This window comes from Diaporthe citri, assembly GCF_014595645.1.
Source record: "Diaporthe citri strain NFHF-8-4 chromosome Unknown scaffold_2, whole genome shotgun sequence".
NCBI classification, from domain to species: Eukaryota; Fungi; Ascomycota; class Sordariomycetes; order Diaporthales; family Diaporthaceae; genus Diaporthe; species Diaporthe citri.
In genome coordinates, this window is record NW_025064847.1 from 3370320 (window position 1) to 3647973 (window position 277654).

General features: G+C 46.9%; 63 protein-coding genes and 1 non-coding gene across 64 annotated transcripts; 33 read left to right on the forward strand and 31 right to left on the reverse strand.

Annotated features, from left to right (window-relative positions):
* Positions 1-3659: 3659 nt before the first annotated feature.
* Positions 3660-5738, forward strand: INS49_006523 (uncharacterized protein; the record flags this gene model as incomplete). The annotated part of the gene is made up of 2 exons (XM_043167295.1): positions 3660-3708; positions 4039-5738. The coding sequence occupies 2 exons, from the start codon at positions 3660-3662 to the stop codon at positions 5736-5738; spliced, it is 1749 nt and encodes a 582-aa protein (XP_043028439.1).
* A 138-nt stretch (positions 5739-5876) lies between these two features.
* INS49_006524 (uncharacterized protein) lies at positions 5877-7334 on the reverse strand (the record flags this gene model as incomplete). Its single annotated transcript, XM_043167296.1, has 3 exons — positions 5877-6449; positions 6506-6731; positions 6820-7334. The coding sequence occupies 3 exons, from the start codon at positions 7332-7334 to the stop codon at positions 5877-5879; spliced, it is 1314 nt and encodes a 437-aa protein (XP_043028440.1).
* A 2181-nt stretch (positions 7335-9515) lies between these two features.
* On the reverse strand, positions 9516-10028 carry INS49_006525 (uncharacterized protein; the record flags this gene model as incomplete). Its single annotated transcript, XM_043167297.1, has 1 exon — positions 9516-10028. The coding sequence occupies one exon, from the start codon at positions 10026-10028 to the stop codon at positions 9516-9518; it is 513 nt and encodes a 170-aa protein (XP_043028441.1).
* Positions 10029-11253: 1225 nt separating this feature from the next.
* Positions 11254-12155, forward strand: INS49_006526 (uncharacterized protein; the record flags this gene model as incomplete). The annotated part of the gene is made up of 2 exons (XM_043167298.1): positions 11254-11882; positions 11999-12155. The coding sequence occupies 2 exons, from the start codon at positions 11254-11256 to the stop codon at positions 12153-12155; spliced, it is 786 nt and encodes a 261-aa protein (XP_043028442.1).
* A 405-nt stretch (positions 12156-12560) lies between these two features.
* On the reverse strand, positions 12561-14050 carry INS49_006527 (uncharacterized protein; the record flags this gene model as incomplete). Its single annotated transcript, XM_043167299.1, has 3 exons — positions 12561-12981; positions 13138-13607; positions 13811-14050. The coding sequence occupies 3 exons, from the start codon at positions 14048-14050 to the stop codon at positions 12561-12563; spliced, it is 1131 nt and encodes a 376-aa protein (XP_043028443.1).
* A 1282-nt stretch (positions 14051-15332) lies between these two features.
* On the forward strand, positions 15333-16711 carry INS49_006528 (uncharacterized protein; the record flags this gene model as incomplete). The annotated part of the gene is made up of 2 exons (XM_043167300.1): positions 15333-15619; positions 15718-16711. The coding sequence occupies 2 exons, from the start codon at positions 15333-15335 to the stop codon at positions 16709-16711; spliced, it is 1281 nt and encodes a 426-aa protein (XP_043028444.1).
* Positions 16712-18222: 1511 nt separating this feature from the next.
* Positions 18223-19787, forward strand: INS49_006529 (uncharacterized protein; the record flags this gene model as incomplete). The annotated part of the gene is made up of 2 exons (XM_043167301.1): positions 18223-18276; positions 18393-19787. The coding sequence occupies 2 exons, from the start codon at positions 18223-18225 to the stop codon at positions 19785-19787; spliced, it is 1449 nt and encodes a 482-aa protein (XP_043028445.1).
* A 2234-nt stretch (positions 19788-22021) lies between these two features.
* Positions 22022-24987, forward strand: INS49_006530 (uncharacterized protein; the record flags this gene model as incomplete). The annotated part of the gene is made up of 3 exons (XM_043167302.1): positions 22022-22483; positions 22647-22911; positions 23027-24987. The coding sequence occupies 3 exons, from the start codon at positions 22022-22024 to the stop codon at positions 24985-24987; spliced, it is 2688 nt and encodes an 895-aa protein (XP_043028446.1).
* Positions 24988-25373: 386 nt separating this feature from the next.
* INS49_006531 (uncharacterized protein) lies at positions 25374-27118 on the reverse strand (the record flags this gene model as incomplete). The annotated part of the gene is made up of 3 exons (XM_043167303.1): positions 25374-26047; positions 26118-26710; positions 26838-27118. 3 exons carry the CDS (start codon positions 27116-27118, stop codon positions 25374-25376), a joined length of 1548 nt encoding a protein of 515 aa, XP_043028447.1.
* Positions 27119-39643: 12525 nt separating this feature from the next.
* On the forward strand, positions 39644-40219 carry INS49_006532 (uncharacterized protein; the record flags this gene model as incomplete). Its single annotated transcript, XM_043167304.1, has 1 exon — positions 39644-40219. The coding sequence occupies one exon, from the start codon at positions 39644-39646 to the stop codon at positions 40217-40219; it is 576 nt and encodes a 191-aa protein (XP_043028448.1).
* Positions 40220-41746: 1527 nt separating this feature from the next.
* Positions 41747-42400, forward strand: INS49_006533 (uncharacterized protein; the record flags this gene model as incomplete). The annotated part of the gene is made up of 2 exons (XM_043167305.1): positions 41747-42075; positions 42133-42400. The coding sequence occupies 2 exons, from the start codon at positions 41747-41749 to the stop codon at positions 42398-42400; spliced, it is 597 nt and encodes a 198-aa protein (XP_043028449.1).
* A 1544-nt stretch (positions 42401-43944) lies between these two features.
* On the reverse strand, positions 43945-45330 carry INS49_006534 (uncharacterized protein; the record flags this gene model as incomplete). Its single annotated transcript, XM_043167306.1, has 1 exon — positions 43945-45330. One exon carries the CDS (start codon positions 45328-45330, stop codon positions 43945-43947), a length of 1386 nt encoding a protein of 461 aa, XP_043028450.1.
* A 4707-nt stretch (positions 45331-50037) lies between these two features.
* On the reverse strand, positions 50038-51059 carry INS49_006535 (uncharacterized protein; the record flags this gene model as incomplete). Its single annotated transcript, XM_043167307.1, has 3 exons — positions 50038-50189; positions 50245-50541; positions 50603-51059. The coding sequence occupies 3 exons, from the start codon at positions 51057-51059 to the stop codon at positions 50038-50040; spliced, it is 906 nt and encodes a 301-aa protein (XP_043028451.1).
* Positions 51060-52570: 1511 nt separating this feature from the next.
* On the reverse strand, positions 52571-54071 carry INS49_006536 (uncharacterized protein; the record flags this gene model as incomplete). The annotated part of the gene is made up of 5 exons (XM_043167308.1): positions 52571-53158; positions 53211-53554; positions 53603-53721; positions 53856-53876; positions 54010-54071. 5 exons carry the CDS (start codon positions 54069-54071, stop codon positions 52571-52573), a joined length of 1134 nt encoding a protein of 377 aa, XP_043028452.1.
* A 1335-nt stretch (positions 54072-55406) lies between these two features.
* INS49_006537 (uncharacterized protein) lies at positions 55407-58001 on the reverse strand (the record flags this gene model as incomplete). The annotated part of the gene is made up of 3 exons (XM_043167309.1): positions 55407-55546; positions 55629-56085; positions 57966-58001. The coding sequence occupies 3 exons, from the start codon at positions 57999-58001 to the stop codon at positions 55407-55409; spliced, it is 633 nt and encodes a 210-aa protein (XP_043028453.1).
* Positions 58002-59373: 1372 nt separating this feature from the next.
* On the forward strand, positions 59374-59663 carry INS49_006538 (uncharacterized protein; the record flags this gene model as incomplete). Its single annotated transcript, XM_043167310.1, has 2 exons — positions 59374-59412; positions 59484-59663. The coding sequence occupies 2 exons, from the start codon at positions 59374-59376 to the stop codon at positions 59661-59663; spliced, it is 219 nt and encodes a 72-aa protein (XP_043028454.1).
* Positions 59664-60290: 627 nt separating this feature from the next.
* Positions 60291-61474, forward strand: INS49_006539 (uncharacterized protein; the record flags this gene model as incomplete). The annotated part of the gene is made up of 2 exons (XM_043167311.1): positions 60291-60927; positions 60987-61474. 2 exons carry the CDS (start codon positions 60291-60293, stop codon positions 61472-61474), a joined length of 1125 nt encoding a protein of 374 aa, XP_043028455.1.
* A 72-nt stretch (positions 61475-61546) lies between these two features.
* INS49_006540 (uncharacterized protein) lies at positions 61547-62176 on the reverse strand (the record flags this gene model as incomplete). Its single annotated transcript, XM_043167312.1, has 2 exons — positions 61547-61998; positions 62065-62176. 2 exons carry the CDS (start codon positions 62174-62176, stop codon positions 61547-61549), a joined length of 564 nt encoding a protein of 187 aa, XP_043028456.1.
* A 768-nt stretch (positions 62177-62944) lies between these two features.
* On the forward strand, positions 62945-63880 carry INS49_006541 (uncharacterized protein; the record flags this gene model as incomplete). The annotated part of the gene is made up of 1 exon (XM_043167313.1): positions 62945-63880. One exon carries the CDS (start codon positions 62945-62947, stop codon positions 63878-63880), a length of 936 nt encoding a protein of 311 aa, XP_043028457.1.
* Positions 63881-64565: 685 nt separating this feature from the next.
* Positions 64566-66227, forward strand: INS49_006542 (uncharacterized protein; the record flags this gene model as incomplete). The annotated part of the gene is made up of 1 exon (XM_043167314.1): positions 64566-66227. The coding sequence occupies one exon, from the start codon at positions 64566-64568 to the stop codon at positions 66225-66227; it is 1662 nt and encodes a 553-aa protein (XP_043028458.1).
* A 31631-nt stretch (positions 66228-97858) lies between these two features.
* Positions 97859-99016, forward strand: INS49_006543 (uncharacterized protein; the record flags this gene model as incomplete). The annotated part of the gene is made up of 2 exons (XM_043167315.1): positions 97859-98031; positions 98110-99016. 2 exons carry the CDS (start codon positions 97859-97861, stop codon positions 99014-99016), a joined length of 1080 nt encoding a protein of 359 aa, XP_043028459.1.
* Positions 99017-100320: 1304 nt separating this feature from the next.
* Positions 100321-101512, reverse strand: INS49_006544 (uncharacterized protein; the record flags this gene model as incomplete). The annotated part of the gene is made up of 4 exons (XM_043167316.1): positions 100321-100644; positions 100771-100949; positions 101008-101165; positions 101220-101512. The coding sequence occupies 4 exons, from the start codon at positions 101510-101512 to the stop codon at positions 100321-100323; spliced, it is 954 nt and encodes a 317-aa protein (XP_043028460.1).
* A 1377-nt stretch (positions 101513-102889) lies between these two features.
* Positions 102890-103877, forward strand: INS49_006545 (uncharacterized protein; the record flags this gene model as incomplete). Its single annotated transcript, XM_043167317.1, has 2 exons — positions 102890-103290; positions 103370-103877. 2 exons carry the CDS (start codon positions 102890-102892, stop codon positions 103875-103877), a joined length of 909 nt encoding a protein of 302 aa, XP_043028461.1.
* Positions 103878-107394: 3517 nt separating this feature from the next.
* INS49_006546 (uncharacterized protein) lies at positions 107395-107889 on the forward strand (the record flags this gene model as incomplete). Its single annotated transcript, XM_043167318.1, has 1 exon — positions 107395-107889. One exon carries the CDS (start codon positions 107395-107397, stop codon positions 107887-107889), a length of 495 nt encoding a protein of 164 aa, XP_043028462.1.
* A 1382-nt stretch (positions 107890-109271) lies between these two features.
* On the forward strand, positions 109272-110205 carry INS49_006547 (uncharacterized protein; the record flags this gene model as incomplete). The annotated part of the gene is made up of 2 exons (XM_043167319.1): positions 109272-109683; positions 110066-110205. 2 exons carry the CDS (start codon positions 109272-109274, stop codon positions 110203-110205), a joined length of 552 nt encoding a protein of 183 aa, XP_043028463.1.
* A 171-nt stretch (positions 110206-110376) lies between these two features.
* INS49_006548 lies at positions 110377-110483 on the forward strand. The gene has a single exon. It is a non-coding gene; the product is annotated as a tRNA-Val (tRNA).
* Positions 110484-122759: 12276 nt separating this feature from the next.
* Positions 122760-123780, forward strand: INS49_006549 (uncharacterized protein; the record flags this gene model as incomplete). The annotated part of the gene is made up of 2 exons (XM_043167320.1): positions 122760-123191; positions 123253-123780. 2 exons carry the CDS (start codon positions 122760-122762, stop codon positions 123778-123780), a joined length of 960 nt encoding a protein of 319 aa, XP_043028464.1.
* Positions 123781-125623: 1843 nt separating this feature from the next.
* On the forward strand, positions 125624-126250 carry INS49_006550 (uncharacterized protein; the record flags this gene model as incomplete). The annotated part of the gene is made up of 1 exon (XM_043167321.1): positions 125624-126250. One exon carries the CDS (start codon positions 125624-125626, stop codon positions 126248-126250), a length of 627 nt encoding a protein of 208 aa, XP_043028465.1.
* A 2036-nt stretch (positions 126251-128286) lies between these two features.
* INS49_006551 (uncharacterized protein) lies at positions 128287-129321 on the forward strand (the record flags this gene model as incomplete). Its single annotated transcript, XM_043167322.1, has 1 exon — positions 128287-129321. The coding sequence occupies one exon, from the start codon at positions 128287-128289 to the stop codon at positions 129319-129321; it is 1035 nt and encodes a 344-aa protein (XP_043028466.1).
* A 624-nt stretch (positions 129322-129945) lies between these two features.
* INS49_006552 (uncharacterized protein) lies at positions 129946-130707 on the reverse strand (the record flags this gene model as incomplete). Its single annotated transcript, XM_043167323.1, has 1 exon — positions 129946-130707. The coding sequence occupies one exon, from the start codon at positions 130705-130707 to the stop codon at positions 129946-129948; it is 762 nt and encodes a 253-aa protein (XP_043028467.1).
* A 2997-nt stretch (positions 130708-133704) lies between these two features.
* Positions 133705-135547, reverse strand: INS49_006553 (uncharacterized protein; the record flags this gene model as incomplete). Its single annotated transcript, XM_043167324.1, has 2 exons — positions 133705-134406; positions 134468-135547. The coding sequence occupies 2 exons, from the start codon at positions 135545-135547 to the stop codon at positions 133705-133707; spliced, it is 1782 nt and encodes a 593-aa protein (XP_043028468.1).
* Positions 135548-138000: 2453 nt separating this feature from the next.
* On the forward strand, positions 138001-138492 carry INS49_006554 (uncharacterized protein; the record flags this gene model as incomplete). Its single annotated transcript, XM_043167325.1, has 2 exons — positions 138001-138161; positions 138252-138492. 2 exons carry the CDS (start codon positions 138001-138003, stop codon positions 138490-138492), a joined length of 402 nt encoding a protein of 133 aa, XP_043028469.1.
* A 539-nt stretch (positions 138493-139031) lies between these two features.
* On the reverse strand, positions 139032-140801 carry INS49_006555 (uncharacterized protein; the record flags this gene model as incomplete). Its single annotated transcript, XM_043167326.1, has 1 exon — positions 139032-140801. The coding sequence occupies one exon, from the start codon at positions 140799-140801 to the stop codon at positions 139032-139034; it is 1770 nt and encodes a 589-aa protein (XP_043028470.1).
* Positions 140802-142018: 1217 nt separating this feature from the next.
* Positions 142019-145257, reverse strand: INS49_006556 (uncharacterized protein; the record flags this gene model as incomplete). The annotated part of the gene is made up of 3 exons (XM_043167327.1): positions 142019-142768; positions 142863-143253; positions 144437-145257. The coding sequence occupies 3 exons, from the start codon at positions 145255-145257 to the stop codon at positions 142019-142021; spliced, it is 1962 nt and encodes a 653-aa protein (XP_043028471.1).
* A 3493-nt stretch (positions 145258-148750) lies between these two features.
* INS49_006557 (uncharacterized protein) lies at positions 148751-150450 on the reverse strand (the record flags this gene model as incomplete). Its single annotated transcript, XM_043167328.1, has 4 exons — positions 148751-148834; positions 148897-149385; positions 149522-150070; positions 150145-150450. 4 exons carry the CDS (start codon positions 150448-150450, stop codon positions 148751-148753), a joined length of 1428 nt encoding a protein of 475 aa, XP_043028472.1.
* A 676-nt stretch (positions 150451-151126) lies between these two features.
* INS49_006558 (uncharacterized protein) lies at positions 151127-154541 on the forward strand (the record flags this gene model as incomplete). Its single annotated transcript, XM_043167329.1, has 3 exons — positions 151127-151189; positions 151308-154086; positions 154159-154541. The coding sequence occupies 3 exons, from the start codon at positions 151127-151129 to the stop codon at positions 154539-154541; spliced, it is 3225 nt and encodes a 1074-aa protein (XP_043028473.1).
* Positions 154542-155310: 769 nt separating this feature from the next.
* On the reverse strand, positions 155311-157521 carry INS49_006559 (uncharacterized protein; the record flags this gene model as incomplete). The annotated part of the gene is made up of 5 exons (XM_043167330.1): positions 155311-156620; positions 156683-156967; positions 157032-157124; positions 157269-157319; positions 157401-157521. 5 exons carry the CDS (start codon positions 157519-157521, stop codon positions 155311-155313), a joined length of 1860 nt encoding a protein of 619 aa, XP_043028474.1.
* Positions 157522-167237: 9716 nt separating this feature from the next.
* On the forward strand, positions 167238-168039 carry INS49_006560 (uncharacterized protein; the record flags this gene model as incomplete). The annotated part of the gene is made up of 3 exons (XM_043167331.1): positions 167238-167361; positions 167425-167541; positions 167621-168039. 3 exons carry the CDS (start codon positions 167238-167240, stop codon positions 168037-168039), a joined length of 660 nt encoding a protein of 219 aa, XP_043028475.1.
* Positions 168040-168624: 585 nt separating this feature from the next.
* Positions 168625-169038, reverse strand: INS49_006561 (uncharacterized protein; the record flags this gene model as incomplete). The annotated part of the gene is made up of 2 exons (XM_043167332.1): positions 168625-168742; positions 168800-169038. 2 exons carry the CDS (start codon positions 169036-169038, stop codon positions 168625-168627), a joined length of 357 nt encoding a protein of 118 aa, XP_043028476.1.
* Positions 169039-171566: 2528 nt separating this feature from the next.
* On the forward strand, positions 171567-180826 carry INS49_006562 (uncharacterized protein; the record flags this gene model as incomplete). Its single annotated transcript, XM_043167333.1, has 2 exons — positions 171567-180698; positions 180764-180826. 2 exons carry the CDS (start codon positions 171567-171569, stop codon positions 180824-180826), a joined length of 9195 nt encoding a protein of 3064 aa, XP_043028477.1.
* Positions 180827-184079: 3253 nt separating this feature from the next.
* Positions 184080-185489, reverse strand: INS49_006563 (uncharacterized protein; the record flags this gene model as incomplete). The annotated part of the gene is made up of 1 exon (XM_043167334.1): positions 184080-185489. One exon carries the CDS (start codon positions 185487-185489, stop codon positions 184080-184082), a length of 1410 nt encoding a protein of 469 aa, XP_043028478.1.
* A 5895-nt stretch (positions 185490-191384) lies between these two features.
* On the reverse strand, positions 191385-196894 carry INS49_006564 (uncharacterized protein; the record flags this gene model as incomplete). The annotated part of the gene is made up of 4 exons (XM_043167335.1): positions 191385-191945; positions 192000-194413; positions 194500-196408; positions 196463-196894. The coding sequence occupies 4 exons, from the start codon at positions 196892-196894 to the stop codon at positions 191385-191387; spliced, it is 5316 nt and encodes a 1771-aa protein (XP_043028479.1).
* A 740-nt stretch (positions 196895-197634) lies between these two features.
* Positions 197635-198999, forward strand: INS49_006565 (uncharacterized protein; the record flags this gene model as incomplete). The annotated part of the gene is made up of 3 exons (XM_043167336.1): positions 197635-197892; positions 197959-197978; positions 198045-198999. 3 exons carry the CDS (start codon positions 197635-197637, stop codon positions 198997-198999), a joined length of 1233 nt encoding a protein of 410 aa, XP_043028480.1.
* A 151-nt stretch (positions 199000-199150) lies between these two features.
* INS49_006566 (uncharacterized protein) lies at positions 199151-200406 on the forward strand (the record flags this gene model as incomplete). The annotated part of the gene is made up of 2 exons (XM_043167337.1): positions 199151-200055; positions 200148-200406. 2 exons carry the CDS (start codon positions 199151-199153, stop codon positions 200404-200406), a joined length of 1164 nt encoding a protein of 387 aa, XP_043028481.1.
* Positions 200407-201613: 1207 nt separating this feature from the next.
* On the reverse strand, positions 201614-203441 carry INS49_006567 (uncharacterized protein; the record flags this gene model as incomplete). Its single annotated transcript, XM_043167338.1, has 4 exons — positions 201614-202147; positions 202222-202321; positions 202401-202543; positions 202659-203441. The coding sequence occupies 4 exons, from the start codon at positions 203439-203441 to the stop codon at positions 201614-201616; spliced, it is 1560 nt and encodes a 519-aa protein (XP_043028482.1).
* A 5726-nt stretch (positions 203442-209167) lies between these two features.
* Positions 209168-210969, forward strand: INS49_006568 (uncharacterized protein; the record flags this gene model as incomplete). Its single annotated transcript, XM_043167339.1, has 2 exons — positions 209168-209248; positions 209350-210969. 2 exons carry the CDS (start codon positions 209168-209170, stop codon positions 210967-210969), a joined length of 1701 nt encoding a protein of 566 aa, XP_043028483.1.
* A 426-nt stretch (positions 210970-211395) lies between these two features.
* INS49_006569 (uncharacterized protein) lies at positions 211396-211675 on the reverse strand (the record flags this gene model as incomplete). Its single annotated transcript, XM_043167340.1, has 2 exons — positions 211396-211404; positions 211508-211675. The coding sequence occupies 2 exons, from the start codon at positions 211673-211675 to the stop codon at positions 211396-211398; spliced, it is 177 nt and encodes a 58-aa protein (XP_043028484.1).
* A 360-nt stretch (positions 211676-212035) lies between these two features.
* INS49_006570 (uncharacterized protein) lies at positions 212036-214744 on the reverse strand (the record flags this gene model as incomplete). Its single annotated transcript, XM_043167341.1, has 4 exons — positions 212036-212043; positions 212112-212301; positions 212358-214447; positions 214600-214744. The coding sequence occupies 4 exons, from the start codon at positions 214742-214744 to the stop codon at positions 212036-212038; spliced, it is 2433 nt and encodes an 810-aa protein (XP_043028485.1).
* Positions 214745-215366: 622 nt separating this feature from the next.
* Positions 215367-216085, forward strand: INS49_006571 (uncharacterized protein; the record flags this gene model as incomplete). The annotated part of the gene is made up of 2 exons (XM_043167342.1): positions 215367-215451; positions 215556-216085. The coding sequence occupies 2 exons, from the start codon at positions 215367-215369 to the stop codon at positions 216083-216085; spliced, it is 615 nt and encodes a 204-aa protein (XP_043028486.1).
* Positions 216086-216524: 439 nt separating this feature from the next.
* INS49_006572 (uncharacterized protein) lies at positions 216525-222152 on the reverse strand (the record flags this gene model as incomplete). Its single annotated transcript, XM_043167343.1, has 7 exons — positions 216525-217440; positions 217518-218132; positions 219043-220090; positions 220220-220635; positions 220740-221319; positions 221377-221693; positions 221764-222152. The coding sequence occupies 7 exons, from the start codon at positions 222150-222152 to the stop codon at positions 216525-216527; spliced, it is 4281 nt and encodes a 1426-aa protein (XP_043028487.1).
* A 1225-nt stretch (positions 222153-223377) lies between these two features.
* On the reverse strand, positions 223378-224954 carry INS49_006573 (uncharacterized protein; the record flags this gene model as incomplete). Its single annotated transcript, XM_043167344.1, has 4 exons — positions 223378-223852; positions 224426-224544; positions 224621-224685; positions 224753-224954. The coding sequence occupies 4 exons, from the start codon at positions 224952-224954 to the stop codon at positions 223378-223380; spliced, it is 861 nt and encodes a 286-aa protein (XP_043028488.1).
* A 1705-nt stretch (positions 224955-226659) lies between these two features.
* INS49_006574 (uncharacterized protein) lies at positions 226660-226947 on the reverse strand (the record flags this gene model as incomplete). The annotated part of the gene is made up of 1 exon (XM_043167345.1): positions 226660-226947. One exon carries the CDS (start codon positions 226945-226947, stop codon positions 226660-226662), a length of 288 nt encoding a protein of 95 aa, XP_043028489.1.
* Positions 226948-227947: 1000 nt separating this feature from the next.
* On the forward strand, positions 227948-229282 carry INS49_006575 (uncharacterized protein; the record flags this gene model as incomplete). Its single annotated transcript, XM_043167346.1, has 4 exons — positions 227948-228234; positions 228306-228734; positions 228806-228870; positions 229173-229282. 4 exons carry the CDS (start codon positions 227948-227950, stop codon positions 229280-229282), a joined length of 891 nt encoding a protein of 296 aa, XP_043028490.1.
* A 242-nt stretch (positions 229283-229524) lies between these two features.
* On the reverse strand, positions 229525-233864 carry INS49_006576 (uncharacterized protein; the record flags this gene model as incomplete). Its single annotated transcript, XM_043167347.1, has 9 exons — positions 229525-229880; positions 229906-230145; positions 230213-230766; positions 230834-231044; positions 231097-231117; positions 231175-231445; positions 231499-232393; positions 232550-233501; positions 233828-233864. The coding sequence occupies 9 exons, from the start codon at positions 233862-233864 to the stop codon at positions 229525-229527; spliced, it is 3537 nt and encodes a 1178-aa protein (XP_043028491.1).
* Positions 233865-234248: 384 nt separating this feature from the next.
* On the reverse strand, positions 234249-237691 carry INS49_006577 (uncharacterized protein; the record flags this gene model as incomplete). The annotated part of the gene is made up of 4 exons (XM_043167348.1): positions 234249-234285; positions 234354-236268; positions 236315-237268; positions 237337-237691. The coding sequence occupies 4 exons, from the start codon at positions 237689-237691 to the stop codon at positions 234249-234251; spliced, it is 3261 nt and encodes a 1086-aa protein (XP_043028492.1).
* Positions 237692-243823: 6132 nt separating this feature from the next.
* Positions 243824-244906, reverse strand: INS49_006578 (uncharacterized protein; the record flags this gene model as incomplete). Its single annotated transcript, XM_043167349.1, has 1 exon — positions 243824-244906. The coding sequence occupies one exon, from the start codon at positions 244904-244906 to the stop codon at positions 243824-243826; it is 1083 nt and encodes a 360-aa protein (XP_043028493.1).
* Positions 244907-252065: 7159 nt separating this feature from the next.
* On the reverse strand, positions 252066-252930 carry INS49_006579 (uncharacterized protein; the record flags this gene model as incomplete). Its single annotated transcript, XM_043167350.1, has 3 exons — positions 252066-252206; positions 252323-252558; positions 252630-252930. The coding sequence occupies 3 exons, from the start codon at positions 252928-252930 to the stop codon at positions 252066-252068; spliced, it is 678 nt and encodes a 225-aa protein (XP_043028494.1).
* Positions 252931-254943: 2013 nt separating this feature from the next.
* Positions 254944-255710, forward strand: INS49_006580 (uncharacterized protein; the record flags this gene model as incomplete). Its single annotated transcript, XM_043167351.1, has 3 exons — positions 254944-255064; positions 255143-255365; positions 255473-255710. The coding sequence occupies 3 exons, from the start codon at positions 254944-254946 to the stop codon at positions 255708-255710; spliced, it is 582 nt and encodes a 193-aa protein (XP_043028495.1).
* A 2724-nt stretch (positions 255711-258434) lies between these two features.
* On the forward strand, positions 258435-259138 carry INS49_006581 (uncharacterized protein; the record flags this gene model as incomplete). The annotated part of the gene is made up of 4 exons (XM_043167352.1): positions 258435-258446; positions 258657-258776; positions 258833-258869; positions 259119-259138. 4 exons carry the CDS (start codon positions 258435-258437, stop codon positions 259136-259138), a joined length of 189 nt encoding a protein of 62 aa, XP_043028496.1.
* Positions 259139-262618: 3480 nt separating this feature from the next.
* On the forward strand, positions 262619-262957 carry INS49_006582 (uncharacterized protein; the record flags this gene model as incomplete). The annotated part of the gene is made up of 1 exon (XM_043167353.1): positions 262619-262957. The coding sequence occupies one exon, from the start codon at positions 262619-262621 to the stop codon at positions 262955-262957; it is 339 nt and encodes a 112-aa protein (XP_043028497.1).
* A 72-nt stretch (positions 262958-263029) lies between these two features.
* On the forward strand, positions 263030-263704 carry INS49_006583 (uncharacterized protein; the record flags this gene model as incomplete). Its single annotated transcript, XM_043167354.1, has 2 exons — positions 263030-263450; positions 263514-263704. The coding sequence occupies 2 exons, from the start codon at positions 263030-263032 to the stop codon at positions 263702-263704; spliced, it is 612 nt and encodes a 203-aa protein (XP_043028498.1).
* Positions 263705-267434: 3730 nt separating this feature from the next.
* Positions 267435-268080, reverse strand: INS49_006584 (uncharacterized protein; the record flags this gene model as incomplete). The annotated part of the gene is made up of 2 exons (XM_043167355.1): positions 267435-267439; positions 267531-268080. The coding sequence occupies 2 exons, from the start codon at positions 268078-268080 to the stop codon at positions 267435-267437; spliced, it is 555 nt and encodes a 184-aa protein (XP_043028499.1).
* A 2287-nt stretch (positions 268081-270367) lies between these two features.
* INS49_006585 (uncharacterized protein) lies at positions 270368-271129 on the forward strand (the record flags this gene model as incomplete). The annotated part of the gene is made up of 2 exons (XM_043167356.1): positions 270368-270612; positions 270682-271129. 2 exons carry the CDS (start codon positions 270368-270370, stop codon positions 271127-271129), a joined length of 693 nt encoding a protein of 230 aa, XP_043028500.1.
* A 5060-nt stretch (positions 271130-276189) lies between these two features.
* Positions 276190-276417, reverse strand: INS49_006586 (uncharacterized protein; the record flags this gene model as incomplete). The annotated part of the gene is made up of 2 exons (XM_043167357.1): positions 276190-276338; positions 276396-276417. The coding sequence occupies 2 exons, from the start codon at positions 276415-276417 to the stop codon at positions 276190-276192; spliced, it is 171 nt and encodes a 56-aa protein (XP_043028501.1).
* Positions 276418-277654: the final 1237 nt, after the last annotated feature.

The following is a 277654-nucleotide window of genomic DNA, read 5'->3' on the forward strand; positions in this document are numbered from 1 at the left end:
TTGGAATGCGCGGCAAAATTTAATATCAGGCATGGGGATTTTGAATCAGGCTCATCGAACGAGGTTGGGCTGACTTCTCACGTTGTCAGGAGATGTGTGCATTGTCCATGTGCTTGGAGACAATGCTCTAGAGAGGCGCCATACAGACAAAAATAAAAGAGACGGAATGGACCTAAAGCCGAAGATTGGACTACATTCGGTCCTTCCAGGGAGAAAAATTAAATGGACACCTCCGCGAAATAGTGCAGAAAGTGAAGACTACTGTGTCCGTTTATCACTTGGAGCGAGACGTTACAATATCACGAGGTCAGATAACTCTTCGGCGGCATATCGTCGTTCTACAAATATGCCATGATTAGAAAGAGTTTGGATTGTGCGCAATTGATATGCTGGAAATGCGTGGGCTGTAAAGATGATAGATAAGAAACCACACTGTGGGCATTGGAGGACCATATTCTAACACCATTTTATTCGCAGTTTGAGACGAGATAGTAGGTATAAATACACCCAATTTTGGGCTATTCACAAATCTGTCTATGTATTTATGCTATCGGTCTATATAATTTGAACATCTCTGCAGATCCTCATTTTGAATATACACTACACATCAGAAGCCTGCTGCAGGGAGTTTTAGCTGATACTCGATTGAAGGTGTGCACTCGCACGGTTTGATCCTTAGTCATTTCAGGGCAAAGTTCAGTCCCTCGCAGATTTGCGCCAAGATGGCTGCGAACTCCTCGAAAAAAGTTAAACTTTCTTGCACATCGAGTTCGTCCACACAGCCGCGAGTTTATCATCTCGCTTGGACCAGTGCTCAACGGTGCCGTGCTGGGCACTGCCTCACATCGGCCGAGATGATGAGGCCCTCCTGGACGAGTCACACACGGCCCTCTACCTCAGCTGGGACGGAGCAACTGTGAAACTGCAAAGCTCTTGTCTCGTTACGAAGGCATCCACACTTATTAGCTAAATTACCCTGCCTCCGACTTGGCGCTCGGTGTGTAGATATTCTCGGGGACTGATTCAGCAACGCCCTGCGAGGTAGCACCGGGCCACTGGCAGGGCGGGACAGCTCCAAGCCTTGCGCGAGGGGCGTTGCGCCGATTGAGTTGTATTCGCGCATCAGCGATCATCAAAATTCCCAGGTGTGGGTTCAATGCTGCATGACGTGTGCTGAGTCCCCGATTGTGACGTTGGAGGCTGGGCAATCGCGCATGATCTGTGCCTGTTTGATGATAGGGCCGAACGTGGTGAAACAAGTCGCGTGATTGGTCTCTTGCATGTGAAGGAGAAATGTTGAGACTAGTAGTCGTGACATTTCTATGAGTAATCTTTTCCGAGAATTCCCCGCCACGAAAGTGGCTCAGATATTGTTTGTTTTCCGCGGATACCGCTCCGGGATCATTCCTGGGAAATCACGACAGGAGGCGAATGGAGAAAACTATTGCAACGCAAGAAACATTGTTGCGTCAGAGGGTATGTTTGGCGGCCCAGATTTAGGTGATCCACCATTTGAGTACCAATAGTGCTAGGGCATGCAAGCAAAGGCTAGAAGAAGGATTATGGGGACTCGAGCTTTCTCACCCGGCGCCGGTCAGAGAAGTTATGGCTAGATCGTACCAAGATGTGAGCTCGGCTACTAAAGGATGTTGAAGGACGTTGAAGGACAGGGCAAATCAATTAAATGAACAACTTTGTGAACTTGAATGTTTCCAGGATTAGATCCAATCCAGAGATGGCTGACAGACTTTGTAAACAGACCAAATGGTTCAACAAGGCTAGCAATGATAATTAGACATGAGTTGAATGCGAAACTTGAGACGTTCTTACAAAACAATGAACAATTCAGATTTCAAGGTAGAAATCAAGCTTGCCAGTATTCAACGGCGTGAGCAAAAGCTGTATCTCGGTCCTGTACCGTGTATCCGACAGCGACTCTTTCCTAGGGTAGTTTATTTTGCATCTCAGTGATGGAAAATATGAAAAATGAAGGTGTCTTAAAGTAAGGCAACTGTGTACGTGATTACCAATTACAATATAGTGGTCAGCCTTCATAGTCGCCACTACTCAGTGCGATCACTTATAGATCTGGACCCATGGAAGTGAATGGCATTGCTCGGAGGGATCTCTATCAACATCGAACTGAATGGAACCGCATGTGAGCTCAATCCTCCCAGGACAACAATCTTTTCGCACGTTACGTGATGATCATGGAATGAGTTCGCCAATGAACTGTCAGACCAAGCGAAACGGTATGGCAATTGCTTGAGTAGACTCGACGACGCACTCGGCTCGCTGACAGTGATTGATTATCACATCCTCACGAAGTCCTGAATGTGACTGAGGAAGCGGAATTGTCTCATTCCCTGGGGAGTTTCTTGCATGAAACGTTGTGCCACTCATCAAATCCAAGTTAAGTGCGCAGAGAGGGTCACTACGGACCATAAAGTCACATCTACAGCTCCTTGGAGCGCTACGCCAGGTGACGAGGTTATGAGTCTCCCCCCCCCCCCACCTCTCTCTCTCTCTAATCGAGTATTGGTACTACAAAAGAGAATCGAGTACACGGGCCCGAGTCAATTGATGTCGCGACCACCTCTCGAGACTTTATCACCGTCTGAGGGCAAAATGAGAGAATATAAAGCGGCAATCGTACAGCAGATCAAGCTAATGTAGAAGTTTACGCGTAACCTGACGAAATCAAGGCATTCTGCTATGAAGCACTTTTGGTGAGATGCCTCACGACCGCCCGCATAGGATCGCTTGCTTGCAGGGCCTATCCGGTATTCGATTAAGGCAGAGAGAACTGATCGAAGTCTATCACATCACAACTGGCTGCAAGGAAGTTGAAATGCCCGGGTCCTCCTGACTAGGAGATCACCTTGCGTTCTTGGACTTGCACAATTGCTGAACCGAGATGATGACCGCCAACAAAATCAATCGCCCAGGTTACTCTTCCAAATAAATTGCATTGAAGTTTTACAACACATTATGTTTGCATCACGTTATGCTATCACCAAAAGTTCACGGACTGTCACAGTATCACTTTGGACCAGTTTCAGCATCACGGCCAGGTTCATGCTGACACATGGGTCACATACCAGTCACATCAGCAAAGACAGGCATCTAGATATATTGTGTATGGATCTGTGAATTCCGATGTGACAGACCCGTAGCTTACATGTCAATTCCAGGAGCCCAAATGAAATGCGCAGGATAGCTTGCTTGGTGTCACTACCTTGACCACTAATTCACCGCGGTCTCAAACCTCATGTGGCACTTGAGTTCGAATGCCGGCACTTTGACATAGCTTGTTTTCTGTGTGGAAGCGGAGGGAAAATTCGGGAGCGGTACTCATTGTAGGATCGGGCCGTAATCAATACAAATAGGCATGCACGCATCACGGGCTTCGGTGATAGAATGGATCGTTCGCGTCCATGTCGGAAACTCCGGTGGGTTGGGTGCCGCGAGACCCACTTTGTGCCGAGGCACCGGGCTTGGCCGAGGCATTTCCGTCTGCAGCGCCGGCGGACAGCCCCGGTTTTTGCCGTAAGGTTAGGGAGCTTTTCAGAGTGCCAATCCCGGCCCTTCGCTCCCGACGAACGTTGCGAGATGCTACCGCCGCAGCTTCAGTGGCCCAAGCTGCCTGGCGAGCCCAGATGTCGTCATGTATCTCGCATGTCGATGTCGACCGCCAGGCGCCAACATGTAATCGCGAGAACGCGGCTGCTCACCTTATGCTGCAAGGCCGTTTGGAAATAAAAGAGACACTCGGTGCCTTCTGCCAGCACTATAGAACCACAATCTTGTGAAGTGATCATCAACAGCATTCTCACTGCCCCAGCCTTAGACATTGAATCATCTACAATCACGAGCTCCTCCTGGAAAGTCCCCGAAGACTATCACAGTCGACCGGTCGCCATCTTGGGTGGAGGCGTCCTAGGACGACGCATAGGTGGGACAATAATTACACCCACCTCCTCAGTGCCATCACAAGCACAAAGCTAACATCCCTCCTAGCGACATGTTGGGTAGCAGCAGGCTACGACGTCTGCGTCAGGGACCCCGATGCCTCGCAGCGGAAAGCCTGCGAGGAGTACGTGAGAGCAAACGCCCGTGACTTCCCAGCAGCCAAGGCCAACCTCAACGGTTATGGGGAGATATCCACGCAGGCCGAGCTTTCCGACGCAGTACGGGGAGCATGGCTCGTGATCGAGGCCGTCCCGGAGAAGCTGCAGATCAAGATCGACACCTTCGCGGACCTCGAGGCCCATGCGCCCGAGGACGCGATCCTCGCGAGCAACTCGAGCTCTTACAAGAGCTCTGAGATGCTCGAAAAGGTCAGGGACGAGGCTACGAAGGCGCGCATGCTGAATACGCACTATTATGTGCCGCCCGGCAACAACGTCGTGGAGTTGATGACGTGCGGGTTCACAGACCCCGTCGTGATCGAGTTCCTCCTCGAGAGGCAGAAGGAGGCGGGGACGACGCCCTACGTCGCCCGGAAGGAGTCGACGGGTTTCATCTTCAACCGGCTCTGGGCGGCGGTGAAGCGCGAGGTCCTTGAGATATTGGCCGATGAGGTATCGACGCCCCAGGAGATTGACGGAATGTTCAAAACCATGTTCGAGAACTCAAGGGGGCCGTGCAAGATGATGGACGACGTCGGTCTCGACACTGTTGCTTTTATCGAGTCGCATTACGTCGCTGAGAGGGGCCTGCCCTCGGACAAGACTGTCGATTTCGTGCAGAGGAATTACATCGACGAGGGGAAGCTGGGCGCGAAGTGTCAGAAAGGAGGCTTATATCCTCGCGTTCCCCGTCTTTTGGTTCTCGACCTTGGACTGGCGGCCACCAAGGTCTCCCCGGCGCCGGGCTTCGTGCTGGAGATGTCAGGCGACGGTAAGAACCAAAAGGTCCTCGCCAAGAGCCAGGCATTGCCAGACGGCATCGACGTGGACAAGTCCTCGGGGCGCATGTTCTGGACGTGCATGGGCTTGCCAGGCCACCCCAATGGCGAAGTATTCTCCGCGAACCTCGAGGATGGCTCGGACGCCAGGTGCATCGTGCCCAAGGGCGTGGCCAACACCCCCAAGCAGCTCGTCGTCGAGCCGGTGTCCAAGAAGCTGTACTTCTGCGGCCGCGAGGGGATGCGGGTGTTCCGCTGCAACTACGACGGCGGCGAGCTCGAGACCATCATCAAGACTGGCGACTGGGAGGCAGAGGGCTTCGAAGACCAGACAAAGTGGTGTGTGGGGATCACCGTCTCGCCCAAGCACGGCAAGTTTTACTGGACGCAGAAGGCGGCCTCGAAATCCGGCAAGGGTCGTATTTTCTGCGCAAGCATCGACATGCCCGCTGGACAGACGGCTGAGAGCCGGACAGACGTCCAGCTCCTCCTGGATAACCTCCCAGAGCCGATTGACCTCGAGATTGACGAAAGCAACGACTTGCTATATTGGACTGATCGTGGCGAGCTGCCACTAGGCAACTCCGTGAACCGAGCAACCTTGGATCCTGCGTCTGGCTTGGTGGCTAAGAGCGGCAGTGGGAAGCCGTACGAGGTGCTCGTGAGACACTTGAATGAGGCAATCGGGCTGAAGCTTGATCTCGAAGCTGGTCACATGTACCTCACTGACCTCGGTGGGTCTTTGTACAGATGTAACCTGGATGGTTCGGAAAAGCAGAAGATCTATAGCTCTGATGAGCGGGCACTGGCGGGCATAACAATAGTATAGACGGACTTGCTTTTAGAGGGAGGTTGGCATTCAATTTCAGCGGACGGCGCCTAGATCTAGAGTAAGAGTTTCAATCGATAACGTGAGCAGTGTAGCACACCCTACGAGTGACTTCGGTGGCATTGCGCTCCGATCTATCTATCCCTCACCGCCCATCAACCTCCGGAGCATTAAGACTTCATGCTTGGTGACAAAAACATCCATCGCAGCCTGTCCGAGGGTCGTATCCGTGTCACTGCGCATGGTGCCGTCGAGCTGATCGATCAAGTCCCGAACCTTGGCACCCTCCCACTTGCCGTCGTTGGTCGTCCAAAACACTCGCTTTATTCCAACCGAGTGCATGTAGGCGACACAGCGGTAGCACGGACGTGATTCGGCGGGAGTAGGCGGACGCTTGACATCTTCCGAGATTGAGGGCAAGGGCTTTGACTTGGACGTTTTCATGATTAGCTCGTCATGCAAAGACCCTGTCTCAGCAGACACGGCGGAAGTCGTGGTGCAGGTATCCGGACTCGCTGTCTCAACAGTCTCATCGCTTGGCTGGTTATGCGCACGACGCTTCTTCATGGTTTCCGCGGATGGGCCGTCATTTGCGAGGCGCGCAACATAAACATCGGCACCGACTAGCTTGGGATGTTTCATCCGTTCCTTTACGCCTGGCGACGTTCCAACGGTACGGCCCTTGGGCACGAGAAGGTGCTGATTCCGTGCCTGTTGATAGTCAGCAAAAGTCGACACAAGGACTGAGGTCAGCTGTTGCAACTCACCTTGCGCAGACCAAATTTGCTCTTATTGCTCTCTGTGGCGTCCTGAGGAACGTCCTCTTCGCCGCTAACGGCTATATCACTGTCCGAGTCCTCGCTCTTCTGAGCCATAGATCCTGCTGCTGGAACATCCTTCGAACCCTTCGCCGGCTTATACTTGTACTTGTTGTACTTGTACTTGTACTTGTTCTTGTACCCCTTCTCTTTCTGATACTGATAGGAGTGATGACTGTAGTGATGATGATAGTGATAGCCATGTTTCTTGGTCGTCTGATAGGAGGTCGTTGCATCGATATGTGGAAGGTCTAACGCGCGACCCGTCTGCCTCAGCCGCGCCGGCACCTTGTTGAACCTCCTGCCCGAAGGTAGCGAGGCACACGGCCTGGGCGTAGGAGAGCACCGCGTTGCGCTGTAACTCTCGTTTCCGTTTGGAATCACCGAGTAATTTGAAGCTCGGTTTAACATGAGACACAGTATTGGCAGCCAGGGTACTGCGCGACGAGAGGGCCGAGTTGATGGCCATCATTTCGCTGTGCATGGTCAGATACGCGTTGGCGTGATGGCCACCTCCGCAGTTGCCGATGACGCTCTCGACCGCCTTGAAGTCGCTCTTGTGCTTTGGCGGATCCGGCTTGTCAGGCTGGACGTTGGCCGCAGCCTTTGGCAAGGCCCCGGTCTTCAGGACGCTGCCGCCGTCGTATCCTGGGCGACAATCGTTGAAGCCTTGGCCGATGACCTTGCCTCCCTTGACGACGACGCAGCCATGGCGGTAGTGAAGGGTGGACAGGGCAGCCTGGTCAAGACAAAGATTCAGATACTGATCGGTCTTCATTGTTGCGGTTTGCGATCTGCGGTTGCGATTACAAGGTTGGGAATCGACGGGGCTATTGTTTGCTTCCGCGATGGGGCGATGCTGAACGTTGAGTTTTGGGCTTTCGGTACCTGAATGGTGAATTTCCAATGTTGTTTGCGGTTGCTTGTGGGTGAGTTTGGTTGTGCTCGGGGAACCTTCGATGTTGGTTGTAGAAGGGAAGAAGAGGGAATGCCATCTGGAGCTACCCTTGTTGGTAGTGTGCCCCAAAACGGTCGCCTAAGCTTAGCTCGCCGGTGACTGCAGATGGCCAGTGCAGGGACCCACTTACGACACCACCCGGGATCGTGTAAGTGGCAGGGGTTTGGGGGGCAAGGTGTGAACTTCAATGACAGCAACTCGATGGCACCCTCCCATTTGACATGACTTCTGGTTCGAAGCCAATTACTATGGAGGTATAAAGATTTCCAGGCTTGTGTAGACATCCCTCGGGGATGAACGTTCACCTGAGCGCCCAGGTCCCAAGAGACCGTCATCACTCATTGTGACTCCTTAAAACTGCCAAAGTAGCCTCATTAGGTACATTGGACTTACTTGGAGGGGCACGGCGTGTGAAGTGCCCACGAGCCATAATGGATGGAATTATGTGTGCATACTCGCATCATCGCCCTGAGCAGATCAGATAGCACAGGAGGCAGCCCGTCATTATCTTAGACTGGCTGTGCGGCGATCTAGGAGACTTGAGTGCCTACCATAAATTTGGCTTGATGGCTGGTAGAGTTGTATGAGAATGGTCTGTATTCTCAATTAGAAAACATGCCGGTGTGCAGTTCAATGTTGTTTGTAGACTGTGAGCGTTTGAGAGGTTCTGCCATTGGACGTCACTTCTCCCATCCAGTAGAGTGACTTGCTGGCATCGATGAGACACCAGAAGACAATGGGCACATTCAAGTCTGACGAGAGTCTGTCACAGTACAAGAACAATGATTCAACATTATTTTTCACTTACTATATAATTTCCCGTACACCGTTTACGTTGATCTGAGAAGCCTCAGCCTCGGACTCGGACTCGGAGTTCATAACATTCGCTCACAACGACATCCAACGGAGAGGTAGACAAATAGAATTTGGAAACACACTCGAAATCATAAGAAAGATTCAGGAACGCACCATGTGTGAATACGTTCTTGAGAAATATGCATGCGGTGTAAGTATCTGCTGCAGCACCCCCCCCCCCCTTTGCCCCAAACGGTCAACGCCAACTGTCGCACTCAATCACCCATCTTGGAAGAGTAGGATTTTCGAGTTTATACCCAGAGAATACTGGAATATTTCCTTCATAACTACAACATGGTGTCCAAGAAGCCTCTCGCGGAGCTAATTCATAATGTTCAGTGCAGAGTAACCCCTGGGGTTGCGAACTTCGACCGATTTTCCTGCGAGCGTTTCCAACACACGGGGTACGCGTGCTGGATCCTACCACCAGGAAATCAGAACAATTTAAAGGAGAAGAAAGTGCATGGAAAGTGCGAAAAGTGCAAGAGAAAGAACACTGAGACTTAAATGTCTCCTTACCCACGGATTGTGAGGTGGTAACTCGGCCGGCCGAAGAGGGAGGGTAGCACGCCAGACTCTGCGGCAAGTGGACAAAAGTCCAACGCAAAGTGCAAAGTCATAATGGACATCACTGTGTTGGTTCACTGGCTTGGGTAGCCTTTTAGAGGCAGACGACAGCTGGCACTGAAGATAGCATATTCAGGCACTTCTAACCTGCGCTTCCACTGGGCCGGTCGAAAGGCTTGGGCCTGTACCGATTCCACCAAATTGAGTCATTATTCTTGCCGATGTTCTGTTTCACATGTATTATGAGTAGTGATTTGTCGTTGGAGCTATACCAAGCAATGGCTTTCGCTGAGTGCGGCCGCGCCGTTGATGATGGTGATGGGAAGAGGCCCAATGTCGCGGGCGTCCTTCCACATCTGCGTTCTCGAGTGGTTTGACAGGTAATTACAAGCGACCTCTTGGGTCGTCGCTCCACCCCCTGTATATACACAAGTGCTTAGTGACAGCAGTGCTGTCCATGCGTCGCGCAGAGCAGCCATGCTGCCTCCGGGTTGCTCCACGCATCCACGCACGCCGGACGGTCCGGTAATAGAGCCAGGACCGTGCAAGTCGTTTTCCTCCTCGGCCCCAAGCATTCTATCATGGGACCCTCGTCTTGAGTTGTACGCCATGCCATGTCTTCATCAAGTCACTAAGAACGGCGTTCACCATCCGCTGCTGCTTGAGCATATTTGTACCGCGAAACTTCTCCGAGCTTATCTCGATCCCGTACATGGATCCACAGCCTCCCGATATGTCCTGGACCACCAGCTGGACTGGGCTGAACTCTTTGGCGAGGCGGTCCCAGACCTCGGACTCGGCTTCGTTGAGGAAGTCGGGCTTCTCGAGGGTACTTGATGGGTTCGGCGCTTCGGCGGCGGTCGCACTTGTACCAGGCTGTGCTGAAGACGAGTATGGTCTAATCGTAGCGGCTGGCAGGGCTGTGGTGGGTTGTCTGGGGATGAATCGAGGAGCCCATGGAGCTGTTGACGTTGACGGATGACCGAGGCGTCGGGGCAGTGCGGAGCTCGATGAAGCTTGGCGGGTTGTGTGCTTAGGCAGTCCGGCTAGTCGGCTGCCTCGGAGCAAGGTGGCGCACCTCTGGCATAGCATACTCGTTGGATGTGTAAGTCTGGAGGGTTGGGATGCGGATGTCTGAGATTGCAAAGAGCTTGGTGGAGAATATTTGCAGATGGAGTGTTGTACGGATGCTGGAATGGAGAAGCGATCCCGGCATAGGTACCCTGGTCCCAAGCTCAAGCCTGCAGATTTTGACGTCATAACATTGACCAATCAACGCGCTGTATTATATCAGCAGGCATTGCAGAGGGTGGGGGTGAACCTAGTCTTGCTCTTTCGTTCAAGACATAGTTGCCACCAACATCACATTGCAAACGGCAATAACATTGTGTTGACGATGGACCAGTACTTCATCGAGCGAAGATATGCATGGTAATACAGAGAAGGTTTACTTAGTAGTGTTTCCTGCTCCTCCTACACTGTACCTAGGTAACATCAGAGTGTCATCTACCAAGGTGTATTGTATACAGATCATGCACAGGTTTATATCAAGAAGTCCCTACTTTAAAGAATCGATGTGGGTAGTTGGCTTCATATTAATTGCTACTTGCAATTTGTGAGCCTGTCTTGGACGTTGGTGAACCTTCAAATGATGGGCACCCTGCCTCACTCTGGCCACCAATGACCCACCATGACCTGATGTGCAGAGTGGGACCTATTCTTCAGAAAAACTCCTTCGTGAAATCTGACTATGGATACATATCAATCATATTTGTTCCATGCTTTCATTCTTAGGTGTGTCACCAAAAGTTGTTCATTGTGTTCCTCCTCATAGGTACAATCCTGGAAGGACTTAATTCACTTCAAAAGCACACAACGGCCTGTTCATATATATATAGCTCACCCATGACTCAGCCAACCATTCACTCATGTACTGAACATCAATCTTGTAGTTGTGAGTGAATGTGAAATGTGACTTGCTTTGTGGTGCCAAGTATGCTCACTTTGCTCACTTTAATCACCTTTGGCGAGGCCGTCTTCTATGATCCACGAAATACCAACTAACCTACCAACTAATTCCCCTTTCCTTATCTCCCTCTGTAAACGGCTCACACATCTCTTCACAACGATGAGTGCCAGCTTCGGAACCATGCTTGAGGCTCGCCCTACCAAAGACGGGATGGGCAAAGGTCTGTTTGCAACTGTCGACATATCAGTAGGAACTCGCATCCTCGTAGAGAGCCCTATCATACTTCTACCACCGTCACCAACGCCCTTTCGAGAGTTCTGTCAAGCTGCGCGTTCGATAGACCCCGATATGAACGGCCTCAGGGACCTTCATTGCAACGTTCGGCTCTTGAACGAAAATCTGCCCGGCAATATCTTGGCACAAATCCGCAGCGAAGATCCCCAGAATGCAATCGATGTCCGAAATGATTCTTTTATGAATCTGGTCAGGCTCTACGCAACTTACTACACCAACGCTATTGCAATCATCGAAGACGGCGAGGACACTGGCTCAGCCGTTTTCCGCACCTTCAGTTCTGTCAATCACTCCTGCAAGCCCAACGTCTTCAGCATATTCAGCGCCAAGACCAATCGACAGACTGTCTATGCCGGCTGGAATATCAAGGCAGGGCAGCAGATCCTCATCAGCTACTTCGGTGGCAATGAGGATTTCATGACCTGCGAGCAGCGACTGGAACAGACACGGAGGGACTGGGGCTTCACATGCGCTTGCGAAGCTTGTCTTGAATCAAGAATCACCGACCCTGAGCGCGAGAGAATGGGCCTGCTCAAGAAGAGGCTGGATCAGTCAATCAAGGATTGGCCTCCCGATGATCACAATGCCCGCCAAGCCCTGGCGTTGGAGGTGGTTCAAAAGGCCGAAGAGCTGCTACGATCGATGGAGGAGGCCGGTGTGGGATACTGGAAACTTCGCCAGATGTAAGTTGTATTTCTCTATGAAACCCTATGGTATTCATTACACTATCTCACCGCCCTCTATGGTCCACCAACACACGCAGATCATTCGGACGGTTCAGCTAACCTAACTGGATTAGCTACCAGGAGTGCTCGCGATTCAACATGCTTCTGGGAAATCAGGCAGAGGCGGTCAGATATGCTAAGGAGTACCGCGAGATTGAGGAGATCTACTACAGCGAGGATGGAATAGACCTGGCTTGGATGGATCAGATTGGACTGCGGTTCCCTGAGTGAAGGTCAAGAGATCCCCGGGCGCCATCAATCGAAAGCATATAACAGAATGTCTGGCGCAGAGGCTACTCAGGCACCGGGTTGATGACATATTGTCAAATGCTGTTCACAAAAGTTGAAGCGCCCGGTCTTGATGGTCGCCACTGGGGTCTTGCAATGATCTGGTCCAGGGGAAGAGCTGGAAATAGGACTCCCCTCTGACTCCAATACCTCAGTAAGCTCAACATTTTGCAAAACACCTCAATCTAGACTTCGTCCTTCGCTTCTTTTGTTCGCTTTGAATACAAGAAATGAACATGTAAGCAGCAATGTTGTTGGAATGGGTATAAATCTACTTATTTCTACTTGCTTTCGTATACTGTGATTCGATCCCTGCCTACCCCATCACGGGTCTCTCTTCCACTAGCCTTAGTTGAGGATGTGCTTGTCGTAGTCCCAGTGTGCGTCAAAGTCCTCATGAAGAAGCTTCTGTGTCCACTCATTTCCCTTCCTGGAAACCTCCTCAGGAGGGTACACGCTGGCGAGGTCGATGAGGAGCACCTTGCCATCTTCTATAAGATAGTTGTCTTTGTGATTCGCCCTGGGCTTTCGCTGCCAACCCGTCAACGTCTGGAAAGTGTGCAGGGCTGTGCGGCACAGCTCCTTCTCGTCGTCGGTTTTCGGCTTGTGTGCCTTTCCGTGGTATTTTGTCAACATTCCAATGACCCTCCCCTGCTCGCTGACATAGCCAACAAACTCCGGCGTAATGCCCGTGCCATCGCAAACTCCGTATACCATCATCTCGTTTTCCAGGCCAATTTGGCTACTCACAGGTGTTGGCCAGATTTTCCTATGTAAATTGCGGTTAGCAAAATCCCAGAATGGAGTGCGACTTACAAGCCAAAGCCCATGGTCTAGGTGAACAGCTGTTCCATGCCATGCCTGAGGCTTATCGCATGCCTAGACGAAAAAAGGGTGGCAGGCCGGGAGCGAAGAGGATACTCACATGACCATTTTCAAGTCGCTATCTCCAAATTGGTTGTGCGTGACAACGCGCAGCCTACCACGGTGAGGATTCGTGCCCACTCCGAATGTCTCTCTCAACTTCACGTCCCAGAATCTCAAGCCAACCCATTCGACACTCGGTTTCTCTGCCCAGATTGCTCTTTCGCTCAATTTTGGTAGTGTAATGTTCTCGTATTGAAACACGTTGTGCACGACCTCCCATTCATCATCATCATCCAACTGTTTGAAAAAAGAGATCGTCGCATGATTCCAGTCGCCACCCCTGAGCCAGAGAGGCTCGCAAGCGCAGTATCCGTCTGAGTTGAAGAAGTCGCCTGAAAGGCGGTGGATTCCGAGGTCTTCGCCTTTTGACTGGTCCCAGGTCAGGTATTTGACTTGGTTTTTACCGTCGGGACCTTCAACTGCACATCGAAGCATGGGCTTAAGATCCGGCCGCCAGGTCTTCGGTGCCTATACAAGAAACTGCTCATAAGGAAGTAAGCCACGTTAAATGTTCCAGAAAACAGTGTCGCAAGGGTCAGGACAAGACAGTGTGCATCGCTGTTTATGATCACCCAGCCATCCACGTTGCAATGGAGGCTGCTCTGGCAATGCATGAGACATTGGATAGAAATGCCGCAGGAGGTTTGATGTCAACGGCAGGTCTCACTTACACCCTCTGCTGAGCGCCCGGAAAGAACATTGCTGAGTACAGACAAGAGAGTTCCCGAGTTCACACCGTCAGGTAACTTTCGACGCCCATCACCACTGCTAGAAATTGCAGAAGAGGTCTTCGCAGCCGCGGATGTGGACGTGGTTGCGACGTGGTCATGGTCAGGAATCTCTCCATCAGACAGGGTAGAGTCCTTGGATGGAGGGGCAGACTTGTCGATATCCGAATTGACGTTTCCCATGGATGCAGCTAGCACGTGGACAAATTCAAGGTGAGATGACTCGAGGAACGAGTAAAAGTCTGGTGCCTGTGGTGTACCTTTACAAATGTGCCTAAAACAGGGACTTGGTGTTGATTGATTGTTTACAGTTCATAGTTGAAGAGTTGAAGGAGGGTCGCTCGTTGCGAGGGTAATGCGAATTGTGAACGCTGTCGCACGAACCTTCCTTCCCGACACAACAAAGGCAGATGAAGCGGAAGGAGACATGACAGTTCAAACAGGGCATTGGAGTAGCGGACTGCCTTCTCGGTCAGAGGGAGCCAGGTGTGATGCAAACTTGCAAACGACGGCATCGTTGTTGGCTATCTGCCCATGGCTGAGATGTTGGAAAGAGCAGCTGGCGCCTCGTTGCTGCCAGGTGAACGCACACAGTCTGATTGGTCCCAAGTGAGAACGCCAGTCGCATTAGGGAGTCGTTATTTCCGGAGCGGTTTGATATACGATGTGGATATGTGTACCATGATCAGTTGTCCTCTCCACCCCTGTGTGCACCGAAGACACCTGCCTGCAATTGAATGTCGTAAAAAAGGAGCTTGTCTCGGGATCTTGAATTATTCTCCGAGTGCAGGTCTCTTCGATCGCCACGTGCTTGCTTAGCCCGTGCCCATCGGATTGATGGCCTGATGGTTCTGTCCGTCGTATGCAATTGCCCTTTTCCATGCTACCTGACCCACCTGCCAAACTTTTATGGGAACCCTGCCCTGGCGAGCGCATGGCGTGCGACCCCTATTGACATGCAGTTGAGATTGCCGATGGAACCTCTGAGCTTGTTAGCGCAGGAACAAGGGGAGTCGATAATTCCCCAGAAATGATAAGCCTCGGGTTTAACAGAACCATGCCAAAATTCCAAGGATTCCCCCACCAAACGCGCAAACCTTGTTACCGGGACAAATGGGAAATCGGCGCAGATCTGGACGGAAACGCGAGGGTGGATTGAGGCGCGGGCCGTAGAAGCGCCGCTCGCCTGCGAAGTGATTTCCTGTTCAAGGCCAGGCCGAGGCTGCTATCCACTTCCCACGTGTTGTCTAAACGACCAGCTCCTCTCCGGAGATCATGGAACACCGCCAGGGGGCTGCAAATCCGGCTCTGGGTGGGGCCTTGGTTTGAAGCGCCGCGGATCCGCTTCTAGACCGTGTCGTAAAAAAAGCTTTAGATAAGTAAATGCCGGCACGATCTTCGGGATGCATTGCTCGTCGGCTCCGTGTCCCAACTTTTCCCTCATTCTGTACTATCCACAGACGAAATGGGCTTCAAAGTTATCATTGTTGGCGGTGGCCTGTCGGGCCTCGGCCTAGCCCACTGCCTGACCAAGGCGGGCATCGATTTCATCGTTCTGGAGCGGAGTGATCTGCTCGTTCCGAAAGGTGGAGCCTCAATGGCTCTTTGGCCAAACAACGTGAGGCTCCTGGACCAGCTCGGATTGTTGAAGGGAGCGGAGGAGATCGACTGCGGGATCAAGTACAAGCAAAACGTGCGAAAAGATGGGTCTGTACTTCAGAAGAGCAACATGATGGAGAGAGTCGGCGTCGCGTGAGTTGCCACAACCCTCAGATCAAAGCTTCTATGAACGGCCGGAACTGATGATAGAATATCCTTAGGCTTGGACACCCATGGATGTGCTTTCACAGGCCGAAACTGCACGAGTATCTCTACAACACCCTTCCGGAGCACGACTCTCGCATTCTGAGTAACGTTGAGGTGACTGGGATCGAGACCACGGCAGACGGCGTCAAGGTTAGCTGCAAGGACGGCACCGTCCATGAAGGCTCCATCGTGGTCGGCTCGGATGGCGTCAACAGCTCGGTCAGGAACCACATTGGGAAGGGAGACGACAAGCACGCAGAGCCATTTACGACGAGTTACAGAGCACTCTACGGCTGCTCAAGTTGGACAAAGGGCCTTGATTCTCAGACGTTGTACGAGATGCACGGAGACAAGACCTCGATCCAGGTCATCCCGGGGCCCGATATGGCCATGTTCGTCGTCTATGAGCGCCTGCCCACAACAACAAAAGGGAGTTTACGGTACACGGAGGACGAGAAGCTGCAGTTCGCGAAAGCGGTCGAGGACCTTAGTGTCTCGGAGGATGTCAAGTTCAAAGACATCTGGTCTGAGACAACGTGGTCTTATTTCTCCGGACTCGAGGAAGGCGTTGCGCCAAGCTGGTTCGGCGACCGCGCCGTGCTGATCGGAGACACGGTGCACAAGATGACACCCAACGTCGGTCTCGGGCTCAACAGCGGGTGGCAGTCGGCAGCAGTCCTGACAAACGGCCTGCACGAGCTGCTGTCGAAGAACGCCGAGCCGAGCACCGAGGCTCTCACCCAGGTGTTCAAGGACTACCAGGGAATAAGGAAGAAGAACGCCTCTGATATGAATGGGATGTCGGGGCTCTACACACGGGTAGTGGCATGGGACAACCCGTTGTGGAAGCTCGCGGACCAGTACATCACCCCCTACATTGGAGGTGATTGCGCATTACTCGACCTTCTGCTCGTTCCCCTGGTGGCTAAGCAGGGTAACACCCTTTCATTTGCAGACGAGAACAACTACAGAGTTGGGAAAACGCCGTGGAAGAACGGCCAGACGGTAGCTCTGAAAGATGTCAAGGTGGCAGCGTAGACGAGCTGCCGAAGATGAGCTTTGGCCAGCTGAGCATTCTGAGCCCGGCCCGTTCAAACATCAGAAGCATCTTCAAAGATTAGCGGATATTGTAATAAGGCGGTGGTCACTTTTGTTCGACGTACATAATTTTTCTGCATCATCTAGATACCTATACCCTCATGTCGTGATGTTCTATTCAGTCTCCATTTTCTGTTCGCAAGAGCGTACGTACCGGCCAGGTTAGTTAAGTTCTACCCGCATGATGTCCCCCACCGTTGGAAGCTCAGGTATGGCATTTGGGAGGTCATGTATTGCTCAAGTTGTGAGTATTTTCGGGACGATGTGATACATGAATATTGGACCTGATTTGTTTGTGCTCAAGGGACTCAGCTCCGGCCGCATACAACACCACTAGATGTTTTGCGCCTGGGAGGGGCCGGAGGTCAAGAGGTGATGCACAACCCCACCTCATTGCTTTGGCTCGTCTCTCAATGTCTCTGTTAACGACTGGCAGACAAGAGTCATTCCAGCCAGAGGGCTTGTGCATGAGCCGAGTGTACTTTGGAGCCGAGGAGTCGGCCTATGGTACCCGCCGTTCCGAGCATTTCGACGGTTGCCCGTTGTCAAGTTGGCATCCTGGCTCCGATCATTCTTTTATTCCACCATCGCTGGCTCCCGAAAGTCAAAAGTCTGGGTCGCCAACGACCGGTTTTCGGGAGAGAGGAAGAAGCTTCGACATGGGACGAACCGCTGGCCCGTGCGCCCCCGCAGATTGCTCCTTCAGGACCCAGAACCAGGACGGCGAACAGGGCCTGCATGTGACGACTCGTGGACTGACCGTCAGGGTATCATTCCAAGGTTCCCTTTCTCAATCCTCACTCAGCACGCCGCATGTCGCATGGCGTAAGTCCACATGCCGGCATCATCGTCAAGCAGCCAAGGCACCTACCTTATCAGAGGTTCACCACAGGTCCGTCATAGGCTTCATATGCGGGTCCCTTACATTAACTTGCCGCTGGCCGCGGTCGTCCTCCCCAATTCTCCTGGCATTTCTCCATCTCTGGTTCCACCTTGCCCTGTTTTGCTCTGCTTGCCCAGACTTTCGCTTCCACCAGGAACCACCATACCTCCTCGGTCGACCCCGCAGAATGGCCGACTGCTTCCTCAACTGGCCACTGTGCCCCTTGCCCGTCCCGTGCCCGTCTCCAATTCCTCACTAGGGCGAACACCCACGATGGCACCCGGCTGACAATTTCCCTCCAATAATGGCTGCAACAGGTGCCCGTCGCTGGTAGCTGCCCCAGTGACGTGGACGATGAGCCAGTATAAGATGGCAGGACGGCGCGTCTCGGCAGCTGTGGTTTGGATGGCTGGGCCCAGGGGGGAAAGCTTGAGCAGTTCTCTTTTCGGAAACAGACCGTCGCCGACCATGAGGCCCTTCTCGCTTGCTGTGGCGTCTTTGTTGCTCCAGTGCGGCAAAAGTGCAGCATCCAACGACAGCAGCACCGCACCTCTCGCCACCACCAAAAATGGGACCTACCAAGGGCGTTATCTGCCTGGCTACGACCAAGATCTCTTCCTTGGTATGCCCTATGCGCAGCCTCCCGTGGGAGACCTACGGTTTAGGTGGCCACGGAGTTTGAATGAAACCTTCGACGGGGTTCGAGATGCATCCCAGTATGGGTACAGCTGCATGCAGTACCGCTCGAGCTTCAACATTTCCGAGGACTGTCTCACCCTCAACGTCATCCGACCGGCCGGCGACCACACAAACCTACCGGTCTTGGTCTGGATCTATGGCGGTGGCCTCTATGCTGGCTCAACCGCAGACCCACAATATAATCTCAGCGGCATCGTCAAGGTCAGCCAGGACATGGGACAGCCCGTGATCGCCGTCGACATGAATTACCGCCTTGGAATGTGGGGCTTCCTGCAGACACCCGCACTGGTAGCTGAGGGTTCGAGTAATGCAGGCCTGATCGATCAGAGGCTGGCGCTGCAGTGGATCCAGGAGAATATCGCCGCCTTTGGTGGTGACCCAGAGCGTGTGGTCGTCTGGGGCGAGAGTGCTGGGGCCCAGAGCATTGCCTATCACTTGCTCAGCCATGACGGTCGTGATGATGGCTTATACCGCGGCGCGATTCTCGAAAGCGGCGGTCCAACTGGTTGTCAGGTACAGGACTTGGCTTACTACACTGTCCCTGTGGAAAACCTCACACGGACCGTGGGCTGCTACACCGCGAGTGACCAGCTCGCATGCCTGCGCGGACTTGATCAGGACAAGCTTTTTGCCGCCTCGCCATCACAAGTCTGGAACCCCTTGATCGAGGGGAACTTCCTCACGGGCTACCCAAGCACCCTCATCCGCGATGGGAAGTACAATGCCATTCCCCTCCTGACTGGCACAAATACCGACGAAGGCGCTTCATTTGGTCCGTCTGGGCCCAACACCGAGGCGGATCTCTTCAACGCGTTCCTGTGGTGGCGTAGTTATGCCCTATCTCCCCCAACGATCCGGAAGTTCCTGGAGCTATACCCAGACGACCCTTGCGTCCAGCCGCCCTTGTACATCAACAACTGCTCTGTCTTCCCCTCGAAAGGGCTAGCATGGCGCCGGGGCGCCGCCATTGGTGGTGATATGGTGATGCATTCTGGCAGGCGCAAGATGTGCGAGTTGTATGCCGGAACAGCGGGGCAGGACGTTTACTCGTACAGGTTCGACACGCGCCTGTGGAACAAGACGGAACTCGCCGGGATCCAGCATTTTGACAACGTTGCCTTCAGCTTCCAGAACATCACCGGGCTCCTGGGCCCAAGTCCGACGTATGACAATGACTTGAGGATTGCAAGGTCCGTCGCTGTGGCCTACATCAGCTTTGTACACAACCTCGACCCAAACCCGCCCAGTGCGTGGAACGTGCAGGACAACGTGGACTTGCTGGCCTTACCTACTTGGCCCAAGTACAGCATTGAGGAGCCGACAAACATGGTATTGAATGCTACGGCCGGCCCTTGGGTCGAGGCAGACACATGGAGGAAGGAAGGCATTGCCTTCATGAACACGTACGAGGTTGCAAGGGAGCTGCTGGCATAGCCACGAGGGTACCGGTGTCACCACGGAATAAAATCCCTGATTGCAAAACCCGCTTGATGATGGAATGCAGTGGCTGCAGGGACAAGTCATCGTCACCCAGTCATCCCGACAGCTGGGGAGGTGGCTTCTGCAGTGGTCCCACTGACTGCTGCAATGGCGAAGAAGCCCGGCAGCTCGCGCGGCTGGCGGTCCAATGGACAGCTTACACAGGCGAGATGCAGGAGCTTCCCAACTGTGATGGATGTCCTGGATGTCCTGAACCCAATCTGAAGGATTAATGGTAAAATTTCCATGCTAACTTTCTACAAAACTCAATTCAAAATAAACATCACTGTTGATCCCAGCTCTCCTTCCAGCTCAATGCCCCACCCCTTGGGCCCTTACACGACCTCACGCGTGCGAGCTTCTATGCATGGTCGTGCCACGTGGTTTGTCCCCTGATTGGACAACTGCATGTTTCGAAACACTGCTTCGCGTCCGGGTTAAAAAGGGACAGTTCTATGTCTCAGCCCAAAAAACCTGAGAACAGGGAGACGGGAGGGCGATGCTGCGTTTTGCACAAGTGTTCGACGCATGTTCAAGCAGGCAGCCGGAGTGATCCTCCTGCGGCACATTGGGTTCCGAATGCTTTTCTGGCGATCCACGGCACGCCTGCCTCCCTGTCGATCTTCCAATTTTCTCAGTCGCTGCCTCGGGCCAGATTCCAGTCCGAAAGCCTCGGCGAGCTTTGCCCTAATTTCCGGTCGTCGTTGCCACACCAGATAGGGGGCCAGCCAATATCAAGCAGCTTTTCTTCTTCTTTAGGCGTTAATCTCATTTCGCGTCCGCATTGGACCACCAACTCGGACCACAGAGCACTTCAGTTGAAGTCAATGACTCAACTGTGAGCCCGGTGCGCTTGACTGGAAGGGGGAGGTCGAAGTGGCGGCTGCGCCGTGTTAAGCGCCGTTCAATCTCGGCGGATTGCCCCTCTTCTCCAGGCGATCTTGAACGAAGCTAAATCTGGGTCTAATCCGACCACGCAAGTGCAAATGTTCAGCACCATCGCCCTGTCAGAGATCGGACGAAACGTTGACAGCGGCCTGCAGCTCAGTTGCACCCCGGTCCGTTGGAGCTCAAGCCGCTGCGGCACAGCTGCATCTGCCTCTGACACACAGACATCCACCAACAGTGCTTGCAGAGCACAGCACTTTCAATGGCGGTCGTCGTGGAGAAGCTGCTCTCTCGCGGCGGAGACGGCCAAGACGGGACCCTTGGTCAAGCATTCAGAAGTTGTCAGGCGGACAGGACCAGCAGCGACCTTCCTGATTGTCCGATTCTTTAAATTAGGCTCTCGTTTTTGAATCCTTGTCCCCACTTTCTCGAAAGCTTTCCGCAGCTCGGCCTGCCCGCCTAGGCAAAGACCGTGGGAAAGCCAAGCTTTGCCCAGCGCCGCCGTCGAAAAGTGCTCCAGAGGTGTCTGATATTGCAACTGACCCTGCACCTTGCATATCTTCCCCAGTCCCGTCCAATGGATCTTCATGCCCTTGATCAAGCCACGGTGATAAGGATGCCGGTTAAACTACACGCAATTCCACAAGGCGACTGGCCCACGCACCGTAGTCAGTCCCTTGGCCCTCGGGTGCGTCCCTGGCTGGCGTTGGGGGACCTCTGGCAGCTTGGTACCGGTCGAGGAGACTGAGTCGCCCCCCTGGGTGCTAATATCGCTGGTACCTGCGAGATGCAGAATGGATGATGCTATGGCCATGGCAGGAGCTGCCCATGCGGAACAAGCGCGAGAGCTACGCTGCCCACCCATGGCTTGTACCTGCAGGTGCAGCACGGCGCATGGTAACAACAAGCCTGCAGAGCAAGTGTACGGTTACTGCTACGGTGAATATGGCATTTCACTTGACCCTCCGGTCACAGACCACTCCGACAAGTACTTACAGCCTAGATTGCACGCCATTCGGTTTGTTCCTTTCCCTCTTTTCTTCTGTAGCCTCAATGCAGCGTTAGACCCCTGTTTGCCCAGCTCACCAAGAAGCACTCCCTTCATTCATATAAGTTCGCGCCCTAGCATGCCCTTCTCCTCCTCTTCGACGTTGTGCCCCAGCTCCTGCTTGTCATTCTTTCCCGCAGTTGCTGTCTGGCTCCCTGCAACTTCGTCGTTCTCTTTCTATCTACCCCTGGAATCTTCTCCTGGGTTTTTCTTCTCCAGGGCTCTTGGCCGAAGGTATTCTCTCCTAGGCACCATGGTTGGACTCCGAGTCATCAGCGGCCTCCTGGCTGCCATTGGCCTCGTACAGGCCAGCAACCTCGTCCCGGGCGCCTTCATCGTCGAGTATGAGGACGGGGTTGACATTGACGCGGAACTGTCGTCCGTCCAGGACGTGGCCTCGACCCGCATGAAGCTCGACTACAAGCTGTTCAAGGGGGCGTCCATCCGCTTCCACGACGCTGACACGGCCAACGACCAGGCCGATCTTCTGGGCACTCAACCTGCCGTCAAGAAGATGTGGCCGGTCAGGCTGTACAACGTGCCGAAGCACACGGTTCACTGGACGGCAGGTGAAGACGCTCACGAGGAGGGTGCGGCAGAAACGCGGCAGGCCCCTGCTGATACGTTCTCGCCTCACGTAATGACCCAAGTCAACCAGCTGAGGGATCAGGGCGTCGTGGGTGAGGGTATCAAAGTGGCAGTTGTCGACACTGGTGTAAGTTCATGAATTCCCCACACCTGCTCATGCCATACCTTGCCCAACCTGGGACGGCTTTATGACCCACAACATCAGCTTCTTCGTGATGGTACTGCAAGGATGGAAGACCAGAGTCCAAGAATATGGCCTTGGCCACTCCCAGCTAACACCGTCACTGTAGATTGACTACCGTCATCCATCTCTCGGAGGCTGCTTCGGTCCCGGGTGCTTGGTTTCTTTCGGCTACGATCTCGTTGGAGATGCATTCAACGGATCAAACACCCCCTTTCCGGACCCGGACCCTTTCGACTGTGGTGGTCACGGTACCCACGTTGCTGGTATCGTTGCCGCTCAGACGAACAACCCGTACGGCATCATTGGTGCCGCAACGGGAGTGACGCTGGGTGCTTACCGTGTGTTTGGTTGTGATGGGTCCTCCCCTGACGGTACGTTGCTTAGATTCCTTGTGCTTTCGAATCGAAGATGAACCTGCCCTGGCGACCTTGCGGATTTCTTCATCAGCTTTTCGTGGTCCATGGCTAACCCGATATCTGCGAATAGATGTTCTCATTGCAGCATTCAACATGGCGTACGAGGCAGGCGCTGATCTCATCACGGCGTCTATAGGGGGCGCGTCGGGATGGAGTGAGGAGCCATGGTCTGTCGCCGTGTCACGAATTGTTGAGAACGGCGTCCCGTGCACTATCTCTGCGGGGAACGATGGTGCCGAGGGTCTGTTCTACGCCAGCACCGCAGCAAACGGAAAAGGCGTCACCGCGATTGCGTCTGTTGATAACGCGGTGACCCCGGCCCTGCTCACCGTTGCCGGCTACACGGTTGAGAATGGCACAGAGGAGTCGTTCGGTTACACGCCCGGGCAGCCTTCGGCCTGGGCTGGTGTCACTTTGCCCCTTTGGTCTGTTAACTTCGACACCGCGGATCCCGCGAACGCTTGTACCGCTCTGCCGGCTGATTCCCCTGACCTATCTGAGTACATCGTTCTCGTGCGCAGAGGCTCCTGCACCTTCGTCCAGAAGCTACAGAACGTCGCTGCGAAGGGGGCACGCTATGTTATCGTCTACAACAATGTCCCTGCTGGCGCTACTGCCGTCAGCGGCACCACTGTTCCAGGACTCGAGGCTGTTGCTATGGTCACGGCGGATCAGGGAGCCAAGTGGATCGCTGCGCTCTCAGCCGGCCAGAACGTGACAGTCGCCATGACTGATCCAAACACCGCGGAAAAGTCCCTGACTCTGACACCCAACAACTTGACGGGAGGCTTCCTTAGCACGTACACCTCCTGGGGGCCGACGTGGGAGGTCGACTTCAAGCCTCAGCTTGCGTCCCCTGGTGGACTGATCCTGTCCACGTACCCTACGGCCTTGGGCTCGTACGCGGTGCTCTCAGGAACGTCTATGGCTTGCCCTCTCGTTGCCGGTATTTACGCTCTCTTGATGGAGGTCAGGGGGACCAAGGACCCCAAGACCCTTGAGAACGCTCTGTCCGCGACATCGAACCCCAACCTCTTCAACGATGGCTCGACGACGTACCCCGTTCTGGCACCAGCTGCGCAACAAGGCTCGGGTCTGGTCCAGGCTTACGATGCGGCATACTCAACATCTCTACTTAGCGTCAGCAGTCTTTCCTTCAACGATACAGACAACATACTTCCCGTACAGAACTTCACCGTTTCAAACACTGGCAAGACCTCCGTCATCTACACGCTGAGCCACGTCGGCGCGGCCACTGGCTACACTCTCCCAGGCAATGGCACCATCTTCCCTGCCCCGTTCCCCAACGAGCTCCTGGACGACTACGCGACCCTTGAATTCCTCAGCGGGACGTCGTTCACGTTGCCGGCTGGACAGCGCAAGATTGTGACCGTAAAGGCCACACCCCCCGCTGGTCTCGATGCGGAGAGACTGCCCGTGTACTCGGGCTACATTGCCATCAACGGTTCCGACTCGTCTAGCTTGTCACTCCCGTACTTGGGTGTTGCTGGGTCCCTGCACTCCGCCACGGTCTTGGACCCTGCTTTGACATACCTGAGCAGTTCGCTCAACTTCAACGATTTCCCTGTCTCAGAAAACCATACTTTCATGCTGCCCCCTCCCGGCCACGCCAACGACTCCCAGTACAACGTCAACAGCACAGACTACCCACGGCTGTTTATCAACTTGGCCCTCGGATCAGCAGTGATTCGCGTCGATGTTGTCCCGGCGTCCTCAGACGCCAACACCACCGAGTCGCTCGGTCTTGCCACCATCGGTGATGTATACATGACACCGCTGGAGTACCAGCCCCGTGGGCCGCAATCATCAACTTGGGACGGGCGACTCGCTACCGGAGAGTACGCTCCTGCGGGTGTCTACAAGTTGGTGGTTCGGGCGTTGAAGATCTTCGGCGACCGGAACAAGGCGGACGAGTATGAGCTGGTCGAGACGACTGAGTTCGGAATACAGTACATTGGCGCCTCCCCGTACAAGAGGGCGGACAGAGTGCGCAAGGAGTGGGCTGCCTAAATGCTGTCAAACCGCCTAGGTGCAGTGCAAGCACATAAATAGATGCTGAGATATACAAAGGCACTGGAAAGGCGATTAAGGGATGCACATCAGGTAGCTCATGTTTGGAGCCGTCAACAAGCTTCGGCAGTAATGAAGTCCATGGATGATGACATGTTCTCGCACACGAACAATAAGATTCTCATAATGTGAAGTAGCGACACAAGATCTAGTCCAATCCGTCCTACAGCATTGTGGCCCTTGCTAGTAGCAGCCCAGCCAGGTCTACCTGGCATGCTAGTTTAACAGAGCGAATATGCAGACGTGTATGACTGACTACCCGCGCAGTGGTCAAGCGTCGATCGCGAGTGTGTTTCGTTTCTTTTTCAGCTGGCCTGTTTTATGCTTTAAACATTGGTCTCCTTCTTCTCCGAATTCACCCTCTCAGCCTCGTGGACAGACGCGGCCTCGGCCTCTATGTCCTTGGCCTTGAGGTCGCTCTCCGTCTCGATGTTCATACCAGCCGGTCTGGCGGAGAATTCGCGTCCCCTCTTCTCCGGGCCAAACGCGGTGGTAACTGCGATCCCGACTGCGATGATAGCCGTCGCGATGCCCATGACGGGCCCGTAGGCCTCGACCAGCTCGCCCGCGTTGTTCCTGATGAAGTTGCTCTCGGCGAGCGCGTTCACGATCTGGGCCGAGGGGCTGCTGATCATGTTGCCCAGCTGGTAGGTGATGCCCGGGAAGCTGCTCCTGAAGGCCGGGGGCGACAGCTCGTTGAGGTGGATGGGGATCACGCCCCACGCGCCCTGCACGAAGAACTGCATGAAGAAGCCCGAGGCCGACAGCGAGCGCTCGGTCGTGGGCAGGATCCAGGCTGGGATCAGGGCGGCCGAGATGAGGGCCGCGCAGACGATGGTGCGGCGACGTCCGAACCACTGGCTGACGTAGCCCAGGATTGTGCCGCCGACACAGGCACCTGCCTTCATGAGGATGGAAGCTCGGCTGGCGCCGGAGTTGTCCAGGCCCTTCTCGGTGATCATGAAGGTAGTGTAGCTGTCCTGGGAGGTGTGGCTGTAATCTATCATCGAAGGTCAGCTCGCAAGTCCGTTACGAGTATTGTTCTGAGAAGGAGGGCTGTTAGAACTCACAGTTGAACCAAGTCATAAGGATAATGCAGTAGATGCACATCTTCCACTCCTGGCCCAGCATAACCTTGGTCTCCTTCCAGAAATGCGTAGCATGGCCACCGGTCTTGCCAGCCTTGCGCGCTTCAATGAACAGCTGCGATTCCGGGAAGCACATGCGGATCAGGCCGACTCCAATGGAAAGCCCAGCGGCGATCCAGAAGACGGTCTTCCATGTCTCCGTGCCGCCGCCCACTCCGAGGTTCGCGCAAGCCGCGCAGACATAGCCGAAAGAGTAGCCTTGTTGGAGGATACCAGACATGAGACCTCTGGCGTCCACGGGACTGTTCTCCAATGCCATAGCAATGGCATTACCATAGACGCCACCCATGAAAAGGCCGAACAACGACCGAACAGCAAGGAACTGCTGAAACGTCGAGCAGTAGATAGTGGCGACCTGTAACAACCCGAGGACAATCATATTGACCACCATGGGCCACTTTCTCCCCCATCTGTCTCCAGCCAGCCCGAACATGGCCGCGCCGACCGAGCGGAGCAGCAGAGTGAGGGTGATGGCCTCGGTGATGCTTGTCTTGGAGACATCAAAGTACTTGGCCCTGTAAAGCTTGGCGCATTAACAATTGTTACACGGCGTATACTCAGCTCCTATGGCTCCCCGGGAGTATTTCCCAAAACGGAGCTAGCTTGAAGCCACAATTTGAGCACGAGGGCTAGGTTACTCACAATTTGACAGTCTGGATAGACAGGGCGTGGAAATCGAAGGCATCAGCAGTCCAGGCTGAAAAGCCGACGATGAAAAACACCCAGTCCTTGGCAGAGAGCTGGGCCATCAGGCTGATGGGGTTCTTCAGCGGGATTGGCTTCGCCCACTCGCAGGAGGATTCGCCATCTGGGTTGGCCACGACAACGCGCTGCTTCCACGTGAAAAGGTCACGGATGGATTGGCTGGCCGTTGGGATTATCCCCTTGGCAACGGGGTCAGCCGGCTCGTGAGTCGTCTCCATGGCGGACGGGCGAGGGGTGGCTATTAGTGCTGGTGAACAAGGAGGCTTGGAAGAAAGCTTGACAAGTCTCTATACAGCTTGGCCTTGAGAGGAATGCTCCCGAACTGCACAATGGATCGAGGCTAAGGTCGATAGAAAGCTGGATTTCAGGAAAGGACAAGACACCTCAGTGGTCTAGGCACGGGAAGTAGCGCCTCTATATACATTCACTTCGGCGGGCACTGCTGGCCTCCTCCCTTTGCATTCCAGCTGACTAGTGCGACGCCATCTCGTTAAAGATTTGCGAAACTGGGGACAATCCGGGTGGACATGGAGGAATACGGAAGACTGCAAGTGGCCGCGTAGGCTGTCCGTGTGCGCGCGTGTGCTGATGGCTTTCGGCACATCGTGACACAGCCAGTATGCAGAAGAGACAACGGCTGACGAGGGTAGTACTTCGTCTATGGCTCTGCCAAGTGTCTTAGCTGTTTGCCAAGTGCTGGCCAAGATGAGGGGGCATTTCGTTGGTTCCTTTGCGGTCAGCAAGGGATGGATCTCGCGCGTGCTCTGATTGGGCCGCCGTCGCCGAGGCCTCGTCTGTGGCTGGACGAGTCTTCCCCATGGGGTCGGGGCTTTTATCTGGTTGCAGTCATGTCTAGGATCCACACGGGGCTGCTGGACCCAGCAGAACGGATCAATGTTAACGTTTCAATAGCATTTGGGCCCCACTCCGGGGTTCTTGACCAGGTTTAGTCACGCCATTGTTGGGCTCACGGAGTCAGTCGCCTCTACAAAAATTCACGACTCTATGATGAGTGCCAAGGGAGGATGCGAGACTTGGTTGACAGCGTACCAATGACCTCGAGCACTAGACAAAATCTCGGATGAACGCCAGTCTGCATGGGCCCGGAAGCATGTCGCCCAGGGAGATCTTCAAATCCTTCACAAGCCAGATCAAGGAAAGCGAGATGCGGCTTTTTTGACTCGAGATGCATCTGAGATACATCACAATCAGGAGAAGATGACACTGCCGTGCAGCACGACATCCAGCCCAGAGCCTCCTACTGGGAGGAGACAGTGCCAAAGAAGTGGCACCCCACGCAGGCGGTGTGCTTCCTCACTGTCAACCAAGACGGGTGGCTGATGCCCGAATGTCTTGGGCAACTCTTGTTGACGCCATTTCCTCTTGGAGGAAGCTTGTGTCGTGCTGGAACTTTGACCAACATCTTTGATGTATCACAGTTGCCCGCCCTGCTCGGGACATTTCCACCTTGGGGAGCTTGGCGGCCGTGGGGAGCTGCCAGCTGAGAAGGAGCCGGTTGGTTGACTCTGAACCTTTACGCGCCTGCTATCGGCTAAAGGAGCTGACTCCCGGCGCTGATGAGCCCTTTTTTCGGCATACTCAGATGGGCCAAATCTGTGGCAGCTTGGCTTGATATACTTCCCGCACTGCAAGGAGGGCCATTCGAAACACGATAACGACGTGTGGTCTGTGATTTCTTGTCCTGAGCGTCTATCGTACGATTAGACTGCAAACCCAAAATCCAAAGCAACCGACTCGGACTATCTCTCCGCCCCAGGCAAGTCGTGGTTCTTCACATGTCCCGACGGATGGCAAATGTCGCCTCCCCACACACATCAACACGAATGCTGGGCTGTATCCACATTCATTTGTCCCTTGTTTAGCGGGTCGGCGGGCGTGGGCGTCAAATCTTACCACGTGTGAGCCTGCGATACGATTGCTGTAGACAGTTCTCGAAATTTACGGAGCATGTCTGCTGAAGAAAACAATAGATTGCCGGAATTATGTCTTGAAATCTAAAATTGGTAATTGGTGTCAGACTCTGAGACCACATGACTTGGCGACTCCGGTCATGTTTCTTCTATCCACATCTTCCAAACAAGTTTTCCGCTGCGCTGGATTGGCACTGTTTCGATTTCCACAACGTTGAAACTGCCGCACCGTTACGGTAGCAACATACCAAGAGATACGGGCTGGCGGCTGTATTTCCCCAGAAGACGACGCACGAACTGTCGTTTCATGGCACGTGTCAAGCCAGCCACATCTTCTAGGACATTGAAGATCTTCTCCAGCCTGCATTCTGCTTGTATAGAGGAAGTATCCGCCGACTTCACCAGCGCCAAGTAGGTAGGTGACGGGTCATTATCGTGTTTGTGGCATCGGCTTCCTTCAGAGGTGTTATTCTTGGATGCGGAAGGCCTGCATATGCAGTTAGCCCTTGCGGATCTAGTACCCTGCAAATCGGAGGCGACGGGTCCTGAGGCTATTTGAACTCTAAGTTAAGCTTGCCTTCCTTTCTCGACGTGCCGGAGCGCTATCCCCACACGCTAGATTAATTTGAGAAAAGTCCAGCCAACGGTGCACGCCGCTCGAACCTTGAAGATGTCAGGCATGAAGTAGGGCAGTGTAAAGCTTAGGCACGGGTAAATCTGGGGCTTGTCATAAGACTTCGGAATACTCTTTCACTTCCACTGGCATCTTTATACTTCGGTGACAGGCGATGGACAGCTGCAGCGAGACAGGGTTGAGAGGACGGAGCGGCCTAATTATAATCGCCCAAAAGAGATTAGGCTTTGTGGACTTGTTGGCCTGGTCTGACGCGAAATAGTGCTTTTATTTCACTTACTGTCTGGGTAATTGCAGTACACACAAAACCTGTGTGATTGGGAAGTACACTGTGAGGAGTGGTTGTGACTATGCTGGGGATTGTGCGGCTTGATAGAACGTGAGTAACCTCAAGCAGATGTAATCTCTACCCATTGACTTTCCCTTGCTGTCACACTGATGATCTTGGCCGGTGTAAACTTCAGTGTACTGCTTCTCTTGGTGGTACGCTGGGAGGAGTTCCTGGTTTGTCATATTGGCTCTCCCCTGTTGCCTCCTCCACAAGCCATGCAATGCAATTGAGGACGTGGTGGGCAGGCTCAAAAACGTCTGACCCCAAACAAAGTTGTCCTTGTTTGAAATTTTCGGTTTATCTCGCTCAATGTGTCTAGCCACGATAATAGAGTAAGAGCAGTCGACTTGAAGCAGATCATCAAGTGTTGAAATGTTCGGCCTAATCCACAGCTGTGAGTGTATGTCCTTCGTTACAAGAATACTACGCCCTACTAGGACCCACACGGTTGACCATCTACATGAACACCACCCCACATCGCCCATAAGCTATTTAGTTTTTTTCGCATGAATACCAGAAAGTTCTCACGACGGCCGCATAATCTATCCCGTCAGCCTTATGACTAGCACAGAGTGCTGGTAACACGGGCTACTCTGTTTTGCCACGCCTCCGTTCTCGTTCGTCGTCCAATCGATCCAGGTTTTTAGAAATATCGTTATTCAGAATTTGCAACCCAGGTTCACATTCCATGGCATCGTTGATAAAAGAATCCACGATATATGACTGATAGCGCAGTGCAAGGAACTTGTAGGCGGCAAGACCAAGCGTCCCGTAGACGCCCACCCTTGCCGAATGCCAGACTAGCGACGAGAGGAAACGGCGCTGAGTAGCCTGTGGGTGCACTGCAGCAAAAGGGGTCAGCTACTGAAGAACTGAGAGAGAAAGACTCATTTGGATATAGGGAGGATTAGGCCACAGTATGGCCATTGCTTGTTTTAAAACCTGCAGCCTGACAATACCTTTGAGGTCCAGGCTACAGATATGGAGCTGCTTTTCTTAAGAGGGTTAAATTTGTATGTGGAAGCTGCTTACTGAACCTAGTGAACCTGGGCTGATAGAACCTACCAGGGGGGAGGGGGGTTTCTGACGGGGTCACGCACTGCACTTATGTTTTAATATTTAATCGAAATTTTATAATTCCAGCGAAATGCTAATAAAAGATTATTAAAATACTATTAAAAGCAAATTATATTAAGGCTTTAAATTATATTAATATCAACTTTATATTAACTAATATTATTATAATTTTATATTAAAAGCTTTAATTTAAACCTTATTAACTTTAAACTTAATTTTATTTTTAAATATTTCTGTAATTTTATAAATCCTTTTATAATAGATAATTAAGCTAGTAAAGAGTAAATAAGTAGTTAGGTTAGGGATAAGGGAAAAAAAGAGGTTTTTTTTTAGCCTTATATTATATATTAATATTATATTAATATTATATTAATATTATATTAATATTATATTAATATTATGTTAATATTAATACTATGTTAGGAATGAGTATATATTAGTAATGTGTAAATAATGCAAGGCATATAAAAAAACATATTGTTAAAACCTTAATAGCATGTCACTATTATGTTACTTTCCTATTGACTTGCTTGCAGCACCCAAACGAATACCCCCCCTCCCCCTGGTAGGAATGGCATCCGGAATGAGGACCAACCGCGATACAAGGCAAAAGCAGTTGCTCCTGCAGCGATCGGCCGGTCGTATGAGGCTGCAACAACTCCTCTTGCAGCGTGTGAGGTGAAGACTGACATTTCTTCGGGGTCAAGGCGACGTCCGGCAAACGATGATACATCCGCGAGCTCTAATGCAATCCACGCACAGTACCAGGAGTAGTCATACCCCCACAAGCACGAGAGCAGCGGGAGGTGATGTAGGCCACGAGAATCATACGACTTCAAATATCCCACATTGCGACTAAACCAGCTGTCATACTGCGCTTTGATCAGAGCAACTTGTTCTGGTGTGCGTTCTTGTGATCAGGCGGCGGGGGAGGATCACTTCTGTCCAGACCATCGAGTGGGCATGAGGCGCCGGTGCCATTTTGACCGCCTTCTTCGTCCCTACAGGGAGCCATGGTCCAAAAATGTATGCTTATTAAGTATGTGAACAGAACATCCGCTACCGGTCTTCCAAGAAGTTGCAGTGGAATCGATTTGTGTCGCCTTCGAGGACACATTGTTGCAGTCGCTGAAATTAGGAAGAAAATTTCGGGCCGCAGTTTTCTTATAATCACATTTAGTTACACCTATTTTGACAGCCCTTGATTGAGGGAAAATGACCTGGGGTTACACAACTGAATCCCGTCCTGTTGTTCTTCCTGCAGGGGTACAATGTGAAATTGTTCACCCCCAATGAAATTATAAATTCTTCGATGCTGATACTGACGGGCGCTGAGGCTCTGATGCCAAGTGTGTCTCCAGTCAAGGCATTGTATGCAATGTGCTGAGTTTAATTAAGAATACGGAGATTCGCAGAGCAACAAAGAGAGGGTATAGAGGTACAAAATCTGCTGACTAAGCAGGGTTACGTGACCTACTGCTAACGTTAATCCACCACCTCAGTATGTAGAGGATATCACACCCCTGCACCGGTTGTGGACACACCGGTGGACACACGCGTGGACAATTAAGAGCTAAATATATGCTTCGGCGTGCACCTTTAGCTACCCTAACCCTAAGAGCTATTAAGTTTAATTCTTAATTAAAGATTAAAACATTTTAAATCTTTTATTTTTTAAAAATAAATAAAAAAGGAAATAAAGAAATAAAGCCTTATAAAAAGCTTTTTTCTTATATTATATAAATAAATTCTTAAAAAAAGATATTTAATATTTTATTTTAAGCTAAATAAGTATTTAATTAAGAGCTAAATAGATATTTAAAAGTGTCCTTAAGAAGTATGTAATTGCTATTTATAATTGGAGTTAGTGGACTGTCTACCTATTTACAAGGGGTGTTATATGTCTTTATAGCTGCAATTACCAAGCGCCCTACATAGCCCCCATTATTACTAAACTTACCCTTAATTACTTTATATTAATGCTATATTATATTAATTAAATATTTTTTATAATTAAAATATAAATATTATTATAATTAATTATTATTAATTAACGCTTTTTAATTCTTTTTTTATTTTAAAATTCTTTTATAATAAATATAATATTTATAATAAGCTTAAAATTAATTTAAATAAAATAAAATAATTTATTAACTTTATTATTATTATTATTAAGGCATTAAAGAAAAATTATAAGCTTTTAATATATAATTAAAATATTATATACTTTTTAATAATAATAATAATAAATAACATTATAATAATTAAAATAAGTTATAAATAAAAAGTAATAACTTATATAATAAAAGAAATATTAAATAAATAAAAGCTTATAATATAAAATAATATATATATTTATTATAATCCTTAAAAAGTTTTAAAAGCTTAATATAATTAAGTAAAGTTAATTTAATAACATTATAATTTCCTTATTTATATTATATAAACCTTATTCTTTATAAAGCTTAAAAAACTTAAAATATTTTTTTATTAAAAATATTTAAAAATTTAATTAAAAAAGTATAATAAAAAATTAATTTATTGCTTATAAAAAAATAAGTAAAACATTTATATATTTACTTAAGCAACCTTAAAATACTTTAAAGAAAAAGCTATTAATATAAATAAGCTATTAATAATAAAAGTAATATTATAAATATCTTTTAATATTAAAAGTAATATAATTAACTTATTTAATAAGAATCTTATTCTTTTTAATAATATATTACTTTTTAAGGTAATTAAAGATTTTTACTTAATTTAAAAAATTAAAAAAAGCTATTTTAATATAAGAAATATTATTAAGAATTCTTAAAGGTGTTATATTAATATTTTTTATTAATATATTAAAGAAAGTATAGTTTTTATTGCTTTTTTTAAGATTTTTAGCTTTATTATTCTTTATAATATTTCTTATTACCTTTAATGTTATTAATATTATTATTATTAACTTTTTATATTTCTTTTTAATATTTAATATAATATTTATATATATATAAAAAATATATAATTAATAATATAATTATATTTTTTTTATATAATTTAAAGTATTTATTACATTAATATTATAATTAATAATAACGTAGTTTATTAGGAAGTGGTGGATATTAGGAAGTGGCGGATTTTTGCAACTTTAGCCAACTTTAGCCAGCCATAGCACCCACTTAATATAGACAATTTAATTAAATTTAGCACTAATTAATGCTAACTATTTTAATAACCTTATTTTTAATTAATTTAATTAATTTAGAGGAATTAATATAGTTGCATTTAAGTTTAAAATAATTAACTTTTAATAAAGAGGACTTATTTTAATATAAATCGCGTCTTAGTTTTTCGCGTTAATCTTGCTTTAATCCGCCTAATTAAATATTTAATATGTTAAAAATTAATAATTATTAATATATTTTTTATTTAAAGAAAACAAAATCCTTTTAGCTATATAAATAATTAAAAACTTAAAGAAAAATAATATAAAATCTATGCTTATAATTTAAGTTGCTAGCATTTTTAATATCCCTAAAACTATATTGCATTATAGGATAAACTAATAATGCTTATATAAAGAATTATGCGTTAATAAATATAAACTTAATTAAATTAAAAAGCAAATACTTATTTAATATATTATTAATTAAGATATTTAAGGATTTCCCTTATAACTTTCTAATATAAAGGATATAGCTAACCTTTTATTAGCATTATAAAATGCTAAACCTATTAATAAGCACTAAGCTTAACGCTTTATAAATTAATAACTTAGCCTTAAGATTAAGTTTAATTATCCCTATAATTATTAAAGAGCCCTTTATAAAGATTTAAAGATTATTAAGAATTAATTTAAATTACTCCATAATATAATAGCTAAGTATTAAATTATTAATAATAATCTTTATAACTTTAATAAAACTAGCTTTATAATAAATATAATTACTATATTAATGGTTATTATATGCATTAATAAATATAGAAAGGCTAAATTAATTTAGCTTAGTAATTAAAAATAAATAATTATTATTAAATACATTAATATAAGTAAGTTATAAATCCTATTATTTATAATTATTTAAGGTGCTTATTACCTTATTAGCTAGGCAATAAAGTTAAGTTTTTTAAATAATTAGGTTATTAAGCCTATTCTTAATAAATAAATAAATAATAAGATTAATTTAAAATGGATTTAATACTTTAATAAGCATATTAAATTAAAGAAAAATGTTAATTATTAAATGTTAATTATAAATGGTTATAAGAGCTATATATTAGCTAAGTTTAATTAATATTATAAGGATAATAAAATTATTATTATTAATATGCCGCTGCATTTATTTTACTTATTTTAGTTATTAAATATTGCATTATATTTACCTTTAAAGCATATATATAGTAATTAAATTAACCTTTTTATTTAAACTTTTATTAATTATATTATTAAGTTTAAGTTCTTTTTTATATTTAAGGCAGCCTATAATAAGACTTTTATGATAGAAAATATTAAGTTTGCATTTAAAAAAGCTAAAATTTCCCCTTAAAACCTTAATTTTATAATTTCTAAGCTTAATATTTATTTATAAACTTTTATATAGTTCCTTTTTATTTCTCTTTAAAAATAAGAGTTTTAAATATTATTAAATGCTTAATAAACTATTTAATAATTAAGTTTTATTAAGGGTAAGATCTTTATTTATTAAGAAAGCTCCCTTATATTAATTATAAATATTATTAATTAATTAGCAAAGGGTATATAAATAATAACGTATTTACTTATTATAATAAGCAAGTAAATCTATATACTTTAAAAGGCTAATATAGCACTTATAAAATATTAAAGGGCTAAAAGAACTTAAATGCAGCTTAAAAAAAGCACTTATTATTAAGGAATTTTATGCTTTTATTTAAGAAAAATAAAAGAGAAAGCGGCTAGCTAATAAAATTAATAATAGTGCTAAGGAGTTAATTTGCAGCGGATTAATTAAAAAATAATATGGTAATTATAATAAGACTAAATATAATATAAAAACTTATAAGAAAGATAAAGAAGAGTTTATTTAATTAAATTTTAATTATATTATAGTAAATTTAGCTTAGTTAGCATTAATTAATGCAAATATATAAGTATTAGTAATTCATAGCGGATTAACTTTTTAAGGGTATAGTTAGCATTAAATAGTGCTAAATGCATGTTTCTTATTAAAAGTTAATTAATTTAAATTAGTATTATAATTATATTAATGCTTTTAAATTAATAAAATTAATTAAAAATAAGGGTTTAATTGCAGTTAGCATTAATTAGTGCTAAATCTTATAAATCTTTTTGCATTAAGTGGGTGTTATGGCTGGCTAAAGTTAGCTAAAATTGCAAAAATCCGCTACTTCCTAATATCCGCCACTTCCTAATAAACTACGTTAAAGAAAGTAAAAGGCTTAATTTAATACTTATTAAAAAGCTTATAAGCTTATTTAAAAAGCTATTAAAAGCTAGCTTTTCTTTTTTTATTAATAATACTTTAAAATAATAATATAATCTTTTTATATAAGGAATTATTATGCTTTAAAAATAAGGTATTTTTTTAATTATTTATTAAATATATATAATTAAATAATAAATTATAAAAAACGCATTACTTTTAAATTTAAATAATTTATTACTTATAAAACCCTTAACTTTAACTTATATATAATCTTTTTTATAAAGTATATATATTAATAAATTAAGCTTTAATTAAATTATAATATAAGAAAAACATTTTATTTAATAAAAGCTTTTTATATAATGTTTTAAAAAATAGCTTATAAATCTTTTTTAAAAAAAATATATTAAAAAATAGCAGCTTTTAAGAAGTTTAATAATTAAAAATAGTTAAAAAAGCTTTTTTTAATAATTTTAAGGATTACTTTAAAGCTTTTTAAAATAATATATTAATAAGCAATTTAAATACTTTAAATATAAGTTTATTAAAAGCATTATATAACTTTAAATTATTATTACCTTATTTATATTTAATATAATATAATTTATATTAATTATATAATTAATAAAATAAAATTATTTTTAAAAAAAAGTAATATTTATAAAAATTATTATTTTAATTATAATTTCTTTCTTAAAATTCTTTCTTTTATTATACTTTTATTTAAAAAAGTTATTATTATAAAGAATAAACTTTATAATTTTTTATATTTAAGGGTAATAAGGATAATACTTTAAAGGCTTATAAAAAAGTTATAATAAATAAAAAAATAATATTAAATATTATAAGTTATTATAAATTAGCCTTATGCTTTTAAAGCTAAAAATACTTAAATAAAGTTAATATTTAAAATATAAAGAAAGAAGTTTACTTCTTATTTATACTTATATTAAAGCTTTTTTTATAAGATTAAAGCTTATTAATTAATTATAATAAGTAAAGCTTAAATTATAATATATCCTTCTTTTTTAAGATTTTATAATAAGCTTAAAAGAATAATTATTTAATAAAGAATAAAGAATATTATAATTTAATTATAAATTAAATATTATTCTTTATTTAGCTATTTAATTATACCTTAATACTTTTTAAATATATTAAGGCTTAGCTTATTTTTTTATAATTAATATACTTTCAACCCTTATAATTTAATATATTAAGTAATAAAAGTAATTATTTAAGTATAAATTAACTATTAAATTAATAATATTTTTATAATTATTTAATATAAATTATTTATATATACTTTTTTACTTAAAGCTTTAAAATTATAAAGTTATTATATACTTTATAATTAATTAATATTTAATATATTAATAATTTACTTTTTTAATTAAGTTTTTTTTAAGGCTAAATATACCTTATAATATTATATTAATTAATATATAATTAATATACTTTAAATTTAAGTTAATATTAAGCTAATTATATTTTAAGCCTTACTTTATAAGAAAATCTTTATATTTCTTTAAATAAATATTTCTTTTTTATTAATTTTAATTAATAAAAGCTATATCTTTATTTTCTTATAATAATTAAGAAAATTATATTTATAATAATTAAGCTAATTATATATAAAATACTTAACTTTATTTATTAAAATTATTATAATATTAATATTTATTACTTTATTATTTTAAAATTAAATATTATTTTCTTTTATTATAATATTAAAAATATTTTTATATTATTATAAGATAAAGTAAAAAGCTTTAAATATTTTTAATTACTTTTTATAATTAAGTTAAGCTTTTATTATAAAAATTAAAGTATTAATTATTAATAATATTTTATATTTATTTAATTAACTTTAAGCCTTTATTATATAAATTAATTAATTAAATTAAGTAAGAAATTTTATTATTTCTTTTTTATAATATTATTATAATATAATTAAGCTAAGCTTAATATATTTTTATTTAAAAGAGTTTTTAAGTATAAAATAAACCTTTTTTAAAAAGCTTTTTAATTAATCTTTAAATATCTTTATAAAATTAATATAAAATATAAATTAATTATAAAAAGTTCTTAATTAATTAAATATATAAAAGAATTTAGCCCTTTTAATATTAATTGCCTTTTTATTTATTATAAATTTAGCTTTTATTTTTATTAATTAAGTTATTAAGCATTTTTAAAATAAAAGTTTCTTAAAATAAGGAAAAACTTAGCAAGCTATTATTATTTTTTTTAAGTTTTATATAATTATATTATTAATTTATAATATAAAAGGACTTTAAATATATATTATAAGCTTACCTTATGCTTTTAAAGCTAAAGGTGCCTAAATGAGGTTTATATTTAAAGTGCAAAGGAAGAGGTTTGCTTCCCATTTATATTTGCGCCAAAATTTATTCTTATAAGGCCAAAGCCCGCTGATTAATTACAATGGGCAAAGCCCAAACCGTAACAATTAGCAGCAATATATACCTTTATACCCTCCCTTTTTTGCTCTGCAAATCTCCGTTTTCTTAATTAATAACACAGAAAATAAACAATTCTACAGATAAATCCAAGCCCAGAATGATATACACATAATTACATGCCTATTTAAATTGAGCGAGAAAGTGCCCAAATCCAGGTAAACCACAGTACTGTAACCACGATTGTGTTCGTCTGTCAATCGCCTCCTTCGAGAGAATAGAAAATCATCTCAACAACTTCTGCCCACGAAAGGGGGCAGGGCCCCGAAAAATTTGCCCTTGAAGGAATGGAATAGGTATTTATTGATTGCAATTTCTGAAAAAGCCCTAAAAATGCGTTCACGGGTATCTCACGGCCTGGCTGAGCTTGATGTCTCAATCATTAGCCTGCACCATCCGTCCTGCCCTTCCATAGTGATATCTGACAGCGAGACAAGATTACACAAGAACTTACAAATGAATTTTCGAAATTTGAGAGATATTGGACAGCTGACACTCAAAAGACAAAGCTCTACCGTGGCACCCAGCCGCGCGTGGAACGGACTAGCACAAGACTCAAAAGTGTTGACGTCATTATTTGTGTTCGCGCACAATGTGAGATATTCCATTTGTGTTGACTGAATGGTTCCGAGAGCATACGATCCGGTAATCACACAAGGCTAGTTGGAAACTGTGAAGACTTTGGACACAAAAATCAGACAACTTGCTTCTTTCATCGCTGAATATCGTTGCCAAACTGAGAATCGATCAGTCTTTGACAAGGCCCTATCAGCCCTTCCCCGGTGAAATAACATCACAACGGCGCGATACGACTCTGTGAAGCCAAACCTGTCGAAGGCAATCAAACGTGCCACAGGTTCTCTACCAATGGTCAAGATGCGGACAACAACTCCACCTGCCACAGTCATTCCATCTGGCTCTCTGAAGTCCCCCCCATCGTCGCCCCTTCCAACACCTGCACTGGACTCTTCTGCCTTGCGATACAGCTACGAAATCGGGCGAGGAGAAACTGGCGTTCTGTCTTTTGAGCCATACAAAGGCCACATATTACCTTACTGGGCGTTTCGCACGGTGCCCGTTGCCCGCAACTCGTCCGAGATCCTCTGGGCGATCTTTGAGTCCTATGTGGAAAGAAAGGACTTTGTCGGTGCAGACATGACCCGAAAGTTCATCCAGATGGGAATGACGAGAGCGCGAAGATATGCAAACCACAAGGGAGGGCGGAAATATGCCAAGGACACGGGTGATAAGCTCGAGAAATGGGCCGGCGGCAGTGAGGAAGACACTAGGAAGAGGAAGGAGAAGGAGGAGGCAAGTGAGATTTTCAAAGTGATGTGGAGGAGGTGCATTGAAGATGAACGTTTCAAGTCATTGAAGAAGGACTGGATTACGGAGAAGAAGGACTTTGAAAGGTCGAAGCTGATGGGCCGTAATGGTAACGCAAAGAGCTAGCACTAAGTCAAATGGCTCAACCACTTGGGCGTGACCAACAAGCAATCTTGAGCTCCCCATTGAAATGGTACGTGATCCAGACCCAGCAAACAGTTGGATGATAATTAGAGCCATAACACTGGTCTTATAAACAGCTCGGTCTATGCTTTCACTGAAAACTTTACTTGTCTGTGCTCGGCTCCAATACCGAGCAACCCAGGCTGGGTTGAACAATCCATAGTTCACCATGCGATTTTGTACACTGGTGGAATTAGTAAATTTGTAGCGAAAATGAGCTTAAGCAAGATACTGCCCTTCATTATGAACCATTACAGGGTTATTTGAGACATGCAGCTGAGGCGCACCCCTTCTCCTGTATGACCACTTAGCCCACCAATCACTGCCCATGGTACTGATCACAACACTATACTCTCCACACCACACCATATAGCCATGATGCTCACGGCGAGGGCTCAGAGTCAACACACCATCTTTGATAGGATACGAGTAGCTTCCGCACCCTTACACCACGCGCGCTACCGCGTGTCGTTCGCGGGCCACCGCGATTCGACCCGCCCCGAGACACCGTGACGTGTTAATAACGAAGTAACCATATCAAATGGCCGTGGCGCAGGTGCGTTAGCTCCAAGATAGGGCGAATTTGGTCTTGAGTGCCATCCACAAGAACATAGCCAGTTATCCGGATGCGGCCCATGATCCTTCGGCCTGAGTGTTTGTGGTGGTGGTGAGGATGGTGGTATTGCGCAGATCTCGCATATGCGCTGCGACCATGCGACACGCCTCCGACAGAGTGCCACTGCATGCGTTCTTCAGGCTGTCGGCATATTCGCGATTGGGCAGATGAGACGTTGGAGTAAGGAGGATTCAACCTTCGCAATTTCTGCCTAGTCGTGAGCCTTTGTGTGCATTCAATGCTGATTCGCAGATACCGCGTTTGAAGGTGTGCGAATCGCCGGCCCAGTGACTTCACCCTCACTCACGAACCATCTGATCAAGACGAGTCGCCAACCGTGGCGCTGAGTGAAGCCGATAGCTCGTCGGTGCGCGTGTCATCAAATGCAGTATGTGTGTGGTCATAAACATATACACCTTCTCGCAGGAAACACAGACATGTCCAAGCACGTGTTTAAATCCAATATTAATTTTTAAATTTCTCTACAATTAGCCACAAAAGCGTTTTCTGGCCTTCAATACAGCATTTCATGAGCTCATCTGTTGTTGTGCTGGGTGCGTGAGTTGGAGCCTTCCCAAAATTTGAGTCGAAGGACACCAACTACCGCCGTTCAAACACCAAAGATCACCATACATAGAAAAGTTCGTTCGTCTACTTCAATAGGTGATTCAATGGTAGCTGTGACTCGGATGTTGTGTGGTTGCAAGAGCAACCGCCAAGTCATCAAAGACTTTCTGTCATGAATATCATAACATATAAAAGTGGTTGACTTTAGAAGAGTATACTTCACTCCAAAATGGCGAGACATGTTTGTAATAGACGAAATGAACAAATCAAGACTACTAATCTCAGCGATGGTTCCCCGGGCCCTCGCCGATGTGGCTAATATCCAACCTAGGGGGTCTACTTGGACTAACGAAGGCAGTAACGACACATCCCAAGCACCGATATCAACCTGCGATACGGGAAGAATCAGTAACTGGACAGACGCAAGTGCAACGGGTGGGTACATGGATCAATGGTACTGCAACAGGATAGTAGACATAATCAATTCCGAGGTCTCCCCGGCCGGCTACTGGGCCGTCACCAACAACTATGGCGACCCCTTCGTAGAGCTGCTCTCCTCCCACGATAAGTGCTACTGCAGTGTCGCCAGGGTTGACGGTCTTAGTGGGCGATTCAAGTAAGTCCCTGGTAACAGTCTCCCAAAAAAAAATCAGATACTAACACTTGTTCTTAGGGTGGGAAATCAGGATTTGGTGAACTTCATCACCCAGGCTATCGACGAGGTCGGCAGGTCTGGGCAGATGCACGGCGAGCTGGGAACAACGACGTGCAGCAGCGCCGAAGGGGGAGACAAGGATAGTGCCTTGGTCGCTTTCAAAATCAGCCTGCATCCGCCAGGTTCTTCGTCGGCGTCCAGTCGGCACTTTGGCAGTGGCAGCGGTGGGCTGGCTCGGGTTGCACTTGGGCTCCTGGTTTGTGGCTTGGTCCTGCATATATCTTGATGCTGCGTGTAAGTATTCAGGGCTCGGTTGTGAGATGCATAGAATGAGGCGAGGTAGCAGTATGTCAGACAATAAATTTTGCATCTGGTTCGGCGCATGATGTCGGTTCCGATCCCACTTGCCCAGAATGATCTTCCACACCGTTTGCAAGAAATCAAGGCTCCGGTGCCAACCCAGTGGCGAATCCAAGACCCTGCCGCACAAGTGATTAACAGGCGGGCTTTATGAGGACACCAACACATAAAGAAATTGGGAAAAAAAAAAAACCAGACGGCGTGTAGAATAAAGTGACAACTCATCGTCGTGATTCAGTGGTCTGCGTAGCGACCCAATATTCGCTACGTCCAAGTACGAGAACAGGCACGGCCGCATGCGGGCCTAAAGATAGCTTCAATGCCCTGTGCTCCGCATCGCAACCGCGCCGACCCCGACCGACCGCTGCCAGCCCGAGCAAGTCCCACTGGGGACGGGCGGGCGCAGCAAAGCCAGCCCTGCTTGCGCTGCTTGCCAGTGCGGCCCGCAGTCTAGGTTGATGAAACCTGCCCCATCCGTGCGCCGGTGGGGGGGGGGGGGAGTTACCTGGGAACCCGCGCGGTGGAGGAGTCCACAAAAAGAAATGGATTGCCCGGTTCGGATGGGGAATTTCTGCATGGTGCTTGTTGTATTCCCAGCCCCGACAGCAAGACACGACTGACTCTGCTGCTGCTGCCCTGCTGCCCTGCTGCTGCAGTGCCATGCAATGCGGGTGCACACGCAGCAGATGGCGCGCCCCACCGCCTCGGGAAATGGAGGGTCCCCTGCCGCGATTATCCCAGCTGGCCAACGTCGCTCGCCTTGTGGCAGACCGGGGTTTGCCCGCCGCGCGCCACCCACATCGAGGTCGGATGACGGCAGTGAGGCGAGCACGCTCCAAGGTCGGTCCGCCGGCGACGGCAAGGGATGAAGCTGGGAAACTCCGAGCTCCCTGGGCAGGCCCATGAAGGCATCGTCTGTCCTAAGTCTCCGGTTGGTCGATCCCGTGTTGATCTCGGCGGGCGGCGACCCGTGGTTGGTCGCCTGCCCCGGATCTGAGGCTGGCGGCCTTGGGTGTATCGTCAGGCCGCATTCCCGGTCTAGGGCCCTACTTTGTGTCCGTGATGATCGGCATTCGCGTCATGGTTCAAAGTTTATTTTGCTTTTCGGGTAATCTGGGCTCTGATGTCGGGATGTTGGTAGTGGCACGTTTGGATGGCTTGGCTTGGATGCTTGGACTGGCAGGTCGAGTTCACCGTGCGTTGGATGTGTTGAAGATAGGCTTCAGTATTCATTTTGAACAAAAGAAAAGCTTGTATTGTCTATCATAAAGAATGTTGGACTGTTGGGTACAGCAACTGGTCACGTTGCCAGCTTGGTGCATCGCTCCCTCCCATCTTTGTTTTGTAGATATTCTGAAGCGAGTGAGAATAATTTTGCTCCTGACTCCAACCTGGCAATTTCAAACGCTGGTAGAACTGCATGCTGTAAATCCATAATGCAAGATGTCATGAGGTGTTCGTAGACTGAGATCAGTACCCTTGGGTGTACTTGTACCTGCCCTCGTCGGGGTAGAATACCTCGGCCCTCCTGCCTCCTCTTGATCCCTTCTCAACGGTAAAACGCCTGGGCGGCATATCAAATGATGATCGCCGGTCACGAGGGCTGAACCGATTCATAAGGCGATCGCGATAGTCTCTCTCATCGCGCTCTTCTTTCTCCCGCCTGGCCTGTCGCTGTGCCGCTGTCTCCCGCTCATCGACGCCAATGCCCCGGACAGACTTGTACAGGTCGTCGAGCTCCTCCCGTTGCAGGGGCTGGACAGCTGGAGGGGAACCAGAACCAGCCGCTGCGGTTGTGCCATAGGTGGTGGCGGAGTTGGTGTTCTTCAGGATCCCCTTCACCTCACCGTGGAGGTGCGAGCCAGTGCCGGCTCCAGTGATGGTCGCAGAACGGCTGAGCTTAGGCCGGCTGTTTATCTTGGCGTTCTGAGCGGCGCGTGGGTCATCATCCCAACGGACGCCCTTGACAGCCGGAGCGCGGCTGTCTGGTGGTGTCTGGGTGCCGTATGTGGCATGGCGAGTCCACGGGTCGTTGGACGGGTGTGAGCCATACGAGGAATCATATGACCCTCCGAAAGGGGAAGAACCATAGATGGCTTCGGCGGAGATGCCGGTAGTAGCAGGGCCATCGACGATAGTAGGCTTCGCACGTCTCAAGCGCCGGCGTTCACGGTCGTATTGATCTGGCTCTCCATAGACTTCCACGGGCGATTTTGAGTGGCGGCGATGCGAGCGTGATGGTTCCAGATACGAGTCCCGGGCGTGCCTCTCACGGTCCCGTCGGGAAGATCCAGCGCCATAGTTATATAGCACGTCGTAAGGGCCCAAGGGAACGGCAGATGACTCCCGCCGTTGTGCTGATGAAGAACGGCGGGAACGGTCGCCGTTCTCGACAATGATGGGCCGTGACCGGTGCTCACGCCTTGGCTCGCTATAATACCCATCGTCGACGGGCATGGTCGATGACCGACGCACCTTGGGGATGGGGATCGGCTCAGTCCGGCGGGAGCCGCTCCTGCGCACGCCATAGTCGGTTACGCGGTCTCCGTCGACGTAGAGCCGCTGCTGGCTGGCACGCTTCTCACGCCGTCGTTCCCTGTCACTCTCTCCATAAGACGGAGACGACCGATGATCAAAGTAGTAAGGCGTTGGCTGCCTGTCCTTTAGCGACGAAGAGGGAGAGTCCGTCCGCCCAGGGGTGACAGAAAGCTGTAGTCTGGTGCAGTTGATCTTGCGGTCGAACTCGCGCACGATGGGGTCGCTACATATGTGACCAGAACGGCATGCGTCAACCCGCTCAGTGACGTCCTTCTCACCGTCGACGTAGACGTTGTGGTAGATGTTCTTGATACACATGTTGGAGGTGGGTGCGTGGAACAGATGAGGCAGCTTGTCAAGACTCGAGTTTGGGAAAGCTAGCTTTGGTGTGGAAAGCCCGTTGAGATATCAGTCGACGGTGTCAGTCTCTCTAATGTGAGAGCGGCTGAAAGGCTTTCTTCGAAGTAGACAAAGACGACGACAGGGGAGTACCTGTGCCGCTTTGGGTGGTCTGGCGATGTTCGTTGGCGGGTCAGGGTTTAGCAACCACTTAGGTCCAGCCCAAGCCCGGTCCCAGGTGGTGTCAGTCGGCCGTGTCAGAGACGAAACGATCTTTTAAATATCGAGTTGACTGTAAAGACATGGGAACATGCAATCCGAGGCCGAAGCTGGTCGGGTGGGAGGCTCAAAAGAACAAGTCGAGAGAACAAGACGGTCGACGGTGGTGTGGTCGGGCCGGTCGAGACAGGTCGAGGTGAGGTTAGTTGGCTGTGTTGGATAGGGTTGGATAGATGAGAACAAATGGCGGCTCTGGTTTGGAAGACTCGAAACTGGTCTTTGGTAAGGGCCGAACTTTGGCGAGTATGATGTATGTAGGCCGGGCCAGATACAAAGGAGCAGAGCTATGATTCCCTTTAAATATAGGTTGGTGACTGACGAGGCCAAATGCAGGTCTATGGGTAGGACGAGACACCTCTTTAAGGGTGCACCATGGCCAGGAAATCGGTAGCCGGGGTGGTCAGGATCCCATGGCCACACCAGGGCTGCAGGGGTCCATGTACATGCACGCTCCTGGCCCCTGTCACTTCTGCTGCCCATCTTGCGACTGTGTGCCCCGGCCGTGTGCCTTTCTTCGAGGGACGGTTGAACCCCGGAAAGCCTCCTCTGCCAGTGGCTGTCAAGGGCCTGCCCTCGTCCATGCGGCAGCGGGTCTCAAGCTCTGGAGAGCTTTCCCTTGTCCTCAATATAAATCAAGCTATATCGAGGTACTGAAACGGTGCTGTGTAGGCAGGAAACTCAGCTGTGCAAGGGGAGCGAGTGTCGCAACTCCACCACGACCAGCAGCGGGTTGGGCACAGCATAGTCACAATGGAGCAGGAATACTCAGAAGCGGCACTGTGCAATGAGGGCAAGCAAGCAAGCAAGCAAGCAAGCCTGCCTTCTCTGGCTCGTCCGGTCACGGCTTCTGCTGCGGCCGAAGACTCATCAAGTGTGGGAGGGTCACCAGGCAAGCAGCTAGACAGGAGGGAAATATTCACCTGGGGAGGAAGCCGACTATTTGCACGGGCTACTTCACACAGCCTGAGGCTGAGCGCAACAAGGCCAGACGTTAGAGCGCCATCTTGACAGCTCGGTAAGCCGCTAGCTCCTGGGGTGCCTGTTGCGTGCTGGACGCAGACTGCCAAAATCGACTGGCGACGTCGAGGGATCGTGCGAATAGCGATATGATCACGAGAGACTGACAAGTAGAAAAACCGGAGACCTCGTAACGTCAGTGCCTGGTGACCTGCCTGTTCCGGTGTGCGAGGCTCTCGACGTCATGGGAAGCCTGTCCGTAAGCAGCAAACACTCGCTTGCGCATTTTGGCCAAGATTTGGAGTGCCGCACTGAAAGCAGCGACATGACATAAAAAGAGGGTGTGTGAGCTTGTGGACGATGGCGTCTTGGAGACGAGCGAGGGAAGAGGCAACCCGACTGGGCCGTGTGTGGCATTGGGGACGAAGGGCTGGCTGCGCACCCAACAGCGCGGAGCCGAAGACTCGACGGCGCGGCGGCGTCAAAAAATAGATCCTTGTACGTACCCGGCCCACCCCCTGGACTTTTGGAGACCCCTTAGCTGACCTCGCTACCCCCAGAAGCGCATAAACAACAGGCGTCGATTCTGCGGCCGTGAAACACAAAGAGGCCCAGGGTGTTGAGCAAAGTTATCGCGAACTCGTTTCGTGTGATGCTGCTCGCCAGTAGGAAACACGATCCCACGAGGGCCTGGCCTGGCGGCACTCGTTGCTGGGTACCTGTGCGGACGCCGGGCTAATGCACCGGGTAGCTGCGCGACAGACATGCAGCGCACGACAGGACCTGCAGGCACTGCCCAGTTGAGAATGGCTTTTCATCTGGTTCGACAATGGCTCGATGCCACTGTGGAGAATCCTACTTGTCGAGTCGCGGCGCGACCCAGTGTGTGATTAATTGTCGACATGGCTCAGCGGCAGAGTGGCCACCCCGTATGTACTGTACGAGTCGGCGAATCGAGTCACAAGGGAGAGGTCGCGCTCCTTGTGGAGCTGGAGCCCCTCCCCTCCACCACAGGAATAGCGGCATCGCGAGGCCGAAAACGGCAATTGAACAATTAATGCCACACAGAGTGGCACTGCGTCGCTTCGACAGGCATTGTGATGGGAATGCCCGAAGAGCCACGCATCGCTCGTCTGAATCAGGGATGTGCAGATGGCTGGGCGTAAGCTTGCTCAGTGAGGCGTAATGTGTACGACGGTACTTGGGCCTGGCAACGGCCAGCACCTGGTTCCAGGCCCGTCTCAAGCCTTCAGAGCCCAAAAATCCTTCACATTGCTACCAGGAAGCGGTGCCTCCGTCTTGCGCCGACGACTCAGCCCCCACACTCATTGACGTCCTGTTGTCCTCAAGGCCTTCACAAAGAGACGGCGTGGATTCCTGGCGCCTGTCTGCCTGTTGCCCGCCGTGGTGTTCCCTGCCCGGCGATCACGACAAGTGCGAGGGCGCTGGGCGGTAGGTGATGACGCTTCAGAATGACTTGAGCACACCCCGTCAGACCGTCCACAGCCACAGCCACGGCGCATGGGCGCATCCCACATGTCGTGAACCCCGGTTGAGCCCGGTAACACCATCCTGGACGCGGTCGCCGATCAGGGCCCAGTGACAGGTCGTAATGTTTGGTCGTCGTCGGTAGAGGGTGCCGCATTTCGAGTTTCGGCACCAAGGCATCAAGAGAGCCGCCAAAGTGCAGCTATCACCAGCTTCCGCACCTCCAAGGGCTCAGCTGGTGTCAGACTGCTGCGGCTGAAAGAGACTACAACGTGGCGACTGGGGCGACCCCGGCACGAGGCGTCAACCCTCGCCTCCATCAGAGCCCCACGGATTGTGCTGCAAAAGGACCACAGGATGAGTGTGCCTGGCCTGCCGAGCTGTTGATCAGACGTTGATTACCGATGACGGAGAAGTTTCTGGTCAGTAAGTGCCCAGCTGGTCACGGCTATCTCCCCAGTGCGTTAGGGAGTCTAATGCCAGGCAGCCGGATTCGCAGAGTTGCCACCGGGGTGCAAAGTCCTGCAAAAGTCCTGGGACAAGTCCTGCAACAGAAATCGTGCGAAAAAGTCCTCCAAGGATCCAAGCAAATGCCACTGTAGGCGGGGCGAGCTCTTGGGAGGACATGTGTCTGTGTTGCACCGCATTGCTGTTGCGTCATGATGGTTGTGGTTGTGCAACCGTCAGTACACACTGTCAGACCGATCCTGTGTACCGCGTGGTTTACCTGCACCCTCCCTTACACGCACACAAGGGGCCATGTGAGAGGTTGTCGAGAATACCTGGTGTGGGTGATTGCTGGTGAGCACGCCGGTTCAAGATGTGGGTGGAGAAGGAGAGATGCCAACACGAAGCAATGGAAGCAAGCTGGGCTCCCACCCCGCCCCCCCACTGCGGCTGATCAACGCACTCTATTGCAGACAGATGGGGCAACCGCGGGGGTGGCTCGTGCCCTGAAGCCTTACGCGACTTCCTCTTTTGGAACATTGACTCCTGATGCGTATCCACGGCCCGACTCCACGTTAAGGGCAGGGAAACGATTCGAATATTATGAGCACTGTCTGATGTACCTTGTAGAAATCAGACATTCACTGACTTATGTTGCCTGCAGTAGACATCCGATGTTTGAAGCATTCATATCTGTTCCCTTGCGTGTGTGTGTGTGTGGGGTTTGGGGCGAGGGTTTTGAGGGGGGGGGGGGCAGCAATTGTCTTGAACCATGTATTAACCTTTTCGATTTGCTTTATTTGACAACGAGCTTGGCTCTGCGGCACCCAGATATAGATATCGACTGTAGTGTCATCAAAATTTACTGCATCATGTAAAAATAGGCACAAATTTGGACTGTTTCTCAAATGCTCGTCGTCGAACTTCCACTCCAAGGATCACGCAATGGCCCATGAGTCGGTTCTATCACGAAGGATGCTTGTCTACAGCGAAGCCCATGTGATACAACTAGATAGATATAGCGATATTATTTTAAGAGCAAATTCAATAATTCTGAAACAAACATCGAAAGTCTATAAATATTGGCTAACCGAACCACTTAGGTGAGTTTATGGCTTTTGCGTGGTTGTCAATTTTACTCTTAGAACATGCGTGGCCTTGAGAATCAGGTGGTAGCTTCAACGTATGGCTTGAGCGTGAAGCTGGTTTTGAATTGACAAATTTTGGTATATGAAAGGCACAATAAGGCAGAACACATTCGCTTCTCGCTTCCAGGATTTGGTGCCACCTACGAAAGCTCGAAACTTAGATAAACCTCGATGTCTCGAATCCCGGCACTTCGAAGTTTTCATCACAATGTATCGTCCCGCATGATTTAGAAGCAGATCGTTTCATAGGGCAGGCCACAGTTCAGACTGATTCTTTTCTGGGCACCCCGTCCACGCAGAGGTCAGGCATATCAGCTGCCAGCTGTAAAAGGGGCCTGCCAGATAGGAATGCCAGTGCTTGCTTGTTCTAACGGCCAAAATCACTGAAGCCTCCCTGGCCTAGATATATGCCTGGAAGGATCCCGAAGATGGTGCCGAAAAAGTTGAGGATAGCGCCAGCGGCTGCTACCAGACCATCGATATTTCCAGGAATTCCTGTAAGGGGTAGACCACCGGAACCTGAAAGCTGTTAGTTTCTCTGCACCTGTCATGATACGAAACAGAGGCTACCTACCGAGGAGAGTTAAGATACGGGCGATGACAGGTGAGGTCTGAGTCTGGATCTGCTCGAGAATAGACAGAGCATCCTTCAGCTGGTCGGCGCTCACTCCAGTGGGCGGGTTGCTGAATATTGTCTGGAGTGATCCGAGCCCGGACTGGAGCAGTTGCAGCTGTGAGAGAAGGGCTTCGGGGGACGTGGGAACACCCGGAGTCGGGACCACCGGAAGCGGATTTGGGATGCCGGGGAGCGTGGGAAGAGGGGGCAGAGGTGGCAGAGGTGGAAGACCACCGCTGTCGGGAAGGGTACTCCCTGATGGGTCTTGTTAGTAGGTGTATTTAATGACTTGGAATTCAGGAGTACGGGAGCTTACTGATGGCGGTGAGGATGTTTATGATCTGCGTCAGAACAATTCTCAAGGAGGTAAGCAGATCAGCAGGGGTTGTAGGAATAGGAATAGGTGGCAGAGTCGGGAACCCAGGGACAGGTGAAAGTGTTGGTAGTGTTAGAGAGGGTAGAGTTGGAAGAGGTGGTAGAGTGGGAAGAGTTGGCAAAGTCGGAAGAGTCGGCAGAGTTGGCAGAGTCGGAAGAGTTGGAAGAGTTGGCAGAGTCGGGACAGGTGGTAGCGTCGGAAGCACAGGGATATATGGGAGTGACGGAGGTGTTGGAAGGAGAGGCGGAAGGATGCCTTGTCGATCGGCGTTGTCGACATCGGCGTCATCGACCTCGACGTCGCGCCGTTCAACAGCCTTGTCACCTAGGTTAACAGGTGTGGCCAGGGTAGTGCCAAGTATGGCTCCAATGGTAAAGATAGCTGTAAAGGCCTTCATCGTAACGGTTTCCCGGAACAGAGTGTTTTAAACTGGTGCGTTTGAGGCTTGGCTAGAATATGTCCCCAAGACCCTGAAGACGAGGGTTGAGTGTGGAGGATTGAACTATGGCGAGGGCGCGATGATGATGAGAGACGGATATCTCATGAGAGAATGTTCATGGCATCTTAATACTCGACTTGTTTATAAACTCCTGTCCAGCCTCCCTCTCATCGTCGTGCCATCTGACGTGCTCAAGCCAGGCCAGTTGCTCATCGTCGAGAGTAGCATTCCTCCCAACACTGACTCTGGGCTGGTGATACAATTGCTAATTTTCCCAGGTGTCTTCGAACATCCCTTCCAGAAAAGGATCGTCAAGCATCCCTGGAAGCCCCGGTTTCCTAAACGGACAGCAATGTCTCTGGTGAAAAACTGAAACATGTTCAAAATGAGCTCCCCTTCTCGGCCCCGGAATGCGCTCTGCGTGGGGTCCCTGTGGGAAGCATACTTCCCGCCTAGCCTCGCCCAATTATTTCGCGCGGTAAGACATGCTCAGGAATCGCAACCGACGTTCTCATGACGTCTCTTGCAAGGTATGCTGGAGTGTACCAAGGCATTTTGCGAGGCCGGGAACTACCGCATCGCACCGAACCGCAGACCGTTTTTAGCCCTCTCCTAGAAGACGATCATCGATGTACCAGAATACCAGCCATCGTGATGCATGAAAATTGTGACATTTAGAACCCCCGCCCCTTCTTGAAGCCCACCGCTAAGAACTCTATGCGTATTGACTGGCAAGAATCGTTTTGCCATCCTCACCGCGGAAGTCTGCTATCTATTGTAGCAACAAATCGCGAAAGAACACTAATATTTACGTAAGAAGCAGCGAACATCATATGTCCAGCTGCCTCAGCCACTTGCGCCCCTGAGCTTCCGCTCGTTCCCTTCCCGCTTTTTTTTAAGGGTGTTGTCTTGGATTTGTGAGAAACGTGACAACTAAATCCAGGGACCACACGTCTCACCAGGGACGGTCAAATTCTTCGATCATGCCCCTTTCATCAAATAGGTCTTGGGTCGAGTGGGAGATTTCCGAGCACTTGATATTAGGATATAAATGGGCGTGCAAGGCATGTCGACATTGTTAATTTCGTCACGCAGGTAAAGGAAATAAACGCGACAAGTCTTCTCGCGCTTGTTCGCAAAAGCTCGGAGTACTTCAGACTCTACATCCATCAGAAGCTTCTCTGAGAGGAATGAGGCTTTCCATTACTAGGGAGAACTTGCGATGCACGTACCAGGTTTGATCAAGGTCCGACGACAGATCAACGATCGCAAGTTCAGAATAAGAGACATGTTACTTGATCGTCGGCGGTTCAACCGCTTCATCTTGCCAAAGATGGCTCGCTTGGCCGAGACTCCGACGTCACCTCTCGCCTATCTGGGCATGTCGCATGCCACTTGAGCAAGATATTCATGGAGACACCCGTTGTTTGTTGACCACAATCCCGCCACACGTCCTCGTTCGGGTATCTCTAGTATCCCTTCGCCTGCTGAGCCGCCCAGTACGCGTCTATGATCTGTCTCTTCTTCTCACTCCTCACCGTGAGCGTGACGGGCAGGTCCACTCCTGGATTAGCCGGCATGAAGCCGCGGTAGTCACTCGGGTTCAGAGGCAGCTTCGCCCGAGGAGCACTCCCGACATCGAACGCCCACAGGACCCGCATGATAGCAACACCGAGCGACCTCTCTGCGACGTGCAAGCCAGGGCAAATCCTCCTTCCAGCCCCGAAGGAAAAGTGGTCGCGCTTGGTCGGGTCGGGTAGGTTGGCACTCTGCTGGCTGGTAAGGGCATCGCCCTCATACCGGTTCGGATCAAAGACGTCCGGGTCAGAGTGGCGACTTGGCGAGTGGTGGATTGCCCAGGCGTTGAGGTGAAGCCTCGAGCCCGCGGGTATTCGCATGCCCTTGTACACAAGCTCCCGGGTCGTCGTGTGGGGGTGCCCAAGGGCGACTGGAGGTCTCCAGCGCCACACTTCCTTCATCAGGCACCTGACATAAGGCATGGAGTCTAGGTCCTCCCACTCCGGGACTCTGTCGCCCACCGTCGCATCCATGACTTCCTGTCCACGCTTCAAGACCTCTGGGTAGATCATCATTGCCTCCAGAAAGGACCATGTAGACATACGACTGGTATATAATCAGCTGGAGACTGAGGAACGCGGCCTCTTCGTTGCTGTAGAAGCCCAGACGCTTCTCGTCCGCTAGAATTCGTTTAAGCATCGAAAAGTTATTGTGCGGGTTGTCCTCTTTTTGCACCTGGACCATGTGTTTCCTGCACCACTGGAGGTCCTCGAGGAAATGAGCTCGAGCGGTTCGTTCCCATGGCTTCAGCCATAGAGGCAGGCGATCAAGTATCGGAAGAATATCAACAATGTGTGATCCGGGGAGCGTGCCGAATATTTGGAGAGCACCCGACTCATGGATGTATTGGATCCTCTCGTCGGCAGCTGAGTCGACTAGGGTCTTCGTAGAAGTTTCATCGCGTCTTGAAAATCACAACGTACTACTGAAACCGAAGGCCTGCATGGCAAAGTTACTATACGTGTAACGCCCAACTTGTGTCCACAAATCTTGGTAGTTTGTGCCGGCATGAGGATCGTGAGCGACCTCATGCAAAAACTTTCTATTCATCTTGCCGCGTTAGCCATTGCTGCGTAAGAGGCCAGTTGCTTTCCAGTGTCTCCCTGCCCAAGCACTCCAAAAAATGTGAATTGGTGTGAAATAGGAGAAAACAGGACGGACGTGAGAGGACCTTACGCTGTCTCGAAATGGAGGAATCTGTGTCTCTCGTCAGCTTGCTCGTGCATTTATTCTGGGTGACAAGGGCGAGCACATACGGTACACCAGCTTCCGCTGAAGCTATTTTTCTCTTTAATGCCTGCCTGTGCTTGGCGTTTGTATCGCGACTTACCTTCCACCTGGCGTCACTGGCGGGAAGTAGTAGAACATTCCATTTATTGCAAAGCTGCTCATTGCTGACGATCCATCTTGGTCGTTCTGATGTCTGAGCAGAAGACTTGTCGAATAGTGCCTGGCGGTTGGAACAGGAATCAGTTGGCCGCTCTTCGAGTGAAACAACGACAATGTCGAGGAGCACTCACCTTCACAGCCTGATCAGAATTTAAATAATAACTCGTCATGGGGCCCACCTGCACTCGCATGATCTCTCCGTACTGCTCTGCCCATTTCTGGAGGAGTAGGTGTATCTCGTTCTTTTTTGCTGCTCGAACAAAATCGGTCGTGTTACCGAGCACGGGAAGACCACGCGGCTTTGGAGGGAGTGGGAGTTTTCTCCTATTTTGGATATGAGAGAACGCTGCATAGATGCAAAGACTGATGAGCAAGAGCGCCAGGGACACGACCGCAGTATTGCCGTGGAGCAATTTCAGAACCGCTGTCCATACGGCCATTTTGTCGTACTTTACAAAAGTTGTCTGTACTGCAATCTGGCTCTTTCTTCTGGCTCACCTTGCCTTGAGAGGAGGCGTTCCAAAGCGCATGAGGGGTTAGTTTTAAATATGAAGGCCTTCCTGTAACGAACAAGTACCGCTACCCTTGCGGTAAGTCATGTGGAATGTAGGGCGTCTGGGTAGTAGCTCACGGGTATTCCGGCCGAAACCATCCGCTCCTCGGCAGCGGTCTAGGTCGATGGCGCTTCGGACTCTCGGATGACCCCTTTCTCCTTTTTTGGTGTCAGTAGATTCATAGTTAAGCAATAGAAGATTGCAATGGCAACAGGTTGGTGTAAGGTAAGGTACACCCTGTTGTTTGACAGTGCAAGCTCCGTACTTTGCCGAACATCAGAGGAAGTATGTGTTCATGAATCTTCCTTCCTCATAAGAATTATCAATGACACACATTGGTCCAGATACTTATACAACACCATTATGGTCTGCCCGATACAGGTCATTGCTCAGTCTCCAAGTTGATAATTGAGTCTTTCCTGCTATCAGCCAAGTCATCGCCTTCACCTTTCTGAGACGAAATCTCTTCCATGCAATGCGCAAACTCCGCATCCGACAGACCTCGGTGGCCACCTCCTCGGCTCGTGCAGGATCTCGCATCCGATGTCGACCTCAGGCTCGGGAACTCGAGGCGCTTCTGGAAAACGACTGGTTCGCTGCTGAATCCCAGCTCGATGTCACGCCCACGCCTCCATGGCCGTGAGGCTCTGGACGACTGGAGGCCCCCTGCTATCGTGCTGCCAGGTCGGGTTGTCGTAGTTAATTTGGACCGAATCGACTCCCAGTAGGTTGATACCGTGCTGCCTGGTTTTCGATCGGTGCCGGCTGGTCTCTCTCTGCCAAATCAATTTTGATCAGGGTGATCGAGCGACGACGTGGCTCTGTCGAGCATGAATTTCGCCGACGGGAGACAGACACAGGCAAAACCGGTGGACAGTTCGAGGATTGTTGTAATTATTATCAAGGCGAAGTCGGCGGAGACATCTGGTGAGCAGGTCAGATCACATCCAGGAGGCGGCCGCAAATTCAGGGTCAGAGTCTGGGTGTTTTGACGCAATACACATACTTCTCGAATACATGAATCGGGTGTTCAGGTAGGCCCTGACGACTGTCGCCGCGGTCGCGGCACCACCAGCCCCTAGCAAGATGATCATTTTCACCTTTTGCCTTCGAGGTGCTCGCATCTCCCAGACCAGTGGGATTGGAAGAATAAGAATAATCAGATCGGTGACGATGGCAATCGAAATGTCGCACATGAAAAGCCGGAATTGGTCGAGGCAGTAAGGGTTCTCCCCAGTCTCGACATCCATATATGTTGGTTCCCAGAAAGCTTCGATAGGAGTGCAGATGAAGGTCTTGAGACCTTGGACGGGAAGGTAAGCCAAAGCCAGCGTGCAAATGAAAACCTTTACACCTCTGGAGATCATCGGCTTGACCGAGAAGACGCGAGCGATGAGCAGCAACAATGTGGCTTTAGTGCAAAACGCCGCTGGACTGTAGACGCAACTGCTGATATATAGCCACTGCGGAAACTGGTGTAAGTACATCGTTTCTCTTAGTGAAGGCTTTCTTGGTGAGTTGTACTTTCAGAAATTCGGTATATCTTTCGAGAGTAACATCCCATACATTCTGTCCCCCACCGTAAAGAGTCACTCCATCATGTTAGCACGTTGAATACCGTCCAGTACAGATTCGATTATGGGCTCACATGTTAACACGCAACCGCTCAAAGCATTGGTGAAAACCTGAAGAAGTTAGGGTCTGGTAGTAAGGCGATGTCTCCAGTGTTCGACGTACCCATGCTGCTAAACAAAACCCTGCTGAGTATTAGAATTCAAAGTCTCACTACTTGAGGTAGGCATTTAGGCTTACAATCTTCAGCAAGCAATTTCCCTTGTTTTAAGCGTAGCTTTACATCATACGTTCCCGCCATCAGAAGCGGACGAAGGATCCACGTATTCCAACTTCTCAACTGGAAGTTGTAGATACTTGATAAATCTTTCGAGCATCCCAAGAACTCTCCCTGGAGTTCACCAGCCACAGGCGATGTTTCGGGCCATTAGAAAGTACGGGTTGTCTCGTTCTGGGCCTGAATTATCGCTGTTTGTTCTTCGGAAACAAGGACTCAAGTATATCTATCCGTATTTAATGGTAAGGTTTGACTCGATAATGCCGGACGCCGCCAGTAATTTGAGGTGCCTTTGCATGTAATCATACCTAATTAGCATTCATACCCGCCCACAGAACAAATAGAATAGTGGGTCACGTATATCCAAAGAGTGGTCTCTAGCATATCCGAAGTGATATCTGTGGAGTCCTTCATAGGAACAATATATGTGCAATGTATAGCAGATGAAACTATAGTTCTGTTGATCTTGGTCAGTCAGATCGACGGCGCGCGTGTATTTGTGGATATCAAAGCTTTATTACTCTCTTCGACAAACTTACAAAGACGCGACTCCAAACACAAATCCTGATCCAAACCTCTATGACTCCAATACACGCATCCATTTAACACTAAACAAGGTGAGAATAAATACAAATGTGTGGGTAAAAACGTTCAAAAGGGCAGTGGTGACACGGGAGGAAGATTCATCAATACATCTCCCATGCGCAATCCTGATGTCGAATGCCCTGCGGGTCGGTTGGCAGGCAAATATGGAAGCGAAAATGTCAGCTGGAGTAAGTGCGACGATGAGCACAATTGTAACGACAACAAAAGCTCGACACCACCCGGACATCTTGGGATCGAATGGGAGATAGTAGACCAGGAGAGATGATTTGGTGAAACTTCCGCATGAGACGTATGTCCATGAAGACACCGATGCACTCTGATGAACAAAACATCCGTCAACTAACGCATTCAGCTTTCCCCGGAGCACAAGTGAAGCTGCTTGTGTGCTTAAACTTACGAGCAGGTAGGTATCGAACGTAGACACTGACATCTTTCTTGCCTGGGTCCTCCAGCTCCTGAATCTGAGAGACCTAAATACGCAACCTGGTTAGGTGATAGCTTATAATTCAACATGACCATCAACCTAGAGCCTTTGCTTCAATTTCTGAACTTACATAATACAAAATCTTGAGATACAAGTGACGGCACCTACCAATACCACTCTAGTCGAACATCCTGAGCAGTTCGGCTCTTAACGAAAGATACTCACGAATGGTGGTAATGTGCGACCTATGGATTCAATTAGTTAGACTTATCAAATTGAGAATAGGCTGAAGTAAGGCATGTAATTCTCAACGCTGAGCTGATTCATAACAGACTCAGGTACAGCTTCTGGTCTATAAGAGCCATAGTAACAAGTATCTCAACACCGGCCGGAATGTAGGGGGCCATCTGCCTATGCCGTCGTGGGTTCCCAAGATCGACAACATACCAAGGGGGTGGACGTACCATGACCTCGACACCGTCGACAACAAGAAAGCTCATGATGAACGACGGGCCGCAAGCAACATGCTGAGAGCGTGCGTGTCCTAAATGAAAAGTCGTATCAAAACGTAAAACACGGTGTCGCTTGTGGAGGAGCGGAAAACAAGGAGGAAGAGTAGATATCTACGCTTGCCTTGCTGCGACGTATTTAGCACGGTTTCTGGCCAACGCACTGCAACTGCGAGCACGAGAAATTTGCCATGCAAAGCTGTATGAGGCAATATCATCCGGGGTTACTGTGGGACACCATATCTAGGTTCTTCCATATCGCTTGGCAGGCACAACCACCGATATGGGCGATTGACTGAGTCGGAATTCAGTGCTTGACGTGACTCCTTGTACTTCTGAGTTGGCAGTCTCGACTCGGTAAAAAGGATAAACCTTGGCGGAAGGTTGAGGCCACTCAAGCCATGCCGCGACTTGAGCACGTGCATGTTCCGGTCTCAAATCATTTATGCTTTCGCAAGGTCCTTCTAGAACAGATTATTTGCAAGTCTATGCTAGGAACTGGCAGAGACGGGCCCCGGATTAGCATCTAGATACTGGGCCGCAGTCTTTAGTTTATGCTATGTCCTCCAGTCGCGGTGCTCTTCGGCTTAAGTTGTCTTGCACCAGAAATGGAGGCATCCAACGGTTCCTGTGTTTTGAAGAATCATGCGGCAGCCACTTGGATTCCTTCCAACGAGTCTATGAAGACGCTGCTCAAACAGCATGCCAGTCTGTGAAGACTGAGTGTGGATTGCTCGACAATGCAGACCATTGATTGGTACCCGAAGTTTTGCTTGGACATGTTTCATAGGGAAACGCTCACTGCTTTGAGGTCACAGAGTCAAGAAGGCTGGTCAGGTCCAAGTCAAGCCTTGTCACAACCGGCCCCCAACTGACACCTGCACGATCTATGGATAGGTCGTCACTTATCAAATGTGAAGGGGCAGTCTGTCGTGTTCGGGTGTGACGCTACGCATTTAGGAGTAGGCCAAACAGTGACCTTCCCTCAAGCCCAACTGAACCTACCTCCGGCTCCGGCTCGGCGCAGAATCAGGTGTTGCCGGTACACAAGGAGGAAACTTTTGCAGATATCTTCGGACCAGTCGCCTCGCCAGCATCTCCGAACAAGCTCACGAACGAGAAGCGTAAGGAGAGGCGCAAGGCCAAGAAATCCGGCGAAACGATCAGTCTTGACCAAGTCAGTCCCAGACTGGGCCTCCGGACGGCCTCGGTCGCCGTGAGGATGCAGAGAGCGCGGAGGAAAACAGAGGATCGCAGCCGCCCTCAAATAATACCCCCCACCCCCAAAAGCTGTCGAGCCTGTCGAGCCTCCCTAGGAAACCAGGTCTGACGACCACAGTCAAATTCATGTCCAGCAGCCGTCATGAAGTGTGGTGACAACGAGGAAGACCAGGGCGAGGGTGTAGGATCACAGCCGCCCTCAGATACCACCACCAGAGCCTGTTCGGCCAGTCGTCACTAATGTTGACGAAGTGGTTCAAGAAAAGGAGGATGGTAAAGGATCTCGGCCACGAGCATTATCCGAAGCTACACCACTCAAGCCTGAGTAGGAATCAAGACCTGACGAACCCCACAACATCGAGTAAGATGTCAACAACGGTCAACCGCTCTATACGGAAGATCGCCGACGAGCCGACGGGGAGGCTTGGCTAGCGGGACGTGCGACCGCTTGTGAGGAGAATGGGGGCATGATACCTCCTTCAGAGTATCCCCTGAAGTGGTCATGTAAAGACGACTGCATGTGTTTGTGGTGTGGTGGAGGGGACCAGGCTAGCCGCCCGGCCATTGACTTTGCGCAATCACTGCACGCTGCGGCTTATCAGCGACGGAGGAAAGGGGGGAGGGGGGCAATTTCTTCATTCATTTTCTTCGTTCCCAGCAGGATTACCAACAGCTTGGGACTAGCGTGAGTTGTGTTCTTTAATTAGTCAGTCGTAAAAAGACATCAGTCAAGTGTCAGCTAAGACGAACGAGGGCAGCTAAGCCCGTCCGTCCAAGCCTCACACTTGGTATTGCGTGATGTGGTGACTTACTCACGTAATCCCGCTATCTATCACACCTCAGCTTCAACTTCAATTGCCGCGAATATCGAAATATCTCCGCTCTCATTTTCCAAGTCGGCGATCGCTGCGTGCGCGCATTTCTTCTCCCAAAGTGCTGTCAACTTGTGGGCAGTGAGAGTCCTCTTTGTCGACGCCCCTCGCCATCCTCCTCTCAAAACCCCGGATTTAACCAATCTTTTCCATATACTCAAGTCCTTAAGCGCGCCAATTAATCAAAATGTTCAGACTATACGAGGTTGATCCCGATGCGGATACCCTTATCATAATCCCCACCCCGTCCAAGTCGTTCGCACCATGGGAAGAGGCGGCCCCTAATTCCGACGCATCGTCCGCCTACGCCGGGATCCTGCGCGGCACCTCGCGGCCGCCAAACACATACGCATCCATTGCCTCCGCGCCCGAGGTGCGCCTCAAGGTTTCGTCGCGGCATCTTAGTCTCGCATCCAAGCACTTTCGCAACAAGTTCCGGTATGACAATCCGATCGAGGCGGATGGAAGGGTGCACGTTACCCTGGGCGGGTATGACCCCAAGGCCGTGATTGTGGTCATGGACGCGGTGCACGGGCGCGGGCGCAAGGTGCCCAGGGCGGTCGACCTGGAGCTGCTGGCCAAGATCGCGGTGTTTGTGGATGCTTTCAAGTTCCATGAGGCTGTGCAGGTTTACGCCGAGCGGTGGTTTGAGGGGCTGGAGGGGGCGCTCCCAACCAAGTATGGGAGGGACCTGGTGCTGTGGATCTATGTGTCTTATGTCTTCCGCCAACAGGAGGTATTCAGGAGGGCGTCCAACGTGGCGATACTGCAGAGCAATGGTCCGATTCGGAGCCTGGGCTTGCAGCTCCGAGACGGCTTGATCAGTAAGGACTTTTTGCGCGTGCGAATGATTGTGTTGTTTGTTCGCTGATGAATATTGCAGGGGAAATCGACAGCCAGAGACAGCAGTTGGTGCGGCAGGCGCTGGACGTAATCTACGAGACGGTCGACGCCCTGCAGGAGGACGAGGCGCCATGTTCGCGCGGATGCGATACCTTCTTGCTAGGAGCGCTCGTCAAGTCCCTGCGCCGCCACAAGCTCATGTGGCCCAGACCCGTGAAGCCATTTATCGGGGTCAGCTTCGTCGGCATCTCGCAGTCTGTCGGGGAGGCAGGGTCCCAGCTGGCCCAGCTCGTGCCCGGCCTGTCGCTGAACGGCGCGGCAAACGTCAGGGAGATATCGAGGAAGCGGAAGACGCCGAACGCTGAGCCGAAGCAGACACTGACTCCCGACTCGTCGCCTGAGCTGCGGGCTACATTCGACGCTCACGATTGCGGCGTGAGGGGTGGCCTGGCAGAGAAGCTCGACGAGCTGGAGGCGGGTGTGACGGGGCTGGGTCTTGAGAGCAGACTTGGGTATTTGTTGTATTGATTAATTAGATAATAACCACCGGTCGTCTCCTTGTCGATAAAATTGACCATGACGTGAGTTTTGCCGTCCCACCTACTCAGACTTGGGCTCCTTCGCCTTCAGATCCCAGTTGTTCACGTGGCCGATGCCCGCGCACAGGTAGGTCGCGAAGCCCAACCATCCCAGATAAGGGATCTGGCAGTATGTTGAGACTTGGTCCACCGTGCTCCACAGGTAAGTCAGGTACGCATTGGTGCCGAGCAGGGCCAGGATGTCCACGGTTGCTGCGACAGGCTTCTTCAGGCCGAAGAACAGAGGGGTCCAGATGAGGTTGAGGGCAAGCTGGACCGAGTATACCGTGGCGGCGTGCCTCGTGGTGGCGATCACGTCAGGAGTGCTGAAAGGACTGGTGCCATTGGTGTATGCCCTATAAGAAGCGTAGCCCATGACACCGTAAAGGACGGTCCACACAGGACCAAAGACCCATGTTGGCGGCGACAGAGGTGGTTGGCGCAGGCGCATGTATGTGGTCTTGGTGTCTTTGTCTGGAGGACTGTCAGCGCACGCTTGAGACTGCCTTTGAGGAGCCCAGAATCAAGGTGTCAACCTACTGGAGACGCCAACGCCCACTGCACTGCCTAGGACGATGGGCGTGAGGATCGAGGCAGCCGGGCTGGCGAACAGCCGGTCGGGTAAAGTTAAGGCTGGTATGTGGGTCGTCATGATGAGAATCTGTGAGATGCGAGGTTTACCAGAAACCAGAAGCTAGAACAAGATGATGGGAAAAGGGGCGCTGGCCCGTCTTGCTTTATATATCAGTGGTATGATGTTGTCGTCGCCGAGGCTGTGGGCCGGGTTTGGTGGGGATGACGACACACTGCCGATGCGATCTCGTACTGAGACGCAGTTGCGGGACCTGCCGCCGCGTGCCCCCAATGTTGAGTGGAGCTCCAGGACGCTGCGTGAAATGACCTGCCAGCCTTCGGATTACCGAAACCTCCGATGTCCGTACCAGGCATTTCTGCAGGGGAAGGCCACTCAAGCGTGCCATCTCGAACAAGATATATTAACGTCTTCCATTCCGGCGTAGGGGCGATCCATGCCCTCGGAGGCATGATGTTTACTCCGACTGAAGCCCATTGATGCGCCCGAACGGGTCAAATACTATTGTTGTTATGTGCCGGTCCTTGTTGCGGCAGATACCGCCCCCTCTACCAAAGCTCCAGCATGCAAATAAAGAATGGCCGCTTGTCAGAATGCGCCCGAAACTTTTAGCTCTGTCGGGTCCAGCACGAGCCGGTTCGTCAGGGTCGGGATTGGACCCAGGGGTTTTCGATGGTAAGCTTGAGCCGGGGTGTTGTGTGAATTCCGTCATTCCGGTTATCGCCTGCGCCAGCGAAACTCCCCTCCTCGACTCTGTTATCGAGTGCAATTGTCGTCTAGCAAGAACCTACCAGATAATCAAATATTGCAGCCTGAAAGACCCTCAAGATGTGGCCATTTAGCAGCGGAGGCTTCACTGCCAAGAACATTCCCGACCTGACCGGCAAGGCCATCCTCGTCACCGGCGCCAACAGTGGTCTGGGTCTGCAGTCGGTGCTTGACCTCGCCCGCCACGGACCCAAGGAGATCTGGCTCACGTCCAGGACAACCGACAAGGCCGACCAGGCGATCAAAGAGATCAAGAAGGAGGTGCCCAATGCCAACCTCAAGTCGCTCAGCCTGGACCTGTCCTCGTTCGAGTCCATCAAGAGCGCAGCTCGCAGCTTCACGCAGGCGTCGCAGCGCATCGACATCCTGCTGCTCAACGCGGGCATCATGGCCTCGGACGCAGGCCTGACCAAGGACGGCTACGAGGTCCAGTTCGGCACCAACCACGTCGGCCACGCGCTGCTGACGAAGCTGCTGGCCCCGGTCCTTGACAAGACGGCGGCCGAGCCTGGGTCCGACGTCCGGGTGGTGGTTCTCACGTCGGCGGCCACGGCGATGGCCCCCAAGGACGGCATCGAGTTCGACACGCTCAAGACGCAGCAGGAGCCGATGGGGACGTGGACGCGCTACGGGCAGAGCAAGCTCGCCAACGCGCTCTTCGCGCGGCAGCTGGCCAAGCTGCACCCGACGTGGACGGTGTCGGCGATCCACCCGGGCGTCGTCACGACCAACCTGTCGCGGCACGTCCAGGACCGTTACTGGTGGGCCAAGGGGCTGATGCCCATCGCGAACCTCCTCCTGACTACCGTGCAGCAGGGCGCGCTGAACCAGCTGTGGGGGGCGACGGCTCCCAAGGGGGACATCAAGTCTGGCGAGATGTACTTCCCGGTCGCTGACCTGACGGGAGGGCGGCGTGGTCCGTTTGTCAAGGACGATGCGCTGGCGCAGAAGCTGTGGGACTGGACGGAGCAGGAGCTCAAGGGCCAGGAGCTTTGAGTTTCTCGGTTTCAGGCGAACGGGTGGGCAAGAGTGGTTGGCCAGTGCGCAGCGTGAGAGTTTTTATTACAATCGTTGCCTCCTGGGCTTGTCTCGTGTTCCACATGTGTAGTGATGGTGGTACATGCAGCTAGAGCAGTTGGTGTGTCTGTTGGCTGTTGGCTGTTGGTTGTCAAACGTTGGTTCCCGATTCTCCTTGCGCCTGTCGTGGGTGGGCTTGGCAGGTTGCAGCACTAGGTTGCATCTGTCAACATTCCATGTTGTCTTTAAAAACGAATTCCATAGAAATTAAAACAAGTAGCCCACAGCATGTTCCATCGCCGGCTGCCGGCTGCAAGGAGCCATCACCAGGTTCCGGTCTGACTTTGGTCGCAGACCCTCGCTCACTCACTGCATTCATCGAGGGTACAGCACGCAAGACAGCAGTTGAAGTAATAAGCCGGAGCATCTGGTCCGGGCCGATGACGGTTATCGCCTGCAGCGATTGGCGCCAGCACTACAGCGTCAGGCGAACTGCTTCAAGCCGCAGGACCCCACTGGGAGGCGAAACAGCTTGGCCGCAGCAGGTGGCTCAACTCACAGGGAGGCTCCAGGTGCTTTCTTACCAGCCCAGCTCTACATATCCTCATGCGTGACTGTTTAAGCAGCGTCGCTGGATATTTGTTTTCTCCCGCCTCCACCAACGATGGAGGATGTTGTTCGCACTCTACCCGAGGCGTCGGTACAGGAGACCAGCTTTGAGGATGACGCACTGACGGACAATGACGACGCTGCACGACGTCAACAACCCCCTCAACAAGAGACACAGGCAGAAGAGGCCGCTCCCAGCCCGGCTGCAAACAGCCCACGGCTACCGTACGGGTCTGTGTCGAGGCAGAATAGCCAGGAACCCAGCCACAATGGGTCCTCAAAGCTCACCACATCCTCCGGGTCCGCTGCTCGAGCCCTCGCGCCCGACCTCCTGCGGGGCCTGATGATGGTGCTCATGGCCCTGGATCACAACACCCTCGCCTTGAGCCCCTGGGAGCACGAGACCGCCATCAACGGTGAGGTTGACAGCGGGGAGCCGGTGCGCCGCTGGAACCGGCCAGTCGCCTACATCATCCGCTCGCTCACCCACCTCTGCGCATCAGGCTTCACCTTCCTGCTCGGCATGGGCGTCGTCTACTTTGGGAGGTCCCGTAGGGCCCTGGGCTGGTCCGCAGGCAGGATGGTCCAGCACTTCTTCGCCCGGGCCCTGGTGCTCACCTTCATTTGTGTCCCAATAGGGCTCGTGTTCACCCTGGGCAAGTTCTGGTTCATGAACGGCGTGCTGTTCGCCCTGGCGGTGGACTACCTCCTGGCCGGGCTGCTGTGGCTTCTCATCTCGAGGACCGAGGAGGCCTTAGCATTTGGCCTGCTGAAGGTCCTGCCGGATGCGAAGAAGGATGACGCCAGCGAGCCTTTGCTTGCCGACCGCAGGGGTGAGGAGGACATTGCCCCCGACAGGAAGATCATGCGTGCCTCCGATGTTTCGTGGCATTTCCACAATGCCATGCTGCTGGTCCTCGCGGTGGTCACGACCTGGTGGAATCTGTGGCTGTCTCCCACTGGGGCTCACTGCAAATCACCAGAGGGCACGCATGATCTCGCAGCTGCGATGAGCCCGCCGCAAAGCAACTGGTTCCGTGTATGGTTCCACCCTTTCATCGCAGGTGGTTTCGTCTCCGGCTATCCACCGCTGGCCTGGGTGTCCTTCGCAATCCTGGGCCTTCTCTACGGCCGCGTCGTCCTCGCTAGGCCATGGACCAAGACAGTCCTCACAGTCGGCAATATCATGGGGGCCTTGGCATTCTTGCTTGTCTTCACCCTGACACGCGTGCTGCAATTTGGTAACCTCTCCAAAGACTGCCTCCACATGCCAGAGCATGAGGCCAATCCAGACGCCAACCCTTACCTCGTCTCTTGGCAGTCATTCTTCTACCTCGTCAAGTACCCCCCTGACGTGGCATTCTGGTCGTACGGCATCGGCTTCAGCCTCTTGCTGCTTGCTTTCCTCGGGGCCCTCCCGGCAGTCGTGGCCTCGACGGTATTGAACCCCCTGCTTGTCTACGGGACCTCGGCTCTGTTCTTCTACATCACGCACCAGGTCCTGCTCCTCGCCACCGGGCTCATCTGGCTTCCCAGGTTCGGGCACGACAAGGGGTGGACCAATCCCCCGATCGGTGACAAGGTTGTGGGGATTGACAGCCTCTGGGTATACTGGCTTAACTGGGTGCTCGTACTCGCGGTGCTTTACCCCTTGTGTAGATTGTATGGGGCGTTCAAGAAGACAAAAGGGCCTGATTCACTCTGGAGGTTTTTCTAAGCTCTATCGGATAACTTATTGCGGTTAGGGCTCTCAATCTGAGGGTAGAAGACGTGCAAATACATTACATGTCTAGATCAGCTCATAGACGCCTTGAATCAACAACTCCATAGTCTCGTCTACAGGCATGTAACATAATGCCAAGACTCCACAAATAGAATGATTGAATCTCCCCGCCCCTGCCCTCCTTGCCCGGGAAATCTCCAGTATCTACATGAGTACATAATTGGCTCCGACCATTGTGGCAGATAGCTTGTGTAGATCTTTTTGTATGCGCCTTAGGATCCGAGAGGTGCTCTTGGATAACGAGGGAGCTGATTCACAGCAAGGAGGGAGTTATGCATCTGACCACAGGTGGGCAGTGAGGATGGCTTTGATATAAATCCATACTAGGCGACGGGGGAAGGCGTAGAAGAGGAGCTGCCCACTTGGCGCTGTCGTTGGCCCAACACTTTTTCGACCAACTCACTCCTTCGACAAGCTCGGATAGCTGGACAGGCGGGCAACATCCATCTTCTAAATCAGATCCGGCACGCCTAGGCTGCCAGGATTAGGAACTCGTGGTATATGAGAGAAGTGCGATTAAGGCGAAGGTGGTTATGGGCTATTTAAAGAGATAGGTAAATAAAACACCTATATGCAGGGTACGGCGCAAGGATATTATACGTTCCAAGACGGCAGCGGCGCCTGTCCAAGGCCTAGCAGCATGAGCCTGGAAGGGGGCTGGTTGGCGTTATATGTAAGCCGAAGAAATATTATTTAAGCAAGTTCAAGATAACATTAGCATATCATAAATATATATATTTATAACAATTAACTGGAATGGATGTTGGAATTAATTTAAGGAGGGAAATAAGTTTATTATATAAAATTGTAAAAGAATTAAAGAATATTAACAATAGCATTTTAAGAGATTTATAATATATACCAAATGTCAACCGCTCCTGGCGTCTGGGAAGATATCATGCGTGCGTAAGAGGGAATGAGAAACAGAGGTCAGAAGTGTCCGCATTGTGACCGATGGATCATTCCGATGTTTTATTCATATGTGCCAAGTGGTTTCGTTCTTAATCCGTGTACAGACAAAGCTGTATGTGGTCCCTTCATCATACAGTGCTAAACGCTTAAAGACCTAGCGTTAGATGAGAAAACAATGAAGGTCTGTGGTCTCTAATACTTTGTTTCTATTCCTTTCCTGCCCAATTTTCCTCCCAACTATCATAACATAACAAGACTTTTCCCCTATGATCTAAATGACTAGTAAATTACCATCTAGAAATGCCTTAGCCTAGCAAGCAACTTATGTACTTTCTCTTAAACTAAGGCTGATAAAGGTATACTTTAATAGATCGTGTAGCATCTGTTGTTTTATACTGCAAATATCCTGTTTCAAAGAGAAAAGCAGAAATATCTCGTCCATGTTTGTGTGGACCCACGATCTCGCCCAGACGGTCTCCGCCTTGATTATCCTGGCCGCGAAGGCCAAGATCGCCATCGTCTCCATCGTCCATCATCATCATCACTAGACGCATGAGCTCAAGAGTACCCAAGCCGAGGTGAGACTTCCTGAACCACAATATGAGGGAAGGCCATGCTTACTCATAGTCACCTCCTTTTTCTTCTTGCCCCCCCCCCCCGGCAGAACATTTGACGGCCTTAGCTGCCACAGATTCACTGCTAGTACTGCTGCGAATAAATCACGATCAAGGCTGCCACGACCTTAATCGCCCCCCACAAAACAGTCACCAACGCCCAGTACGCCACGATAACGACCACCGCGTACACCCAGTCACGTGAAGTAGATGGAAAGCCAATCTTGGCGGCCACAGCAGTGTTAGTAGCAATATCAATTGCATGCCTATAGCGATCTTTTAACTGGTCGGATGGAAGAGGGAGCTGGTAACGGGGGTCCTCCATTGCAAGAAGAGCAAATGCCTCAGCTGCAGTGACCGCAGCAACAACGGCAGTGTAGGAGTGCGTGGTGGAAACAGCAACAGCGATAGCTTGACCGGTGCGGGCGGCGACCAACCTAGGATCCCGCTCGTCAAATGCACGAGTTATCCCAGTAACAGTTGGACAAGCGGCAGCATCAGCAACTCCATTACGTGACGATCTATGTGGGGGAGGTGTCTGAGTCGCTGGGTTGTGGCCATGAAGATTCTCGAGGGTCACACTCTCGCAAATGAATATTCGACCATGATGAGTGGAACTATGAGAAAGGGCGCCACGAAGGCCCGAGGTAGCGTTGGGGGTCGGCGGAGTGTCCTCATGAGTATTAGGATCTGGCCGTGGATTTGGCCCTGTAAGAATACCTTATAAGTCTACTCCGCACCTTCCTGGCATTTTTAGATTCTTACAGGCCCTCCGGGTGTTGTTTCTTGAGAAAGGGCGCCTGTGACGTAAGGGGGTAGCGGATTTGTAACGAAATACACAAGGGCTTCTAGAACTAGATTAGGGAACCAAATGGGGTTGCTGACAGCCAATTTAATTAAAGTATCTTGCAAAGTATCTATGTATATTAAAAGAAGCTAATGCTAGGCAAGCTACGGAAGGTATAATGTATTAAATGAAAGGGGAGTGCTTAGTTATCCCCCAATATGCTCAACCTTTAAAAAATGCATATATCCTTATATGCTTTAATATTATTAAATAATCTTATAATTACTTTTTCTTTAAGAGTTCTTAGTCTTAATTAATTTATTATTCATTTTTATTATTCCATTTATTAAATTTACCGGCTTAGTTAATAAACTTATTAAGTTTAGTAGCTTAATTGCTGGCTTAATTAATAAACTTATTAAGTTTAGCAGTTTAATTAGTAAACTTATTAAGTTTGGCAGCCTATTTAATGAATTTATTAAGTTTAGCAACCTATTTAATAAACTTATTGGGTTTATTAGCTTATTTAAATTTAGCGGCCTAGCTAAATTTAGCGGCTTAGTTAAATTTATTAGCTTAGTTAATGGAAACTAAATTTAAATTTGCAATAAGTATATTTATAATAGCTATAATTAAAGCAAAAACGTTAATAATTGCAACTTAAGGGTTTTAATTAATAACTTTATTATTATTTATAATGTAAATATTAATTTATATACCCTTCTTTTTCTTTCTTAAGCCTTAATAAACCTTTTTAAGCTTAATAATCTTTTTATTTATTAAGAATTCTTTAAAATTATTTAAGTTTTTAGCTTAATCCTTATTTTTCTTTTTATTTTTATTATTAAATTGCTTAAATTTATTAAGCTTTATATCTTTTGCTAATATAGTAAAAAGCTATATATTAAGTATCTTTAAGGCGTTATCTTAAAGCAATTTATTTAATTAAGCCTTTAAGTTTAAGTAAAGTTTTTTTGCTAATTTCTTAACCTTATTATAATTAGCGTTATTATTATTATTTTGCTAATTTATTTAAAAATTCTTTTTAAGCTATATAGAAGGATTTATATTAAAGTTATATTTATTATTTTTTTATTAATTAATGGTTTCTTTATTACTATAATTTTGCTTAATATTTTGGTATAAATAATTAATAATATTAAGGTTTATAATTAAATTAAGCAAACCCTTTTCTTAATAATTATAGGCATAATAACCTTTAAATTTATAAAAAAAATAAGTAAGCTTATTATAATCCTTTTAAGTAACTTTCTTAATAATATAATAAGGAATATAGCATTAATAATAAACATTACCTTAATTATAAAGATCTTTGCAATATATATTATAAAGTATTTAAGTTGCTATATATTAAGCTATAATCTTTACATTTTATCTTTTAAGCTTAATAAAAAAGTTTTTATTTAAAATATTAATTAATAAGTACTTAAAGCGTATTTATATAATATTAATGCAATTAGCCTTAAAAAGGAATTTTATATTACTATCTTAAATAAAGCAAAAAATCACAACATTTTATTTACCGCTAGTTATAATTATTTAAGTATAAACTTTAATAAGGTTATAATAAACTTCTTTATTAAATAAGGCTTAAAGATAGGTTTTAATTTTATTAATTTAGGCATTATAAGGCATAATAATATAAATTTAAGGCCTTATTAATATATTAATATTTAAAATATAAGATTAGTAAATATAAGCTGCTATTTCTATTAATAGCTAAGCTTATATTATATTAATAAAGCTAATGCCTTTCTTAATTATTATAAATTAATATATTAAAGAAATATAATTATTAAAGAATAACTTAATTACCTTATTATTAATAAGATTAAAATTTATTTTAAAAATATATATATTATGAATAAGCTGTTAAATAAATATATATTAAGCGTAAATTAAGTTAAAAGGTATGCAAGAGTTAAAAATGGTTTATATGTTTTTATTATAAAAGATATTAAATGCAAAATCTTAAAGTTTCTTATGCTATTAATGGTTTTTTATAAAAAAGGCAATATAATTAGGTTTTATAATTATAACTTAATAAAAAAGGGGTATTAAGAGCTAATTAAAGTAAATATTCTTATATTTATTATTTTTATTATATTATTTATTAATAAATAGTTTATTTTAGCAATAATTATTAATAAGTATAAAAAGGTAATAGTTAAATATAGTTTGCATTTAATAAATATATAATTTAAATTCTTATAATGCTTTATTAATAAGGATAATTATAAGATTTATAAGTTTCTTATATATTAAGGATTAAGTAATAATAAATATATAAATAATAACCTTAGCTTTATTAAGGATTTCTTTTATAAACTTATTAATATTTTTATTTAAAATCTTTATTTTATTTAAGGTTAGGATATTAACTAAGTTATTAAGTTAATATAGCAAGTATATTAAGTTAAGCTTATATTTATTTTATAATTTTTAAAGTATAATATTTTTTAATTTTTAAATGCTACTATATTTATTATAAATAAATTCCCTAATATAATTTATAAAATTACACAGCTTTTTAAGCTATATACCTAAGCATAAAATATTAAAGATTTTTAAGGCTTAATATATACTCTTATTATGCTTAAGGCAAAAGCTTTTCTTTAATGCCTTGCTCTTTAATTATAAGTTAATAATGTAAATAATAAGTTTATTAAATTACAAATTAATATTAAGTATTTTATGCATTAAGATTGCAGCGTTATTACCATTTGCATTTTAATTAATAATAATTATAACTTAAGGATTGCAATTAAGGTTTTTAAGTTTAAATTATTTAGCTTATAAAGTTATTTTCTTATAAATATTATTTATAATAACTACCTTTTTTTTTAATCTTTATAATTAAGATTATATTATAAATAGTTTTATTCTTAAACCTTATTATTAATAATATTAATAAATATTATAAGTTTTAATGCTTTTTATAAATTAACTTAGCATAATTATTCATTATTAAAAAAGAATAGCTATAATTAAAGTTATAATAATAAGTATTTTAAATAATAATAAATAAAGACTTGCAATATATTTTTCATTTTATAATATTTACTTTAATAAATTAATAAATATATTATTATTAAGTAAAACTTAAGCTAAATGCAAAGTTAAGAATTTTATAATAATTTTAAATTTTCTAGCTGCATTTATTAATATTATTCTTATGTTACTTGCCTTTAATTAAATAAGCATTATTATTGTTATTTAAGGATGTTATAATAATTAGCTTAATATTATATTATATATTATCCTTATTAAATTAATGCTTATTATTTAAAAAGCCAAGATTTAAGTTATCCTTATTAAGAATTTTTACTGCCTTTAATTAATAAATTATATATAATGCATTTTAAATAAATAAGTATATATAAGCAAGAAGGTGTAATGGGCTTGGGCTATTGCCCAAGCTATAATGCATGCCCATGTTAGGCTTACACTATACTCAACCCTCTTATATAATAAAGCATATACTTAAAAAATAAATTTAAAGTTAAGCCCTTTTAAAACCTAACTTACTTCTTCAATATTATAATTTATAACTTTTTTTAAATACTTTTTAATAAATACTTAAGGCCAACCTATAATATTAAATTATAATCTTTAAATTATATTAAGGAGGATACTTATATTATAAAGGTAAATAACCTTATACTTAAGATATTAACCTTTTTATAAAATGCATAATTAAGAATTCCTTAACTTACTTTAATATTAAGTTATAAAAATGCTTAAAAAGCATTTTAACCCCCTTAGCTATTTATAATAATACTTATTAATATTAATAGTAATATTGCTATATCTTTCTTTATAATAATGCTTTACTAACTTATAAAGCTTAAAATATATGCAAACCCTTTTAACTTATCTTTAATTTAATATAAGCTGCTTTTAATTAAGCCTTTATTTAATAATATTTAAGATAACTTTTTAGCTTAAAAAATAATAATATAATATAAGCTATAAATTAATATAAACTTTATTAAAGGTTTTTAAAAATATTAAATCTTTTTATAAAATTAGCTATTTATTAAAGTATAATTATATATTATAATATTTTATAAATAAAGCAAGCCTTAAAATAGCTTTAATATAAATAAATTCTTTAAATACTTAAAATATTGCTATAAAAACCTATATTAATAAGTAATTACTTTAATTAAGCTTAAGATATTTTAAATATAAAATTATAATAACTTTGCTTAATTTTATATTTAATTTAAATAATTAATAATATAAGCTAAGAATCTTAAATAATTAAGTAAAATAAAGCTAAATTACTTTTATAATTAATTTTCTTTATAATTTTATAATAAAGCTATTAAAGCATTAATTTTATATATAAATTATAATAAGGTAATAAATATATATTATTAAATTACTTATAAGCTAAAGGCATGAAACCTTAAGCATTAATAATATATAAGCTTATCCTTATGCTTTTTAAAGCCCTTAGCCTAAAAGTAATAAGTAATAAATTAAGATATAGCAATAATAAATATAGTTATAATAAGTATAATAAGGAGTTAAAGCGCTAAAAATAAGGGGCTATAAGGGTAGCAAAGCGCTTCTTTTTCTTAGTTAATTAGCGGCTAAGCTAAAGTGCTTTAAATTTTTAAATTTAAGAAAAAGGCTTAACAAGGATATAAAATATATTTATATTATAGCTAATAAGAGTACTTTATAATAAATTATAAATTTCTTTTTATAGCTATATTAATTTAAGTTTAAGTTATAAAGCTAGCTATATCTTATAAAAAGAACCTTATTAATGTTAAGAAAAAAGATTAGCTTTTAAATAAAATCTTATTTAAAAATATAAGCCTTCTTTATAAGTTTAATTTATATAAAAATAATATTAATAAGTATAAAATAAATTAAATAAGCCTTTTTTTTTAATCCTTATTATTATAAATTATAAGCATATTATTATTACTTAAGTAAATAATAAGTATAGCTATTATATTATTATAAATAAGTAATAAGCATAAAAGGTAAAATTAAAGCTAATAGCTTTACTTATTTTAAGAAATTTAAAAATAATTATTAGCTTATTATAAAGTTAATATATTATATATATAATATGGCTTTCTTTAAATATTAATGCATAATAAGTTTTTATTTTAGCTTATATAATTTTAAATATAGCTTATTCCTTTTTGCTAAGCCTGCCTTAATTATATTATTATAACATTTTATTAAATTTAGCTTATAGCTATATAATAATTAATATAGCTTAAGGGATAATTATAAAGAAAGAGGGTTAATAAAATATAAGTAGTTTAGCTTAGTTAATTTTTAGGGTGGTTATAAAGGTATGAATAAATTGCTTATCTTATAATAAAATAGCAAATATTATCTTAGTAAAAATAAGCCTAAGTAAAATTATATAAATTCTTTAAACTATAGCTTTTTAAGAAAGAAATAATAATAATGTAAAGCAGCATAAAGTTAAGCCCTTATTAAAAGAAATATAAAACTTTATTAATCTTTTTAATAAAAATTAAGCTTTTGCCTTTTTATTATATTAAGATTAATTTAATTATTATATTCATTTATTATTAATAAAGAATAGGTTTATATTAGCATTATTATAAGGCTTATTATATAATATGCTTTAAAATTAGCTATTTAAGTTATGGAAATAAGTTATAAAACTTTATAATAAGGGCTAAATAAAGACTAGCTCCTTACTTATAATAACCTTAATTCTTTTAATATATAAGGTAAGTAAGGGGTAATAATTTTATATAAACTATCATACCTTAAATAAGATAACTTAATAAAATTATTACCCCCTCCCCCTTATTAAGAAAATATTATGCTTTTTTTTAATGCTTAATAATTTATAAAGCTAAATATTTATACAATCTTTTATTAAATATAAATAATAAAAAGGTAAGAGTATTTAATAGCATTTTAAACTTAATTTAGGTTATTTAAATAGCTAATTTATCCCTTTAATTTATTTAATGTACCTATTATATTTTAATAATATATTAATTTAATTTTAGCTAATATTTTAAAAAACTATATAATAATATACTTAAATAATATATTAATATTCTCCTTAAGCTTAAAAAGGAATTATATAAGGAAAATATAAGAGGTTTTATATTATTTATAAAATATTAAGCTAAACTTAAATTAAGATAAATATAAATTTATAATAAAAAAAATAAAGTATTTAAGCTTTATTATTATAGCTAAAGTAAATATTTAAATAAACTTAAAAAAGATTAAAGTAATTTAAAAATAAAAAGCATTATAAATAATTTATAATATTTAAAGCTTTATAAGGTTTATAAACTTTTATTATAACTTTATTAAGAACTTTTTTAAGATTATTAACCCCTTTCTTTATCTTATTATTAAAAAGACTTCTTTTTAATAAAAAAGCAAGAAAAACATAACTTTTCGCTATCTTAAGGTAATATTTATAAAAATATTAATTTTAATTAAATAAAATCTAAACTTAAGTATAATAATAAAGGCGGATTACTTAAAGATAGCTCTTAATATATATTTATTAATTTAAAAAAAGGGGGCCCTTTACTTAATTACCTATTATTTTATAAAGCTTTCTTTAATATAATAAAATTATATTATTTATAATAAAAAGCTATTAATAATAATTAAGGCCTTAAAAGCATAATTATTTATGCTTTAAAGTATATTTTATTTATTTATAATATTTATAAATTATAAGGGCCTTAAGTACTTTATTAACCCTTAATTTCTTTTAAAAAGATAAGCTTAATAAGTTAAAACTTTATCCCTTTTTTATTATAATCTTTAATACTACTTAAGAATGCAAGCATAGTATCTTAATGCATTATTATAATGAAAATAAAATAAGATAACCTTAAAAGAAAACTATATAATTAAAATACTTTAATTAATCTTAATAGCAAATTTTAATGCCTATGCTATTATACTTATAAGGCTATAATTATTTAATAAATTAATATTAATTATGCTTTAAAATAAGGAAGTTTAATAAAATTTATAATATAAAATTTATTATAAGGTAGTTATATTTAGCTAATAATAATTCCCTAAGAAAGTTAAAATAATAATTTAAATTATTAATTATACTTTTAATATATGCAATGCGCTTTAATTTTAAGGCTGGCTATAGCTTTTAAGCTAAGAACTGCTTACTATATTAATGCTATAATAGGCTTATAACTCTTTTATAACAAGGCATTTAAAATAAAAAGGAACCTTTTAAGTTCTTTTATGCAACTTTTATTAAAATAATATATTACAAGCTATTTAATGTTTTATTTAAAATTACAATATATATTATTAAATTTAGCTTAATTAATAGCTATAATAAGGCCTGCTTTACTTTATCCTTTCTCTAAACCGCTATTAATTTTAAATATTTATTAACTTTATAATAAACTTATTAATTTATAAGGGCAACCCATATTACTTAATAATTATTATAAACTACCTTTTAAAATAGGTTTTCTTAAAAGCAATGCATTTTATAATTATAAAGAACTATGCATAATGCTTTATTACTTTATAATAATGCCATTATAAGTTCCTTATATTTATTATTAGCAACTAAGGCTTTAATTAAATAAGGGCGTTTTAAACTTCTTTATATATTTAAATAAGCATAAAATACCTCCTATTTATAGCATATTATCTTAAAATAAATAGCAATATAAAGTAAATAAATTAAGAAGTATAAAAATACTTATGCAATATTATTACCTTCTTATAAAACAATTAAGCTAACCACCTTTTAATTTACTAAATAACGCTAAATAATAAAGATTTAATAATAACCAGCTAAAGCCTAAATTAATTAATAAATAAGTTTAATATATAGGCAATCCCAAGCTCTTTAAATATAATAACATTTATAGCTAATTTTAAGGGCTAAGTAGTTACATTCTTAAATTATTTCTAAATTAAAATAAATATTACCTAAGCTATTATTATTTTTATTTAGCAATAATAAGAGCGAATAGTTAATAAACACCGCTAAATAGCAAAAAGGTTTTGCATTAATAACTAAGTATAACTATTCCTAAAACACTTTTAAATTACCTAATTAATAAAAAAGCTTAATTAGCTATACTAAAAATATATTATAATAAATATCCTTATACCTTAAATAATTATTTTAAATATATTAAGCTAAGTTTATCTTATCTTTAATATTAACTAAATTAAGCATATTATAAAGAATTTATTACTTACTTAAATATTTATAAATACTTAACTAAGTATTATGCTAATTTTAAATAAAGTAAATAAGGGTTAAAATAAGGAGTATCTTATAAAGGAAATCTTAGTAATTAAGAATGCATTAAGGTACTTATAAAATAATTTCCCTAAAAGGCAAGTTTATATTAAATAAAAAAGTTAAAATATATTAATATAAAAACTTCTTAAAAACTTATAAGGATTAACAACCCTTAATTTATTTAAAGCATAATAAGAAAATGCTGCTACTTATAAGGAATTACTTATTTAAGGTAATTATAAAGCAAGCTTATATTAAGCTTAATAAGCTTATTTAAAGGTAAAATGCAAAGTAATAAGGATTATAAATAGGGATGAAATAAAAATAAGTAATTTATTTTCATTATGCTATTTAGCTAAAAAAGCAGCTTTATTTATATAGGCTTTAAATATATTAAGTAAAGCAAAATAATAATAAGATTTAAATTTATAATTTTACCTATAAATAAGCGCTTTTAATTAACTAAAACTTATTATATACCCATTTTAAATCTAGCTAGCTTTCTTCCTTAGCATAACTTAAACTATAATAATACATATCTTTATACATTAATAACCCATATAAAACTTAATGCAATACTTTAACTAAGTTATTTAAAAAGCAAGAAACTCATAATCCCCTTAAAATTCCTCTGCTTATTACTTTATCTAAGTAAATATAATATAAATTATTTTATTAAAACGCTCTTAAAATAACGCTAAGATAAAAGCAAGTTATATACATAATAATAAGAATTAAACCTATATTATTACCAATAAAACATAACGCTTCTTATTACTTAAATTTACTATATATATAACTAAGGCTTATTTAATAATAATAATAATAATAATGCTTATGCTTCTTAAAAAGAAATAGCTTGCGCTTATTTAAGTTAAAACTTAAAGTATAATTATAATAATAAAACCTGCTTAAACTTAGCTAAGCATTTTAATAAAAATACATAAAAAGATTAAGGCAGCTTAAGTTAAATATAAAGCATAAAGAATAAGAAATTAAATAAATAATAGCTTAAATAACTTTAAGCATTATAATAAACTTTTAATAATAATAATCCTTAAAATAATTAAGGCGCTCTTATTTTTATTATTAATATAGGCTAAACTTATATAAAGAACAAATCTTACTTTAAGATTTATTATAATATATTTAACCTCCTATATACTACTTTAAAGCATATTAAAAATATTAACTATGCCTTAAACAACTTACTAAAGCTAATTACCTATTATAAATATATTAAGATTATAATATATAATAGCATTATTATAAATAAAGGTTAAAAACTTTATTATATTAAGCATACCTTAAGAAATGCAAGGAGCTAAGGCAGCATAATTATTATTAATAAGGTTGATAATAAGGGCTAATTTATGCATATAGGTAGCTAAAGCAAAGATAAGTATAACTAACAAAGGCTTTTATTAAGCTAGGGCAAGTAAATAATTAAATGCATACATAGCAGCATTAAAAAGGGCTATAAATTTAATAACATTACTCTTAATTATATTAAGTTTATCTTTATACTAAAATATATATAAAATATGCTTATAATTAATATAATATATACTTAAAAAGGTATAAAAGGCATTATGCAGTATAGTTAATTTAATAAACTTCCGCTTATATTAATAACAAAAGTTATAATAGTAGTAATAATTAATATATAAATCTTTATAGGCGCTATAAATATATTTAAGAAGGATATTAATATTAGCTAAAATTTAATTGCAGCCCTTATATAAGAACTCCTTAATAATAAAAAGCTATTAATTATTATTATTACTATTATTTAAAATAAGGTAATTATTAATAATATAATAACTCTTTAAGCCTTAATTATTATTATTAAAAGAATAAGGCAAGTTTCCTTTAATATTAATAATAGCAATACCTTAGCCATTATAATTTTTATTAAATTTATTAATAAATATTATCTTATTAATATTAAGATTATAATAAGGTTAATACATTTATATTATAAGCATAAGTTAAGCATAAGCTAAGCGTAATAAGAATGTTATTAAATATAAGTTAAGTATATCATAAGGCAAGTAAGTTAGCATAATAAGAAATTATGCAAGTATTGCTATTAATAATATAAGGGGGGGGCGTTATTAATTAAAGAGTTAAGTTTATAGTATAGGCAGCAAGGGATTATAAGGATATTATTAATTAACGGGAATATTTTTATTAAAGTTATTAAGATTATATATTAAGTATAAGCTAAAAGAATAATAAGTTAATAATAAAAGCAACTTATTTAATTAATAATAATAATTAAAATAAGATAAAGTAATTAATAATATAATTATATAATAAAGTTATTAAGGAAAGGTTATAATGTTTTATAATTATAATATAAGAAAAACTTAGGCATAAAATAATTATATTATAGCGTAAACTAAGGTTAAAAAATTAATAGCCCATAATTATCATAATAAGCAAATAGCAATAAGCTAGGCATATAGCTAATATGCATTGCACTCAGCGTATATTACAGCATAATACTAACTTAATACATTATAATATCATAAGGTATATAAATATTAATAAAGCAAGGTAGGGATATATAACCCATACTTCCTTAATTAAGCATAAATAAGCCTTAATATAATTAATATATATAGCTTATGCATAACTATAATATATTAACTAAGGATTATATATATAGTAAATACGCAATTAATATAAGACTATAAGAGCTTTAAGTTTAATTCTTACTATGCATAATATAAGAGCAAAAAAAGAGCTATATAATGGGCTTAGGCTATTGCCTAAGCCATAATGCATGCCTATATTAAGCCTACATTATACCCAACTCTTTCACATAATAAGGCATATACTTAAAAGATAAATCTAAAGTTAAGCCCTTTTAAAGCCTAACTTACTTCTTAAATATTGCAATTTATAACTCCTTTTAAGTACCTTTCAATAAACGCTTAAGGCCAACCTATAACAAAAGGATAATATAAGCTAGCGTAGTTTTATTATTATTAAGAACGCCTTTAATAATTAAAGCTATAAAGAACGCCTTAATAAACATGGTTAAGGCATGCCTTTAATTCTTAGAAAATATATGCAATGCTTATAAAATGCGCTAAATAATAATAGCTTTATAATGCTAAAACTTTAATATAATAATGGCAATAATCTTATTATTTATATCTTAAAGCGTCTTTAAGTAAAAGAAATTTTTATATTTATTTTAAATATTATTTAATTTATAAAATAAAAGGGCTAAGTTATAGTAAAATTAATGCATTACTTAACTTAAGATAAAGAAAATTTGCATAATATTTATAATAATAAAATTGCCATTAAATATAGTAAACTATTAAATTAAGGGGGTATTTTAAAATTTCTTTATTTTAAAAAGGCCTTAAACTTTTAATTTAACTATAATATCATTATTAACTTTAATAAAATAAAAGTTAATTATAAACTTTTCTATCTTTTCTTTATTAAAATTAAAGATTTTTATAAATTTATTTAATTTATTATATTTAAGAAGTTAAGGTTGCTTAAAGTTAAGGAATAAAGCTAAAGCTATTGCTAGTTTCTTCTTAAGTTAACTTATTTATTTAAGTTAGTACGCTATAAATTAAAAGTTAAATAGCTTATTTAATAAATTATTATATAATATATAAATTAATATAAATTATAAAATGTTAGCTATTATATTCATTAATAATATAAGGTAGTTATAATACTTATTAACTTTCTTTATAGTTTTAATATAATACTTCTTTAAGGTTTTACCTTTAATATTATTCTCTTTATTTATATAATGCTTTTAAAGCCTTTATAAAAATATATAGGCAAAGCTATAAATAAGCTCTTTTTCATTATTAAACTTTTTTATTATTATAAATAACTTAATAATTATAATATATACGTTAACTTATCGCTGCTTAATATTTATCTTATCCTTGCTATAAGGAATATAATAAAATTAAAGCTAGTTATGTATTGCCTTTATAATTATATTAATAATTTCTTTCTTAAACTTATTGTTTATAAGGGCAAGGATCTTAATATATAAAACTTGCATTTAAATTTTACATAAGGCGTTTATAGGTAGCATTAATTATATAAATTGCTCTTTATTAAATATCTTAAGTATAAAGAAGTGGTAAAGGAAAGGAACTTTAACTTCCTTTCCATCTTACTTAATAATGCATATTTAATTACTAATTAGCATTATAAATGCCTTGCAATTAATCTTATTAAGCTTTAAGGCTGCTTATTTCTCATAGGCGTGTTTACGCGCCGCATCGTTTTCTAGGCTTATTAGCATCTTATCTACATCACAAAAGGATATGCAGGCTGGCAGCTTGCGAGCGTTAACCGGGAGAGCTGCGATTTCTGGCTGATAAACAAGGGGAGCCGTAGCAATGCTTACGATAAGGGGAGCGGATAGGCTAGCCGCCTATATTTTATTTATTTTTGCAGTTCTTTAGCTTAGGAAAGGCTTGCCAAGAATTAAGGATAAAACGGCTAATTAATATAATAAAGGCTTTTAAGAAGGAAGTGGCATTTATAAGTTTTATAAAGAAATAGCAAGCTATTGCTACTTAATTTTAATGTTTTACCTCATTAAAGTTCTTTATGGCACGTTAAACTTAAGCGGAGAGTTAATTTAATATAATAAGATAAAGTTTTAAATATATTCTTAAAGCCATGCTTTGCTTAATAGCATAAATAACGGCCGCGTTAAAAAGATAATTGCCTTAAGTATATAAGGATGTTTATATAAGAAAAGCTAAGGGCTAAATATATATAAAGCATTTAACGGGTTTAAGATAAAACTCCTTAAAGTAATTCTTAAGTTTTAATAAATAAGCATGATCTTAAGATAGTCTTGCTTTAATTATCTTACTAGCTTATTTTAATAAAAGGGTTTTATATTCTTTATTTTAACTAACTTTAATTAAAGGGAATAAGCTAATATTAAACTTATTTTAATTAAGAAACTAATTATAAGGAATGGTTAGCTTTTAAAACTAAGGAACCTTTAAGGAATTTTAAAATAAAGGATTAAAGGAAGGTTATTAAATTAAGTTAAGAGAGTTAATAAAGCTTAATAAGGCTTAATTAATACTTTATGCCTTTTTAAATTATATTTTATTAAAGAAGAAGTCGCGGTTTAATGCCTTAACTATTATAAGTTATACTTAAAGTTCCTTTTAAGCAAAAGCAAGGGTTAATATTAATTATATAGGAATGAGAAAAGCTTTTTAAGCTGATTTTAACGCGCTAATAAATTTAAGAGATTAGTTTAGTTTTAATTAAGGCAATTTAATAATAATAAAACATCCTTTTATATCTTAAGGAAGCTTATTTCTCGCCTTATTTATAGAGTTATTTATAAAGAAGTTTTAAATTAAAGTTAAAAGTTATTTAATTAAGAAGTTTTAATAGCTAAAAGTTTATTAAAGCTATTAAATTAGTAAATATTATAGCTTAATAAGTATAAGGCTTATTAATAATTATTTAAAGCATTATTAATAATATTTAAGGCTTTTAGCCAACTAAGCCAAGGTTAATAAGGTTATTAAATTAATTATATGCTAAGGAAATGCAATTATTTAAATGGTTATAAGCAATTAATATTAAACTAATAGTTAAATCTTAGCATAAAAGCAATGAAAAATTAAATTAAGTTATAGCTATTATATAACGAAATATATAAGGGCTTTTAAAACTAAATTAGGGAATTAAATGGGGTTGCTAATAGCTAATTTAATTAAAGTATTTTGCAAAGTGTTTATGTGTGTTAAGAGAAGCTAATGCTAGGCGGGCTACGGAAGGTATGGTGTATTAAAAGAGAGGGGAGTGCTTAGTCATCCCCCAACAGGATTGTCTTCCTGAGCATTGGGGTTTGGCCGTGGATTTGGCCCTCCAGGTGTTGTTTCTTGTTGTCGTGTCTCGTCAATCAAACGGGGAAGGTTGAGATCCGGCTGCACATTTCGCTCTCCAATTGTTGTTCCTCGAAGTGGTGCTTCGCCAACCAATGATGAAGGAGATGTGGTATTTGGCTGTGGGTTGAGCCCTCTCATCGTTGCTGCTCGAAGTGGTGCATCGCCAAACAACGGCGATATATACCCGGGAATTGACTGTGGGTTTGGACCTCTAGGTACTGTTTCCCAAGATTCAGTCTTGTCAATCGGCCCCGATTTGGGATCTGGCTGTGGCTTTGGCTTCCCACTTGTTGTTTCTCGAAGTGTTGTTTCGCTATGCAGTGGCGAAAGTGATCCGGGATCTAGCTGTGGGTTTTGGTCTCCAAAGGTTGTTCTCCGACGGCATAACTAGCCAATCGAACCCCATTTGGGGCACAGCCGAGGAAAGAGATTGGGTGACATTGTGTGGGTCTGGGACTCTGGATGTCTAGGATGAAGGCGGTCGGTGATGTAGAACGGTCACAGCTAATGCGAGTATCGGGATCGGAGAAGCCAAGTTGAGGTTTTGGTAATGGGAGTAACGGTGTGGTCTAGACGTGTGATTATGAGGAATATTATAGCTGGAGATGAGATGGCCAAGGCTGCTTTTTATTGGGAAGGCATTTAGGTGCCCGGTGACCACCGTCATCATTTACTGACATTAAACATCAAGTTTCTAGCCTTCTTTTCCACTATCTGGTACCAAGCCCGTGGTTTCTCGACGGCTCGTTCTCTAAAGAGTCCGCTGAGAAGTGAGAAGAGGGGATCTTCGGTATTAGGCGAAGTTATACGTCCAAGTTCATCTTTTCAAAAGTAGCAGCCACTCAACGCACAACACATTGTCCGCGCTAGCCCATCGTCTGCGCTGTGGCAAGCACAATCAACAAGCATCAAACTTAGAAGCACTTGAGTCAGTCCCAAACCTCAGTGCGGTCGGTGTGTGTATGTGTGTGTACAATATGGTCATGTTTGCGAGCTTTTATTTGATTCTTGCAATGCCTTTTCGTGCATGTGTCATGCTCGTGGCCTTTTGTCCTCGTGTCCAAAGCTGTTGGTGGCGAAAGAGTTCTATTCAGCTGTCACAACGTGGAGATACGTCCACCTTTCCAATCTCCCCAACCAGCCCTGCAACCAAGGTCAGCATAATCCAGGCGAAGATTATAGATATCAGGGCATAATACTTGTAATACCAGACGAGAAAGCGGTCCAGCCATTTTTAAGATCGGAGATATCGGTGTGGCCGTGTATTTTACAGTTTTAATTTAGGAGAAGCCGACCCATCCGCGTGTGCCACACTATGGTATGCCTTTTACCAGCATCGCGTTCGTTGTGAGAAGATGAGGAGCGCCTTTGGCTGCTCAGAGTATCGCCGTTATCAAATGCTTCGTTTCTCCCTTTGGGCGGCCGGGCGATTGATGGAGCGGGACGGGAGCTTCGCCGTGTACAGGGACACTCAGGAAAATAGAGATGGATCCCCCAGTCTGCCATTGAATGGGCTGCTTGATATGCAAGTGGAAATTAGAAAATCAGTGCTGCATGAGGCAGTCTCTAGAAACAAAGTCTACACTACCCAGCTGACTGTGTGTTCCTCTACCCAGCAGCGTCACGGTGGGATGGGTGTAGAGCAATCTGTTCAGCCGAAGGGTCACGTCCGGCCGGAACCGATGCGAACAGAGAAGGGCTCGAATTCACGCTGAGCGGAACATTGCGCGATCCAGCATTCCAATGAACAAGCTGTGTAAAAATGCTCCCTTGAGCTTTTGTGAGGTCTTGAAGCAGATTTTTGGGTATCTTTATTGATAGCATAACTTCATCCGGGAACAAACACGGAAGCTGCTCCTAGGCTCTAAACAGAAACATTGTTCAAGCGATGGACATTCATTTGGCGTACATTTTTTGCACGTTAACAGGCACGCGCTGTTGGCATACATATGTACGTGCCTAGTCCTGCCTTTTGGTCTTACCACCTTGAATGCCGTCGTTCGGACTTCCGTTGCCCTTTCATTGAGTAACAAAGACTTTCAAATAGCCTGCTGTGATGCGTGGAATTTGAAAATGGGTTCCAAGGACTAGGTCCATCTTCAACAGGCTCCGAGGGACGCGCGTATCGTTGCCTGGAATTTATGCATTTTGACGTCTCTTTCGCGTAACACACCACGAACTAAGTCCGAGAAAGTCTGAGAAAGTGCGAAAAGATAGGAACCCCCAACTGATTAGAGATGGAAAGAAGCGTATAAGCGTGTAGGTGTCAGGGTGGTCAGACTGTGCGACCAACCAGACTAACACGTGGCATTGGGTGCTGGGAAACTCTCTTCGGCGGTTTGAGACTGCGAAAGCCTTACACCAGGCTCGATTCTTCTCACACTTTTCATGAACTACAAGCCTGATAACAAGCTTCCAGTTGCCCTTTGTTAATGACTTCACAAGACCAGCGCCCCGCCTGGGCAAATTGCTCAAACGATATCGGTACTGAAACATTTTGGGAGAATTCCCTGGAACTAGAGTTGAGATTATATTTTTGCATTCTGTATTTAGAAAAATGAAATATAAATAATAATAATATTTTGTGTTTTATTTTTTATTTTATATTTTATATTTTATATTTTGTATTTTGTATTTTGTATTTTGTATTTTGTATTTTGTATTTTTTATTTTGTATTTTGTATTTTTTATTTTTTATTTTTTATTTTTTATTTTTTATTTTTTATTTTTTATTTTTTATTTTTTATTTTTTATTTTTTTTTTTTTTTTTATTTTTTATTTTTTATTTTTATTTTTTATTTTTTTTTTTTTTATTTTTTATTTTTTTTTTTTTTTTTTTTTTTTTATTTTTTTTTTTTTATTTTTTATTTTTTATTTTTTATTTTTTATTTTTTATTTTTTATTTTTTATTTTTTATTTTTTATTTTTTATTTTTTTTTTTTTTTTTTTTTTTTTTTTTTTTTTTTTTTTATTTTTTATATTTTTTTTTTTTTTTTATATTTTACATTTTTATAATTTTATAACTTTACTTAAAACTTAATTTTAAGTACTTTTATTTTTAATTTAAAATATATATGCTTTTTAAATATAATATATTTAATTTCTTTATATAATAATTAACGCTTAAATATTTAACGTTAAAAATATTATAATATTAATAATAATAAGTTTTAAATATAATTTTAATTTATAATTAAGAAAATAATAATATCCTTATAATAATTATATTAATATATATTTTATATAAGCTTTTAAGAAAACCTTTATTAAATTAATTTATTAAATATATTTATAATTAATATTTAACCTTTAAATTAACTTTAATAAAAATTAAAATAAAAAAGTTGTTTTTAAAATAATTTATTACGGTTTAGGCTTTGCCCATTGTAATTAGTCAGCGGGCTTTGGCCCTATAAGAATAGGCTTCGGCGCGGGTGCAGACGGGGAGCGAACCTCTTCCTCTGCACTTTGAATATAAACCTCATTCGGGCACCTTACGGCAGATAACCCAAGGCTAGCCCATAACATTATCCTCCTTCTCCGGGTCCCCTTGGTGGGCCCAGGAGGGCAGCTGTGTGATAAAAAATAATGGATATTATAGTTTAATCGTAAATTAAATATCGCCCTTTGCCCAGCCATTTAATTATACTTTAGCGCCTTTTAAATGCATTAAAGGCCTAGCTTATTTTTTATAATTAATATGCTTTTAACCTTTATAATTTAATATATTAATTAAAGTAAGTTAATAAGAAATAATTATTTAAGTATAAATTAATAATTAAATTAATAACATTTTTATAATCCTTTAATTTAAGCTTTTTATATAAACTTTTTTATTTAAAACTTTAAAATTGTGGGAATAATGGGTATTGTTTATATAGAGGACTGTTTAAGACTAGGCAGCTTTGGCCTATTAAAATGCCTAGCAGGCAGCAGCCTTAGCGCTGTATATAAAATAATTAGCATAGTTAAGCCTTTTGCCTTCTTTTCTTTTATAGTTAATAATAATTAATTATTATATTAATTAAACGTTATATTGCAATATATAACTCAGCTAATATTAATTAATAATTGCAAGGGTAATTATAAATTAATAAGGTTTAAAGAAATAACCTTTTAATTATGCTAATTAGCATTATTAACATTGCGAATTTATATAACGCAGTTTATAATAATAACAATACTTAATATATAAAGAAGTAATTATTATAATAAGAAATTATAGTAAATTCCCCTACCCTTAATATATATGCATTTATTACGTTTTAAATAACCTTAATAATAACTTTTAAATTTAATAGCTATAATTAAAAGAATTAAATTAATATTTATTTTTATTAATAATATATTTACTTATATTTTATTATATAAATAAATATAAAGAAAGGAATTAATTTACCTCTTAACGGCTAAGTTATAAAAATAACCCTTAACTTTTTTATTTTTCCCTTAACACTATTTATTTCCCCTTTTTACTATTTTTTTTAAATTAAATATATCGCTATTATTACTTTATTAAAATAATAAGAAATAATAATAATATAATAAATATAATAAGCAATATTATTAATTAAAATAATCCATTAATATTAATTATAATGAATTATATTTTTATACTTAAAAGCATTATTAAGATATTTAATTCTTTAATATAAATAAATCCCTTAAGATTTCTTAATAATAAATAATACTTAAATACTTATATTTAGGGCTGAATTTAAGCTATAGCATATATATTAAATAATAAAGTATATAAAGCGTTTATTAAGGACTTTTATAATTAAATTAAGTTAATATTTATATAGGTTAATAAAAACTTGCTATGCATTATTAAGAAAACCCTTTAAGTTAAGGGCATTTATATTTAAAAAGCAAATACTTTAAAAGGATTAATATATATCCTTAAAGCATTAAACTATTTTAAATAGCTAATAAATTAAAAGCAAAAATACTATATTATATTTAAAATTAATTAAATTTAAAGCTATAATTTAAATATTTATATTATCCTTAATTTTAATTATGCCTTAATAAAAACTAAGGAATTACTTAATAATAATGATTTTCTTAATTTTAAATTACTTAAATTGCTTAGCCTACTTAGCAATAGCGATGAAGGCAATAATGGCCCTTTAGGACCTTTTAATTTATTAAGAGGAAGCGGCAACTTTCCTTTAATTAATAACTTTTATATAGCATATAATTATTATATTCTTTTACCTTTAATAAAGATAAAAAACTTTCTACTTAATTTAAATATAGTAGCTAACTTAAATAAATATTATTATAAGAATAAAATATTTATTAAAAAACTATATAATATTTTTAATAATAAGATCTTCCTTTTTTATAAGGCTTGTAGCAATTTATAAATTTAATCTTAATAGTTTAAAATAGCTCTTTTATATATACTTAAGAAATTAATAAAAATATATTATATTTAAGTTATTAATTAAGAAGATTTATTTACTTAAGTATATAAGAAACTTAAGAATTAATTTAATATAAATAATAATTATTATAATTATTTTATAAATTAAAATACTTTAACTTTCTTTACTTTTTAATAAAAAAATTTAAATAAAAGTTATATAAATATTTTTTAAATACTTATTAATAAAATATAGCTTTGCTATAAAGTACTTAAGTAATGCAGTCGCGAAATCTTCCGCTGTGCTAAAAGGGAGAGGGACCCACTGGTTGCCCAGGGGGCTCTTTTGCAGGCTTATTAAGAGCTTAATAGAGGCCTACCACGCTAGGCTTCAGGGGGTACTGCATCATTAAGTATATTACTTATAAAGATAGCCCTTTATAAAATATAATTTTATAAGTAATATAAGGCATTTTTAAATTTTATTATATTATTTTAATAATATTAATAAATATTAAGCAATTTTATTTTATTTTATAATAATATATTAAGGCATTAAAGGCTTAAAATCTTATATTATAATATATAATTGCAAAAGATAATTAATAAGCTTATAAATAAGGCTATGCTAATAATTATAATAATTAAAATAATAATAATTTAGCTATTATAAATATTAAAAAGTAATATTATTTTAATAAGCAATATAGCAATAATAATTAATGCTTAAGGTATCTTTAACTTTCTTTTAAGAATAATAACTTTTAATTAAACTTTTATTTAAGCTAGCTTTATTAATTTAAAGGCAATAATTATAATAAAGAACTTTATAAAAGTGGTTATAATAATAAATATTAGCTTAATAAAGGTAATAATAGCAATATATAATATAAAAAAAAGAAGTATTTTATATATTATAAAGAAAGATATTAATTAATAAATTATTTACTTAAAGATTAATAATATGCTAAAGCTATATATATTTATATATATAAGGATATTAAATAATAAGTTAATAATAATAAATTTAATATATTTCTTATTGGCTTTAAAGGTCTTAATTTTAAAGCTATTAATATTATAATAACTTTAATTATTAATAATGGCAAGAAAGGGCATACTTATTATACCTTTTTAATAAATTAAGCCTTTCTTTATAATTTTTTTAATAGCATAAATAGCTTTAATATTTATATTAACTTTAAAAACTGCTTAATAATAAAGATATTTATTATTTAAGATTAATACTTTTATTAATAATATTAAGGTATTATGCTAAATATAAGTATATATTATGGGCTAGCCTTAGGTTGTTTGCCATAAGGTGTTTAAATAGGGTTTATATTTAAAGTGCAAAGGAAAAGGTTTACTCCTTATTTATATTCATGCCGAAGCCTATTTTTATAAAGCTAAAACCTATTAATTAATTATAATAAGCAAAGCTTAAACCATAATATATCCTCCTTTTCTAGGTTTTTATAGCAAGCTTTAAAGGGTAGCTATATAATAAAAAATAAAGGATATTATAATTTAATTATAAATTAAATATTACTCTTTATTTAGCTATTTAATTATATCTTAGTGCCTTTTAATTATATTAAAGGCCTAACTTATTATTTATAATTAACATACCTTAGCCCTTATAATTTAATATATTAATTAAAGCAAGCTAATAAAAAATAATTATTTAAGCATAAGTTAGCAGCTAAATTAATAGCATTCCTATAATCCTTTAATATAAGCCTTTTATATAAGCTTTCTTATTTAAAACCTTAAAATTATAAATTTATTATATAATTTATAATTAATTAATGCTTAATTATAAATAATTTGCTTTATTAATGGGAATTTCCTAAATTTTAAGTATTTCTATAAGGTTAAATTAATTAGCATATAGTTAATTTACTTTAAGTTTAAGTTAATGCTAAGCTAACATTACTTTTAAGCCTTATCTTATAAAAAAAATTTTACGCCCCCTTAAATAAACTCCTTTTCCTTACTAACCTTAATTAATAAAAGCTATATCCTTATTTTCTTGCAATAATTAAGGTAATTATGCTTATAATGGCTAAATTAGCTATATATAAAATATTTAACTTTATTTATTAAAACTATTATAATATTAATATTTATTGCTTTGTTATTTTAAAGTTAAGTATTATCCTTTTTTATTATAGCGTTAAAAATATCCTTATATTATCATAAAGTAAAGTAAAAGGCCTTAAATATATTTAGCTACTTTTTATAATTAAGCTAAGCTTTTATTATAAAGATTAAGCTATTAATTATTAATAATATTTTATACTTATTTAATTAACTTTAAGCCTTTATTATATAAGCTAATTAATTAAATTAAGTAAGAAATTTTGCTATTCTTTTCTTATAATGCTATTATAATATAATTAAGCTAAGCTTAATATATTTTTGCTTAAAAGGGTTTTTAAACATAAGGCAAATCTTTTTTAAGAAGCTTTTTAGCTGCTTTTTAAATATTTTTATAAAATTAATATAAGGCAAAAATTAATTGCAGAAAGTTTCTAGTTAATTAAATATATAAAAGAATTAAGCTTTTTTAATGCTAATTACTTCCTTATTTATTATAAACTTAACCCTTATCTTTATTAGCTAAGTTGCTAAGTATTCTTAAGATAAGAGTTCCTTTAAATAAGGAAGGGCTTAATGGGCTGTTATTATTCTTTTTAAGTTTTGCTATATTAGGTTTTATATAATTATATTATAAATTTATAATGCAAAAGGACTTTAAATATATATTATAGGCTAGCCTTAGGTTATTTGCTATAAGATATTTAAATAGGGTTTATATTTAAAGTATAAAGGAAAAGATTTACTTCTTATTTATATTTACGTTAAAGCCCATTAATTAATTACAATGGGCAAAGCTTAAACCATAATAATATAATAATATTTTTAATAATTAAATATAAGCAATTTTAAGCTTTATAATATTAAGTATTTTTTATATATTTAAATATTATATAAGTTAGCAAAGCATAAATATAATTTAGCTTAAGCTTACTTATTAAGTTATTTAATATAATATAAATTAATACTTTAGCAAAGCTATTAATATTTTATATTATAAATAAGCTTATTCCTTTCTTTTTTTATATTTAAGATATAAATAAAAACTTTTTCTTTCTTTAAAATATTATTAATAAGGTAATTTAATAAAAAGATAAATACTTAAAAAAGACTTTCTTAGTTATTTAAAAGTAAAAATACTTATAAATTTTCCTTAATATAAGAAGTTATAATATGCTAATAATATTTTTAATAAAAATAAAGCTTTAATAACTTTATTATAAGTTTAAATATCTTTTAATTAATTATTTTTTATGCCTCTTTATTAATATTAATTATAGTAATATTAATTCTTTTATTTTAAAAGTAATTTTTAAGTTTTATTATTATTATTAACTTTATTTTATAGCATTATAATATTTTAAGTTTAACCTTTAAAATAATATTAATTTTAATTATAAGATTATTATAAATATTATATATTTACTTAATTTACTTATTTTATAAATTATTAATTTAGCAATCTTTTTTTAAGTTAAGTAATTTTTTATTTTTCTTTTTATAAAGAATATATAAAAAGCTATTTAATAATATTAAATAAATACTTATTTAAAATCTTTTAATTATATTATTTATAATATTAAAATTAACTTTACCTTAATAAAATTTTAAAGTATTATATAAATTATAAGCATTATTTATAAGTAAGTATTAATAAAAGTATATTAAATTTATTAATAAGGTTAAAAGATATTATGCTTTACTTTAATAAGCTTTTAATATTTTTTATATTAAACTTTTAAAAATTTATATTAAGAAAGCTATCTTATAAATAATTATTAAGGCAATAAATAATATAATTAGCTTTAATAGCATTATTTTAATACTTTTTGTTTTTAGTATATATTTAAGACTTATAAAAGATTTTATATTAACTCTTTTAATTTTTAAAAAAGTAGCGGCTATTTAAAAAGTTATAAAAAAGCTATGCAAGGTTTATATTAAATAATAAGTTAATATAGTTTTAAATACTTATAATAGCTTAAATATTATAAAAATATTAAGTTTTTTATTATAAAGTAATATATAAATATAATAAGAAAAGTATAATTAATAAGGATTATATAAATTGCTTAGCATTAATAAATATAATTTTATATTATACCTTTTTAAATAACTTAATAATCTTTTAATTAATATTAATTTAGCTATATTATTAAAATAAGAATAATAAAAATAATATTTAGCTAGTTTTTAACTTAAATAATACTTTTAATAAGCTTATTTAATTTGAATTTAATTTAATTTTAGTAATATTAAAATCGCTATAACCTTAATAATATAAATAGCTTAAGAAATTAAAGAATAAATTAAAAAAGATATATCTTACTTAGTAAAAGGTTAAGAATTATAATCTCTTTTTAAAGCTTTAATATAATAATATAATTAATACTTTAAGTAATTTATTTAAGAAGTTTAATTATAAGAAAATTATAAAGTTAATTAGCAACGGCATCTTTTACTTTAAACACTTTAATCTTAAAATGCATAAAGATATTTAACTCTTTAAGTTATATATTATTTATAAAATTAAGGGTAAAATTAAAAAGCTATATAAGAAATTACAACTTATTATTATTAAATATAATAATAAGAATAAATATAATATTTTTATATAATTTTTAATTATTTAAAGAGCTAGCTAAAGGCTTTTAATTACTTTAACCCTATTTCTTTTAATATAAGGCTTTTAATTAAAGCTTTAAGATATTATTTAAGCATATTCTTAGTTAAAGTTTAAGCTTAAGTAATTTATTTTATATTACTTACCCTTTAAGATTTAAAATAAATACTTTTTTAAGATTATTATATAAATTATTAAATTATTATATAATATTGCTAAATTTAATATATATTAATAAGTAATTTATTATAAATTGTATTATAATAATTTAAGCATAGTTATCTTAATATATAACTTATGTTTTTTAATTATAAATTAAGAAAAGAATATATTTATTATTACTGCTATATAAATTAATAATATATTATCCCTTAATATTTTAATATTCTTAAAGCTAAAAAAGTAAAAAATTAATAAGGTAAATATTTAATATAAGCTAAAGAATATATTTATTATAAATAAATTACTTATTTTTAATAATATAATAATAAGTATTTTTAATAAAGGTATTTTATATCTTTATTAAAAGGGCTAAAATAAAAAGATTATGCTTATTAATAATAAGGCTAATAATTATACTTAATAATATATAAAATAATATATATAAAGAGCATATTTTGCTTTTATTTATTAACTTAAGGCAGTATTTAATTTATTAATAGTAGCTTAAGTTTAAAAGCTTTTCTATAAAGATTATAATAAGTTAAATTATTAGCTATAATAATAAGTTAATAACTTAAAGCATGAACTTTAATATATACCTTTAAATTTATCTTAAGTTAAATTAATAATCTTTATTAATAACTTATTTATTAATAATAAAAACTTTAGCTTATAAATTAGCTTTATTATTATATTTATAAATAAGATATAAACTTAATAAACTTTTAAATAAAATATTAAAAGCAATATTATTTATTAATTTTTAATAAAATATTAAAAAGTAACTTAAAGCATTTTAGCTTTAAAAATTTATAGCATAATTAATAGCTTTAATATAATTATAATGCTAGCAACTACTTTATATTAAGTTATTATATATTTAAATATTATAATAATTCCTTTTATAATATATATTAACTTATACTCTTTATATAAATACTTAATTAAGCTTAATATAATAAAAGAAAAGCGCTTTATAATTAATATTATAGCTTTTTAATAATTATATAAGAAGCATAAGATTTTTAAGATTTATTAAATTATTAAAAATTGCAACTTAATTAACGTCTTTATAAAAAATGCTTTTAATAATACTTTTTAATGCTTTATAAATATAAATAATATTATAATTAAGGTGCAAGGCTATATAAATTATAGCTAAAAAGATAAGGTAATTATTTAAATATAATAAAAAGTTAAGAAAATTATAATGCATTAAAGCTTAAACTTAAATTGCTAAAGCATAATTTAATAACTTATTAATAAATTGCGTTAATATAATCTTAAATATTATTATTATATTATATATTATAAAATTATTATATTAATATTAACGTAATTAACTTAAATATATATATTATATAATTATAAAAATAAAAGATTATTAAAGGCTTTTAATAAGAAATAATAAAATAACTTTTTTAATTAAAGGTAATGCATAGCAAAAATATAAAAGTTTAATTTATATTTATTAATTATTTATAAATTACCTTATAATGCAATATAATTAGCTAATTTTAAATTATATTCTTCTTAAGGGCAAACCTTATATTTAAGATTTTTATAATAATGCTTATGCATTAAGAATTTAAATAATAAGAGTTATTATTATTTCATAAGTATTTAAATTGCTAGCTTATATTTAATAAGCATCTTTAATTAAATTTTATAATTTAATATTTATATATTAAAATTAAAATTATTGCTATTTATTAATTTAATTAATAATCTTTATTTTATACTTTACTTTTCCTTTATTTAAATACCTTATTTATTAATTCTTATAATTTATTAACTTTATTTACTTAACCTTTATTTTAATAACTTATTCTTTAATTATACTCTTTAATTTCTTTATTTAATATGCAATATTAAGCATAGCAAAGCTAAGGCTAAGCTAAATTAAGAAATTTTAATTATTTAAAGATTAAATAATTATATTAATAGTTTAAGAGTTTAATTTAATTTTTATTTAACTTAAGCATTATAAGTAATAAAAGCATAAATTTATAAAATGCATTATAAATAAAATATTTATATAGTAATTGTAACCCTTTAAGCTTTTTAATTTTATATAATTAAAATATTTTAATATATATATATATTTAATTAACTTTTACTTATTAATTATATATTTTAATAAATTAATTAACCTTTAACCCTTTAATAATAACCTAAGCCTTTTTATATATTTACTTTTTATAATAATATAATATAATAAAATAATAACGTACTTATAATTTAACTTATATATGCAATTAATTAAATACCTCTTAACCTTAAGTTTAATTTAACTTAATACCTTTCTTTCTTTTATACTTTTTAAAAATAATATATATTTATAAAATAGAAATTACTAATATAGGAATAATAAATATTATTTATATAAAGGATTATTTAAAATTAAGCAGCTTTAGCTTGTTAAAATACCCAGCAGGTAGCAGCCTTAACGCTACATATAAAATAGCTAGCATAGTTAAGCTTTCTGCCTTCCTTCCTTCCATAATTAATAATAATTAACCACTATATCAACCAAACATTATATTGCAATATGTAACCTAGCTAATAAAAATTATAAATATATTATATGATTTATAATTAATTAATGCTTAATTATAAATAATTTACTTTATTAATAAGGAATTTTTAAATTTTAAGTATTTTATAACATTAAATTAATTAATATATAGCTAGCTTATTTTAAGCTTAAGCTAGCATTAAGTTAGCAATGCTTTAAGCCTTATTTTATAAAAAAATTTTATATCCCCTTAAATAAACTCTTCCTTTTTATTAATTTTAATTAATAAAAGTTATATTTTTATTTTCTTATAATAATTAAGGTAATTATGCTTATAATAATTAAGCTAGCTATATATAAAATACTTAACTTTTCTTATTAAAATTATTATAATATTAATATTTATTATTTTATTATTTTAAAGTTAAGTATTATCTTCCCTTATTATAATATTAAAAATATCCTTATATTATTATAAGGTAAAGTAAAAAGCTTTAAATATTTTTAATTATTTCTTATAATTAAGTTAAGTTTTTATTATAAAGATTAAATTATTAATTATTAATAATATTTTATATTTATTTAATTAATTTTAAGCCTTTATTATATAAGTTAATTAATTAAATTAAGTAAGAAACTTTATTATTTCCTTTTTATAATATTATTATAATATAATTAAGCTAAACTTAATATACTTTTACTTAAAAAAGTTTTTAATTATAAGGCAAACCTTTTTAAAAAGCTTTTTAATTATCTTTTAAATATTTTTATAAAATTAATATAAAGTAAAAATTACTTATAAAAAGATTTTAGCTAATTAAATATATAAAAAAATTAAGCCCCTTTAATGCTAATTATTTCTTTATTTATTATAAGCTTAACCCTTATTTTTATTAGCTAAATTATTAAATATTTTTAAAATAAAAGTTCTTTAAAATAAAAAAGGGCTTAATAAGCTATTATTATTCTTTTTAAGTTTTATTATATTAAATTATATATAATTATATTATAAATTTATAATATAAAAAGACTTTAAATATATATTATAAGCTAGCCTTGGGTTATTTATTATAGGGTGCTTAAATAAGGTTTATATTTAAAGTATAAAGAAAGAGGTTTGCTCTTTATTTATACTTATATTAAAGCTTATTCTTATAAGGTTAAAGCCCGTTAATTAATTATAATAAGCAAAGCTTAAATTATAATATAATTATTTATAATTATTTTGTAAGGTTATTATAAAATTCTTAAAGAAAAGTAAATAAAATATTTTATAATATTAAAAAGTAATTTAAAATAATAAGTAAAAAAAAGGGTTTTAAAATTTCTTTATTAATAAAATATAAATAAATATTTTAAGTTATATATAAATTTAATATATTAATTTAAAGCTAAGAAATAATTAAAAAGTTAAATAAATAATAAATAAATTAATAATTAAGTAATTTAAAAAAATAATATAATTAAATTTACTTAATTTTAACATTTTTAAATTTAGCGTAAGTTTTTAATTACCTTAAATGAATTAATTATAAAGTTATAATCTTAATACCTTAAATAAATTATTATTAACCACCTTAAAATAAAACAATTATTTAAAATTATAATTTATTATTAACATTTATTATTTTTAATTTAAATGTAAATTACACTTTAAAACGTTATATTTTTATTTAATTAAATTAGCACAAGGAAGGAGCTAGGTGGGCTAACCGTAAAAGCTAGGTAGGCTGACGTTGGCTAGAGCTCACCTACGAATAAAAGCCGCCATTTTTGTACTGTGTAACATCGGTGCAAGCCCCGCAAGCTCCGCCTTGATTTCCTCCAAGTGCAGATCCAGCAAAAGTCTGTTGGCTGAATGGCCTGGATTAGATTCCATATCAGACTTTTGATGAACCGGAATGCACAAACAAAGCAGACTGTTCGTCTGATCTCGTGGGGAGATACCAAGTATGACCAGCGGTTGAACCCTTTACAGTGTCCCGCCCATTCACATCTCAGTTGCTGCTAGGCATAAACAACTCTCCCAACCCCTCGCAATATTTGTGTCAAAGGTAGCGCGGCTTAGTTACAGCTTGACCGTGTTCGGAGAGTCGAACTGCTCTCTTTATGAGCACCAGCCCACGTGAACATCCGACTGCGAGGTCATCAATATGCACGCTTACATCGCAAGTCTCTATCGCTTCTTCTCAAATACCCTTTTCAGACAATTCCATAACATTTCCTCTCCACGTCTCGAACCTGACCCCAAGATGACATCCTACACTTGCACCGTGTCAGTGCAGGCCGGCGAAGCCCCCGAAGATGCCAAAGCACACCATGTCAAAGACAAGTCTGGACGCCTAGCCTCTTTCGAGAACCCAAATCCATCATATGGTATGTTCAGGGACCTATCATTGATCCAAGGGCTTTCCATGTTCCTCCGGTAAGTCTATACATTCCGGCATAGCCAGGCAAACCTCCACCTCAACCCGGAGCCCTAACCGCTAGCGACCGGCTCCAGCAATCGCATATCAGGCAAATTACCAGTGCCGGAAACGTCAAACGCCAAAATCCCAACCGTCAAGCCAACCTTTGCTACCTCCCGCGGCGGTGGCACCAACCTCCGCGCGACCTGGGTGGGCCATGCGTCCTACCTCGTCGAGTTTCCATCAGGCTTCCGTGCGCTCTTCGACCCGGTCTTCGAGGAGCGTTACGGTGCGTTGGCGCCCAAACGCTTCACGCCCGCCGCCTGCATGCCCGGCGATATTCCGGAGCTTGACGCCGTCTTCATCAGCCACAACCACCACGACCACCTCTCGGCCCCGAGCGTGAAGGAACTCGCCACCAGGTTTCCCGGCCTGCATTTCTTCGTCGGCCGTGGTTTGGCTAAGTGGTTCCGGGACAGCGGCATCACCGCGGTGACGGAGATGGACTGGTGGGAGGACGCCGAGGTGACGCTGCAGAAAATCCCAGGGTCAAAAGCAGGCCCCGGCAGCAATGGAGGTGCTGACGCACCGGAGGAAATTAGGGCAGCAGTGTCGTGCCTACCGTCCCAACATGGATCCCTGAGGTCCGGTTTCGACTACGGACAATCGCTCTGGGCGTCCTGGGCGGTCAAGTCAGGAGGCAAATCCATATGGTTCGCCGGTGACACAGGATACCGGTGTGTGCCTGAGGGCATGGAGGAGCTTGGTCCAGGCTTCGACAAGCTGCCCCGAAACCCTCAGTTCTCTCAGATCGGCGACCTGCGCGGACCGTTTGATACGAAGTGCAAGAGGGCCATGGCCATGCATTGGGGTGCCTTCGCCTTGACGAGCGAGCCTGTGGAAGAGCCGCCGGCGAAGCTTAAGCAGGCCTTGGAGATTAAGGGTCTGGCCCCGACAGGACTTTTTGATGTGTGTGCTGTGGGAGAGAGCCGGGAGTTTTGACGTGAGTCGTTCTCCCCCAAGACAATCTTGTACAAAATTTTGATGGATCTTATGTGTTTCCATCTCGTGCAAAACTTCTGTCCGCATCATGACTTCCTTCTCTCGTAACAGACATTAAATGCTCTCACAGGGCCCACTCATGCCGAGTCGCTTCATCGTGCCCATAGATGTCAGTAATATTGAATGATCCAGTACAGATGGCCGATCTGAGAATGGTAGCGGGGGAGGGTGACGCTCCGCTGTGATCGCTCGCTGCGCTTGCTCAGAGAATGGTGGTCGGTCAGGAAGAGAAACAACCTCGCCCGTAAGTTGAAGTCGCGGGTAAAATTACTACCCGGGTATCAAAACTCAATTTAATCTTCAATGATTGTCGTGGCCATATTCTTAAAATCGTAAGGTCGCCTCAAATACTAAAAAAGGCGCAGATATTGCTGACCTGGCCATCGCACCAGACTGGAAGGGGTCGGTTTTCTCATGATTGTGTCATGCATAGGGTTGAAAGATGCGCTTTCAGTCATGAGCAACAGGACCTGTAGACGACATTTATTGGTGGTCTTGAAGATCTATCGGTACCCAAGAGCACTTTCCATCTTGAAGTAGGAAGGCCCAGAGGTGGTAATTTTGAACCCTAAATGATTGCCAATCCGTAACACGTGGATACTAGATAGGTAACAGTAATACACATATTCCAACTTTCCGATACTCACATGCACCGAACCAGGCTGCGCCATGCCCTCAGCGCCACACAAACCAAATGGTGTGCGAGTCTACCGCGGGTCCTAGAATAAGTTGCGTATCTTGCATCCAACAAGAAAGGGGAGGGGGTGCGTGATTTAGATAGTCAGATGCAGAGGATGGTATCACAGAATCAGCTGTTTCCGTACAACCCTCAACGATCCCGCTAATTACATGTTTGGGCATCAGCACAGGCTGGGGGTGAGAAGCTGCGAGGTGTTAGATCGATCAGAGAACTGTCATGGGTTTCCGTGTGCTACGTCCGCGGGTGGCCATCCATCCACCAGAGGAGCTCTGCGAATCGCTGTCCCAAGATTGGCCGTCCTCACACATGGCTATTTGCTTTTCGATAAAGCACGCGTGGCTAGCTATCACCAGGACACAGCGACTCATGCCCGATTTAAGTTTCGTTCACTATCAATAGAAAGGACTGGGATCACAGATTTCGAGTCCGTCATCCGACGGTTCGGGTTTCTTGGCACACAGCTTATGCATGCTGTGAGCCGGCTTACGCGCCGCTGCTATCGCATGGAGACACATCAATGGGTGTATTACTAGTCAAGCCGTAACTATACCAAAAGTTTTGCAGCCGCTGTAGCAGTCGTCGCCGCTGACGTGCTCGCAGGCGCCGAGGTGGCTGCCGTCGCAGTCGTCGCGCTGGTCGTGCTCGCCGATCCCCCCGATGAGGTGGAGGTGGCTACTGTCGCCTGGACGACTTGCCCGAGTGCGTTGAAGATAATGTTGACCAGTGTACCCAGGGGATCGTACTTGTACGTCTTTTGTACCAGGCCACCTGATAAGGTCTTCGCCTCGCCCGTGAACGTCATATTTTGGTCGAAGTTGCCCACAATGGTGGATACAGTGTTGCCCACGTCGCCGACGACCTCTTGGACCTAGAATATTCGGTGTTAGCAATCAAATCACTCGAGACTTTAAAGTAAGGACGGCGCTGCGCAACGGTCTCTACCCATGGGCGTCTCATGGGCAACGACAATAGTCTTTCTGCGGGAGCAGCTTACAATGTTTCCGAGGTTGTCAATAATGAAGTTGATCTTGGAGTTGCCTTGAACAATGCTGCCCAGAAGACTGTCCACGGCGGCAACTACTTCAGTAACAACATCCGTGACCTCGTTCAGGAGGTTGATAAGCAGAGGATTCAAGTCCAGGGTCGCAAGCGTTCGGTTCACGATGGAAACCACTGCAATGGTACGAGTCAGCCGATATCCTCAGGATTATCCACGCGATGCAAGCCTTACAGTTGCCCAGCCGGATGATCAGCTCTAATTCGGCTTCAACATCCGCAATGGTGATGTTGACTTTCGACACGCTGACCTCGACACCCGCATTGATGGTCACGAGGGAAGCAATCTCTGCTTGGAGGTTGATCTCCGCTTGAAGGTTATCTACGATCAATCTAGGTTTGATCAGCACAGGTTGCAGCAAACATAAAACTCGAGGGATAGCCTACTCGATCTTCCCAACAGAGAGGTTGGGAACTTTCAGAAGCACATCTGGGGGCCCCTTTGTGCTGCTGCTACCAGCAGATGTAGTGGTGCCAGAGCCGCCACCGAGAGAAGTGGTGGCGTTCGACGAAGTGCCTCCGCCCGAACTGACTGTTGGCGTCGGGCTGGTCGTCACTCCGGTGGTCGCCTCTATTGTGCTTGTTTCTGCTGAGGATTCCGGTGTTGCGGAAGCTGTCTGCGCTGCCGACAGGGAAAAGACGGGGCACAGGGCGAACAACAGGAAAGTGTAGGACCGCATACTGCTGCTGTTGGTGTTGCTGTTGACAAAAAACACGCCAACGCTGCCAGATCTGCTCTGCCCGTGTAAGAATAAAAGAGTGGATTACGGTCAATGAGCTCGTTCCCGAGGCAAAAGAGTGAGCCTTGAGAGATGTGTTGGGTGGATCCTCTTGTGGGTGTGTAGTGCGAGTCTTGGACAGAAGGGGGCGGCGCGTGGGCGACAAAAGGAGGCGCGCAAAGGTGGTCACCTTTAGGAGTATAATTAAGCGCACGTCAGAAAAGAAAGCTAGTACGTGAGTGGACTAATGGCCCCACGAATTCATGCTAAACTTCTGCAGCTTGACCTGGCCTGGGATTCAAGAAAGCGGTAGGTAAATCAGGTTGGCAATCAACAGGGTATGCATAGTGGTGGCCTGTGATCCAGTTCTCTAAGCGACCTGGACCGGCCGGCGGCCGGGGAGAGAAACCGTGGGCATCTCGATCAGACATGGGGTTTTGATATTTTCCAAGGAAAAGTCAGGCGGAAGAAGATGGCCAAAATGCTCGACCCACTGCGGAACCTGTGGGCCATGCGAGCTCCGACGAGCCAGGGGGCGCGAATAAGCACTTGGCCATGACGACAAGTGATGGTATGTTTAGTGGGCCAGAAATCCAGTAGGGGAATATCGATATGTGTGCCATTATAGCAACGAATGTCCTACCCACTTGGGGCTTCTAGGACTGCTCCTGGCGATTTTACAGGCTCGAGGATAAATGAACCGAATGCAACAAGGCCAGCTCCGCCCGTCAGTTTGTCTTGGCTCTTGTTTAGTCTCCTGCATGTTGCAGCACTCCCACCCTACCCCTTTTCACTTCGTCTCATGCCGTCCTCTGCAGTAGCGTGGCACTAGCTGAGCCACAACCAGAGTCACAGATGGGCTGTGGTGGTAAGTATCCCTGATCCCGGTGAGAGCCTGGACACAGCTTCCCCAGCATCACGGTAAAGATGAATGGTAACTCCTCAAGGAAAAGTGGTCCGAGAATGGAGAATAGCCGGTTGTTTTTGGTCCCGAGTCCCTTCTCCATCATGCCTTTTCCTGGTCCTTAAGACCCATCAATCTGATATTACACCACACGCCAGGCTGCTCCAAGACAGGAGAGCCATCGGAACTTCCCCAGCGTGAAGACCACGCCTCTGACATCAGTGTCTTCCCTTTTACCGCACAGTGCACGCGTTTCGGTGGGTGGGTTCTTTTGACAGCCGGGTGCCCTTCCTCACGACTGCCCACATCGAGCTGCCATCTTCAAGTCAGACCACAACACTCTCTCGTTATCTGCGCCTTGCCTCACCATTCGCTTTGAATTTTTTTCCAACTACTGTGTCCCTCCTTTGAAAAACACTCTCAGCGCTCTTACAATGTTGGCTTCATCAAAGGGCTTGCTGGCGCTCGGTTTGCTTGTCTTCTCCGTCTCATGTGCGGAGCACGGCAGCAGGCAGGATGATGGATATATTGGCTACCGTCTCGACCAGCGAGGCAATCCTGAGTCGGCAATCTACGAGACAGCCAACACCAATACCGACGCAGACAGCATTCTACCAGAGGATCCCGATGTGTATCTGAATGCATCAGTTTCGGTCGGCGAGATCGACATCGAGGTCGACAATATAACGGCCAAGGTTAATCTACAGGCCGACGTCCTGAAGTTGCTTCACTTCAGCGCCGGCGTCGACGCATCCATCGATAGGGTGAAGCTCACAATCCAGAACATAAGCGCCAAGGTCGAGCTTGAGGCTCGGTTGGAGAATGTCGTTCAAATGTATGTCGCCCCTCTTTCTTCGATATCTTCCTGGCTCATTGCAACTCTTTGAGCGGCTGTTGACTCACATTACTTGAAGGGTTGGGGACGTGCTGGATTCTCTCGACTTGAACCCAATCATAGCGACTCTGGGAGACGACGTCGGAAAGATCGTCAACGGTACCATTGGCGACCTGACATCTGGAGACTACGGCGGCACCAAAACTAAGAGGAACTTCGCCCTTGACGAAGGAATACTGTACAGCATCAATGACTTTACAGGCAACACGCATACCAACCGCGTGCTGGCACAGAGTGGAGATCTGTACGACGTGAAGCTGGACAACGACGGCGATGAATCGAGCCGTACAAAGGTGGGCTTTTACGACCGGGACATGACTTTCACTGGGCACAACAAGACGATCAGTGTCGATGGGGAGGTCAAGGAGTTTGAGTTGCAGTATGAGTACACTCCCTTCCCTGGGATAGAGAGTGTCTGTTGGATCTACGTGAGCCCGACGGGCAAGGTGACGCGAACACAGGTCATCGCGGAGAGTTTTGGAGGTGGATCTAGCACTATTAGCGACGATGGTGTCGACGACCTATGAGATTAGACCGCAGGGGCCAAGACCTCAGGGTGAAATAACAGCAGTTTTTTTCAGAGCGAGCAGCAGCGAATAGTCATGCAAGCAAGCAAGGCCATGAAATTACATGTCTTTCCACGATCCAACCCAAACAGGTCACCATACCGAGTCTTCATTTAATTAGCAGCCATGCTTGTAACCGTGATTTCAAGATTTGATCAACAGCACGGTCAAGCCACACCATTCCATGTTCATGCGCCATGCGACCTGCCAAAGTAGCCCGCATCTGCCAGCCTATTCGTCATCGCACTCTAGAACAGTCACCAGCCCCTTGTGAGGGAATTAGAGGCGCCGAGCTTCCCACCCAATGGTGATTGAGAAGTCTGCTGAAACGCCTTGGGCTAAATGGGATCAAGATTCTTCCACGCTAGACTAGTCAACTCCTTAAATTTGGTCCCATTCAACGCTCGCAGCGGCTGACAGAGCTATCATCCCATCTGGCTGTTCTGCAGTAGTTGAAGAAATCCGAGAGAACAAAGCCATCTGTGGTCGTAGAGGGCAGACTTCGTGTCATTTGAGATATTTCATCCACCACTTGGCCTCCTTCTTCTGGAAGAGTTCCGCCTCCCGCCCAAAGGGCTACGGACCAAAATGTCCGATCAATACCAGGAAGAAGCCAGTCGCTTCCCGTTTTGTATGCTTGCCCATGTGCGAGGCATTGACTTGGGCTTCCATCCCAGACCAAAGATGACGTCTTGGTGGCTAGGTGTTAGCGGCCTAGAACACGGTCTATTGGTGGTCAAGGGTGTGAAATTGCAACGTCTAAATGCCTAGCGCTGCCTATCACAACGGGTTAGTGGCAGAGAATGCCATTCGACCCGATTTTTAGTGCAGGCAATTGAAAGATCTAGTTGAGTTGATAAACAGTGCGGTGCGCGACTGAATAGTTTTCAATCGAATCCCATCTTTTCGGTCCTCGAGCTCACCTAGTTCTGGTCGCTGCCCATACTTCCGATGACATGAGGTCAAATATACTTTCGGGAAGTGGATCTGGAGCTGGCTGACCACCCGCCGGTCGTAGCATCACGCCTCTTAGTCCGAACGCGGCTGCCGAAGTATAGGGCAGGGAGTCTCTCGTGGCAAAAGGGATGCCCAGCTGTTACTGGTAAGGCCTGCTGGCCAGACCCGTCAAGGGTCGACCTTGAGCACGGGTGCCAAGGTCACATCGCCACCCACGGTCTCACCATTAGTTGCCGTTTCGAATGTATAATGCCATGTGGCTATGATCAGAGGGCTTCCTCGCCGTTGTGACGCAATTGCAAACAATTGAAACATTTGCGGGAGGCCTTCCGCGAATGCACATTTCCACTCGCAGACGGGATGACCTCACAACAACTTCAGATCCTTTCATCAAGCCCCCTATTTTTCTCACTATAGCATTCATATGATTAAATTTGTAATTTCAACTGTAAGGAGAAAGCCGTCATCTCTGGGCGACACGTGTACTTATCGCAGCTCTTAATGGTACCCACCGTCAGAGCCACCCACTGTCGGAGCTGTTCGAAGCTCACCACAAGTGCAACGACAAATATGCAGCAGCTCATCAAAAACCCCATGTAATGTTTGTGTATCGGCAGTGAGACCGTCCTGTTATTTCAGGAATGGCGATTAAGACCGCATGACTGACTTTAATGCACACAACATATTTGATCCACAATGAACAGAAGGCTTGGAGTCTCGTGATATGAAGACCGGATGGGACTCTGAGGATTGAATACTATCCATGATCATCAAAATGAAGTACAGGCCCAGGATGAACTATCGCTATCGCTCATTGTGCCAGTGAATAGTGAGTACGCACCGATCACATGCGTACGTACATAAAAGAAGAAGAAGATGAAGAAAAGTCCCATGAGCTCTCTCTGCAGTCAGATTCTGGCTACCACGCCCACTTAGGACACAAAGATCGCCAGTTTTGCAGACCCTATTCGCTCTTCCACCTTAATGGCGCGAGCAGATGTGAGAACATGCTTAGATCCTATTCCCAGTAGTGTCTACCGCAAAAGGCCCACCAAGAGTGGTGATCAAGCTGATTCCTCAGCCTGAAGATGCGAGTCTGAGGTGTTATACATGAATGACCCCCAGTCCCATCTTGCGCACGATATGTAGTCAAGGTCACGCTCAGTAGATTTGCGACCCAATCGAGGTGTGAGACCATGGAGGCATTGGATGTTGATATAATACCTCTCGTTCAGGCATCAACTAATATCTGTCTACACGGATGACATGTGCTTCACACAGACATTGAAGTCACAGAGAACACAAGGACGGTTCTAACTGGTTGAGAGGCTTCATAATCTCAGCGGGTGCGAAGTGATAATTCGGAGCCTATCAGTCACCTTATACGTATCTATATCTCTACTAGTGTACTATTTGCCATGTGGCTGTTTGCTCTGGCCAGATTTACGGCCAGCCACTGCTTTCACTGCTTGGAAATGCGATGAAGCTCAAGCCGCAGCTTGAGGTACAGTCAGGGTGTATCGAACAGAGCTTCTCTGTTCCTATTGTGTCAAAGTAGGCTTTCCTAACAAAACACCATCCATATTGAAGTGAATCTAAGCAGCGACAGGCACGTGTCGGACGACGAGTGAGAGTTTGATCCGCCAAGCACTTTGTGTTCTTGGACCGGAGCGCATATCTCTAAAGGTATGAACCTTTGAAGAAGAAGCCTCGATAGGCTGAACCGCTACATTGATATGCAGGTAGATCCTGCTAATTTGATGAAGCATCCGTCTCCTCTTTGTTATGAGGATTATGCAATCTCCCAACTACGCTTCAGATTTGCCGTCAAGACACTGCTAATATCAAAGTAGAGCTGTGAGAGTGCCAAATTAGTTAGCCAACTATGTCGATACGTATTACGACTTTGTTAAAATGAGAGTGAGTAGAGATTTCTGAACCACATTCTAGGGACTGAGCTGTCTTCGCGGATGTCCAAGAAGGTAGGCATTTCCTCGAGACAAGCCGCTATTGATGTGCCGGCGGTATGATCCAAGCCAGTTCCCAGAGATCTCGAGTGTTTTCATAATTCCCTAGAACTCAACAGAGCCTCTGCGGCGGTGGATCGTACCAGTTTTAGCCAATTGTGCATGTGAAGATACAGGTCTATTGTCGCATGCGGACCCAATGCACAACAGTGACTTTGGTTGTGTCGCTCAAAGCAAAAACATGCGGGCATGGTCTGTCAACTATTTGACGCAATTCTCTGGCTCACCACAAATTGATGTCCACATGGCCAGACACGCTGATGAGTGTATCGTAGGAAAGCGGCGAGTCCTGCAGGTGCTGGAAGAAGATTGGTTGGGGATGTCCGGCTGGTCCGGGCATTGTAACGCGGGGAAATGTCCGCTTGAGCGACAACCGCGTGGACTGCCAATTTGTGCTTGACCTCAATTGTGGGACCTGATCAGATTCACGTCAAGTCATCTGTTGTTGTCAAAGACGATTGCACTGATTCTCACAATCATCACTCCGTCCGAACATGTCGCCTGCAAATTATGTTGCGTACACGGCTCCGATCAATCCTCCGTCGGCGGAGCCCAAGCTGTCTGAACCACAGATCTGGGCTCTCCTTCGCCGGAAAATCCGTCGGGCAGAGGACTTTGTTGGGGGTGCTATCTTAAATACGGAGGTCGTGTCGGAGTCGAAGGACACGCAGGGGCGCCCCGTGACGACACGCATGGTCACCTTCCGAGAGGGCAATAGGCGCGTGGAGGAAGTCGTCACAACCTTCTACCCAGTCAAGGTCGAATTCAGGCAGCCGAATGGGAGCCACATCGCAAACATTGTTAGTCGGGGACCTGATGACGAGCTTTACCTGACGTACACCTTTGAATGGATGCATCCGGATCTGGATGACGGAGCACTGGCGGAGAAAAGGATTGTTGAGGAGGGCATGGCCAAGCATTCTGTGGAGAGCACCATCACGGCGATGAGAGCTATGGTTTCTGATGGCAGATGGGAGGAGGCCATATAGATCTCGGATCTGTACATGTCATACGTCAAGACTGCATTCTCTGCACCGCAAAACCCAAATTGGAAGGGCGGTTTGTGCTTGTGGTGCTGGTATGTGAAGAAGATGATTGGAGCCAGCTGTTTGTGATCGCCGAAGAAGAAGTATACTTTGGGGCTGACGTGTGTTAGAAGGATAAGGGTTGTAGTCTTTTTATCAAGAATTATCTCTTGCTGATGATGTATGTAATGGAACCTGAAAGTCTCACGGAAGTTCTTTTCTGCTACTAGTTACTACTAGGGTAGCAGAAATAACGTTGGCCTGTGTAAGAGCTCCTTTCTGAGGACTATCTTGAACCAGGCGACTGATCTCTTTTCCATTGATATAGATCAGGTCAGGCTAGGCAGAAACTTGGTCAATGAGGTATGATAATTTTTCATACTTACCGTTTTTATATTGAATACGGAGATTGGCACCTGCAAAAACGAAGGGTACACTGGTACATCGCCACCTCTCAACCACGTAAGAGTTCACACACGCAACAACTACACGCAACACCCACACCCACACCCAATACCCCTACACCCATACGCCCGACTCACACGCCCAATTCAACTTAGGCGTGTAGGTGTTGGGTGTGGGTGGACGAATTAGGCCTGGTTGGTACGCTCTGATTAGCTACAGCTATGGCGGCAGTTGATATACCGGTGGACCCTCTGTTTTTGCAGGTACAAATCTCCGATTTGTTTGAATTTGCCATTCTCATGCTCCTTCTTAAAACAGCTCGACAGCCATGTCAACGATTGAATAGCTCGAGTTTCTCATCCTTCAGTGCTCGCGATTAAACTCGACAATTTCGTCAGAGAAATCATTTAAGAGTTGCATCACGGTTTCCCTGATTGATTCACCATCAATCGTCCGTTGAAAGGTTATGATATCAGTAGTGTCCAGGGCTACAGATTCAGCTTGCAACTTAATCCCACTATGATTATGGATTGTGAATTACTGAGCTACTTTCAAGTTTAGGTTAATTAAGTACCTGTGGGAGACAGCCATGGGTGAAACGAAGAAATCAAAGACAGGGGATTTTGGGGGTTGTTACATTCTGCTCTCTGGGTTGAAAATTGTGGGAGTGAGTTTAGGTGGCGCATGCAGCTCTCTCGCGCCAATACTTGGCGTCTTAACGTTGTGTCCCACCGAGTGACTCCGCCCGGCGAGCATGGACTAGATTAGTGTGACTTGACGCTACGCTTCATTGCTCGTAAAGCATATACATATAGACACACCATCACTTCTCCCACTCGACGAGGCGCAATCCAGGCTCCAGACATTTCAAGCCTGATCCACAAACCAACATCGATCTTCACGCGTCCCCTTCAGTCCTACTCACAGAATCTCTTGCCGCGATGTCTCAAGTCGACCCGGGCCGATCAGACATCGTCGCCTTTATGGAAAAGGCCTCCAAAGCCCTAGGCCGTGACCTTGCACCCCCCAAAGATGTCTTCGCATTCGGCGGTACCAACCCACGGGTGACGGACGAGCTTTTACAGCTGGCAGTCGAAGGCAAAAAGACAGCGACTACCTCGTGGCCTATCCCGCAGCCCCTGCACTGGGGCCCAGGGGACTTGTCTGTCATTCTCAACGGCAAGGGCGAGCCGGCGGCCGTAATGCGGACCTTGTCATTCGTTGAGTGCAAGTTTAGGGACGTGGCGGAAGACTTTGCGCTGGCGGAGGCGGAAGGTGACTATGATGACTATCGGGAGGGGCATATCGCATTCTACAGGAAGGAGGAGAACGGTCATGAGTTTGGTGACGATAGTATGGTTTTGTGTGAGCGATTTGAAGTGATATACTCGAATGTATAGGACTCAGCTTGCGAGGTCAGTCGTCTTCTTCAATTGCTGATGCATGCATGCAATTTACACGTGACGTTGAAAGAACGAACTCGGCCTTGGAGCTGTGATGGTCCTGTGGCCATGACATTCTGAATTTTGAGGAATTGACTACACTGATTCGATTTCGAATCGATTGTAAGATCGTCTCAAGGCAAGCTGACCAGACTGTTGGCTCTCTCCATGGCATTCAGGGCCATACGGAGTTGTGTGCAAGCGGCCCAATTTGGGTAATTTGCGGAGCACGGGAAAGGGATGTACAATGATTGGCTGGTGCTGACGGGGGTGCGGAAGCTGACCAATCAAAGCCGGCCACACGGCGGGGGCCGCATCCGAGCCCCGCTTTTCCCACCATGTGGCGGAGATAAGCCCGCAGAATTTGATCACCGTCCACAGCTTCACATCGGCGCAATCAACCGGGATCCTCACAGAACAGGTCCAGTGGTGAATCTGGTTAAACAAATCAGTCAAGAACAGTCACTGATAAGCACTGAAGAAAGGATTGGAGTGGGGCACAAACCCTGCTTGCCAAGGAGCGATGGCTGGTTCCCCACCCACCAAAAGGTTTTCCCACAGCCCTCCCACATATTCCATAGATTTTCTCGCTTGTCAGCAACATGGTCCGGTGGTGTAGTTGGTTCATCACATCAGTCTAACATTAAATAACTCCTCCAGAGCGATTAATGGGAGCACTGAAGGTCCCCGGTTCGAGCCCGGGCCAGATCATTTGTTTTTCTTTTTGCGGTTTTTTGCACTTTGATCATGATGGACTGGACAAGCAACGCCTTCTCGCCCTGCCCGTCGTTTGTCTCTCTGCATCCTGGAGAGCTCCCCAGTCCACCAGGCATGCAGGATTGGACGAGCAGCAAGAAACACACTCCACTGGAGACAGGTTTGGGAGAGGTGTCTCACACAACAGTTTGCTTTGTTTATCCTGAACAATTATTTTACTGATCTTCATTGTGCTGGAATGATGAGCTTACGTGTAGGCGTTTGAGACCCGCGAGCTGTGTCGGTCAACAGAGACGGTGCCTGAAGATCCAGACGGAGGCAATCTGCTTCGCTTACAACCATGAATCAAAAGGCTCCTTGCCGTGGATCAGAGCGGATCATGTATTTCTAGATCGGGCAGTGCACATGATATGCATTCGGTTTTTAGGCCGCGGTACACGAGGTGCTGAGTCGCGCAAGCCTGCGCGCCTGCCAGACGAGGAGCAGTGTTTTCCCGGAACCATTTTGAACGGAGTGGGTGGGGTCGAATAAAGTTTTGTTGGGCAGATCCGGGTAACACTGACGCGGCAGAGCAAGGATACATAACACAAGGTATTGTGTGATCGTCACGACGTCGATCGTCTGCTCTGGGAGTTTGAGGCTGAACCTTGCTGGATATCTGGGGAAGTGAAGCTTGGCTGACCTTCCTCAAGATCAAATGTCCTTCAGCCCTTCAGCACTTCAACACAGGCCTAGCAGTTCAATTGCAGTTCACAATCCCACATCCCGCGAAATGCAAATATACTGCCTTGCCTCGGATACTGGATGTGTCTTTGATCTGGAGATTGTTATCTTGAGGCACATCCCCACGGGCCAAGTACCTAAAGTGCTAACATCGCGGCCCCGACTTCCGTGGCTCGGTCAACCTCTGTCCCCCTTCTTAGCCTCCGAACACAGCTGTATCCGCTGTATCGCTGTATCTGTGTACCCGCTTGCTTCGTGAACTGCGGAACTGCCAAAAACACAAGCTTTGCCATCTTGGGAGCAATGGCCTCTCCTGACCTCGGGACACGATGGTTGGACCCCACGGACCCACAGTCGAAAGGAAATGACTTTGGATGTAAGGAGATCGACCTGAGGAGCTAAAGCCGAGCGTCGGAACACTTGCATCGAGCACCGGGATGATGAATTCCACCCTCCCCGATAAAGGAAATCTGCTAGTGTTTCCAAAGGCAGTTAGCGGGCCTACTTTAAAAATCAATATCTTTAAGCATTTATATTATGCCCTTTAAATTAAAATTACTTTCTTAAGTTAGTGTTATGGGCTAGCCTAGGGTTGTTTGTAAAAGGTGCCTAAATGAGGTTTATATTTAAGGTGCAAAGGAAGAGGTTTGCTCCCTATTTACACCCATGCCAAAGCTTATTCTTATAGGGTTAAAGCTTGCTAATTAATTATAATAAGTAAAGCTTAAATTATAATATATCTTTCTTCTTTAAGTTTTTATAATAAGCTTAAAAGGATAGCTATTTAATAAGAAATAAAAGAATATTATAATTTAATTATAAATTAAATATTATCCTTTACTTAATTATTTAATTATACTTTAATGCTTTTTAAATATATTAAAAGCTTAACTTATTTTATAATTAATATATTTTTAATCCTTATAATTTAATATATTAAGTAATAAAAATAATTATTTAAGTATAAGTTAATTATTAAGCTAATAATAATTTTATAATCCTTTAATATAAATTATTTATAAATACTTTTTTATTTAAAGCTTTAAAATTATAAAGTTATTATATGCCTTATAATTAATTAATATTTAATATATTAATAATTTATTCCCTTAATAAAAAATTATTTAAATTTTAAATATTTTATAAGGTTAAATTAATTAATATATAGCTAACTTGCTTTAAGCTTAAGTTAATATTAAGTTAATAATGCTTTAAGCCCTACCTTATAAGAAAATTTTTACGCCCCTTTAAATAAACTCTTCCTTTTTATTAACCTTAATTAATAAAAGTTATACCTTTATTTTTTTATAATAATTAAAGTAATTATGCTTATAATAATTAAATTAATTATATATAAAATACTTAACTTTATTTATTAAAATTATTATAATATTAATATTTATTACTTTATTATTTTAAAGTTAAGTATTATTTTTTTTTATTATAATATTAAAAATGCTTTTATATTATTATAAAGTAAAGTAAAAAGCTTTAAATTTTTTTAATTACTTTTTATAATTAAGCTAAGCTTTTATTATAAAGATTAAACTATTAATTATTAATAATATCTTATATTTATTTAATTAACTTTAAGCCTTTATTATATAAGTTAATTAATTAAATTAAATTAAAAATTTTATTATTTTTTCCTTATAACGTTATTATAATATAATTAAGTTAAGCTTAATATATTTTTATTTAAAAGAATTTTTAAATATAAAATAAACTGTTGGCTGGGTTAACGTACGTTGGTTAATAGCAGACTGGTTGTATTTAAATTGGCTATATAAAAGGAAGGAGGGTTGCGGCCGTAGGCTGCAGAACCTCCCTCTGGCTATAAACTATCTGGGGGTGGTCACGTGCTGCCGCACATGACCCTTGCCTGCCGGTGCTCTAGTGCCAATTGCCCATAGTGCCTATCGTGCCCAGTGCTGCTGTCCCCCTATGGCACGTCCATAACTACATAAACCTTTTTTAAAAAGCTTTTTAATTACCCCTTAAATATTTTTATAAAATTAATATAAGGTAAAAATTAATTATAAAAAGTTTTTAATTAATTAAATATATAAAAGAATTAAGCCCCTTTAATGTTAATTACTTTTTTATTATTTATAAATTTAACTTATTTTTATTATGGGTTGGCCTTGAGTGTTTGCTGGAAGGTACCTAAAAGGAGTTATGAATTGCAATATCTAAGAAGTAAATTAGGCCCTAAAAGGGCCCAACTCTGGATTTATCTTTTAAGTATATGCCTTGTTATATAAAAGGATTAAGTATAATATAAGCCCGGCATGGGCATGCATTATAGCTTAGGCAATAGCCTAAGCTCATTATATAGCCCCCTTTTCACTCTTATATTGCGCATGGCAAGGATTAAATCCAGGGCTTTTGCAGTTTTATGCTAATTATATATTTACCTTACTACATACTTATCTTAAGGCTATATTTATTTATCTTAAAAGTAATAATTATCCATTTTATTCCTGCATTAGCTATATTTATATGCTATGCTTAGTATAATGCAGTGCTATTATAATATAATAATATTGCTATTATATATATAGTTCTTTATTAATGCATTATAATTATGCATAAGCCATATATATTACCGGCCTTAAGCCATAGCATGCTTTTTATTAATATATTAGCATTGCTTATTGCAGCCATTGCCCCTGCATTATATTTATTATCATTACCTAAAACAACTTCCCTATAAGCACACTTCCCTTTGCAATTCCTTCTTCTTAATACCATATCACTACTATAACGTACCCATTGCGCATACCATTTTATTACCTTTGCGCAACCTTTTTATTACCCTTGTAATTATTTCTTTATTTATATTAATTACCCCCCCTTAGCTTTATCTTACCCCTAACTAAAAAGCCTTCCCTAACTTAATTAATATCCATATAATCCCTTAGCTTTCTTGCAATCCAATTCTTTAACCATTTATCCTTATGCTTATCATGCTTTCCCCATGGCTGCCCTTTTTCATTAAGAAGTTATTGCTTTAATGCATTAATACCCTCTTAATCCCTTAATAGTTCCTTAATATACCCTTCTTTATTTATATCCTATTTATTAAACGCCCTTCCTATAGCTTATTAATACCCTTTTAATCCCTTAATATCCTCCTTAATACCCGCTCCCCTTTTGCTATGCAAAGAAAAGAATAAGAAATGGCTTTTATTATAGGTTTTAATGATTAATATAATGGCTTTAATATGGCTGCTGCTAATAGTAATGGCGGCAAGCTGCCCTATTGCCCTGGCAATATAACCCTTAAGGTTGCCTTATTTCTCCCTTAATATAAGTTTATTATAATTATTAACTAGGTATAAAGACATTATATTATAAAATTATATTAAGTGCTTAGCAATTTTAATAATAAGGATTAGTAGCTTGCTAAGTAGCTATCCTTCCCTTATAAACCATATATTGCAACTTTTTATAAAACTAGTAAGCTGCCTATTTATATTCTTAGAGGTTATAATGCATTTTGCATTAGCTATTGCTATTATAAGCATAAATATATTTAGCATATATATATATTTACCGATTTACCGCTATTATAAAATGCATAATATTATTTAAAGAAAGCAATTGCTGCCAATAATAACCATATTTTTATCCCTAAGCAAGTTAAATTTATTACCCTTACTTATAGCAACGTGGCTATATTTACCCTAGCCTTTAACTATGCTATTATTAATTTCTGCAAGGCTATAAGCATTATACTAGCAAAGCCACTCCCTATTACCCCCGCTATTTACTTAAGTAGCTATACTTATTTTTATAATATAGCTTTAATTAATACCCTTATTAATTCTATTAAAAATATACTCTTAACCCCATTGCAGCTTGTTAATATATTTTCATTCCCTGTTAATGCTAATATAGTTATATATTATATTAATAGTATTAGCGCTAATAATTACTAGCTAACTTGCTTTGCTTAAGAAGTGGTAAATGCCTTTATAATCCTTAATAACAATTAAAAAGCTAAGGTTAATTATTGCGTTAATAATATGCACGCTCTTAATATAAATACCCCCCCCCCTATCCTTTTTCTATATTTATATTAACCCGGCTTTAAGCGCGCTTTAATATATTTAAGGATCGCTATTGCAAGAAGTTTAATGTAATAATTAATACCCTAAATGCCTTTATTAACTAGGTTTTTAGTGCTAAGCAATATAATTGCGATTTAAATCGCCGTTATACTTGCAATAAGTTTAAGGAAGAAAAGTGAAAAGATAAAGAAAAGAATTTTAAGGACTTGCCTTTTTTTAGCTACAATACTCCTTATTGCAAGCATTAACCAATTTAGCTTATTATTATAGCTATAATAAATTTAAGTAGTTAGGAGCTTTATCTTTAAATAAAAAGTTTATAAGTTTAACTCTTATTATTATTAAGTTATCATAACCTTATTGCTAACCCCTATAGTTTTAATTTTATAGTTAAATATTTCTAATATACCTGCTTAAATGGATAATAATAAAAGAATTTTAAAAGGGTAATATACTTAGTATAGTTTTATCTTACGGGAAATTAGCTATATAGCTTAGTTTTCTTTTAGCTTAATATGCCACTTAGTTTTTTATAAGAGGGGGATTTAATTTATTTATCAAGCAGGTATATAATAAGTCCTAGTTAATTAGGAGCGTTTATATGTAAACAAGGTTATAGATTTAAATCCCACTATTACCGCGCCCCGCCTAGGTATAATAAACACTTAGGGCTTACCTTGCAGCCTTATTTAAATAGCTTATAACAATATAATAGAATTCTACTTATTTTCATTTCATCCCTGCTTATAACCCTTATTACCTTGCACCATGCCTTTAAATAAGCTTATTAAGCTTAATGCAAGCTTGCCTTGCAACTACCTTAAATAAGCGGTTCCTTATAAGTAATAGTATCCCCTTATCATGCCTTAAATAAGTTAAGGGCTGTTAATCCTTATAAGTTCCTAAAGGGTTTTTATATTAATATATCTTAGCCTTTTTATTTAATATAAACTTACCTTTTAAGGAAACCGTTTTATAAATGCCTTAATGTATTCTTAATTATCAAAATTTCCTTTATAAGATACTCCTTATCTTAGCCTTTATTTACTTTATTTAAAATTAATATAATACCTAGCCGGATATTTATAAATATTTAAGTGAATAGTAAATCCTTTGCAATGCGCTTAACTTAATTAATATTAAAAGTAAAATAAACCTAGCCTAATATATTTAGGATAATTATTTAAAGCATAAGGATATTTATTATAATATGTTTTTAATATAGCTAGTTAAGCTTCTTTATTAATTAAATAGTTTAAAAGTACCTTAGGGATAGCTATACTTAATTACTAATGCAAAACCTTTTTATTATTTAGCAATATTTATTAGCTATCTGCTTTTATTATTGCTAGGTAAAAATAATAGCGACCTAAGTAATATTTATTTTAGTTTAAAGATGGTTTAGGAATATAGCTACTTAGCCCTTAGGATTAGCTATAAATGCCGTTATATTTAAGGGGCCCAAAACTATCCGCATATTAAACTTATTTACTAGCCAATTTAAGCTTTAGTTAATTATTATTAAATCCCTATTATTTAGCGTTATTTAGCAAGCTGAAAGGTAGTTAGCTTAGTTATTTTATAGAAAGGTAATAACATTATATAAGTACTTTTATACTTCTTAATTCATTTGCTTTATGCTATTATTTATTTTAAGGTAGTATGCTATAAATAAAAAGGCGTTTTATGCCTACCTAGGTATATAGAGAAGCCTAAAACGCCCCTGTTTAATTAAAGCCTTAATTGCTAATAATAAATATAGGGAACTCATGATAGCGCTATTATAAAGTAATAAAGCGTTATGCATAATCCTTTATAATTATAAAGTGCATTGCTTTTAAAAGAATTTATTTTAAAAGGCGGTTTATAATAACCATTAGGTAATGCAAGTTGCCCTTATAAACTAGCAAATTCATTATAAAGTTAATAAATATTTAAAACTAATAGCAATTTAAAGGAGGGATAAAGCAAAGCAAGCCTTATTATAGCCATTAACTAAGCTAGGTTTAGCGGTATATATTGCAATTCTAAATAAAACGCTAAACTACCTGTAATATATTATTTTAATAAAAGTTATGTAAAAGAACTTAAAAGGTCCCTTCCTATCTTAAATGCCTTATTATGGAAAAGTTATAAGCTTATTATAATATTAATATAGTAAGCAATTCTTAACTTAGGAGCTATAGCTAGCCTTAAAATTAAAACGCGCTATATATGCTAAGGGTATAATTAGCAATTTAAGCTGCTGTCTTAGCTTTTTTAAGGAATCGCTATTAGCTAAACGTAATTACCTTATAGCGAATTTTATATTATAAGTTTTATTAAACTCCCTTATCTTAAAGCATAGCTAATGCTAATTTATTAAATAGCTGCAGCCTTATAAGTATAATAGCATAAGCATTAAAAATTACTACTAAAATTAATTAAAGCATCTTAATTACACGATTTTCCTTTAAGGTTATTTCATTTTATTTTCATTATAATAATGCATTAAAACGCTATACTTGCATTCCTAAGCAATATTAAAGATTATAGCGAAAGAGGGATAAAGTTTTAGTTTATTAAGCCTATTTCTTTAAAAGGAGTTAAGGGCTAATAAAGTACTTAAGGCCCTTATAGTTTATAAGTATTATAAATAAGTAAAATATGCTTTAAAGTATAAATAATTATGCCTTTAAGGCCTTAATTACTGCTAATAGCTCCTTATTATAAATAATATAATTTTATTGCATTAAAAAGAGCTTTGTAAAGTAGTAGGCAATTAAGTAAAGGGCCCTTTCTTTTTAAACCAATAAGCATATATTAAAAGCTATTTTTAAGTAATTTACCTTTACCACTATGCTTAAATTTAAATCCCATTTAACTAGGATTAATGCCTTTATAAATGCTGCCTTAAGGTAGCAAAAGGCTATATCTTCCTTGCTTTCCTATTAAAAAGAAGTCCCCTTAATAATAAGATAAAGAAGGGAGTTAATAATCTTAGAAAAGTTCTTAATAAAGTTATGATAAAAGTTTGCAAACCCTATAAAGCTTTAAACGCCGCAAACCATTTATAGCGCCTCTTATTTTTAAATCGCCTTAACCTTTTTTAAGTTCGCTTAAATACCTACTTTAACCATAGCAATAAAGCTTAAATACTTTACCTTTTTTACTATAAACTTATACTTATTTTAATTTAAATTTAGCTTAGCATCTTATAAGTAATGCAAAACCTTTTATACCTTCCTTATATAATCCCTTCTTAAGCTTAAAGAAAATATTAATATATTATTTAAGTACGCTATTATATAGTTTTTTAAGATATTAACCAAGATTAAATTAATATACCGCTGAAATGTAATAAGTATATTAAATAAACTAAAGGGGCAAATTAGCTATTTAAATAACCTAAATTAAGTTTAAAATGCCATTAAATGCTCCTACCCCTTTGCTATTTATATTTAGTAAAAAGCTATATAAACATTTAGCTTTATAAACCATTAAGCATTAAAAAGGAAGCATAATATTTCCTTAATAAAAGGAAGGGGGTAATAATTTTGCTAAATTATCTTATTAAAGGTATGGTAATTTATATAAAACCGCTACCCTTTATTTACCTTGCATATTAAAAGGATTAAAATTGCCGCGGGCAAAAAGTTAACCTTTATCTAGCCCTTATTGTAAAATTCCGTAACTTATTTTCATAACTTAAGTAGCTAATCCCAGGGTATATTATATAATAAGCTCTATAGTAATGCTAGCGCGGACCTATTTTCTGCTAATAATAAATAAATATAGTAATTAAACTAACCTTAATGCAATAAAAGGGCGGAAGCTTATTCCTTATTAAAGAGGCTAATAAAGTTTTATACTTTCTTTAATAAGGGCTTAACTCTATATTATTTTACATTATTATTATTTCTTTTTTAAAGAGCTATAATTTAAAGAATTTATATAATCTTATTTAGGCTTATTCTTATTAAGGTAATATCCATTGTTTTATCGCGGGATAAGCGGTTTATTTATGCCTTTGTAATTACTTTGGAAATTAATTAAGCTAAACTACTTATATCTTGCTAACTTTCCTTCTTTATAACTATCCCTTAAGCTATATTAATTATTATGCAGTTATAAGCTAAGTTTAATAAGATATTATAATAATATAATTAAGGCAAGCTTAGCAAAAAATAATAAGCTATGCTTAAAACTATATAAGCTAAGATAGGGGCTTATTATGCATTAATATTTAAGGAAAGCTATATTATATATATAATATATTAACTTTGCAATAAGTTAATAATTATTTTTAAGTTTTTTAAGGTAAATAAAGCTATTAGCTTTAGTTTTACCTTTTATGCTTATTACTTATTTATAATAATATAGCAGCTATATCTATTATTTACTTAAGCAATAATAATATGCTTATAATTTATAATAATAAGGATTAAGAAAGAAAGCTTATTTAATTTATTTTATACTTATTAATATTATTTTTATATAAATTAAGCTTATAAAGGGGGTTTATGCTTTTAAGCAAAACTTTGCTTAGGAGCTAATCTTTTTCTTTAAAGCTAATAAGGTCCTCTTTATAAGGTATAGCTGGCTTTATAACTTAAATTTAGGTTAATATGGCTATAAAAAGGAGTTTATAGTTTACTATAAAGTATCCTTATTAGCTATAATATAGGCATATCTTGCACCCCCGCTAGGCCTCCTTTTCAAACCTAGAGATTTAGGGTACCCTAGCCTAGCTGCTAGCTAATTAGGAGGAAGAGGTGCTTTAATGCTCTTGCAGCTCCTTATTCCTAGCGCCCTAGCCCCTTATCATACCTGCCATAGCTATATTTATTATTATTATATCTTAATTCATTATTTATTGCCCTTAAGCTAAGGGCTTTAAAGAGTATAAGGTTAGGCCTATATATTATTAATGCTTAAGGTTTTATATTTTTAACTTATAAGCAATTTAGCAATATATATTTATTACTTTATTATAATTTATATATAAAATTAATGCTTTAATGGCCTTATTATAAAGCTATAAAAAGAGCTAATTATAAAAATAATTTAGCTTTACTTTACTTAATTACTTAAGGCCCTTAGCTTATATTATTAGTTATTTAAATTAAATATAAAACTAAGTAAAGCCATTGTGATCTTATATTTAAAATATCTTAAGCTTAGCTAAAGTAGCTACTTATTAATATAGGTTTTTATAGCAGCGCTTTAAGTATTTAAAGAACTTATTTATATTAAAGCTATTTTAAAGCCTACTTTGCTTATAAAATGCCGCAATATATAATTATATCTTAATAAATAGCTAATTTTATAAGAAAATTTAATATTCTTAAAAACCCTTAATAAAGTTTATATTAATTCGCAACTTATATTGCATTATAATCTTTTAAGCTAAAAAGCTATTTTAATTATTATTAAATAAGGGCCTAATTAAAAGCAGCTTGCATTAAATTAAGGGTAAGTTAAAAGGGTTTATATATGCTTTAAGCTTTGTAAGTTAATAAAGTATTGCCGTAAGGAGAGATATAATGGCATTATTATTAGCATTAATAAGCATTGCTATAAATAGCTAAAGGAGGTAAGGCGCTTCCTAAGCATTTTTATGGCTTAATATTAAAGTAAATTAGGGAATCCCTAGCTATGCATTTTATAAAAAGGTTAACATCTTAGGTATAAAGTTATTTACCTTTATAATATAAATATTTTCCTTAATATAATTTAGAAATTGCAATTTAATGTTATAGATTAGCCTTAAGCGTTTATTAAAAGATACTTAAAAGGAGTTATGAATTGCAATATCTAAGAAGTAAATTGGGCCCTGAAAGGGCCTAACTTTGGATCTATCTTTTAAGTGTGTGCTTCGTTATGTAAGAGGGTTGGGTGCAGTGTGGGCCCGGCATGGGCATGCATTACGGCTTGGGTAATAGCCCAAGCCCATTACAATTTTCATTAATTAAATTATTAAGCATTTTTAAAATAAAAGTTTCTTAAAATAAAAAAAAACTTAATAAACTATTATTATTTATTTTAAGTTTTATTATATTAAGTTTTATATAATTATATTATAAGTTTATAATATAAAAAGATTTTAAATATATATTATAAGTTAACTTAAAGTTATTTATAAAAAATGCTTAAATAAGGTTTATATTTAAGGTATAAAGGAAAAGGTTTGCTTTTTATTTATATTTATATTAAAGCTTATTTTTATAAGGCTAAAGCTTATTAATTAATTATAATAAGCAAAGCTTAAACTATAATAATTAGTAATTAAATTAAAAAAAGGTTAATTAAGATAAAAAGTTAAATATAATAAGTAGCTAATAAGCCTTATAAGCCCTTACTTAAGCATTACTTAAGGCCTAACTTAATACTCTTTACATTCCTTAAAATAAGTAAGATGTGGTTTTAAGAGTAACTTTGGGTGCCAAGGAGTGCCAAGATACAAAACTAAGCCCGCTAACCGCCTCTGTTAGCAGATTCTCTTTACCGGGGAGGGTGGAATTCATCATGCCGATTGAGCACCGGGGCCGACGCCCCTGGCCCCACAAATGGAAATAAGACGCTGGCTCGGAGTCGCCCGAGATCTGCCAACCTAGGGGGGCTGGTGGACCATTGCAGCCGTCTTGCCGCTTGAGGCTCTTCACAACCTCCCCTTTCCGCGTGCAACCTTCACAACTAGCTTACTGCACACCCGATGCTCGGTTCGCATGGTGGAAGCAGCCCAGGACTCGGCGTCTCTCCCCTTCATAAATCCTATGCCAGGACCGCCTGTCTCGGCAAGTTGCCCCCAGCACTCACCGACCACCTGGACCTCCGCCGAGTGCAGTTGTCGACGGATCAATTCTCTAGTCTTGGCGGTTTCAAATTATATTGTTTCCCTCCAGGCCCCCCTTGGAGCCGCCGTCGTTGTCATTGGCGCGTCAGGAGGATGCGGCTCAGGTACAGCTAATCGTCCCCTGTCTTATGCGGGTCGATGTTTGATGTTTCTCCGTTTGGACTTGCCAGATCCTTACAGATCCAGGCCCTCGGTTCGCGATGGCATCACGAGCCTATGAGAGGCCTTCCACCAAGCTCCTTTTGTGGAAGGCCGGCCATGTGAGGCCCTGGCATACCCACTTCAATAAACATGAGCGCCTATGATCCCGGAAGTCTTGCGACAGGACGCTGGGCAATTTCCCCCCCCCCCCCTTTCGTCCCCTTGCAGTGACGCGAAGATGGGTAGCACACATGGCAGAATATACTTATACCAGGCCGGCTGGACAGTCGATCTCTTCCATCTGGTGTTTTTGTTTCTCTAACCTCGTTCAATTCGGTCGTCTTCACACCGACAACATTCATTCATTTACGGGTTTGCCTGGGGCTGCCATTCATTTCAACACTAGCTGTTAACCATTGTCAATCGTTCATTCAAACCAAAAAAAAACCTCCTCGCCCCCTCGCTCACCAGTAGTGAATATCGCATCAAAACAAAATGGCTGCCAGAACGACCCTCGCTCTCATCGCCTCCGCGACCCTCGTTGCTGGACACGGCTACGTTACCAACGCTACCATCGGAGGATCGGATTACGAGTTTTATCAGCCATATCAGGATCCTTACCGGTCGCCTGCTCCTGACAGGGTCTCCCGCAAGATCACCGGCAACGGCCCGGTCGAGGATGTGACTTCGTCCGCCATCCAGTGCAACGCTGATACCGCCCCGGCTGCCCTCGTCGCCGAGGCCGCGGCTGGCTCCGATGTTGAGCTGTTCTGGACTCTGTGGCCCGAGTCCCACGTCGGCCCTACCATCACTTACATGGCCAAGTGTGACAACGACGACTGCACCACCTACGAGCCTGGTACCGACGCTGTTTGGTTCAAGATCCAGGAGAAGGGCCGTGAGGGTACCTCCGACACCTGGGGAGCTGTAAGTACCCTGACATAATTCTCCCGCTATAGAGCTTGCCTGGCTGATACATCCTCCTTAGACTGCTCTCATGACCGCTGGTGGCAGCGTCACCTACACCATCCCCGAGTGTATCGAGCCCGGCAGCTACCTCGTCCGCCACGAGATCATCGCCCTCCACTCGGCCTACAGCTACCCCGGCGCCCAGTTCTACCCCGGTTGCCACCAGATCAAGGTCACCGGCGGTGGCTCCACCGTCCCCTCGGACCTGGTCGCTTTCCCCGGCGCCTACAAGGGAGCCGACGCCGGCATCACATTCGACGCCTACAAGGCCGCCGAGTACACCATCCCTGGCCCGGCTCTGTTCAGCTGCTCTGGCTCCGGCTCCAGCGGCTCGTCCTCGGGGGTGGCTTCAACCAGCTCAGTCGCTGCAAACGTGGCCGCAGCGGCGACGTCTGACGCATCTGATGACGACGCTTGCGACGCTGAGGAGACGGTGACGGCAACGATTACGTCGTCAGCCCCTGTTGAGACCGGTTCGGCTGACGAGTGCCCCGCGGAGGAGGAAGAGCCCGCTGCCGATGAGGGCGACGATGAGTGTGACGCTTAAGCGATGCACACATGGTCTGCCGCGCATCCCACCTGCGTGATGAGACGTATCAACTCACTGCGGTGTGGGTGTTGACTGAGGCACGGTGGTCTGGATAAACGATCAAAGTGTTGGACACGTAGTGTCGAACGTGCTTATTTCATCATTGTAAATATTGGTGTCCTGGCTAGACTGGGCGAGAATATATATCTGCGGAACAACCTACCATACATGTGCTGTTGGTGATCTTCCCAAGTGTGCTAAACTGTTTCAACCATATGCTTTCACATTGAGGACAGGAAAAAAGATGACTCATCCTAATAGGTCATCAGGATTTAGAAGGCGATCTCGTGGATTTCTCATCTACCACCTCATGCAACAGCGTTGGAAAAGGTGTCGTAGGCTCCACGGGTCGGAACGTGCCACAGTGGTTTGAACATGCAAGGGCTCAAGAGCCAATGCAGTCCACAGGGGTCCCGATCATTTCGGGTGGGATTCGACCACTGCACACTGTACTGTAGGATGGTTCCTAAGGTAAGATTGTCTATGGGATAATGCCCTGTAGGATCATCTCCTGCGAGATAGTCTCCTGTGGGATAGTGGGATAATCTCTTGTGGGATAATCTCTTGTAGGGTAGTTTCTTGTGGGATAGTTTTATGTGGGGTGGTCTCCTGTAGGATAACATCTTGTGGGGTAGTCTCCTAGGTGGCAGCCTATGGTGGAATGAGTATCTATGAGGTAGTACTTTCCAACTTAAATTAAGCATGACTGGAAGAGAAATTGCCTGTGATGCTCATTTTTGCTGAAACCTATTTCACAGCCACCCAGGCACCTGACCACCTAACTCGAATGCAGAAGTTGCTCAGCAATCCACGATCCATAGTTGTAGCGGGATCAAGTTGAGAAGCAAGACACGTTACGAGCTGAACTCACAGCCTCAGACGCCACTGATACCATAGCCCTTCGGTGCTGACCACTTCGCCATTGCAGGTCTGTCATATTTTCCACGCTACCGGAATATACCGAGGCTTTATCATCACCTTCGTCCAGCTATCGTATCTTTTGTTCTGAAAAATTTGGTCACGCTCTCGCGGGCCAAAGTGTCCATAGAGTGTCAAGCGGAAAGGCACGCCACTGCGCAGGGGAAAGCTGTGTGGTCCCGCAGCTGCACCGTCATGCACCGTAAGCCACGGCCGTAAGCCGTGATCCCTCCGCCAGCGCTTGTTTCCCGCGGCCCACTTCGCTGCTGCACAAAGGGTCCCATAGACGCGCCTTCAGCCTCTGCAGGAAGACGAGGGATCGATCACTCCCCGTTACGACCCCGGCGATTCGGTACCACATCCCCACCTCCTGCGGATCGTGGCTGCTGGTAACCCCATCATCTGTCATGCCGTGTAAGTCAACGGGCAAAAGTCCCATGCCGGACTCGAGACCAGCTTGAATGAGGGCCGTCCTCGGAGTGGCGGCAGCGTAGTGAGCCGCGTGGGATCCACGGATGCAGCCGGGCAGCAGGATACACCCAAACAAGGACATGAACTGGCGCGCGAAGGATTCAGGAACCACAGACTAGTAGAGCCTAGCGCATTTTTTATCTTGAAATCTCGATACGTGGGCGAGGAATCGGCGATGCCACTCCTGCCGACGTCACACAGAAGAACCAGGGTTTGACAGGTCCAGATCTCCCTGTTGGTAGGGGTTGATGAGACTCTAAGAGAAAGCTTGTTTCCTCACCCTCCTCCTTCCGGGTGGGCCTCGAGACGCGCGGTGCTCTTTTTTAATGATTTTGTGTCCCGTGCTTCAGACCTGGGGTCTTCTTCCGTGGCAATTACGTGCCTTTTTTCATCTCGCCTCGTTCTTGCCACCATGTCGCCTCGACCAGCTGTCAAACTTGACACACCGGTAACCTACCGGCTCTACCTCAGCCACAGACTACCCCCGAGCAAGAAGGGCGGCTTCGTGGGCCCGATATGTGCCTGCCGAACAGCAAAGACGATCCAGGTCCCCAAGTCGCAGCAGCGGTTGGTCCTCCGACAGACCATAGCGAAGGCAGCAAGCCTGGAGGTCGCGAGACATCATGCTCTCCCGCTGGATAGCTTCACTGTGGCGATAGACCGTGCGATTATGCTGTTCCGGCGCGGATGTGCGGCGAAAGACCAAAATCTGCCAGGGGTAGATATACGGAGCGAGGACTCGTGGTCTGACGCGGAGGAGGCAATTCAGTTCTGGAGCCACCACGGCCTCGCCGTGCCCGTTTGGATCGAGTTCTACGTCAAATCACCGCCGGACCGCGGTCACTCGTTCGCCTTGCCCAGCAAGGCGGTCCCGCCGAGAGGGAACGAGATTGCTATCCACCAGGCTCTCGCCAACGAAGAAACCCAGATCCCCAGACTTCGCGACACTTCATCCACTGCTTCAAGTACGGTCATTGCAAGCGGCTCGACGACGTCTGAGAGCAGTCGCGGGTCGTCTGGGTCGGACGATGAGATGTGAAGTGCCGCGATTCCAATGTGGAATTTGAAGTTGAAGAGTCACGCTGAAGTAATTCAAAGAGGCATAAGTTACGCCAGCAAGAACACCAGGCCAGGTCTTCGAGCAGTCCAGGGAGGCAGGCCTGGTATTGTCAAAGCCAGATATCAGACTTGATGATGTGACGTCGGCGCGGTGAGGAAGAGAGAATGGGCGGTTAGCAGGTCCAGCATGACGGTGCTCGTGCGTATGGCCACCGAGTCGGGAGTGGCTCCCAGGGTATGTAACTGCATAGAGGGTGCGAAGCATCATGGCCGGAGTTCTCGGGGCGTATTCAGGGACAGCGTGTGCTTAGAGTTGTCACTTTCCTTTCACCCAGACAGATAATACCTTTGCTGCTCGACCTTGATCGCGACAGTGAGGGCCACATTCAAACAGCATGTCTCATCCAAGCAGCAATCATACGTGACCGGCCATCACGGCCCACTCACTAACTCACGCCCACAGGAGGCCAGCGAAACGGCCCCCAGTGCTCAGGGCACAGATCGATGGGCTTGTGCAACAAGGCTTCGGGCAATGAATGACCCACGCCAAGGATTCTCCTAATCATGCAGTAATCCTTCTGCGTATGTCAAAGAACGCCTAGACCTAGGTGTGAGAGGCTCTTATGAGGAGTTAGTTGGATGGGATAAATAAGAAGGACTGACAGAAGGGGCGGGAAGGCTGACTGCTCGAGTGCGTGTGGCTGACTGTCATCAACGCCACTGGGCTTTGGTGACTGCAGCTGGCTGACGGGTGCCTGACCTGGCATGTTTGTGGGGTCTTGGGAGTCATCATTGCGTATGGGCTGCCTCAGCTGGCAGATATCGGCGAGACCAGTGATGTTTGCTTCGTAAATGACATCGAAGACAGACCATGTCCTGAAGATGTTCGGTGGTCGAAGGTCTGGGCACCTGAGGTTGGAAGTGAGACCCTAACCCCTGCCCAACACATCTGGGTAGCTAGCTCCCTTACCTTTCCAACTTCCAAGGCTGCTTGGAAAGTGTACTGGGCTGGGAACGGATCTTGGCCGAGGCCAATGATCCTCAGACTCAAATTTATGGATTACTTGTTATCTGATCCAACAATGGACATGTATTGCTGCCGGAAAGTCCCACAGAGTCGCTGTCTAAGGAAATATGTGGGCTTGTCATACGCTCTTAGGAGCCCTGTCGCCTGCTGCCATCCCGCATTCACCGTATCCAACACCTGCTCGCCTCGGAACTGAGGTCATGTAGAATGATTTTGCAGTCAGAGGCAGGGCTTTACTTTTACCATGACTTACCCGCGCAGTATTCGACCTCGTAGTCTGTCAGTATAGAAGCGTGACTGCCTCTGCATTTTGGTTTACTTGTCTGATCTAGTGCTCTCGGACAAGACCCGTGTGCTGGTGACGAGGCCAGGACGGGAAAGACATGGAGTTGAGCGAGTTTCCATAATGTCTCTGTAGAGCTTCCTAATTAGGGAACTCGCAAAGCAGACTGAGCCATGATGTTTTCCACAATCCCTGATCAAAGCCGGGATTTCACAGGCAACGTCGCGTGGTTTTTTGTAATGGGCCGCGGAACTGCCCACATGAACGTGCCCCAGATTGCTCAGGGAAAAAAGCGGGCATGAGCATCTAATCTTATCTCATCTCCGAGGCTTCGGTTCGGCCTCGACGCCGCGCACACCAGCTCCTCGACTCCGCGATCGCGTATTCCTCGAACGTTGGCCTAGCCAGACTTTTCTTGGTCTCCATTCTGTACTTTTCTAGTCCGTCCTGTAGTTGAATGATTGATTCTCACATTCCGTCTGGTTTTCCACGGTAGACTTGTCCTCTCCGTGTCTTGGGCGCCCTTGCTTCTTTTTTTACCTCGGCACGCCGGCAATCCCACCCACATGCCGCACTCGCGTGTCTCTGTCCTAGCGTGACCTGTATCGAGACTTCGCCAGTCTTCCCTGCTTTTGGCAACCTGTTTGCGAACCTGTTTGCGAACCTCACTCCTACTCAGTAGGGAACCTCCGACACCACGGCGAAAATGACAGAGACAGCATCCGCCCCCGAGACGGGCGCAACCGCCATCGCCGACCTCCCCACGGGCGAGCCGATCCCCGCTTCCGCACCAGCAGACTCGAAGACATCCAGACCAGCACAGACAGCAGCATCCAGGAGGAGCCTCGCGGCGCTCCTCAAGACCCTCCCCTCCAACACAGACGCCTTCCTCGCCCACCTGCAGCGCTGCCTCGCCACGCCCTCGGGCGTCGACACCCTCCTCCTCTTCATCTGCTACACGTCGCGCCTCACCGGCGCCGCCCTCGCCAACATCTCGCAGTCCATCCTCCGCCGCTCCTCGCCCCGCGAGCTCATCGCGCTCGCCTTCACACTCCCCGACAAGACCGCCCTCGTCGTCGAGGCCGCCGGCGGGAGCCCAACCCCGAGCTCGGCCGTCGCGGCGCTCGTTGCACAGCTCGCCGGTGTGCTCGGCACAAGGCTCAAGAGCCTGGGCGGCCTCGCCTCGGAGGCGCGCACCATCGCCCGGCTGTGGAGCCTGGTGGGCATGTACTTCTGGGCCAAGCGGCTGGTCCTCAACCTCGTGGCGCGGAGCAGAAGCAGCAGCGACGGTTCAGAAAAGGCGGCGGCAACAACACAGGGCGGCGAGAGCAAGCTGGCCACCCTCGTCGCCTGGGCGCAGCTGCTCTCGTGCGGCGCCTTCCAGGTCCTCGAGAACGGCGCGTACCTGTCGGGCCGGGGCGTGCTGGGCTGGACGCCCGCGCAGCAGGGGCGGGCCTACGTCGTCGGCGCCCGCTTCCTCGGCTTCTACACCTCCCTCGAGCTGGGCCGCCTGCTCGCCGAGTTCGTCGCCAGGCGCGACCGGGACTACGGCGCGGCCAGCGCCGAGGAGCAGGCCGAGGTCGACGCCATGAGGCGGAGCCTCGCCATCAACATGGCCTGGGCGCCCCTCGCGGTGCACTGGAGCCGGGAGAAGGGCTACCTGACCGACCTGGTGGTCGGCGCCGGCGGGTGCATTCCCGGCGTGATACAGATGAGGAAACTGTGGAGGGAGACAGCATGAGCACAAGGATGAGCGAGCGTGGCTGGGAAACACAAGATGCTCAAGCTTTACTCGGGGAGAGTCAGCAGGAAGACTTCGAGTAAAACGTCTGGCCCGTAAGTCGTCATGGATATACAAATTAGGCGAGGCATTGGACTCGGCGGGATTGTTGTTGTACATATGCGACGCACACATAGAATTATCCATCACAAATAGAGCACTTTAGATCATCGTACATGGTGGTATTGTTTTCATCCACTGCTTTATGAGCCCAAAATTACCGCCACCAATTGCGGGTCCCTTTCAACGACCTGAACTAGAGCTCTCTGGCCCCCGGTCTCATATGACCCGTCTTCCCTATTTATCTAGTAATACATAGTTTGGATATCATGAGCTTTGCGTGCTCCCCAATCTTTGCCGCTGATGCAGGTCTTGACAGACCACCGTTCCAAAATGTCAATCAGCTCATGAGTGACGCTGATAAACAATCATAACCCTCCTAAATTCGTGATCGTCGTCGTATAAATCAGAGACTCCCATAACTCCCGGCGCTGATTTAAATACACAAGCCATGAGGGACTTGCTCATCCCCTCTCTAAAATATCATCGCTCGCTGCTGCGTTTTCCGAGACCAAGCCATGCCTTCTACCGGAACATGACGCCAAGAAGCATAGCACCGACGGTGAGGCAAAGCGGCCAGTTCGCACAGAGCCTCGGCGAGAGAGAAACCTGAGAATCGAAAGGGCTGCCACCGCCTCTACCACCATCATCCTGGGATGACGGTGTCGCAGAAGCAGTCGTGGCGCTCGTTGTGAGAGTGCTCAGCGACTGCGTCACTACTTGCGAACTCGTCTGGGCTTCACTCGTCGACGGCGTGAACAGCTGGGAAGACGCGGAACTGAGTGTCGGTAACGGCGGGATTATAGTGAAGCTGGAGGTAGCTGAAGCAGTTGATTGTATTGGTGGAATAGCCAGAGTGCTCGAGACCGGCGGGGGCTCGGGCGTGGGTATTATCGTGAAGGAGCCTATGCTCCTCGAAGTCGTACTCAGAGCAGGGGGCGTGAAAATTATGGGAATTGTTGGGACGATGGTCGGTGGCACGGCTATGCTGGTCGGCGGCACGGCTATGCTGGTTGGCGGAGGCTGTATGCTGGTTGTTGTCCTTGCAGTCGTGCTCGTCGTCTGCGCCAGCGTGATGTCGTCCCCGTCCCCGTCGCACGTATGCAACAGCAAGACTCCGCGTTGTGCAAAATCAAGCACTGAGTCTCTGGTTGAGGAAACACCGTCGCACACCATGTCCACCACCTGCTCAACCGTCTTGATGCCATCCCGGCACGTATCGGAGCAGCGCTGTCCTGATTCGAAGTCGGCTGTGGTACATCCCATGAACGGAGCATTGTATGCCATGTTGCACATTGTGGGTAAGACCCCGTTCGCAATCGGTTGGAGGTCATTCAGAGAGACTGCCGTCGCTGTTGACAGCATAGCTGCCAAGCCCCAGAGCTGTGAGGGCTGCCTCCGCCTCGCCCGGCCATGGGCTGCCATCCTGCCGGCTGCCTTCGTCTGTCCAGACTCCCTACTCAGTGTCTTGGGTAAGGAGGTCGTCATCGAGCCGAGTTGGATTCCATCCCACGAGAAAGGGCCCAGGGCCATGTGTTACAGAGACGAGAGCCGAAGGTGGGATTGAGTGCCGACAGCAGGGGCGAGAGGTCTTGTAGTCTTCGACTCAAGCAAGAATAAGATCTTTGTAAGTCCCAGGGCTGGGGTCGGTCCCTGCTCGTGACGAACCAGGTCAGTGCGGACTTGTGGCCGCCGGGTGGTTGGCCGAAACTCGATGTGTGTCAGGCAGTGGTAAAAGATGAGGTGATGTGTGCTAGCTTCCTGGTGATGGGCACTGCCCGAACACGGTTGAATAAGGCGGCAGAACGTGGGTGCCTTCCCGGTCAATGCGGCTGTTAAGCCAAGAATCCTTCAATTAAGATCTCAACTGTTCCAGTTGGCAGTTTTGATAGCTGTCGATCGTCACGAAGCCTTGCTAGTCGAAACACACACTTCGGTCCGCAGGCTGCAGAGAGATAAGGCTCAGCCGCACCCGGGACAGGCACAAGCACAAGCTTGCTAACCCAGCCTCCCGTCGTGACGGAGTGGCCTGCCTGGTCGTTTGAGCGTCCGTGTCTTCGTCTGGCCCTCGTGCGTAACAGAGATCAGGGCAGAGGGCTCCAAGCCTGTCAATATCGATTGCCGAACGTGAGCCGAAGAACTGGACCAGATGGAACGTGTGTGCGATTGTTGAATCTCAGACCACCAATCGCGACGTCGGTGCAGACTAGATGAAAAAGGTCGAGAAGACTGTGCCCGGCACAGAAGCCGAGGTGTGCGGGTGAAGAACCAAGCTCAATGTCGAAACGTGGTGGCTTTCATGAGAACTGGCAGAAGGCTAACCAAAGAAGAGGATACAAGTGTGTCCGATGATGAAGTGTGGTCTGCTGTGGTGGCATGCAAGGCACCGTCCAAGGATCCAAGGATGGTTATGACGGAGTGGCGAGTCACACTTGTTCCGAGCCCTGGTTTGAGGCCCCGAGGCGAACCACACGCCTAAGGAGGTGCAGGCTCGGCCTGACTGCGCGGGTGACGGAGAGGTGTGAAGGAGGTTCAAAACGCCAGGGGGTGATCGCTTCGACGGCCAAGGACGGTGTTTGAACAAAGTTGTAGATCGAGAGACCCCTGGAACGAGTCGTAGAGGACTGGACTGCGGAGTTGCCAAAAACCAGAAACTACCCAGGTAGAAACCAGAGACCAGAAGCCAGAAACACAGGAAACGGGAGGTGGAAGAGAGCCAGCGACGTCAAGCAGCCGTACCTTCCTTATTACCTTTTTCGCAAAGATCCGCCATCTTGACCCTCGTGCCCATCCGAGCCAGATTTTTTGCTGCCGCTGGCGCCGGTGGGCGTCGACAGCGACTGCCTCGGGACGCCTTGCCGACGCAACTGTGCAGCTTGGGCGCTCTTGCAGGCTGCAGGTGCGAACCCCCCGAGGACCCACGGCTGGGATTTGATTCGCTGCGAGGCAAATAGAGGCTTGCAGATTCTGTGAGCCTCCGTTGTTTCAATGGCCCGTTCTTGAGACCAGAAGCTGTGATCTGGGGGAGCTGTTGGCGTACCGCGCAGACAAGCCAATCCTGTCGAAACGCCAGCTGTCCGAGGCAGGTGAAACGCGGGACTGGGGGGGCAGAAGGGGGAGACAGGAAACGGCGTGCTCCCCCCTGCCGAGGCTGCCCGTTGGAAACGGCTGCTTGATTGGCTGGCAGGGGCCGATCTGGCGAGCTGTCCCACCCCCGGGAACCACTATTACACCGCCAGAAACAGGAACAGCGTGCCGGGAGTATCTGCTGCAGCGCCCATCTCGTGTCGCGAATCACGGTGACGATCCAGTTCGACACCGATCCTCGTTCCAATCAGGACCAAGTGACGGGCTGCTGACCTGCGGTTGGACTGGGCAGCCAGCCACTTGTCGATCTCACTGGCAAAACTCTCCGGGCGCAGCCAGCTCCCCCTCGTCTCTTACAGCACACATTGCGAGCTTCTAGGCCCGTCTTGGGATGGATGCACAGTCGCCTTCGTCCAGGCTGAGGATAGACCTGACGCCCAGAGCCTGTAGATATGTCCTCAAATGCAGAGGCAGAATCCAGAAGAGTGGCCGCGGACCCAGACATCGGGCGATGACGTACAATGCTATCGGTCTTGGATCATCAACAAGGGAGTGAGTAATAGCCAGTTCCTCGCGTCTTTGATCTGCAGACTAGCCGTTGCAGACTGTCAGGGGAGCAATGACGGTCCTATACGTCGCGAACTGTTTGTGCGTGGACGACAGTCAGTAAATTAGACACATGAGTCTTGGTACACATCACATTGTGGATAACATCGACAGCTCACTCTCTCCTAACTAGAGGTGAGCTTTGGACAACCGATTATTTACCATTTTGATGGAATTATCTCCGTCTAGACCAATGTAGAAGGAGTTGAACAAAATTCCACCGCAACTCAAGAAACTCGGGCTTGATATGACTTGTTATCGGGGCAGAGACTAACTTGACAACCGACAACGCTTCACTTCGGCACCACCAAATTCATGGCCCGGTCTTCCCATGCCCACATTGAAGTCGGAGCTAGTTCAATGAAGCTTTTATTGGTGACGACAGTCTTAGAGTAGCCCATGATCCCTCCAACACGGGCAGAAACCAAGTCAGAAACGCCGCATATATGTTACCGTACACATATACGTGTGTAAGCCACGGTAATGCTCTCAGCATTACCACGTCCCTCTTTTTTTTTTTTTTTTTTTGGGGGGGGGGGGGGGGGGGGTTTGGCGCAATAGTCTTTCTTGTGCCGTAACAATTTGCTTCCCCTAATTCTTCCCAAGAGCCCGAAGACGCACGTAGCAGTCCTTGGGCTTGTACGTGAGACCCTCCTTGGCCCCATACCCAGAAAGCTCCTCCGGGCAAGGGAGCAGCTCAAAGTTCCACACGATCAACGTTACCAAGATCCTCAGCTCGAGGTACGCCAGTTTCCGCCCAAAGCAGCCCCTTAAACCCAATCCGAAGGCGATAGAGGGCCCGGCCTGCTGGTCAAACTCACAAGGCGCCGCGCCTGAATCACCGACCAGCCATCTCTCCGGCTTGAACTGGCCAATGTCCTCGTCAACCCAGGACCGAGCCTTGGCTGCCTGACTGCTCTTGCTGCGTTTGGAGTCGTCAACTTCGAACGCGGGCTTGAGCATGCTAGGCCCACGAGTTAGGCACATCACGACGGTTCCCTTGGGGATGTGATGGCCCAGGAGCTCGGTGTCGCAGGTTGCTTGGCGGTCGACGAGAAGTGCGGCTCCGCCGCAACGGAGGACTTCCTCCATCGTGGCATCTAGGTAGTGAATCTTGGCGCTCGTGACCTCCTTGATAGTCGGGCTGCGGCCCTCGGCTGCGGCGTCGGCAAAGCCTGCTCGAAGGGCCTCCCGCAATTTGGTTTGGATCCGGGGGTTGTCTGCTAGGAGCTTGACGCCCCAGGACATGGTGGTACTCGTGGTATCGTGACCGGCAACAATAACGCCAAAGACCTGCGCCTTCGTTAGCACAGCTTTCAGGTTTCATTCCGAGACCTTTTATCTGCTTGCTTACCTCGTCGATCATCGTACGAGAAAAGTAGTCAGGGTGTCTGCCCTCGTTCTCTGCGAGCTTCTTTTCTCTAAGCACCATCAAGTCGACAGCTGACAGTACATTTTTCTCCTCGTGACCGTTCTCCTCCAGTCGTCGCAATGACTTGGAAATCTCCTCTTGAACATAGGCGTTCTTGATAGAAAAGGCTTTGCGAAAGTCAGGTCTCTTCTTGACTAACCACCACTTCAATTTTGGCATCGGCGATCCTTGAACATGTTCGATGGCGCCAGGCACGTCAAGGGTTGCCCTGATCTTTTCGTCACTCTTTCCTTCTGGGAAAACTATCGGGTCATCGACACCATTTCCACCCAGCTTCTTGATGTCCTCTGCCCCGAGGGCCTTGACGGCGTCAACCATCGGGCCGGTTGCGCTGCTGGGGAAGCTGCCGCCAAAGGTGAACGCCATCACAGCATCCAGGGCGGCATGGTAGATATCCGTCTCGGCAGAGAAAGGCCGGCCGTCAGCCAGCCGGGCCTTGTCGCTCCACAGGTCGATAAGCTTCAGCACGCCCTTGTACACCGTCGGTCCCGCGACCTCGTTCAGGAAAGCCGGAGACATGAGGTCCTGCACAAGCCTCCGGTGCCTCTTCCACTCCGCGTCTGTCTTCAGAACGATGTGATGGTCCGGTCCGATACCCCCAAGGGTATCGACAAGCAGGCTGGACCTATCAAAGTCCTTTCGGCGCATCAGGATGTCCTGAGACTCTCTGAAGTCACACATGACCAACATCGGCCTTCCTAGGGGGCGAATGAAGACCTGGAATAGTGGTGCGCGCAGCTTGGACTCCTGCTCAAGCAGCCACAGGTTGAATTCGCCGGTGCGTTGCGTCCCTTCTAATAGTGAAGGGATGTCTCCCAGAACATTCTTCCTGCCGCTCTCATTGTACGGAATGTCGGAAATCGGTTTGGGGAGTGCCCATCTGTAGAAAGCATAAAGAAGCAAGCCGACAATGGCAAATGCAAGAGTGTATGGTTGATTAGAAGAGTTGACATTGGTAACTCCTTGCTCGAGAGAGAGCGCGGGTAGAGGTGCACGAGACATCTTGTGGTGGATTAAAGTTGCGGCTGCCCTGGCACCAGTGGGACAATTGGCTCTCACTCAGCCGTTGTCGTCCGTGTCGCCGGCACTTCACTTATATACCATCGGCCAGCGGAGGTCTGATGTGGAGCATGAGTCCAACGGAGAACCCGGCTGGAATATCCATCCGTTTCTCTTCTCCTTTTCATCTTCCTTCCCCGCCCCTGGGCTACCCACTTCTTCCGGACGAGTCACGATCTACACAAATCTTCAACGTTTCATGGGGCAGGCGTGCAACTTTGTCGGCCACTCTCGACGGTTACCATCAATTCCGTGGAGCCTCGTATACAAAGTCATCGTCTTGGCTGCCAAAGATGCTTGGACGTACACAGCATACGTTTTAGGGCACCGAATTGAGCGGAAGGACAAGCTCGTTCTTCACGCCGGCACAGCAACGCGGCAGAGGGTGGGAGACTTTCTCCTGACCGATCAACAGAGTTCTTGTGATGAGCTGGACCAATCTCGACGGAGCTGATGACGACAGAGTAGTCATTTTCCTCTTTCAAGTATCAAGAGTGAGTGTTTTGGTCGGTTTTCCCCGGGCTCGGGCTTAGATTAGAATTCAGATGAGGGCCCATCGCGATGTCACTTGCTCCGCTTTCGATCAGTGTCGATGCTTTTCAGGCATTCTCCTGCGGAGCCCTGAGTGGGCCCGAAATCCTAAACCCGCTCCAGGGTGCTGGCTTCACCCAGCTAACAGTCGAATTGAAGGGACGGTACATATCAGTTGGAATAGAACCACATTCTTTACCCAGGGCCGAATCCTTCGTTGTCATAGCACACTGCATATCATTCTAGACTTTGCACATAATCATACTCAATCATCCAACCATGAGTCGCAACACCAGTCCTGCCCCTGATCATTCAAGACGATGGGCAGTCACCTAATTCGGTGCAACATCAGTTCTTGAGTGGCAGACCTGCAGCTCCGACCGTGAACTTGGCACAAATTATGCTCCCGTGAGGTTCATTGCTGCTACCATAGTGGGTTTTGGCCGACTAGGGACAGATGCTCGTCAGCTGCCAGCATGATTCTAGTTCAATTCTTTTTGGCAGGAGCTATTCAGATCTAACAAAGTGGCGGGCTCAACAGAGTATTGAGACGAAACCTTCTCCGTTAGCTTCCGCAGGAAGGCTGGCCGGCATAGATTCTTCTTACCTTTCTTTTCCAAGTATTCCTTCAGAAATTACTCCTTAGGTTCAGTTCAAGTTCAGATTCAAAGGTGCTAATTCTAAGCTCAAATCTCATATTTTTCGTCCGAGGAAGGTACAATGTCTCCTGATTTTAGCCATTCAATCTGTTATGGCCAAACACTGTGTCACAGCTTTGAAGACCTTTCAGCAGCTGTCATGAAAGAAATGTCAATAGAATCGTCTCGGAAGCTACTAGCTTGACTGGATATAGCCAGTCTGGTCACATGTAGTAATACTTGCAGACATCATGTTGGCTGACTCCCCTCACCTGCTATGGAATTGACCAAGCCCACCCCCTCCCCCCGGACGAAATTCTTCAACCTCATGTGGGACCACCGTATCAAGGAGCCAATTCATGGAAGATTCATGTCAATTTTGGGCAAGGTTCGAAATGAAGGGCTGAACCCTCGAATGTGTCGAGTTCTCTCGTTAAGAGATGCTGTTGAGTCTCACAAGTCGCTCGCTACTGGGAACAATATCAAAGGCAAGACAGTGTTTGCTGTGGACAAGTCGCTAGCCCGCTCAATGCTGTTTATAGAATAGCAGTGAAATTTTCTCTCCATTGGGGATAAGTTTCTATATTTGGTAAACACAGAGTGTTCACGAAATCAATTGCTGGTGGCTGGGACGAAGAATTGTGTACGTGCATCGGAATCAGTCGAGCAACGGCTGGGACACACACGTACAAGGTTATACATATCCTTGATATGGCCTATAATGTCAGCCGCTGCAAGGGTGATGAGCCGCAAGAGCTGGTTGGGTTGCGGAAGTGCTCGCAAACCTGCATTGCGTGGGCGAGCGGGCAACACACATTTGTACATACTGTACTAGGATGTGTTCGGCCGAGCCAGGCACTATCAACACCACCAGCCGAGTCGACCCGCCCTAGCTCGAGAGTCTCTACATCATAGACCCTGGAAGCGGTAACATACCCCTGGTGATGTAATCATCAGCTGGAATGCGACCTCCAGCGAGGCCAAGGCGCAATATGGCAGGCTTGCACGTGTGTGTCCCAGTCGTTGCTGGACTGTTGAATGTCCAAGAGCGTCACATGTGCTCTTCTCCGTCTACAATGTCTTTACCAACATGCTACACCCTATTCGCCAACTTTTCTATTACGCACACAAGACGTTGATGGTTGCCTCTGACATCTACACATTCAATTCCCTAATAAAATGTCTGCCACAAGACTCCTCTCAATTCGCCCCTTGGCCGGCGCTGCAATGAGGCCCGGGCGGCTGCCCATCCGACAAGCAGCACCGTCCATCACACCCCAGCGAGCCAATTACTCCCCAATACCGCCCCTAGACAAAAAGAACGACGACCTAGGAGGCCCATATGGACAGGAGCCCCCCAACACCGAGCACAGGCAGAAGCAGAACCGGTATGTGTCCCCAATCCGCCCTCACTTCCTCCCAGTCCAGAGGGGAGCGAAGCCGGACTCCAGCTGACGATCCGTCTCCCACGCAAGCAGGGGGTTCGCCTTCCGCGCGGCAGCAGCCATCGGCCTGGCCCTCGGCGTCGTCTCGCTCTTCTCCGTCTTCGCGACCCCGAGGCAGATCGCCCAGCACCAGATCGAGAACGACAAGGTCATCGGTGCGCCCACGTCCAACACGGGCAAGGCCCTCGCCGACCTCAAGCGCCGCGACGGCGTCAAGACCTCCCACCAGCTGCACCAGGAGCAGTCGGGCTCGAGCATCCTCGGGACCAAGTGAGTCGGGGATTCTGTGCGGTTCTGGCTGTGAGGACGACCTAGTCTAGTCATGGGCGGGCGTCGTGCGCAGGAGCTGGGCTAAGGGCCTGCAGCGGGCGATGTCAAATTGGGGATCTGGTGTTGTGGTGGCAGCAAAAGTTGTGTGGCCGTACAAGGCCCAGGTGTATTCCGCGCGAGCCGAAGATCAGTCGAAGCGATAAAAGGCGACGGTGCTTTCATCTTGCAGCCATATTCAGGGACGTGCCACGATAGACTGCATAGTTCATCGGGATATCTAGACCTCGCCATAGAGAAATGCGGCTGCGTGAATGCGGCTCGTCGCCGGCCTTCTCAGGAGCCTGCTCCAATTCAAAGTAATTATCGTGAAAGGCAGTGGGTATGAGCAATTGGGTACCTGACATAAGTGCGCCACCCTTACGCGCGAATCAAGATCAACGCCAAGCAATGTTCAGAACGAGGACGCCATGAACAAAATAAAGAGTAAATAATCTATAGTCTGATTGCAGGAACCTAGTATAACTGAGGCCCGAACCCGAGATATCAGGACCTCTTCTGCGCCATCTCCTCGCCCGCAAACTCGTCCCACTCATCCCACTCCCCGCCGATGCCACTGTGCCCGTGGAGCCTCCTGCCCACCCAGATCCCGATGGCGGTGGCCAGGCTCGAGAGCAGGAACCACGCCTCGAACCAGCGGTCGACGAACGTCGGCTCGAGGGCGCTCTCGAGCGCGTGGCCCACCGCGCTGCCCATGTCCTTGGGCAGGTTGCTCCGCAGCAGCAGGCCGGCGCTGATGACGTAGGTCGCGCTGGTCTGCCCGATCAGGAGCGCCAGGTTCGCCTGCGCCTGGTGGAGGAGCCCAGGAGCCCACTTGGCGAAGATGTGGAATGTCTGGACGACGGCGTTGGCGCTCGCGATCAGGATCACCCCGGACAGGAGGAACGAGATTTGCCGCGCCCAGGCCATCTGGTCCAGCTTCGGGTCCCAGTGCTTCGCGAGCAGGCCGAGGAAGCGGTTGATGGGGTCCGAGGAGCTGAAGCTCGCCGAGGCTGGGTAGTACAGCCGGCGGAATGAGGTGAGGGAGGTGGCGAGGATTCGGTAGACGCAGTATATGCTGAATATGTAGGCCGGGATGGTGAGTAACCGGCCCCAGGCGGTGCCCGCACGCGCTTGGGCGGCTTGCTTGCTGCGGAGGGCCGAAAGGGCGGAGGAGAGGTTCGATTCCATAGTCTCGAGGCCGGATATCTCCATCTGTAGGGCCTTGATCTCTGCTGCGTCGCCCCCGGTGCTGATGCCCTTCAGCGACCCAACAATCTTGCCCATGACGCCCGAAGAGCCCGCGTTGGCGTTGGACTCTGTCGTAGCGGCCTGCTTTCTCTGTAGCGACCGCAGCCGGTGTCGCTTGGTTACCAACAGCTCCCCCGTGGCCTCCAGCCCTGCCGTCTTCCTCGCGATGTCTGCATCAGTAATGGGCTTCTTCCTCCTTGACGTGCTATCCGCCAACATCGAGTACGGGCTAGACACACTCGCGAACCCCGAGAGCAGGGCCATGAGCGATATTCCAATAATACCGATGCGCTCCAGGCACGCCCTCGCTATAGTGTCCGGTGTCCAGGGTAACGTCACGCCGTCTTTCCACCTCAGCCCGAGGGACATGCCCGTGGCATCGAAGCCGTGCTTGCCCCTCGCGCTCCTCGAGTAGATGAAGCCCTCGTCGCTGGCGTTCCCCGCGGGGACGGCCTTCCCGATGCTCCAGAAGACAAACAGCCACAGCCCGAAGCCGAATGTCTGCAGTGTCCAGGCCCAGCGGGGGAACCGCCCCTTGGCCGTGCGCTGGAAGCTGCACAGGCCGGAGCCGGCCAGCACGCTCTGGATCTCGAGGAAGGGGATGACCCCGACGAGGAAGAGCAGCAGGGTGGGCACGACGAGCCTGAGGGCGGCGTCCCGCGCGCGCGCGCTCACGACGTCGGATATCTCGGCCAGGATCAGCTCGCCCAGCACGGTGGCCAGCCCGATGGTGGCGGCGACGGTGGCGGCCGCCAGCCGCCGGCGCAGCGACTTGGAGCCGTGCTCGGAGTGGACCTGCTGCAGGGACGGCGGCGCGCTGGCCGGGAGGAAGTGGTCCTCGCCGTCGCGGGCCACGGAGACCCGGGACAGCCGCGGCAGCAGCTTCTTGGAGACGGCGGCGGAGACGACGGCGAAGGTCAGGATGAAGGGCGTGAGAGAAAGTATCATGCCGAAGGTGGTGGTGCTCGAGGGCGGCGGGGTGGCGGAGCACGCGTCATCGTCACAGGAGTATTTGGGGAGCGGCATTTGCACTTGTGGCCGCTCTTATCGTCGCGCGGCGCGGTTGGGGTCGGCGGGGAGGTTGGTATCGGGTGAGGTTCGTCGTAGGATGTCTGTGCCAAAGGCGGTCGTCGAGTTAGACATCGGTTGCATTTCAGGACTCGAGGTCTTTGTCGGTCGATGGTCGACGGTTGCTGGTTTGGGTCACGGTTCGGAAGGTGGGCTCAGTGTTGAGACATGGCAGATCAGTCAGAGTAGCACCGTCCTGTTATTACAAAGTGTTAAGTTTCGCAACGGCCAAAACCAGGCTGGCAGATTGTGTTTTGTCTGAAAATTGAGCAGATGAAGATCTCCCGTCGAAGTGCCAATGGAACGGGATGCTGCCAGAGAGATCCATCCAACCCTCCCAACGTTACCGGATGCCGGCCCAAGGCAGGGTAAGGTACCTTAGCACTGCCTAGTACGTGGCTAGGTAATCTAGCAGGTCAGGTACCTTACGTATGCCTTGGTTACAATACCGCGCGGCCAAGAAACCCCTGAAACCCGCTGGCAGGATGGCGGGGGTCCCTGGAAACCGGGTACGAGGCAACTGCCACACTTCCCAGGTTATCAGTTCGTACCCCATATATATAGCTATATATATATACACATGCACGTTCACGGTCATCTTGACTTCCCACCTGGGTCTCTTTCTTTTCTCCCTTTGTTAGCAATCATAGTATTCATGGCTTGTGGATGACCAATTATTATCGAGTACCCTTATCCCAGCCACTCTGAACCATGCAGATCCGAGGCCTGTTGCCGAGGTCGGCTATCAATCAGCACACGAAGCTGTCTCAAAACGGAATCCCGCCACGCCTGTAACCGGCGATTGATTAATTGAGTGCCACGTGATTTATGGTTTTATTGTTTTATTGACTGATTGATTGGAGTTCCTCGGTAATAGCTAAAGAGCCTTCCGGAGAAAAAGAAATGCTACCAAAACCCAGTGGTGACTGTGAACACCTGACATGTGACGATTCGCGGAAGCAGTTATTCCATAAACTCCCCAAACTCTGCCGAGTGATATGACTTGCCCTTTTGAAGTGTCCGCTCTAGGTGCTTAGTGACCCTGCAACTCCTTGCTCATGAGGAATCAAACCAGAACTCCTCTCGCGGACGATGTAGCGTGAGAGGGACAAAAGGGAATGTAGAGAATGTTGCCCGTGGATCGAGCCCCACGAGGCACAACCCCATGATGATGCTCACTCCGGTGACGTTGCCCTGATGGCACCTCCGCCATCTTCATCGTCTTCATCGTCATCGTCGTCGTCATCTTCCTCCTCGCCGGGTTTGTGCTTCAGCAACGCTGCCGCCTCTCCAACCTCCATCTTGTGCAGGCGGTCCTTCTTCTCTTGTTCCTTCTGCTTCTCCTCGAGCTCTTTCCTCTGCGCCTTGAGCAGCTGTGCCCCACTGGTGACCTCAAACTCACCCTCTCCGTCCTCGTCCTCGTCTCCGCTGCCTTCGTCTTCGCTGTTCGCCGCGCTGACAGTCGGTGTCATTGTTGGAGTTGATATAAGCCGTCCGGGCTCCTCCGTACTGGTGACCTGGCTGATCTGGCTCAGGGAGCTGCGCTGCCGCTCCGCTTTCTTGAATGGCTTCAAGGTTGGATCAAACTTGGCTGGCAACCCCATCGCCCTCGCCACCTTTCCGGCCTCCTCGTCGGCAGTCAACTTGGACTCGATTCCCCAGTTACTGGCAGCATCGCTATCTGCCTCATGGATCCCATGATTCGACTGCAGCATCTGTCGGTAGCTCTGTTTCTCCGGGTCCGCATCACGCTTGCCCTTCTTTTTCTGTCTCTTTTCGTCGGGCCTGACAACCACGACCGGTACTGGGCAGTACTGCAGACAGTACTTTGAAAACGAGTTTCGCGTGGCCATGAGCCCCTGGAATCCCCCCAGGGTTCGTCCTCTTGTGCCGACAATCAACATGCTAGGCTGGTGTAGTTGTATCTGCTCGCCAGGGTCAGTCAAAGCGGGCACAAGGGTTAGGCAGACCATGCTGAATGACTAGAGAATGCGCTTGAGGAACGGGAGAGGAACGTACCAGGCGTTGAAACGTCGAGTGGAGCTTACCCACAGCGTACTCAAGGACGATACTAATGGCCTTGCCGTCGCCGCTCTTGGCCTTGATCCTTTCTACCTCAGCATTGGCCTCCTGTTGGAAGTCTTGTATTCTCCTGTCGGTCTCGAGCTGGCGGACGTCTTTCTCAACAACCCGCACACAGATGATCTCGTCGCCATCTTCAACAAACTTGTCAAACAGCCACTGCAGAGCCTCGTCGGAGTATTGATGGTCGTCGATACCGACCATGAAGGTCCGTGAGCGTCGCTTCGAATAGAAACCGAGGTGGCGCACGACCAGAGTATACGAGGGGAAATTGTTTTTCGTAGGTTCGCCGATCTGCACGTTGTTGAAAGTTACATGCTTTCGAAACCTGTGGGAGCCGTCTTCGGTCAGCGATGCCATGTTTGCGGCCTGGGTGTTGGCGAATGGTGCGCGCGTGACGCAAATTGCCCAATGAATGTGACTGCTTTTCGAGGAATGTGCAAGCGTCACGGTTCGCAAAGGCTTCAAGGGCTGCAATGTGGTTTGCCGCGCAAGCAGACAAGGCTTCTTCTGCAGCGCAGTGACTTGCGGAAAAGTGATGATGACGGGCGCTTGTGGTAGAGACAGTGACAGTGTCGGCAATGCTCAGCCCCCTGACGAGGCAGCCCGCGAAAGTATGGTAGCAGTACTGCCCGGCCAAGTACGAAGTGTGTGCATGTGCATGCTACAGGATTCCTCCCCACTTGTTATCGCCGGGCAGCGCTCCAGGCTTGCTCTTGGTAACTAACTCTGACGGTCTTGGGCAGCCTCGAGGGAAGCCACTTGACTGAAAAGGGGGGGCCCCGGACCCTCTTGGCGGGCTGGGAGAGTGGGAAAGAGAGGAGCAACTTTGCACGAAGCGGGGTGATGGGCATGGTGGGGTAGCCGCCGCGGCGTGCGAGAAAGTAGGTAGTAAATGACGAGAGGCTGGCTCCCTTGGCCTCGGCCTTGGGCACAATCGCAGCAGGACAGCCCGCACCCAGGACTCGAGTGGATGAGCATCCCGCGCCCACGGCTGGCAAAATTGGGCAGCACTCTGCGTCAAGATGGGGCGAGATGGTAGCGACGCCTGCCGGGCATGATTTCATAGCCTGGCAGCCTGGTGGGTTCTGCGGAGGAGGCACGCATTGAAGAAAGCTTCCCCGCCTGGAGAGCTTGGAAATAAGTGGTTGGGATCTCGACCGGCGGAAACCAGGAACAGCGATCCTCTGGTGCGCTGTGGAGCTCTCTGGTGCGGCAGATGGGCGTGTGTAACAGAGCAGCTCAAGTCTGGCCGGACCTGCAATCGCAAGCCCCTGTTCGACTCTTTCTCCATCTGCTGACTCCTGCGGCATTCTTCTCCCGTACACACAACGTGCAACATTGCTGTGCACCCGGGTAGCACTCGAGGCACAAGCACGCAGATGCACTGCGCCCACCCACATCTCCCCGGGACACACAAAACATGAGGGTCTCTTCAAAGTTCAAAGGGGAGTGGATGATATGTGTTTACGAAACAGGTTAAGTTGCCAAAGAAGCTGGACCTGACTCACCTTGATAGTGGCGGCGGAGAGTTCTTGTGCTGCCTCGTGCGACCCTGCGGCAGCGACATGTTGGGCAACTGAAACGCCACCGAGTTGATGCTCGACTGCCGTGATCCGTTCCCGCTGATTCCACTCAGCGTACTCGAGCGCCCGGCATCCTCGTCGTAGTCGTCTTGAGACTCTCTGGGGCTGACGGCGGTCGAGGGAGAAGCGCTCGAGGTAACGGTTTCGACTTCGTCGGATTGTCGGCCTGTGTCCTGGCCGCTCTCGTCTTCCTTTGGGCCCTTGGTCGGTATGGCGAACGTGATCTTGCTGGTTTGGGCGTCTTCTGCAGGGCTAGTATCCTCGTTATGCGTGTCCGGCGTCGCTACATTTGGGAAGTACTCGATTTCCGTGACGGAGTCAGTGACGCGCTCGCCAGAGTTCTTCAGCGGGTCTCCGCTGTGCTCCGTCTGCTTCGGTGACCGGGGCTGCGGTTGCGTGATGATGGTGGTCGGCGATATGCCCGAGCCTGGGCTTGGGATGGCCTCATCGGTTTGAAGTGGGCTCGAAGCAGTCTCCCTCTTGGGTTCGGCCGTCGTCACATCTACAGGATCAGACTCGGTTGGGGTAGTGGTGGTTGTGGTTGTGGTTGTGGTTGTGGTTGTGGCTGCTGGCGCAGGCGCCGGTGTGGGCGCGGTCGCCTTCCTCACAGGTGGATCACCAGCGCCAGAAGCAGGAGCAGGGGTGTCTCCGGCTGCCGACTTGGTGGCGCTCCATCTCCTGTCTCTCCATCGTGAACCTCGTCGCCGTAGACTGAGTCTCTGGGCCAGGGCTTTGGTGGCCTCCATCACAGGTTGGCAGACAAGTCCAGGAACGCGTATGCATCTGGTGTGAGACAGGGGTGCCGAATGGGCGTTGGAAGAGCTAGGCTCTAGCTTTGTAGTAGATGCTACCGAGGCTGATGTAGGGGTCGAGGTCACGGTCGAGGTCTGGGGCTGGGTGTTGGTTTTAGCGACCATGGGTCCTCTCGTTCTCCTGTCGGGCAGCGATGGGTTATTGGTAATTTGGCCCAGAGGGTCAGGCCGTGGTTGGTGATGACTCTCCCAAGCTCGTGTACCTGGCTGCTCAAGGAGAAAGGGCCCCAGTGGCGGAGGCTGAGCAGCTCCTATAAGGTTTGCAGGTTGGTGCCGTTGAAGCTTGGCTGGCGGGTTTATGCGTGATCTGATTGTGATGAGCGGGCGGGCAGGTGACGAGTCGAGTTGTTGTACCCAAGGTAGACCTCACCACTGAGGCTCTCGGGCTCCCAGGCTCTCAGACTCGCCAGAAGTGCACTCTATGTAGAGCTGCTGACGGAGCTGCCGCCGGCCTGAGCTGTGAAATAACAAATGCGACTCTGCTGCGAGTGTAAATTGGGTTTGCGCCAGGAAGGGAGCGGCGACAGGGACGAGGCTGGTTGGTGGTTGGTTGTGTTGTGGGAAGGGACTGCTCCTGCAAACAGTCTACTTCCCCCTGCAACACACAACAGTAACAGGAGAATTCTTGGCCTGCCAGGAGCCCAGACTCCGTAGCTGGCTGGGCGTGGAACGCAACGACGGGCGCTGCAGGAATGGGTGGTTGCTTGCTTTCTGTGTGCAAAGTCAACAGATGACGGTGCTGCGTTTGCGCGCCTGCCTGGGTGGGAAGGCGCACAAATTTGAAGTTGGGCGGGCAACTGGGCAGTGCTGCCTCGGTGTGCGGTGTTGGGCGTGTTGGCAGCAGCAGAAAACGGCAAGGCAAGACAGACAAGGCAAGACAAATCCACCTGCGCAGCACATGCAGAGCTGGCAGGGCGGAAAGAAGATGGGAAAGGGGGGCCAAGAAAACGAAGCACGAAGCTCTGACCACGCCCTGTGCATGGCCTGGGTAGGGTGGTTTTGCCTCCTATTGTCTGTTCTCCCGTCCGTTCGACTCCAGGACGGAGTGGAAAAAGAAACACTTGGCGGGGACCTGTCTCATTCTCCCAGAGCAGCGGTCGACTGCTCTATTCATACGAGTCTTGTGGCACATCTGCGCAGATCAGGTAAACATAACATGACATGACATCCCATGAGATGTATGGTAGTCCGGGCAGGTATAGGCAGAAGGCATAGGTATAGGTGGTCTGTCTAGGTAGTTGGTCTACTTGCTTGGCTGCGCGTGCACGCAGCCCAGCGACAGACCAAGCAGACCAGGACAAGAGAGACGTCTCGGCCGGGGTACGTACCGCACTGCCTCAGAAACATCGTCCATACCCGTCCTGCTCCTTCAGCTATAGTAGGCTTCCCCAGGAATCGGCCACCTCCAGACAGCGCCGTCGCACCCAGTGCAGGACTTGGCCTCTTGGCCCGTCCCAGGTTCTTGACTCTCTTTCGCTCTCGCAGCCCACCTTGGTGGCTGCTAAGCCTGTGGGAGAGCCCGGATGGTGTTGCATCTGGCCCAGCATGCCAGCACCGCACACGACAGCTCGGCTGCTCAAATCAATGCGCCAGTCCAACACGGCCGGTCCTGTGCCTCATCACCCCCCATCTTACGGTAACCCCTCGTGCCGCCCTCGTGCTGGCCCCCCAGGCTGATGCCAGCTGCCGGCGGAGGCCAAGGCGATCCGTTTCTCAGCCAAGAAGGGTAGCGCCCCAGGACGGAGATCCTGCCTCCCGTCCTCGGGGACCCAGGAGCCTCGACGTGTTTGGCAATGTTTGGTGACGCACGCAGCCAGAAGATCGTGCGCGCCCCGGTGTGCGTGTGGGGCCCTCTCGAGTCTCCATCTTCACCCGTCCGGCTGTTGTCTGGGCCCTCTGCGGCCCTCTGGGGCCGTCTCTGGACGTTCTGGAGAGGGCGGTATGCCGGCTGGACGGCATGTCACCCCTGGCATATGTGAGGAAGATCGCAAGCACGCCAAGTACATTATCCAGATATGGGGGGGAGGGGCGCAATTTGGGAATCTCTTCTGCGACTGGGACTTCGGCGATTGTGGTACGGGTAGAGACATGTGGCTCCTCAGGGTGGATCACATCTCGCGAGACTTTCTATATAATCCCCCGACCTATCCATTGGGCAGGCTCGACGTCGTGTCCGCTTGATAGCACCACAGCCCTCCCGAGCACCCGGTCAGGGCAGCCAGGGTCAAGACTTCGCCCGCGGGTGCTCCCTTTTCCTGGCATCTCGGCAAGCCGCTCGCCAGCAGGGACATGGGCCACCACCAGTTCCCGCCCTGGTTATTAGATAACACCACCGCGCGGCAACAATATTAATAATGATTGTGGTGGAAATGAGATGAGATAGCTCCTCCCTTTCCCACCATCACGGCCAATCCCGTGTCCGTAGTCACCTAGCTTTGGTCCTGCAGGATGACGGTGGTGGTGGTGGGCGGGCGTTGTAGCGTTGCCTCCCCCCACACGGCTCACCAACCGCTTGTACTTGAGTACACTCTACAATCTGCTCGGCCGAGCTGGAGCTTGCGTTGCTGTCTTCAGGACGTGATGTGCTTGCTGGTAACACAGGACCTGCCGTTTCTACGACAGTGCTTACCTGCCCCCGGCCGAACCTTGTTCTCGTAATTTCTATAAGTCCGACCGGAAGACGAGCCAGCTTCCTGGACGGCTGCAGATCTAAACAGAACGGAAATAAGTCCCAGCTACTTGAGGCTTGGCATATGCAGGCTGGGGACGGCAGTATCATTTATCACCGGTTGTGCTTGTGAGGACGACGTCGTTCGGCACGGCGTCATTGGTGGGCGGCCTCTCGATGTGTCTCTTCTGTGGCCTATTAGCGTGATTTTGGGACCCCGGCGGCACTCACATCTTGAAGGATGCTCGGTGCTTAATGTCGGGCGCTCAAGTAAGATCATACATTCGCAGTACAACGCTGAATCAGTTCCAACACACGACAGTTTGGACAGGCAGGCGGGTAGCACCTGTTCCCAACCTCACATGACTTTCGTTCGGTATTGCCAAGTCCTCTATCTTTCTAGCTCGTCATGGTCTCCGCGCCCGAGGCGGTCAAGGACTTGACACTCAGAAACGACGGCATCTGCCGGGGAGTGCATCATTACCAAATCAACGCACGCCGCCAAGATTTTGAGGAACCTCTCCCACATGGTGTGGCTGTCTGTGGGCTTCCAACTTCGTCCCACAGGACGTCAGCCTTTCGGCCCACCTCGATGGGCATCTTCATTCGTCAGGAGCATTTTGCTGCTTCCTGCGCCCTCCTTTGGGTCCCCCTATGTCCGGAACGCCTGTGCAATGCAGAGACCTGTCTCATCCGCGATTTCCAAATCACACAAACGGCCACTCTTCAAAATCCTAATCCTTAGGGTATCGACCACGCTCACGCGTAAGTGCGGGAAAGATTACGCAGGTACCAGTCCACAAGCTTGCGACCGACCTTGGCTTCCGACACGTGGATCAGGTCCTAGAGATTGTCATTAGCCATACTGGATCATCGCGGGGAATAAAATCGCGTATAATGCTTACACCTTGCATAGCGTAGTCCAAGTCGCTGACGTTGATCAACTCGCCGTCGAGGAGACCGCGCTCTGTCCACCTCAGCTGCTTGGTTCGCTGCTTCGTAACAAGAAGCCATGACCGAAGCTCCTCGGGCTGGACGTCGAGGAAGCCGGCCAGCTTCTTGAGATCCATGGTGGTGTAAAGACGCAGGTAGGACTTGACAGTGGGGCTCCACATGTTGGTCTTGACCTCATCCATGAAGATGGACAGGTGGTGCTCGATGGGGTCGATGTTGGACTCCGGGTTGTCGAAGTCTGGGGGAACAGGGGAGATGAACTTGGGGCAAGCGTTGCGGAAGAGCTCCTCGAAGATGGGCAGGGACTCAGGTCCACCGCGCTGCAGCTTAAGCAGCTGGTCACCGTACTTCTCGCGCAGCGCCGTGTGGATGGTGTCGTCCAGACGAGTAGGCTGGAAGGCGACGCAGATGGCGATCAGGGCGAGCATCTGGTCGTTTTTCTATTCGAATGCGTTAGAATTACACAGCCCCAAAAAGCCCAGAAAGACGATTACACCACGATTATTATCTGGGCATCCCGGCCACACTGGTGACCTCACCCGTACCTTCGAAAACAAGAGAAAGAATAGTGCTGACCTTGGTGATAGAATCGTACTGGGCACTCTTCTGGAATTGCTTGGTCCGCGAAACATAGACGAGGATGTGGCTGAACATGCGGATGGCGTCGGCGTAGCGGCGCATCATCATGTAGGAGAAACCAACATAGTAGTAGGTCGTGAAGTGGGCAGCCATGACACGGGCGAACATGGCCTTCTTGTTGAGCTCGATGTCGTCGAGAGTCTTGAGGGCGAGGCTGAAGTCGCCAAGAAGGCAGTGGACGCGCAGCAGGCCGATGATGGAGAAGTACCCTAGCATGCGGTAGAGGCTCTTGGTTCCGTACTCGCCGGCAACTGCCATGGGGTCCTCATTGCGACGTCCGGCAGCCAGCTGCTCCAGGATGTTGGACCGCTGGATCAGGGAGTAGAGCACGTTGAGGACGCTGTAGCAACCCCACGTGTTGGGGTTCTCGCGCAGGTTCTGGATCTCCTCCTCGTTGTTGGCCTGTCTTGCGATTCGCATACGGTAGGAGGAGAAGGAGTTGAACTGGTAGATGAACTCGTCGATGACATCCCAAGCCCAGTAATACTATGTCTGCAGGTCAGCCTCGCGGTCCTTGCCCGTGACCAGGTGGGCGGGTTGGTGTGGGGCAGGTTGCTCACAGATGGGGGCTCGAGGTCAACGGGGCCCTCAGAGTTGAGGATGAAGTGGAACAGACTGCAGTAGGAGTCGTAGCTCTGGAACTTGACCTCGAGGGGGGCGGCGAAGTCGAGGGGCTGGGCGGCGGCGGCAAGTCGTGACTGGATATCGTCGGTCTGCTGGGCCATGGTCAAGGAGTTGACCTGGGAGAGATCGGCCCCGTCCTCATACTGGACCTGCTCCTGGTAGTCGGCGACCAGGGCTTCCTCCTCCACATCGCTATCATCGAGAACTCGCGCAGGAGCTGCGCCATTCTGGAAGGTGGCCATCTTGGCGGATATCGTAGGCTGGTGTGGGGCAGAGAGATCGCGTCCGCGGCAGCTTGTTGCTGAGATTTCGCGCGGAGTTTGGTAAAAATCGGATCTTTGTGGGCTACCCGACCAAGACACGCCGCCGTAAACGCAAGTCCCCGGTAAGTGAATGCAACGCGGCAGTTGGGCTGCGACTTGGCTGAGTCTGCTGGGGTTAGAGGACCCAGATGGGCTTTCGAGAGGTGCGCAGTATGGGCGGGTCGGATCCGATGCTCCTCTTGAATGGACAATGTTTAGGGCAGAGATGGCAGACTCTTTTGTCGAAGGGATATCGAACGAGCCCTTTCCTCCTTTCACAGTCTCTGTGCAGGCCTCGAGTGCCCCGCCATTCATCCGCCACTCGTAACTGCCACTAGACGGTATAGGTGTTAGTAAACGTGCATGACTAGGCGGGAAGTTGCTAACAATTCAGCCCCACCATGACTTTTCACTGGCTCAGCACGAGGCAGGATGGCTCATTCTGAATAATATCTTGCACCTCAAAATGGCGACCAAGTTTTGACTAATTGCACCTACTTATTTACAGATGAACGCCTGATAATCTTAGAATCTTTGATCTTTGTCACAGTCTCTGCTCGGTCTCATTCCTTCATATCCCATACCGCTGTTGTTCTTTTCTTTTTAGGATACCAAAATGCCTGTCGTCAGCCCAGAGCAGCTGGCAAAACTCCAGCAGCAGCCAGATGATATTCGCAACGTAAGTGTGTCGACGCCCAAGTGAAGGAAGAGAGATGTCTCCCAGTCGATGTACCTGGGACCGAGATAGCCGGCCTCAAGAGGCAGATCGTGGTAGAGCGTTTCTGACCATGTCTTAGATATGTATACTCGCACACGTCGATCATGGCAAGACATCACTCACTGATGCCCTTCTCGCCACAAATGGTATCATCTCACCAAAGCTGGCCGGCAAGGTACGCTACCTGGACTCGAGGCCAGACGAGCAGGAGCGGGGGATTACCATGGAGTCTTCGGCAATATCGCTCTACTTCAGCATGCTGCGGAGATCAAGCCCTGACGCCACCCCGGAACCCAAAGAGTACCTCGTCAACCTGATCGACTCACCAGGCCATATTGACTTCAGCAGTGAGGTCTCCACTGCGTCTCGTTTGTGTGATGGAGCCGTCGTTCTGGTCGACGCCGTCGAGGGCGTGTGCAGCCAGACAGTAACGGTCCTGCGTCAGACATGGGAGGAAAAGCTGAAGCCGTTGTTGGTGATTAACAAAATGGATCGACTCATCACCGAGCTCAAAATGACACCGAACGAGGCTTATGTTCACCTGAGCAAACTCCTGGAGCAGGTCAACGCCGTGTTGGGAAGCTTCTTCCAAGGCGAGAGGATGGAGGAGGATCTCAACTGGCGGGAGAGGATTGACGAGAGAGTCCAGGCGGCTGTTGCCAAGGGTCCTCAGCTGTCAGACCAGCAGACTGAGTCCGGTGACCTTCAGTTCGAAGAAAGAGACGACGAGGAGCTCTACTTCGCCCCTGAAAAGAACAACGTCATCTTCGGCAGTGCTGTTGACGGCTGGGCCTTTACCGTCCGGCAATTTGCTGGACTTTACGAAAAGAAGCTGGGAATCAAACGCAGCGTGCTGGAGAAGGTCCTATGGGGAGACTTTTATCTGGACCCCAAAACCAAGAAGGTGTTGGGGCGTAAGCACCTGAAAGGACGGAACATGAAGCCTCTATTTGTTCAGCTTGTCCTGGAGCAGGTATGGGCCGTGTACGCCGCCACTACTGGCGGCGACAGTGGAAAGGGAGACCCAGCATTGCTCGAAAAGATCACCAAATCACTTAACATCACCATTCCTCGTCACGTTATTAACTCGAGAGACCCTCGAACCCTTCTTTCGGCCGTGGTCTCAGCGTGGCTTCCACTCTCAGTGGCGTTGCTCGTCTCGGTGATCGAGTCTTTGCCGTCACCTCGAAGCGCTCAAGCAGACAGGTTACCGGAACTACTTGATGATTCGCCTGGAGGAGACCACGTCGCGCCGGAAGTCCGCGACGCAATGGTCAACTTCAAGCACTCCAAGTCTGACCCGGTGGTCGCGTACGTGAGCAAGATGGTCTCAATACCCGAGAGTGAGCTTCCACACAACAAGCGGCGTGGGCAGCTCAGCCCCGAGGAAGCGAGAGAACTTGCGCGGAAGAAGCGGGCGGAGGCCGCTCGAGCTCAGGCTGCTGTTGAGAACCGCGGCCCCGTCGACGCGCTCGCTGTGGCGTTGGACAGTGCAACCCTGGAGGATGAACAAGAAACACAAGCTGAGGAAGAGACTGTCGACCCTGAACATCTTATCGGCTTCGCGCGGATATACTCTGGCACCCTGTCAGTTGGAGACGAAATCTATGTCATACCGCCGAAGTTCACACCGGCAAACCCGCAGCATCCACCTGTTCCGAAGAAGGTCACCGTGACCGCGCTGTACATGCTCATGGGACGAAACCTCGAAAGCCTCGACAGTGTTCCAGCTGGAGTCGTGTTCGGTATCGGCGGCCTCGACGGGTCGGGCATTCTGAAGTCAGGGACCTTGTGCTCTCAGCTCGACGGCGCTGTGAACCTGGCCGGTGTCGCGAACATGGCCGGCAAACCGATTGTCAGAGTCGCATTGGAGCCAGCAAATCCGTACGACCTCGACAAGATGATCGAGGGTCTGAGGCTTCTTGTTCAGGCTGACGCGTGCGCCGAGTACGAGCAATTTTCGAGCGGTGAGCACGTACTGGTCACAGCAGGCGAGTTGCATCTTGAGCGGTGCCTGAGGGATCTCCAGGAGCGTTTTGCTCGATGTGAGATACAGGCAGGCGAGCCGATCGTGCCATACAAGGAGACGATCGTGCGTGCCGAGGAAATGAGGCCCCCGGTCAACAAGGAGCTCGGCCGAGGCGCTGTGGTTGGGACCACAAGCTCCAAGCAGGTCACCCTTACGTTGAGAGTACGGCCCCTGCCATCCGAGGTCACAGACTTCCTCAACAAGAACGCCGGTGCCATCAAGAATCTCCATTCTAAGAAATGGGGGACCAATGGTTCCGAGGCAGCTGGGAACGAGACTCCAGATGAAATCGACAGCGACCAACAAAGCATCGATGACGATGCAGACATAATAGGAACGAAATTCCTCTCTCCAGAGGATCTCAAGAACCAGCTCAAGACCCTTCTAGAGTCGGGCAAGGGACGGGAGCCATTCAAGAATATTGTCGATTCCATAGCAGCATTTGGCCCACGGCGCACGGGTCCCAACTTGCTGATCGACGCAACGAAGGAGGGGTGCTTGCCCAAGGCTTTTGAAACTGACAAGAGCCATGAGGCCCGCCTAGAAGGCAACGAAGAGCTACGTGGCCACCATCTTACCGACAAGATCACGTATGGCTTCCAACTCGCCACTGCCCAGGGGCCCCTGTGCCGAGAACCAGTACAGGGCATCGCCGTGTTTATCGAAGACGTAGCTATCAACAGCGACGGCGACACCTCAGCCCGGGAGAATCTCGGCCGTCTGACCGGTGAGGTACTCAAGACGGTACAGCAGTCCATACACAAGGGCTTTTTGGACTGGTCGCCGCGGTTGATGCTGGCAATGTACTCGTGCGAGATCCAAGCAAGCAGTAAGTTGTACCCCTTCCCCCTCACCAGAATCACCTGAGCACAAGCTAACCAAGATCCCTCCCTCCCAACAGCCGAGGTCCTGGGCCGCGTCTACGACGTCCTGACCCGCCGCCGGGGCCGCGTCCTGTCCGAGGCCATGAACGAGGGCACGCCCTTCTTCACGATCCAGTCCCTGCTCCCCGTGGCCGAGTCCTTCGGCTTCGCGGACGACATGCGCAAGCGCACCTCGGGCGCCGCGCAGCCGCAGCTCATCTTCACCGGCTTCGAGGTCCTCGACGAGGACCCCTTCTGGGTGCCCTTCACGGAGGAGCAGATGGAGGACCTGGGCGAGTTTGGCGACAAGGAGAACGTCGCCAAGCGGTACATGGACAAGGTGAGGCGGAAGAAGGGTATGCTAGTCGAGGGGAGGACGGTGGCGCTCAGCGCGGAGAAGCAGAAGACCTTGAAGAGGTAGGCTGGCTGAGGAGCTGCCGGTGCATGTCAGGCCTTTGGACGCAAGTTGTCAACATATAATTCACAAGATAGAGTCATGGTGGGGATCATGCAGAGTCCCGAGGTCTAGATAGTTCACGCTGGGAGTGAGAGGCATAGCATCACGGGAGCAGAATTTGGTTTTTCTCAGAACTTAGTCTATGATGTTGTCGATGCGCAGGAGTAAGGTATCAAAAGTCGTCTCAGAATCTCCTTCCGTCCTCAAAGAGCAACTCAGCCACTTCTTTTCGCCTTCCCCCTCTTTCATCGCGCTGTCTTATCCGGAAAGCAGCATGATGGTATATTTGGTCATGTTTCCGCTTCATCCTCATCGTCACATCAACATCCGCCCGAGTATAAAAAGCATCTCTCCGTCTCCGTAGCTCGTCGTCACGTTATGTGCCTGAGGAAGATCTGATCCGACTTGAGCCTTTCCACAAGAGATGATGAGAGGTCGCCGTGTAAAGATAAATGCAGAGAAGAGACCATGGGGAGTGAGAGAAGCAGTGATTGAAATGCTTAAAGCCCCGCGACGCCAAGCCAAGCCCGCCCGTTCGACCTTTTCTTTTTGATTCGTGACCGAAACTGATCAGAAGCTTGAAATTCTTTTGTTTTCAAGCCACCTCTCCTGCTTTGCCTGAAGCAAAGATCAAGCGATGCGACAAGTCAGACCAGGAGACGAGAAGAGACAAGCCTGTCAGATCTCTTTTGCGTGTTCAAGCTCGAGCCGTAACGCCGGGTATTGTACAGATTCAAGAGGCAACAGGGCGGCCGCGACGGTTCTTCGCGGCGCCAGAGACGGTGGTCCAGCCGTCTTCGTCAACAGTAGGGGTGGTAGGGGTCGACGGTTCGCCACCGCGGCGGCTGGGCTGGCGTTCCTCAAGTCCACGGCCACCACCACGGCTGAATTGGCGCTCCTCATATCCACGGCTACCACGGCTGGGCTGACGCTCATCAAAGCCGCGCCCACCCCGAGGGCCACCGCCTCCACGGCGCTCTCCTCGGCCTGAATACCCTCCGCGGCTACCTCGCTCTCCTGTTGACTGTCTCCAGTTTCCGCTCTCGGTCGCTCGTGACGGGGCAGCCGCTGGCGCGCGCGGGGCGCCCTTCTCTGATGGATTTGCGGCATTATCGCCATTCTCAGTCTTCTCTGTCTCAGCAGCTGCGGCATCTTGTGTAGCATCCGTGCCCGGAGCATCTGACTTCTCCGCATCGCCATTGGTGTTGGTAGCCGGGGCAGCTTCCTTTTCGGCAGCTGCTTTCTCGGCGGCCTCCTTCTCGGCAACTTCCTTTTCGGCGGCCTCCTTCTCGGCAGCCTCCTTGGCCAGTCGGCGCTCTTCTTTCGCCTTCTCCTCGGCTTCCTTCTTCTCCTTGAGCGCCTGCTGGTGCTTCTCCTCGATCAGCCTCTCACGAGCGGCAGTATCAATAGGCCTGGCCGCACCAAAGGGACTAGCTTTGGAGTCGGATGTGAGAGAAGGTGACAGGACACCAGGGGCCTCAGAGACAGTACGCTTGGCCAGGTTAAGCTTGGGGCGGCCACCGGTGGCGGCGGGGGCAGCAGGTGCTAGTGCGGGTGAAGACGGCGCCTCACTGGCGGGACGAGACGGGACTGGTGACTGAGCAGCAGGAGGATCGGGTCGCATGGCAGAGCGCCACTGGTTGTTGGTTTCAGCAGCGGTAGGAGCCCTCTCCGGCCGCTCGACAAACTCGCGGCGAGGCGGTCGGGATCCGTCCTGGCGCCCTTCACCGGGGCCCCAAGGCGACGCTCTCCTGTCGCGGAATGAATCGCCCCGCTCACTGTCGGTAGTTCGGGATCGGCTTCCGCCGCCGCGGGAACCGCCACGCTCCATGGGAGGAGGAGAGAGTGGCATCAGAGGTCCCTTCCTCTCCCAGGATATGTCCTTCATTCTCGAGTCATCGCCTGGTCCGTCGCGAGGGGCACGAGGCTCGTTGAAATCGCGGGGACCACGTCGGTCGTTGCGAGGAGGCTCTGGGGCCAGGGGACCCTTTCGCGACCAGTCGGAGAAATCCCTGGTGCTCTCATTTCCGTGTCTGTCCTTGGCTGCAAAGCGGTTAGCATGCTCTGTATAGAAACAAGCTTGGGAGAGATAGTAGGCTACGTACGTGGATCGGCGATACGGATACGGATATTGCGGCCCTCGAAGCTTTGTCCCTCGAGCTCAAGCGCCTTCTTCAGGCCGTCGACGGTGGCAAACTCGGCGTACCCGAAGCCCTTGGGACGCATCTCAGCTCTGTCCTCGACTATGCGAACGCTGACGACTTCGCAGCCGGCGAAGAAGTCGGTCACAGATTCCTGGGTCGCATCGTAGGAGAGGTTGCCGAGGTGGGCAGTGTAGGGAGGCTTGGTAGGGAGTTCCTGTGGGAATTCGCGCTCCTGGCGAGCATAGCCTGTCCAGAGTGTCAGTTGGCGGGCGGAGGACAAGTCGCAAACGGATGAATGGGATGGACCTACCTGCGTATCTGTCGCTGGAACCACCAAAGCCTGAGCCATAGGTGCTGACTCCACCGGCGCCGCGGCGGTCGGAGGCGGGGAGGGGTTGAGTGCCTAGGACTCGGCGTTAGTAAGAATGCAGGGAGTAGGGAAAAGGACGGGACAGGCCACGCTTGACGAAGGTCGGGACCTTGTCTCATGGATGCGACAGATGGAAGGACAGGAAGCGGTATTTAACGGCAGCAGGATGGAACTCACCATAGGTCTCCTCAACTTCATCGGCCCAGTTGCTGCCTCCACCTCCGAATGCTGCCGAAGGTATCAGTCTTTGCTCCGAGAAGGGCGAAAAGAAGGGCGGTGTTCTGCCCGGAGGGGGCGGGGGGTACTCACAGTTGTCGTTCATGAACTCATTCAGAGAGAGCTTCTGGACCTCCTTCTTCTTTGGGAGCTGGACAGCCAAGACGTTAGCAAGGGTCAGGCCAGACCTGGGGAAAATGATGACCGTACCCATGATTGCGGTATTGGATCGCTGTTGGCTACGCGCGACGATGATCGAGGCACGTAGTCAGGGTGGGAGAAGCCGCGAGCAAAAAAGCTGCTGCTGCTGCTTGCTTGCTACTGCCGGAGCTGCTGGGGTTTGGTGTGGGTTTCGCCGGAGCGATCGTTTGTTTCGCTGTGCGCGGCTCTCCTCTGCAGGCAGCGTTTTCAAATGATGAGGCTGCAAAGGAAGGCCAGGAGCGAATGCCAGAGGGATGCTGGCAGTTCCTGGGCTGTACGGAGTGAGGAGGTGGTGACGGTGCCGGTGTTGTGGGTGGATGGGAAGGGGCTGTCGTGGTGGTCTTGTCTGGATTCTCTCTCGCTCGAGAGGTGAGATGGGGTATTCGTTCGTATTCTTCGGTGCGGGTTGGTGGATGTGCGCCTCTTGAAATTTTTGGCGCCTCTTGCTCTGGATTTGATTCGGCTACCCTCCACCAGTGTGGACTGTGGCCGCGCCAGCACCGTTCGGGCTTAGCGCAGGCGGTGTTATCTCAAAAGTTCAGGTGTCCTTTCACACGCGTGGCTAGGCCTGCGGCCTAGCCGTGATATGGAGGCGCAGCCTCCCTACCCATGCTGAGTAGGGAGGCTGCGTTGGAGAATTAATTATTACAGCATATAATGCCAAGCCAAGGATATGCATAGCTTAACGTAGACTCCCTACCCATTTTAGGTAGGGAGTTTGCGCCTTATGGTAAAATTATGGCTAATGTAATTATTAAGCTAAGTTTAAATGTATATAAAGGATATTTAAAATTAAAACGTAAAAAAAGTTAAACCTAAGTACTACTTTATATAAGAGCGCAAAGGATACTTTGAAAATACTTTGCAATATTATTATAATGCTCTTTATTTATACCCTTAAAAATTATTATTTAAGTTTCCGTTTTAAATAAAGATTTTATTAATATAGTTATTATTTTTTTTAAGGCAGAATTTATTAAGTTAAATATATTTAATTAAGAAATGGAATTAAGGAGCGCCTTATATATTATTAATTGCTTATATCTTAATTATTAATAATAATACTTAAAAGTATAAAAATTTAATAAAAGATGTAAAATTAAGCTATAAAACTTAAAAGATTGCTAACTTATTTCTATAAACCGTGGTTATTTATAAATATAAGCATTTATTTAGAGGTTAATTTATTAAATTATAAATAATTATTAATGGAAATCTTGCCTATTAATGCTATAAATGTAATTAAGAGTATAACTAAATACTTTCCAGCTTATAAAGGATAAATAAAAGCCGTTATAGCTTTATTTAAGGGCTAAAACGTTATGCTTATTGCAGTTATTAGGTATGGAAAGAGTGCTTTGCAATATGCATTTACTGCATTTTAAAAGAAAATTACCATTTGCTTTATACCTTTAATAAAGCTTAAGAAGGAGTAAATTAAAGATATTATGAATAATATATAGGATGTATATCTTATTTAGGTTGATGCTAATTTATATATATAGGTAAGTTTAGTAGCATAATGCCGGCTAAGGTAGCTTCCTTATTAAATTTAAGTAGGGAGTTTATTAAATAATGTAATATTAATATAATTGCAAAACCCTTAAATTTAGAAATAAATTAAAAAGGGCAATTTTATGTATATTATTATAAGTTTAAAGCAGGGATAAAATTATTACTTTAGGAAGCTTCTTTGCAACTTAGTATTTAATAGCTAAGTAGGCGTAATTATTATTAATAAAGCATATATAATTATTGCATGGGGGAAGAGCTTTTAAACTAACTTTTTTCTTATTTATTAAGTTAAAAAGTTAATGTCTTGCTAAATATTACTATTCGCTTATATAGCTACTCTTAATTATGTAAATTAAGATTACATTTTTAAGTATATAGGCCTAAATATTAATAATATAGAGATGATTTAAACATTAATTAATTATCCCAAGCTTTTAATAATTATTTAATCTTTTATTTATGAATATATAAAAGACTTTTAACATTTATACTTTTTATTAAATAGCGTGAATCCCCTTAACTTAGTTATTATTATAAAGAGTTTAATATATATTAATAATAAGAATAAACTATTGCAAGCTTGCAAGTTACTTATTAAATATTTCTGGGAATACCATGGCTTTAATACTTAATAAACATTAAACTTTTTAAAACGCTTTAATATAAATATTTATAAGCTAAATTAAGACCGTATATTTGCAAAGTTTAAAAAGCTAAACTTTAAATACTAAATAATGATTTTAACTATATCTTTTAGCATTAGCTTAAATATTAATAATATTATTATTATTATATAATTTAATTTATTATAGCAACTTAATATATTTAACTCTTGGCAGCATGATAAATATAAGATAAGAAAGCGATAATCTTAGGGATAGTTTATTATATTTACCCTTATTTATTAGTTTAACTACTTAGATATAAAGGAAAAGTAAATACGCTAAACTTAGCAAACTTAATTATTTAGCACTCTTTAGCATAAGCAAGTATATTAACTTACTTAACCTAGTTATCTTTATAAAGTAATGCTAGCAATAAATAGTATTATTAGCAAAGATAGTAATAAGAGTAATATATAAAGTATTATAAATATTAAATCTTAAGCAAGCTATGCTTTTAATGCCATTATTAATCTTATAATTAAAATAGTAAATAGCTAAGCTTTTAGCATTAAGTTTTAAAACTTTTAGGATTTAAAATTAGTAAAATGATTTTAATTAAAGATAAAAATGCGGGATATATTAAATCCTAAGTATAAGATATTCTTAAACTCCCTTTGCTTTTGGAAGTATATTATAGGTTTTCTTTAAGAGCTAGATAATCCTATATTAGAGTATAAGCAGCCTATAAATGCATTAATTTACTATAATGGCTAAGCCCATAAGGATTATAGCTTAATATTTAAGCTCTTAGCAATTAACTTTAGCTAAATCAGCAAGAGTATAAAGCTATATATTAATTCTATTTAATATATAGCTCTTAAGATCCTGTTTTTATAATGCTTTATTAAAGCTTAGGATTTAGTATTAAAGGCAAGCCGTTAAGGCTTAATTAGCGGCAAGATATTTATAAAAGATATAATATAATAAGCCATTAGCTATCTTTATTAAAAGACTTAAGCAAGAAAAGATTAATTTAAAAAGGTTACTCTTTAAATAAGCAATCTTAAGCAGCTTTTAAAAAAGGTTTCTGCCTTATAAGCATAGGAATTCCTTAATTATAAGGGCAATATCCTACTTAGCTTGCTAAAAAACTTTATTTTAGCAATTTAAGAAAGGGTAAATACTCTTATTATGGTTAAACATAGCAAGCATTTAGCTAGGGAGGTATTAAAAGATATTAAAGTTATAAAGTAACTAAATATAGGTTTATAAATAAAATAATAATAAGCATAATTTTAATTATATTAACTTAGTTGAGATTAGCAAACTCCTTATTATGTTTTAATGAAGAGCCTATATAGCCCTATATTTACAGCTTAAAATACATTGCCCCTATTCTTAGCATTTATTATTCCTTTCTTAATAGCAATAGCAATAATAATAATATTAGCAATAGCAATAGCAATAGCAATAATTAGTTTATTATAAATCCCTTAATAATATGTATTTATTTAATTATTAAATTAATTATTTATGCAGCAATATCTTATAATTTTAAAGTAGTTAATAAAGAAGGTAGCGGAAAAGGTAATGGCGTAAATAGTAGCGGCTTAGGTATATCTTACCCCTATGGTTATATTAATATATGTTAAATAGACATTTAATAAATAAGGAATTGCCAATTAGCTTAAAAATATATATAATATTAATCTTATTTTCTTAATTAGGCATCTTTAATAATTTCTCTTAATACTTATATAAAACTATATTAAGGTAAATATTCTTATAATAACTGCGCGTTATTTAATAATAAAGTTAAATAATTAGCTTATTAAGAAGTTATTAAATTTGCTAATAATTAATAAGCTTATTAATAATAATTATTACTATGTAAATAGTATAGCCTTTGCATTAAGCTTTGCCTTTAATACATCTCTTATTAATAAAAACTTAATTGCAATTCTTTATTAGGTTATTAGCCTATTCAGCCTTACTTATAATAAGTATTATTAATAGCATAGCTTATAGTAAGGTTGCATAAGGGCTTTTAATATTAATCTTATACCTTTAATTTTAGGAAGTGCTTATTTAAATTATATATATAATAATTGAGCTAAAGATTATTAAATTATATTGCAGCTGGTTATTAATATGTTGGTACCTTAGTTTATTTAGCCCGCTTAGCCTTTTATTTATAAGTATTAAGTATATAATATTAAGGGAAATGAAAAGAAAGAGGAAAAGGAAAATAATTATAATATAGGCTTTAATGCTATATTTAATAAGGACTTATGCTTATTGCACCTTTCTTTAAGTTTAGCTTAAGTATTTATTTTAATTAATAATTAGGAGCTATTTATTAATTTAAATATAAAAGCTATAAATATTAATAAAGTTAAAGGTACCTTAATGCCTTAAAGCTAAAAATGGCTAAAGGATTATTCTTTAAGTTTTAAAAGGATGGTAAAGCTTAATGAATTAGCCATTGCGCTAATTTATCACTGTTTATAAGGAGTTATAAAATAAAAGAAGGCTTATAAAAGCAAGCTTTATTAATAAATGCAGGATAAAAAGGGCAAACTACCTTAACCCAACGCTATATAAAGCATATAAAAGGGGACTTAAGGGGTTGCATTGCTATATAAATATATAAATAATATTTATAATTAGCGTTTTATTTCTTATTTTCTTTATATTTATTTTTTATAGTTGGGAATATTAACTAGTTTGTTTAAGTAAAATATAGCGCTTATTTAAGTAGGCGTAATTATTGCAATATTTAGCTTGCTAAATATATAAAGATTGCTTAAGGCTGTTATAAGAAGTTAGTAATGGGAATTTATATTTAGGTATATAAGGGTTAGCAAACTTCTTACTTAACTTAAGTAGGGAGTTTACTAATGCTTATAGCTTTATAATATATTTACCTTGCCTTTATATATAAAAACTGTTAAAGGCTGTTAAAAAGCAAATCTTATAAATTAATACTTTAGCTTACTAAGATTTATAAACTTTTATTTAAATTAAGTAAAGAGTTTGCTAATTTTAAAATTTAGATAGTAAGTTTATAAGTCTTAATAAATAGCTAAGCTGCTTAAGATAGCTCCTTTTATATAAATAAGTTGCTCTTTCCCTTTTATAATAAATGCTTAAATAGTATAATAATAATATATTTTATATAATTTAACCTTTAGTTTATTATATATTTATAAGGATATATATGTAATGAAGTTTAAATATAAAGGGTTTTGGGTTTAACTCTTAGTTTAAGCAACTATTTTTAATACTTTTATATACTTTCTTTTTATATATGCATATTTATTTCCTCTTCTTTGCAATCCTTTCCCTTTTTAAAGTATTTTAAAATAGCGATAAGGGGTATTAATATCTTAAGTATGCATACTTAAGTCCTTTCTTTTATGGTTCTCTTTTTTATAATCCTCTCTTTTATACTTTATACCTGCTAGTTTATACTTTTAATATGGCACTCTTAGTAGTTCTCCTCCTCTTAATAGTTCTCCTTTTTATTCTTATTATCCTCCTTTTTATCCTCCCTTAGGAAAGGTTAAGTTTATTTATTAAGTACTTGCGAAGCTAAGATAAGACCTAAGGCTCGTAATTTTCCTTCTCATTCTTATCATCCTCCTTCTTCTTATTCTTATTCTTATAAAGAGAAGAGTGCTTTATAAGTAAGTACTTATTGCTCTTATTGCTTTATAATATAATAATAAAGATACTTAAAGATATTTAATAATGGTTAGGGGAAGTTGCTTTATTTTAATAAACTCTTTACTTAATTTTAATAAAAAGTTTGCTAAGATAAAGCAACTTCCCCTAATTATTATTAAAATTAGCAAATTCCCCATTATAAAAGGCACTTACCACTATAAAACAAAGGTAAATATTAAAATCTATAAGTATGTTATATAGCTATTAATTATCTTATATTAAGTTACTTAAACTAATATCCTATATATTATTAGCCTTTATATAGTATAAATAGTTATTATTACCTAAGATAGCTAGAAAGTTTTCACTATTAGTATTTTCCTTATTAATAAGAGGAACCCTTACTTAAATAGCACTTTCCTTTAGCTTTAAGAACGTTTCATTTTATTAATTTAGCTTATTAGCCAGCATATTTTATTCTTTCATTATTAAGTTAAGAAAATTAAAGCCTTATCGCCTTAATTATTGCCTTATAGCCCCATTAATATATAGCTTTCATTTAAACCAAAGAATATTATCCTTAGGATTTTTAAATATATATATCCCCTTTAAATAAGTGCTAAAGAACTTCTTAATAATCTTGCATATAATTAATATTTATAATTTATATTAAGCAAGCCGAAAGAACGTTAATTAAACGTTATAAGTAAAGTTTTTATTATGTTTAATATTTATAATATAAGAACTATTAATATATTTACTGGCTTAATTAATAAGCTTAAAGCTATATTTAGCAATAATGCACTTAATAAGCCTAGCTTTAAGAATGTTATTGCAAACTCTTATATTAAGGGTTACCTCCTTAATTAAAATCCATGCTATATTAAGCATTTTAAGTTTATAGTTATATAATTTTTCGCTTTAAAAGAAGGCTAAAAGCTGCATAATAACATTATGAATTAAACCATAATTACCATGCTAAGTAGCCTTATTAAAGATAAGCAGCATCTTAATGCTTATTATATAATAATACTAACTTTAAAACTTAATATTAACTACTTTCTTATCTTTATATTTACCTATTTAACCCTTATAGCTAAAAATTAACTAATAAATATTATTTAAGATATTATTAAGCACCTTATTAAAGATTTGCTTTATTATATTATAAAACTATTAAGTATTAGCTTCGCTAGCTTTAATTATTAATAGCTTGCATTAAATTAAAGCATTAATTATAAAAGCAATAAGCTAAGCATTAAAACTATAATAAAATAGTAATATAACCTTATAATACTTAATATCCTTCTTATTAATAGATTTAATTTATATAAGTAATGATATATTATATAGAATAATAGCAAAGGACTTTATCTTTAAGTTTTTAATATTATAGTAATTATGAAAAAGAAGCTTAATATAATTTAACTTAATATAAAAGCTAGCGGGAAAAGCTTTTATTTATCTTTAAACCTTATAAGTATCTTAAAATTCTTGCTAATTGCACTTAATGCATTAAATATAACTAATAATTTTATAATTACTATATATTAAAATAATATATATCTTATAAAAGTTCTTATTTAAGTATAAATGCTTTTTAAAAAGCTTATTATATATATTATAAATATTAAAAATTTAGCCCTTATCTTTATATATAGCACTAGCTTAAAGAAAGGGGGTTTTAGAAAACCCTATTTCAATGCATTTAATGTTAAGCAATAATAGATTTAAGTCTTTGCTATTGCAAGTAAATAGCCAATATATGCAATATAAGAAAAGCTACTTAAATGCTTTATTAAGACTCTTTTATTATAAAAAAAGGTATTTTTAAACCATTTGCATAATAAATTGCTACTTTAAGTTAAAGTTTATTTACTAAATATATCTGCCTTCCTAGCCAAGTACTTTAAAATATATTATAATTATAAGATTTATAAATTAATTATGCTTCCTATTAATATAATCCTGAACTCTATTTAAGAAGTTAAAATTATTATATTAAACTACTATTTTTAAGTTATATATATATTAATAAAGGTCTTAAGTAATAATTACTTACATGTAATTTAATAGCTTATTTAAGGTTTAATATAATAAATAAATGCTTATACCTATAAATATTAATTATAAAATCTTAAATTAATTATTTATTTTAAGTATAGATTCCTTACTTAATTAAGGTAGGGAATTTATGCTTAATTAGGAATATATAATCCTTATTTCTTAGTTAAGCTAAAATTATAATATCTTTAATATATTATATAAAGAATAAATGCTTATACTTATATTTATTAATTATAGCTTTAAGTATTATAAATTACGCATATAAATATATTAGTAAGCATATTAATTATATAAATATATATGCCATTAAAGAATAAGTATAACTTAAGAAGCTTTTAAAAAAAAGAGCTTTGTTTATGTGTAAATCCATGTAAAAAATATAATATTATAAAGTAAATTTATAACTTTTTTTCTTTGCTAGTAAGAAGATTAAAGATCTTCTTATAACTTATATATTTATTTTAAAGAAGCTATAAAAGAAGCATAAGTAGGTTTAATGCCTTTTATTTTATAACAATTTATATATAATTAATATTGCGTTGTATATACTTAGCTCTAGTAACTAATTCTAGAGTTACTTTTAAACTGCTTAGCATACTTAAAAGTTTATTATCTTTATTAAATAAGCTAAAGGTTAAAAATAATCCTTTTTTTAAAAGGCTTGCTATTTCTTTATGCAAAGTTATAATAAAAAAAGTATCTTTCTTATCTTTATTTAAATTATAAATAATAACCTTAAATAATTAAAGAGCTTTATAAATAGCAAGATATCTTAAAGTATTTGTAATAATAAATGCATAATAAAAATCTTTTAATTATTTAGTAAGGAATGCCTAAAGATTATAAACCTTATTATCTTTAATATTCTTATTTATAAATCTATAAAGCCTTTTTTAAAGCGCTAAAGTTTTAAAAATAATATTTTCTGATATAATCTTTATATCCTCCTTATTATTAAAATTTTAATTATTATAATAAAAGCTTTTAAATAAACTTTCTTTGCGGATAATTTCTGGCTTAAAATTTAATTATATAGTATTTTTTATATTAACTTAAGGATTTTTATAATTATGCTATATTATTTAGCTTATATTTATAAGATTTAATAAATTTAAAGGAAGAAGAAATAATTTAAAGATATTAATATATAGGTTATTAAATATAAAAGGGGTTGTTAAATATTAATAGGCTATTAAAGGGTTTATAAGGCTTATATGCTTTAAGCAAAAACTAGCTATTATTATTAATAATATAATAATTAAGGTATAATATAAATAATATTAAAATAATGGCTTAATTTTATAAATTTTAAAATATATATTAATATTTAATAATAATGTATTTTTATAGTAATGTAAGCAAGTCTTAATTTTATTAAATGATTATTATACCTTAGTATAATTGCGATTGCAATTTAATTATAAACCTCCTTTATCTGCATAATGTCCCTTACCTTCCCAGCTATAGTTATATAAGCCTTGGCAAACTCCCCATCAAAATTTGGTAGGGAGTCTGCGTTTAGAAATGCGCCAAGTCATGCGGGCTGGATGAGGTCTGTGTGTTAGAGATAAAGGCGGTGGGGCATCCGTCCCGTCTGTGCCTTGCCTCCCAAAATTCTGTGCTGGTGTTGCTGCTATTCATCAAACAGGTACACGGCGTATGCGCCTATCGGGCTAACAAGCACACACCGTCCAATATCTGGCTGTAGGCCGCCGCCGTTCATTGCCCATACCATTTCTTCCATTTATCTCTGGGACTAATCACCGGCCGGCGCCTCAGCTTCCATCTCCCCTCCTCCCAGCTTAACAGCTCGTTGTCCCCCAGGACTGGTATTGCCAGGTGGAGTGAAGACTGTGCCTCTGGGCCAAGACCCATGGACCAACCACCAGCTCCCGAGACCCAACCCAGGGCCCCAGGCTCATGGCAAGGCCGTAGCGAGCCGCCTGATGAGGCCATGGACGTATTGGCCAGGAGTGTCCAGCTGGGCGCTGCCGCAGGTACAATCTCAACTGATGTCGCGGCCATATTGCCACCATCCAGGAACGCTGACCTGTGAATAGGGGCATGCGGGATGCTGTTCGGCGCAACAAGTGGCATCATCCGCGGCGTAAAAACACCCGTATTGTTTTCTCTTGTGTCCGGGTTTCAGTGGTTTGGCATCAGCTCGGTCTTTTACGGTACATCTTCCCCTTGGCCGGCCGGACCACTTACCGGCGGCTCCAATAGGGAGGTCATTATCCTAACATTTTGCTGCAGGTACCAGGAAACTAGTAATCGCGAGATATGGTCCGGAACACAACGTCACGCCGGCCCAGAAGGTCGGTGCAAGTGCAATAGCCGGCGCTGTCTCCGTCGTGCCCGTGGGCCTACTGCTGCGCGGGCCTAGGAGTATCCTCCCAGGCGCCATCGTCTTCTCCCTGCTCGGAGCTGGCGGTCAATTTGCATCCAACAGGTGGTCAGGTCCGGAAAACTCTCCGAAGAAATCGAGTGGTTGGTTCACTTCGAAGTGGAGCCCAATGACGAAGCTGTCGGATGAGGACTACAAGACCATGCTTGAGGAAAAGATCCTCAGGGTGGAGGCGGATTTGGCCATCCTGGACGAGAACAGAGCAGCTCTCGTCGCAGAAGAGGAGTCCAGGGCCAAACCTGCAACGGAGTCGAAAAGTGAAGCATGAGCCAACCCAGCCGCGGTTCTACTGTCTATATGCAACCACAGATACCGAGAGCTCAGCATGACTGGGACTGGGACGGAATCTCCTTCAGTGGCAATTGCGTCTGGCAATTGAGCCTCTACGTCAGTCAGGCAAGCCAGCTCTTGTCAAACATAGTACCGCTTCATTACAAGGCTCGGGAAATGGAATACAAAGTAGTATGTAATATGGCAATCACGCAATGCAAGTTTATTGCAATGCATCGAGAAGCAGGGAATGAGGTAAGGTGCAACAAAATTTCATCCTTGAGGTGGATTATGCAGATATGTTAATACATGCCAGGCTAGCCGATCGTCATAATATAAGTACATTCCACCGCGAACGCCGTGCCCTTCCGAGGGATTCCCTCGATTCAACCCTGTTCACTCCTGTCCGGAGTCAATCACAAAGGAGTGCCCCTCGGCCGGACTGCTCCTCATGCAGAGGGCGGGTGGTGATCGCTACCCGGGTCAGGCGGGTTCGTCCTATGGTCCGATGAGGCACCCCATCGCCTTAGCTAAGGACATCACCACCTCGCGGTCTTGTGCCGGTGCCTATTCTGTTCATATTTCAGATGGCTTTCTTCGGAATAACATCGTTGTCGTTATAGCCGCCGCGATCTTGCTGTGCCTGTGCGACCTTATCCTCTGGACCACCGGTGCCTTCGAAATGTTTGCCGGTGGTTTGTCTATGCAGTTGTTAATTTTGATTCATGTACTGCGTAGGGTCTGGAGAGGGCACTTACCTCCCGCGGTCGTCCAGCCCACCGCCCTCCTCCGGAGGTATCCTTCGGTTGTAACCAGCATTTGTGCTGATCTCGGTACCGGTTTTCACTTCGGCGCCTGGAAACTTATTCTCAACAATGCTGTCTACGCCAGCATCGTCTACTGAGACATTGTTGAGACCTTGCTTGGCCTGGTAGGAGTTCAGATCGCGCTCCGCGTCCGCGGCAATCTTGTTGAGCTCGTCCTCGGAAGGTGCCATTTTGAATGGTAGATTCGTGTCGGTGTTGAGAGATTTTTTCTAACGGTTTTTGACAGTTTCGGTATTATCACGGATACACTGCAAAGTCAAGTGAATAATTCGAAATACTGAACCAAGTGCTGTCAGCGTGGAAGATGCGTGACTATTGCATTTATATAGCAGGTTGTCAATGAAAACTGAGTACTAAGTAGGCTCTTCGAGACGTCATACTGAGCACTGATGTAATGCTTGTGTGTGTGATGAGATCATCAAGTACGCCTTCTTGCCTAAGTGTTGCAAAAGATTTGTACCCAATATTTGTATTTTATCTACAAAGGAACGTTTCGCACACCTAGTCTACTGTACTGTGTTCTGTGTCTTCATGGTGATGTAACTGCTGCTCCGGTGCCGCGCGTGCGGCGAAAAGATGGGCCAGACCGAGGACGATGACCAGGAGAGCGTCTTAGCCCCACGGCACCAGTACCACATCGACAGGGGGTGAAGAGCCTCATCGAAGAACCGAAGTGCGGTGCTACGGCAAACATGGTCGCCCCTATAGGTGGAGCAATTATTGAAGTGGTAGACCTCCTAGGTGCAGAAGTTCCGACAGTCACTGTAACCTCACGATATAGTCGTTCAGCCTTATCCCAAATTCATTAGAACTGATAAGCACCCGCATACTTGGGCGAAAACGCAACCCTGACAGCATGACACAAACCCTGCGTGGCTCAACTGGTGAACAGTGAGATGCCCGCAGCGGCATCTGGCGTTTGCATCAAGGTGCAGGGGCCGGGGTGACGGCCTAACAGGGCAGTGGCCATGGTCCCGTTGGGGATGATCTCCCTTGGCGACGGATATGGCAGTTTGCCATGTCCAAAACTCCCTCCAAAAAGGGCTGTCTGGAGGCTTTGGAAAGCTCTTGAGGCCTTGGTTTATAGCTTGGGAGGCAGTACAAAACATATTACAGAGAAGATGACAACTCTGAGTAAGCATATCTTAGGAGGAATAGGCGTGAGATGATATTGTGGCTGGTTTGGGGAGTGGACTTGAAGTCAGCGGCTTGGGGTGAATCTTGGTGACGAGTCTTGGCTCTCAGATTCGCGATGGGAGATGACGATGCACCCATGCCCATGGCCCTTCGGTCCGGTACCAGGACGGTGGGTCTAGGTACCCCAAGGGAGCGCACCACTTCCTACAGGATGTTGCTGTGTCCGTTGCGACGCCTTCATGTGAACGTTTTACTATGTAAGGGCTTGTCCAGACCGCGGCCGTGTTGTCGAGGTATTAATAAGGTTAGTACAGAATAGTTGTGCTCATACATGAATGTTGTCCATCACCAGGTGGTTTTTCGTTGGGGAATGGGCAGTGGCGAGGGGGTACCCTGTCCGGACCCCAAACTCCGGAGTTAGAGCTCTACACGTGTAAATAAGTCGGCATGCAGGACACGGGCGACGGCCTCTGGATGGTCAGGATGTTTTCCGTACTCGTACGAGTCAGCATCGCGTGGGAGACATGTCCCGCAGCTGTCAGTCTCTCGGTGACCGCCTCCGGCGTGTCCTAGTATAGGAGAGAGAAATACGGGCCAGATTGAGGGTGAGGGACAGATGAAGCAGCAGCCCATCAGAATCTCTCGAGAGATTGTGGCGGGGAAGAAGGGCTGAAGAAGCCGAATCGAAGGCCGCCAGCAGGTGGGCAGGGGGCAGGCTCCGTGGGGCCCAGGGGCCATGGGCCCCCCGTCATGATGCACGCCTGGGCTGCTGGCCCATCTGGGAGGGCAGCTGTCTCCAACTTCGTCTGCAGTCAATCATTCTCGGCTCGAGCCGCGAACTGTGGCCAAATCGCCCGCGACTCGACAACTCGAACCGGCTCGACTCGACGAAAGGCAGGGCAGCAACTCTAACCAGCGGCGGTCTATTAGTCCCCGATCCTCCGCCCATCTCACCAACCCAAACACAACACCGATCACCTAGTCCTGGACTCCGACCTGGCCCTGCTCGCTATCGTGTTCGTGTGCTGTACTTCTGCTCTGGGTAGCTTGTCGCCGGCGATCTCTCCTCCTTTGTGACACCTTTCGCTTCCCGTTCGATTCGCCCCTGACGCCTCCTCTGCCAACAGGCTCCCACCAGCCTCGAGCCGACCACAGAGCTCCCGCATGACAAAAGCAGGATTGCGCAGTTTCCTTGGCCTTTGTGTTGCTGACAGATCCCGCCCCGTCAAAGCTGCAAGCTTCCTCCGCGCTGTAACCAATTTGACCATCGCGACCTCCAATTGCTTGGCGTCCCATTACACCAAACCTTCCCCAACATTTCCATACCCTGCTCGAGGCTGGTATAGCGAGCGCTCTAATGGACAATGCTACAAAGTTGGCCTCGTTCATGTATGTCGCGTGCCATAATAATATCACTCAGCACCCACCGTCCACTGTCCGCCGTCCGCCCCGTTGCCGTCACGCGGACCGGTCGGAGATAGAGGGAGGACGCTGACCATACATGTCCCCAGATAGCACATCGGCGCGCGCCAGGTAGAGCGTTGTTGCCTTTCGCCTCGACATGGCACTCCTGAACCCGACCTTCATATTCGGCGTCTTTGTCGTCCTCTATCTATCCTCCTTCGTCCTCTTCGCCATCCTCCGAATCCTCACCGGCCTCTCCATCCAGCGCATCGGCTACTTCTCCCTGCGCCGCCTCGCTTACGTCCCCAAAGATGGCATCAAGATCGAGATCAGAGGGCTGGGGCTCAACGTCCACAGGCCAACTTTCGCCCAGCCCACATGGCTCAGCGTCGTCGTCAGTGAGCTCGTCGTCACGGTCGATCTCGTGGAGCTGGATCGCAGCAACGCCAACGGGGCCCTTGCCCAGGATCCGGACGACCCTGCGTCCTACAAGAAAGATGAGGCTTCCTTGAAAGTCCCCAGGACGCCGCTCGTCCGACGTACCACAACCAGCGTCCAGCGCAGTGAGACATGGAAGCACCTCACGCGGATCAAAGAGCGCATCAAGAGGCTACATAGGAACGTTAACTGGCTGCGCTTGGTCGACGTGGTAGCCACAAACTCCACGGCCAACGTCCTGGACGTTGGCAACATCCAATTTGGGAGCGTCACGGTGGCCGTCGACACCCGGCGGAAGATGGTGGACCGGGCTCGATTCTTCTGGGGGCCTAGGTCAGGAAAAGGTCACGGAAAGAACCAGGCCGAATGGATCATGACTGTCCGAAGCGTCCTCTTCACGCCTATTGGAAGCGAGTCGATCGAAGTCCTGGATCATTCGACATTGAACGTGCATGGGTTCCTGTACGAGCAGCTGGACGGTTTGCGAGACGCCTCCATTGCCGTGAAGTTCGGCCGTGTTCACGTTCCCTTGGACGAGATTCGCGAATCGGTCAAGCGCTACCAGAAGCGCAAGCTCGAGACCGCGGCTAGTTCACACGCAGATGAGCCACTGGATGAATATGTCGACAAAGTTTTCCAGGAGATTGAAGACCCTGGGAGCACCGATGATGAGCTCATGCAAGCGGTCTCCGATTCCAAGGAGTTTGTCAGTTCGATATTGCGGGGCATCAAGGAAGTACAGTTCGCTGTCAGCTTCTTCGCGCTGACCAAGAAGGTCGAAGGGGTAAAGACCGCCGGTCCACCAGTGATCCTGAACGCCTCCATGAAAGAAGTCGGCATCGACCTTCATCGACTGGATCCGAAGTCACCTGCTCATAGGATGTACTTCCCTTCGACGGACATTGCCCACGAGGCTCTCCTCGCGGCCTTATCCATTTCCATCGGCCTTGATGACGGACTCGGGAGCCCACAACGGTTGCTATATGTGCCAATGGCGACAACGACAGTCAGGACAACGCTTCCTTCCAAGACAGTTCAGCTCCCCAGCAATGATAATGCAGAGCAGAGGAATGCCAATATCCTGTTTGCGAACTCTGTCGTCACCTCGCCTTCGGTGGACCTGGACCCAAAGCATCTCCCGCTGCTTCTGGCCATGCTTCGGTCAAAGCCAAAGAAAGCAAGAACGGCTCCTCAACAACGGCACATGTTGATCTCACGCTTACTTCCCAAAGCCACCATTAAATTTTCCATGCATGAGCCAGTCCTCCGCATAGCTCTCCCCCCTGTCCAGAAGGACGCAGACCCCGATGACTTTGATTTGATCATATCCTCCATATCGTCCATCTCTCTCGATGCCGAATCGTTCCATCCAACTGGGGAAGAGCTGCATTACTCTTTGGCCTCTAACCTGAGGATTCAGTCTCACAACTTGTACTACCAGACTTCTGAAGGAGAACGGTTCGACCTCGTGGAAACGGAATCATTCGATCTGAAAGTCAATCTGAGCGCGTCTCCTGACGTCGCAGTCGTTGCCAATGGCAACTTGCAGACGTTTTCTATCAAACTTGTTCGGCCAGAAATTACGGACGGTTTGCAACAGATCGTCCAGCAGTTGCGTCTCGAGGCCGAGCCCAAGAAGAAGATTGCCCCGAAACCTTCCAAGCATTCAAATTTCCTGCGAGGAGTACCGCCTTGGCTGCTTCACTTTCAGCTGCAGGCGTCAGACTTCAGCGCTGAGATTGCTGGTGTTGATGCAGGTGTCTCCGAGGACTCTAGAGGCGTGTCTCTTTCCCTGGACACGTGGACTGCTGAATACCGAGCGCAAAGACTTGAAGGACTGCCTAGACGGCCGGCTAGGAAACGGGCCAACAGTCGCGTCAGCGTATCGCTCGATCCAGAAATCCTCAAAAATCTCCCTCCGTCCCCGAGGAAAAAGCATCAGCATCCCGGCGACGGACGTCGGATAGCTTTCCACGTCCGCGGTCTGGAGGCTTTCGTCGTTGAGTCGGCTGATCGCTGGGAGGTTGATCCTTTTCTCAGCATACCTCGCTTCGAGGTCGCCCTCTCGACCTCGAGTGACCATCAAGGGCCCGTGTTTCACATCAACTCACATGTCAAAACGCTTTTGGTACAGTACTCTCTCTATCGGCATTACGCAATTGGAGTTGCTATTTCTGTCCTCCGAAAAGCTTTCCTGCGCTCTAGTAAGGACAACGCCGATTTGGGAGAGCCACAAACACCGCAGATGCCTACTACACCAACTACACCAAGGCACAGCCTCAGCGCACAATATCTATCGCCTCCCACGCAGGACTACTCCTCCAACGACGAGGAAAACGCACCAGTGGCTGAATTGATTTCGGTTGACTTCAAGGCGACTTTCGTGCAAGTTAAAGCAGACATGCCAGCGGATCCTCCGCTGATGCTACACATACACAATTTGGAAGCTGGGCGCCATCGCTGGTCTCCTCCGTTTTTCCATACGAGACTGATCAGACTATACTCCGAGCCTCCAAGAATGCGCAGAGTCTGGAGCAAACTTGTCAGCATCAAGAATGGGCGTCTCGACTACCGAGAGTCACGCCGGAAGCTACCCACAGGCGGTTACCAAGACGAGAAAATGTTTGACTTCGTTGCCGATGCTGTCCGCGGTGCTGTTCCCAATGAGCTCGTTTTCAACAAGGTCTCCGACAACGTCAACAACGTGATCAAAGCCGTCAAGCAACTCCACCACCGCTTCAAGACAGGCACGGACGAGTACGTTTTGGACAAAGGACCTGAAGGGCCCAAGAACGTGCCAAAAGTATCGGTCAAATGCAAGTCGCTGCTTTTTGAGCTAGAGGACGGTGCATTCGAGTGGAAGCTTGGCATGATTTATCGAGCTGGTCGCATAGAGCAAATGCAGAGACTGGCACGCGAGGAAGCCTTCAAGGTCAAAGTCAAGAAAATTCACGAGGAGGCAAGAAAAGAGACCGGCGTTCGAGCGCGATCGGCTGCGGGTAGAGGACGCTCAAGCCACTCTGGCACCTCTTGGGTCAGAAGCCAGAGTGCCGACGGTCGTCGGCCAGAATCGAGCGGCGGCGGTCGTGACAGAGGTCGAGCACCAAGATACGATCCAGAAAACGGTTGTGGTATTAGCGGACATACCCTGGTTTCTATCGCGGATGCCCGAGCGAAATTGAACGAACACAACTCCAAGAGTTGGAGGTCTCGAATCGACCGATTCTACGCCATGGCACGCAATGGCATGAAAGACATAAGGAGTGCTTTCTGGGGCACGGGCAATATTCCCGATGATTTCGAGGATAACGAGAGCATCTTGGAGATGCCAGAACGGCCAGCTCTCATGTCTGCTTTGATTCACGACCTTCATTTCATGATCGACAAGCCTTCCTTCCCGTTGAAGCAACTTCCGGAATTCCTCCACAGAGTCGGCAAGGGGATGCCTCGCGATATGAAATATTCCTTGCTTGTCCCCATGAACGTCCAAATCAACATGGGAGAAGCAAGAGTGTCACTGAGGGACTACCCACTGCCTCTTCTGCACGTGCCCAGCCTCAAAGCAGGACAGTCCACACGCATACCTGCTCTGTCATTGAAGACAGACTTCGTTATTGCAGAGGAATTCCGCGGCGTCGAGTCAACGAGGAGCGTCCGAGTGAACGTCATCCATCCATCACCTCCAAACGCTGACGGAACCAAGAATCCCGGCTTTTTTATCGATGTCAGGCGCACCATCGGGCCGATCAAGTCGTTTTCCGACATGTACGTCGACATCAATACGGCATTGCCAACGAGGATTACCTGGGGCCCATCGTATCAGCCCGCCATCCAAGACATGATGATGGTCATCGAATCGTTCACGAAACCGCAATCGGATCCATCCGAACGCGTCGGCTTCTGGGACAAGATTCGACTCAATTTCCATTCCCGCGTACGCATCGCTTGGAAGGGAGATGGCGATGTTCATTTCTGCCTTAAGGGAGCTAGGGATCCCTACCAGATCACTGGGAATGGTGCTGGCTTCCTCATGTGCTGGCGAAACGATGTCAGGTGGAGTATCCGGGCCGATGACGACCCCAAACGCTTCATGACAGTGGACAGTGGTGAATATGTCCTCGCCGTGCCTGATTTCGGACATTATGCGCGTGAAGCGGCCCGCCGGACGGCCGACAACGACAGTGTGATAAGCGAAGACAGCATGAAGTCTGGCTCTGCCTTCAAGAAGGTGGTCATGAAACTGTCGGGCAAGGTTCAGTGGATGGCCGGGCTCGTCTTTGAGCAAGCCATCGACAATGGCAGGAGGAACTTCGACTTCAGTCCCCATTACGATGTGGTTCTCAAGGCACCTGAATATGCCAAGCCGGTCAACGGTGTCCCATATGACGCCTTCAAGGGCTTTAGGAGTCAGCACATCCACTTGTCCATTGCTGTCAGGGCGCCAGTTGATCGTGACTGGGCGTCTCCTGATGTAGAGCCCTCGAGGAGTTACAATACGGTCCATCTGACGCCGCGTTTCTTCACCCACTTTTTCGCATGGTGGACATTGTTCGGCGGGCCCATGTCTTTGCCCGTTCGACAAGGTCCACTTTGGCCAGGACGAGAGAAGAGCAGCAAGAAGTTCGGCAGACACCTCGGAACCATCAAGTTCAACTTGCTGCTCGCTCCATTGTTTTTGAGTCATATCTACAAGCACAAGGACGTGGAAGACTACGACGAGAACGCCGTGTCCGCCACCGGCATCAAAGTCCGCTTCGACAGCTGGAAACTCGACCTCCACATGAGACGTGAAGAATTCAATACCAGTGACAAAGGACACAAGGCAGGCAGCCGGACTACCGGGATGAAGATTCATGCTGGCCAATTAGACCTGGCCGCTGCAGATGTTCGTGCTGTATCTGCTAGCATCAAAGGCACCACAACAGAGGCGATCAGGAAGAACAATATTGGCTCCCTCATAAGTCAGCAGGAAGACGACGGCACGGATCTGTCGAGATTCACAATCCCTGACAATGACTTCAGCTGGGTAGATATGGATGACTTCGTCGAACTGGATTGGATCTTGCCAGCTGAACCAAATCCGGACACCAAGATCCTGCCACTTGCTTATTGTCCCAGACTCACTTACTTCCGACAGACTGACATTGGTGGTGTCATAGCCGGAGATCCAGACAGGACCAGCCCGTTTGGACACGAGCCTACCCATCTGTGTATAATGAGTCAGGATGACGATCCTCGCCGCGTGCAGGCTCAGCTTGTTCAACAACGCCTCGATCAGTTGGCAGACCAAACCAAGAACCACGACCGTGATGTCGGCGAGGCAGAGCTGAAGGTTGTCAGGGACGGAGACCACGACCCTGATGCTCGAACACATCTTGAAGCTCTCCTCATGCACAGTAACCTCCTCCATGACAAGAAGGGCTTTCTTGAAAACCTGCTGACCCAGATGACCACCAAAACTCCGCAAGATTCACGTGGTGGCCTCTACAACGTCGCCAATGGCCAGAGTGGCAAATCAGACACGTCCGTTGGCACGGGTGAACAAACGATGTCGCTACCCACAGGTGCTGAGTTCGCCAGCGACTTCCTGAATCGCTTCGTCATGCATAATCTGCAACTCAAGTGGAACAATCTCCTGCGGAACATCATACTTCGCTATATTCACCAAGTTAGCCAGCGACGAGGTTTCGTCTACTACCTCTCGCGACCGGCTGTCAAATTCATACTGGACATTGTGGAGGAGCAAACCAAGACCAAGAATGCAAATGGACCCAAAGAAGGGAAATCCGAGTCCACGGCAACACCAAAATCAAACGGGTCAGCACAGGGCGCGCAAAATGGCATTGAAGACAGGATCAAGCAGATTCTCCAGGATGGCCGGAGATTCGTCAATGCCAACGATTCTGACCAGGACTCCGGTGCCGATAACGTTCCCAACGTGTCAATGGAGGATCTCACCAGCGGAATTGCCGATGGCTTCACGCCACAGAACAGCTACCATGTCCGCCTCATTGCCCCGCAAATTCAGCTTCAAAGCGAGAAAAACAAGAAGCATGTTGTCATGCTAACTAGCAAGGGCATGGAGTTGAAAGTCGTCGAAGTGTTGGATAAGGACAGAATATCCGATTCTGTCAGCGGTCTTGTCCAGCGGCGATTCTTGGTCAACATGGACAGCACCCAGTTCTTCGTCTCCCACCAGAAATGGTTCTCGAGCCAACTACTTCCGCTGTACTCTGGTAGCGTTTACGGTGCACCGAGTGGCTCGGCCTGGCCCCCCTGGGTGCCTATGGAGGTGATGTCCGACTTCCAAACGGACCCTGTGGGCTTCAAGCGTGTTGTCCAGAAAACATCCGCTATGCTCCGCTACGACAAGTACAACACGCTCCGTCTCAAGTATAACGACGAGGTCAACTCGGGCGATGCGGCGGACGGCGAGTCGAACGAAGCCACTGAAAATCGCATGGACAATCTTTGGGTCGAATTTCCCCAGGCGCGAGCCATTTGCAATTCTTCGCAATACTATGCGATATATGTCATTGTGTTGGACCTGCTCATGTACAATGAGCCTCTTGAGAAGACCCGCAGCGAGCGTCTCGAAAAGATCATGTTGGCATCCGACTTCAGTGATCTGAGAGGCACACCCGAGATGGTCACCAAGTTGCAAGAGCGTATCAGGCAGTTGGAGGACATCAAATCGCACTTTCAAATCCATTCCAAGTACCTGGACGACCAGGGCTGGCAGGACAGGCTGCTTCTGGAGAGGGACCTTGCAGCTTGCGAAGATGAATTGTTCTTCATGATGAAGGCTATCACGACTTCGCAACGAAAGCACGATACGTCGCAGAGCAATGCGCTACTTAAGTGGTCCATCTCGGTGAAGGATATCGTGTGGCACCTTATTCGGGATGCGAACGAGCCGTTGTGCGAGCTGCAGCTCAGGGATGTCGAGTATGACAGGACTGACAATTCCGATGGCTCACACATCAACCTGACCCGTGTGGGCAGTGTACTCGGCCTCAACCTACTGCCCGACGCCATCTATCCTGAGATGGTCGCCCCGTACCTCGAGGATGCCAAATCCGCTGCGCTCCTCAACAGCCAGCCCATGATCACGGTGTACTGGTATATGCTCGAGGCAATTGCCGGCATCCCCGTCATGGAGCACTTCGAGGTCAACCTCTTCCCGCTAAAGGTGCAGCTGGAACGAGAGGTCGGCAAGAAACTGTTCGAGTACATTTTCCCTGAAATGGATGGAGAAAAGTTTGGAGGTGACGGGCAGAATGCCTCTCCTTTCATACTGAAGCAGACTTTGCCAGGTGATGAGGGTGCAGATGACGATGACGACTCAATCCAAGACTACGCGCGGCCTGCCACTGCCGTCTCTGACATAGACAGGCTCGATCCTGGAAATTTCTCGACTCGAGCTGGCTCACTGGAGCTTCGGTTGCGTCCAACGCTGACATCCGAGGCCAAACGAAGTCCGCCCAAAAGCAACAAGGCGCTCAGCGTCCACTCGGCCGAGTCGGCGCCATTCAAGCTCTTCGGGTCAAAGAACAAGGGCCTGGCCAGAAAGCGGTCGTGGGACTCTCTTCGAGCCACTCCCAATCCTACACGACCCGGCATTGGTAGGACAAATACGGGCTTCTCGTCCAAGGTTGAGACCAGCTCGGTGAACTCGGATTCGAAGAAGTCGCGCTTCAACCTCCGCAGGTCAGACAACAAGGATGAAGCGCCTTCGGACGATTTGACCAAGATGATCAGTCGAGCGTCTAACTACATGACATTCGCGTATATTAAGCTGCCGTCGGTGGTGCTCTGCCTGAGCTACAAAGGCAAGGGCGACCGCAACATCGAGGACGTGCACGACTTTGTCTTCCGGCTGCCCACCATCGAGTACCACAACAAGATGTGGTCAAATCTTGACCTCGCTCTAGCCTTCAAGAGCCGAGTGATGAAGGCCCTGATCAGCCATACCGGCGCCATCATCGGCAATAAGTTCAGGCATCGGCCCAACACGGCGCAACAATCGAAACTTCGTGAGCTTGCAAACAGCTCGGTCTTGCTAGCAGCCCCGGCGATAGGTGACAGCCAAAATAACAGCGGCGACGATTCATCAAGTATATTCGGGTCAGCAACGGTGGACTTCTCCAGGTCGCCGCCAAGGTCGCTGCACGGCTCAGGGTCCTCGGTTCCCCTGCCGCGAAGTACTAGTCGCAGCTCGAGTGTAGCATCCAGCAGCAGATCCCTCAGGAGTGGGCATCTGAACGTCAACACCGGCAACACCCCATCGGGCAGTGCCAGCGCCTCGAGCTCTCAGCAGGGCCTTGGACCTGTCGTGCCCAGTTTCTTGATGATGACGCCGCCCACGCCTAAGGACAGGACGAACTCCGAGTCAAGCGGCAACAAGCCTTCCGGCTTCGGCGTCAACATGCTGCGGCCTTCCTCAAGTAGCAGTATGCGATCTTTCAACAGCAGTGGGTTCGGAGGTAGCCAGCGCCGTGGAAGCAACATGAGCATCCAACAAAGTCCAAACGCCAACTCCCCCGAGTCGGGTATCGAGAGGCGCCGGACAATGCTCAGCGCCCTGAACGGCGCCAGTGGTAGGAGTGAGAGCAATGCAAGCGGATTCTTCAAGGAAAAGTTTTCGGCGCTCACGTCCAAGCTGAACAAAGACAACAAGACGGATCGCGAAGGACCACCGGCGTCGCCGTCGACCGCACCTATCCAAGCCAACAGCGAGGACAAGCGTCGGCCGGCGTCGCGGTGGTCGTCAAGGAGTGCGAGCATGGCTGTGGACGACGTCATCGAGGAGGATGAAGCAGGCTCTGCCCTCGAGAGGGAGAGGAGCAACGTAGGCGAGGAGATCACACGCGGGGGCTTGATGCCTGGGCCTATGAAAGGGTTGATGAAACCCAGGTCATGAAATTAGAGGGGCTCGTCAACAGGGCGGGGTGGACAACTTTGCTGTACACGCTGTAATCATTGTACATAATCGCAAGAGCGGGACATGCAGTGGCATTCTGCAAAGGGCGGGCATTTTTTATTTCTTTCTCTCAATCTGGGTTGGATTGGGACGAGAGCATCTGGAAAAAGGGGGAACTTGAGGTGGCAACAATCGTTAGATTATAGCAGGTCAGAATGACTTGCCTTTCCATTACACAATGGAGCCTTCCTAATTTCTATTCTCTGCAAGGAAGATTCTTTTTTCGCTTTTATGGGAGACATGGCATGCTGGGTTGGGCGGACAAATTCAATGAGCGCTTGCGCGGAGGGTGACAAAAACACACACACCGCATGTAGACCCAAGCAGCATTAGGAGTCAGGGATTTTATCATATTACAGCGCATGCATTATCATTCTCTTCCAACTCAAATCAGTAGTATCGTGCAGTTCGTGGAGCTAAGTACGCCGACGTTTACGTATGCCTAGCGAGGTACTGTGGCACATTCTCCGCGTTAAGCAGCGCGCGCATAGTCATCATTGTTGTGTGTTGCTCTTCACCCACCAGTGTTCTCACCCAGGGCTCTATTTCCCGCTCCTGCGCCGATCTGCCCGTGACTGGGCCCTGTCTTCTGAGCCATTCTACGGTCACATCCGTTGCATGGAAGTACGACGTGGTTTTGCTTCTGGGTATTATCGCGGTCGATTCACTCTCGGACTTGCAGGACCTGAGCAATGTGCGTAGGATGTTTTCCGGTTCTTGGAATATTGTTCAAGGTGCTGTGCTGCTCATTCGAGCCGCCAATGGCTAGATTCTTCTTCGATTACATTTTTTTCCCTTTGATTGATATTGTGTACTACGGATACTTGAGGGACGCGTTGCAGAGGTTTTCGGCTTTTGTGTTTGTTTTCTCTCCCTGTCCTCACGCATAAAGCTCCACGAAAGATACTCAAACTTGCACAACGGGCGTGAGTCGAAGAAGCTTCAGTTGTATTCTGGAAATCTCTGGAAACAGGAATTCATCACTCAGCCGTTGAAGAGCATGGCGTTGGGAAACCATCTTTCGATCAGATCAGGATAATCAGGTTGAACCCACGAACAACTTCAATCAACACTCTCCCCGGGTAAGGAAGGCCAAACACGATTCTCTCGTCTGCAGACACGGTAAAAAGTTTTCAAATTCACAAGGTACTTGTAGACGTAGAAACCCAGAAAATTCTGTTGCTGGAGGCTGGTCTCAGAAATGAGCACGTACAAACCATTTCTCACCCAGCCCTCGCAGCAGAGCACAATTGATCGTTACTAGTGCCCCTGCAGAGTATGCTATTTCTTTCCGGCTCCGGGACTGTGCAATTCCAGCATCTCACACATGCCATCATCCGTGCTTTTACTGCTTGCTGCTTACCGACCATGTCAACTTCTGCCTCGGCGCGAACGAGTTGCACACATGCTCAGTCGGTCAATCAGTCAGTTTATCTATTTGTCACTCACTTAGTCACACCGAGAGTTTAACAGAAACACACCATCCAATCCATGCTAACCTTGTCTGTCCCCAAGTGACGGGTGTGGATGGAATACCCGCAAGGTGCGGTCTAGCATTGATTTGCCACTGACACATGTCAGCATACAAGAGTAAAAAAGGGTTGAAAGAAAAATGAATTTTTCTTTTTTCTCCCCCTGCGTCTTTCTCGCGAGGCCCTTGCGGACAACGAAATTCGCCCCCTGCTCATACTTTTCACCAGGATGGCATCAGAGAGCCTCAACACGGGCCGGGAATTGAGTCAGCGCAGCAGGAAGATGTCCGCGGATCAATCAGGGCGGCGCGGCCCGGCTGGGTGTCGTCACTGTACATGAGCGGCCGGCGCACGAGCGTGTTGATACCAAAGGGTCCAGTTCAAAGGATTAATGAAAGGCCTAGCATGAAACATTGCGCACGTGGTTTCGTTATCGTATAATCTTTCGGCAGCAAGTGCTTGCCACAGGTATCATACATGTTGTACACCTTGTACCAATTCCTTTCTCTAAGTCAAGATTGCTCCCCAAAATGTGTGCTCGAGTGAAATTCAAATCATCGTCCAAAAAAAGGCAGACCAGACACCCATAGATGCACGTTGTCATAAGTCGGAGCTCTATCCAGAAAATAACCAATGCGCGCCATGCTCATGCAAAAGCGAACGCACATACTTTAAAGCCTCTTACTGCCATGTCCCAACTCCGAATCGATAAAAAGTTGATCGTGATTTGCAAGGATTGGACGCCGCTGAAGTTGCGTGAGCAACGTGTCCTGATCTTTCGAACAGTCTCAAATCCTGACGTTCTTAAGCCGCAGTGCTGCTGTCAGCCTGCGGGTCCCGTAATATGTTGTTGGTAGTGGATGTCGAAGTGATCTGCACGAGGGGGTTGCCCCCGGACGAGAGTCGACACGGGCCAGCAGCCACCATTCTCGTCACTGTAATCGACAGGCCAGCACCTGTATCAGTGATACGCAGTGACTTGACCTGATCAAATCATTGTCCTGCTGTGTCCCACTGTGTGTATCTTCTTGATCGACATCAAAGTGATGTATGTGACCATGCCTCGGTCTCGGCATCTCCATCAAAATCTTGGAATGGTCAGCTGCAACAAGTCTCCTGATCCAGTCCGGTTGCCCCACTGTTCGGGCCTCACACCCGATCAACCCGCAACGTTGTGGCGTGCTCCAAGAAGATTGTCAAGCGGAGCGAAGCGGCCCTCGCGATTCAAAGCCCAGCTTCCATCGCAGTCCCGAGTGAGCGGTGACCGACGCGAGAGAGGAAGAAAAAAATTTGTCGGTCGTGTCGCAGCAGCGCGGCTAATGCATAGCCAGATCCGGCCAGGGTCCAGAACCCCAGGTTCCACCGGACCTGCATTCGACCCAAGGCGGTGGGGGACAGCGTCGCTTGTGGACCATTGGATCTTGAATCCTTGCAATGTCCTGCATGATGATGTTGCTGTGCCATGAGTCGCGGCTTCCGCAATCTTGTGCGCGTCCCGCGATATCGGCTGGTCAGAATGTGTGCTCTGGCAGCCTTGCAGATAACATGGCCGCCCTGCATTCGTCAAACACCTTTGGCTGAGTCAAGAATCGTGCTTTTAGCCGATCGGATCAACGCTGATAAGCTGCGCGGGATGATGCATCTTTGTAACAGTCCCGTAAGCGCGATGACGACCCCACGTTTGCCTGAGGGCCGCAGAAGCCTGCCGTGATGTCTGCGTCCGAGGAAAAGACGTGCACGTGCGGTAAATGCGCGTTCCTCTTCTCTAGTGAACTTATCAGTACGTCACCGAGACCCATCGTGTCGGAACGCCATCGACTCCAGTCTCATACGGCTTCGTGCTCGTCTTCCTGGGAGGAAGTGCCCACCGGGCTCGGCCAGGGCGTTGCTCGTCCAACTTGCCGCTCCTGCGCATGGCCATCTCCATCACGGCGATGCGGATAAAGTCGGAATTTTCCCGCATTTCACGCTGTCGTGGTCCGGGGGAGAACGAGAAACCCGCTTCTTTGCCTCGTGTTGACTGGTTCCCATTTGAGGAACGCGGCGCGGCATTTTGGCTCCGGGAGCCTGACGGCGCACTTCTCGATCGGTGTACCTTGTAGGTCTGCATCTGGATTGAAGCCGTGAACGTGCTGTGTGCCTTCTGAGAAGATGCCGATGCCTGTGATTCTAGTCGAGCCGTTTGAGTCGGGTTCAGATATCTCCGCACAGCTGCGGATGGTTCTTCATCTAGGGTTGGTGGCATGCGCTCGTCCGTGAAAGGCACATTAGGCTCCATGGTAAGTATCGAGCGGGTGAGGAAGTCTTCGGGCGGGATCGATGGCATGTTCATGCTCCCAAAGGAGCGCGCAGCGTTTCGAAGGGCGCGCAAGCTGGAGGTCAAGTTGGATTTGAAGGCGGATCTGAAAGGCCGGAAGGCTAGCCTCATCCCCCCCTTCTTCTCTTCTGTCTCAGGAGAAGCGTCGAATACGCTGAAGTCTAGCTCATCTGTCTCCTCGTCTAATGATAACGGGTGCTCTTCTCTTTTCCCAGGTGGCGAGGACACCGGCGTCAGCGACCTCCTCGTGGGCTGCATTCTTCGGCCCCTGATTGGACTCTGAGGTGTCCCGACAGATGACATGGTGTCAGTCGAGAAAGAATCGGTCAATGAAGGCATCGATTGCACGGATTCGTACGAGACGGTTCTGGTCGAGAGGGGGGATGCGATGGTGCTCTCTCCGATGGACATGTCATCGTCCTCCACATCTTCGGGCGGACTCAGCAAAACATCCAGGGGTCCTTTGATGAAGTTGAGACTCAGTTCCTTCTCGGATTCCTGGCTCTGCAGTATTGATTCGACAGTCATGCGCTTCTCCTTGTCCTTGACCGCGCGCTGCCGTTGAGCGCGCTGGTTTCTGGGCGGGGGGATAGCAGTGACTGCGAGGAGCGCAGCCACCGAAGGCGGAATCGCATCGGGGGAGTGCAACTCCCCCCACCGGGGTGAGCTGGAACGGTGCCGCCGTTGGTCATGATACCGGTGGTTGCGTTGTTTTGGGGGGTTGGCGGTGTCTCTCTTGGATTTGATTGGTATCTGCACAGGGCTCGTAGGCGTGGTCGGTCTTGAGGAAGTCGTCGTCGTGGATCTAGGGGGGCTCGGGGTTGGGGTCGCGTGACCTGATTTCACCGGCCGTCGCGAAGTCACAGCCATCCTGGTGGTAGTAACGCTTGCTGTTGAACTGCGGGGCCCAAGATGAAAGTTGAACTCGCGACCATGCTTTCCTTTCGGTGGCGGAGTGGAAGGTGGACTATCCGGTGGTGAGAGGGCCTGAGGGATCTGAGGGGAGCCGGGAAAGGCAGCGGTCGAGCTGGAGACGGGGGCGTGGAGGTTTTGACTGTGCCTGGAAAAAAGGAGGGACCTGGGCGACATCATATTGCTGGATGTGCTAGTCTGGGCCAGACAAGGCTTGGCCCAGGGAGTGTGCAGGATTGCAGATATGGTGCAGCCGTGGACATATCCGGTGCGACTGTGAGTATTGGGAACGTGGCAGGGGACCCTGCGGCGGACTTGGGCCGGTCTGTGAGCGTGGTCATGCAGTGGTGGGCCTGGGCGCGGTCGAGAAGCCAACTGGAAGGTTCTGATTTACCCAACGGGACCCAGGAGATGCCGACAAGGTAGGGCTATGATGCTTGTTTGCAGAGTCGAGCCGTTACTGGGAGACTCCGACAGGGCGAGAGGCGGCGGGCTCGATGGGTTCGGTTCAGGGTCTCGTTGTTTGTACGTAAGAGTACGTAACGGGAACGCTGTCAGTATGCAGGGCCGGACCAGTCAAAGGCAAACCGGGAGGTCGGGATTGGCTGCAAGTCTGCTTTGGGCCTGTCGGTGGCCAATTCGCGTTTCGTTGTATGTTGGCTGGGACAGAGCGAGGGCCGAGGGCACATACATATATCATGTATGTACAAGAGGAAGGCCTCTGCCTCGCGCTTGGTCTCCCAATGATAAGCTTTTATGCTAGACCACACAGTACAATCGGCGCAGACGTTTTTTTGCAGGTGGGAACGGCGGGCGGGCGGGTGGAGCGTGGAAAGATGTCGCGTGCAGCGTGGGACGAGGGTCTTTTGACCCTTTGTCTCTGGGGCGGGCGCCGTCGTGTGCTCCGCTTCAACTGGGCTGGCAGGCCAGCTTTTCTGGTCTTTGTCTGGACGGCTATCGTGGTGCCTTGGTCTTCCCCGAGCCAGCCAAGGGCAAAACCAAGTTCGGGCTCAACTTGAGGTCCAGGTCCAGGTTTCGTCTGGCGCGGCGAATCGAATCGAATCGGATCGGGGTGGATCAGACAGGACAGAAGGACCCTTTTCTTGACCCTCTATCCGTGTGACCTCATCGGGAGTCGCCGTCGGCTGCTTGGTGATTTCGTCACTGGGTATTTCAATGGAACCCGGTGAGTGCCAAGCATCTACTCTCTCTCTCTCAGATAAGTCGAGCGGCAGTTTTCCAGGTGCTGCACCAAGCACACGATGTTTTGTTTTGGGTGTGCTTCCCTTGGCTGCAAATGGCAGAGAGGAGGCGTCCGTGGCATCCGACCAGCATGGAGTGAGAAGTGTGCCTGATTATAAGACAGGCAAGACGGGCAGGACAGGCAGGCGCCCCCAAGGCTGGATACTGATACTGAAGTGGCACTGATACCGATTACCGATAGGGAAGGCCCAACGAGGGGAGGACCTCTCCCTCTCGTTGTCTCGGGGCGGCACTGCCCAGGTACGTACCGCAGCGGGACTGTCTACTTCTACGCTTGGACAAGTACAAGTAGCCTTTGTGACGGCCCATGACTACCAGGTACGTGACCAAACTTGGCAGGAGCCAGGTACTCAGCATACCCAAAAAGGGTGAGACGAGACATGCGGCGGGGGAGCTGATAAGGGAAGGAGACAAGGGCGGGCGACAAGGGAGACCGCTGTTGGTGCCCAGAGGACTGTGCCTTCCCGAGGAACTCCTAAAATCGCGACTCTATTCCTGGGGTTGTGACTGGCCCCCCCCCCGGCACCCCCAAGCTGGACCCCCTTCCCTCGCTGGGCTGCTGGGCTGGCCGGATGGGTGGTGCTGATAGCAGCTCAACACGAGACAGGCTCAGAAACAGGCTGAGCTGGACATGACTGACGCAGTGACACATTCGCCCTTGCTACGTGTATTCCAACGGGTGGCAGGCAGGGCGGAGGGCGGAGGGCGGATAGATGGATGGACGGATGGCACGGTATGGGACGGGCATGGTCAGCTCTGTCCATTCACCACAACCCATCTGCTGGCTCTCTGTTGTTTTTCTGTCAATCCATCGCCAATGTGCTGTGAGCACACGACCACCGGCGCAGCACACTAGTACGGGCGTCGGTGCTCACACGCTTGGCCGCTGTCGTATGACCCGCCTGACCCGACCGATATGTGGGAAGATAGACGGCAGCCCAACAGCCGCCCCGAAGCATAACAACTCCGGATGTGTGGTGATGACTGTTGTTCTACATGCACATGCATAGACAAGTAGTCTGGTCACCCTCATCCCGGCACGCCTTCCCTAAGCGATATCCGAGTTCCCCGGCGGCCAGTCTTTCCCACCCGTCTCATCATGTCTAATTAGGCTCACAGAAACGTCCCCGATGCATGGACACGGCCAAACTTGGACTCAGATGACTGACTCGGCAGGCATCTGAGTGAGACACGGGCACGTGGGGGGGAAAGAAGGGGGGGGGGGAAGGGCCGACAGGCGGTCCCCCATTTGCAAAGCAAAGCCCAGTCAGTCGTCGACTCATCGCATCGTCCATTTCTGCCCGTTGGACTAGTCTGCCCCATACAGCCACAGAGTCTCCACAGTGGTCTTTCAATCGTCGGGCGTCCTGGCGTCTCGACCTTCCTCATCTTTCCTGGTCAAAGCACGCTTGAAACCGTGCCCATCCGTCACGGCCCATCAGGATTGGGCCGGACCGCCCTGGGTCTTTTAAAAGACCTACCGGACACTGGTCAGTCTGTGGAATCGCCCGCGCACCAGACTGCTTTTGTTATTCGGCGTCCCGGGGCAGCCGCCCTTCTGGAAGCCTTCCTCAAATTTCAGTAGCAGGGATCTTGATTGATCTGGATGAGCACGGGAATGATGGGGCTACACCAGGCTAGTAGACTAGTACCGAGGTGGGAACTCCGAATTCCGCGCCGACGACTCCCACATTTCTGGTTTCTTCAATCTCGCGTCGCGGTGGCCACTGGGGCACTGGGCAGACAGGTGGATGGCCGGCCTTGCTCCCATTACCCGACGAGGACGTCTTTCACGGCACATTCTGCCAGACTGCCTCACCTGGGGTTGTCGTCTCCGGGCAGGTCTGCGGTCCCTAATAAAATCCTTTGGGCCAAATGCCACTCACATGCAATATATGATCAGCGACTCAGCCGAGCACGTCGACAACATCTCCGTCACACGCCGCATATCCGCACCTGTCAGGCTGGGTGATGCTAAGCCCTACCTGAAAAAGTAGAACATTGTCCGTGCTGTCCCGTATCCACGGCTGCTTCCGGCGGGAATAAGCAATTGTATTACACCGGCGCAGCTGTCTGTCTGTCTGTCTGTCTGTCTGTCTGTCTGTCTGTCTCTTGTCTCTGTCCCGCGGGCCTGACCCGAGTCCCCACAGCCTGTCGCCGGCCCCTGTGCCATGCTGGATTTTTAATCCGCAGTATCTGTGTTGCACGAAATAATATCCACAGTACATTGGCACCACTTGCGCCGCCGCCCGTCGGCATCTGTGGCTAGGCCAGGTGGGCCTCTCGTCAATGTTTGAATACGCGACGGCTCCAAATTGCCGGGGCGGCCACCACATGTGTGCACAGAGATGATAAGTATACTCGTAGACAATGACACTTTCTGTCTAACATTGTAGCGTAGATCTGTTGGCGCGGCGGGAGAGGATTGACCTCTGGGGCAAGCGTCACACCCGTCACATCCCCCAGGTGTCAAGCTGCAGCCGTCTCGATCCGGGGATTTCTTATCACCCCTCGCTCATTCGCTGCGACGCCCGGTCCTTTCCTGGCCTGCCTGGGCGCCGTGTCAGCGTGTGTCACCCACCACCTGGACGGCTGAGGCCCTTCGGACTCGACTCGTCCACGCATCATCGGTTGCTTGCTCGTATACTTGTGGGGATCTTCAGGTTCCAACAGAGATTACGGTGCCAGTGCGCCGGAAGCGTTGGTGCCGATCCAGTACTTTTGATCTGTACACATACAACACAGTCAGACAGTCAGCAGCCAGCCCGCGGTGTCGGGGAGGCTCGATCTGCCCCGGCACCGCGTTCCACTTTGGATCGTCACAAGGCTGGTTATTGATTGGGATGGACGAGCTGAAGGGGTGGCGGGAGGCGCTCCTCTGTCCAGCCCACAGTATTTCGCATGTCCCACTCGAGAACGTGCTCGGAGAGCGATGCTTGGCTACTCGCTCCACAAGTGGATATGGCACTCTGTGTCAGGCATCAATGCCTCTCTCAAGACTGCATGATCAGATGATGCATCTGTGATATGGCCTCCGTGATAGGACCTGGACCCTTCAATATTACTGCAGTAATTTGCGAACTTCGCAATGCGCTGAACTGTTGAGGTTTGGAAAAGTACGCGCGAAGAACAAAAAAGCAAAGACGACAGCCCTGTTCCCCCACACAATTAAAGTTAAGTTTTGCAGAGGCTCCCGTCACGCTCAAATGCAACTACTACGATGGTCTTATCGACTCGCTGCAAGCCATATCTATTGTTGACTCGGTGTTTCCCCCCCTCTCACTGGACCACCACGTCCTTGTGATATTGACCACTAAATACCGTGTGTCTCAAATATTAATCCTGTAAATGTGTACATCCTTAAGCCCCCGTGCCCCGGTCCAATCCCACCACCATTCCCACCCGGGCACCCAGCCAAGAGCCACCGTCTGGTCTGACAGCATCACCACCCGCCCCTTCGCCCCCGCGCATGATATTCTATCCATCACACAAGAAGCAACCGTGCCCTTTCCTCACGACCTCGTCGGAGGCAGACATCCTCGGCCCAAGCGGGCTCAGAGACGGGCGGCTGGTGACCGTGAGGCGCGCCCCCTGTCAGCCGCCGGGGCTGGCGGCAAGCCCGGCGAGACAGAGGACAGTTGCATACTACCCCTGGGTTTTTTTTTTTTTTTTTTTTCGCGGGATCACAAGTTGGTCAAGGCCACGGCGGGGTTGTTGATCAGCGGGCGCTTGGTCCAGCACGCCCGGGGTCGTCGGGGCCAACGTTGATCGTTGGCGGGGCCTCAAGGATCACAAGTGGTCATCGGACTGTCAAACAAACGGCCGGCCCGCTGCTCGCGATCGCCTCACAGAGGTTCCCGTCCGTCTCGTCGCCGTCGCCCAGGAGCGGTGTGCGGGCGGCGCGGTGCAATATTTGATATTGCTTCCGGGTTTAGAGAACAAATCCATAGTCCCCACAGATGGGGCAAGTGTTGATAGGAAGTATCAGACCGGAGCCTACGGGCGATGTCCAGTCTGCCAAAGGGGCATCCCTCCCACACATCTATCAGCACGTGTAATCATGAGGCCGGCAGATGTAGTCAAGATTCATCGAATGGCTGAGGGAGTGCCAGTTGAATTGAGGGTCCAGAAATCCCCATGTGACCACGCGTACGCTCCTCTATGTACAAGCATTCTCGCTTCACTGCAGAAAACTCCACACCTCCCTGAATATCAGATCACCCCCTTATCGCGATGGAGACATTGACTATTAGCATCGCCAATGCTTCTTCCTTCACGTATTATCCAGTGCGGATTCAATTAGTCATAGGTGTTCTCCTACACTGAACGTCTGTCTTGGTGCTTTGTTGACCGCACTGTAGTCTGATTGACCAGGAACCGAATGCGCTCTCTCTGCGCTGTCCAAGCGCGGCCCACATGTTTGGTCTCAAGATTTTCAAAACCCATGGATGAGATAGAGGCCACGGTCTGACACGGACCATGGCTGACCAGATGCTCAAATTGGAGCAACGCTTTCAATTGATACTTTTCCCTTGTCTAACACTGATACGGCTCCTCTCCCGCACGGGGTATAGCATATTCAGACATCTATCACTCCTCATCCTCGTCCTCGCCCTTCTGCTTCCTCGCCTCGGCCTCCCTCGTCCATTCCGTGGCCTTGGCCATCACCTTCTCTTTGCTCCTGGCGTCGCCGTTGTCCTGCTCCCACTTGGCCCATCTCTGGAACCACTTCTTGGCCTTGAGCGGCTTGAGCCCCTTGGTCTTTGTGCCGCGCTCAAAGACCTCCCTGACGTGGGTGGGGTCGGCCTTGCCATCCTCGTTCTTCTTCGCCGCGTTGTACGCCGAGGTTTCCAAATCGAGCAGCTGGTTCCAGAGGTCAAACTTCTTGGGGTACGCGGACAGTATACCCTCGAACACTGTTCGGCCGTGCTCTGGATCTCCGCTGGCGGACCGGAACTCCAAGCTGGCAAACTTGGTCATCAGAGGGAGGTGAGTTTGAGAGGGGAGTCGTTGTGTCGCGCGATGGATGAGTGCACGAGCACGCTCTGCATCCTTCACAGTGTTGTGGAGGAAGTTTGCATAGTTGGTCCAGACTTGTGGTGACTTGGCACCAAACTTCTTGATCATGGCCTGGTAGAGCTCGTCGGCTTTCTGTATGCTCGTCAGCACTGTCACACCGCACAATTGAGAAAGACAATCACTTACATCCTGTTTTCCGGTAATGATGTAGATGTTGATCAGCCGCTCGTGTACCACCTGCTCGTCATTATACAGACACGCCCGTTTGAAGACCTCGGCCAGCGTCTCATCCGTCCCGAAGTTGTTCTCCAAGTTCAGATAAGCGATCCACACGTTGAGCTTCTCTGACTCCTCGCGTATGTTGACTGTCTTGAGGGCACGTTCTGCAATCTCGCGTGCCCTCGCTGGCTCACTGACTTGCACCTGGAAAGCCATGTAACGAATCCATAGGTCAGAGGAATCCGGTTGTCCAAGCAGGAGCCTTTCGTAATCCTCCGCGGTCTGGGGTCCGTTGACATCCAATTGAGCCGTCCGATCAACTTGGATCTCCGCTTTCCTCTTCTTCTTCTTTTTCTCCTTGCTGTCATCGGCTTCGTCTGCTTCAGCATCTGACTCGTCACCTGCTTCGTCCAGAGCCCCAGCAGACCAATCGAAACCACCGGCATCGAGGCCACCAGTATCTCCAGAAGATGCGTCAACCATTGCAGTGTCTTCATCCTCCTCGTCTGAATCATCAAGGTTGTCTGTGCCTTGGATGATGACCTCAGCGGCATCCATGAACTCATCGTCCTCGTCGCTGTCGTCCTCTGCGTCAGAATCCAACGCTACGCCTGCTTCATCATCCGAGTTATCTGCGTCCGAATCTTCATCGCCATCCTCAAAGTAGGATGCCTTGAGCCCGAAGCTGATCTGATTCTTCTCAGAATCGATCTTCAGAATCCGGGCCTTCACAACGTCCCCAGCACTGTAGAGTTTCCTGGCATCCTTGACGTTTTTCTCCGCCATCTGGCTCCGATGGCAGAGCCCGCTGACGTTTGCGGACCCATCGATGACAATAAAAGCGCCAAAGTCTTCGACACTGCGGACTTTGCCCTTCACTACCTCGCCTTCCTTGAAATCGGCAAGAGTAGGAGGAGGTACGTAGTCGTGCTCGACAAGAGAAGCCTTCAGGCTCAGATTGACCTGTCCAAGGGCTGAATCAATGGCTATAATACGGCCTTTCACGAGTTGGTCCATCCGGAAATGCTCCTTCCACCTCTTCAAAAAGATGTCCGATAGGTCCGTGATCTTGACGAAGGCTGTGACATGGCCACCAAGGTTGACAAACAAGCCTTGGTCTGCAACATGCCTAACAAAGCCTCGTACGATGTCACCCGTCTTGAGGCCAGAAACTAGGGTGATCTCACGGTCCTTGACCGGCAAAGCAGAGTTGAGGACTCGCGAGGGACGTGTCGAAAGCCGGACTTTCTTGTTGCTTGCGTCGACATCGACGACAGCCACTCGAACGATCTCATTCCTCGTGAAGCTCTTTGGGCTGGCTTCGTCATAATCGTCTGCCAAGTCAACAAGGTGCACAGGAGCGGAGACATCCTCGCTCAACTGGACCAGAACAGATCTGTCAGTGACTTTGGTCACCTTGCCGGGAAGGACCAAGCCCTTCTTGATATTGTCCCAGGTGATGGCATTAGAGTCGTCCGAGGTCCTAGCTGTGAGGTCAAGGCGATTCTTGGACGCTTCAACAGCCTTGACCCGTACCTTGATGGCACAGCCAATAGGGAAGTTGCCAGAGAGATTGCCGAGCTGGGCAAGGTCATCGGAAGCATCGCTGGCGGCCATTCTTCCTCGGACAGAGGGCGAAAGATTAACCCAGATATAGTTCGCCTTGATGTTGTTCACGAAGCCCACCCATTCCGAACCTTCTGTGATCCGGTCCAGTGCGAGGGGCTCGCAGCTACCCTCCTCCTGCAGATCGCTTGGCTTGGCGGATAGTTCGATGAGAGAATGCGTTGAGCGATGCGAGATCGGCAAGAAGCGATGATTCCTTGCATCATGGACCCCTAGAACCTTGACCTTGATAGTCTGCTTCGGCTTGAACTTCTGAAGTGGGTTCTTCGGGTGTCGAATCTCATCCCACGAGTCGAAGACTTGGGAAACATCCACACGTCCTTGAAGGTTATCAGCAAGCTGAACGTTAAGCTGTGTGCTCTTGATAGATATGATCTTGGCCTTTGTGACTCTGCCAACAACAATGTCGTCTTCGCTCTTGATTGAATCGTCCACAGGGTTCTCCACTGGTTTTGTAGAGGGCTTGGTTGACTTCTGCTCCTTGGCATCAGCGACAGAGGGAATAGCAACGACAGCGCGGGAATGGTCGCGGTCAACAGAAACAACCTTGACAGATAGGGACTGTAGCTTTTGCAAACCAAAGTCCTGCTCTTTTTGTTGTTCTTGGGGTATCATGGCGGCTGGAAGCAGAGCTGTCGCGTTGCCACCAAACTGCACGAAGACAGCAGTTGGTGTGACATTTCGAACAAATCCATGGATCAAGCCACCGGCTTTGACCTTCTCCCAGTTGGAGGGCAGTTTTCCGTTCTTGGCAGCTTCGACCAGGCTGGTTTCAGCGTGACAGTGAGAGCCCGCCGGCCCTCATTCTTCTCCAGCACCGCCAGGTCAGTCAGCGTCTGACCTACATATATCCTCTTCAGCGCAGCCAGGTTCTTAGCACGACTCTTGTCCGTCAGCTGTCCAACGGGGAGCACCGCCTTGAGCAGGCTGTCTTGAAGCTCAACGAAAACATCGTCCTCAGTCTTTTGACTAACTTTGCCCGAAACAACGTCACCAATGCTGAGGTTCTTCAGAGCCAACTGCTTGTCCATCCCGAAAGCAGCAGGGTCTTTGCATGAGACAATAAGTCGACTTGTAGCAGCATCCACATCAATGACATGGACATTAACAACTTGACCTTGTCGGAAGTGCTCCTTGGGGTTCTGAATGTAAGCCTCGCTCATCTCAGACAGCGGGAGGAAGCCTCGCAGGCGTCCATAGAACTGAACAACAGCGCCGTTCTGCAACACATTAATGATCGTTCCCAGTACTTGCATTCCGATGGAAACCTCTTCAAATTCCTTGATCGGAGCAGCATCTGAGTTGACCAAAGTCTTCTTCAGCGTGAGGCGCAGTTGTCGCTTGTAGGGGTCTGTCGACAAGACTCGTGCCTTGACCTTCAAGCCAACTTTGAACTTCTTCTCGGGATGTAGTAGTCGAACGTCGGAGAGGTGCGTCTCAGGGACGAGCCCAGATATGCCTTCAGCGATCTTGACTATGACTCCGTGCACGCCATTCTCACCGACCACGATCTTCTCCACAACGCCGTCGACGACGTCTCCGACAGGGACGTCTTCCACGCGCAAGAATGGTTGTTCGAGGACGCTGTTCTGGAGGGAGAGCAGGAACAGCCCGTCAAAGGCGTTGTAGCCTACCACTCTGCCCCGGTGTACCGAATCTAGTTTGTAGGGGCCGCTGGACTCGTACAGTCCGTCGACTTTCCCGTCCTTGACTCGAGATATGTGCACAAATCCAGGCACGTCTTCGACACCCACGTCAACAAAAAGACCAATATCCGCCTCGACCTTTTTGACCACGCAGTTCTCGACCACCGAAGACATTGGGAGTGCATCCAGCGGCTTCTTCTCGCCGCCTTCGACTCGAGCGCTCGGGGCCTTGAAGGCTAGGACATGATCCAGGATCGAGATGCCCAGCTTAGGTTGCCTCGCGTCTGGAAATGTGCAGATCACCCTGGCCTTGAGCTTCGAGCCAACTTTGTACTTGGCCTCCAGATCTGTGCCATGCGGACCAACTCCGGAGTGGACATGATCGGCAGTGACATCGAGATGGCCCAAAACCTTTCCGATGATGCCCCGTTCGGATACCTCAGATACGAGAACATCGACGGCCGTGCCCGGGGTAAAAGTGTCGACCGTTGTGGCTTCGGATGGGAAGCTCTTCGGGCTGGCCATCTTGTCGCTGCGAGTCGTCAACTGAACAACCTTGCGATTTCCGCTCAGGCCCGTAGCCATACACAGGAAAACACTTCCCGGCTGTAACTGATCCTCCGCGGTCGCAGGATCGACCTCCTTTTTTGGCAGAAACCCAGTAATCTTTGTTTCTGCGAGACCAAGGTCCATCACGTATCCATGATCCTCCACACTAGCTACAGCAGCCATCACTGTGCTGTTCGCAACCAGATCTTGTTTGGTAATCGTGGAATTGGTGTCCTCTGGTCGCAGGGACAGTTCTATCCGCCTCTTTGATTTGCTTGGCAGCGCGGACGAGTCCTCGACGGTGGATACGACATAGGCTCGAACGTATTGGCCTACTTCAAAAAGAGTTTTGAGGTCGACATCGTCTTCGGCTGACTCTTGTTCGTCATCGTCGCTGTCGTCTGCTGCCGCCGCCGCCTCGACTCGTTTCGTGACACCAGGGGAGATCGAGGTGATGGAAACATGCCCAACGAGATTGTTCGGTAGCGCCACGGCAAGCTCGAGATCGTTGATGTCGCAGACTTGACCGAGGACAAGTGAACCTTTTACCAGGCGCTGCAGAGCACGTCAGCCACACCGGTAGCTTCCTCGCAGCATGTCGAGTCTTACCTTGTAATTGAGACCCTCGATCTTAACAGCGTCGGGGTCGTGGGCGGGTTTGCCACTCTTCTTGTCATCTTTGCCCGAGGACTTGCGCTTCTTTTTCTTTGAATCCTTATCCCCCTTCTTTGTCGCCTTGCCTGACTCTTCCTCAAAAAGAGCGTCTTGCTTCGCTTGGATGGTGATCTGCTTATGCTCGAGAGGGGTGAGAACGCTGCCACCGCCTCTGGGGAAGAGAGGCTCCTCGTCTTTGACACGCGCGATCGATGGCGCAGAGGAAGCGGTCTTATCGGTCGACTTGGAGGCCTTCTTCTCGGGGGTTCTGGAGGTCTTCTTTTCGGAAGTCTTGTCGGCCGGTTTCTCTGATTTCACCTTCTTAGAGGGAGAATCTTTCTTTGAGGCATTGCCAGATGGCGCCCCTTTCCGCTTGAGGGTGCTCATGATTCCATAAATTGAGAGAGCAGTCAGCTCGACGATAAGTGCGAGCTGGGACAGAAGTATATGTCTTGTGGCGTATGCAAGGCCACATGCTCTAGGTTCAGAAAATAGAAATTTGAAGAAATTCGAGGGTGGTTGTTATCGATAAGAAAATATGTGGGGCCTGCAAGGGACCCCCAGGACAGTGGTGCGCATATGCTCAATGTTTACCGTACTGCGAAGTAGTCTTCGGTCCTTGCACAGCACATTGATAGGAGGACTACTAGACAATTTGTATTCCGAGTCATTAGAAAGATCTGATAGGCTCTGGGCTCGGGTTGCGAGGAAATAAATTGTCCTGCAATGTTGTTGGAACAGAACTTCTGAGGAAGGATACGACTCTATGCCTGTACGAGTAACCGTAGAGCCTCTTCAGCGCTGAAACGCTGCAGCACTGGTCTAACAAGCAGGCAAGTCAGCAAGTGCAGTACCTAGGTGGGGACTTGAGGGTCCAGCTATCAGTACAAAGGTACAAAGCACAGGTACCGGGATGCCCGTGGTGGGGTAGCCGGGGGTATCTTACCGAGGGGCGAGTCCAGTGAACGAACATGGGTTTCCGTGACGGCGGCCATTACGTAGGGGTTGGGTTGAGTCGCTTGCAGCTGATCACTATGCCAAACAAACACCCGGCCAAGCCCACAACAATGAGATGCACCACCAGTCCTCCAACATGACATGAGCCCGGCCTGGTGAACATCGTCGTCATGATCTCTAGGAAACGAGCTCGGCGTGGTGGCGGCGCTCCGGGCCCGACAAGCTCCACCACATCGCTGCAGCCTACGCGCGCCAGCACATCGTCTCAAGTTAGCGACCTGTCCGCCGCCCCAGTGACATCGCCATCACCGTCCGCCTCCGAACCGCCACAGGGCATGCCGCCGCCGGCTCTGCGACAACTCGATACGAGCAGCAAGAGCCTCAAGAGCGACAGCAGTGCCATATCTGTGCAAGAGGGCAATAAAACGGTAGGTCTCTTTCTCGCATTGCCACACCCGTCTCCACCACAGGCAGAACCCCTAACGCCCGAGCAGGTTCACAAAACGAGGAGTTGGTACGGATCATGGCCTCGCAAGTCCACGCCTTCTACCTCTATTCAGAGAGAAACAATACTGGGAAGCCCCCTCAAAGCTGGCTCCACGCCTGACTTCAGCCGATTTGAATCCAAGAGGACCGGCGACGCTGCGAGCTTGAGTGGGGCGAGTCAGGCCTCGGTCAATACAATGCCCAAGGTCCGGGAGACGGACACTGACGGACCGGCCACAAAGGACGACGCAACCGCCACCGTGCAAGAGGCCCAGAAGAATAATACAAATAACAACGATGCGACCTCGAAGGATGCCGCTGAGGATGCGAAGAAGGACGGTTCCAAAGGCAATGTGCCACCCGCCGTGGATGTCGACACGCACGATACACCGCCGGCTGCAGATACGCCGCAGAGGCCATCGACGTCATCGGGCTGGTTAGGCGGATGGTTCACCTCAAACCCGGTGCCGGAGAAGAAACCGACAGAAAACGAAAATACGCTGCAAGAAAATGCGACATCGCCGAAAGAGGAAAATGCACAATCTAATACCGAGCCACCGCCTGAGAATAATACCGTTGCGTCAGGGGCAGCTGAGCAGCCAGCGCCTACCGCCCCGCAACGATCCATGACCATGTGGCTTCCATTCTGGTCAAGCAGCAGTGCTCCTGCGGCCGGAAATGAGGAGGCTGCAAAGGCGACGGAGTCAAATCCGGCGCCAGCAAAGGAGCCAGAGGATACGGTCATGGACGACGCACCGCCAGCCAACCCTGAGCCTGCAACCAAGCCAACGGCTGGCTCAACCTGGGCATTCTGGTCAAAAGACACTCCAAAGTCCCCTGGAGAACCAAAAGGCACCACCGAGCATGGAGAACTGGCTGTAATGGGAGATGGCTCCGAGGCGCATCCCAAAAGAGCGAATTCTCTAGATATGGGACGAGACGCATCTCCAAAACCAGAACCACCGAAGGAGGCTCCTGGAAAGATCAAGCAGATCAAGGACAAGGTTTCCAAAGAAGAAAAGAAGCAGGCCTCAATCCATGGACATTGACCCTATACCCTCACGCCCACAAACCCCTCAATCAGACGCAGCTTCTGTCAAGACAGACTCACCAAGTAAGACAAAGGCGAAAACACCAACAACGGCAACCAGACCGACGCCTCCCAATCTACTGCTGCCCTCGTTTAGGGGTACTTACACTATGAAGGAGAACCCATCCATACTGCGGCAAATAGCCTCACTACTACTGCGAACTCAGCAAAAGTCAACAAAACATGTCTTCCTCACCCAGGATCCACCGAAAGTGAAGAAGGCGCTGGCCATAGGCGTCCATGGCCTCTTCCCAGCTACATATCTCAGGGCCATGATCGGCCAGCCGACTGGCACATCCCTCAAATTCGCCGATCACGGCGCCGAAGGGATCCGCAGATGGGCAGACAGCCATGGCTGCGAGGACTGCGAGATCGAGAAGGTCGCCCTCGAGGGCGAGGGCAAGATTGCCGACAGGGTCGAGAACCTGTGGAAGCTGCTCCTCAACTGGATAGATCACATTAGAGGGGCCGATCTGATCATAGTCTCGTGCCACTCCCAGGGTGTGCCCGTCTCAGTCATGCTGCTAGCCAAGCTGATCGAGCTCGGCATCATCACCAATGCCAAGATCGGGGTGTGCGCCATGGCCGGGGTCAATCTGGGGCCTTTCCCCGACTACAAGTCCGGCATGGGGATGCTGATGGGCAGCGCGGCGGAGCTGTGGGAGTTTGCGAACTCGGAGAGCGAGGTCTCGAAGAGGTACGAGGCCTCGCTCAAGGCCGTGCTGGCCTATGGCGTCCGGATCACGTACGTCGGCAGCATCGACGACCAGCTCGTCCCGATAGAGTCGGCCATATACTCGCCGGCCAGCCACCCTTACATCTACAGGGCCGTGTTCATAGACGGGAGGATACACGCGCCCGACTTCATCGCGCACCTGGTCGGCTTCGCGTGCAAGCTGCGGAACCTCGGCGTGTCCGACCACGGCCTGATTCGCGAGCTCTCCGTCCCCTTGGCAGGGAGCTTGTATGGTGGCGAGGGCCATTCGCGCCTTTATGACGACGGCCAGGTCTATGAGTAAGTCTCAGTCCTAGCGCATCCCCTCATCCCCTTCTACCTCCCCCCTCCCGGTAAAACCCCATCACATAAACTAACCAGCACCTGCTCAGCCTCGCCATCGCCCACGCCCTCGAAACCACAAACGTAGGCGACGTGCCGTGCGAGATCCAGAAGTTCGAAGGCCTGACCGCCTCGAACCCCTACCTTCTCCCCTGGATCATGCGCGGCCTGCTGGAGGAGGACTTCGTCAAGACGGAGCTGAGCACCGAGACGGAGGAGCTGCTGAAGCAGTTTGACGACTGGAAGCCGACCACCAAGGCGTTGAAGGATGTCAAGTATAGACTCGAGGCGGTTAGATCGAAGCTTTAGACGGACGCTCAGACATCGCGTGCCTGGTTGTTTTATTCATATGCGTACAGGGCGAACGGATGGACCGACGGACAAGCAGACAGACAGACTGGCTGGGAACGGGATCGGCTCGGTGCGGTTGGCCTAACTTTGCTTCTCTCTTTTGTCAAATTTGGGAGCGGGAGTCAGGGACAGACAGGATCGGAAGCAATATCTGGAGCAAGGCGTGCGTTCAAGAGCATCGCTAAATCGGTCCAGTGAAGCACGAAAACATACATGTACTCGCCGTCGAGCGGTGCCACTGTGGCAATGGCCCCCGATAAGAATATAATACTTTTATCCATTACTCTGGGCTCCAACCCTTCCTGAACCAGCAGTCCACCCGGCCGAGAAGTCTGAAATCTACCACTGTCCGTCCAGGATAAACCAGCCTGGAAGGAGGAAATGTTGCCAGACCCGGTATAAAGTTAAACTCAGTCCGCAGACAACCAAGGATCGAATGATCATAGAGATCTGCGTTTCGACTGCCCTCATGCCGTGCCACTCTTGTCTGGCTGAACTTGCCCAGCGCTGAGCGCAGCGCAGCCCGTATCCGCTCACACATATAGCTCCGTGTGCTACGTGAATATATTCAGAGCAGTAGCATGCTTTGGAAATGCCGATTCGATATTAATCAATAACAAAAAGCCGGGGCCATAGAGGCAGGCCCCCCAAAACGAACACCGAGTCCGCATGTCCCGCCCTCGCCTTTCAATCCAGCCGGTGGGGTCCGGCGCAATGCAGCAGACGTGATGCAACGAGAAGGCAAGATGGGCCGAGCCGCTTGGAGAGAGAGAGCCTGAAAAGAGAGAAGACAAAACCATGCTCGCTGCTAATATCTACACGATTCCCGCAACCTTTAGCTCCACTAATGCAATCTGCCGTCATGGTCCCTGCATCTCGGTGCATACTATTGTTTATATGCTTGTCTCCAGTAGTTGGATAGGTCGGGCGCGTGTTGTCTTCCTCCCCTAGGTATTAAAGTAGGTTTGTAGGGTATCAATCCTCCATCTCCGTGTCCACCACTCCATTCAGACTCTGTCTGGCTCCAGCGGTGGGAGCGACACCAATCCGCGCCCCGCTCCCGTCAAACACCCATGGGCCAGCGTCATTCCTCGGTGTGATGGGGCCTTCGTGCCCATTAGTCACGTGGTTACCAATGCTGTTTGGACTGGGTGTTCTGCGTCCATTAATAGGGGACCGGGTCAGAGGTTGCGTGCGACCCCTCGCCGCCGGGCCGAGACGCCGTCGTTGAGGGCGTGCTGGCCCCACCGTCGCTCATAGCTGCCTCAGCGGAGGCAGCATTGTCGGCGTTCGTCATCGCGGCTTCCGGGGTCTCGGTTGCCGGTGCATTTGCTGCCGGGATATTCGTTCGCGACCGTGAACGTTCGATCGAGGTCCTTGCTCGTTCAGCGGCAGTCGCCCTCGCGCGCTCCAGCGACGTCCTTATCCTGTCCACGGATTGCCTGGGCACGTCCACAGGAGCGGGATCCAGACGAGGTCCCTTCGAACGGCTGCCTTCCGGATCTTCCGCATCCTGGCCGTCTGCCTCGTCCTCCAGCTGTTCCCAGTCTTCAGGATCCTCCACCTCAGCCTCCAAGTCCGCAGCCGCGCGGCAGTTCGGGCAAATGAAGATGGGATAGTGTGGTGATGATAAGAGGCTACGAATGCATTTAAAGTGCCACGTGTGGGAGCACGGCGCCACGAAAAGACACTGGCAAGGCTGTGGTGATGGACGTCAGCAGGTGCCTCTCAAGGCCACAGAAGTTGGTGAGGGATGGGTATTCCGAGACTTACAGCGATCGAGTTCAAACAAATAGAACAGTCCTGGGAATAATTCTGCCCACCTGCGCCTTCAGTTTTGGTCATATTCCACAGGCGCTTGTGCGAGTTCATACTGCAGATGACCAGTTAGTAAAACATAGGCTGGCATGTGCGAAGGGGCTGCAGCACAACGGGTGCTCCTCGGGACGTACTTGAACTTGTTCAGCTTGTTCTGCCAGCCGCGATTCAACTCCAGCCGCATCTTTACGCAGCGGAAAATCATCTCCTCGCCTCCCTTGAAGTCGATTCCCAGCTGCACCACATCCCCATCATTGACCGGGAAAGGCTTAGATTCCTGGCCGGGCGGGCTCAGTCGTATGTGATTTAGAAACGTGCCACTACTACTCTTGACATCCTTTATGAAACCATTTCCCGTCCTCGTACCAAAACTCGCAGTGGCGTCGGCTTACGACCTTCGACTTGAAGCCGACCGGTGCGGCCGACGGGACGTTCGCTGGAACGGCTGGCTGACTGTCTCGCTCGGAATAACGACCGACACGAATGATCTCAGATCCGCTCGGCAGCGTACGGGCTATCGGTGAGAAGTGCAGGGACGGTCGCTGGCTCCTAGGGTCGACGAAGACGGAGAAGCGAATTGAGGGTAGAACGCCGCCGGGGTTGCCATTCTCGGCGGTGTCGTTGGTGGAAGCAGCCATTGCAGTGCCTGTAGTCGCGGATCTGGACCGCGTCATGCTGCGACTGGCCTGTGAGTCTGGCTCTGCTGATGTAGTGACGGCGGTCCCCGGATGAGGCGCCCCTATGAGGTTGGATTGCACGGCAGCGGGCTCGTCGGCCTCTTCTAGATCGTCGGGAGTGGACCTCGACGATGGGCCTAAGGGGTGGGACAAAGCAGGCACTAGCGTGAAACGGCGCGAAGCGGTCGAAGGGTCGTCGGCGGTCAAGGAGTTGGAGGTCGTATTCGAGGTCCTAGGAGTGTGAGAGGTCGATCGCGTGAGGCCGGGCCGTGGCCGGGAGGAAGAGTCTGTTGTGGTATTTGCGGGTTGGGAGGAGCTGCTGTGATCCCTCGAGAGCAGGTGCTGATGGGTGTAGTTGCGGAGATAACTCAGGCCCCTCCTTGTCCTGGAGGTCGAGCCCGTTTGATGGAATGTGGAAGCGGAGGCAGAGATGGATGGAGGTGAGGCTGCCAAGGGAACAGAACCGGTCAGTGCCGCAGGTGCAGGAGACGTAAACATTTCAGTTGAGTTGGAAACGAAAGGTGCACGGGCAGAAAACTGCGACAATGACGACGGATTGTTATGCCCCAGTCCAATCGAGGGCTGACTTGGTTGGGCCAGACGGTACTGTCAGTAACAACTTGGGAGGCAGGAGGCTAGAGACAATCCAACCATCTCAATCCTGCCGCTCTCCCTTGTTATCTGTCAGCCAGGCGAAGCAAGCGAGCGAGCAAGCACTTCCTGCACTCGAGCAGGCGGGCGACGCGGGTAGGCAGGACAGAGGGCAGTTGGGCAGTCCAGTCAATGCTAGCCTGGACTGCAGGCAGTGAATGAGTGGGCAGGTGATTCAAGCTTTCAGGAGACCTGGACACGGCCTTCCAATCGCCAGCGCGGCCCAAGCAAGGGTTGGCACTTTGACCTCTGTCTTGTATCGGATGGCGCTTCCACTTGCAGGTTGCTCTGCTGCAGAGCAGGGCGGGACGGGCGGGGCCTGCGGCCTGCGGGGACTGGGGACTGGCCGCCAGTCGATGGAGTAGTTGCAAGTCCTGGCGTTGGAAGGATCGCTGCAAGAAGCCGAGGCCAATTCGCACCCAACTTCGGTTGTTTGCTTGGCTGGTGAATGGGCTCCAGAGAGAGGGCCTGAGGTTGGATCTTTGCAGACGGCAGCGCAGGACGGGCCTCGAGCAGCATAAAAATAATCCGCCACTGCTTCACTTTCCTATGCAACGGTTTGCGGGACAAGGTGAATAGTAGTTCTGGTGCAGGCCAACCAGACAATGTAACAATGAAATCGATCTTCAGCGGTTTTTTTTTTTTTTTTTTTTAGGTAAGCGGGTGAGGAAGCGAGACCTGTGAATGGGCTGGGCTGGCTGTGAAGCAAGGAGGAGCCGCGTTGCCGTGTACTGTGGGAGCCGTGGGTGGGACGGGCGGTTAAGACCTTTTTGAGATTTCCTCCGGGGGGCCCTTTCCTTCGGGACTCGACTCGGCTCGACTCAAGACTCGGCCTCGACTGGATACGGATGAGCTCTCGACCGTGCACTCGAGTCGGTCTCAGGCTGCGCTTGTACTGTGACTCCCGCTCTGCAGGGTGACATCGATGTTGCAGGCTATAACGGTCTGCGACGAAGCGAGGAGAGGCGATGCTAGATTGCAGTATAATGTGACCTGGAAATCCGGCTACCTGCGAGGTTGTGAGGCGGTCTCGGGATGATGGGTGGTCGGGAGAGGAAAAGGAGACTGCAAGGCCGACTCGAGAGAGGCTGAGAGAGGGAAAGAAAGAGGCAGTCTGCCTGACCTGCCTGCCAGCCGGTCCAAAGCAGGATCTGGCAAGTACAGAGTCGGGAAGGGGCGGACGATCGTTTGGCACAATTTCGCTGGGGTACAGCAATTATGGGTCTGGAGACTGGAGGTCCAATTTCGCAAGCCAGTATCTGCTTGGCTGGCTCGGAGAGTGGGCGCGATGTGGTGATGGAACAGGTTGGATGGCAGCAAGCGAAGGCGGCGTGGGGTGTAGGTGTGTGCACGTCTCTCTCTTCCTGTGTTAATGTGTGTGTGTGTGTGGGAGACGAGGCTGAACAGGACTGGATGCACCAACAAATGCGAATAAAACAGAGACAAGAATGCGGTATGGAAGGGAGGCAGGGCAAGACTTGATGTGGCGTGGCGTGGTGTACGGTACCGCAGACGAGATCAAATACAGATTTGGATACGTTGAGCCGACACACCTACCAGTCCAGTCGTGGGGTCACACACGGATACGGCAGAGATGCACACAGGCACGCACAGAATCAGAAACCGAACGCCCTGCTCCCCTTGATGCAGATGCCAATGACAAGTCCTGACAAGCCTGCCGACCATTCTACCTACTAGTCTACTAGGTACGCAGTCCCAGAACAGAAATCGGAGGTCAGAAGTCTACCGGCCCTGGCCTGCTAGACCACATCAGGCCTCAGCCGGCGTCGCAAAGAAGCAGCACATGGAGGTAGTCGTATCCACCAGGTCCCATCTCGTCCGCGCACACCTCCGAATCTGCTCCTATCTGGGAAGACTACCACACTACCCGTTCAGGAAGAGATTGGACAAGACGGCTGGCAGGGCCTGGCCATCGTCCGAATGCCCCAGCTTAGGCCCTAACAAGTCTAGGCCTGGGCCCCTAAGGATGTCATCGCCGTTGATGAAGCCGCCAGAGTCACTAGCGCAGGCCCGCCGCCTCGGATATCGCGCCTCTCGACGGTGTGTCGTGGTTGCCACGCGGTACAGCTCGGGCACTTGAGAGGGGTTTTGGCACATGTACCTGGTGACCGGCTGTGCGCAGCGACGAGACATGCAAAGACGGGCAAAGATAGGCAGGGCAGGCAGGGCAGGCAGGGCAGGCAGGGCATGGCAGGACAGGGCAAGACAGACAGGTTGAAGCCTGCACTCGTCCAGCCCTCCAAGACAAAAATCACGCGGGGGATCAGCGGTCCAGGCAGAGCCAAGATCACAGGGCGAACCCAGGGACACCCGATCGTGAACTTCCTAGAAATTCAGGAAGAACCTCCCGGGTGTCCTCTTGCCCTCGCCGGGCCTGCGCCCACCTGCGCCAGCGCAAACGAAACACGCCGAGCAATCTCTCAAACCGCCCTTGGCCAGTGGCTTCCAGCCAGGCTCGCACTGGAGCTCGTCCTCGCCTGGGATCACGGCAGGTGGGTGTGCACACTAGACGGGCTGGACGGGCTGGACGGGCTGGACGGGCTGGACGGGCTGGACGGGCTGGACGCTCATGCGCGCGGCGCTGGGCCGAATGGGCGCTACGGGAAGGTGGAGGGGCGTTCCGTTTGCTCAGGAACGAGAGTCTGTGTTCTACCGTGTGCACTCAGTAAGCGCGCATTACCCGCGCATGCAAATCCCGACGCTAAGGATCAGTTCGATTCCTGCATGAAGAAGAACTGGAGTGAGTGGGGAAAGTGTGGTGAGCGGGAGTGAGACCATGTATCTACGTACTGCTGCGTCGTGCGCTGTTTTGCTGCTGAAGAAGAGGCTGAACTCAAATTGGTCCTACCCGGCACGTACGGCTACCTAGCATGGGTACTGTACGGAGGAAACCCGACATGCTAATTAAAAAAAAAGGGCCTAAAACATGCTGTGGTTTTGAGGTATTAGCGGTCATTCGGCCGACTTAGTCTGTTAGCTCCCGGCGAACCGTCAATATCCGACTCGGTAATGTCCCAGCATACCAGCATAATAATTGCTGTGCAAAGAACGGGTGGCGGGGGCTGCTCCGACCTTACCGGCGAGGCTATCGACTGTGGTGGCGGCCGAGGCCCATCGCAACCAGAGCCAATACGCAGTAGATCGTTCGCAACCTTCAGACCAATAACATACTACCAGCACCACCTGCGTTATCTCGCCCGGGGACACTGGGGGGGCGACGCATGATAGTGAGCCCCAGGGAAGCTCTAACACTACCGCCACTGGGTGGTGCTCTACCACGTAGTGTGGTCTCTCGTGAGACGCCAGGCCGTCTGACTTCCCCAACTTGACTTCCGTGCCCACCCTTGCGTGGCGTGACAATCCAGAAGCCCAGAGTCTCGAAAGTCTAGCATTCTGGCGCAAAACTCAGTGATCGATCCCGCCGCAGGGCCACATGATCTGACGGATGACGACTGCCATGAACCGGCATTGCTGAGCATTGCCCGGGGTTGCCATGCGGCCGCCCCTGCCCTGCCCGTCCTCGGCGTTCAGACCCCCCAGGGAACCACCCCGCTGTGCCCCCTTCATCTGCTGCAAGTCGAGCCGTCTTTTTCTCGGGTTGCCTAGGGAGGCTCTCGTCAGACTTCCCGCTTCTCTCCTGCTATCACGCTCGCTCTTGGGCCCCACGCTCGGGGGATTTTGCGCCCCCAGGGTTGGTTCGGATCCCGTGGACAGTGACGTCGGACTCGTCCCGGCGCGCACCGTCCTCGCAGTAATAACCCTTGGATCAATTTGCCCTCTTTCCACCAGCGAGACCATTGGCACACACGCCTGGGTCAAGACATTTTGCCCACTGGGGGCTAAGTCTAAGTCGCCTCGTTTCGTCTGCCGAGGTATGTTGATCAGGTCGCGCAACTCAAGGCCGACGAATCGCACGCACTCCCTATGGACAAGTCTCTATCCTCCCAGGCTGGTGGCCACCAGAGCAAATCTGTCCAGCGTCTACAAGTGCGTGCTATTTTTCTGCGATTGTGAGACAAAGATATGACTCGCGAGGACGACATCTGACGGCCAGAAACTTTCTATCCAGTGGCGAATGTTGAGGGTGTTTCCTGCCACCGAGAGGATCAATGTCTCTCTTCAGACAATTTCAAACTTTCAGGCCTGGAGGTTCTGGAAACGCATCCACTTTTTCCTTGATAACCTACTGACTGAAGTTGCAAGCAGGCCTAAGGGCAGTACCTCAGGCGTCGATTCATCGCGCGACAGACATCGCTCACGACGTCTAGTGAATACTGTCAGGGCTCGCTCATCTGGGACGTCGATCAAAATGGTCAAAGAGACACCCCCGTCCTATACAGCGGGAGGTTAAATCATATGCTGGAAGAACACAGACCCAGGTAACGGACGGAACGAGCCTTGACTCTGTTGTTGGACCACCCTCTTCTTGGCCCAATCGACCGTCTGAAGTCTCCTACCGATCTGAGAACATATGAGGGCAGAGGTCCCTGATCAACGCATTGAGTGCATTTTGGCCAACGTCCAACCCTGTTGCGACATCGGTACCTTCGTCTCGATGTCTTTTGCGCAAACGTGGTTGACGAACGTCGTTGGGGAATTAGAGATCTTCTTTGGATGGCACATGATGGAGATTCTGTCTGCGTTCTTTTGTTCGCGTAGGCTGAGGAGTGCGTACAGGCTGCCCCTGCTGGACTAATAATCCCGTGGAGATATGATATCCCTATTCCTGGTTCCATCTGTACCTACGTAAACCCGTGTGAGACGGATTCGGCTTCTTTACTGAGCCCCTGCATTCGTTCGCAGCTTCCATATCGAAGTATTGACGTCTTGACAGGTGACAACATCTGCATGATGCAGTGGAGCGAACATTGTCCAAATCGGCATCATCCAACAGTGTCCAGAGGTTCCCTCTGGTTTCTTATTCAAGGCGATCTTCCTCAGCTAGCCTTCAACTCAACTCTGGGACATCCGCGGGCTTGCACTGTTGAATTCAAACAATTCTAACGAGACCTCACTTTCTACCCAAGGACGCGCTGACGCCTCCCAATTTCACAATTACACGCATGATTTGGTCAATGCTTCGAGAATTGTAACCATGTGATGGACCCAGGTAGTAGACCAAGCCTGGCACTTTGTCCCAGGATTAGTTTGAGGCTATCCGGCAGCAGGTCAAGCATGAGGCGAGGAACTGAGCAGAGGCGAGGAACTGAGCAGAGTCGGCATCGACGCTTAATGGAAGAAATGGCTTGACCTTTGCAGCCGGAATATTCTAGGTTGTGTACAGATATATGCTCTCGAAGAGATTCATGTTCTGATAATTCAGAGCGCAGTGTTGAGGATGTGCAGTTGCTCTAACAACGCACAGCATGAGAATGACAGTAGCCGAATGATAGGGAGTCATAGGCTGCTTGCCAGGGAACTGTTTTGCCGTACTAGGGTGGCTTATCGATAAGCCCGGCTGGGCAAATCGACCTTAAAACAATTCTTTGGCCTTGACATCACTGCAGCATTCAGCCTGGCCCAAGCAACCTTGAAGCAAAGATGTTGCGCTCATGTTGTTCGCGTTTGCCGGCGAGGCTACAAGGCCTCGCAAAGCCTCACAACATCACTGCCAGGCCATCATTTCGAACAAGGTCCTTGGCCACCGTCGCCCCTCCTCCTGCCCGAGTATGCCCACCTGCCTCATCGCCTGCGCCCTCGTCACCTTTCACAATGCTAACGCGCGATTCCTTAGGAGCCTACGGAGCTTAGCGACATCACCACATTGCCAAATGGCATCCGCGTTGCCACAGAAGCCCTGCCAGACGCCTTCTCTGGCATGGGAGTCTACATCGACGCCGGGTCGCGGTACGAGAACGATCACCTGCGCGGCGCAAGCCACATCATGGACCGGCTTGCCTTCAAGTCGACCTCGAGACACTCGGCCGATGAAGTCCTGGAGCAAGTGGAGAACCTTGGCGGAAACGTACAATGCGCGTCGTCCCGAGAGTCCATGATGTATCAGGCCGCAACATTCAACAACGCCATCCCCAGTGCGGTTGGCTTGCTCGCCGAGACAATACGGGACCCGAAGCTCACAGAGGAAGAGGTGCAACAACAACTGCTCACGGCCGAATACGAGATCACAGAGATATGGTCCAAGCCAGAACTCATCTTGCCCGAGTTGGTTCACACCGCGGCCTTCAAGGACAACACCCTCGGCAACCCCCTGCTCTGCCCGCAGGATCGTCTCGGCGCCATTGACAGGAGTGTGATTCAGGCCTACAGAGACGCTTTCTTCAGGCCAGAGAGGATGGTTGTCGCGTTCGCCGGAATACCTCACAATGAGGCTGTCAAGCTAGCCGAACAGCACTTCGGCGACATGAAGGGCGCAGAACTGCCAGCAATCTCAGACACTGCATCCGAGGCCTCATCAGCCTCCGAGACCAGTTCGCAAAGCAGCGACTCCACTGCGTCGTCTGTCTCCTCCTTGTCCTCGGCGTCACCACAACAGTCGTCTAAGCTCCTCTCCAAAATACCCTTCTTGAAAAACCTCTCTACTTCAGCACCACACAACGCCTCCATCGCCTCCTCTCCCTATATCCCCATCTCCAGCGAAGACCTCAACCGCCCCGCAAAGTACACAGGTGGCTTTCTCTCCCTTCCCACCCAGCCACCTTCCCCCAACCCGATGACGCCCGCTTTCACACACATCCACCTTGCCTTCGAGGGTCTTCCCATCTCCTCGGACGACATCTTCGCCCTTGCTACTCTGCAAACCCTTCTCGGAGGAGGAGGCTCTTTCTCAGCCGGTGGCCCGGGCAAAGGCATGTACTCACGCCTGTACACCAACGTTCTGAACCAATACGGCTGGGTTGAGTCATGCGTCGCTTTCAACCACAGCTACACCGACAGCGGCCTCTTCGGCATCGCCGCTTCCTGCTTCCCGGGCCGAACGGGCAAGATGCTTGAGATAATGTGCCGGGAACTCCGCGCCCTGACGCTCAACTCCGGCTTTTCTCGCCTGAACCAGGTCGAGGTGACCCGCGCCAAGAACCAGCTGCGGTCAAGCCTGCTCATGAACCTCGAGAGCCGCATGGTCGAGCTCGAGGACCTGGGGAGGCAGGTACAGGTCCACGGCCGCAAGGTCCCCGTCCAGGAGATGACGAGGAGGATCAGCGAGCTCACGATCAAGGACCTGAAGCGCGTGGCCGAGATGGTTGTCGGCGGCATGGTCAACAACCCCGGCAATGGAAGCGGCGCGCCGACTGTTGTTCTGCAAGAGGCGGAGGCGCCGGGTGTCAAGACGAGGACACTGTCTTGGGACGAGATCCAGGATACGATTCACCGGTCGCAGCTGGGGAGGCAGGCATAAGAATACCGAGGACTATGATTTTCGGTACTGAGGATGCGGACAGTTTGCCTAGCCATCATTACGGGGGCTGGCCGCAGTAAGGCCTATCAAGGGGCAAAACAGCGTGATGGGATCTACCTCACTGCCCTCAAGGAGGCACGCGGCGACTATGACAGGACCAATGTTTGCAAAGTTTCGCGCAAAGAATTCCCAAAACACTGGGCAGCATATGTAAAATAGACTAGACACAACATCTCACTGTATACAAGGTCATGTATATTGCCGAATCGTCTATCTGTTTCATCATATGTCATGGTATCATGACGGGAAGCTGAGTGTATAACCACTATCGTGTCGATTGATCCCAGACAATGCACCTCTAAACTTGACATCCACCTCCCAGTAAACCTTCTTGAAGACAGTAGGACTCTGGACCACAGATCTCCTTCATCGGTACTGAGGAAGCAAGTTAGCAACCACCCTGGGGGCCCAAAATAGCGCACCGCGCCGTCCTGCGCACAGGGGCCACACCACAACAACATAGCAGAAAGGGACACACCTTCTTGAAGCCGATGGCTTCGGCATTCTCTCGGAACGCCTGGCGGGACATATTGAGGCCATACTTGCGGATCAGGCCGGTCTTCTTCTTGTCACCCGTGACACGGCAGCCGCGAGAGCCCTTGCCATAGGTGCGTGGGTGGGAAAACCAAACGTTCTCGTGGGCCATTGTGTCTGATTCTTGAGGGCCAGTTATCTCTTATAGGTGAGAGACTACAGAAGAAAAGGGATGAATTATTGAAGATGTCGTGTGTGCGCGTTGGCAAAGGACCTGAAAGGGTCTGGGACGAGTATTTAGGACGGTTTGGAGGAGAGGCCCCGGCGAGACCCCCCTGGGCCATCAAGGTTCTGTGCGGACATCAAGGTCCTCGGCCTCGCAAGAACCAGTGGTCTCTGCTGGAGACGAAAGAGGGAAGAGAGAAACCAATGACGTGCGACGTCATGTGCAATTCGAGTTCGCGCGTACCGATCCATTAGAAAGGCCACACTGCTGTGAAGCACAACAGTTAAGCCCGGACCCACGAAGGCTCTAATCCGCTACTGCTACCTCTTAAACACCTGATGACCAAGCCTCTCAATCTCCCTCCCCTCTTGAGTATTCTTACCCGCGGCTTCCAGCAGCTTCTGCCACGCCTCCTGGTCCTTGATCTTGACTGCCTCCTCCGCAGCCTTAACACGCATGCCACACTTCTCGTACATGGTGATTGAGGCACCTGGCTCGAGGTTGGTGCATTTTGGGATGAAGGCTGCGGCGAGGCGAGGATTGCCCGCCTGCAAGGTGAGGTTGTAGAACGGCTGTCCACCGCGGTCAGCACTTGTCATAACTTCACAGGGTGGTCGAGTTCACTTACTTCCCACCCGATCGGGCTCTTCCGCTGCTTCGATATATCCTCTAGCTCGTTCCAATCGCGCTTGGCGACGAAGGCCCGCAGGCGGATCCACCAGGCCACCTTCTCTGGCACCTTGAACTCGCTCTGGATCTTCTTGGCTCGCCCGCTGTAGCCCAGCCTGATTAGCTTGAACATGGTCTCGTTGACGCTGAGTCCCGTGAAGCTGTCAGTCAGGTCACGGTCAAAGGCCTCCTGCATCCGCAAGAGTGTCACGGCTTCCTTGGATGCAGCCAGCTCAAATGCGTTCTCCTTGCTGTTGTCACTCAACAATTTGGCCGCCAGCGCCAGCTTGTCCGAAGCTGTCCGGCTGTCCGGTTGCACAAGAGACTCGCGGATGAACACGGACGCGCCATCCACGCGACGGTCATCTTGATAGTACAGATCTTTAAGGAGGGCGCTGTCATCTTCGCGAAGCGCAGCCGACTCGACCAGCGCCGTGGCCACCGGCCTGTGATTGATAGTGCGGAAGAAGGCGGCCAGAGGAAGCTTCCGGCGCAGCGTGTGCAGGACGAAATAGACGAGGTCGGTATCACCGCTCTCAATGGCCTTGTCCAGGGCCATCTCATCCTCTTCCATGCTGAGCAGGAGAGGGACCTGCCTGCCGGCGCGAGGTTCGTGATTGAGGAGTTCGGTGGCCAGACGCCCCCGGCCTTCATCATAGGCGGCGCGCGCGATGGCTTCGAATGATATGCCAGGTTTGCCAGAAAGTTTGTCGACTATAAGGCGGCAAATGGTGTCGTCATCTTCCGACCCTGTGCGGACTTTTGATGAAGCCCAGTGCACATATATCTTGTCTGAAGACAGCCGTAAATAACCTGCTATGCGAAGAGCAAGCAGATACTCATGGCGATTGAGCAGGCGGCTGATGAGTCCTTCAGGCGTCAAACGCTGGAATTGATCGTATGATATAGGTAGTCCAATCTCGTAAAAGCGCACTGCATTGAGGACCCGCAGCGTTTCACACATTTCGACAAAATCATCGCTGTTGTATATGTCCAGCACAGACTTGCCAAACGACGCGGCCTTGAGCAGCTGTTTCTGCCAATGAATACTGAACTCTTGTCCGGCGGCATTAACGCAAGTGTCGACTGCTTCAACAAGGTTGGGACGAATGAGTTGGATGTTGTCATCGGCCTTGGGGGATTGAATGTCCAGCTGAGCCACGGCATCCACCAGGATCGAGGCAGGAGACTCTGTTCCGAATCTGAACACCTCATCTGTGACATCTGGAACTTTTTGAACCAAGTCACAGACATCGTTCGTGAGGATACGAACGCCGTCGTGGTCTTGGATCACATGCACCCTTCCCTCGTAAAAGAACTTGGCCACAGCACCTCCCGGACCAACGACGTGGACCTCGTCCTCCCAGGCAACAACGACGGCATCATTACCGCACCATTGCACGTACTTTGGAGGAATTCGTGACCTGGAATCGTACTCTGTCAAACGGTTCTGGAAGTCGCTCGTTATGACATGTGCCTTGCCGGTATTTGTGTATAGGGCAGCAAATTTTCCGTTTGGCGAGACTGCGAGGTGTGTAAAGGGCCCTAGATCTAGGAAGCGGTCTTCCACTTCTGTAGCGTCCGCCATGTAGACAGTCTCATCGATACTGAGCAGTGCCTCGACAGAGCGGGACAGGGTGTAAGCGGGCGGTATGATTGTCCACGAATGTACATCTCCCCCTGGGGGCTGGGCCAGAGCCTTGGGCCGCGGCTCATCGTATGAAGATACCGAGATCAGGGTGTTGTTGTTCAGTAAGGCCACAAGCCCTGTTTCGTAGAATTTGCAGGACTGCACTCCATGGTCCTCTGCACCGTTGCCGAGGGAAAACTGGGTGAAGTCGCCCTGGAGATCGTAGTAGCAACGTACGATGCCATCCTTTGTGACAACTAGAAGCTTCTCATCCTCTGACCAGCCAAGGCCTTTGATAGAACCATGCTCCCAGGGTATGCTCTTGATCAGCTTCCCAGCGCAGCTGTAGATGTCTATGCTGGGCTTTGATGATTTGCCAGTGCGATAAGCCAGGATCTTGGTGTCATCACGGTAAAGAGCTATATGACGTCAGCTTCTCATGCTGTGTTGACACTGAGGCAGGCTGTGACCGCTTTGATGCTGTGGAAAGCTCACGAGAGCATACTCCGAAGAGTAGACAACCGTTACCTTCCCAACAGGGTGAATCGCAGCCAGAGACGAGGGAACACACCTACAGCGCCGCCATAAGGGGCTCCGGCGACAAAGAAGTTGTCTAGGTCCAAGTCGAGATCAAATACGGCCGTATAAAGCTGTGTCTTGCGGTAAAACCGGTCGCCGACCTTCTCCCAGCCGGCGGTGGGATGTGTCGAGTCCATCTTCTCTCCTTCACCACCTCACCTCATCTTCTCAATCGCTCGATGGGCCTGCGTGCGCCTCCTCAAGCTCCTCTGCGGGCGTAGTGTCGTCTTCAACAGAAATTGCTAAAATCGCGGCAGATCTCGAGCACAAGCAGGCCCAACAGGTAAGTGAGATGAGCCTCAATAGGGAAGCTCGAGTGAGTGAGCTGCTAACAGCAAGCTGCAGGGCAAGCAAGCAACACACCCAGCAAGGTACCCAGGGAACGGCAGCAGCCAGCAGGGGGACCTCCTCCACCAGAGAGCACCACGGCCTATCGATAAGCACCTGCCATGCCACCATGACAGCCTACGCGCCGTTCACATGCCCCAGCAAGGTGACCCGAAGTAACTGAGACCAGACCCTGGGACCCGCCCAGCTCGACAGCTGGACATGGATGCATCGTCATCGTCTGGGGACGACGATGATTGGGAGATCGTTTCCACCTCATCCCGACCCCGATCTCCATCACCCAAGCGGATAACATCAGAATCAGGAGCAAAACCGGCAGCAGCAGCGGTTGCAACAGAAGCAGTTGCAGCCAATGTTCAGGCTCCCACCCAAGCTCCACCGTCCACCTCTCAAATACTACTATCCGACATCATGCCGGGCTGGAAAGACGATTATCTCTCTTCGATACTAGAAGCTGAGAAGAACAGCCCCGTCAACCAGGAGCTCGTCGATGCCTGTAAGCTCGGCCCCAGATACCAAGAGACCCCGCTCCTCCCTTGCATCGCTCAACAAGAGCACCTCCCTCATAGAAACTGACAAGCGTCTCTCCGCACTCTCAAGGTTCACTCCTCAACGATCGCATAGCAGCCCTCGAGGCCGAGAAGGCCCACTGGCAATTATCGACGCCGTCACAACCCAACACACAACAGAAAACGACCATAGAAACCCCCGCGGCCTCATCATCATCATCAGCAGCCGCCGCCGACCCCACCCAGTCCCGCCTGCGCACCGACCTAGCCGAAGCCCTCCGGCAGAAGTCCTCCCTGGAGGCTCGCCTCCGCAAGGCGACCAGCGAGCGCGACGCCCTGCAGGCGACGCAGCGGTCGCAGTCCCGCGCCGTGCGCGAGCTGTCGGGCGAGCGGGACGCGCTGCGGCTGCGGGTGGGCGACCAGGCCGAGGAGCTGCGCGGCAAGAAGCAGATGCTCGAGCAGGTGCAGGACGAGGTGCTGGCCCTCGAGCTGCAGCTCAACGTGGCCGAGCAGCAGAAGGCCAAGATCGCCGCCGAGAACAAGCAGCTCATCGAGCGCTGGATGAGGAGGGCCCGCCAGGAGGCCGACGACATGAACGCCGCGAATGAGAAGGGGCCGTGAGGCACGGCGGGGGGAAAGCGGCGTGCTTTTTGCCGAAGCTTATATCTGATACCATGGGAAATATCACGAAGGACGGACCGTCGCATTTGGACCACACGGAGACAAGACGGGGCAAGACGAGGCAAACTGGGATAGAGAAGGGTATCTTGATTGGTATGCCGGCCACAGGCCTCCTCTCTATATGCTGTCTGTTCTCGCTACAATGCTATCGAAAAGGTGCGTTATGGACAAAAAGCACATCCCATTGATCCCCTTTATCCCACTCAAGAATGCCTCTCCAATGGGTACTCCCTATGCGCTGCTCCCTATGCGTGTGCGAGGGGGGTATAAAACTGCAAAAATACAGGTCCGTTCTTTCTATGTGCAACCTTCGTTCCTCCTATAGTCATCGGCTAATGTTGCCTCGTCGAGACAGGCGCCCCTTACTCCGACCCAGGCCCTACTTCTTGGTCGCGATGAAGTAGTCTCCCTGGGACACGGTCCAACTAACACCGTTTTGGGGCCACTTGTACTTCTTAACGTCGAGGATCTGCGTGGCGATGTCGTTCGTGTGGTATGCCGAGGAGCTGACGAAGTTCTTGAGCGACACAAGCTTGCAGTCCTCCTTCAGATCCAAGAACATTATCTTGAGAGTATCATTCAACTGCGGTGTGAATGCAAAATTGTTGGCCAAGACCACGTCAGCGCGCTTGAGAACATCTCTAATGGCTTCCTCCTTGGTGAAATTGCCATGCACGAACCGGATCCTGCCTGGTTGAATCCCCCAGAGCTTGCATCTGGCCCGAAACTCCGAGTGCTGTTCTTTAGCCAGCGTCGCCGGGCCCTCCATCATCTCGCAGCCCCAGCTCTCGCACCCAATCTCGAGTGCTGCCTGGAGTGTCACATTTCCGACACCCGACCCGAGATCGACAAAGACCTGGTCCGATTTCATCTGCACGTTCTCGCAAAGCGCCTGGCGCACAAAGCTTCTGTTCATCTCGCCATAGACGTTGTCGGTGCCGTTGTCATACTTCTTAAGGATGTCGACCTTGGGAGTGACCACACGGTCATAAACTTGGGTTAGGATCATGTCGATGAGGCCCTCGGACAGCTCGTGTTGCTTGTCGATGGCTGCAACGATGGCGCCGGTTTTGAGAAGGTGGAGCACAGCATTGTTGTACTTTTCTATGGCTGCCTTGTACCCTGCCAAATTCAAGATCTGAGGGTTCGAGTTGCGCTCGAGCTGTCGAATGATGTCCTTAAATCCGTACTCCTTGGCTTGCGCTGGTGTAAGAAATGTTTCCTGAACATTTTGCACGACTTTTTTGATGTCCTCGACGACGTTGAGCTTGTCTTTGGACTCAGAAAGCACGAATCTGGTGTCGCGGGGTCAGTACTGAAGTCCGTGTGGGAAGTGATGGCAGGAGTAGCGCCGGGGTAGAACGTGACATACCGCTCTCGTGTCAGGGAGCCCGGGTACTGCAGCTTGACCACGAGCTCCTCTGGGTCGACACCCGGAAAGTAAGGCTTGTCCCCTTGCTCGATCGATATGACATCTGCGGCGTGTATGATCTTGGGCGCCTTGCCGGTATCCTTGTAGCCGTTCGCAGCAAGCTCGGCCAGCGCAGAGTGCTGCAGCTTGCGGTTGGGGTCCATGCGCGTAGACATTTTGCGGCGCTTCAAACGGCTTTCCCAGTCGTCGTCATCGTCTTCGGCGCTGTCCCCGTCCGAGTCGAAGGCGACGCGATCGCTGTCGGTGGCGGGGGAGCGTATGCGCTTGCGACCGTTTGCGGGTGGGGCGAGGAAGCCCTTCTCGTCGGACGAGGTGAAGGGGCTCTTGCTGGCTCTCGAGCGACCGTTGGCTAGCCTGCTTGTACCTCTTGCGACTATTGACGACGTCGAGGGGCGGGGCGAACTGCTTGAACCCGTTGCGCGTGTCCCGTTCACCGGGGTGCTGGGCTTTTTTGGTACTTCGACGCTGACGGTGCGGATCTTCGGTTTTGGCAGTGTCTTGGGTGTAAACTTGGGCTGCTTGGAGAACATGTTGAGCGAGGTGAGCACTGCCTGGCTGGCAGGCAGGAGGTAGTAGATAGTAAGGTAGCCACGGGTCACAAAGTTTGCGGGCGCGGGTTGTCACGGATCGCGTGCTACTTCTCAAGCGCACCATGCGGGCGTAGCGATGGACTGAGGGCTACCGTTGTTGGTGTGCTCTGTTGGTAGGCGCTACTGGGACATGCAAGGCTGAGACAAGAAGCAAGTAAAGATTTGGAGGACACCAGAGATGCTGGAGACGGCGAACAGGCTGCGTAAAGCAAGGCAGGCCTGGCAGGTTGTTCCAAAAAAAAAAAAACGATGGTGGTGTGAGAGGGTAGGTAGAATGACCAGAAGTGAGCGTGTGGGAGAATGCGTGAGTGAGTGGTCGCAAATTCAATCTGATGGACCCCGAACCCGACGTAACATCTGAGGTGCGGTACAATACAGCACGGTACCCTGCCTTTGCGCATGCCCTGCCCATCCTACCTGCCAGCCTGCTTGCGTCCTGCGTACCTGCCACCACAGCCCTGCCCCTCACCCCTGGGAACATACCAAGAGGTACCTAGGTACCCGGTTACCCTGGCTGCCTTGGAAAGCCGAGCCTGAGCTTGCCTTGACGCAGGGGCCCTGCAGCCCGCCGTGGCCCGCGTGCGACCAGAGTGGCGGAACTGTCTGTGCCCTAGCTGCGGGGGTCCAACGGTCCAGCTCTGTCTTGCCCAAGACTGCTTCTAGAAGAAAAGCTTGGAATGATGCCGAAACTCAACCCAACCTCGTCGTTATTTTTGGCCTCCTCGTGCCGTCTTGGAGGGACAGGAAGCTAATCTTCTCTTGGGGGATAAGATCAAACGAACACGTGGGCGTTATCGTGAATGTTCTAGGCCTTTATAATTCTCCATACTTATAATTCTAGTCTGTCTCACGGTTTGTTGACTGCTCACTCTCACCCCTTAAAGAGCCCCCCAAGTCTATCCTCAATCCACCAGTCCCCGTAGCCCTCAAGCAAGCCCCCATTCCCCAGCACCTCTAAAGCATTTGTCTCTGGGTCCCACCCATCCTTGTGTACAATAGCCTCTCTATGCGCGCCTCCCTCCAGGACGAGGCACTCTATAATCTTTGTCCATCTCTCGGTGCCCAAGTGGTCGATATCAAAAGGCTTAATCCAGCCCCTGCGCCTAGCATCCCTAACTGACCGGAGCGCCATGATCCACGGAGTAGGGCTCTTGACATGCAGGAGCTTCGTCCAGAACTCCTTGTTTGGACTGCCAATGAGGGGACCCAGGACGCCGTGTGAAGAGTACTTTTCAGAGTACACCAGAAGAGACTGGACGAGTGCTGGCGAAGACAGAGGATAGATGGTCTTCTGCCGAGAGCAGAGGAACTCGAGTGCCCGGTAGAGGAGAGGTGTTTCTTCCGTTGCTGGCGCTGTCTCCGCGTGTCGTGGAATCTCAGGCGCGTCTCCTTCCACGTCAGACTCAGTGTTGGCCATTGCGTCCAAGCTATCTAGGACATACTGCTCTAGGCCAAACTTGGTACACAGCGCGAGGAAGGGGAAGGGAATGGAAAGCTTATCCCCCCTTCTCTCCTCAAAGGTCCCAAAACGATTGCGTGCCCAGTGGTCTCCGGGGCTTGAGGACTTGGTAAGCCAGTACCAAGAGATCGTCTTGTCCAACTCGTTGACCAGCCTGGTCTGGAGGCCCTCGTGGTCCTTGACGATGTGACGTGCGTGCGTGAGGCTGAGCGCAATGTCCGGGTACCACTCATCCAGGCGGCGGTGGTGTTCGATCTCCTCGAGAGGGTGTTTCATCCGCAGGACGTACGACCGGAGCAGATACAGGTGCGGGTCGAAAGCAGCTGAGCTGTCCACGGCAGCTGCGAGCCGAAGCCAGATGGGGTTTCCGGCAGGGTGTAGGAGCCAGTCGCGGACCGTTCGATGAAGGTAGGTGACCTTGTGGCCAGCCAATTTTCGGGCCAGAGTCTCCACTGTGTCACCCTCTGCAAAGCGAGTCTCCCGGACAATGCCATTCCCATGCGAGCGCCTCGGAAAGACGTCAAGGAGTCCTGCTGAGCTCCGTTGGACCCAGTCCTGAGTTTCTGCACAGCGACGGATAATCGTTTCATGACTTGCTTCTTCCACTGACCTCGTCAGAGCAAGGCCGTTATCTTCATCTTTCGAGGAAAATGCCAGTTCCCAGATGGACAAAGACGTGGCCGAGTCGTCCTTGATGAACTCGGCCACCGTCTCCCGAGCGTGGACGAGTCGAAACAGTTTAGACGTCTCAACCAACTGCTTCTCTGACTGGTCTGTGAACACGAGCTTTGCAAAAAGGTCTGCGAGCTCGGTGGGGAAACTGGATAGGTGGTCTCGGATATTCGCAACGGTCGCTTGAGCGCCGCTTCCAAACTTCTTGATGATCTCTCGGACCACCAGTCGTGCCCAAAGAAACACGCCATCGGCGGATGCGACAATTTCTCGCACGAGCTCCTCGGACTCGTCAGCGTTCTGCCGGAGAGCTCGGCGGACGTGCTGATTTCTCCGTCTGGAAGATGTCAGTGGTTTAGTACATGATTCAAAGGCATTGGTCTTAGGAGGTTCTTCCAGAGAAGCCAGCGGGGAATGACACAAGGGATGATTTTCACGTACAGGCTATCATAGGCATAGTGGGTCATGTCACCCAGAATCAGCTCTTGCAAGCGCAAGTTGGGGACCGAGCGCGCAAACGCCCGTTCAAAAACCTGCCACGGCCGTGAAGACAGGCACATCTTGACCTGTGAAGCATGCTTCCCACTCCCCAGGTCGCGGAAAAAGCGGATCATGCTATCATGGTCCCCATCAAGCTCGTCCAGCCCGTCCACGAAAAAGCATACCTTTGCCTGGGAGAGGCCGGTCTCCAGAAGGCGCAAGAACCCGCTTGTGAGCTCAGGGCCGGTCCACTCGAAGCCCATCGAGACCCTCTCCTTCGAAGTCATGCCGGACAGTTTGTGCCAGAGGCGAGGAAACGCCGCGGGGATGCTTCCGGGATAGAGTGATAACAGTTGATGTAACAACGACCGCAGAAGTCCGACCCGAGACCGCTGGTCCTCGGATCCGCTGACCCAGAAGTAAAAGCCGGCGATTGCAACTTGTCTTTCGCCCGCCCATGCCTGGAGCGATCTTCTGGTCTCGCGGTGCTCCGAGAGGTAGCGCATGAGGGTTGACTTGCCCGATCCCGGCTTCCCGGTGACTGCGTTTGTGTCAGTGAGAAACTCAGGAAGAAGTCCAAGATAGGTTGTTTACTCACTCCAATAAATGCTTCCCAAGTTGTCGGTCGAGAGCCACTCTTTGAACCTGGGATCGCTGGCCGGGTCCCGGCTTCCGGCACCGTCGAAGATCCAATCGAATGAGTTACCGTGTGCCTTGGCGACGTCTTGCTCCCGGCTCTCCATGGACTGGAAGCTCAGGCTTTCAAGGATGAAATCCTGGAGCAGTTCTTTTGACGGCCCTGGCGCGGCCCGCCCAGGCTTGTTCTGTGGGCTGTCATTTGATCCCGGCAGTGTCTCGTCCTGGCCGACTGGAGGATCCGAGATGGTGGCGGACAGCTGGGACGCAATATCGCTGCTATGGGGCTTTATTTAGCCTGGCACTCCCATGCCTCATACGGTGGGCATGTATGGATGCTATAGCTTACAGCGGCGTCTCGGCATCTGGTCGAAGACTTTGCCAACGCATCTGAATGCCAAACAGCTGTGTACGCAGAGATTCGATATCCTGCTCAGTGAGAACACTACGTAAATTCTCACTCAGATCAATGCTGTCAGAAGAGGGCGCTGTCCTCTTCGCCGTGAGCCGCCTCAGCCGGATAAGAACATCCTGCGAGATCTTCCAGCAGGCCTTCTCCACGCCCGCCGCGCCCGCCGCGCCGACAGCATTATTGACAGTCGTTTCATGGTTAAGCCTTTTCACGAAATACTCAAACTGTTCGATCCAGCGACCTACATCGCTAGGTTCCGTGCCGTTGGCCAACACAGCCTGGAGAAGAGATGTCCCAGCACGCAGAAACTCCGCGACAGTGGCCATGGTTGCCTCAGAACTCAGGAGGGGGAGAGTCCCGACCAGGTATCAATGCAGCAGAGGATGAGGTATGTTTCTCTCGCGAATTACTGTGATGCCATGGCCAGACTTAGCAATCGAAACGCCGAATGCAAACCACTACAGGTGTAAGGAGCATGGTGAGAGAGGGAAGTGCGGAGGGAGACACGCGGGTGGCTTGTAGGATTTTGAATCTTACAGCCTTGTCCAACATCATTCCGGCCCCGACACGCCTTGGCTGATCAGTGACCCCTCAGCATCAAGGCAGTTAGCGTGCCGTCGGAGGTGACCTGTCAGAAATACCCTTGCGGGTGCACAAGTAGCACAAGTCCGGCAGCACAAGACCTTAACTATAGCATGCCAATTCCACGACTACTTCTCAGAGCAAACAACCTACTTATTACAGGTACTGCAAGTCATACGTGCGTACCACTCAGTAACTCCGGCTCTTTGGTCTTGCCCGATTTCGCCACAAGGTACGTATCTAGTCATGAGATCGTAGGCTGCATGGGGATATATGTTACTGGCATCTCCTTCGAACCGACGCAGCCAGGTTGGATGGATGGAGCTGCCTGAAAGGTTGCCTATTGCTTTCAAGACTGACAGTCTTCCTGCTCGCTGATGAGTACAACAGTGATTGACCAACCCCTTCACCACTGATGTACATGGACTGGCTGGCTGCTACCATATTTGCGGCGGGCGGGCGAGGCCGCAAACCGATTGACGATGACGCCTTGTGAATCTTTGCTGTCAGTGGATGCTTGCCTGGGCGGGTCCTGCAGCCACGCTACATTGGACCGACTCCCAACCACGTGGACAGTGTGCGGGCCCATCTGAGGTGTTCGCGTCTCTCGATCCTCCACCCCTGCCCTACCAAGCTTCTCGAGGTGGGCGGTCGAAAGTCAATCGGAACCGGCCCGAACGTGGAATCGGGCCGTGATGTCGCATGGAATCAAGGTTTGGTGAACGTCAATTCTGTCTGCCATTGACAGTGACAGGGGCTGGACGCAAGGCTCCAGCCTGCGGCTTTTGGGCAGATCCGAACTCTTGGAGCAGGGAAATGGCGGATGTGTACCTGAGCCTCCTCAGACCTGCCGGATGCAGTATTTCTCTACCAGAGGTCCGTCATCACGGCAGCTCAGTATAAAGCAGCCACGCTCCCAGCTATACGACAGTTGAAGTTCAAATGATATTATGCAAGGTAGCGCTGTACCTATTTCACGGTCTCCTCCGTTATCGACCATTTCGTCTCGATCGTAATGGCCTGCGCATTGCGCGGAAGCCTCCTCGTCGACTCCGAGTCCGACCCGTCGTCCTCGGATTGTTCGTAATTCGTCCGTCTCGACGAGTCGCCCCGCCCGACGGTCGTTGTGAAGTGCACGTTGTCCTTCCCATAAATGGTCTCCAGCGCAATCCCGTTGGTGAGGTCTTCGACCAGGTGCTCATGCCTGTGCGACTGGCTGTCCCCCCTGAGCCTCGACACGTACTCGTCCTCCCCATCTCCGCCGAACCGGCGCTGTTTCCAATAGGTGTAGAGCGGAAGAAGCATGGGTAGGCTGTTGCAAAGTATGCTCAGGTTTGCCTCGAGGACGGTCATAAACGTGACGATTATCATGCTGCTCAGGACCTCGTCTAAATCGCTGACGCCAATCATTAGGGCGATTCTTGTGACTGACACCACGGTCACCCTGAATTCGGTGTTAGCAAGTGTCTATCCCATCGTGCATCCAGCGCCAATGAATGGCCCCAGGCTCACATGGACTACTCACATTAAATTCAATAGAAAGACCGTGCTGAGTCCCAATCGAGTCGATACACTGACTTTTTTGAGAGTCCAGATTGTGTAAAGCGGTACCAGCATGATGATAGTGTTGGTGACCAAGTTGAAAAGCCCTATCGAAATGAAGCTCGCCTGGAGATCACCACAAAAATTGGGATTCGTAGCATGCCTGACTGCGTGGTTAGTGGGAACTTGCCTCTTGAATTTGTATTTATCGGGAAGTGCTTGTTTTGGACAGGGTTTGTCGAAAAAGTTGGGGGGGGGGGGGGGGGAAGGTTGTTGTTGGAGGGAATCGTGGGTTGGCTGGCCCCAATACATGGCCCTTGCGCTTGTAGAATGCCATGTCTCACGCCAGCAAGATACTGAACAAAAAGAGGGAAAAGAGAGTCCAAAGAAGTCGTACCAAGTTCCATCTATTATATGGCAAACCAGGAAAGTCTGCAAGAGATTGCCGATTCCCCATAGTACAACGAGTACTAACGTCACTATGGTCGCAAGGCGCATGGAGCGACTGGTAAATACGCGGCTGTAGAAGAACAAGACGCTGAGTTTCGTCGTCAAGATACAGGCGCCGAAGAGCATGTCGAAGGGCAGAAGGAGCTGTCATAGTGGCATTCCCATCAGTAAGTTGTTACACGATCCATGGCACACATTCGTTGACGATTTGTAGACTTACCGTCTTTATGAAATACCAGTTCCCAGCAATAGCTGAGTATTCGTAACCAAGGCCCGATCTTGCCACTGGACGGCAGCGTTAGCAACAGATCCAACGAACTTCAAGACTTCTCATCAGGAGGTCAAGACTTACAAAATGCTTGCAACACCAACATGGCAACCCCTTGAGGAAGAGCAAGAGCAGTCAAGTAATCGTCAGCTCCCAACCGCGATCGCGCTAGAATTCGAGACAGGACTCGTAGTCCGACCACGAGCACCGTGACAGCAACCAGAATAATGTTGGTGATCAGATGCGCCTCAACCGCAGTGGTCAAGGGGAGCGGTGTGGAAGCCATCTCCGTCGGTCCTCATCGGTGCGCGCCAGCCTGAAAGCTTGCCCGTCGGCGCCAGCAAGAGGAAGGGAGGCGTAGTCGTTGGTGTTGGCGTTGGGCACGAGGCGTCTTTCAGTTCGCGTCAAGAGCCATATGTTCAGCCCAGATCCAAATCGAGGGTTTACTTGCGAGCCAACCTCTCGAGCGAACAGCGGTTTCCTGTCCAGGTCATTAAACTCGCCCCGGTTTCGCTTCGTGTGGGGCCCGTCCGGGCTGTCGATAATCCCTGGTGATGCTCTTTCTCTCTCGAGAGAATATGGGTCTATGAGTCGCTAACCACGTGGGCGCAAAAATGCGACGGGACTCTATTGTGGGCATCAAAAAAGGGTCTCAGAGCCACGATCGGTGTTCAGTCGTTGCGAACTCCAGATCGTTGTTCCGTCTTTTGTTGGAGCGGATCTCGCTGTCAGGGGCTTGCAGGACTGGTGACCCACGAGGCTCCTGCTCGCCGTTGATACCCCTGCCAGCTGATAATATGGTATCCGTACAACCGGAGGCCTGGGCTTTATTTGGTACGATGCCGGGGCTTGTTTTGCAGATTCTGACGAAAAATGTGGAACTGGAGGTGACCCGCTTTGCGTGATGGCAAGAAAGTATCCAGACGTCGTCTGTATGGAATATTACTCTTCAATCCAAACCTCCAAGCTGTTGGAATTCCTGGCCCTGATGGTCAGGCCTTTGTGGAACCATCGTGCACCAGAACGTGCCGAGGGCCGCCGTCATAATAACATTGTGGTGGCAGGTCATGGGAGCATCATTTCTTGTCGAGTGGAGCAGTCCGGAATAGCGGACATAGACGATCACGAACGTGCTCTGTGCGCACGAGGATTGTGAGTAGGTTTGTTGCGTTATTCTCCAGAGTTGCGGATAACATGACTCGAATTTTGGGTCCCCCAGCCAGGTTGAAGTTCGGACTCGTTAGTTTATAGGACCTGACTGGCCTGCGAAATATGCAAACCCCGGTAGTTTGCCTTCCTTGCATATGGCAGCCTGGGAAATCTCCGACAGACGACCCACTCGTAAGATGATGCACACGGCGTGTTCCGCCACCAAGAATCTGCATGATCACCTTGATGGCCAAGTTTCCCATGTCGACTGGCCTTCAGAGCCCAAGCTTCTTTCTGACAGCTGTCAAGAAAACTTTCAGGCTAGTCCAGTCTGCAAGTCACCGTCCTAGTTACTCGGCACCTTAGCCGCGGTTCGGTGACTACTTACAGACAGATATCGCCCAGACATACCAAGGGTCCATCTCCTCCTCATCACTGATTCTCTCGCTACTTTAATAAACACGCAATGCGGGAGTTCGCAAGACAAGTGTTGTGAGATAATGCGAGAGTGGTTAATCCAGATTTTAAATAAGAGGAGAGAAAATATTCGATTTTCGATATATATTGACACCCAAGTACAAATGCCGGCTTGTACGGTGCCCTTGTCGTCGCCGTGGCCGTGATCATTTCTTCGTGTATTCCTTGCCAGTCCGTGGTGACCCGGACACTTTGTTCGAAAGTTGCTCCAAGCTTAGATCTAATTCCCTGTGGGATTCACGATGGCCACACATCCAGCTGATAAGCCGGCAGAACGGTGTGCGACATAGCCCTGATACTCTCGAGACTGGGTCGGGCCTCTAGCTATGCTCGCTTCATTTGTTCAACCAGAGATGACAGCCTGCTCATACTGGCTTATCGTTGTCCTTGTCCTTCTTCGACTTGGCAATCGTGGAGATGATGCTCTCGTGCCTCTCCACGACGGCAGCGACCGCGGTCTTGAGGTTGTCTGCCTGCTCTTTGATCTCGGGGTCGTCGACGATGCGGGCAGCATTCGGGTCGCTGGGGATGATCCGGGCCAGGGCAAAGTACAGCTTCTTGTCGATAAGCTTGTCGATTTCGTCCATGATTTCCTTCTCGCGGGCCTCAATGAGGCCCGGCGCAAGGCCCTCGTCGTGCGGCTTAAAGGACATTCTTGGTGGACTGTTCGGCTGTACAGGTGCGTGTTCGCAGTGAGGTGTGGTTTGGGACGTTGCACGCGACGAATAGACACCCAGTACCGGAATACAACAATTGTTCGAATGCGGTGATTCGGCGGCGTTGGAGGTTGGAAGGACTTGGGAGGTGGCAGATGGAACCCCACGGTCGTTGGCGTGACGTAAGCTTGGTTTGGAGCAGCTTGGGGAAGAGGGGACGGGAGCTTGGGCAAAGGACCCACAACTGGACGACGACCGCTTGGTGTATGCTGTGTGTCCACAGCAGTGGCCCGCGTCCCGCAACTCACCTCACCCCCGAACAATTCTGATCAGGAACTGCCAGGCCGAGCCAAAGAGGATCAAAGTGGAAAGGCGATGAGAGATCGGATCTTGTTCGCGGTGACCATCCGGGCAGGGCGTCTGAGGGAAGAAATATGAAGAATATGCCAGATCCATTAAAGTTGTGTCGAACCAGGTTCTTCCCTCCTCCTTCCACAAGCTCCCGCCGTCCCCGTGTGTGTATGGGTAGAGTATGCCGCACAAGGGAGAGAAAATGCCGAGATCGACGACAGTGGCGATCATCAACCCGCGCTTCTCCCCCACCGTCCCGATTACCTGACGGGAGCCTCGAGTCATCCAAAGTTTACACCGCCCGGCTAAGCTTTCTGGGGGTGATCTCTATCGTCGATGTGGCTGGCCACGGAACCCTCAGCCAAGGTCTACAGGCTTTTCGGCATTGCGACCCGGGTGCATGTGCGCGGAGGACAGACGGCCGGCCAGTCTGATATGGCATGATCTGAGTGTCTATTGTGAGATCCAGTGCTGCCCAATTGCCTGTAATTGAACCAGGGAGGTGCGTCCCCTCTCCGAGCTGGGCCGTGGCAGGGGACCCGGGCAGCACAGCCCGCATAGCAGCAGTAGAACACCCGAGCCTCCCACGGCTTCCACAGCCAGCGATGAATCGCCTCCTTCGATGGACAACAATACGCCGCCTGGCATGATCGAAGAGAGCCGCGCACCCCACGCGAGGGCCGTCCTTCTGTCCATGGCTTCGGCTGCCACCGTCTTTGTTGCCGCCAGGGCCTACGGATGCGCGCGCCTGATGCGGAGGAGGCCCTATGCCGAGGAGTGGCTGAGCGCGCTGTCGCTCGCCATCGTCTGGCTCAACGTGTCCTTCATAACGACTGGCCTGTTCAACGGCCTCGGGCGCCACGTCGCCGTGCTCTCGCACGAGCAGCAGGTGAGGGCCAAGTTCTGGTATACTGTTGGCACGCCGTTCAGCGTGTAAGTTTTTTCGTTCACCCACGGGTCCTTTTTCGACGTCCCCGATGCTGCGACTGACCAGCGAGGTCCAGTATAAACCTGGCCGTGTCCAAGATGTCGGTTGTGAGCTTGCTGTGTCGGATCTTCAAGCCGGGCGAGCTCCACAAGGCTGCCATGTGGGCGTCGGTGATACTGTGTCTGCTCGGTTTCCTTGCCGTTTCTTTCATGGCCTTCTTCGGCTGCAAACCGGTGCAGGCATCATGGGACCCGACTATCAAAGGCGCAAAATGTATACAATCGATCCAATACGTGCAATATTGCTATTTCGCTGCCGGTGAGCAAAATCACTGCCTCCCGCCTCCGCCGGGCTTGGTACACAATGTTGAGCTCATATGTTGTCCAGCACTCTCCGCCGCTCTCGATCTATACTTTGCAGTGTACCCAGCGGCCGTCTTCCACCGCCTTACGTGTAGCAAGAAGAGGAAGTTCACGTTGAGTATAATGCTTGGGCTAGGGGTCTCGTAAGTCCGGGACATGTACTTTACTGTGTCGGTCCCTTGAGAACCGGGAGCTGAGAACGATTTGCTCGCAGAGCGGCGGCGGCAGGCTCCTACAAGACCTCGTTGCTTGGAACTAATGCAAGTCCCGATTTTACCTGTGAGTCTGGTGAGCCTCGATATACTGGTCCTTTGCTGACATGTCGAAGACGACATCACTTACCTGATAATCTGGACGACTACCGAAGGATGTGTAGGTGTGCCGGAGCGCTGGGTTTGACTTGTGTGCTCTTGTCAGACTGACGCTCTTCCCAGATCATGCTCATATCAGCCTGTGTCCCGACGCTCCACCCCGTCTACGACAGAATACAGCAGGCCTTCAGGAGGCTCCTGGGAAAGACAACCACACCGCGAGAGGACTTGGCAAATTGGGAACAGGAAACTGATCGGCCGGCGCACCAGATGGGCGGTTTTTGGACAGAGAAGCTGGATTCCATCTTGAGGTCAATCAGTTCGAGTTGGGCTACTGGTACGACGGCGACGACGGCGCAAACGTCCACCATACAGACTAGGACACTCGAGGACGCGGCGACGATCACGAGACCACCCCCGGTAATATGGTATACTAATATTGTCAAATCTACACATGGGTTAAGGTCGACTTCGAGAGACGCCACGAGCTATCACGGCGTGTAAAGAAAAAGAAACCGCAGCCTTGTGTCATAATTGATTGGTTTCCTCGCACTATATTGCGGTCTGCCTAAGCACGCGACAGTTGTCTGCCCACGCTGTCTCGCTGGTATTGCGAAGATGCTCATCGTACTCTTGAAGGATCCCTTCCCCTCTCAAGGTCACCACTCGGCCTCCCACGGCGACCGTCAAAACTCCTCCGGACCAGGGACACACCGTGGCCGCTGCCAAGGCTGAGCTTGCGCCCGCCGTACCGAAGTGGAGACAGCCCGAGGCGGGCGTGGTCATAACGATCCCGGTCGCGGCTCATCCGCATGGAATAATGATCTGCGCCGTCGAGCACCCCCCTCTTCCACTCCACATCGTCCGCATGCGACCGATACGCAGCTGTCGAGGCGGCGCCGGCGGTACCTGGCTTGTTGTCCCTCACGGTCCATGTCGATACGTCGTCCGGATGGTCGCCCTCGCCCTCCTGTGGCGCTTTCCTGCGGCCGAGATGGCCTACATAGGTTCTCGCGGTCCGGATTAGTGACTTCCCAAGCGTCTGAGATGTCGTCGTGGACGAGGAAGGCCATGGACACAAAGACGAAGGAGATGGCCAGTCCTATTCCGAACATGTATTTTGTCACGTATCCTATGGTAAGATGGTTTCCCCAATCCTGAAAGTTGATAGCGAAAAAAGCGGCAATGAACGACATCGGGAGGAAAATGATAGTCACGATAGTGAAGACCATGATGGTTTGGCCTGTAGCCTGTTAAATGCCCGCTAACATGATCACTGGTAGGGACCCACGCGACAAAGTGGCACATACCTTGCTTCGCGGCTATAATCGCCTGCTCCCGAGCGAACCGCGCTTCCAGGGCGTTTGAGTGCTTCTGCTTCAGATCCAGCAGATTGGTCAGGCTGCCATGTATACCGCGGGCTTGCCTATCCATCCGATCGAGGTCGTTCTGGTGGACCTCAAGCAGACGTTCTTGTTCTTGGAAACGCCTCCTGATCTCCTTGATCACGCCGTCGGTTGTTTTGCGGCTTCCCTCCAGGCGTAGCTCGTCTGCGATGTTCTTGTGGAATTCTTCTAGCACGAGCATCTGTGAGTCCAAGACCACCGCTATAATATTCAACTCATCTTGTATGTCTTTTATTTCTGACAAGAGCCTCGTCTCCTGGTGTATATTTAGTAGGTCATCCGAGAGCTCATGCTGGCTGCCGCTAACACCGCGGCGGTAGCGTTTGAGCCATTGTGTCGACTTCTCCGAAGCTTTGTGGAATTTGCTGAATAGTCGGCTCTCCTGGTCGGTCACATGCCCGATGCTGCTCTCAAACATATCCAGGAACTGAAATTGTTGCTCGTCTAGTCGATGCCGGCTGTTCAACTTTGGTCAGTCTTATTTTTTGTGAAGCGCCGGTTTGAAGAGTGCTCTGAGCCTCGGACCACGTCTCGTGCGCTATGACGGGTGTCAATCCGGAGAGTACGCACTCAAATAAGCCAGATGCCCTTCCGGTAATCACCATTGCTAGGTCATATACAGACTGGATGGGTGGCCTCGTCTTTGCGTTGGTCTCCTCAACTATACCGTCAATGACGTTGAGAGGATCCTGCTTGGGCTGATCCCATCGTTGAGGGAAACAAGTTATCACGGTATCTAACAAATCTGATCAGAGGCGTAATCTCCACTTGTTACGAAGGGTGCCTACCGCCACCGAGAATCCAGAGCCCTTGGCAATCTTGGGTTAGTGAACATTAAAACGATAGTGGCGTGGATAATTGCTCACAAAGCTGGTCCACCATGAACACCTTTGGCTCCATTCGATGCTCTTGACAGTATCTCCAAACAACCTGGTCATTATCACGCTGTGTGGTGTCAATGCCATGATAGAAGAACTGGTCGAGCGTCCGCCTGGGGTGTAGGTTATTGACATATGCGTGAATGAGAAGTTCATCACGCGATGCATTCCGCTGGGGCTTGCCCCCCGTACGAGCTCTCTGGATGGTCTCAGCCATGCTTAGGCGCCGGTCGTGGGTTTCGTAGTGGAGGAAGGGCATCTGTGCGTGTCAGCTGAAGTAAATATTTCAAGGCGGGACCATGCTCGACATACAAAGAGCACCATCTTCCCATTGTTTACAAGCTGTCTGAATGCTTCCGTCGATGCAAATGATGGCGCAAAAGACGATTGCCTGCTGTTCAGCTTGGCCTCTTTCGTACCAGGCGGGTTGCCGGGGTTGCCCTTCTTACGCTTCTGTTTCCCTGGGTGGCGTTCAGTAATTTGCTCAGACTTGCTCTTCTTCTTGATTTCCGACTTCAAAGTGCTGTTCTCCGAGGTATCTGTTATGATGGACTCCGCAACTGCTGGCCCTGTTGGCGCCTTCGTCTCGGCCGCCTGTTCAGAGACGCTCCCCAGGGGAACGTCCTCCTTTTCCGTACGACGGCTCGGAACTCGTTGACAGTATGTTCGCATGAATTTCGCATGGTGGTGGAACCCGCGGTGCTCTTGATCAAAACACTTCTCCAGAGCCTTGAAGCCTTCGACGTCGCGAAACCCGCCCTCAACGAAAGACTTGGCCAGGAGAGTCTCCATCCACGCAATATTGTTGGCAGGTAGGTGAATCCATCTGAAGTGCGGTTCCCACTTGACGTTCTTAGCCAGGATTGGAACAGTTGGCACGTTCTTCTCGCTGTCCTCCCAGCCATAGAGCAAGTCGTATATCGAAGGTTTGAAGACTAACTGCTTCTTCTTCTCCTGGACGTCGCCCTTTCGATACTTCATTTCCTGGAAATCACCAAAGTCGACAACAGTCGCGGAGAACAGCTTGGAGGCTTCTCGAGCGCTTTCGGACAACCTGTGTGGAGCCCTGGAAGGCGAGAGAAGATGAACAAGATCTTTATGGTGCCGTTCAGCTGCGCAGAGTAGAGCAGTCCGCTCGAACTGGTCTTTGATAGATATATTCGTCTCAGGCCTTTCCAGAAGAAGCTTGACGACATTTCCATGCCCGCTATGCGTGAAGTGTCAGTGAGTGCTTGGTTGTGATGACTATTGAGTTCAAAGGAAATGACAGAAACGCGGCAGCCTTTTTGAGATTCATCCGGCCGGTTCAAGCCATCTCAAGCGAACGCAGTAAATTTGACAATAGATCCTGAAAGTGACTAACTTGAAAGCTGCCCAATGCAGAGGTGTCATTCGGTTAGACAGCTCAGCATTGACATTGGCACCAGCGGCCAGCAGCTTAGCAACGACCACATCGTGGCCCTTGTCGCACGCATTGTGCAGCGGCGTCCACCGCCCGTCCGAGACGGCATCCTGGTACGCGCCGCAGGCCAGCAGGAGCTCGACAAAGTCGACCTGGTTGTGCTCCGCGGCCAGGTGGAGCGCCGTCTTGCCGCGGTTCTGCGACGCGTTGATGTCGGCCTGCCTGCCGGACTCGCCGCTGAGGAGGGCGCGCGCCAGGTCGATGTAGTTGTTGGTGGCCGTCCAGTGCAGCGGCGTGCGGCTGATGGCGTCGCGCGGGTCCAGGTCGACGTCCCTCTGCTGCAGCAGGAGCTTGATGGTCTCGGGCGTCCACTTGCCGCGCTTCTCCGAGGCGAGGAAGAGCAGCGGCGTGCGGCCGTCCTTGTCACCGGGCTTGCCGTCCTGGTTCCTGCCGCCGTTGACGTCGGCGCCCTTGTCGAGGAGCGCCTTGACGACGCCGTTGTGCCCGCGCATGCAGGTTGGGAACAGCGCCGTCTGGCCGTTTCTCCCGCGCCAGTTGGGGTCCGCGCCGCGCTCCAACAGCTCGGCGGTCACGGCCAGGTGCCCTGCCTCGGCGGCCTTGAACAGCGGCGACAGCTCGTTATCCTTCTTGGGGTGGACGCCCGCGCCGTGCTCGAGCAGCAGGCGCAGGACCTTGAGGTTGCCCTTGGTTGCGATCTTGACCAGTGCCTGGCGGAGCGCATGGTGGTCTGCGTGCGATGTCCAGGTCTCCCTGGTGAGAAGCTCCAGGACCCGGTCCTCATTGCCCGAGACGCTGGCCGAGAGCAGCTTGATGTGCTTCTGCACGTGCTCCGGCGCATTGGAGCTGGACAGGCTCGCTGTCGCCATGGCAGAGGGAGAGGCTGCGGTCTGGGCTGCGGTCCTGTCAGAATCAAGACAGCGCACACAGCGCTGGATCCATTGCTCTTGTGCTGTACAGCATCGTCCTGTGTGCCTGTGGCTAGTAATAACGCAGCCGGACCGGACCAGTCAAGAGGAGGAAGGCGGACAGACAAGAGATCAGAGCTCTAATTACACGGGTCAGAAAGCATGATCCTTGCACGAGAAATCACTGAGATGGCCGTGCTGCAGTGCCACTGCAACAGCTGTGGGGTCCACGACCGGGAGCCCCAACCCCCGGCCACCGGCCTAACACCCCCATCTATTGGCCCAACAAGCCTGAGCTTCAAGAGCTGAACACTCTTCATGTATAGAAGTAAGCCACTGTGTGTGTCCATGATGACTTAAGATTTGAAATTTTCAACGTCAGCTTCGTCGTGCCGTCCCCGCATCTTGGCTCCGGTGGCATGGCCATTTCATCAGGGAGACCATTGGGACAGGGGAAAAAGGGGGGGGGGGGAGTATCGCTCGGCAACGTATTCACAGAACTCAAAACTGTCACGACATTCAGTAGAGGCAGTAGGGGATATGTGGCCAGGACGCGATGCGAGGATCATCAAGTGACATTTCTTTGTTCATAAACCGCCTGACAGGGCGGGATGGATCAACGGACGAGATCTTCCGGTCTTCCAGTCTAGAGAATTGCAACAAATATGCAGCCAGCCTATAACTCCAATTGGCAGGAAACAATCCCAATTTGTACTGCCATGAACCCCCTTTATCTAATCCTGCGCAATCTTGGACATCCTCTTCGACATGCTGTTGTAATCTTGTCAGTATTCGAGTTGCTTGGGGATGGGGTTAGATAAAATTTGGTGTGTACTCACAAGTCGTAGAAGGCGAACTGGCTCGGCTGGCTGCCGAATTCGTACACAAAACGGCTGGCCAGGTACGAGCTGAAAATAGCACAGAGATACGAGTCTGGGACCCGGTCGATGACCGTGTCCAGGCCGATCTTGTCCAGCAGGAGCTGCGGCAGGGCGTCGCGCAGGACGGCCTTGCGGATGCCGATGTTCTTCCAGAGGTCGCTGTGCTGCAGCTCCTCGTCCAGGTCGGTGATGGCCACCGACAGCTTGTCGGACAGGACAGACCGCTTGAGGCCCGTCTCCTCGTGCTCGCGCCAGATGGCCTCGAACTCGAGCCTGGCGTTCTCGCGGATCTTGTCCTGCACCGACCTGACGTATGCCCGATAGAATTCGGGCGCGTTGCCCCTGGCATCGTGGCACATGTGCTGGACGAAGCCCTCCTCGTCGAAGCTGAGCGATGCCAGGACCTCCAGGGAGGACGAGGTTACACCACCCTTGTTGGCACTTGCATCCTTGAAAACGACACATCCAGCCTCTTCGAGACGCAGCTTGGCGTCCTGGGTGATGAAAAGGTTGGCACCCTCGACGATGTAAGGTATTGTCGACTTGCCATCCTTGATGAGCTTGGCCACACTGACAAGGTCGATCGACTCCGGACGACCACCGCAAGGGACGAACATGTCGGTGAAGCCGGTGTCGCGGAGGTGATAGGTGTTGCGGAAAGAGGTACCGTTGCCGACAAACTCACCGCTGGGAAGCGTGATGTTCGAGTCGTCGCAGAGAACTCGGTAACCGTCCTTGGACAGCTTGGACAAATCGTACTGAGAAATCATGACACGCTCCTTGGCCAGGCGAATGAGCTCCTGTTTGTCGAGGCCGTTGGGGTCGACAAGCACTCCAGAGCCGTCCACGATCGACGTGTACTTCTCGTTGCTGAGCAGGATTTCGTTGCTTCCCAAGTCACCGTCGGGGCCACCGGTCTGCATCTTCTTGACGGTGGCGGGGTCGAGCTCCAGCTTGCGGTAGATGCCCTTGACATACTCTCGCACACTGAGTGTTGTCATACCGTAGTGGTCATGAGGAATACCACCCAGTCTGGGAGACTTGCCGGTGAAGAAAGACTTCCACCAAGGGGCACCGCGGGCACGGGCGTGCTCGGTAGCCCAGTCGACAAGATCGGCTGTGTTCTCATCCGGGCCCAAGAACAGAATCTCCTGCTTACCGTAAAGGTCGACAATAGGGTTTTTGATGCCGGGGGTCTCAGCCGGAAGTAGCAGATCCAGGATACTGTCGATGTATTTCTCGAATGCCTCCTGGGCCTTGTCTTGCTGTTTGGGGTCTAGCAAAACCACGCCCTTGGAACCGCCCTCAGGAATGTCCTTGTTCTTCCGCTGCTGCGTACTTGCCAGGCCGTAGTTCTCATCGAACATGTTGCGCGCGTTAATGGCGTAGGCCTCCTTGCTCCGAGACTTCACGATTCGGATACCGCCGCGGGCGACGTCCTTGAATCGAAGATGGAATCCACGGGACTCGGCTGAGATGACAAGGAACATTCCAAACAGCCGCTTGGGGTATTCGACCTCTGGCAGGAAAGATGGATCTAGACGGAAGCTGAGAGCCACCTTTGTGGGCGTGAAATAGTTGGTCTTCAGGATGGCGTTGTTGAAAGCCCGAGCGGCATTCCAGACCATCTCCTCGTGGTCTGTCGAGACCTCCCTCGTTATAAGAGCCTTCAACTGCTCGTCGGACAGGATCTCCACAGCGGGTGTGGGATCGATGGTGTGTCGCTCGAACTCTGGGCCAACGCTGAGGTGAACCTTGGCGAATGAGGCGTACAAGGACCGAACAAGTTGAGGGAATGAGGCGATGATCTCTAGAATATAGTCGGGCGTGAAAGTCTCGGTTCTCAACCGGCGCTTCAGCTTGGACAGGATCTCTTGGTGCGAAGTCTTCCTGACATCGAGAGCTTCTGAAAGAGATACGTATTCCCGACCCAAGACGGTTCAAGAAGTGCTGGGTAAATACCCAGACACAGTGACCGTAGATGGCCTCTTGCAGACTCAGCTGACCGGAGGTGAAGAGCGGGTGCAGCTTGTTCTGGGGGATGCAGTACAGGAGTGATGTCTCCTTCATGATCTGGTGGATGGACTGGTCGAACGGTGGGTACCCACTGCCGAGGTTTGTCGCAGGCTTGAGGTATATACTCATGACTGTTATTCCATTTGAGAACTGTTCGACGTATTTCCGGGAACTTGTCACTCCGTAGTAGTGATATAGGTCAGAGAGAGCGCTGAACATGCCTCTGGCCGTGCGCGACCGGAAAGCGACAACGAGGCGCTTCTCCTGGGACCCGGCATGGTCAAACACTTCAATCACTGGACCCGTACGGCTGACAGCGACCTCAATGATCTCGCGGTACATCTGCTTCGTGTTGTCGGTGGCCTTGGCTAGGAACATGCGGTCGCTGATGACTTCCAGGCGAGTTTCGTTAGGGTCGGCTTTGGGCTCAACAAATTGGCACTGGTAGACGAAGTAGCAGCGCAGGGAAGCCTTCGCATCGGCTTTGTCGCCCAGTACTCCTGAAGACCGGAAGGTTTCCACACGAAATCGGTCGGTAAGGTTGCCGTCCAGGTACTTGTTCTCCAGCCTGGTTTCGAAACGAGGGCCTCCAACGGCACTCTTCCCGGGCTCACTGGTGTCGATGTAGATGGCATGGTCACTAGCCTCCATGTCCAGCCGGATCTCTTCTCGCTTGTCCTTGCGAGAGTAGGCGGCCACCTTAGCGGCATAAAGGGCAGTGATATGGTCTGCAATAACGGGCGTAGTCTCGAGCTCGAAATATACATCGTCGATACCAAGGTCATTGTAGAACCACGCAATCTGGGCGTCTACACGGCTCTCAGGAATCCAATCATTCTTCAGGATCAATTCCCGGACTATTGAGGCTCCGAGTCAGCGTTCCGAGCCGGTGCAGGATGAGGGAACGAGAGTCATGGCTGCTCACCTTGATTCATCTGATCCGCCTTGCCCTTGAACTCGGGGGCAACGTACCCTACCGTGGCCGACCGCATCACCCTGTAGCCGTTGCCGCCATTTGTCCTGGAGAGGGTGGGAACATGAACTGAGGTGGGCTGAGGTGAAGCGTGTCGCGAAGGATCTTCCCTAACCTTCTCAACCAGCCGCTGGCTGGGGTTGAGAGGGCTGGAAGATGCGGAAGAAGGCATGCTGGCCTCGTCGATGACGGTTTCGTCAGAATCTTCAAAAGGGTCTATGTACGTAGGAAATCTATCACAGCCCTCGAAGTCAGTCTTGATCGTCAACCCCGGAGTGATGGGTGACCGTAGTGTTGTGGCTGCCATGGTGTGATATGTACATATATGAGATGGAAAATGATTGTAAATGTAGGGAGAATAAGTTCGACTGAGGAAGAGTGCTCATATCTTGGGCCATGTGTTTTCGGGGGAGACAAAGATCAGGGGAGCTGGATGTGTGGTGTTGGGGGCAGAGGCAGTATGTATATGAAGAGGGCCACTGGCTCCAAGGTAGACAGCCGGCCTTTGTGACTACTCCTTTTTGGCAGCAGCCAGACCAAGCCATGATGGCCGAGCGAGATCCATCCAGGCCGTGGGTGCAAGACAGGATCATGGCACTTGTGCATCCATACCAGGTACGTCGGTACATCCAGCACCATCTTGGTACTTTAGGTTTAATGCTAGTGGTAAAGCTGTAACGGCTGCGAGAATAGGTCGACCTCAGGCAGTGTTGGGGCCATGGCAACAGGCCGGGGCAGAAGCGAGAGAAAGGCATCAAAGGACGATTTGGATCCCAGACGGCCAACCCGGTCAAGCCATGGCCGGCGGGCCCCCCACCGCTTAGCAGAGGAACCGCGAGCGGTCAGATGTGTTTTGTTTCGACGGGAGACACCACGGAAACGAAGGAGCGGCCGTTAAGCAACAGGCTCGTTCCTGACGGCGGTTGCTTATCGGGAGCGCTGGCATCGAGACGAGCAGGTACGGGAGGTACCTCGACCTGGGTCCCTGCCTCGAACCCACGCAAAACAACGACACACGTGGAGGAGTGAGAATACGGCCCACATGGCAATATTATTGGCCCCTGCACCTCGCTCTGTGTAGCCTCGACAATCGGGAGGCCAAGCGGTTCTTCACCGCTCAGGAAGTGTAATCATCGCGAAAAGGAGAGATATGTGATGTTCAGTTTGACAGGGGGGAAGGAGAACCGGACGTACCGTTTGGACTAAGGAGTGAATCCAGTCAATGGTCGGCGATCAGTCCGCAGTGACTAGAGGGCGAACAGGGCCCAGTGCCTCCCAGGGGATGGGTGCAAAGATGCAGTCGAATTGGACCTAGAGGAAACGGGATGAGCCCGTGTTATCGTCCGCTGCTTCGTCGGCGAGGCCTTTCTAGTCCCGAAGGCGGTCGGAATGGAGGGGCAAGCGATCGACGGTTAGACGACAAAGGGGGTTGATTCCCGTCTCCGAAGCGACAGCTGCAGTCTATCTGTCTTCTTCTTCCTCCTTTGCTTTTCGATCAGAGTCCGGTAAATGGTTGGTTAAGTGCGCAGAGACAAGGGCCGTGAAGGGACAAAGGACGAGAGGCGGGAGGGCTTGGGGGTGAGATCTGGAGCATACCGCTGTGTTGGGGCTCCTTCAGCTCCTCCAGCTGGGATATTTATTCACCTTGGTCCGAGATAGTGACCCGATTCGGAGAGCGTTATCGACGAGATACGACTCGTATTGGCCTGCTGCCCTGTTATTATTAGGGGCCGCCAGGGCAACAAGCTGGGATCTGGGATCTGGGGTCTGGAATGGCGACAAGAGGCAATGGCGGACAAAGGGAAAGGGGGACTGGGTGGCAGGGACTGTGCTTGTGCGTTGAGACGGTGCATGTGAGTGTGCTGTGCTTGTGCTTGTGCCTGTGCCTGTGTTTGTGTGATTCTGCTGCTGGTAGATTTCGGATTGATGTCATCCGTGTCAAGGGCCATTCGCTTGACTGGCCCTCGAATAGCCCCGTCAGCCGGCTTTGCGCTCGAACGGACGGACAGGGGGCCATGTTATCGCTCGCACTCTCAGCCCAAACTCAGATCCAAGAGATTCGAGAACAAGTTCGGGAGAGTGTGGGCTTGGAACCGGTCGCCCGCTGGCCGCCCTGGCTATCCGCATGGGGGCAGACGCTTGAGCTCGGCTCCCGGCAGCTTACTAGGTACACCTCTAGCAGCAGACGGGGCGGCGCAGCTGCTCAGCTCCCTCAGCTCCTCCATGACAGGCCGGGCCCACAAACACGACGGGACACGACACGACCTGGCGCTGCACCGGCATCGCCAGCTGGTCTGTGTCACCCAGCTGAGTGATGGATGATAAGGCAGGGCACGCCCGCCCGACAGGATCCGAGCAGCAGAGGCAGCTTGGCTTGGGCAGGGAGGGAAGTGCGAGTCCAGGAGGTCTTGTTACCTTTTTTTTTTTTTTTGAATTGATTGGCCTGGGGCAACGGTACGGGACGGGACGGATGGGAGGGAATAAGAAGCAATGATGGATGACAACGTATGAGGGTACTCGAGGCTCAAACACCATCTCTTCGCCGCCCGGGGCAGAGGCCTGGAATGCAAGAGGCACCGCCGCCCTTTTATATAGCTTGGTAGAGCCATCTCTCGTCCGAAGCTGTCGTGCCCCATCCATGAATCCATGAGTCAAAGCCCCAAGCACCACCCTCGTCCATCGTGACTTTCAAGGTTGCCATCAGAGGGACAGTGCTAAAACAAGCAGCAATTGCGCAAGAATGGCATCAACCCTGATTGGGAAGAAGCTGGGGGAAGCTGGGCGAATATTGCCCTGCTTCCCTACTGCCCGATCTCGACATGGACGACGCCGACTAGGCCTGATCGGGTAGCATGGCAGGTCTGGCAGGTATGGCAGGTACAACCTACGCGTGGCAACTGCGTCTGAAAAGCCTCAACTGAGTGGGCAGGGCGGACAGGGCATGACAAGGTACCTGACGGGAACAGACGGCCGGTACCTGAAAATAGTGGGGCACGGTCGGCATTCTCACATGCTGGCCAGGCCTCGCTGCGCAGAAGCAACGGTTATTCGAGGCTCTAGCGAGCGACACATCACGACCTGGTGCTGGCGCTCGCAGCTCGCACCCCACCGGCCGCTGCCATCATTGCCAGGAATGGACGCGTCGTCCTGCAAGATTCTCCGAGCATTTATCGAGCAGCAAGCACGCCAGCCAGCCAGCCCAGAAAATCCGATTCACGCCCATACATGTAAACCTGCACGGCTGCTGTCATTTTCTTGGGGCGTACCGATCAAGTGCCACCGCCCATCCATCTTGGACGACACAACTTGACGAATCCTGACACAACCACATGCCCTGCGTCGGCGTGCGTCGGCAGAGGCGGGCAACTGGTTGGACAGCCCTCCCGAGGGGCGGAAGCTTGTCGGCTGCACCGTCTCTCGCTCACTCATCATCATTACTAGTACAGAAGGCGCATCCATATCGTGGGCTCTGCCGCCGCCGCCGCACAGTATCTAGCGGGACGGTGCTGCTCTGCAGGTGCAGCGTTGGACAATTGACCGCCACTGATGGGAGCACAGGGGGCCCCACATCGTCAACACATGCCCCCTCTCCAATATCTCTTGGAAAAGGAGGACTTCGACAGCATGTACAGACGCGTACCGGCCTGTCTCACGCCCGCAATACGAACGGCATCAAATGCATTGCCCTATACAGTAACAGAGCGCGGCAACGTGACCTCGACGATGTGTCAAAGTTGACGGCTTGTACGTAAAAACCTGGGGCACGCCTGCGTCTCAGGCCTCGCCAACCATGGGGCTTGGGGAGGGGACCCCAAGAGCCCAAGGGCTCGAGGCTTGTCCGGGAGGCTCTGGTCCGCTGTCCACCGGTCGCCCGGCAGCGGCTGACCCCACCCGCTGTCTTGTTGTCCGGCCGGTGCTGACACCCCTGGCACCTTGGTGGGCATTAGTGACGCTCTCGTGAGTTTCTCTTACCCCCATTTTGCTTTCTGTTACCCCCATTTTACATGATCGCGCACCGGCAAAGCCCCCTGCTTGCCAAATCAAGCCCAATAATCCGGGGTAGCACGCGATCATCCCAATCAATTGTATCAAGATTACCCCAGATTCCGTCTGTTCCCTTGCCAATGGGCCCTGAGAGGCTTGGGTCTTGACTCGGTCTGGCGATGGGACAGAATATTCAGATCCTGGGGTTGAAAATTCCTGACGACGGCGTGCTGCATGCAGGTGACCCCGGGCCAGGCGGGCCATGCGGGCTGGCGGGAAGAGGGAGGGTTCTGGAACTCCTTTCCTTCTTCTTTTCCTCCGCGGCTACTGGGGCTTCCCCAGGTTCAGCCACAGTCTGAAGTCACAGGGCCCGCGGGAATTGACTTGGTTCGACAATAACAAACAGGACCGACGGAGATTTCGCAAAGCGACTCTGTCACGGGTGTCTCAAGGAGCCATGGGTCCATTCCATGCCTTCAAGATCACCCATCCCCCCCAACACACCAACAACCAAACACGACTGAACTGGCTGGCGGGAGGCCACCCCGTTTCAAGGGCCGATGACCCCAACCCAAGACGCCGCAGGCCCAGATCCAAGGCCCAGCCCCAACCGGACGGCCAGGCGGGCGGCCAGCTTCCCGAGGTCTATTTTAGGCTGAGTGCCGCCGCCGCCTGCGCCTGCACTACACAGTCTGACAGCCCGACGCTATACGTACCCAAACCACCTCAAGTGTCCTTCTCTTGCCCCTGAACTAATCAATACTACCCGTCACAACACGGGTCACTGCCACACTCGTCACAAGACATTCAAGAAGAACTTGTCTGACGGGCTCGCCCCGACCAGGGGGAGACCCTACCATGACGCAACATCTGTGATACCGTGATACGGGAAGCCCCAATGCTGCTTTGACCCTACAGGCGCCATCTAGAATCACAAACTATTTGTGACCTGACATGCGGACTGCCCGGGCGTCCAACCATCTCTGCAATGCTTATCTCGAGAAGCAAAGTCGGTGTCCAGGGTTCAGGAGCGTCTGTCCTCTCAAGCCCGGCGGACGCATGCCGTGTACTTTTTTCCTTCGCCGAACCGGTGCCTTGGGTCCGATCATCCCGACGCGCCGGCGCAGGGGTTTGGCGCACTGCATCCAGGGGCCAGACGTAGATCCACGCGGTCTGAGTCGCCGGGCGCTGCATTTCTTCCAGATAGCATCGTCTGGAAGACGCCGACGAGGCCATACTGCGATATATTCCAAGATTGTTTTCGGTCTTCGGCTGACAGATGTGGCTCCGCCCTCTTCCTTTTCGGCTTGACCCGTGGATCATCCCGAGCATTGTGCTCCCGCTTCGTGATACTGCATAGACAACCATCCACAACACACAGCACACAATATTGGTGCAGTGGAACGATGGGATTCATAAGCTTTAGATCGTGGGAAATGGGTGACGACAGTGGGGGGACTGTCTCGGATGCCATGTCTCGATTCGGGAGACACGGGAACACGCGTCGCAAGGATGGGAGGCTACGCTCACTCCTGGTGTGATCGACTGTCCCACGGCTTTTGCTCGGAGGCAGACGGCAGAAATCGAGGCTCTGGTGGGTGCGTTTGCTGCGAGAGGTCACGGCGCTCTGGACGTCTAGGGCAGGTCAACAGATGCGCAGATTTCTGAGCGGCATGGCAAACGAGTCATTCAGATCGCGAGCAATGTGAGGATAAATCTTGAATGGGTGGAAGATCTCTCAAAGCAGTGGGCGCCCACTAGTTGTCCCAAGTAGACTGTGCTACATGCTCGGGAGAAGGTGCGGACCCTCTCACAGTATCTCCTGAAGAGAGAAGTCCTCGTCCGCCATCTGCAAACAACGGCAATTGAGTATCACCTCCGCCTCGCCACTTCTGATGAGGTGCTGCAGAGCTTTCAACGGAAATGTGTATACTCTCTCGCACTGACCACAGATACTCTCACTGGTGCAATTGAACTTTGCTTTTACTTCTCGAAGTACTGTTACCTCTCCCGCTCATAAACATCCTTGGCGATATCTGGCAGATAGAGATGCTCCAGAACCTGCTCTGTCTACTTAAGTAGCGGAACATACAAGTGAAAATTGAAGAGGCGGCAATAGTCCCTATCGTAAGTCGAGATTTCTTTCCTTTTCTTCTTGTTAGCTTTTCGATGAACTCGGTCACCGCATTAAATGAGCAGCAATAGATCTCAGCAAGAGACAGCAAAAGGTAGTAGTGCATAGGGGCGGGGGACCGCAAAAAGAGTCATCGAGCGAATCGAGGCAATGAAGACATGAGTTATCAAGGAAACAGGCCAAAGGCAAGTCGAAGTTGAATAGTTGCCGCCAAACGCAATACATGAGTTCTTTAGAAGTATGTACTAGAATGTAAATCGCATGCGCCTCAAGCAGTGTTGCTCAAATAGAAGCAAGAACAGGCATCAATGGCCAGTTCGATCAAGTGCCGTTAGCCGGCTGCTTGTACTCAACCCCATCAATTATGGTGGTCAACGTCGTCCCAGTGGCGTTGAAATAGTTCTGCTCGGAGTCGATGATCAAGTGGAAGCCCCCGGGGCTCGTCTTCTTGGTCCCATTGACAACGCCCGTCTGCACAATGTCAGACACCCAGTCGACTTCATTTGTCCAGAAGTCAGGCAGCAGTATCTTGACCGTGACATCCTCGTGACCATCCAGGATGTGACCCCCGTCGTCGGAGAAATCCGTATAGTTGACTGACGCTCTCCCGACGCCACTCACGGTGTTGGGATCAGCCGTGTAGCTCACGTCGGCGAAGCCGGAGGCACGGCCGCGCACGGTATACTCCCCGGGCGCGACGGCGAACTGGTCGGGCACGGTCGAGCCCGGGGGAAAGGACGCGGCCCAGGGGATCTCGTCGCCGGCATCGTACACTGGCGCGGGCTCCGTGGGCTCGCGGTCGGTGCGGCGGGCCAGCATTACGCGGCACTCGCGCCCGCCCTGGGCGGTGGACTTGGGGCACGGGAGAGGATTTTCACCGCCGCAAGCAGGGGAGAAAACAAGGGCTTGCCAGTAAGTGATCTTTGTGCCGTCGAGGGAGAAGGCCGGGTCCGCCCTGCCGTTCCAATTGGGGTCGTTAACGGCACCGTCGCTGCCATCGCCGCCCGCATTGACCCGCTGACCGTAGTAATCGTCGCGGTCGCCGTGACGGTCGATCAAAGTGGGCTGGAACAAACGTCTTACGCCGTTGTTGCGCGTGGAGGCAGCGACTGTTACGGCAACAAGGTCGATCAGCGGGGGGATCCCTCGCATTCCAGACATCCACATCATCTGGGTGCATGCGGAGCTCGCGCGGGCTGCCACTCTTTCCAGAGCCGTCGGCGGCGGTAGGCCAGTGCCGTGGGGATTAATGGTGGATGTGCAGGATCCCTCATCTGTGCTCGACGAGACGGGCGGGAGAGGCAACTCAACAATTTCGAAGGGCTCAGACGAGGGGCGGGAGGGAACGGACTGGGCAGCGATGAGGTTGGCGCCAATAGCCAAAGCAAACGTGGTGGATAGCATCGTGGAGAGTCAATGTTCGCACCGATGGGCTGCGATGACTGGGAGCTGGCTGTCGATACAACTTGACATGGCGAGGGAAGATTTCACGAGGTTGGCATTTAAACATTTATAAGTATTTTCATGTCATTGCTCCTGAGTTCACATCTCGTTTGATTCTGGCGCTCATGCACATTTCGGCGGTGCGGTTGGTCAAGTCAGTTCATTGCCGTCATAGTCTGCAAGCAGTGTAGTTCACTTACATGCATCGCCGCAGTTCCATCCCACCCCGTTTCAGGAGTAGGCTCCATCTCCAGTGCCGCCTTGACAACTTTATCGTATGGAGTCGACTTTCATAGGCGTATAAAACTGGGGCATATGCAATACGGCGCGGGTACGACGCTGGACGGGTACGCCAGATTGAGACCAAGATATTGTGAAATGAAATGCGGGGTGCCGCGATTCGCTTGTACGATGCGAGGACTTGGAAGCCCGTCTTGTGCAGTGATCGACACGGGAAACAGCCTTTCTTGGGTGAGTTCGGCTCCGGTCAAGATGAACCTGCCGACGGTGGCAGGAGGGGATCACCCAGGGCAGACGTTGATCGGTGGATCTATATTTTTTCTGGATGCGGCCGAGATGCTTATTGTCACGGAGTTTGACCGTCTACTTTTTAGAATCTCTCAGGTATTGCAGATATGGAATAGTCTGGGGGACACGGAAGCAGAATTAATGTTGTCAGACGAGGGTATCAATGAGACTGTCAGGTTAAGAGGAAGGGTGTGTTGGTAGTGTTGCATCAACCCCCGTCGAAAATACAAACACATCAGGTTCTTGAGCAAGCTGACCCTGATCCATTCTAGTTCTGTACACTCATCGTCTCCGCTCACTTACACTATGGGAGCCGACGGGGCATTCGCAGTATCCGGGCTGGTAGCTGGATGTGTCCTCAGGATATGCTTCACACTTTCCAACCAAGCCCGGAGTAGACGAAGTCCTTCCAATACCAAATGCAGGGAATTGGGCTGCTGCCAAGATCCGGGGCGTCTCCTGGCAAGCGTGTCCGCGATGAGTTCTTTGCCTTGCGCATGTTCGATTTCTTTCGCCATGGCCCAAGGCAGGTGGCAGCTTTAGATAATGTTTACACTGGTCTGGTGCCTCACATACTGCTGTATTTATACTCTCAGCCCAAGTCCCGGAGAAAGTGGTGTGTCGGGTCACTATTCTAGGTTCTCGTTCTCAGGTACCCGGCCACAGAATTGGGCACAATTAGCGACACCCAGGACGGAACAGGAATTTCAAAAGGCCGAATTAATAATTCAGACACCCTGCATCCGTTTCACTCCCGTCTTACTGTAACAGCACTCGCCGTTTGCTGAATACATCTCACTATCAGCAGCACGAATCTCCTTGTATTCCGCAGTACACACCACTTATTCCCATCCACCCAATTTATCTCCCAAGGTTCCACAACGTTTGTGGCGCTTGTCCCTACCGGTGAATGGCTGAAAACCGCTTTCCCCGCTCCTTCAAACCTGTGGGGACCTTGGTGGTGCACCGGCGCGGGATGGTGTCCCTGTGTTTCAACACAATCGATATAATATGACATATGAATCAGACATCATCAGAAACGGGTGAGATGACCGAGTCGGTTTACATATATCAGACATCTACAGACTGAATTCAACTTTGTGTCCTGCTCACTGCAGTCGATCCCACTGCCTATCAGACACAGTCGTGCACATAGACATTCTATCTTTAGTACTGCAGCCTGATCAAGTGATCACAAACTAATTACATGGTACTCTTCAACTACTCTTGGGAATCAACCTCAATCAGACGACAATTTAAGCCACGATCAGGGCAACCCCTTTGCTGTGGCTGTGGAATGCAAGAAGCTTGCAGGCGGCCAAAGGAGAGTGTAATTCTTGCGGTCCAAGGTTGCAGATGATGGGGTGGGCGAAATGGCGAGAAGCAGAATTGGCGAAGCAGAACTGACGAGCCGCTGTTAGGAAGGCATGTTGGGCTCTGATAGGAGAGAGCAGCGCAAACGAAACCTAAGGAACGACGCTTTGTTCCCAGATGCGAACAGCTGGATATAGAGAGGCGAGCCGCAGTGGGTGTGGCTTTCGGTTCGTAGAGAACGAAAGACGGTGAGGTTAGTCGAGATCCACTGTAGAGACACTCAGGATGACCAATGTGTTCGAAGAGTTGGTCTCGGGAGGCAATTGGTGCAGCGAATTGGGGACAATCCAAGAGATTGTCCTAGATGTGAAGGCTTGATGTTTCTTTTGGTGAGCCGCCGGATGGATTCTCTTCCTTTGAACGAGATATCATTTTTCAGGCGGTAGACATCGCCATCGGATATGGAGACCTCGTAGATTTTCAGTCTGAGTTGGAAAAGTCGTCGCGCTTTTGCTCGTGGCTCAAAAAAAATGATGTTTCTGGAGCCTGAGCTCGGTTTAAGAGCGTGGATATGGTCTGAGTCCAGGGCCTTGCCTCGCGGTGGTAGGGCCGGAGGAATCGGCGAAACAAGAAGGCTGGCGGAGTCTTTGAGACAATGGAAATAGATCTGGTATGACGTGCCTGCACCTTTGAACATAGGTGGTCTGCTGACACGGAGCGTGCGGAGCGACGTGTTGAGCCAATGGTGGGTTGTGTCTGAGATGACGGACTGTGTCCGGGATTGGGAGCCGAGTCATACTTGGGATGGATGACTCCGGTAGAGAAGGCTCTAGTAGATGGTAGATGAGTCCTTGGTCGGTGGTTGGTAGTGGAAGATGAGGCTCCGGTAGATGGTAAGTGAGGCTCTGCTAGATGAGGCTGTGGTAGGTGAGGTGTAGGTGAGGTTCTATCCTGGATTTTGCCTTCTCTCAGCTGCTGTGGAACTGACTGCAGGGGGGTGGACCCCTGCTAGATCCTTCAATCGATCTCTTCAAGCAAGATGTTTGTTGGGCCAGTTGCCTCGCGCAAATCTCAAGTCGAGTTCGCGAGTTCGTGCAGGTGATGTCTGAGAAGGATCTCTCTCCACCAAAAGCGCTGCCGCTATGGCGTCGTCTTGGCTGGTGCATTGAGGATGAAAAGTTGTGTTGATTAGTGAGTGGTCTTGCTGGTTGGTTGTGCTCTGAAAATGTCAGTTCTGGCGAATTGGCGTGCCATCATTAGGTAGAGCTGCTCACGAGAAAAATAAAGATGGGCATGGAGTCGGCCCTGTGAGGTTGACTTTGGGCTGAGCACCAAGGGCTTCGGGGTGGCTCTGTGCGATAGCGACGTCGTGGTGGCGGCAGCAAAGTCGTGTGAAATCATGGCTGGATGGTTTGTGGTTCGAGGGCTTGGTAATCGCTGCTGGTTGGCGGACCCGATGCCGCGAAGCCCGTGGGTGCAGTGTTGTTGTCAGATGTGTCGAAAGACTCTCCCTTTCCCGCCTTTACTCCCCTCTCCCTTCAGACCCTGGTCCCATTGAGGTTCCCATACTCCTGATCTCCCCTGCGTCAAGCCCAACCTCCCTTCCCACATAACCTCCCATCCATAACACCAATGCTCCCTCACCGATACTTCCACACCATTCCCCCTGGAAAATGTGGCGCAATTATTGACCTCTCTTCCTCAATTTCTCGAGGCACTCTTTCTTCCCTCTTTGCCTTCTCTTATCTTTGCGCTGAAATCGTTCCTTTTTCTCCGACACACACCACGTGTATGTTGGCTCTCTCGTCCTTTGTGCTTCGCACGTTTCACGTCCATTCATGCATACGCCCACTATTATCCTGTGTTTCTGATGTGCCTTGAGCACTGCGAAAGTTCCAGACTTGAAGTCAGGGTTGAAACCGATCGTGTCAGCTCTTATACGGATGATGAAACTGAGCAATTTTTTGAATTCCTGATCCATGTCTTTTACAAGGCCATTAAAATGAAGCTTGGTGACGTAGGATCTCGTGGATTGTGTGCTGCCATGGTCATGCTGGGCTCGATGGATCTCTTGGTTATGTTCGTGTTAGAGTCAAGTGGAGCGTGCCGACGACAGCATGGAACCCGTGATTTGCTTGGAGCTGCAGATACTATGGATCAGGCTGGTATGATCGAATGTGAGGTCGATATTCGCGCTATCGGTTGGCATGAAAGAGACAACCATGATCTTGCTTGAGTCCATATGCCGGCAGAGTTGAGCAGTAATGCTCCTTGTAAGGGTGGCAGGCAATCTGAAAACCGGTGTGGGGTCCTGGTAATGAGCGATGTCAGTTGGTGGCTACCTCGAACGCGGTGTCGTGCTTGTTGCTCAACCAGACTCACTGAAGGAATCGTACCTATGTGTACCTAGGTCCAGCTGGGTCCGTTGGTAGTGTGTCAAATAATGTTTCGAGGATACTTATCTGGCTTAAGAAAGCGCAGATAAGTTGAGAAGAAGGATACTTTTTAAAACGTCGTATGTGATTCTCCATAGGCGAGGTTTCGATGATGTTGATTGGGCTTCTGACCGTCGAACTGGGTACGATCGTTGTATTTCCAGTCGATACAAGTTGTTCCTTCCACCCCGAAGGTCAGACGGCGAAAGGCTCGCCGAGCAGGCGCGTTCGGTACGCCATGATGGTTTGGTCGACAGGCGAGTGGGATGGACGGATTTTGAGTTGGAGTATCAGGCTGGCAGATTAGGTGGAAGCTAATTCCACCACGGTAAGGATTGGACCTTCACCAGCTTGCCAGATTATTTCTCCAGCCTTCCACACCCCGAATAAATAGGATGAAGGTGGAATGGCGTGGAAGCTCCGAAAGTCGTATTAGTGGTGTCTGTTATCAGAGCTTCCGATTGCCCCTCGTTCTTTGCTTTCTTTGGTTAATTACCAAAGGTTCCGAGTTGTGACGAGCTGAGCAGTAAGAGAAAGGGGGGAACAGGTTTTGGTTGGAGTTTCTCTGCTGCGCTGGTATCTGCTACCGCCGCCTTGTCAGCTGCTTCTCCTGTATTCTACGAAATCATCTTCCTTTAGTGCATAATCACCTGGTGCCGCTTCAATGACAGCCCACTACAATGCTGCGACACGCAACAATCCCGCGATCTCAAGTCTGGTCGCGATTGTGGGATGCAGACTGCGGAGCTGATGGACGTTGGACAAGAATGTCGGCGGAGGTGTGCGTTTTTCGAACCTTCTGTTTAGAAAGTACGATGAGGTGCAGGCTAAATGATACTAGCACTGATCGCCCAAGGATTGCTGAGATGAAATGTATAAAGCTTTGTTGGTATTCGATAGTCCTCTCAACGACAAAGCAGTCTGTCGCCAGTTATTGGGTGGCCGCGACTTGTAGTCGGGAAGACAGACGAAGGTGATCGGTGGTCAGCGGTCGGCGGTCGGCGGTGTGGTGTCTGGTTTGTTTGATTAGTTAAGAACAGGCAGGCAGTCCTCTCAGACTGAGCTCCGCAGCACTGATCTGGAGGTTGGGCAGAGGTCGGCGGGTCTGGTGAACTGGACTGGTTGTATTGAGAATACTCTGTGGCCGGGAGGTAGTTCGCCGATACGAGCGTGCAGCATTTCCTGAGCCATTGTTCTTCAAGTCTGTCGAGGTATTGCATTCTTGCTCGTGGATTCGACCGCAGCGTCTTGATAGGAAGAGGAGTTTTGTGATCGCTGTTCCACAAGGAGAGCATATTGACTGCAGAGCGCACCAGTAATCATCTGGAAGTCTCTGCCTCCTCGAATAGCCGGTGCCAATGGCAAAGCCCATATCAATGGGGTTGGAAAAGTATGTGCGAAGTTTTGAAATAACGCTGCCGCGTTGTGAATGGCCGCTTCGGGAGCGCGATCTCCTCGATTGTCTTTCTTCGGATGACCAGCATTGCGCTGTATTCCTTTTATGCGCCTGGGGCAGGGTTGTGATAGCTGGTTGGAAAGTGATAGATCAGGTGAAAAGTGCTGGCACCAGGGCCTTGTCTGTGGCTCCATGGTGTTGTTATCAGGAAGTGCTGTTATCCGAAATTCATCAAAGAGGTAGATTGTTGTTGGCTGTGTGATGCTGGTGGCAGGAGGTTGTTGTTGGTTTCTGTTGGTAGGAGGTTGCTGTTGGCAGGAGGAGGTGGCTGAACGGCTGCTTCCGATCAGGTCAAAACTGTTGTTCTCTTCAGGTTTTGAGACCGCTCCATCAGTCATTGGTTAGGCAACGGACCACAATCAGGGTGAGCTGATAGTGGCCATCATCTTTCCAATGCTGGTACGGAGTGTGCTTTCCGGGGCTGTTGCGTTTGGATTGACTTTTCGATTCGATGGATCGCAAAGATGGTAAGTCGAGCGCATGAAGTTGTCTCTTGTGTGTCTGCTTACTTGACTCGTCAGCCTCTCGAACATTGGAAGAAACCGCATTGCTTACTGTATTGTTCACAGCCGCGATGTGGATCTCTGCAGAGCTTCACCTTGGACTCGGCTTCGGCATCAATGCTTTTGGAGCACTGAAGGCGACAAGCCTGTTTTGAAGATCTGCCGGTCACCCACAGGCACTTGAGCTGGAAAGGTATCGATTGAGGTGCAGGTTGGCGCGAGAGTAATCTGGTCCCAGGTGCTCCGTTGGACAAGGAGAGCACCATGGTGGCACAGGGTCAAGCTCGCCTCGGTGACAGCTGTCGCTCGTGAAGGCAGGGAAAACCGCCCGCTCTGATTTGCGAAGCGCGGCATCGCCTCTGGTGGCCCTCATGGCTTGTTGTGCGGGCGACAAGGTGGTGCTTGCCGATTTGAGCTATTTGTTGATGCTGTGGCAGCTGCTGTGGTTTGTTGTGTGGTTGACCAAGTGGTGCTTGCCGATTGGAGCTATTTGTCGATGCCCATGCCCCAGAGCACTCCGTCAAGAAAGTTTCCCGAAGGAAACAGCCGCCCCCGAAGGAAACAGCATTTCCCGAAGGAAACAAAACCCCCTGATTTGCGAAGCGCGGCGCGGGTGCCCCGAAGGACACCCATCCCCTCAGCCAGCTCACCCCGGCCGAAGGTGCCAATTCGCCATCTCCTCAATCATTACTAGTGAAAGTAATGAGAGGTGACGACGCTTGTCTTAAGTTGTGTGGTTCTGTCACTCAAGCAACGGGAGGAGCGTAAGCAGATGCAACACTCCTCAACCAAGCGCCAGAGAAGCAACACCTTCGACCACCAGGAAGAGCGTACGCAAAAGCAACACCTTCAACCAGTGGGAAGAGCGTACGCGAACCTCAAACCTACTCTTCAGTGGAGTCAACTGAGCCCTGCACTTTGCGAGCCTTGTTGGTTCTCCTCTGGATGTTGTCACTCTTGTTGTTCCGCTTCAAATCGTCCTGGGTGACGAAAGGAGTGTCATCCATTGGGATGAACTGCCTGTCCTTTTTACAGGATGGGCAGTGAGCATAAGGTGACATATACCTGCGGCCGTGTGTTTCGTCCGCGGGATGATAAGGGGCTCGACGTCGAGTCGAGTATACCTGCACGACCGGCAGACGACCTGTCTAGATTCGTCGCCAGTCTCGAGGTCCTTATTCTTGCCCATCTTACGACGCTTGATGATGGCGAATTTAGCTTCACCATCTTCTTCCTCGGCGGCTCTCTTGAGAGATCCGTTGTTGGTGCAGTCGTCCTTGTTGTGAGAGATCTGTCCAGGGGTGCGGGTAATCCCTGCAAGCTGAGCCGCGAGGCGCAGGACCAGGTCGTACTTCCGCCCAATCTCAATACTTTGTTCTTCAAGCACGATGTCAGTCCACAATCACGGGCTCAGGCACGGCATCATTCCAGGAAAGAAGAGAACTCACTATTTGTGACATACTCAGGGTGCCAAAGGAACAGGACAAGCCGTTCCGCCCGAGTGTTGTCACCTTCGGGACGCAGTATCCAGAGAGAGAAGCCTTGGTAGGCGCCCCACAACTTCAACTCCTCCAACCGCTGTCCCCACTTCTTGGTCAAGTACTCTTTATCTTCTGATCCGAAGATGGCGAGTACCTTCGCAGTCGAGGTACGAAGGCAGAGATCCATCCAGTCACGGTGGTGCTGGAGAGGAGCAGGATCAATGTGCTCGCTGGGGTTGAAGCGAACCCCCTTCTTCACAGATGTCATTCTTTGGCGACTGTATTGGTCAAGCCAAAGAGAATTTCGGTCATTGAAGCCCGAAAGAGAAAGCCTAGTGATGCTAGGGTTGGTCGGGTCATAGACGATAGCATCGTTGACCTGGCGGGTTGTATAGCTGGGGTAGTGCAGGACAAGACACAACTCCGAGCTGAACGAACCGCCTGGTTTGACGAGATGCTCGAAACTCCTTCCACGCACTCTCAATTGCTGTTTCGTCAACAGCGCTTCCTGCTCCTTTGCTGAGCTGTGAGAGCAGCTGCCATCATTATTGGTTAGCATATATACGACGCACAGTGAACTGGGAGACATGGCCACGATTTCGGAAGCTGAGATGGCATTTTGAGACAAGAGAAGTGCTGGATAAGGTTGAGACGAACTGCAACAGACGAAGAGGCACAGGCACACAATCACCAACGCACCACACAACCATACACGAGCATGCAGTTCTCGACAGACACAAAACGTTGCATGATAACCAACACCACGAAATCGAAGAATGAGACTCGGGGACAAGGTACTGATCACCGGAATGGGGACTGCGTGCAACAGGGACGAGATGACATTGGAATGCAGGAGCAGCTCCAAACGACGACGACGGCAGCCATGTTTCTGACTTCTTTTTCTCTGGAGCCATGCAATGGCATGCATATGTGCAAGTGAAGTGGGCTGGAAGACTCAGGAATATCCGAGAGAACGCGATCCGTGTCTGTACAAAGGGTGACCTGGCGGGTTGGTGTCCAACTCACCCCAGAACAACGATCCAAGTTCGCCTTGGCCGCCTCGCCCATCGTTGCAAGCAACTCAGGGGGGCAGTCAAGCCGGAAGTCGTTGAACAAGAGAGAGGAAGACATTATCAAGACAAATCAATTATTGTGAGAGTTTTCAACAATCAATGGCTCTTGATGGCTGCTGGCGGGTGTGGGAGAACATCAAAGGAAGACCAGATTTCCAAGGGCTCTCGAGATCTGGGGTACAGAGCCTGCGCTCTTGCCTTCTCATGTCAGGTTGGGAAGGCACTCTCATCGTGGGCAGGTACGCAGCCCACTTCCCAATCAGGAAGGGGCACACCTTCCTCAGCGGAGCAACACACTCAGAATGCATGTTCACGAACTCTTGGGTTCAGAATTGGCCTTGTGCGTCTGCTAATGACAGAATAAGATGGCTCAAAGTTGTGTCACATATATCAGAGTTATACAGCAACAGATACTGCACACGGCGTTCCGCCGTGATGTTGCTGTCCGCCGTCAAGGACAGGTGTCTGCACATGTCTGGTAAGCTCCCAGGGGCCAACTGCACCATACCTGCCTTACACTGGCATGGAACTGGATTGCAATGGCTACCTAGGTACTGTAGACGATCAAATAGGGAATTCAAGACGTGTGGGAGCTCTCCTGAGCCCAGATCGTTGAATTTCATGAGATAGGCACCTAGTTCCAGTTCCAGACTGTGTTCATGGGAGCATACCTACCTAGGTAGTCTTGCGTGGATTTGCTCCCGTCGTGTCCCAAACAGCTGAGGTTAGTCAGTGATCCGCCCACACCTCACCCGTGCTCAGTGATGCTCAGTGACGCTCAGTGAATAAATCACCTCGACTACCCCTCTGACCCCAGCACCTACCAGCGCCAACTTGTCCTCATCCTCAAAATCGATCAACTTTACGCAACCGTCACCACAAGCCAGGCGCCAGGATTCCGGCCACCGCCGCCAGATCAATGGTCATTCGCGGGCGGTGTAAGAGGCCCGGTTCATGGCAGCCTGCCGGCAGCGTCTGGCCGGGTTCCTGGCAGCGTGATATGTCCTTACTTCACGCTTCCCTTCACAGATGGTAGCTCCTGCATCAACTCTTTCATATTTGCCCATTCGTAAGTAGTCCTTTCTACTTGTCTCATTAAGTCCTGAAAACACTTTCCTATGCTTTAAACTTTATACCCAAGGGTAGTCATTTCCCATCTATGTTATCTTTAATCTAGAACACCTAGGAAGGAACCTCCGATCTTCTAGATGGAGTACTTATCCTCAACTCGTTTCTCGTCCGTCTCTCCTCGTCCGTCTCTCCTCTTCTACCAACAACAGCAGCAGCAGCAAAATAGCAGCAGCAGTAGCAACAACAACAACAATAGATGTGAGTTCTCAAAGCCCTTGATTCCTCTCTGAATCCGGCTTTGTATCAGGCATGTCACCACTCTGCAGTGCGACCCAGCCGCAGCCAACTCGACCGAGTGCCTCTCCGCGTCCCAGGTCGCCGCCTTCCAGAAGATCTACGACGGCCCGCGCAACTCCACGGGGCACAGCCTCTACCCGGGCTTCACGTTCGGCAGCGAGAACGAGCTCATCCAGCAGACGTCCGGCTCCCTGTTCAACTCCTTCACCGCGTTGATTCTGCAGAACGTGGTCTTTAACGACCTTTCCTACGACGTGAACTCGTTTGACTGGGACGCGGACGTCGCGCTCATCGGCCAGCGCGTGGGGACGCTCATCGACGAGATCAGCCCGGACCTGTCAGCCTTCGGCTGATTGTTAAAATTTACAGGGACCCCGCCCCCTCTGCCTGCTCTCCCCTCGCCCGCGCCCTCGCCCGTGCCCGCGCCGCCCGCGTCGCCCGCCGCGCCGCCATCATCGTCGCCGTCGCCCGCGCCCGCGCCCGTGCCCGCGCCCGCGCCCACGCCCTCGCCCTCGCCGAGGGCTACCACCTCGCCCGCCTCCGCCGCGCCACCGCCCGCGCCGCCCGCGCCCTCGCCGACGCCAACGCCGACGCCGACGCCGCCTAGCGCGCCCGCGCCGCGCGCCGCCTCGCCAACGCCCGCGCCCGCGAGCGCGCCGCCCTGGCCCGCGTGCGTGCCGCCACCGCCGCCCTGGACGGCAACCTTGGTTGATCCGGTAAGCAAATATTTCTTCTATCCTTAGCGTACACAGCACGTGAGCACATGCACTTAAAAAGGCCTGAGAAGTTTCTCTCGAGTGACTTTAGTGGAGGCCCTGCTATTTAGTAAGTGCTAATTGCAGCCTAGAACGTATGGTTAGGCACCTTTTCGCGGTGTTCTAGATAAGTAAGTCTATTCTTTTAAATAGTCTGAAACTAAGACCTAACCACCTTTTTATCTCTTATTTATTTTCTTCCCTAGTTATTTGCAGATAGGGTGTCCTTTGTATATTAAAGGATGCCGAATGCCCCCTGGACGCCGGGACAACTGCGCCGCAGTTTTGTTGTTTTCGTAGCAGCACGCGACGCAGAAAGACCGGCGGCAGACTAGACAATTAAATCATGATGTAGGATTTGAACAATGACCATTCAGTTACTACTTTTGCTAGTGTTGAACCAGAAACTACTATTCCGCACCAAAAGTCCTAGTATCAGGCCATGGCCGTCAAGTTCGAAGCCATCTCTAGCCATCAGCAACCTAGTTCGACACCGTCAAGAACCATGTGCAGACGAATTCGCCGTGTGACTCGAAGCCTTCAAATTGCTCGAAATGGGCAACATGAAAAGGCTGCGGTCTTCCGGACTGATGATTCGTCCCCTGCAATCGAACAACCATCACGACCTTCTCCAACTGAAACGCAAGACTTTGCAGAAACACTTATTCGGCCTTCCACCAAGACCAACAACACTTGCAATCCATTCGATCAAGTTCACGCGGCCACCGAGCGCATCAACAGCTAATCGGACAGACTGCTTCCACGGCACCATCAAGGTACGGCAACCGCTGATCCTCTATTCCCCTCGATATCCTCTTCCGCGTCGGAGGCTCCTCTTCTTTCTAGAGGGCTCTGGCAGAACCGGCCGTCCTATTGCATTTTGGGTGGCTCGTTTTCACTAGTCTTCAATCTCCCAAAGAAGCCTTTACCACGGTAAGCCTGAAGAAACCATAACCACAATATAACTATACACTTCTAACGTTAATAGATAGATTAAAATGGATGACCAATCTTTATCCCAACCACTGTTAAAAAGTGGCGGCATTCTTTCTGGTACAGAGACTCTAGCTGAGGGTCTTAGATACCAACCGCGGACCCAAGCAACACGAGCAACTTTTAACTTAATATTAATCATTGTGGCTAAGAAAGTAGGCGGTATATCTCAAGCGGTTATGCGTAGTGCTGCTGATGCCATATTAGAGTATTTAAAGGATGAGGATCTTAAGGATTTTGAGAAGAAGGAGGGAATTAATGATATTCTTGGAGCCTGTTTGAGTTTAAAGGAATTTAATGAGCTGGTTAATCTTGGTAAGAAAATCACGGATTATAATGCAGAGGATGAGGCTATTATACCCTAGTTGGTTTCGTTTTCAGTCCGATCACAATACCATTTTTTTTTATAAAAAAGAAAAAGAGCTGCAATCAGTCTCTACACCTGGCGGTGTAGCCCCAAGACCGGACCTCTGTCCCTGGAGTCCACGCACCTGGTGGTGCAGCCAAAGAAAAGGACCTTGCCACACACCTGGCGACAGGCTGCAGGGGCAAGTCTAACCGAGCCCAGCCACGCTCACTGATGCTCACCTATAGGCCCACCCCACCTCAACTTCAGCTCAATCTTGAGACTGTTCCAGGTCCAGGAGCTGCTCAGCGCAAGAGATGAATATTCAGGTAGGTACCCAGGTAGCTATTTGGGAGACAGCAGGCCCACTACTTGCTTCTACTGAGCAGAACATTGGAGGGAGTGTCTGTCCTGTGTGTACCAGCCGAAATGACTTTGTGTACATCCAGACTTGTTTTCCACGAATGCTCGACAATGCCAAGGCCATATGAAGCTCCAAACGTCCATCTCGAGATTGTCTTGGATGGAGTTTTTGGGCCCTGCTGGGGAAAGAACAACGAGATTCATCAGCGCGTATCAGGAGCTTATAACGTTGTCAAGCTCCGTAAAACGCTGCCCATCTCCGTTTTGGAAGTACATGGAGATGAGGATATCTGTGGCTACTTTGGGATCGCTTGAGCGAACGAAGGTGGTCATTCTCTAGGCGCCACAGACAAACATAGGAATTTAACATATGATCTTCGAAGAGCACAGGGTTGGAATAAGACGTAGAAAGTGATGTAGGTGGTCTCCGTTGGGAGAACGGTTGACCGTTGATATGGTGACTAAGCCGAGCTCACTCCGTGGTGTATGCCTTGCTGCGACGCTGGGGACGTCGCCCTTTCCCTCTCTCTTCCCTCCAACACCAGCTCGACAGATTTGTACGTGACCACATCATCTACCGCGCGTTCTCTCTCCCTGATCTCGCTCCAATCCCCATGTCCTGTTCACTCCCCTCCCAATGATCCATGCCCGTCCATCCTCGACATGTGCCCCTGTTGAGCTGCTCTGGTGCCAAGTGGCTCCTTGGATCTTGACGAGCATTTTGAACCTTGGCCCATAGCCTGTGAACAACCTTTGCTGACATTCTTTGGTGCTCTAGTTCAAGATACAAATAATTATTTCCAAAGTTGTGAGTATTCCCTCTTCCCTATTGCTTAAGAAAGAAGCAGTAACTGACCTCAAGTTTTAGTAGATCATGTCGACCAACGTGAGTTGCCCGTCCCATTTCACGTTGAGCTCCTGGTTGTGCAATACCATCCACAGCTGTGCGCCGGGGTTACCTGATCGGGGTTCACATCCGCGATGGACGCCTCCTCGATGGACGCCTCCTCGATGGACGCCTCCTCGACGGACGCCTCCTCGACGGACGCCTCTTCGACGGAGACGCCTCCTCGACGGACGACCTTCTTGTACCCAGAGATTTCCCTACAAGGACAAAGATAAGGACAAGGACAAGGACAAGGACGAGGGCGAGGGCGAGGGCGAGGGCGGCGGCGCGGCGGAAGCCGCCAGCACCACCACCTCCTCCACCATGGAGGTGGAATGTAAGTGAACCCTTCTGCTATTGTGTGCCTTCAGCTGACAATTCTATAGGGCGAGGACGACGACGACGACGATGACGACGACCGTGGTTTTGCTTTTTTGCTTTTGCTTTTTTTTTTTTTTTAAAAAAAAGAATAAATTGACCTGGGCGGTTGCCCTTTCCCCGTGCAATGCTCCATTTCGCACTGTGACAGACATCGATTGTGAATAGCGAGCGGAACATCGAGTGTCCTTGACTGCGTGATCGCATGTTGCATGTTCCAACTCAAGCTGGCTTGCCTCGCGCCAATTTGATCCCTGCTCTAGTTGGAAACTGACAGACACGCAAGTGCCGCAGTGTCAAAGGCTGCGCCCTAAAGGTATGTCAGCATCCGGTAGGCCATTGTGCTGTTTTACGTACTTCGCGAACCAAAATAGCTGTACAGGCTTTCCTGAAGTCCGGTGGCCCATGGAGAGGCGCCGGGTCAGTCTTAGACATCAAAACAGGTGAGGACGGCCATACTCAGAGGTAAAATGCACAGCTGTGTGAGACCGATGATTTCTCATTTTGATGTTCTGAGCCGGTTGGGTCCGGACCCTTGAGGTAGCTCTCTCATGGTGATCTGAGCATTTTGGCCGAGGCTCGCGAGCAGCAGGATCTCGCGCTGTTGAGACGCCACTCTCCATGTCCAATGGCATCTGAGGGACCATGAGAGGCAATGCACTCTAGTCTTACTCAACATCCCAGGATTCTGCGTCAGATCTCACCTGGCTGGGAACAAAGCAAGGGAAACCGCTTCCAATCGCCTGGAGCTTTGAGAACCGAAGCGCCTTGTGGCTGCAGAAAGTCTGTGCGCCTGGGCGGCCGTCGGCCGATCTGCTGGTCACACGGGTTGGTACCCATCTACCTAACCGAGGCTCTGTATGGTCATGCACCTCTCTGGTCAGTCCTGCAGTACGATTTCTCTGGTTGACTCCTAGAGCTGCTCCTTAATCTTGTTGAGACAGACACCCGGGTTGGAAGCGAGATGATTACTTTCGAGATTGTGGGTGGATTTCAATCTGATGGAATCTTGGGTTAGAGTGCACTCAAGAACGCCTCTTGTGCTGTGGCGAGCTCGAGCTTGTCAGGCGTTCCGCGGAATAAATGGTGGCCAAATTTTTGGGCCTGGGTGAGAGCACACCACCCCGACACCCGAGACTTGCGTGGTGCTCCTGGTTACTGGAAGAAAACATTCAATCACAGAGGTTGCTTGGCATGAAGCATGATTGAAACCACCATGGCGCCCTTTTCATATACTGGGCCAATTTTAGATCAGAATTGGTGTGGCGGCGAAATGTTTTGCAACCTTGTTGAAATGGCCGAGGGCTTTCCCCACTCCTTTGTGGGGACCATGGTGGTGCGCCGGCCCACTCTCACCACTACCCCAGTGTTTTACTTGACAAATATAATATTACAAATGGAACGCTGTGCATCAAGCGGTGAGATGGCCGAGTCGGTAAGCAACACCATTGCGATTCGTGAATATTAATTAAACGCTAATTCCCACGAAGGTTATGGCGCCAGGTTAAGGTTAAACTTAACAACGTATAATCCTGGTGGAGCAATCCTCCTGGGTTCAAGTCCCAGTCTCATCATTTTTGCCACTTTTTTAGGGCCTGCATACCACCCTTTTGCTGCCGTATTCTTCCTTTTCGGCATGTTGGATCCTGTTATTGCCCTCCATCCTATGCATCTTTCCATTTCTTCTCATTTTTTTCTAGTGAAATTCTGTTTTTGATGGAAGCCGATAATGCGAAGCGGAGAACTGGAAACGGAGAACTGGAAACGGAGAACTGGAAACGGTGCGGAAGTACAACAGCAGCACCACACAGCATTATACAAAATCCAAAGCATTGCAGCCGACACCTTTCGGAGTCTTTCATCCAGTCTAGACCTCCCCATCGCATGATTCCTCACACTGGCACCCGCGGAATCGTACGATCTGGGCGCACATGCCCAATGCTGGACTGGGGCCCTTCTGACCGTTTCCCGACGACTTTCGGGCGAGACCAGCGGCCACAAGACTCAACTTTCCGCCCGGCGCATCTTCACCGGCGCATCTCTCATGCAGAATATAGTGGTACCAGTGTTTCCAATTGAACAATCCAGACCCTGGGAGCCATGTGTTTCTGACGTACTACCAGGCTAATTCCTGCTCGCGTGCTCCCATCGCAACTACTTGCGTCGCGGGCCGGTCCTCTTGACAGCGGAAGCTAAGCGTTGACCGGACATGGCACACTGCGACTGCCCAATGGCCCACCGCCCGATGGGTTTCGGCACGTCTTGAGTCGGATCTTACGGCCGTATTAACAGGTCCAATGAGAAGAGCAAGACGTTGTCACACTGCCAAGAGGATTTTCAGATCCACTAGGCAGTGCGGTGTCGAGCCCACAGCCAGCGCTGGCCATCGTTCGCGGGATCCCACGATGGATCCGGGGCACGCTAGAAGTCCATCGGCGGATCCTCGAGAACTCACCACCGTGTATCTTTCATCGGGCCATGCGACGTGGCCACACCGGGTATCTTCCCCAGGCCCCAGATGGGCATGCCCCGAGTTGACCTCGGTCGTTGAACTTGGCCTGAAAATCACCGAGGCCGAAACTTTATCGGTATCACCACCTCATGGCTATGAGTGGTCATCTTCTCAACTCCCCAGAGTTTACTCACTCGGCGGTCGTGTGACGCGCCCGCGGGGGCCTGACACCTTTCGGAACTGGTCTGCCCAAGATTTGAGCTGATATTACCGAATCCCTGCCGCCGATGTGATATACTTGGGGCTTGGGCCATATCTTTTGGAATCAAGATTTGGGGAGCAATATGCCTCGCGGGAATCACATGATGCCTTGAACACAGATGGTGTTGTTCGGCTCCTGCAACGGCCAGCTGCTGTGGCAAGCTTGTGACCGTGAAACCTTGTTTTGGCGAGGCAAGTTACACAATGCACTTGGCTAGTGCTGAGCCTGAATAAGTCTTTATTTGAAAGGCTTTTGCCTAAGAGATTCATCGTAAATACTTGCTTGCATCGAAATATATGCTTAACTTTCTCGTACTAGATACTCGACATATGGAGTATGTGAAATCCCTAGAGTTGGAAGGTACCATTTTTACTTTGACATTCGCCTAAGTTCTTGGCCAATTAGATTCCAATAAGACCTTGAAGAACAGCGAAGATGTCAGCTTTGCAGTGTTCTTTTTCACGTTGGTTAGAAGCCTTGTGTTGTCCTTGCATTTGCCTTTGTTCCAGTGCCTGCAAGTCACTGTGCCTGAGGCACTAGATGCGAGCGGAAAAAGGCTTAAACTCACGGAGTGAATCAGCACTTTACAATTTGTGCCTGCCAGTGTAGGCCTCGGTTACAGTTTCAGAAGGCTAAGCTTCAGAAACAAAAGATCATTTTGGATTCTTTGATCTTGATTCTGTACCTGCCTCTAGCTTTCGGTATACTTCCATGCCTAGTATCTGAGGAAGGTAGATTCTTGCACTTCATAATGTGAATACATTCCAAACAGCATAAAAGGGCCCCTTGGGTTGATTTCCACTTAACCCAAGCCACAGTCCACCCCCTTGAACGAGCAGCTGCACCAGTCCATCCACGTTCTGACCCAAAAGAATACTATTAAAAATGGCTATTCCTGTCATTGACAGCACGCCTAGGGAACTCACACCTCCACGGAGCACGCAGCCGCTTGTTAATCCCAACACCCGCCATGTCCATTTCGCCTGTGAGCCAGAGGGTGTCAGCCAGTCCGGGAATCAGCTGCTTGGGAGCTCGGAGTTCGTATCCCACAATGCAGCTGATGAAGCTATTCAACAACTCATGGAGGCGGTTACCAGACTTGACTGGACGAACCTGAGCCTCAAAGATATCGAGACCGTCCGAGACATGAAGAAAAACATACGCCTTCATACCACGATACCCCTGGGCCTCGCAGCTGGCCACCGGCATCCACTCGCCATCTTGCCTGATAAGTGCATGGGGCCACAGCTGGAGGAAGTGCCCGGGGACAACGTGGCCATACGGGAGCTGGCGTGTGAAGAGAGGATGTGTAACAACGTTGAGAACCACATGGGCATGGGCGATGCAGGCGAGAATGCCTTCATTGAAAGCTTTTGTGACTTTGAAGAACTTGACAGCAACGGCATCGCGCTCGATTAGTCTCAAGACTTTGAGACACCAGATGAAGTTTTCGTTCTTGCCCGCCCTCTCGTTCCTCAAGGGTTGTCTTCTATGCCCATAAATACCCTGGGAGAATGTCCCAAAGGATGGACCACCACACAGTTCGTTGTTGTCGTCGACCTTGGAGACCGAAACAGGGCTCTTTGGCTTGTCCTGGTCCGAGAGCTTGGACCAGAAGTGGAAGAAGACGAGTACTACGGCAGTCATCTTCCCGCCAGCCCCAAAGTCGAGATGGGCTGGGAGGAATGCAAGAAGGCGTTGGGTCAGACTTGTTCTCAACTTGAGACTGTCCTGCCCATCAGTCGGACCAACGCTGGAGAAGAGCCCAAGATCTTCGACTGCGCACGCCTTACCGAGAAATTTGGAGATTGGTGCTCAGGAACTGCCTCCACGATGGCTCAGCAGATACGAAAGACAGCTGGTGCTCGGAATCCCCAGCTATTTAGGACCCCTGGAGAAGATATCCTATTACGTAAGCACTTGATGCTGGGGTCTTGATGGGTGCACCCTAGAGTACGATTTACGCTCATCGAAGCAAACGTTGTCGCCGAAGGCTACATACCTACTCTTGAGCCCGTCTTCTTGGTCTGGCTACGAAACCACAGGCGAGCCAATGAGGCCAGATCATACCCGGGCTGGGGCATTTACTCAGGGGTTGTGCATATCCGCGGCAATTTTGGCTTCGACCTTGATGGTGTCAAGTTTGACGGCGCCCGCACGAATTGACTATCTGGCCACAGTCTCATCCTTACTGATAGACAAATTGGTATCTTCCGAGTCAACAATACTTAGCAAAAGTAACCTAAATTGTCGCTATTTCAAGAAACAGTGCATCATAAAGCCGACTGCCCATAACATATACATATTATCTCTCATCCTACCAGGATAACTATCGCCGTTCCGGCTTAGTAGAGGAACTCAAGAATGCAGATAGTCTCCCTGGGGTAATTTAAAAATGGATTCGACACAGCAACCATGGCTTAGGTCTCAGATATTAATATAACTACCAACCATCTGCCCATGCCAATGTCACCAAGCCAACATGCCTAGATAGCAGAGACTGCCATGACAAGTGTTCAGCTTCTGCCGAATTTTTCGCTCCCGATGTTCCGCCATACTGGTCTCAAACCCGGACCATCTGCTGTCCCAATCATAAAAATCAATGAAATAAGAATCTTCAAGGAGGTTCATCTGAGACCGTCTCAAGCCAACCGACAAAAATGAAAACTTGGTATAGATAACATTAAATCAGCGTCACATCTATTCCTTAGGCGACACACGCTCTCTCTGAGACTCATTCCACTTTATCGAAAATAGCATCTCAACGGATTTCTGTAACTGAGCCCTAAGTTATGTCGTGCAATACCTACCAGGGGGAGGGGGGGTTTCCATTAATATCGCACCACTATATCAATGTAATGGCGACATAATAGTGATATGCAATTAAGGTTTTAACATGCTTTTTTTATATGTATATTGCATTATTTATATGTTATTAATATAAAGTTATTCCTAATACGCTGTAATATAATGTTAAGAATTAACATTATATTAACTCTTAATATAAGGGTAAAAAAAACCTTTTTTTTAAATCCTTAACTTAATTATTTATTTCTTTTTTATTAGCTTAATTATTTATTATAAAAGAATTTATGGAATTATGGAAATGTTTAAAATAAAAGTAAGCTTAAAATTGATAAAGTTTAAATTAAAGCTTTTAATATAAATCTTTTAATAATATATGTGATGGGCTTGGGCTATTGCCCAAGCCTTATATAGTGTGGCTAGATAATTCAAGGGAGCTTGGATTATTACGTACCTTTTGGCTTAAATGGTTGCTGCTTTGCAGCTTATGGAAGAAGGCGCTAGCCAGCCTGCAGCCCCTTTGGGGCCAGCCCATAACAATATAAAGTTAATAGTTAATATAACGTTAATATTAATATTAAGTTAAAATTAATATAATTTAAAACTTTAATATAATTTGCTTTTAATAATATTTTAATAGCCTTTTATTAGCATTTGGCTAGAATTATAAAATTTTGATTAAATATCAAAACATGAGTGCATTGCATGACCCAGTCAGAAACCCCCCTCCCCCCTGGTAGGTAGAGCTTCGTGAGCCCGAGTTGTCTACTTGCCACCAAGGTAGTACAAGCAGGGGCTTTGTTCTGCAAACCTTACGTTTCACAAGCAAAAGCAAAGCGAATTTGCGCTAATAAACAGTTAAAGTTCGACAAGGATATAATACTTAACATACTAATAACTCAAATAGATAGCATGATGCTCCGCCATCTTGGGGGTCAATATCTTCAGTCAGCTATAAAGCTGAGATGCTCATAGTATAAGTAAGGGAGACGACAGCCTAAGTCTTTGCCTCGGAAGTTACACTTCCACAAGACCTATTCCTACGAGGCTCTGCGGAAAAGCAAAAACTTGCACTGATGATTTCTGCGCAACTTGAGGTATTCGCAATACATAATCATAAGCACACCTTAGTTATCCCTCCTTTTACTCCCTCTTAAGTTTAAACTTTAATTAACCTTTTACCTTTATAAGGAGCGATGATAGTTTTAAGTAAATAGCAATATCTCCATTAATAAACCTTTAAACTCCAAATATAGCAATTAAGTTAATAAGCTTAGTAAATAATTAAGTAAAGAATAAAAAGGCTTAAAACGCCTCTTAAAAGCTTTTAATTACATTGCTAATAAGCAATGTTAAAATTAAGATGCACTCACAGTATTTATAATACCCCAGAATTTTAATAATAAAGCTGGGTTTTAAAGTTCTTTTATTATAAATTTAATTAATAAGCAAAAATCTTTTAATATACCTTCTTAGGAAATATAACTAAGTTAAAGCCTAGAAAAGCCGATTCTTCTTATAGGAATGGAAAGGTAAAGAGTATACTTAGTTCTTAATTAAACTTAAAGTAAGAGATTATAAAAAGTATAATTAACATTAAAATACTTGCGGCAATAATTAATATACTTCTGCTATATTAAAGTAAGCTTCTGCCTTAATGGCCTTTTTATATTTCCATAAACACTTTATTATTTATCTACTTTGTTTTCCTAAAGCAATGTTTATTATTTAGTCTTATATTAAGCAATATTAATAGCTTTAAATGCAGCAAGAGCGATTATTAATAGATATTATATAATATCATTTAGCTAGCTATAATATTTAAGGGACTTATTAATAGTTAATGTTTTAATAGCTTTAGCAACCTTTAATAAAAGTAGGCACGATAATTACTTTTCTAATGGTTATAGTTAATCCTTTCTTCTAAGTACGTTAACAATACGCGGGCTGCAAATAATCCTTTAGCGGAAAAGGCAACCATGGCCCAATCTAATTACTTCAAGTTGATATGGATATATGATTATGCTTAATAATGGGATGTCGGCGACTTTCCCGAGATATGGATGCGCCCTTATCCGAGAAACCAGCCCTCGGTAACTGCGCAATCATCCCTCACCACAGCAGCAATCTCACACGCAATCTCAACCCCAACCTTACTGCCCCAAGGTCAACTGCACGTTCAAAGGCTTCTCCTCCGTGGGCTACTATAGCGCGTACGAGGACATACCACTCCAACTAAATTTCAGCAATGTGGCAGAGAGAATGGAATGCTGATACTTGCACAAGACTCAGGCTCAAAGACCATCAGATTGGGAATCATCGCTTCCACATATAATGCTGTGCACTAGGTAAGCCCGTTGCCCAAGAACGCCATCCTCATCCCTTCCATGTGATCCTTTTGATCACAAATCCTGGCTTCTGCTCAGATCAACAACCCAGACAGTCAACAGCCCTCAAATTCCATACAGCCCCATCAAAGCCTTGAAATCCTCATTCTCCAGCAATTCTGAGGCTCCGGTGCGCTCCTCAGGTCTCGTACGGAATACCTTGCGGATGACCGACAGTGCAAGTGCCTTTTCCCTGGCACTAATATCAGGACGATGCTGATCCAAGAACTCGCCGAGCAAGTCCTTCGATTGTAAGCCATTGCCATACCATGATGCCTGAACCGCTTCTTTGTCGGAAACGGTATAGCAACCCTTCCACTCCAGGGGCAGCTTCCCTAAACGACTAACAATTGAGCCAAGCTTACCCGCAAAGCCCGGCCCATAGAATACCGAATGCCCCGTATAAAGATATAGGAAAACAACCATATAGCTCCACATATCACTAGCAAAGCTAGGTTCGAAGTTATGGAAAAGCTCTGGGGCACAATATTTTGGCGGCGACTGGAGCTTGTTAGGTACTGAGGTACCGGACTCGATCAGGATTCCGAGATCGCAAAGATAAACATCTAAGCCAAGGATCTCAGATGGAAAAGTGGCTGGTGAAACTAATTCCCCAACTACTTTATCATCCTGTATGAGTGCTCGTGCTTTCCGGGGCCGGCCAAGAAGCTTATACTTGTCCGTTATGGATAACTTTCCAAGGTCTACGCTAAGACCACAAACGATGTTAGGAAGTATGATATCTGGCAAGAAGCTTAATTAGCGGTATAAATATAGTAAAGACTGCTTGGGTGACTTACCTCTATGCACTAGACCAGCGCTATGGATACTGAGAACAGCTTGCAGAAGTTGCTTTGCGGCTGACATGCAATAAGTCATAGGTCTCTTGATGTCCTCCAAAAGGTTCGAGAGGCTTGGGCCCCGTAGTGGGAGCACTAGGACAACATGTTTGTGCGTGGAACTGCTGTCTGTTCTGCTGAGAACAAAATGGTCCTGGCATAAGACGATTCGAGTACGATCCCGTACTCTTTGTGCAACTCTCAGATGCGTCTTGCACTCCTCGGCAGCAAACCCAGCTGAGCTGAGAATCTTTAGAGCCACATCATTCCCCGTCTTGCGGTCATGAGCCAGCCAAACAGTGGAGAAACCACCTCGCCCAAGCTTATGGACGACTTGGTACCGCCTATTCAAAACGTCCCCGATGCGTACCGGGTAGAAATAGCCGTTGAGATATTGCAGTGTGTCCTCCGACTCATCTTCAATATCGCATTCATGATCAGAGTCCACGAAGTCCCCACAGTCAAGCGGGATCGAGTCATAACTGGGGGCCGGGGTCGAATTGGCTGACATCATGCCGGCTTGCTTTTCCTGTGGCTTCTGAAGTGACCTGGGTGGTGCCTCGTTGGTGGTTGCTTTTGATCGGCTCGTCTTCGTTGGTTTCTTTGTAAGCTTTGTTTGTGCTGTATAGACAGACGATGTTTTTGAGGAATCTTGAATGTGCTTCTTTTTGGTCGCTAGGCTCAGCCCTGCAGATCACACAGTGATGCTGTTGGGCTCAGGCATATCATCTCTTGGAATGTTTGATTCGAGATTCCATGTGATGGTGTGCTCTTTTGTGGCGTGGAATCGATGTGGTAGGTGCAGACTTTCTGCGGACTGAGTTGCAGTTATGCCAAGCAAGGTGAGAGGAATGGTGGCAATTTGCTCGTTGAATAAACAGCTTGGAGTAGGCAGGGTCGGGTTGATGCTGAAGCACAAGGAAATGTTGGTGCCACAACGAGAGGCGCTTTGGTTGCTTACTTATGTAGTTGAGACCGCCTTATGTAATACAGGGTACGTACCTCGGTAGATAACCGACTCATCCAACCATTGACCAGGTCAGCCGCTCCTCCGGCCGGGTTCTTGACCACGATGTGGGTGCGGCACAGCATTCAGCTGCTGGGCCTCACTAAAAATATCGAATGCCGACTTCGGCTACCATCTCTCTACAGGGTATGATTTCAGGCCTGGTCCACTTATCACCACTAGGACTATTTTTGAAGAAGGCTCAGTTGAGCTGTTCGCCAGCAGGCCTAACGTCCCCGGCCCAGATTCCGGCCGCCCCCCGATTCCGGCCGCCTTTCACATACAAACTCACACTTTTCAACCTTTTATAATAAATCCGAATTAAATCACATAACCCTAAATTTAGGCTGAAAATATAAGATTTTAAAGGGAAATTATAATATATATATTTAAAAAAGTTTATTATAATTATTTTATTTTTAAAATAATTCTTAAAAATAACATGCTTAAATGTTAAGGATCTTTAATATCTCATATAAAAACCTTAATATTACTTTTAAGTAAATATTTATTTAATAAAATTAAATAAAATTTTTATTTCTATAAATATTTATTTATAAATTAATATATAATATAATATTAAAAGATATTTTAAAATATAATTTTTTTAATTTCTTTTATAAAATTTTTATATAAGGAAAACATAAACTTATTAATATTTTTTTATAAAAATTTTAAATATATAAAATATTTATTATATATAATAAAATTTAATTATAATTGTTTTATTAAAAAATAAATATAAGATTAAAAAATATAAGCTATTAAGAATTTTTTATATTATATATATAAATCTTAATATTTTTAATAACTTAAGTTTAAGAATTATTTTAAAATTATTATATTAAAGCTATATTTTCTTTTAAGTATTTTAATATAAGAATATACTTAAAACACTTTATTTTAAACTTAAATTCAGGGTTGTAGGATTTAATTTGGATTTATTATAAAAGATTGAAAAGTAGGTATCTTATAGTGCCAGTGCACCAGAAAACGACTGGCCGGAATCAAGGGGGGGGGGGGGGGGGGGCGGAATCTGGGCCGGGGACGTTACCAGGCTGCACAGGCGAGCTTCTTGCAGTGGAGGTGGTACAAGTTTTGGAACCAAGTACTTTTGGGCTGCCCCAGTACTGCTTGTTTGCGTGAACTTATCTACGAATCTACTGCTACGGAAGAGTATGTATACGGATCAAAAGCGAAACCACCTATCTACGAAGCTACCAGGGCTCTGGTTCCCAGAGATGTGCCAGATGATACACAGGTAGTGGAGTCAGGAAAAACGCAGTGGATGCGTTCAGCCCAGGCTGCACATGTGGCCTACCAGGCTGGTCTGCGCCGCTGGTCCCAGCCAATGTTTGTGTGCGCTGTAGCGAAAATCCGCCTATTTCACGATTCCTTGAGGCACAGCTTCATCCTGTTGATGGTTCTCACGATGTGGCAAAAATAGCACTCTATCCACATTTTGGTCATAGGGGCAAGGGCCACAGGATTGAAACAGGTTCTACCATCCGTACTAGATGCAGACCGGAGACCTGAACAGGAGCCACTTGAGTTCAACAACAGTTGGTTTTCTTCAGTATATAAGTAGTCCATTTCCTTGCTCTATACTGTCGACATGATACTCATCCTCAAGTAAGAAAACCAAACACTTACTCCCCAGCTCGATTTCCAACACCTATCAAACTTCCTTTTGTCTACAAGTCTTTTCACCACATTATCTTACCATACACTCATATCACCACATTCAATAGCTATATAAAGGCTACTAAATCTCCAAGAACAACTGTCGAATATGTCTGGTTCCAGCTCAAGCACCCCGGGTCAGCCTGGCAGCTTCAAGCCTTTGGGCGATGGAGTCTGGGAGGGTTTCATTGATACCAACAACGCCATCAAGGGTCGATGGTCACCAGCTGCGCAGAAATTGCTGGCCGAGTCTGCCGAAGAATTGTCTACCGATGCAGCAAGTGCAAAGCAGGCCAGTGAGAGGGCCGCTTTCGATGCGGCCCGTCACCTCAGAAGCGCCGCGGTAGTGATCAAGTAGGAATTCCTGGGCCAAAGTGCTCTTCTCCCACAAGAAACAAAATACTAATGCTTCCGTGATATCAGGGGCAGCTGGCATACGTGGACTGTTAATTCGGCAACCCCAAACGAGCAGACGCCCGACCCAAGGCATCTCACCCTGGATGTATCAGCAAGCAGTGTTTGGATGGGCCGGTTTAAAGTCCATGCCTATCTGCCAACTGCTGCGACTGGAGCCAATCTCTTCAAACTCTGGAAGCCGACGTTCTCAGTCATCATCGTAAATGGAGGCTTCAGCCAGACTCTGAGTACTAAGCCGGGTATACCTAAGGGATTTGAGAAAAAGCTTTCGGAGCCCAAGAAGAAGGAAGCACCGGCACCGGGAGCAGCGAGCTCGTCCACCCCTAAGCCTTGGACTCCGCCGCAGGGAGCCACAAAGAAGAAGGGTAAGGTTAGCAAGACAGAGTACTGGGCTAGTAAGGATGGCAAGACATTCTGGGACATGAAAGGAAAGGCTATCCCTGAGCCTAAATGAGCTCTGCAGGTCCCGAGACCCGTTGAGTAGGTATACTTTGAACGATTCCCATTTGTATGGGTCCGGGCAGGAACTGGAAGGTACCTAAATAGTTAAATCACAGATGCATGGGACTAGGCAGGAACCTATACTGCCATTCTAGCTTTAAATGATATTTTTTGGCTGCGCTATCTCAACCTTGGAAATGTATGTGGATCAAAAAGTGTATTGACTATTTGTATTCTTTGAGTTCCTTTATTAAACCGGAACAATAATAATTTGCCCTAATAGGATGAGAGACAACAGGTATAGGTTATAGGCAGTATTTCGTGATGCATTGCTTTAAATAGTTAATCATAAAGTGTATGGTGGTTAGTTGTTGCATTTAGAGAAAACAAGAGGCTACACCTTATGCTTCCTGCTATTTATACTTCTTATAAGGTTACTTAACTTCTATTTAAATACCCCCATTTCCATACTAGTAATTTTTTCTTTTTAATCTCATAATTTTTTTAAAAAACAATATACTCATTTTATTACTAGTCTTAAATAATATTAAACGCCATTATTAAATCCCTAACTATAAAGCCTTATTTAACACCCCTTAATAATACTCCAATCCTAGTATAAAATCTAGATTGGATTTCTACTAAAGATATACAAGAGTCCAAAATACCTTTTATTGGATGCTTACTAAGACTCTACATATAACGAAAAGGTCCTTAAAATAGTAACATGTGCCACAGACCCGTCATCTGCCAGTTAGAACCGAGATTTACCGCCATCATTGCTTCCGTTCAGGCCCTGTGATAACAGAGAGAAATATGTCTTTGCCATAAAGGTCGAAAAATTGTAGGCTCCCTGTTGGCGGAGTTGCTTCTTGAAAGCTATCTTCAGTGGGCCGAATGTTATCTTAGAGCACGCTTTTACTACTCCTTTTCCGGCCCGATGGAGATTTAAGCGCTCTATAATCCGAAAATGTCTCCTTCGCAGGCATCAACGAGAAGTTTAACAACATAGCACAGGTTTTACTCTTTTATAAATTATAATAGCTTTTTAACTTTTAATAAAAGTCTTACCTTATATTATAATATTTAAGGCTTTTACTTATTATTACTTATCTTTATACTTATTTATAAAATATAACTTATATTAATATTATCCCTTTAATAACTTAAATAAAATTTAAGAATTAAATTATAATATATAATATTTTTAAAATATTCTTTTAAATACTTTTAGCTATTATTTCTTTTTATTAATTAATTTATAAATATGCTTTCTTAATTATAAATAATAGCTTAAGAATTTTCTTGTAATATTAATAAAAATATATTATCTTATTATAAAAGTATTAATTATAATATTTTTATAAATTATTATATTATATTTATAATAATTTACTTACTTAATAATATATTAACTTATATATAAAATTTATTATTTAAAAAGGTTATTTAATAAGCTTCTTTATTACTTATTATTCTTTATTATAAATTATTTTAAGTTATTTATATTATATAATGTGGGAATAGTATGTATGGGCGTAGCGTGCCCATGCAGTAAGTATGCTACAAGCAATGCATAAATTTAGAGGTGCAAGGTTTAAACTAGTTTTATTAATAGCAGTTGTTAGCCAATGCCAGCCAGCTGCTAGCTAGCGGTTATATGCCCTGTACATAAACCACTATAGCTAGCCTATAGCTAAATGAGGGAAGGCTGCAGCTTTGCTACAACCTACCCTTTATATTATAACTAATTTAAATACAACTAATTTGCTATTAATTAATATATATTAACTCAATTAATATTAATTAGTGCTTACTTAGCAAGCATAAATAATTAAGTATTAAAAAGATAAATCTTATTTTTTAAAAGCTTATTTGCTTGCAATGATTTCATTAAGGGACTTTATGTTAATAATAATATTATAAGCTGCTAAAAAGCTTAACCAAGCATTAAAAACTAATTTATAGTGATAATACCTAATTTTTAATTGCATTTATTAACATAAATTATTAATAATAATAATTATAAAAAGCCTTAATTAAAAAGCCTTTCTTAATATACCCTTAAGTAATTATAACCTTTCTTAATTATTAAAAGCCCTTTTATAATACCCTTAATTATTAAATAAATTAGCAATAAGCTTTACTTAATCCTATTTAATTTATAATAAATGCCTAACTTTTAAGTAAGATTAATTAATTTATAGTAAACGCCTAACTTTTAGTTATATTGCCCTTGCATCCTTAGCCTTTCTTATAATACCTTTAAGAAGCCCTTGCTTGGCACCCTTAAGAAGCCCTTGCTTAGTACCCTTAAAAAGCCCTTTTTTGCAATTAACGCCCTTTAAGGCACTTAATTAATGCCCTAAGCCCTTTAACCCTTTAAAAGATCCCTAAATACTTAATAAAGCATAAAGCACTTAAATATTTTAAAGTATTAATAAATAATGTTTCTTTTAGGCAATTTATATATTTAATTAATATGCTTAATTAAAATACTTTAAAATATTAGCAAAAAAAGCAATTTTCTTAATTAATTTAAAACTATTAAGAGGAATAATTAAGATTTATTATAGGTTTAGCTATATAAATAACTTAATTAAACCTTTAAGATATTTATTTTTTAATAATAATTAATATTTAATTAATAACCATAACTTTTTCTTTTCTTAATGCCTTTTTTATTAATGCCTTTTAATAAGATCTTAAGTATAAATTACCTTAAAGTTAATAAAGATTAATTTATTAAGCAGTAATAACATTTAGGCGCCATTATTTATAAGTAAATGGTTTAAAAGCTAGTTATTAGTTTATAAGCGCAGCGTAAAAACGTTTTTTCTTTTCCTTTTGCTTTATAATTAATTATTATAAAATCTGCTTAATGGTGATAATCTTTGCATTAATAATAGCCCCTTCCTTTAATAAAGAGGAGGTTATTAATATATTAAATAGCTATAAAAGGTACTTAGCTTATAATTAGGATCTTTTTAAAGATTTTTAATATAAGTTTAATAAATAAATAAAGAAATGCTTTTAAAGGATTAATTAATAACTTCTTTATAAGCTTAAATAAATGCTTCGCTATTATAAAGTTTATATAAAATATAATTATATATTAATAGCTAAAGCATTAATTACTTTATTAATTAATAATAAAGGTAATTAATTAAAGATACTTAAATAGCCTTAAAAGGAGTTTATAATAATAACCTTTTACCTATAATTAAAAGCATATAAATATTAATAAAAGCTTTTTAAGGAAAAGAAGCCTAAGCTAATTAAAATAAAGCTAATTATTATAAAGCAACTACCTTTTTCTCTTTATTAATTATAACCTCTTTATTAATTAGCAATATCCTTAGCATAAGCCTTATAATAATAGCCTCTTCCTTATTAAGAAATATAATGGCAATAGCTATTATTAGCTTAAGCTTAATTTATCCCTTAAGCACCTTAACTAACTTAATAATAAAAAGAAAAAAGCTATTAAAGTAATAATTAATTAATTAAAGCATGGTATTTAAATACTTTAAAACTTTAAAGTATTAATAATTAAATAATTTAATTAAGCAATTTAAGCACTTAAAACATTTAAGCATACTTATACTTAAATACTTATACTTAACCTATTAAAGCAATAGCTATAAGGTATTTAGCTTTTTATAGCCCCTTAAAAAATAAAATATTTATATTAACTAAGTAATTTAATTAATTAAGCAATAATTTAAAGAAAAGCATAATTTTAAAGCATTTATATGCATATATATAAAAAACTATTAATATAAGAATAATATATATAGGCATGGTGTGTTTATATAATAAGTGCATTATAAGCAATGCATAAATTTAAAGGTATAAGGTTTAAATTAATTTTATTAATAATAATTATTAATTAGTATTAGCTGGCTGCTAGCTAGCGGTTATATGCTTTGCATATAAATTATTATAGCTAGCTTATAGCTAAATGGGGGAAGGCTGCAGCTTTACTATAACCTACCCTCTACACCATAGCTAATTTAAATACAACCAGTCTGCTATTAACCAACATACGTTAACCCAACCAATATATAAAGTTTTAATTAAAGATTTTAACTTTATTATTAATAAAGTTACTTATTATTTAAATCCTTTATTTATTATTTTAAATAATTTCCTTATTTTTTTCTTTATTTAATATTATTTATAATTAAATATTTCTTTAAATATATAATTTCTTTATATATTTCTTATAATAAATATTTAATATTTTAAGCTTAAAAAATAAAGATTTCTTTTAATAAAAAATATATTTTAAATTTATAATTTAAATTTATAATTTTAATTATTAAATTTTATATTATAATTTTAATAAAATGTTTATATTTAATAATTACTTTTAATTATTAATATAATAATTACTTAATTATTATTTTTTTAAGGCTAATTAATAATAAAAGCTAATTTTAATTTATAAATCTTAATGCTTAAGGCATTTACTATAATAACCTTTATAAATTACCTATAAATGTATTAATTTAGATAAATTCACTATAAATTTATAATAAATTCTCTAGGAAACAGCTATTCACAGTATATTTACAGTACATCTACCGCTCATCAGATCTAACAATAATAATAAATATAAACGCAATTCTACAACCACGTATATATATACATTAGCCATATAGCAAAGACCATTTAACAATAATATAATTATACTTTATTATATTACGAACTATATGCGCCAGAACGGCCACGCCAACTGCAGCGCGCCAGCACAAGGAGTTGTCTGGCATCACGCATCGTGCCTCGACATCCACTAGCCCTGGGTAGCACTGCCGGCGAGCCTCGTCGCCCTGGCATCCTTGGTCCTCCTCCCGCTAATGATTTGGTTAACCGCACGAGCGGAGGTATCAGTTTGGAAGGCGCACCCTTTGCCCTTCATCCTTAGATGCCTCTTTGTGGATGAAAACTTCGTGGCCGGACGGGCAAGGACCTCGGCCTCCCCAGAGCGTGGACATTTTTGAGGATATGATGAAGGAAGTTAGGTTCCGGCTGGATCAGACGCAAAGCGAGGCCAGACTTGTGGCTGCGTCACACGACCTCGAGGACGGGGTGTTGCGCCGGCGGTGGAGGGGGAGAAGATCGATTAGCGACGGCAAGGTTGGCGACGGCGAGGGCACGCAACCAGAGATCGAAGTACTCGGTGGGGGCTAGGTAGATAGTTGAGCGCAAACTACGCTCTAAACACCATGAATTTGAGCACTTATATGTACTATATACGTAGTTTCCTGCCTCACTTAGGTCAATTGGTAAAGACATGTGGCCAAATACTGGACTATGCGGCAACCTTAACATTTACTTTTTAAAGTTATTTATTAAAAATTAAAGTATATTATTCTTACTTAAATTAAAATATATAATATTTATTATAACTTATATAAAGTATATATTAATTTATTTATTTAAAAGTAGTTATTTTAAGTTAATTTCTTAATTTTAATACTAAAGATTTATTTTTATTTATTATATATTTAATAAAATTATATTATTAATGCTTATTTTCTTATATATATTTAAATTTATAAGTAAACTATTTAATTAAATAATAAGTTATTCTTTAAATATATTTATAAATAATATAATAAATAATTATTATGATTTATTATATATAATAATCTTTATTATTATTATATAATAATATATACTTTATTCCTTTTAATTATTAAAAATAAGCTACTTAAATAAATAAGGAATAAGTTTTGCTAAACCCTTTTAAAAATAACTTAAGGAAGAGCTTTAATGCAATAAAAAAGGAAAATAAAAATAAAAAAGAGTTAAAAAAAAAGATAAATATTTTAAAAATTCTTAAAAATAAGAAAAGCTTAATTAAAATATTAAATATATAAAAAAAGTAAATTTCTTAAATAAGTGTTTTAAATAAATAAAAAAGCTAACTTTTATAATTAATTAAAATTTAATATAATATTATTTTTTATATATTTTTTTACCTTTATTAATATATCTTTCTTTAAGTACTTTATAATAAATATTATAAAAGTTATTAAAATAAAATCTTATTACTTTTAATTAAACTTTTAAATTTTAAAATTTACTTTATTATAATTTTAATTATTATTATCATTTTTAATTTCTTATTTATTTATTTTATTATAACTTTTATTACTTTATAAAAGCTTTAAATACTTTTATAACTTATTTAATAATATATTTATTAATTATATTCTTTTAATTATTAAAGTTTACTTTAATAATTAATATTAATATAATTATTAAAAATTTAAATATTTTTATAAAATAAAAAATAAATTTATTCTTTTTTTTTAATTATTATATTAAATATAATATATTAATTTTATTAATTTTTATTTTTTTTTTTTATAAAGTTTTTATTTATAAAGAAACTTAATTATTATTTTTTTTATTTAAAATTAATTTATATATTTTAAGTTTTATTTATATTTATTATTAAAAAAAATAAATAAGAAGAATTCTTATATATATTAAAATAAGCATTTTTTATTAATTTTAAAATATT